This window comes from Doryrhamphus excisus, linkage group LG8, assembly GCF_037039965.1.
Source record: "Doryrhamphus excisus strain RoL-2023G ecotype Guam linkage group LG8, RoL_Dexc_Guam_v1.1, whole genome shotgun sequence".
Lineage (NCBI taxonomy): Eukaryota > Metazoa > Chordata > Actinopteri > Syngnathiformes > Syngnathidae > Doryrhamphus > Doryrhamphus excisus.
The window spans coordinates 2,241,361-2,529,718 of NC_136364.1; the positions used below are offsets into that span (position 1 = coordinate 2,241,361).

The following is a 288,358-nucleotide window of genomic DNA, read 5'->3' on the forward strand; positions in this document are numbered from 1 at the left end:
GTGTGGAAGTGGTAAATTTTTGGCTATTTAAGTTTAAAGGAAATAACTTGAAGTCTACCGTTTAGGTCGCTAGCTCTCTAGTTTGCGAGTTAGCATGTGTCTCAAGACCCTGCAGTTGCGCAATATGTTGTAAATAAAAAAAGTATAAATGTGACTATAGTCGTGTTTTGTCATGTCTACAGGGCTCTAATAATGCTTTGTTCATTTTAATCTGAAAAAAATAATTTGTCTACCCACCAACTATATGTGGTTTCTTAAGTTTTTATTATTTGCCGTTTTATTATTATTATTATATTTATTTATTACTGATTGAGTTTCTTTATTCTTGATTTGTTTATTTATTTTTCATCTTATTTTGTGCAGAAAAATAAAAATGAAGATATTTGAGAACAGTGGAATGTTTTATCAGAGATTTTATTGTAGAAAATCGGAACCTAAGCACTGAAAAAGTTTGTATATTTTTCTGTTTTTAATAAACGGTCATGAATCAGCATTGATGTGTACTCATACCAGGCTTTTCCAGCAGGAAGAAGTACTTTCTAGGGGACTACAGCGCATGGAGGTGGGCTGCCTGCCTGGACTGGTAATGCCAGCTCAGGCCACCATGGTGGGGGCCACCTGAAGGTGAAAGTCCTGAGAGTGAACATTCATCACTGCTGGCGAAGGGGCTGAAACAGGGGTGGGGGAGTGAGGGGTGGTGGTCACTGACACTAATGGGGCCGTTAGAGATGTGTGAGAAATGTTCAAGTTGTTTACAGGTACTTTCAGCAACATATCAGTTCTCAACTATAAAAAGAGAGAAACAAGCCACTGCTTTGTGGAAACAAGACTTTCACTTTGACACAATTAGCCAGAATATGGAAAGAACCATACCACAACATTAACAACACTAAAAGTGCTTGTTTTACATGAAAATACCCATTCATGTACAGATAGAACACCATCAACTATTTCACATTTGGAACTGAATTGTGCTTGATTCAAAGAGTAACCTTGTGCATGCCACACGGCTGCCTTGCTGCCACCTTGCCACACTTCCGCCACCTTGTGGTCATTTTTACAGCTTAAAACTGCACCAAACATGATCTCTTCACTTGTGCAGTTGCGTCATGACCTCTTTTTGTCTCCTGCGCAAATGCAGCCTACCATGTATGAGACATAGGGAGACATTTGGGTGGGTAAAAGTGTATGGATACATACACACTACTAACTCCTTATTTCTAAAATCACAAATACTTCAACTTGCTCATATAGTAGTTAATTTTCAAACAGCTAAAATAATGCATAAGGATAAAAATAACCAATTAGCTAAAAATGTCATCCAATACTTCTCTACAAGAGAGGAGAAATATGATCTCAGGGAAGAAGTACATTTGAAACACTTCTATGCTAGGACTACGTTATGCTAGCCATAGCATTTCAGTATGTGGAATCAAACTATGGAATGGATTGAGTAAGGAAATCAAACAATGCACAACGATGAGCCAATTCAAGAAACAATACAAGCAGTTGATGTTTGCTAAATACAAGGATGAAGAGTCTTGAACCAGTCATGATGTGCTATATATATCACTATATTGACACTTACTATGGTACCCATTATGGCATTGGATGCTCATATCACTTCCTACTTCGGTACATTATTTAAAAAAAAACAAGAAAAAAAACTTAAATTGTATTATGGAAAGCAGGAAGTGAACAAATGTAACAGTTACTGATTGTAATAGTACCATATGGAGGGGTAGGATTTAATAAGTTTTGCTTCTTCCTACTCCTTTTGGACATGTGGAACTGTGAACTGATTATGGGATGCACTCAATTGTAATCTGATGCATGTTCAAATGAAATAAAACCATTACCATTACATTTTTGGTAGTGAATGAGTTAAAATAGCTCAGATGAGGCAAGACGACTTGTAATGAGCGGGTGAGCAAATGAAGTGCTCCTTTTTTGTCCTTCCCCTGAGCTGTCCTGTAGACAAACATTCACTTTAAGGGGAAGGCATTTGGTGCTAGCGGTACTACGTAGCATGATCTTGCCTCATTGGAGCATTAAAAAAAAAAATCCGTTATCGCAATGAGGTCATAATGATCCTGTGGCCCCTATTTTAAATTCAACCAAGCACCCTGGGAAAACTTAACCCCCCCATTCTTCAGGGTTCCACATCTCACTGATTGTTGTGGATAACGTTTACCCAGACGTTGGGAGAAAGAAGAGACAAACAACCACGGCAAAACAACCATGGTGGTGTAGCATACCCAGGCGTCGCCCTTCCCAAACATTTCAAGCATCTGTCTTGGTCGGGCTTTGAGTTTGACACCCCCACTTTAAAGGTTGATCTGTATTTGGAAGAATTATGGTTTCTTTGCCAAATCCAGCAGGTGGCATCGTAGCGTCCATTTTGTATACGTGTATGGTATATACAGTACATTCTGCCATCTCTTCCTGTCCTTTGTCTGAGGTGTTGCCATGGAAACAACACGGTATTAGCTCATTCCATATGAATGACAATCATGTGGACGGGTGAGAAAGGACCGTCAGGGACTTAGCCTTTTTGGCGGCATCCCAAGACATATTTTGTAGGTTGCCAAACGTCTGGCCGATATAATCAACATACTTGATTTGAACATTGAAACCCAGGCGTCTCTTGATATTTATTAAAAGAACAGCTGCTGTTTGAAGACAAACTCCAAATTGCGTACATTGTGGAGGTATTCACCTGAATGCTCGTGGGCACATAAAATATCCACCCATACGTTCGTATCTTCCAGGAAATACTGCATGTGATGTCCTGATGTACTGTACTGTACTACTGATAGAGTATACTATACTGTACGTATCAGCAAGCATGACGTATCTGCTGTACTTTTTTTTTAGCTTTATGCTTTTGTTTCACTGATGCTATTCATTTTAGTATTCATGTGTAAGTATTGATATGTTATACAGTAGTATTTTTACTACTGTATGTGTGTGTACACGTACTGGAGTACTGAACACACACACAGCTAGCTAGTAAGTATACACTCGCGAGCACCCCGCCTCTCCCCACTGGGACAAAGAGAGTCAAAGACCGACAGGAGGGTTCACTCACTCTGTTGATTCTGCTATAGAACCAACACGCCCAGCTGAGGAGACAGATGAACGGAGTGAATCTTTTGGAAATCAAACACGTGTGAACATATCAATATATCCAGGCCAACGTGATACAGTTCCATTTTATTTATCATGTCCCTTATTGATTACTGCGACAGGCCTGGTAGTACAAGACAAAATCTTGAAAAATTGCTAGAATATTAATTTTACACACTAAACTTTTGACTTCGCCACGGGGCATCAGATGGCTTCCAACATTCCTGGCAGGAGATCCTGTTTTCTACCTGGCAGCAGTGGGGGGGTCCGTCATGATCTGGGGTGCTTTTTTTTCATTCAGTGGAACACCGGAGCTTCAGGTCGTGCAGGGTTGTCAAACGGTGATGTCACAATGCTGGCTTGACCAAGGACTTCTTCAGGGAGAGGAACATCCCTCTTTTGGACCATCCTGCATCTTCCCCTGATTGACATCCCATAGAGAACATTTGGGGATGGATGCAAGGGAAGTTTATAAAAATGGCCATCAGTTCCATACAGTTGATGCCCTTGGTGGAGACATCTTCACCACTTGGAGCAAGTAGTAGTACTGAGTACTGAGTACTGACTCTAATCAGACATTTTCTTCTTCTGCTTTGGAGAGTTTTTGCCACGTTGCGGCTTGAGAACTTTACGGTTTGACCCCAGGATGCAGAGATGAGGACCCAATTGCAGGTAAAATTGTATTTATTGTTGCTATGCAGCAGAACGACGCACTAGCAAGTCCAACAGAAACAAAAGACAATGACCCAACAACGAAAGGAGCGCGCACCTGAACTAAATATGCATAACAGAAAATGAGAAAAAGGTGCGGGAGATAATGGAAAGCGATGGAAAACAGAACAGAGCAACACAGGAAGTGGCTACAAAATAAGGCCATGAACCAGGAACTAAGGAAAAGAGGAAAACCAAGAGCTGTCACGAGGGGGAGAAGCCCAATCGTGACAGTTTTTTGTCATTTTTTGGGTGATGGTCTTAAACTTTTGATGAGCTGATGAGCATATTTCACTGCAGTTGTTCTTTTCAATAAATACATTTTTGTCACACTTCCCCTTCTTGCTTTTGCATATTGTAGCTCTACTTAAAACCTCATTAAGATCCAAATGTGCAAAAGGCCCATTCTAGCTATTTTTACACTGCTCTTAAGATTTTGATCAATGGACCAATCTAGCAATATTTGATTTCAAGCGTAATGCTTCCTCCACGGCGATGCTAGTCAAGAAGTTGACCTTGAGTAATTGCAAATGTTTGTTTTGTTGGAATTGCGCTCGACTCAGCTTATCGAGCTTCCTTCACATCCTGTTTTTGTTACGACGTGTTGCCTTTAGTGCGTGTTTAGTCCGCCTTGACAGAGCTTCCAGGGAATTATTCAGCATGACCTTGGATATCCAACAAGGTCACGGGGGTACTGTCTTGCCTTTCTCGATGCTTCTCTTCTCCAGTGTAATTGATCCGCCTGAGGATTGAAGGAGGCAAGGTCACGTCTGGCCGCAAACGCATGCTCTCCATCACCGTGACACAGGTGGTGGCGCCGTGCCGCTCACCTTTAGCCGCCTGATGAGCTGGAGGGTGCTACTTCTTGCAACCCAGACGGCAGCTAACGAGTACAAAAGCCAGTCAACTTTTTGGCTTTTACTCCCTCTATTTATTTCTATTCTACAATACAGCAAATACTTTGCAGTTATGCCTGGTTGTGTAATTGTACATCACTTCTGCCACCCTTGAAGATTGGGACAAGCAACATTGCTGAATTTAACAGGCAAATATGGTGAGTTCAATACATGGTAGTCCACATACAGCATACCTGAGATGATGTTTTGGAGGGGGGCCGGTGGGTTGTCAAAACATCGTTATTTCATTTGTACTGTATCCATGCTTCATTGGCGTTCCACAACTGGCCAAATGTACCCATTATGGCATTGGATGGTCATATCACCTCGTACTTTGGTACGAGGTCCATTAAAAAAAAAAAAAAAAAAAACCTTTAAACTATATTAGGAAAGCAGGAAGTGAACAAATGTAACAGTTACTGATTGTAAAAGTACCAGATGGAGGGGTAGGATTTAATAAGCTTTGCTTCTTCCTACTCCTTTTGGACAACTGATTATGGGATGCACTCAATTGTAATCTGATGCATGTTCAAATGAAATAAAACCATTACCATTACCATTACCATTACCATTACCATTACCATTACCATTACCATTACCATTACCATTACCATTACCATTACCATTACCATTACCATTACCATTACCATTACCATTACCATACCTTCTGCTTTAGTTCCTCATGTGAGGAAAAGCGGTAGAAAATGAATGAATGAATGTATTGTGATGGAGGCCCTATTATAGGAAATATGGCAAACTAAAAAGCGTCCGCTTTGCTGAGCTTTTAGTAAACAAGCGGCAGCCTTGTTGCTAATAGAAACGGTAATGTGTCGGTGATGTCGCGCTAAACGCTGGTGTCTGTTTCGCTGGAGTGTTTCATCCATCTGTAATAAAGCTTTCATCTTGAAAATGTAAACAGATTCTTTGTGGCATCAGGAGCCTGTCAAAGAACATCTGGTCACACATTTGTACACAAAGAAAGTCTCAGAGTCAAATTTAACAGGCTGCGAGAAGGAGAAGGAATAAAAAAAGAAAGCTGTGTTCAATTTGCGCGGGCCGGCGCCGCTCAAACAGCTCGGCTCATTAATCAGCCAGGAATTGTTCTTGAAGGACGTTCAGCTGACTGAATCAGGGGGCGAGGGTTGGGGGGGGGCGGGCACGCCGCTAAAATCAGAGGCAAGATCTGAATGAATTTCTACCGGTCTTGGAATCAATCAGCTGACGGCGGAAGCCACTTCAGGCGATCACAAGATCACACGTTGGAAATGAAACAATTCTCCCGTCAAGCATCAAGTATTTGGGTTTTTCCTTTGACAAGATCCTGAACTGCTGATATTGCCTTTCCTGAAGATGACGCAGGTTCGATTCCCGGCCAAGAAACACCCAACCATTGGTGCCTCCGAGCCTGGATGAAAATAGTTAAGCCTCGGTCACATCCACACTATGACTTTTTAGCTTTCCCCAAACTCCTGTGGTGGTCTTTGTGGGGACCCACCCCGCTGTTACTGTTTGGAAGTGGGAATTTTTATTAATTTTTGATTTAATATGCAGCGAAGTACTAGCAGCACACCAGAAGATGGCTGCCAGGTGTAGCTCCATCAGAGTGACTTGACTTATTAGGGACCTTTTTATGCTGCTGACAATTTACCGCACAAGATGGCTGTGGTATAGCTTTGATTTATAGCTTTGTAGTATTTACTCAGCTGCCAAGAATACATCATGGATCTCCATTGCCTTTTATTATTGCCTTTTTGGTCTTGCACGGTGCCAAGTGTATGTTTACGTTGATATTCGTATTATTACATGCTACATTTTTGGTCTCACCTGGTGCTAAGTGTGTACAGGACAACTCTACTTTTAATGCAAAGACACACGTTGGCCACAAAGACGTGCAAAGTGTGTACGTTTGACATGATAAAGAACCTCTGCAGCGGTCAAAAATTAGTACATCACATGTGTGCATTTCTTGTGTTTTTTGCATGTAGACCAGCGTACTTTAACTAGCTTATAGAAATACCTGTCATACTTGCATTTACTAAATGTCCTAATACTGCCTCCATACTCTACTATTATTTGTACATACAGTACATGACCCAGTGGCCTCAGAGACAAGGCATCAAACCCCCCAGCTGGGGATGGCAGGTCCCACCGGTTGTGGAGTTGATGTTCCCTTCCAGACTGCTAGGAAAGGAAACCATTCAGTTTAAAGTCAGCAACAAAAAAGGAGCTCATGAATAATACAGGGGGTGTTATTGGTGTACTTATACTGTACTTCCACTTTGGAGTGCCTAAGTGCCTTCACGAGAAGGAGGTGAAAATGTAATGGGACTGGAGGGACTTGTAAAAAAAACAGTTCAAGCAAATTCATTTGAAATGATCAAACAATAGATAAAAAGCTGGCAGATATTTGATGGTGCGATCCAAATGTGGGAGATAAGTCTCCATCGAGTGGTGGCAATTTTCCATTCCCTGGAAAGAAGGCTACCGAAGACCACTATTTATGGTAAGAGTCTGAACCAGCATGTACATTTTCTATTCATTGTCCCATCACATCTGATGTATGATCAGAGACGTCACTCTTAATAGGAAGTCAACCTGAGTAAATGGCTTGCCCCCCCAGGCCAGATCACCCCTCCCTCCCGTCCTGCCCCTCCCCTCAGTAACCATCCAATCAGAAATGAGCCAACATGCGGAGTGGACTTTGTGGAAACATAAAAAGTGAGCCATTAGACAACTAATAATGAACCACAACTAAAAACAAAGGTGATGATTATAAAGTTGGTTGTTAAAATCTGGCTGGAGGATATATTTTTTTAACCGTTCTTTTTTTCTCAAGAAGGATGAGGAGATACTGAGAATATACCATCAAAGGTTCTCCCCTATTTGGTCATGTAGAATAGGAATGCTGGTGGAAAACAAGTAAGATGCCTGCATTAGCCTGCTGCTGAGTTTAATGTAACCGTCAGGAACAGAAGACGTGTCCCACCAGGTGGCAAATGAGGTGAATGAGGCATGGTGGCCTATGATGTCAGTCTAATCTTACATTTAAGGGTAATGAGAGGCGTTCATTTGGTTGGTTAATATTACACTCGGCTGTGTTAAACCCTCTCCCGCCTTTGCAGCATGTATGTTACCTTATTAGAGTATGAGTATTAGAGCATGTACGTTACCTTATTGGAGTATGAGTATTAGAGCATGTACGTTACCTTATTGGAGTATGAGTATTAGAGCATGTACGTTACCTTATTAGAGTATGAGTATTAGAGCATGTACGTTACCTTATTGGAGTATGAGTATTAGAGCATGTACGTTACCTTATTAGAGTATGAGTATTAGAGCATGTACGTTACCTTATTGCAGTATGAGTATTAGAGCATGTACGTTACCTTATTGGAGTATGAGTGTTAGAGCATGTACGTTACCTTATTGGAGTATGAGTATTAGAGCATGTACGTTACCTTATTAGAGTATGAGTATTAGAGCATGTACGTTACCTTATTGGAGTATGAGTATTAGAGCATGTACGTTACCTTATTGGAGTATGAGTATTAGAGCATGTACGTTACCTTATTGGAGTATGAGTATTAGAGCATGTACGTTACCTTATTAGAGTATGAGTATTAGAGCATGTACGTTACCTTATTGCAGTATGAGTATTAGAGCATGTACGTTACCTTATTGGAGTATGAGTATTAGAGCATGTACGTTACCTTATTGGAGTATGAGTATTAGAGCATGTACGTTACCTTATTGGAGTATGAGTATTAGAGCATGTACGTTACCTTATCGGAGTATGAGTATTAGAGCATGTATGTTACCTTATCGGAGTATGAGTATTAGAGCATGTATGTTACCTTATTGGAGTATGAGTATTAGAGCATGTACGTTACCTTATCGGAGTATGAGTATTAGAGCATGTACGCTACCTTATTACAGTATGAGTATTAGAGCATGTACGTTACCTTATTGGAGTATGAGTATTAGAGCATGTACGTTACCTTATTGCAGTATGAGTATTAGAGCATGTACGTTACCTTATTGGAGTATGAGTATTAGAGCATGTATGTTACCTTATTGGAGTATGAGTATTAGAGCATGTATGTTACCTTATTGGAGTATGAGTATTAGAGCATGTACGTTACCTTATTGGAGTATGAGTATTAGAGCATGTATGTTACCTTATTAGAGTATGAGTATTAGAGCATGTACGTTACCTTATTGGAGTATGAGTATTAGAGCATGTACGTTACCTTATTGGAGTATGAGTATTAGAGCATGTATGTTACCTTATTGGAGTATGAGTATTAGAGCATGTACGTTACCTTATTGGAGTATGAGTATTAGAGCATGTACGTTACCTTATTGGAGTATGAGTATTAGAGCATGTACGTTACCTTATTGGAGTATGAGTATTAGAGCATGTATGTTACCTTATTGGAGTATGAGTATTAGAGCATGTACGTTACCTTATTGGAGTATGAGTATTAGAGCATGTATGTTACCTTATTGGAGTATGAGTATTAGAACATGTATGTTACCTTATTGGAGTATGAGTATTAGAGCATGTACGTTACTTTATCGGAGTATGAGTATTAGAGCATGTATGTTACCTTATTGGAGTATGAGTATTAGAGCATGTATGTTACCTTATTAGAGTATGAGTATTAGAGCATGTACGTTACTTTATCGGAGTACGAGTATTAGAGCATGTATGTTACCTTATTGGAGTATGAGTATTAGAGCATGTACGTTACCTTATTGGAGTATGAGTATTAGAGCATGTATGTTACCTTATTAGAGTATGAGTATTAGAGCATGTACGTTACCTTATTGGAGTATGAGTGTTAGAGCATGTATGTTATCTTATTGGAGTATGAGTATTAGAGCATGTATGTTACCTTATTAGAGTATGAGTATTAGAGCATGTACGTTACCTTATTGGAGTAAGAGTATTAGAGCATGTACGTTACCTTATTGGAGTATGAGTATTAGAGCATGTACGTTACCTTATTGGAGTATGAGTATTAGAGCATGTACGTTACCTTATTGGAGTAAGAGTATTAGAGCATGTACGTTACCTTATTGGAGTATGAGTATTAGAGCATGTACGCTACCTTATTAGAGTATTAGTATTAGAGCATGTACGTTACCTTATTGGAGTATGAGTATTAGAGCATGTACGTTACCTTATTGCAGTATGAGTATTAGAGCATGTAAGTTACCTTATTGGAGTATGAGTATTAGAGCATGTATGTTACCTTATTGGAGTATGAGTATTAGAGCATGTACGTTACCTTATTGGAGTATGTACTTATCTAGTAAGCTGTGGTGGTACCCTATATTAAAAAGGGAATCAAACACCATAGAACAATACACATATTTTTAGATACGAATGGTCAGTCACAAAAATCCATTAACAATTCTAGTGAAATCATTTTACAATACAATTCATTCATTTAAATATTCAGTGATTCCATAAGGAAAGAGTTTAAGAATTCCTAGAAATATGTCCCAGCAATTGAGGGCCCAGAGAGTGAAGAGTGAAGGAAGGGACTGTATGGAGTTTATATGAAGGGTCAATGAATAATGAGCTGCAAAAGGGACCAAAGAAAAGTGACGGCTGCAAAGCCTCCTCCGGCCGACCAGAGCAGATGGATCCAAGTTCTTCATGTAAAAATCTGGGTTGGTTGAGTAGAGCTCCAGGAGGATTGCCTTGGTGCAAAGTTCATAGCTCGCCATTTAAACCTGACCTATATAAAATAGGACCAGTATAAATTAACGTCCACATAAAATGTGGACTCACACAAGAGCAGATAATGTTGATCAGGTCACAGGTGTCTTCCACGGTTATTGCACTGTTTATTGCACGGTTATTGCACGGTTATTGGACAGAATGGTTGGAGCAGTTTTTATTTTAGAATCTGACAGCTGCAGGAAGGAAAGACCTGTGATATCTCTCTCACACACTTTGGATGTATGCACACTTTGTTGCCTCAATGAGGAATTTCCAAGCATTAAAGTTGCTAAATGAAGTACAAAACAAATATAAGGTACTGATAAGATGCATTTAAATACTTTGTGATGTGTAGTGTTCTACATTGCCCACAACTGTCACAATAATCCCCAACACGGCTGTAACCCACACCAAGATGACACTCAACTCTGAACCCCGCACATGGAACACATTTGCAGCAAGACACACAAGCACCAGTCTTAGAATATTGACATTTTATCACATGTGTATGTGTGTATAAGTACATCCTCTTGCATGGATAGAAAAGCAGAAAACTTTTTGGTGCTCTTTTAAAAACTGCCTTTCCAGGAATAGGTGTGGCCTCTTTTTACCTGTTTGTGTATCTTTGGAACACAGAGAAAAGAGAAAGATGTGTTTTCATGTCTCACATAAGCATTGTGGATGATTATATTATGTTTAATATTATGATGAATGGAAAATGGTGCTTGTTTAGACTTTGGAAAAGACACAAGTATGGTAGTAATAGTATTGTAGTAGTAGTAGTATTGTGCAGGTGTACAATACTAAAGTGCTAAAAGTTAAAAGTGCTGTGGCCTCCCTCACCACACGTCCATTTTCTAATTCTTTTAGCTGGATAACGAAGAAGCCTGGTTCTCATCTCAGTGGGGGGTTTAAAAATAGTCCCCATTATGGCGTATTTAAGTGTAATACTGCAGCCCATCATTGGAAACTGGGGAAGATATACTTTAGCGAGCCTCCCCAGGTGATATGAAGAATGAAGTGCGGCTGAAGAGTCCAACATTTTACTTTTCATTTTGGAATTAATAACCGAGGCTTCATCTGAATGCCGCCGCTGTTTTTAATTTAGTCGGGCCGAGCGGGCTGCGGCGTGACTTCCAGTCAAGAAGCGCAGAGCAGACGAGCGGCTGCATGAGAATGAGCCGCTCCCCCCGCCGCCGTGGGTCCATCCCCAGCAAATAAATTGGGGTTGACTTTGCCAGGGCCTTGACGGAAGGCACGAGCGATGAGATGTGCTGCTGCTGTGCGGCCGTGTAATATTCCGCCAAGATGAGAGGCGGCCGTAATGTCAGGTGAGGGAGGAAATGAAGAAAAGCTTTTATTCACCAGGGACCCTTTTGGAAGACAACACACAATACTTTTTCTTCTCTAAGTGCTAAGAGAAGTCAAATAAAAGCATATCTTCATGTTATGAAATGTTTTTTTGATGGGGATGTTAATATTCCTCCACAGAATAAGGAGGGAAGCGTGTCCTTATTAACTTTTTAAGCATCCTTAAGCAAACGCAGCAAACTTTAGCACAAGTACGGCCGAGTCTTTCATCCGTTATGAGGAAAAATTAATGATCAACTCATCTCTTATTCTTTTGAAATAGTATTTTCCAAATGATTGGAAAGTCTATCTTTGAATGTTCTGAACTCTTGTTTCCGTGCCTGTGCTGCACTGAGCATATTGAAGGAATGTCGCCTCTACTGATGCATCCATCCATCCATTTTCCTCCGCTTATCCGGGTCCGGGTCGCAGGGCAGTCCTCCAGCTCCACCGGGAGGACACCAAGACGTAATCCCTCCAGCGTATCCAAGGTCTGCCCCGGGGCCTTTTCCCGGCTGGGCATGCCCAGAACACCTCACCAGGGAGGCGTCCGGGAGGCACCCGGACTAGATGCCCGAGCCATCTCAACTGATTTCTCTCGATGTGAAGGAGAAGCGGCTCTATTCTGAGCCCCTCCCGGATCACTGAGCTCCTCACCCTATCTCTTAGGGTGAGTCCAGCTACCCTACGGAGGAAACTCATTTCAGCCGCCTGTATCCGCGATCTCATTCTTTCGGCCATCATTCTGATGATGCAATGAATCAACATTCCATTGATTGATCTTGGAAAGAAGACTTCCTTTCCACCAAGTGCTGGAGTCTAATGCTGCAGGCTGAGCAGTGGGACACAGATTGACTCCTGGGGTACTCCTATTTCTGACATAGCCGCTGCGGTCAATCAAGAAGACAACACAAGATGTTGTAGCAGCACAAAATGTCCCAAAATGGCTCACTTGGTGGAAAGAGAGTAGAAGTCAGCACCCATTTTCTTTTGCTCTGCATTCGCAGTATTTATAATACAGTACAGTACGTACGCATGAAGGCATGCGCATCTCGTCGAGACTTGTGATGAAGCTGTGAGTCATTTGGAAAATGACACAACAAAACATCAGGAGAACGTGGCCTGGGGTGACTTATGTCCTTCAACTATTCCGACATTATGTGGGCTTGTCACCAAAGATCACTTCTGGTCACACATGGTTTTTAAAAGTACCAAAAGTCCACTCTGGAAGCCATTTTGAAAAAAGGCCCCTTCAGGGTACAGTAGATATGCCAGTCAGTGTGGCTGTGCAGCCTACGTTGGTAGAACCTCCCTCCCACACTGAACACGGGGTTGACAATCTGGACTTTTGGCCCAACCGTCACTGCTCTCGGCTCCCATTCCAAAGCCCCAGGTGGGGCCTTCTGAAGGTGGGTGACAGGTGCACCCACCACATCGTTTCAGTGTGGATGAAAGGCTGAAACAATAACATACTTTGCTGTTTCGACCTGAAAACTCGACCATGTGGACCCTGAGAGTCTCCTGTTAGCATGAATGTTGGGAGGAAGTACCAGGAGCAACTTACACACACGGGGAGAACATGCAAAGTCTCCACAGATGGAGATTTAAACCCACATCTCCTTACTGTGTGGCCAACATGCTAACCACTGGGGCATCGTATTGTTTATTACAAAAATGTTGCCAACTAAAACCACGATGCTAATGAAAAGGCAGCCATCTTTCACAGAATGCATGCAGGGTAAAGGAGTGTGACAGCCAAGCGTAGGAAGAGAAGCTTCTTGTCGGGGAGCTCGCCTCGTTACTCATACGCCAGAATAAGTGGTCGGCCGTGAGGAAGAGGAAGTCCCGTCCTGGGACTGCCGTCAGTGGTGCATGTGGGGACAGCGTGATGAATGAGGGAGGGAGGCTGCAGCAGCCCATAAATCAATACCCCCCCGACTCTCTCCTGTAAAGCCCTAGAGCCCTGCGTGCATCTCTTTTTGAAGATGATGGCGGGACACCCTGAACTAATGCAGAAAGACCCCCCCCCCACTCCCCCACTCCCAGCAGCTCCTCCTCTGGAATATCGCAGACAAAAGCACCTAATGAGTGATCCCGGGGGACCAGGAGGGGGGGCTAGCACTACCTCTAAATGCATCCGTCCAACTCCATGAATGATTTATCATAGCAGAGTCTGTCTCATTGGCCAATGAATTGCAAGCATTAATCCCGTACTTAGTCGCCAACATGGACACCTTAAGCAGCGTGCAATATCCGTGCATTTACACAATCACGTTGTTGCATCCTAATTACGGACGCTCAATGCTTATCCAAAGCAAAAAGCATCTGCATGAACATGCTTCTTTATTCAACACCCTTTTTGAATGCTGCATATTTCTATGTGGCACAAACATCTGGAAGAAGAAAGTATAACTGGGCTCCTTCAGCACATCATGCATGAAGGAAACATATTAGAATGGAAATACCAAAGGAAGACACCCTCACCCCCCTGCCTCCCATATAACCTTTTAGTGTGAGGAAAGTCAGCAGTGAACCACAAGCGGCAAGAAATGTGGATGAGAAATAGAGAAAGGCTATTTTAATTGGTAAGAATAGCCGCTAGTCACCAGCAGGCATAACCAAAGACAGCTATTTGGGGACAATGTGACAATTAGTCTTAATATTATTATTATTATTATTATTTACTAGTGATGTTTGTGGTAGAAATGCTGTGCTGGTCAGAAGATTACAGAATAAAAGTTGCATGTTGAAAGATCCGCTGGGCCTTTTTCCACATGTTGAAGCTGCCACAACTATTTTTTGTAAGTTAATTTAAGTAATCTGTATTTTCCTAAAACCCTATTTCCATTTGTGGATGTGGAATCAAACTATGGAATGGATTGAGTAAGGAAATCAAACAATGCACAACGATGAGCCAATTCAAGAAACAATACAAGCAGTTGATGTTTGCTAAATACAAGGATGAAGAGTCTTGAACCAGTCATGATGTGCTATATATATCACTATATTGACACTTACTATGGTACCCATTATGGCATTGGATGCTCATATCACCTCCTACTTCAGTACGTGACAAAAATTAAAATTAAAATTAAAATTAAAATTAAAATTAAAATTAAAATTAAAATTAAAATTAAAATTAAAATTAAAATTAAAATTAAAATTAAAATTAAAATTAAAATTAAAATTAAAATTAAAATAACTTAAATTATATTAGGAAAGCAGGAAGTGAACAAATGTAACAGTTACTGATTGGACATGTGGAACTATGAACTGATTATGTGATGCACTCAGTTGTGATCTGATGCATGTTCAAATGAAATAAAACCATTACATTACCATTACAGCGTTGCAGTAAAGCCAGGAGTCTGATGCCTGTCTCACCGAACGCTGACACCCGGTGGCCAGTGTGGAATATTGCATTCCCAATTAAAACGCTTCCTCTGCCTTCTATTTGGCTTCACTTACTGAGATCATCTAGACCAGAATGAAGCACACTGAGCTTGAATATGCATTCCATCATCAGGAAAGCAGGAAGTGAACAAATGTAACAGTTACTTGTCAGGATCGGGCTTCACCCCCTTGTGACAGCTCGTTTAGTTCCTCTTTTGCTTCTTGTTTTCCCTTCCTAGTTCATGCCCTTATTTTGTATTCACTTCCTTTGTTACTCTGTTCTTTTTTCCGTTGAGTTCCATTTTCTCCCGCACCTGTTTTCCATTTGTGATTCCTATTTAGTTCAGGTGCGCGTTCCTTTGTTTGTCGGTTCTTTTCCATGTTTGAGTTTGTCTTTGGTTGAGTTGCACTTGCTAGTGCGCCATCCTGCTGCATAGCATAAATAAATGTATTTTTACCTGCATTTGGGTCCTCATCTCTGCATCCTGGGGTCGAACCGTAAAGCTCAAAAGTGACAGTTACTGATTGTAAAAGTACCAGATGGAAGGGTAGGATTTAATAAGCTTTGCTTCTTCCTACTCCTTTTGGACATGTGGAACTGTGAACTGATTATGGGATGCACTCAATTGTAATCTGATGCATGTTCAAATGAAATAAAACCATTACCATTACACTTGGTTGGTGGGTGTTTTTTTTTTGTGAGATGTTTTGCCTGAAGAGAATGATCAGGGAGTGATGGTCGGTTGACCTTACCAATGTCTAATATATACTGTACATACAGTATATACATTATATACAGTATGTATATACCATCCAGATTATTTTCACATTCGTGATGGTGAAGAAAACATTGTGAAGTCCAGTATGTTCCATCAACATCCACCAATGTTGATGAATATCACTGGGCTTCAGAGATCCGTATGTGTCACAGGAGCAAGTATATTCATGCCTGGCTCCCTCAACATGATGAAATAGTCAAACCAGCGAGTGAAATCCCGTATTGGACCCCTGCGGAGAGCACATAGAGTTAAAATGCGCGGCTCACCATGAGGATGTGAGCCTGATTGACTGACAGCTGCTGAGAAGAAATGAAACACGACGTACATCCTGTTTTTTTTCGGTGACACCAGTAGCATGGATGACCTCTGCCAACAGACTTATTGAGGAATCCAACCAAGATGTGTCTCCTCCATGATGGACTGCAGCCCGTCAGGAGACTGAACAAGACGAGTAGCCCGTGCACGGAGCTATTTACTCTGTGTGACAACGTCTGACTCCAAATATTTGTCTCCAGATAAGTTTGACTTACTCAACGGTCCCGAGGCTTAAAGAGAGACCTGATAGTTTGGACACCCAAGCATCAAAGAGTTAGGGAAGCTTGTGAGGGAAAATATTATTATTGAATGATTGATTTAGCCCCACCCCCCTCCCCATTTAGGATAAGCAGCATAGAAAATGAATGAATGGATGGATGGTTGCATTCTGCCTTTTTGCTCTCTGTTTCCACTTTTTCTGGGTTTTTGTTCATTTTCTTTTTTTATTGTTTTATTATTGATATGATTGTATTTATTATATACAGACCCCCCCACCTATGTGTGTCCAAACTGTACTTTCACTTTGGTCATCGGCTGGGTTGCATTGTGGAGGGGTTTTTACAGCTTTAAGTCATGCATTGCACTTTGTTACGGATGGAAAAACAAACATCCACATGTCACTGGTTGAATTCATAGTAGCCATGAGATCTCATGACACACATCCAATTTCATTCCGATCACATTTAGCGTCCGCTATTGCTAATAAATCTTGGTTGAGTATCACTCACCGCACAAGTACATCTTTAGTCAGTGTGTCGTCCTTTCTGTGTGGGTCATGTGACATATGCAAACCATTATTCCTTGGGAGAAATAACACACACCGCATTGGAGAAGACTCCAGTACAGGTGCTTAAGAACAACCCAAATGCCACTGCCATTGAAACACCGAAAAAGACAAATTCCATCCGTCAACAGCGTGTCTTTGGCCATAAAGCTCTGGAAACAACTTTTGATTGCAGAGTGAAAAGTCTTTCTTGCTATTTGTCATCCGCCAAGCGAAAAAAAAGGAACACAGAACTGCGGGGGGACTGCTTGCGGTTGAGAGCAATCAATAAATGTATCAGTAGCCCACTTCCAAACGCTGCCCCGCATCAAAGCCTTGGACTGCAGGGGCTTTCTGAGCCCATGCAGCAGAAAGACACGCTCGCCTTGTTCTAAAAAAGGACATCACATCTTCCAGTGTTTAGATGTTCACTATTTCTCCAAGAATTCCAACAACCAAAGTATTTTCAGACTTCTGTGGGTTGCTGGCACCCTGTAGTTTGCTACCCCCGGGCGGGGGGGGGGCATCACCAGCACATCCAGCACAACCTGCAGCTCCATGGGATAAGGCCGGCGTAAAGCCATTCTTCTCAGATGCCGCCTTCCAACTGTCAATCACATTTATGCACGACAGAAGCAGGCGCTGTTCTAATTGTGTTTGCATTGGATCTCTCTGGTAGCACATTGGCAAACAGAGCTGAACCATCCACTTCCACTCCACTGAACAAGAAAATGGGGCCCGGCTACGTTGGCAGGCGGAGGATAAATTTGCCACTCCTCGGAAACAATCACACGTCTGGTGGAGTGCAAATGTTTGTGCAAATACCAAAGAAAAAGCCTTGTTGACATTAGTCTTAATATTCCCTGATTGGCATTTAGGTTGGGGGGGCGCTCATGAAGGCAACATCCCAGGCAGCCCTCAATCTGTCGCATCCAGGTGTTCCATGGGCGCCCTCTGGGTCGTCGCCACCTGCCAAGCGTCCTACTGCGACCAAATAAACACATCTCTTGATGCATGACACACACGACCGCAGTGTTCTCATAATGGATCAATAATGGCTTCCATTTTATACGGCGATTTTCAAAGTGCCTATGTTGCCTTTTCCAATTTTCAGTCATTTTCCCGTCATTTGCCAACTTCCACCAATGTGGTCGATGCAAACATGTTTCTGTTTGGTCTTGTATGGTTCCATGTTGGTTCGTACTTTGGACTGTACTTTGGACATCAGTCCCTCAGTCCACCTCGCTTTTATATAAACGATAAACGATCGCTGTTTGACTTATTTTTAGTCTAAAACATGCATATTTAGGAACATGTTGCATATTGTTGGCCTAAATGACATTTTCAAGCATAAAAAATCAAAAGTAAAATAGAAATAGAATTTAAATGGACCTATTTTGGGCTTCTGACAAAGTGTGTCCGACAATGAGTGCTCCTCCTCGGGCAGGCGAGGTTGGAGGAGTTCATACACGGTAAGTCAGGGGTCTCCAGCCAGTAGATCATGAGCTGCCAGTAGCTACTAAACACTTCAGCTCTCCGAAGTCTCCGACGTTTTTAATGTATTTTAATTTATTATAACTACTATACCCATTTCATTAGAAAATGTTGTTCGCGGTATTCAGGCAGTACTTTCGGAGTGTGACCAATCATAGCGGAGTGGGTGTGTTCTGAGGCGGAACGTGTGTGAAATAAATAAAAACAGACCGTTTTGGCGAGAAGCACAAATCAAAGGTACAAATACCGCTGGAATAGGTGCAGATTCTGGAAGATCTAGAAAGTTTTCTGTGCTGGTTATTGTGTGTAGCTACTCTATAGGATCCACAACTGGATGGATGGATGGAGGAATGGAAGGATGGTAGTTTAACCTTTGTTGAAGGCCAGTGAAAGTCGATTTTTAAGGAGTTTTCCAGTGCTGGAGTGTCTGTGCGGTGCTGATGTTCAGGAAGGACGTCTCCGTCCCCTCTTGTGGTGGGTCTGCAGCAAGAGACAGACAGAAGTCGTTTATCTGCAGACCTCAGGGTTCTACCTGGGGAGGGAGGCTGCAGCAGTTACAGTCCATGGAAACATTTCAAAACCAACAGCAGCATTTTAAAAATGAGCCTTAAATTGAGGAGGAAGATGCAGGGGTTCTGTGCTCCCGGCATCCGGGCATGCGGGCTGCTGGGAAAAAGTCAAAGTTTTTTTTCAACTGCAGAAGGCGCTCCAAAATTTCACAAACTCCCCTTGAATTGCATTCGGAATTATTTACACAAAATTCTCAGTGGAGAAAACAAACAGTATGCAGTTCGCATACAGTCACTAAGTAGCGTTTTATCACATGCTTTACTTAAAGTGTTAAAGGGGCCTTAATCTTTGGCCCTTTCCTTCTTTTCTGTGTTTTATTGACAAAAATGAAGGACACTTAATCATCACCCACCACCACCACTCAGCTAGCAGCCAAGGCCAAACCAACTCTCATTTATTTCACATTTTTCAAGTCAAATAAAACTCTTCCTCTGCCACATCATGAAACATCATATCATATTAAGAATTAAATATGCTCACTTCTAGTATATTTGATTTATTGGTGGACGATAATGACCCTGATAACTGATCATTTAAAAAAACACTCCAATGAGGCCAGATTACCCGTACTGTACGAGTGTGCAAATCAAGCACTCCTTCTCTTCCTACCTGTGATGTTAACACAGCTGAGGTCACGGGGAAGCAAACATTCACTTTCTGAGACATTTGGCATGCAAGGTGGGGGTGGGGGGGGGCGTTCAAACACACAAAAAACCTCGTCAGCCGCCTGAAAGGCCAACCCAGTGTCGTTTGAAAAGTACAAAAGGTTATCCCAGAGACCTCCATGGTGTAACGTTGGCTGCTCGGAGCGTGTGCCCAAATACAGTGCACCTTGCTGGGCTACAGCAGGTGGCTCCTCCCCTTCTATACTCTGGTTCTCCTAGTAGTAGTCATGTCATGGTATTTCATTAGGACACAAAGTACACTTACATCGGTATCGGTACCATATCAGTCTTAAGAAGCAGAAAGTCATCAGTATCAATTTGAAAAAAAAACAAAAAAACATTGTGCATGGGGCGGCACGATGGTCGAGTGGTTAGCTCGCAGAAACCAGGGTTCAATTCCACCCTCGGCCATCTCTGTGTGGATTTTGCATGTTCTCCCCGTGCATGCATGGGTTTTCTTTGGGTACTCCGGTTTCCTCCCACATTCCAAAAACATGCTAGGTTAATTGGCGACTCCAAATTGTCCATAGGTATGAATGTGAGTGTGAATGGTTGTTTGTCTATATGTGCCCTGTGATTGGCTGGCGACCAGTCCAATCCCGCCTCTCGCCCGAAGACAGCTGGGATAGGCTCCAGCACCCCTGCGACCCTCGTGAGGATCCCCGTCACGTGGCGGATGTTTGAGCAGCATGGGTGCGTACATCTGTCACACTGACTTGATGAGCAAATGGCCGCTGAGGAGTAATAAATAGGATTATTTGTCCTCCCCCTGGCGGGGGCACCCTGGGCCATTGTCCATGTGGCGCACAAACTAGAACCGCCCCTGCTTTAAGCTTTCTGTTCTTGGATGAATATGTGGTTAACTCCAAGAACAGAGAGTAGAAGATGCCAAGAAAGTGAGTCTGGTCTTCAAGAACACATGACTTATCTGGTTCCTCCTCCAAAATCCAGAACATCCACTGGTGTAAAAACCAAGGACTGTTTTCCAATGGTGGATGCAGCAGCTCCAACCAGAGAAGTCGTCATTTAATACCAGCTCCTACCTCAAGAGGTCGCCTTGATTTTTCTACTTTCTCCCCAAACTTTACCACCTTGGAAGTGCAGGACCATGAGATGCCTCCTGGCTGCTTCTTGTTTCTGGTGACACGCTGCCCCCTATTGATTCACAGAGTAAGGAACGAGGCGATGGCATGGCGATGTGCAATTGGGCCTGGGAGGCTCTCACGCTGCCACATTCCACATCAGCATCAGATCTGGGAGTTCAGAGACGCGGGCGCCAGCAGAGAGCAGCGAGATGGTGTGGGTGTTACTTTCCTTGGATGGATGGAGGGGGAGGAAAGTAGAGAGAACATGCTGAATGCATTCTACAACTTTCTGGCAACACGTATTTTAAAAATAAGCCAGAGGACGTGATGCACTCGGCATTCCGGGTGTGCTAATCAATTACCGCTTGCTTAATATCTCCTGCGTGAAGGCTCTGGAAGCCACCAACTCTTGTCCCCATGGTAACAAGCTCTCTCTTTCACACACACACACACACACATCCATGGGCCTGCCTCCACTTTATTCCAATTGGCTTCATTAATATCTGATCCCCACAAAGCCATGTTGGAGTTCCAGCTGGGGATATACGCTATATACACTATATACTTTATATACTCTATATATGTTATATACACTACGTATATATAAGCTATATATGTATATGCTATATACGGTTTAATACGCTGGTGCCCATGGTGGTTATTTATTGGGTATGCCTTTTGACATCATGGATTGTTTTGTTTCAGTTTGCCGGGCCTCCTGCCAGGTCATCACTAAATGACAAGCTGTTCTCAGGGTAAAGGTCAAACCAATAAATCAGAACCATTTAATCCTGGAATACACAATTCTTCATTGTTTATTCTCCTCCACGTTCCTTCATTTATTTGGTCTTTTAAAAGCCTCATACCATGATTAGATCAGATTAGATTAGATTATTATGACGAGGACACAGAAAGAGCCGCTGTGTTCTCAGTTCACAGGGTGAGTAGCTTTACTGTCACAAGGTGGCGCTGTTGTGTATTGCACCCCAAAGCAGGTAAGGTCGAAAATACAACAGAAAGACATGAACTCATTCCATCCCAAAAACAGATTTGTACTTTTTTACCAACCTCAACATCCAATCACAAAGACGCTTTTTTTGCACCAGAGGCCAAAAGAGGTGATGATGAAACTACACACTAATGGATGTCCCTTTTTAGAGTCAGACATTCATTGGGCAGGATTCATGTGGATGGAAAATACCACATGACAGGAAGGAGTAGAGTCTAGTAGAGTGGATACAATCAGAAACACAAATACACCATGTAAGACCGACATTTGAAACACTTCTATGCTAGGACTACGTTATGCTAGCCATAGCATTTCAGTATGTGGAATCAAACTATGGAATGGATTGAGTAAGGAAATCAAACAATGCACAACGATGAGCCAATTCAAGAAACAATACAAGCAGTTGATGTTTGCTAAATACAAGGATGAAGAGTCTTGAACCAGTCATGATGTGCTATATATATCACTATATTGACACTTACTATGGTACCCATTATGGCATTGGATGCTCATATCACCTCTTACTTTGGTACGTGACAAAAAAATAAAAATAAAAATAAAAATAAAAATAAAAATAAAAATAAAAATAAAAATAAAAATAAAAATAAAAATAAAAATAAAAATAAAAATAAAAATAAAAATAAAAATAAAAATAAAAATAAATACATAAATAAAATTTAAAATAAAACTTAAACTATATTAGGAAAGCAGGAAGTGAACAAATGTAACAGTTACTGATTGTAAAAGTACCAGATGGAGGGGTAGGATTTAATAAGCTTTGCTTCTTCCTACTCCTTTTGGACATGTGGAACTGTGAACTGATTATAAAAATGAAATAAAACCATTACCATTACCATAACCACATAACTCCTGGAGCAGCGTTGCAGTAAAGCCAGGAGTCTGATGCCTGTCTCACTGAACGCTGACCCCTGGTGGCCAATGTGGAAACCTGCATTCACAATTACAACGCTTCCTCTGCCTTCTATTTGGCTTCACTTACTGAGGTCATCTAGACCAGAATGAAGCACACTGAACTTGAATATGCATTAGATCGATTTGTAACGATGATCATAGATTTAAAAGGGTGACATAGCGAGGGGGGGTTTGCGAGACGAGCTGTGGAGTTTATTGACAGATAAGTCACTGCTGAGCCGTTTTACCGGTTGGATCCTGTCATCTGAAAATATGACTAACATATGTCAGCGTGCAGCACATATCCGAATTGTTATCTTTGCAAAAGTCCAACGTACGCTTGATTTAAAGCTCCAATATGTTTTATGACGCTGAAGAAAGGATGCAGAGCTTGTAAAAAACAAATCAATCCATACTTCCTTCCTGAGGACGTCCTAACTGCCACCAGGCCTTCTCTGACAAGAGCGTGTTTTTTACGAGGCTGAGTAGTCATTACACCACAGGACTCAGAGCCGCGCCCTGCATAAAGCACATGACATGACATTCTCCACTTAGTCGATAACTAATCTCCATCGCTGACACATGTTTGCTCCCAGCTACTGCCAGTGTGATAAGTGCCACTCCCTGGAGTGCCCCCGCTCAAAGCCCACCCCCCGCCCTTCTTTTTTGGGCATATCTCTGCTTTTGCAATTCAAATTCAGCACGATGCTCCATTCTCCTTCTGTGTTCTCTCAATCCTGCCATCCTTCCATGATACGGTTCTCAGTAGCGCCCTGGAGCCCGGTAGAGCTGAGCTGAGTTTAACCTCGTCACAGCAGGCATCCCATCATTTACCACAGCATGCTGAGCAACACACACACACACACACACTCATTGATTGGCTGCAAATGGTCAGGTCAAGACGTGGGTCCTATTAGGAGTTGCTTAACCCCAGAGAAGAGCACAGAAAGAGCATGTGATCCATCCATCAATGAACCGTCATGATGGCCACCGCCTTCACGTTACACTCGCTAGCCTTAAAGTCACAAGGTTAAACACCCCTTATGTGGCCCACTGCGGTCCATACCAGCTCATTAATTCCCAAATCATAATATACATACTTTTAATACTTGAGTCATTTGAGGTGACGTTGAAACGACAACCGCTCATTAACAGCACCATGTGTGTATTGTCAATGAAGGGGACCAATGTAGGCCCGTTTTAGGCTCCTGTAGAGCAGCTACACACCAAACCCACACACAAAGCTTTCTAGATCTTCCAGAATCTGCACCCATGACAGCTGCGTTTCTTTGGATTTACCAAAAGCTCTGTTTTCATTTAGTATTCCACCCACAGCCCACCTCCAGGCCAAGCCCACTTCACTGCGATTGGTCACAATACAGGCTCACTGTGACATCACAGTGAGAAAAAAATAGTTCTGGGTGAATTATGTGCAAACCCCTAGCACTACACCATAAGGTATTCATTTAGCAGCTATGAAATGATAACCGGGCTGCACAGTGGTCGAGTGGTTAGAGCGCAGACCTCACAGCTAGGAGACCAGGGTTCAATTCCACCCTCGGCCATCTCTGTGTGGAGTTTGCATGTTCTCCCCGTGCATGCGTGGGTTTTCTCCGGGTACTCCGGTTTCCTCCCACATTCCAAAAACATGCTAGGTTAATTGGTGACTCCAAATTGTCCATAGGTATGAATGTGAGTGTGAATGGTTGTTTGTCTATATGTGCCCTGTGATTGGCTGGCCACCAGTCAAGGGTGTACCCCGCCTCTCGCCCGAAGACAGCTGGGATAGGCACCCTCGTGAGGAAAAAGCGGTAGAAAATGAATGAATGAAATGATAACCACGACAGTGAAGAATGGAAAAGGTCTCTTTAGGTCAAACCCTGCAGTTTGACCCAAGGATGGATGTCTACTTTCATGGCTTCCGTTTGAATCAAACAAATGGGAGGTGGCGCATCGTCCATCGTTAACAGACCAAAACGCAGAGTTCAATTTGGAGTTGGTGTATTTCCAGCATGGGGAGTCACATCCACACCGCGGCCCCCGCTCTCTCTTGTTGCACTGGCGTCCGTTTGGAGAGCGCTGCCAACGTGCTGTGATCTCAGCATGAGGACTTTTCACGCGCTTTGATATATATTTTTAGAGAGTTTAGTCGTCTGCTGCGCCTTCAAGGACTGTCATGTTGATTGAGTGTCCCTGCACTGCAGCACACACACACACACACACACACACACTTTCTTCCAGAATTTCAACACTCTGATATTTAAGACTTAATTGTTCACATGAATTACTAGAATGTGCTAATTTTAGCATGACTGGCATACAGACGTTGCTATAAATGCTGCAACGGGTGAGTGTTTTGTTACCTCGGGGCGTGGTCTAGATGAGCCGGTGTACCTAATGTTGTGTCTTACAGATGTATGAAACTTGGGTTGTCTCGATGTGAAACGATGTTGACTCGAGTTAGCCGCCATGCCGACGCCCGCCTCCTTCATGGCGTCATTAATGATGGAACAAAGGAGCTGCTCGGTGGCTGACATTTACGTGACATTCAAAGGTAAAAATGTCAGGTGTCTGCGTTCCAGCAGCGTGTCACGGCCTCTGTGTTGGCCACTGAGGTTGGGATTCGCCGTGCGAGACAGTGGCAAAGAAAAGATGAGTGAAAGTCTGAGTGAAATCTGTGCCTTTGGCATTGACTGAACACTATTTGATATAAGATAAGGCTTTCTTTGGTCCCGAGTCCTCCTCAGAACAACACCAGAAGGTGCATTCAGTGGCCACTGTGAACATCCCATCAAATGAACAGACAGACAAAAAAAAACAACAAATGGATATTCTTATCATTCACTGGCTTTTACCGTGGAAGTACGATTTGATGCGTTTGAGTAAGCTCGGAAATCCCAGGAAATTAAGTAAAAACATGGGAATTCCACTTAAAAAGTGGTGTCTGTGAACGCAACCCCTCAATGCTCACAATAGCACCTTAAAGGGGACCTATTATACTTTTCCACGTTTCTGGCCTATAAATGTTATTCTAATGTTGTGTTCGGGTGCTCAAGGATGCCAAAGCGTTAATCAGATCATGAGGTCTGCGTATTTGGAGGTACGCCCTGAAAGCAATTTTGGATGGCTTTGCATGCTAGCTCTGACTTCTACTGCTTTGGACTTACTTGGATAGATAGATGGATGGATGGATGGATGGATGGATGGACTTCCTTTATTGTCATTGCACAATAACACAGCAGTAAAATTGCCAACCTGGCTCCCGTATAATAATAAATAATAATAATAATAATGTGGAGAATAAATAGATTACATCAAATATGAACAACAATGTACAGCATAAATAGCAAATTGCACAAATAATTTAAATAATTTTGAATAAATAATAATAATTTCAAGTTTTGCATGTGCGTGTGGGCAGGTAGAGGTGCTTATTTGGCATTCAGCAGTCTGATGGCCAGGGGTTAGGTATATGGGCTATGTATCCAGAAGTTCTCGGGAGCGCTTGGGAGTGTGACCAATCACAGCAGAGTGAGGAGTAAAATAAACAGACCGTTTGGGCGGTAAGCAGGAAGTCTATGGAAAGTCTACAGAACGAGAATCTGGAAGATCTAGAAAGCTTTGCGGTGTGGAGCTGTTCAATACACAGGCCCAAAATGACATCATAGGTCGCCTAAATGTTGGACTTTCAGCTTGATTTGGAGGTGTTGCCATTTAACTCATAAAATGTAGTGATTAATCACGGTTAATTAATTCTTTTGAAAACCGTGATTCCAAGCTGTTGATGTAAGAACTCAGGTGATGTTGGTTATTATCAGAAAACCATGGAAGTTGTAGTGATCAGCTCTTAAACTCTTAGGACCAATTTTCGTCATCACCATGGTAACTGTCCAAAAATATGTGCCTTTCGTTCAATCAATTTGCCGAAATATGGCTGCTCTCATCATTTTGTCCATGACTGTAGAAAACAAATCCAAGTCCAGTCCAGTGGTTTTCAAAGTGGACCAGGTCTTATATGGACCATCTGGATTGAATGCACCTTCTTTATGAATCTTGCTGTGCCAGGGAGACGTCACACTTCCTGTTTGGTGTTTTTGGGAACATCACGTCACGTGAGAGGGATCTTAAATATCCATTCATCACTTCCAAGTGTTTTCATGTGGTTTATTATCTTGGCTATGTCGTAAATCACCCACTATGCCAGTATACTTCAGTAAACACATCCATACATGACCGTGTATTCTTTATGCTACCATTGATCCGGCCTAGGTTTTTACCCAATATCAGTTCCCTTATTAGCCCACACTGCAGCAATCTTGACTTCCGAAAAACACGTAAATGTTGCACGTGCACGCCACTTCTCTTTGCTTTCATATTAGCAGGTTGCATTTGTTTGGTCATGTGATCCACCACATGAAAAATGCGATTTCAACTATGTGACCGGTGCATTCAGGGCATTTGTTTGAATTGTTTTCATCCACTTTGTGTTAAAAAGTAAAAGAGATATAAATATAAATGAGATAAGAGATAAAAATAAATGAATAAACGTACTTGCAAGGTGACAAGAGAATGTTTCACTCGAGGCGGTTGTCTGATCAAAGCTGTCAGAACACAAAACCACTGCGGAGGCTTTGGATCAGGCTGCCGGCGTCCAATGAGAGATGAAGGATCGCTTTAACCTCGCTGGCCTGAATGCCGCACGCCTGATAAAGTGCCAGCACTTGTTTCCTTGCTTTTAGCCGTGCATCTGCATATGCGGTCTCGCCTCATCGGGTCGGGTCCAGCATCACACCGGCAGCACCTGCACGGGGAAGCCAGTGAAGATACCCGATCCGAATGATGGATGCTCGTGTGCACACGCCGACATGCACACCTGCCACCTGTGCCCCACTTATTGAACCCATGAATCAATTTAATGAGCGGAGAACGGGGTCAGGTCTTCGATATACACCCCGTCGTCTCGCCCCAGTTGAGCGACACTATCAACCCAGGTCTTCCAGCTCAAAAAAAGGCTTTGCTGGAGAAGGATCCCAAAGAAGGAATGAGAAAGAAAGAGAAGCAATCATGTGATATTGGTAATCAATAACGCAGCAGTCGGGTTGCCTCCCTGATTGGTCCCGTTTAGTGGAGCGTACTTCCAGGACCGACGCCATCCATTCTTAAAGTCATCACCTTGATCGTCATGCTATGAAGCCCAAAACCAAAGCCCTGGCAGATGACCCTCGCAACAAGACCAAGACTTATTTGTATCTACTGTCGCTCCGAGTTCCGAGTTCAGTCAAAGGTCATTTATACAATCCTACCTTGGTATGCCAATGTCCCGACTAGCTAGCTTTTTGGATTGCTCGGGTGATTTTTTTTGCTTTGGACTGTGAGCTACAATTTGGGTTACAAGCTGATATTTACTGGCAGGCACAGCCAAGGACAGCTCGTGTCAGTGTGACGAGAATAGCATTAGCAGCGTTCGCATTAGCAGCATTCTAGCTAGTCACAAAGAAAAGATTTTCACCACCTGAGCCAAATATCGATTAGGTAGATTAGCCATGGAATTGATGTGATTTATGATGTATTGTGTCAAACCAAGACAGGAAAAGCACTAAATGAATACAGAACCATCATCCACCAGTACCAGCCTGAACCTAGTAGTCTATGTGTGCGGTGTAGGGCAAAGTTAGATGGTGTGTTCAAGGACCCTCCTACAAAGAAGTTATTGTTCAAATTAACCAAAAACTGTGGGATTACTAACTGTATACAGTAAAGTCTCGTTATATCGATATCGGTTATAATGAATTACTACTTATTACGATACTATTTTCATTTCCCGGCAAATTTCTAGTCTTTTATGATATAATTAGCTCCGTTAGTACGATACACGGTTATTATGATAATCCGGTTACTAGGATGCCCTTTTCATCTCCCGCCAGCCAATTTGGTCTGCTTATATCGATACAAAAGCAGCTTAAATCAATCTTTGCTTAAGGATTTCAATACCAAAAAAGAACACGGCGAACGGCTGCTTCCAGTCAACTTTATTTTTCACACTACCACCACCAGAGTGCAGCACACACAGCGGAAAACACCCGTCCCTCGCGCCTACCCCTCCGGGTGGCAACACCTTCCCTATCGATAGTTCCGGGGTGAATTATGTCCCGGTAACCGGTAATCACTACAGCGTAAGTTTATTTTTATTTACTGTAGTACAAAATGTATTGTAGTACAAAAGCATGCTAGATACGCAATCCATGAACTCAAGGAGAAAATTACATGCCATATCAAAGATCCGCCCACTTTTAATGCAGTTCGGATATATGCAGTTCGGATCGGATATATGGATAGTCCGGTTATATCGGTATTTTTTCCAACTCCCGAGAATATCGATATAACGAGACTTTACTGTATATATTTTTTTAAATAAAGCAATGGGACATATTTCCAGAATTGTTATGCATTTACATAAAATTTGTTGTTATTTACAAATGATTTGCTGTACAGCATGCTTGGGGATGAGACTTTTATACAATTAGTTTCTTTATTTTCAATTTTGCTTTCAATGTAATGACTGAATCACATTGTATCAAATTGTTCAGTTTCTAAAATATATCTTAACAAATAATCTTAACAACACAATAATGTTGTTATTGTAGTCGTTGCCATAACAACACTGCAAGTATCTTAAGATCTTGTTCATCAGTAGAGCATCTGCAGTCACTGAACCGGACACCTCCCTGGTAAGGTGTTCTGGGAGAAGGCCCCAGGGGACCTAGGACACGCTGGAAGGATTATGTCCTCAGTGTTCTCCTGGTGGAACTGGAAGAGGTGGCTGGAGACCAGGAAGTCTGGGCTTCCCTACTGAGACTGCTGCCAGTGAATAAACAGAAAATTAATGGATGGAAGATTTCAGAAGATCAGCAAAATGGAGAAAGCCATGGAAAGTGTAAGTAAGTAACTATTCAAGATGCTAACAAGCAACCTTTGGTGCACAGACTCGTCACTTGCAACTTGGCATTCAGGATTTGATGTGAAATGTATGAAATTCCCGGCTGCGGTCCTCTCCAATTACCGGCAGCCATGTTTACCCGTGAATCAGGCCGGTCTCGCACAGCATGATGACCTCTCACAAGCGCCGCCTGCAGCTCTTTTCCAAACGGGGGGCGTGACTCAGTTGTGCCCCTTCAGAGAATTGGCGGAGGGCGGGGGGGTACTGTCACTCTCATGCTCCATTAGACCCCGCTTCCCCGCCGGATGGAGAAAAATGTCTTCAGTTTGGGGATGCTGACTAAATGGCAGCCATTCGTCCTTTATGCTGTGACCTCATGACAACTGGAGGCTGCTGGTGGTTGAATGAGTGGGTGGGCGGCGTGGGTGGGGGGGGGGGTTGTTCTATTAACAGCACGTGATGGAAGATGACTGTTTTACCCTGGAAATGTGCCGAAAACAAGCTTGGAGTACTTCACACAATCACAAATGGAGGAAGTCCTCCATTCGCCCCGGAAAAATCACCTGTCAATCACATAATGACTGACACATAAAGACACTGAAACTGAAAATTAAACCTGACATGTAAGCATGAAAGACTGCTGTCCAAAGTAAAAGATTAGGTTTAAAAAAAATGAATACATCCATGAAAGACTCGGTTTGTAGCGATGACAATGAGCACCTCCAAGTCCGAGTCATTGGTTCTTGCTCAGATCAAAGGATCCAACTGGAAGGGTTTAAGTACCTTGGGTTTGGTCATAGCGGATTGCAGCATCTGCAGTGATGCGGACTATGCAGGCAAAGATCCCGATTTATTGGTGGGTCTACATGAAAAGAGATTGGACGATATATTGATTTTACTTCTACTATGTTAAACCCTTCTGTACTCTGTGTGTATGCTAGCGGCCCCGCCTCCAACCACCAAAACAAAGAGACTGTATGACTGACAAAATGGGCTCACTCCGTTCATACCATTGTTCTACTGAACAAATGCACCAAGGTGCTGATCCCTCTTCTTGTTTGGAGGAAAACATGACAAAGTATTGATTATCCACGTCACTGTATTGTGGGATTTATTGGTGTATTTATCATCCTAGTTTTCTCCTAAGTTCTTTTTGTTGCAGCACTATGGATATACTGGCCATACTGGTATACTGGCCATATTAGCATACTGGTCATATTAGAGATGTTGTGACGTGCCCAGTCTTCATAACACTGTTTAGATGAGGGGGTGGTAACTTGAAGTCATATAAAAGTTCTTTGGGCCGGAACAAGAGCAAAGAGATAAATTGTGTCATTGCACTTTATGACTGGGCTTGCTCACAACACGCTGCTTTACAACTTCCATGCATTTTATAAGACCTGTCATTTATTACGGCCGTATATTGGCCATGAAGCGGCCACCGATGTCGCCCGGCACGCCGCCCCGTCCCGGCGCAGTTATTAGCTCCTGACGGAGCGAAGGAAAAGATCTCATTTCCAAGTCACAGCTCCATTCTTCAGTCTGGTTTCTATGAAGTGACAGCAAGGAGATTTTACCCTAGGGTGGACCTGCACGGCCTTCATTACAAGCTACTTTTAATTAGTGCTGCTAATTAAAAGACCAATAAAGGCTGCCAGCGAAATTGATATGCCAATAAACATTTTCATGCTGATTGGTCAGCGTTGCTGAATGCTGTAGTGGAATTGCAGGGCGATGGGAGGAAGGAGACGTGCATGATGATGTCTTCATTAAGTGAAGGCAAGGTCCTTTCATAAGCACTTGAACTTCTCGCCTCTTTCCTCTGACCATATGTTCCAATATGGCGTCCAGATGGCAGGCCAATCATATTCCTGTCAAATTAAAAGCAGCCTGCAGCGACTGAATCATTCATGCTGTCAGACTGGAATCAGCTCATCATTCCCACTTTTCTTCTTTTTTCACTTTCTGCTGGAATGTCAACACAGCTAACACCACGCACACATGTACATATGCACGCACACAGGCACACACACAAGAATTTTACCAACATTTTCATTCATCTTCCCATAAACCACTTCACCGTTTGTAAAGCAGGCGTTAGATCCCCACGTAAGTTGGGCTCTGTTATTCATGCAAAATGTGTTGGTGGGGGTCAGCACACTGAGGAAGGATGGTGGCGCAAGTCATTGTCCACACCCACTGCCATGCCGCAAACCCTCTCTCCAAAATTGGTAGCCTCGGCTGAGGGTGAATGACAGGGGGCTACCAATGAGAGCGAATGACTGAAGGCTACCAATGATGGAGGGCTACCAATGACTGAAGGCTACCAATGACAGAAGGCTACCAATGACTGAAGGCTACCAATGACAGAAGGCTACCAATGACTGAAGGCTACCAATGACTGAAGGCTACCAATGACAGAAGGCTACCAATGACTGAAAGCTACCAATGACAGAAGGCTACCAATGACTGAAGGCTACCAATGACAGAAGGCTACCAATGACTGAAGGCTACCAATGACTGAAGGCTACCAATGATGGAGGGCTACCAATGACGGAAGGCTACCAATTACTGAAGGCTACCAATGATAGAAGGCTACCAATGATGGAGGGCTACCAATGACAGAAGGCTACCAACGACTGAAGGCTACCAATGACTGAAGGCTACCAATGACTGAAGGATACCAATGATGGAGGGCTACCAATGACAGAAGGCTACCAATGACTGAAAGCTACCAATGACAGAAGGCTACCAATGACTGAAGGTTACCAATGACTGAAGGCTACCAATGACAGAAGGCTACCAATGACTGAAGGCTACCAATGACTGAAGGCTACCAATGATGGAGGGCTACCAATGACTGAAGGCTACCAATGACTGAAGGCTACCAATGAGTGAAGGCTACCAATGATGGAGGGCTACCAATGACAGAAGGCTACCAATGACTGAAGGCTACCAATGACTGAAGGCTACCAATGACTGAAGGCTACCAATGATGGAGGGCTACCAATGACAGAAGGCTACCAATGACTGAAAGCTACCAATGACAGAAGGCTACCAATGACTGAAGGCTACCAATGACTGAAGGCTACCAATGAGAGAAGGCTACCAATGATGGAGGGCTACCAATGACAGAAGGCTACCAATGACTGAAGGCTACCAATGAGTGAAGGCTACCAATGATGGAGGGCTACCAATGACTGAAGGCTACCAATGACAGAAGGCTACCAATGAGTGAAGGCTACCAATGATGGAGGGCTACCAATGACAGAAGGCTACCAATGACAGAAGGCTACCAATGACTGAAGGCTACCAATGACTGAAGGCTACCAATGACTGAAGGCTACCAATGATGGAGGGCTACCAATGACAGAAGGCTACCAATGACTGAAAGCTACCAATGACAGAAGGCTACCAATGACTGAAGGCTACCAATGAGAGAAGACTACCAATGATGGAGGGCTACCAATGACAGAAGGCTAACAATGACTGAAGGCTACCAATGAGTGAAGGCTACCAATGATGGAGGGCTACCAATGACTGAAGGCTACCAATGACTGAAGGCTACCAATGATGGAGGGCTACCAATGACTGAAGGCTACCAATGACAGAAGGCTACCAATGACTGAAGGCTACCAATGACAGAAGGCTACCAATGACTGAAGGCTACCAATGACTGAAGGCTACCAATGACAGAAGGCTACCAATGACTGAAAGCTACCAATGACAGAAGGCTACCAATGACTGAAGGCTACCAATGACAGAAGGCTACCAATGACTGAAGGCTACCAATGACTGAAGGCTACCAATGATGGAGGGCTACCAATGACGGAAGGCTACCAATTACTGAAGGCTACCAATGATAGAAGGCTACCAATGATGGAGGGCTACCAATGACAGAAGGCTACCAACGACTGAAGGCTACCAATGACTGAAGGCTACCAATGACTGAAGGATACCAATGATGGAGGGCTACCAATGACAGAAGGCTACCAACGACTGAAGGCTACCAATGACTGAAGGCTACCAATGACTGAAGGATACCAATGATGGAGGGCTACCAATGACAGAAGGCTACCAATGACTGAAAGCTACCAATGACAGAAGGCTACCAATGACTGAAGGCTACCAATGATGGAGGGCTACCAATGACAGAAGGCTACCAATGACTGAAAGCTACCAATGACAGAAGGCTACCAATGACTGAATTTTACCAATGACTGAAGGCTACCAATGACAGAAGGCTACCAATGACTGAAGGCTACCAATGACTGAAGGCTACCAATGATGGAGGGCTACCAATGACTGAAGGCTACCAATGACTGAAGGCTACCAATGAGTGAAGGCTACCAATGATGGAGGGCTACCAATGACAGAAGGCTACCAATGACTGAAGGCTACCAATGACTGAAGGCTACCAATGACTGAAGGCTACCAATGATGGAGGGCTACCAATGACAGAAGGCTACCAATGACTGAAAGCTACCAATGACAGAAGGCTACCAATGACTGAAGGCTACCAATGACTGAAGGCTACCAATGAGAGAAGGCTACCAATGATGGAGGGCTACCAATGACAGAAGGCTACCAATGACTGAAGGCTACCAATGAGTGAAGGCTACCAATGATGGAGGGCTACCAATGACTGAAGGCTACCAATGACTGAAGGCTACCAATGAGTGAAGGCTACCAATGATGGAGGGCTACCAATGACAGAAGGCTACCAATGACAGAAGGCTACCAATGACTGAAGGCTACCAATGACTGAAGGCTACCAATGACTGAAGGCTACCAATGATGGAGGGCTACCAATGACAGAAGGCTACCAATGACTGAAAGCTACCAATGACAGAAGGCTACCAATGACTGAAGGCTACCAATGAGAGAAGACTACCAATGATGGAGGGCTACCAATGACAGAAGGCTAACAATGACTGAAGGCTACCAATGAGTGAAGGCTACCAATGATGGAGGGCTACCAATGACTGAAGGCTACCAATGACTGAAGGCTACCAATGATGGAGGGCTACCAATGACTGAAGGCTACCAATGACTGAAGGCTACCAATGACTGAAGGCTACCAATGACTGAAAGCTACCAATGACAGAAGGCTACCAATGACTGAAGGCTACCAATGATGGAGGGCTACCAATGACAGAAGGCTACCAATGACTGAAAGCTACCAATGACAGAAGGCTACCAATGACTGAAGGTTACCAATGACTGAAGGCTACCAATGACAGAAGGCTACCAATGACTGAAGGCTACCAATGACTGAAGGCTACCAATGATGGAGGGCTACCAATGACTGAAGGCTACCAATGACTGAAGGCTACCAATGAGTGAAAGCTACCAATGATGGAGGGCTACCAATGACAGAAGGCTACCAATGACTGAAGGCTACCAATGACTGAAGGCTACCAATGACTGAAGGCTACCAATGATGGAGGGCTACCAATGACAGAAGGCTACCAATGACTGAAAGCTACCAATGACAGAAGGCTACCAATGACTGAAGGCTACCAATGACTGAAGGCTACCAATGAGAGAAGGCTACCAATGATGGAGGGCTACCAATGACAGAAGGCTACCAATGACTGAAGGCTACCAATGAGAGAAGGCTACCAATGATGGAGGGCTACCAATGACAGAAGGCTACCAATGACTGAAGGCTACCAATGAGTGAAGGCTACCAATGATGGAGGGCTACCAATGACTGAAGGCTACCAATGACTGAAGGCTACCAATGAGTGAAGGCTACCAATGATGGAGGGCTACCAATGACAGAAGGCTACCAATGACAGAAGGCTACCAATGACTGAAGGCTACCAATGACTGAAGGCTACCAATGACTGAAGGCTACCAATGATGGAGGGCTACCAATGACAGAAGGCTACCAATGACTGAAAGCTACCAATGACAGAAGGCTACCAATGACTGAAGGCTACCAATGACTGAAGGCTACCAATGAGTGAAGGCTACCAATGATGGAGGGCTACCAATGACAGAAGGCTACCAATGACAGAAGGCTCCCAAATGAGAGGTTCTTTGGTAGTGGTTGTCGTGGTCATCATGACATGATTGAACATTGAATGGTGTGTTCATGCTCCCTGTGTTGTCCATCACTTTGGATTATGAATATGTTTGCCAGCTTCAATAAAAATGCAAATTCCCAAAGGAGGCCAATCTTTAGGAGGAAATGAAGTCCTGCAATTGGCTGAGATTTATAGGAGCATAAAAGATGCTCCTGGGGTCCAAACGCTGACACTTTACGACTGCTTTACATTTCCATCACGTTGGATCTTTTCAAAGCGTGTGCTCGTATTTCAGCACATTAAAGGAAACGACACGGCGCCCGTGTCAGTGCTTAACCTGTGCCCCGCCACTGGTTCTGGTCTTGGCTCCAGTAAATGGACTTGCTGTAATTATTCCCCTTTGGAGCTGCAGATGAAGCATGGAAATGAATTTCATTACAAGACTAACTCTGTTGGACATATGCTGGACAACGCCTGCATATGATATGCTCTACTCTACATATATACTATGATATACACTGTATGTATTATACTATGATATACTCTATATATATTATACTATGATGTACATAATCTATGTGTATTATACTATGATATACTACACTATATATATTATACTATGATATACATACTTTATATGTATTATACTATGATATACTCTATATGTATTATACTATGATATACTCTATACATATTATACTATCATATATGTGTATATATCATATGTGCTGTATGCTGTACAGCTGTGTTTCCCAAACTTTTTACACCCACGTACCCCTTCAGACATTTGACATTTTAAAAAACATAAACCTTATTATGTTAATGAAACATTGAAGATAATTCACAGGTTCATTCATGTTGAAGTAGTTGTGGGTGACAAAATGTGTATTTCCATGGTGACATTAGGATGAAGTTTGCCATGAGCCCTGATAAATACATTAGTTATCATCCTCCATATTTTTTATTCCACTCTGATGTTGACATCCTTTCTTTTCCATCCATTTCATTTGAATAGACTTCATTTCATCTTGACTCAGGATGGCTATGGTTTAAGTCAGCATATTCATTTCATAGCCAATAGAAGGGGAAAGTTGACCAATCATGATAAAGTAGTATCTGTCCACAGCTTTGTTTAACATTGATGTCTGTTAGAAGTAGAACCTTTTCTAACATTGTCTTATTGTTGTATGAGCAAGCACTTGGTTTTGGAAATATCACCTACTTTGGGCTGCATGTGCATGTGTGGGTGTGTTTGCAGTGATTTACAAGTGTCCCTGAATGCAGCGGCAACTTTTATTTATGTGATGCACCTGAATGCACCATTTTAACATTTGTCATAAGCCGTTTTTGATGACTATGAGTCATTTTTGAAGAAATCCATCCATCCATCATCCACCCATCCATCATTCACCCATCCATCCATCATCCAATCCATCCAGCCATCCATCCATCCATTATTCCCTCATCCATCCTTCCTTCCATCCATCTGTCCATCCATCATCCACCCATCCATCCACCCATCCATCCACCCATCCATTCATCCATCCATCATCCACTCATCTATTCATCCATCCATCCATCCACCATCCATTCACCTATCCACCCACACATCCGTCCATCCATCCATCCATCATCCACCCATCCATCCACCCATCCATCATTCACCCATCCATCCTTCCATCCACCCGACCACCCATCCACCCATCCATCATCCAATCCATCCATTCTTCCGTCATCCATCCTTCCTTCCATCCATCTGTCCACCCATCATCCAACCGTCCATCCACCCATCCATTCATCCATCCACCATCCACCCACCCATCCATCCATCCATCCATCCATCCATCATCTACTCATCCACCCATCCATCTATCCTTCCCTCATTGATCCTTCCTTCCATCCATCCAGCCACCCATCCTTCCATCCATCCATTCTTCCCTCATCCATCCTTCCTTCCATCCATCTGTCCACCCATCATCCACCTGTCCATCCACCCATCCATTCATCCATCCACCATCCACCCACCCACCCACCCATCCATCCATCCATCCATCCATCCATCATCAACTCATCCACCCATCCACCCATCCATCCATCCTTTCTTCATTGATCCTTCCTTCCATCCATCTATCATCCGCCCATTCATCCATCCACCCATCCACCATCCACCATCCACCCATCCACCCATCCATCCTTCCTTCCATCCATCCATCCATCCACCCATCCATCCATCCACCCACCCAGCCACCCACCGACCCACCCATCCGTCCATTCATCCATTCTTCCTTCATCCATCCTTCCTTCCTTCCTTCCTTGCATCCATCATCCACCCATTCATCCATCCATCTATCCATCATCCATCCATCCATCCATCCGTCATCCATCCATTCATCCATCGACCATCCATTCATCCACCCACCCATCCATCCATCCATCCATCCATCATCCATCCATCCTTCCCTCATCGATCCTTCCATCCATCCATCCATCCATCCATCCATCCATCCATCCATCTATCCATCCATCCATCCATCCATCCATCTTCCATCCATCCATCCATCTTCCATCCATCCATCCATCTTCCATCCATCCATCCATCCATCCATGCTCTATGCTTATCCTCTTTAGGGTCCCAGAGGTGTCCTGGAGCCTATAGAAGGCATCTGATCTTTTGGAAGTTTCACCAATGATGTTTATTCCCTTCAAGAAGGAAGTCAAATATGTTTTAAAACAATATACTGTATCACTACTGCAAACATACATAACTGTACTTCAATTAAACTGCATACAATATAATTGTGCTGTATTGAGAGTACAAAGAATGCTATAGGTGTAGTGCCGTTATCGTGTACATGGTATAGCGTAGAGGTGCTGCAGAGAGTGAAAGTAAATGTGATGCTGATTTAGGCGCCGATAGAGGAGAGCCGGGTAGCTGATACCGTCTTCATTGTGGACTTGCACCATGCATATTGCAGATTGGAGCTATTCTGTGTGTGTTTATCTAAGTGTGTGTGTGTGTGTGTGTTTGTTGGGAGTGAAAGGAATAGATAATTGTGCAGCAAATGAAGGTGTGATTAATTAGAGGAGAGGATGGATGCAACGTACATGTAAATAATCATCAAATGCTGAACATACTTAGCCCTATCAGGTATACCAACATACCAGCAAGTATTGGTAGCAGCTAAATGATACTTCCTTGCCAATCAATGCCTTCCCACATGAACAAATACTCAGTTGGAGGCTGTATTTATTCATTTCCGAAAATCAAAGATGTTCTCCTAGCATCAACAAGTAGGACATGTTCGTCTTGCTAAATTCCCAAATAAGAATCCAAAGTGGAAAGCTGCACTTTTCTATGTGGCACAAACATCCAGCACAAACAATGCAGTACAAAGTTGCACACTCTGGCTGTTGACATGAAATATAGCAAGGTGGTTTATAGTATAGTCCAGTGTAGCATAGTGTAGTATAATATGGTGCAGTACTGTATAGTACCACATGGTACAATGCAAGTATAGCATAGTACTGAGCACTATAGCGTAGACACTATAGTATGGTATGATATTGTGCTATATAGTATAGTATCGTGTAGAATAAGACTGAATGCAGTATGAGACTTGAATCCCAGCATCTATGCTCCTTACAGCAGCAGAACTAAAGCAAAAATAAATTAGTATTATGATCTTTGACTTGTGTCGTGCTTTCCCACCTCCAAGGCACGCCTGCTGATGACGCAGCATCAGGACCGCCTGATTCAGACACGATTGTATATAAAAGCTTATGTTCTAGTACTATTACTTATACTTATACTTACTCATACAAGAATGTTTTGTCCTTTCTGTCCAAAAAAAAAACAATGATGAATGAACAAATCACAACTAATCACACATTTACACAACACTACACTACACTACACAACTGAAAAACTGGGACTGAACCAGCAATTGAGCTTTCCAACAAACAGCAGAAGAAAACAGAACTAGATTTTTATTTTTAGTGAAAGGAGACTGCCATCTAGTGGGAAAGAGAAGTCAACACAAAACTCCACGCTGCATGCTAATATTTATTTCATCAAGTAAGATATGTCATATAATATACACTATTTATTGCATATAAGCATCCATGTGATAATATAACACCGTGTCTGCATATATGACTATGAATGTATATGAATATACCATAAGTCATAACAGTTGGAGCTGCTGGTAAACATTCCACAGTGACAGACTCCAGTAAAGTGTTTAGCGCTTGGCTTATCACACACACACACACACACACACACACACACGTGTCGGTGATGATGGTGATGGCTGTAACTTGACCTTGCCTCCTAAAGAGACAATGGCGGTGCTGTCATGTCTATTAATACTTGATTGATCTTTAAAAGGCGTGCAGACGCTGCGGTGCAGAGGTCAGTCCCAACTGCGCCGCGTCAACAACACAAGGGTGAGAAATTGTTGCTCTTCTTTGCTGTCCTTTGTTTTGGTTTTGCAGCATTTTATCTCTCCATCACGCTTGATGAAGACTGATTCACTGATCCATTTGTCGTTTCGAATTAGAATAGAACAGAATAGAATAGAATAGATTGCCTTTATTGTCACTATACACATAATCTTTCATCCTTATGTTCTATAGTCCAAAGTGTGCCAACGGTAAATGACCACTAGTAAAGTTTCTGATGACTGATCTACGTGGTGTTGTCCGGCGAGGATGCAGGAGGATGCCAGCGGTGCGCCATGAGCACTGTGAGCGCTGTTTCGACGCCCACTGCCAGGTTCCTCCGTGGATCTCCATCGGCTGCTTGATGGTCAAGTGTCCCAACAACTGCGGCGCCGCTCTCCACGCCTGCAAGGAGGAGGAACACCTCCTTCTGTGCCCCAACGAGACGGTGACCTGCCTCAACGCCGGCTACGGCTGCCCGCTGGCCATGCCGCGCCACAGGCGGGCCCAGCACTTGGAGGTGTGTCCTGCCAGCGTGGTCAGTTGCTCTCAGGAGTGGAACCGCTGGCCTGTTCCCGACACGGACTCTAGCTTCTACAGGAACGTGGCGGAACAAAGCCATCCGCATCTTGATGTTGCTTTGGCTCTGAGGGATCAAGAGCTGCTGTTTGAGTCCATCAAGATGAAGAACATCTTCCCTGAATTTACAGAAGATGACACTCACCTCTCAGATGTTGGCGTCTTTGAGGATGAGTGTGAAGCTTCCCCTTGTTTAGACTCTGAAGGTCCACAAAATGTTTGCACACTGATGCGACAAGACGAAGTCAAGGACAGGGAGCGGGAAACCCTGACCAAAAGCAAAGATGTGGACAGCCTGGAGAACTACATCTCCTGGGAGAGGATCTTCAAGAAGGAAAAGAACGGGTGTGACCAGACCGCCACAAATGCCAGAAGTGAGGAGATCGAGAAGAGAGAAAGGTCTGCTTCTCCCAGCATGACCGGGGCAACGGGCCTGGCACCGTGGCAGGATGGGGTCCTGGAGCGGCTGGGCAAGGAGGCCAACATAGCCGAGTATAACATGTATTTGGTGCACAACGGCGCCATGCTCATCAACTTCGGCCAACTTGCTGCCTGCACGCCGAGGGAGAAGGATTTCGTCTACGGCAACCTGGAACCCATCGAGGTGAAGACTATCCGCTCCTTCAACGTTCCCACCAGCTATCGAGCCAAGCGCTGCCACCTGAAGGACCCGAGTCGTAAAACCCAGGTTTTGCACCAATGTGTGGACACGGCAGATCTGGGCCTCTGCTTTGAGGACCTCCCAAAGAGCGACGAGGTCAGGTCCACACTGCTGTGCTGCCTGGAGAAAGAACTCAAAGGTCATTCCATCTCGGAGAGCACCAGCACTGACGCGCTGTACGTTGACATCGGGACACAAACGTATATCTTCAGTTTGGCTCCTTTCAAAGCCGAGGCCTCGCTTGGAGATCTTATAGCGGGAAAACCTCGCTGTTTGTATGTCCAAACAGAAACCGAATCTGTTACCAGGAGACACAACAAGACCAGCTCAGCTTTCAGCTACAAGTGCGGCCTCTTCTTCCGCCGGGATGAATACCGCTCCCACTTCAGGAACATGCACTCTGACATCCAGGCCGGTCTGGATGGATGGTTCCAGCAACGGTGCCCCCTGGCGTACCTCGGCTGTACTTTTGCCCAGACCAGGCTTCACCCCGCCGGTCAACAAGCGGAGGTCAAATATCACCATGGGGCCAAAAAGTTGGTCATCCAGCCACATGCCCCATCAGGACTGCTTGAAGTTGTCAAAACCTCACGCCGCCCCGACCCCCTCAGCCGCCTGCCCTTGGAGATCCTGCAGCACATCGCCAGACACCTCGACACTTTCACTCTGTCGCAGCTGTCTCAGGTTTCACGTCTCATGAGGGAGGTGTGCGCCACCCTGCTGCAGACCCGAGGGATGGTTTCTCTCAAGTGGGAAAAGAAGACTTATTCCCATGGGGGCAGCGCTTGGAAGAGTCGGAAAAAGGCAAGTATCTGACTTCTAAACATCACACACCACATTCCCAGACGGTGGTTAAATGTGTCCTATTATGTAAAATTCCCTTGTAGGGAATACACGTCTGCATTAGGGCCTAATGAAGACCTGGGTTGGATTCTCCGCTTGGGGATCTCAGTGTGGAGTTTGCATGTTCTCCTTGGCTTTTCTTTGGATACTCCGGTTTCCTCCCACATTCCAAAAATATGCTAGGTTAATTGCCGACTCCAAATTGTCCATAGCTATGAATGTGAGTGTGAATGGTTGTTTGTCTATATGTGCCCTGTGATTGGCTCCTTCCTCATGGAAACGATTCTAAGTCTGACCCGCCTCGACCTAGCTGAGCCCACCTCCACCATTTTGTAAAACAGCAGGCTTCTCTACACATCTTAAAATGCAGAATGTATTTTTTTCTTCAACAAATATGCTAAGCTAGCATGATGTTAATATATAATGTTAGCTACGCTAGTGTTGCTAGTGTTTGTGTCCTCCCGCACGTTACTACGTTGTATGTGATATATGGCATTTATCACCTTGCTGCATTGTTAGTGTATATGTCCAAAGTACTCCAATTTTTTGGAGACACACACTGCTCATTAGCATTAAAGCCACAGACACACCCATTCACATACATGCACAGCAGGGCTGACATTTAAAGTGCATTCCAACATCAAGGCTAACAAGTATTTCAGATCGTACATATTCATAATCATCGGACTTTTAAATCCACTTTTTATTTCCATCACAGCCATTCCTACCGTGCACGGCAGCATCATGCATATTTTTATGAGTGCATGAGCGAGTCCTCTCTGGAATGTAAGTGTGAGATGTTCGCTGTCATCGGGAAATGTCAGCAATGATCCAAAATGGCAGCTGCTGCTTTGTAAACAATGCAGCGTGTGTGGAAACAAGTCAGCGTGCTATTGTCGACGTTGGGACGCAATGTTTGACATGTGTGAGGTCAACTCCAGCAAGGTCACCTACCACGTAGATGCAAAAGTATTGGGACGCACACAACTCCGCAGCCAGGGGAGATTCTGCTCCTCTGGGAAGAGGTCAAAGGTCACCCGAGGAAGGGTGCGTTGAGCATGGAAGAGTAATGATGCTGAGGATGCTAGCTATGGCTAAATCTACACATTGTTGTCCGGGACCGCAGGGACGCCTGGCGGTCTGAGCCGTGCTTACGGTGACCCGGCAGCTGGGTCAGTACTGTAAATCTTGGCTGGAGGTTAAAGAAAGTTGCTCTAGCGCCATCTAAAGGAAATAAATACTATAGAACCAGAGACGTCAAGACGTCAAGTAAGACGGTGTCTTTGTGCTGTGCAGGTTTGGGAGTTCAGCTCGCTCTTTGCCCCTGTGGAGCGATGGAGCTTCAGCGATACACCCTCCATGGCGGAGCATCTCCACACGTGCTGCTTCTACCAACGGGATGCACGCACCCAGCCTGTGGCGCTCAGGGGCCTATCAGAGGTCAGCAAAGACCTCTGATAGGAACTCTGGAACTCTGGGGACTCCCTGTAGGGACATGTTCATTGTTACATCATCAGCATTATTATTACTATTCCCTTTAATTTACATTTTATCATTTTAATTAGAATATAATCCATAGACTGAGGCTGATCGATAACATTTTTAATAACTAATTCAAATAAAACTGTGGTGATGTTGCACATCATGGTGCACTCATATTGATAAATTATGAAACAGAGGATGAATATGTCTGTGTTGGATCTTAATATACATACATATAAATTCATAAAGAATAAACACACACTATACATATATATATGAAAAACATGACGTATTTATTTAATAACTGACATGATCATTCAAAGCAATGCATGTCATTCAAATAAGATGCCGCTATACACTGACATCTGCTGGTCAAACTTGGTATCGTCTCTTGAAGACGGCCATGCTGGTTTTTAGGATGATGTTGTACATAAAAGTTTATTGGATGAGGTCAAAGGTCATTTGCAGACACGTGAGGGTGGCGCAGCTTGTCGATGACCTCGCACAGCATCTTGTTGCAAAGCGCCGCGTAAGGATTCAGCATCACCTCCTGCTGCCGGGCAAACGCGCTCCCGAGGGCCGCCGCCTTCTGGAAGTCCGCCCGGGCTTTGTCATCCTGCCCTGCCAGCCTGCGCAGGAGGCCCCGCTGCACCAGCGCCTGGCGGGCCGTCCGTCCTCGGCCCCCGCTCAGGGAGATGGCTCGCTCCAGGTCCTCCAGCGCTCCTGAGGGCAGAGGAGGGAAGCAAAAACTACAGTTACACCACCAACATTGTCCAGCAGGGGGAGCTACATCACTAATAATAATAAGTTCTACAGTTTTACTGTATGTGTTTTAAGAATACTTAATAAAAATGCTGTGATTGAAGATCAGCTGGATGTTCTCCATCATTGTTCTCCATGTTTGCTCTCGGTGATGTCAGCGTGTTGGTACCTTCTGTGTCGCCCTGCAGTCGTAGCGCCTGTGCACGGTTATTGTAGGCCGACGCTCGCTGAGGGAGAACCTGAATGGCCTGGCAGAACATCTGAAGAGCCTCCTGCAAGTCCCCGGTCTCGGCCGCCGAGACGCCACGTTCCTCCAAGTCCTTCGCTCGCCTCAGCAAGTTGGCGTCAAAGGAACTGTCTGGACGGAAGCAGAAATGTCATTCAGGAGTCCTGCTGGGATTCTAACGCCATCACATCCTGGGCTGGTCTGTGGGAACCATTAGAAAACGCTCACCATCATCCCTCTCATCATGGTCCTGGTTCAGGTCAGAGACATCTCCAAAGGGGGTGTTGGGGTTGAAGATGGCCTGCAGGACCGCTCTGTCGTGGGCCGACGCCATCGTGAAGGAAGCAAGGAAATAAAGGTCATGGCAGCTTCCCACAGTGTGGGCTGATGGGCCGCTCTCCCAAAACACACACCCAGCCAATGGGGGCAGGGGGCGGCTGCATGTGGGGGTGGACTTTGAGCAACATCTGTGTGTGCTTAGCTGGAAACACACACACACACTAAATCCCAACCTTGAAAGCAAAATAGCCTTTGGCAGCCATTTTTGTAGTACAAACGTATTTGTACGAGTACATAAAAACTTGCAGTACAAGGAGAATATCAATTGGCTTCCAGGAGGAACCCACTGATTGGTGGTTGATGGGGTCTGCCCCCATGCTTGTTTATGCATTTTTTATTATTATTTTTAATGCAAATATTTCAGCTCCAGCTGGGTCCTAATGAGAAAAAGCACGATAAATATTCCCTATAAATATCAATAAATATAACATTTATTCTATAATATTGATATATAAAATCTAATTTCTATTTTAACCATTTTAACGATATTTTTACAATTTGCATATTTATTATTATTATTTTTGAACCACGGTGAAATGGGATAAAAATTGAAAATGGTAGTTTCATTACTGACCGCCAGAGGTCAATGTAGCGCCGCTTATTTACAATTGGATGTTCATAACGCACGCGCACACACACTCACACACTTTGCACAGAATTGACGAGTGGTGAGTTCAGGGACACTTGGTGCTTCACCACAAAATAAACAAACAAACAAATAAAACTTGGATTGGATTGGCAGAAATACACACTTTATACACAAATACTCTTTATACAAATACTCCTTACACAAATACTCCGTACACCAGGGTGCCCGTGACGTGGATCACAGCTACCAGTGGATGGTCGTAGTTTGGGTGGATGGTGTGAAGGTGACCATGTAGAGGTTAGTTTGACTCAAATATTAGACCAATTTTCCTTACACAAACACTCTTTATGCGCATACTCTTTCCACCAGTACTCCTGAGAGCAGTACTGCGTGTCGGAGGTGCAGCAGTCGGGAAATGAAGAGCCATGTGTGGCCAGCCGAGGGCTTTGTGTTCCTGCAGGCAGTTCCAAGCCACTCCACGGACTGGAGTGTTGCAGCAGTTTGTCACATTTAAAGGCTGCTGGGAAAATGTCCTAATTGCCTTTAATGAAATCCACTTTCATCAGGCATCAGCATCTTTAAATAGAAATGATAAAAGCCTCACACTGGATATGGAGAAGCAAACAGTCTCCAGCTAACCAGCTAGTCAGGCCATTAGAATGCACTCTCTCATGCTAACACCATCACCATCACATTTTGTAGGCAATACAGAGCAAAGCCAAATCATCCGGTTGACTCGTCTGAATGGAATATCCTGACCTGCGGTTCCGCTCCAGTCCTGTAGATGGCGTTGGTGGCTTGCTGCGAACTGGCGGCAATGATTAGTACTTGGTGGCGGTAACTGTGGAGTGGCTAAGTGAGGACAGCACATTTTATTCACTTTCACTTTACTCAAAAAAACGACCACACTGGTATTGTTGCTGGGCCAGTGCCAACTTGACACACGAGTGGCAGCTGTGTCATCGGGATTGACGTGCATGAGTGCCAACTGTGTCATCGGGATTGACGTGCATGAGTGCCAACTGTGTCATTGGGATTGACGTGCATGAGTGCCAACTGTGTCATCGGGATTGACGTGCATGAGTGCCAACTGTGTCATCGGGATTGACATGCATGAGTGCCAAGTATGTCATCAGGTTGATGCACGAGTGCCAAGTATGTCATCAGGTTGATGCACGAGTGCCAACTGTGTCATCAGGTTGATGCACATGAATGACTGTGTCATCAGGTTGATGCACATGAGTGCCGGTGGTGTCATCGAGTTGGACGTGCATGAATGCCAGCTGTGTTATTGAGGTTGACGTGCATGACTGCCAGCTGTATTGTTGATGTTGATGTGCATGAATGCCAGCTGTGTTATTGATGATGACGTGCATGAATTCCAGCTGTGTTATTGATGTTGCTGTGCATGAGTGCCAGCTGGGTTATTGATGTTGACCTGCATGAGTGTCAGCTGTGTTATTGAGGTTGACGTGCATGAATGCCAGCTGTATTATTGAGGTTGCCGTGCATGAGTGCCAGCTGGGTTATTGATGTTGACCTGCATGAGTGCCAGCTGGGTTATTGATGTTGATGTGCATGAATGCCAGCTGTGTTATTGATGATGATGTGCATGAATGCCAGCTGTATTGTTGATGTGCATGAATGCCAGCTGTATTATTGATGATGACGTGCATGAATGCCAGCTGTGTTATTGATGTTGCTGTGCATGAGTGCCAGCTGGGTTATTGATGTTGACCTGCATGAGTGCCAGCTGTGTTATTGAGGCTGACGTGCATGAATGCCAGCTGTGTTATTGAGGTTGCCGTGCATGAATGCCAGCTGTATTGTTGTGCATGAATACCAGCTGTGTTATTGATGTTTCCCTGCATGAGTGCCAGGTGTATTATTGGTGTTGACCTGCATGAGTGCCAGCTGTATTATTGGTGTTGACCTGCATGAGTGCCAGCTGTATTACTGGTGTTGACCTGCATGAGTGCCAGCTGTATTACTGATGTTGACGTGCATGAGTGCCGGCTGTATTACTGGTGTTGACCTGCATGAGTGCCGGCTGTATTACTGGTGTTGACCTGCATGAGTGCCGGCTGTATTATTGGTGTTGACCTGCATGAGTGCCGACTGTATTACTGATGTTGACGTGCATGAGTGCCGGCTGTATTACTGATGCTGACGTGCATCAGTGCCGGCCGTATTATTGAGGTTGACGTGCACGAGTGCCAGTTTGCACCCTAAAATAAGGTGTTTAAAGTCAGCGACATTCAGATGTAAAAGCGGGATAGTTTTGACTGCAGTTTGTTAGCAAACAGAACTAATAGGGCACTAGTTTCTTCCCTCTTTGCCATCGTTGGTAGCCTTCAGTGATGGTGGCACCCAAAAGCCAAGAAAAAGATCGTTATGTAGTTCATCCTTACGTGTGATATCAACTTTTTGTGCCCTTGGTGAGGCAGATTTTTCCAACAAGTGTTGCTGAAGCTTCCATGTGAATGTATTCCCAGGAGGGCCTCCATCTCATTGCTAAAGTCAAGTGTTCTCACGCCAGGATGCGCCTGACAGAGTCCTCGTGCATCTCGTCTTTCAAGTCCTCCATTAGAAAGGGAAATGAGCTCATGGAAATCCAAGGAGATGCTTTACCTGCTTTTGGAGAGTCCTATTTAACAGTTGATGTCACGCCGCCGCACGCGTCGCACAGGCGGGGCAACTCACATGGAAAATGAGAAGCGTTTGGCGAGGCAGTGGGCCGCAGTATTGCGTGCATGCCGGCCAGCAATGCAGGCTAAAATGTCACAGGTGTCAAATCTGAGACGACTTTGGATTCTGGCGCCATCCTGTGCGTCCGCCTGAGGATGGCGCTCCAACACAGAGCCCTCCCTGCCAGCCGGGCTCTTCCGGATGAAAGCTGCACGCTTGAATAAAACATGGTGCTCCTGTACGCCTGAAGCGCTACAACATCAAGACTCAAGAAGAAGCATTGGCATTTTCTCAGACACCACTACAAGGAAACCCAAACATCTCCAACACGCTTTTAATAGCTGGGTGGTCAGGTCTTTCTGATCACTCCGGGGGCCGGCACACCAGCACGTTGACGCTCCACACTCAGCTAAAGGAAAGAAAGCACCGACTAGACTGAAGCTCAAATTCAACAACCTTGATAAAATGGTGGTAGCACACACAGAGAACCAGGAATCACTTCAGTGCACACCTGGAGGTAAGAAGGATGGAAGGAATAAGGATGTGACCTGGAGGTAAGAAGGATGGAAGGAATGAGGATGTGACCAAGTGTACCTGCTGATGAGTCCTAATGAAATATTATACCAGGACTACTAGCACACCACTATCAGGAGAAGCAAAGTATAGAGGGGAGGGAACCTAACAAGGTGCACTGTATTCGGGCACGTGATCCGAGCAGCCAGTGTGATGCCACGGAAGTCTCTGAAACACCTTTGCATGTTTCAAATGTTGCGGTGCTGGCGTTTCAGGTGGCTAAGGTTTTTTGTGTGGCCCTTCTTCCCCTTCATTTAGCATTTGGTAAGCTGGTGTTTATTAGCAAGTGAGCTCAGGCCCTTAACACCACAGGCAAGAGAAAAAAAGGGAACGCTTGATTTGCTCACCCACACAGTAGAAGGAATCTTGTCTTATTGTTTCTTGAAATGATCTGAGCTACAGGGTTTTTAATGTTATCAAATTACCGGTCTGATGTCATAATTGCCTCATATCAGCACAATAATGATTGGTTATTATTATTATTATTAGTTATTATGGTTGGTAATTATTATTATTATTATTATTAGTTATTAATCTCAACGTTTTAGCCGCTTTTTTTTGCTTTATTTGATGTCACAACTGGGAGACCAGGGTTCAATTCCACCCTCAGCCATCTCTGTGTGGAGTTTGCATGTTCTCCCCGTGCATGCGTGGGTTTTCTCCGGGTACTCCGGTTTCTTCCCATATTCCAAAAACATGCTAGGTTAATTAGCCACTCCAAATTGTCCATAGGTATGAATGTGAGTGTGAATGGTTGTTTGTCTATATGTGCCCTGTGATTGGCTGGCGACCAGTCCAGGGTGTACCCCGCCTCTCGCCTGAAGACAGCTGGGATAGGCTCCAGCACCCCCGCTACCCTTGTGAGGAAAAGTGGTAGAAAATGAATGAATGAATGATGTCTACAATGTGCCACCGTGTTTGCAAAGTCTACTTTGTGTGGTTTACGTACAGTGCATCCGGAAAGTATTCACAGCGCTTCACTTTTTCTACATTTGTCATGTTACAGCCTCATTCCAAACTGAATTAAATTCATCTCTTACCTCAAAATTCTACACAAAATACTCCATTATGACAATGTGAAAAAAGTTTTTTTTGACATGTTTTGAATTTATTAAAAATAGAAAACAAAAAAAATCACATTTACATAAGTATTCACAGCCTTTGCCATGAAGCTCAAAATTGAGCTCAGGTGCATCTTTTTTCCACTGATCATCCTTGAGATCTTTCTACAGCTTAATTGGAGTCCACCTGCAGTAAATTCAGTTGATTGGACATGATTTGGAAATATAATAACTGTCTATATAAGGTCCCACAGTTGACTGTGCATGTCAGAGCACAAACACCAAGCATGAAGTCAAAAGAACTGTCTGTAGACCTGCGAGACAGGATTGTCTTGAGGCACAAATCTGGGGAAGGATACAGAAACATTTCTGCTGCTTTGAAGGTCCCAATGAGCACAGTGGCCTCCATTATTCCTAAATGGAAGACGTTTGGAACCACCAGGACTGGAGAGCTGGCCGGCCTTCTAAACTGAGCGATCGGGGAAGAAGGACCTTAGTCAGGGAGGTGACCAAGGCCCCGATGGTCACTCTGTCAGAGCTCCAGCGTTCCTCTGTGGAGAGAGGAGAGCCTTCCAGAAGGACAACCATCTCTGCAGCAATCCACCAATCAGGCCTGTATGGTAGAGTGGCCAGACGAAAGCCATCAGACCAGAGAATTTTGTTTCTCATGGTCTGAGAGTCATTCAGGTGCTTTTTGGCAAATTCCAGACGGGCTGCCATGTTCCTTTTACTAAGGAGTGGCTTTCGTCTGGCCACTCTACCATACAGGCCTGATTGGTGGATTGCTGCAGAGATGGTTGTCCTTCTGGAAGGCTCTCCTCTCTCCACAGAGGAACGCTGGAGCTCTGACAGAGTGACCATCGGGGCCTTGGTCACCTCCCTGACTAAGGCCCTTCTTCCCCGATCGCTCAGTTTAGAAGGCCGGCCAGCTCTAGGAAGAGTCCTGGTGGTTCCAAACGTCTTCCATTTAGGAATAATGGAGGCCACTGTGCTCATTGGGACCTTCAAAGCAGCAGAAATGTTTCTGTATCCTTCCCCAGATTTGTGCCTCAAGACAATCCTGTCTCGCAGGTCTACAGACAGTTCTTTTGACTTCATGCTTGGTGTTTGTGCTCTGACATGCACAGTCAACTGTGGGACCTTATATAGACAGTTATTATATTTCCAAATCATGTCCAATCAACTGAATTTACTGCAGGTGGACTCCAATTAAGCTGTAGAAAGATCTCAAGGATGATCAGTGGAAAAAAGATGCACCTGAGCTCAATTTTGAGCTTCATGGCAAAGGCTGTGAATACTTATGTAAATGTGATTTTTTTGTTTTCTATTTTTAATAAATTCAAAACATGTCAAAAAAAACTTTTTTTCACATTGTCATAATGGAGTATTTTGTGTAGAATTTTGAGGTAAGAGATGAATTTAATTCAGTTTGGAATGAGGCTGTAACATGACAAAATGTAGAAAAAGTGAAGCGCTGTGAATACTTTCCGGATGCACTGTATATCAGCAGTTACCACACAGTCAACTGCCATGCAAGTGTAAAAAGAAGTTAACCAGTGCTGAGCAGCTCAGAGTTTTGCGTCACTTTGAAGACGTACTTTGAGTGAATGGAAATGAAAACATCATCACTTTGCTGCTTTGTAGAAGAGCAGCTTTATTATCTTCAGCGAGACGATGGCGCGTCCTTCACTGGCAAGGCTGAGGTCTGCTCGCGTCTGGTCGCAGAGGATGTAGGCGAGCCGACCATCTGTCTCCTGGCTGTCGTCCGTGAAACCATTTGCATTTACGGAGAGGCAGGAACGAGCCCCTAGTGGAGCCATAGCTCTATTGCAAAGAGGACAGGTGTCAAGCAAGTGTGTGTGGATCCCAAAGTAGAGGAGACACAGTTGAAATAGTGACAAAAAATATTTCATGATACAAAAGGTGTCCTCCAAGGAAGCAAAAATACACAAGAAAAATACAAGAAGTCCAAAAACCAGATAAGATATCCCTTTATTAGTCCCACAAGGGGAAGTTTCAAACATGCAAAAACTCAAAACACCGCCAGCAAAAGCCAACAGGGAAACAACTAGTGAGAACAAAAAAGCACTGCTGGAAAAGCCGAGCAGGAAAGTAGGTAGCTGTAGCACAAAAACCAGACACGGTGCTGGATGGAAGAGCCTAGCGGGATAACGACTGACAAAATTGAACAGAGATAAAAACCAGAAAGCAAGCTAACGGGTCCTGGTAACAATCTGGCAAGGTGTGACAGCTCAAGACACCAGAAACCTGTACGGACAAAAATATTCATACCTAAAAAAAAAAAAATGTCAGACGCGCACATTCAGGCAGTTTGTGCTTCACCCGTTGTCCAAATGTCATGTCACGCCTTCTCCACCATCAATGCAAAGTGGCTCATGAATGCTACGGCCATAAATCATCACCCTTGGTTGCATTTCGCTCGGGTCTTCTGAATTATAGCTGCTGAGAAGCCGAAGATGAAGAAGTGGAGCTTGACCGAAACTGATGTGGAAATTTGAGCTGGAGGCCCAAAAACATCATCTATGGAGACATAGCATTGGCGTAACAAGAGCAAGATAAGCGACTCCCTTGTCAACTGCGTCATTCGAACGGCGTGCAACATGGTGGAACTATAAAGTGGTCGGATGTCAAAAAACAGTTTTTTGTCAGCATGTTTTTTAGGTACCATACTTGGCATGGGAAACTGCGTACGCAACGTTTCAGTCCCATTTTGTGCATACTCAACCTTTATAGACAAGGCCCCAGTTGATGAAGTGATTGCAGGTGTGCCCGGTAGCTCCGCCTCTGCCGCACTGCCTGCACTGCAACAGGGAGACAGAAGGTGGCAAACATGACACAGAGCTTTCATTTAATGTTAAAATTCAAAATATAGCCCATTTTCTTATGATTAGACTCATGATTTGGAGTATTACCGAACTAGATATACCCTAGAGTGTATTGCGTCACACATCATCAATAGAACCAACAGCGGCAAGGACAAACTGCAGAGTCAGCATCATTAGCGCCAATGAGCAGGTTGTAAACGATATCACAACCAACACACATCAGCAGACTTTCACATCAACAGATGAGTAGCCACATTTTAAAGTGCATGCAGAGCTAGATAAAGCTGCCCGGATGCTAGCCAATCATATAGATACTGCCATCTTGTAGGAGTAGGTTGCCTACAGCCACAATTCATTCATTCATTCATTCGTTTTCTATACCGCTTATCCTCTTATCCGAGTGTCGAGGGTGTACTGAAGCCTATCCCAGCTGTCTTCGGGCGAGAGGCAGCGTACACCCTGGACTGGTCGCCAGCCAATCACAGACAAACAGCCACAATTGTTGATTTAACTGCTGCTAATTCAAGAACCTGGCAGTTATTTGCTTTTGTAGACCATGCACCCGGCAACTATAGGAGATTCTATAAATGTAATTGGAACATTTATGCTATCCTGGTATATAATTATCCTTAAATGTTAAGTTACCAAAGTTGGTTCCTTGCCATATAAAGCCTTTTTTGTCCTTATTCACTAAGTGATAAAAGCTTAGAAGATTGGCTGATAAAACTGCAAACTCAGGTCCTTCAAACACCCTGGGTTAAATAATCCATAGGGTATCAATACAGAGTCAAGTGGGAGTCAATAGGGAGATCATACGGTCACTAGAGTCAATAAGGAGAGAATAGGGCATCATTCGAGTCAATAGGGCGTCGGTAGGGAGTCAAAAGAGAGTAAATATGGACTCTAGTGAGTCAATAGTCAATCGGGAGTCAATAGAGCAGGGGTGTCAAACTCATGCCATGGAGGGCCGAGACACTACAGTTTTTTTTCGAGACGGTCACTAAAGCAGGCTGATTTTAACGATTAAACTCCTTTGGTTTGAGGGAAGGAGCTCACCAGTTCAATCACCTGCTGGAGAAACTGGTTGGAAAGAAAACCTGCAGTGCTTCGGCCCTCTGTCGACACGAGCAAAAGTAGGGAGTCAATAAAGGGTCAATAGGAGTCGTTAGAGAGTCAATATGGAGTGGGTAGGGACTTGGTATAGAGTCAATAGGGAGTCAATAGAGGGTCAACAGAATCATAACAGAGAGTCAGTAAGATTCTTACTTTGATCAAACAAGAGTTTGTAATGGTGTTTCCATGGCGGCCATCTTGTTCCGACTGATAATCGGGTTCTCTGTCAGAGCAACATGTCACTTGGCACGGGGGCCAATTCTACAAGCATCAAGGACGCGGAGCATTTTGAGAAATGTGTCTCCAAGCGTATTGAATGTGCTGTGCCGCCGTTGCATTTCTCATTAGACAAAGCGAAAGTGAGAATAAATGGATGTCACTTTAATAAATGTATCAGACTGCCAAATCAATTAGAATTGATCCCCATTTATGAAAGCTGCCAGGGACATTTATGAAGCCTCTGAGGCTTTGCCGGCTTTGATTAAATGCTCTGCGCTTGTCAACACAACAACGACACTTTGCAAAGTGTCAGCTGACGTTTGTCTCCGCCGTCAACGTGTCGCTCAGGTGACCATCTTTACAGCCCAGCAAATGTAGCCATCCCGTTACAATAAAAGTATCAATAATAAACGAAAATGCACCAGTCCGGTTAAAATAAAAATCTAAATAATACACGTGGGAGTCAGAATGCACCGTTGGGTATGTTACACACAAATATTAAGTCATGACTGACTGAATTAAAAGGATTAAATGAGATGCAGCCATCCCTCGGTTATCATAGTTAATTGGTTACTGACCCGGCAGCTTTAAATTGATTTCCACAATGTAGATTTAATGTTAATAGACGGAATATTTTTGGAATTAATACAAACCTCTCGATGGCTTTTTAAATACAGTTTTCAACATTATTAGAGCCTTGTAGACATGAAATAACACCCCCATAGCCACCTTTACACTCCTACTGTTTGATTAAATCCCACTGCACAGGCTATGGGGTCACTACAGGGACAGACGGCTCGTTAGGTGCTGCAATTTACTTATTCTAAACTCAAGAACGTATTTCAAGTGGGGAAGAAGGACAAAAAATGCTAATACCTTACTACCTTACTTCCACATTGAACCTTTTTTTCACTTCATCTCGGGCATGGCTTGTCCTTCTCGGCCATGATGTGTTCGCTTGTCTCCATGCAGTGTGATAGGTAATGTCGTCATGTCTGATAACATGACTGATGCCGAGTGACTACCGGACTTTTTTGACTAATAGTAGGATGTAGTCAGCCATGAACAGCTATAATTTATTAGCGAATCATTTAACAAAGCCGCAGTATGATGAGGGAGGTAATTTCTATTTTTTTGCATCTTTTAAAAAGTATGAATATGATTTAGAAACGAGCGGTATGAAGCGTTGCGTGTCATTGTGTTGGAAGCATGATTAGTGTGACAGCGATGATTGGAAGAAAGGAGCTTTGCTGTCGTCTAATGAAAAGACGGGCAGAAAGAGGAAGGGACTCGATGGCCTTTGGTGGCATTAGATTTGCATTTGATTGCATTTGGCCCTCTTCAACACACACATTGCAATTCAATTGCGTTAATCAGATTAGTTTTCCACAACAAACACAACGTTGTCCCTGCCAGAGGCCAACGTGGGCATCTTTCATCAACATCTACACACCATCACGTCAGATGTCTCATTTCCATTTGGCCGCGTGCCGCCTGACTAATTAAAGATCTAAATCTGCTTGGATGCGGAATTCCAATGGATGGACCTTCTTTTACACATTTCTCACCCGTCATCACTTGTAAAAGTTTACTTTCTTTCTCTTTTTTACTTGATGGCTGCCTCGGGGGCCCAAAGAGGAAAGTCCACCTGTTTCATTGGCGACCATTTACTGCTCATAAAGTGAATGAATAAGATTGCCTTAAAAGGTTGCTGACGAGGTAGCACAAGATGTAGGCTGCACTTTGTCACTTCATCGGACAAACAAAAAAGCCTTTTTTTCGCTGTATTTTTTAGATCAACAATTAGAAAAGCATAAGAAGGCAGGCTGATGCCACCTACCAGTCTCATGTATCAGTAGCCATCCATGTGGCATGTCTTTCCCTGCACCTGAACGCAGCACGGCAGGACGCTTTCACACAATCACGTCACTATAGACGACTTATGAGCGTCTGCTGTATCGTGTTAAATACTTGACTTTTGCTTTCACCACAACAGAGCAGGAGAAGCCGGCGTCCCCACATGTGGAAACATCATGTCCTCTTTTACGCAGACCCCCACCCACCTCTGCCACAACTCTAGCATTTTACAGCTTTTCTGTGTTATTGAAGGCAGGGGACAACCTCATCCCGGCAATTTACCACCTGTCCCTCCGACCCAGCGTACCCTAAGGTGTTAGTTAGGGAGTTAGGATTAAGGTTAAAGGATTAAGGGGTTGGGATTAGGGTTAGTAGTTCGGGGGTTAGGATTAAATTTAAGGGTTAGATTTCGGGTTAGTGTAACAGATGCTAGCCCAGGGGTGGGCAAACTACGGCCCGGGGGCCACATCCGGCCCGCCAAGTGTTTGAATACGGCCCGCCCAATCTTTCCAAAGTATTTCATTTAAACTCAACATACAAGATGGCATCATGGCCTGAGCCAACCTTTTGATGGTTTTATCAATTTCGTTTTTTGACATGGTGACATTTTGACAATTATTATATTATTATTATTATTATTATTATTATTATTATTATTATTATTATTATTATTATTATTATTATTATTATTATTATTATTATTATTATTATTATTATTATTATTATTATTATTATTATGAGATTATTACAATTATTATTAGAGCTATTATGATTATTATAATATTATATTAATGCTAATTATTATATTAATTATATATAATATTATTGTTATATTTGCATATTTTACATAATAATATAATAATAATTATTATTTTAATTTTATTGTAATTATTATAATATTTTATTATTTTTAACATATTTTAATATAAATATAAAATAATAAATAATAAATAATAAATAATAGCAGATTGCATGACAATTTTACAGATACAATAATACCAGGTGGACTGTTACGTGTAAAATATATAGTCTGCCCCCCCCCGTAAATTTTGTCATATCAATGCGGCCCGCGAGTCAAAAAGTTTGCCCACCCCTGTGCTAGCCAGTGTGGCTGTGCAAGTTTTGGTTGGCCTTTAGAGCTGTGCTGAACATTGAGTCGTCAGTCTGGGCCTATGGCGTCTCTCTCGGCTCCCCGGCTCACGGAGGTTTATGTTGGAGCCTTAGTGTGGGCATGTGAATCGGGGGGGTTACATTAAGGAGGATCTATGGTGCTTCCAGGTTGACAGCAGCCACCATTTTGTGCCACATGGTACGTAAAAAAATCCTGGCTAGGTGGGAGGGGAGGGAATCCAAATTTACGGAACAAGTTGTGATAATTATTTTTGACATACTTGAATGATCTCCTTCACCGTGTTCCAGGTTCGCAGGCGCATTTGTTACTCCAGATCGTTTCACGTCAAGCACACCTCCCAACCGTTTATTGGCTTCATGTTCCCGACTTCTCACCTGGGAATTCAGCTCGGATTTTGACAGTTATTTCACAGCATCTTGTCGACGTGGCGGTGCCTCGTCACAATGTTGTGCCAAAGCGACACAGAGATGTTTGATGAATGTGTACTTCAAGAGTCGGAGCAGAAAATTGCAGCTTGTACTACCTGGATGCTGTTTGGGATCCAATAACTGTCAGATAGCTTCATGTCTTTACCACGGATATTCTTTGCACAAATCTAGTTGCCCAGAAAAATGCTTTCCATTTGCACAGTTTACTGTTAAAACACGAGTAAGAAGTCCTTTTTGCAAAGCAGGGTTATGGTCCGTACCTTAGGAGACTAAAAGGAGAGGCAGATCGATGGCAATCAGTATGCATGAATACGTTCTTCATTGTTTTGCTGCACTGTTTGAGCTCCATAGACAATTTTCAGCCATATTTACACGCTATTTCCAGGCTAGCTAGCGTGCCTCGCTTTCAAACCTTCTGTGGAGCGTCGCTGGACATTCTTCCAGGTCCTGCATTCACATGTTCCACTTCCATCCTTGAAACTGGAGCGTGTTTCCTGGCCTCCACTCCACCAGAGCCACAGCTGGTTAGCACACAATTCTTCATCATAGTGTTTTCCAAAATAGATATTTGAAACATTACCACATGCAAAATGGCAAATGTGGCATTTTTAGCTCAAGTTAAAGAATATGTTTCTTTGTACCCCATCTCTTCGAGGCGGGGTCGACAACGACAGGCAGAAATAAACAAAGTAACCAAAACAACATCACAATGCCAACAAATGAATAATAGCAATAAGAGAAAACGCAGCACATAACAAGTCGGGGACCTTAAATAGAGGAAAGTCCAAAATGGCACCATGCCGTGTTAGCAGGAGCATCTGGACCCCAAAGGACGCCCACACAGTAGTAAACGTAACTTATTGATGTACACTGTAAAACGTTTTTAGTCCATTCACATAACAAACATTGTGAAGTGCTGTTCATGTTGAAAGCATATTAGATATCCCACATTATAGCATGAAGTGTTAGCCACTGAGCTAGCCCGCTACCATAAGTACCCATACAACTTACCCAAACGAGCGCACAAGATGATGGAGGAGAAAAACACCGTAGTTCAACTCCATGAGAAAGTACACAGGTTACTAAACTAGCACGTCATATTATACATCCACAATGGACAGTAGCGGCCTTTTGTGTTATTCTCGCTATGTAAACACATAATAATAATGGCAGATTCACACAGTAGCCACGTTTACATGGACCCAAATATTCCAATTCCATTCGGGTTATTTGCTCAAACGGAAAGAATGTAACCTTTGTATACACCTCATTCCGAAACAAAAGTGCCAATCTGAATGAATATATAATCGGATTCCCAGGGGTGGAATATTCCTTTCCCCAATCCGTTTCAGGTATCTTGTACCCGCTCAAACAAAAGTTGTCAGACTGCGTTCTTCTTCTGTTGTTTATTGGCGGTTGGCAAGCAGCTTTCGTGTGCATTAGCGCCATCTGTGGAACAGAATCTAAACCCTTCTATACGCCATTCACAAGTCCACTTTTATTAAAAAAGAAAATACATATCTATATAAAACATGTGCTGAGCTTAATTATAAAATATTAGCAAGATTGAACTTTATCTTTTCCTGTTCCCGGGTGCGTTCTTTCAGCGAATGCTGAGATATGACGTAACACGCAGCTCGAGATGTTCTTCGATTTAAAAAAAACAGAGGCGATCAATCGGCACTGGACTGCTGCGGAAAGTTTGTTTTTGATTCAAACTAAATTTCAAGACTGGATGAACGAAAAACTGGCAATACGGAGTTATTCCAACAAGTGAAAGAAAAACTTGAGGAAGTCGGTATCACGTGATGTTGGTGTTTACGCTTTACTGGGCATGCCCCATTGACTATTCTGGTTGATTATAGGGGCTCATGTAGACACGCCATTGGAATATTCCTTTCCATGTACATATACCATTGCTTTTGGAAAGGTCATTCGGAAAGAGAAAAACTCATGTAAACATGGCTATTAACTACAATCCAAACAACAAAGTTGACTTCGAACTAATTGTATTTCATATGAAAAAACAGCCTCTTTATTGTTGGAATCTTATTGTACATTCCAGTTCTATTGTACATTCTCTCTTTTCAAAGAGGAAAAGTCACAGAACAAAGTAAGCACACAAGTAGCATAACACTAGAAGACACTCGGGGTTTCGAGTGTAGTCCACAGTGAGTATAAGAAGCCGTGATTGCTAATGCCAGTCAGGTGTGCAGCAGTACGTACGTATCTCCACCCAGGAACAAGTAGAAAGCAAACCAGGATGATGACAGTAACGCTCCATTATCACCAACCACAACACGGCTCCTTGACATGATTCATCAACTTTGCTGAAATACTATGTTGTTTGGAATTATGTTATTCATTGTTCCATTTTTGAAAGTGAACAGTACATTTGCAAAAAATGACATTTATTGATGATGGCGCCAGCCGTGACAAGCTAACTCTTGCAGTTAAGGCTCATTGATCGACATCCACTGTCGCACAGGTAAACAAACATGACGGGTGTACGAGAGACAGGATGTTTACTGTGATTACAGACAAGATTTGACAGATTTATGAAATGTTTTAAGACCGGGAGATGAAGATTGGTCGCCTTCAAAACACAGAATGGTAAGTCTACAATTATTCTTTTCTAAGGAGTCTTTATAACCTGTTTGATTGTGTATGTGGATAAACTTTTGCTGTTTTTGTCCCTGCCCCCCACAGTAAACATATCACAGCCTTGTCGCCTTGTGGAATAGTATGAAAAGGAGTATGAAAGGAGTACATTTTGTCATCATCCGCGTTTGTGTTTTAAAGAAAATGCTCGTTATGTATTCACTGTTCACGCTCTGTGATTGGCCAATCACACGCAGCGACCACCTGTCCCCGGAGGTGGCAGCCACAGAGGAGCTGAGGGGTGCCTCATTCACGTCCAGGGTGGAATTGGCCAGTTAAAAGGGCTCATGTTGCATTGGTCACACTGCCTCCACTTTATTAGGTTTTCCTGCAGCTCGCTTCTATTTGGGTTTGTATCAAAAGTTACATGCGTGTACGCTTGTATGCTGGCTCAGTCACTTGGAATGTATTTTTGTCTTATTCCATGTAGTCATCATCAAACAAGCGTGCAGACAGTGGTAACATAACCCATTGACTGGCCACAACATTAGGTACGCCAGCGTAGTGGCTGCATCAAACATAGTCAGATATTACACCTCAATATGCTGCAGTATGCACGTTGTAATCTTAAACTTGTTTTCTACGCCTTTCACAGGAGAGGTGTATACGGCTTGTTGTGTCACTTTTTGTGTTTTTTTTCCCGTCTGCTCTGGTCTAATTTGTCTGATGAGATAAAGTCACTTGGAATACTTTGAAGTACTGAACCCTGTGTCTTTTGAGAAAAATACAGTGAACAAGGCCGACAGATGATTTCCGTTTGCCATCATTGCATGAATCACCAACTTCACACAGATCATTAAAAAAAATAAAGAAATACTACATCTTACAGTTCACTTACACACATATACAGTATATACAGTGCATCCGGAAAGTATTCACAGCGCTTCACTTTTTCTACATTTTGTCATGTTACAGCCTCATTCCAAACTGAATTAAATTCATCTCTTACCTCAAAATTCTACACAAAATACTCCATTATGACAATGTGAAAAAAGGCTTTTTTGACATGTTTTGAATTTATTAAAAATAGAAAACAAAAAAAATCACATTTACATAAGTATTCACAGCCTTTGCTTAATACTTTGTTGATCCACCTTTGGCAGCAATTACAGCCTCAAGTCTTTTTGAATATGATCCCACAAGTTTAGCACACCTATCTTTAGGCAGTTTTGCCCATTCTTCTTTGCAATAAGTCTCAAGCTCCATCAGGTTGGATGAGAGACGTCTGTGCACAGCCATTTTTAGATCTCTCCAGAGATGTTCGATCGGATTCAAGTCTGGACTCTGGCTGGGCCACTCCAGGACATTCACGGAGTGGTTCTGAAGCCAATCTTTTGAGATCTTGGCTGTGTGCTAATGTCTACTGTCTATATGGTCAAGGTACATGACCAGTCTACTGAGGTCAAGAGCGCTCCGGAGCAGGTTTTCATCCAGGATATCTCTATATATTGCTGCATTCATTTTTCCTTCTATCCTGACTAGTCTGCCAGTTCCTGCTGCTGAAAAACATCCCCACAGCATGATGCTGCCACCACCATGCTTCACTGTAGGGATGGTATTGGCCTGGTGATGAGCAGTGCCTGGTTTCCTCCAAACATGGCGCCTGGCATTCACACCAAAGAGTTCAATCTTTGTCTCATCAGACCAGAGAATTTTGTTTCTCATGGTCTGAGAGTCATTCAGGTGCTTTTTGGCAAATTCCAGACGGGCTGCCATGTTCCTTTTACTAAGGAGTGGCTTTCGTCTGGCCACTCTACCATACAGGCCTGATTGGTGGATTGCTGCAGAGATGGTTGTCCTTCTGGAAGGCTCTCCTCTCTCCACAGAGGAACGCTGGAGCTCTGACAGAGTGACCATCGGGGCCTTGGTCACCTCCCTGACTAAGGCCCTTCTTCCCCGATCGCTCAGTTTAGAAGGCCGGCCAGCTCTAGGAAGAGTCCTGGTGGTTCCAAACGTCTTCCATTTAGGAATAATGGAGGCCACTGTGCTCATTGGGACCTTCAAAGCGCAAGGAATGTTTCTGTATCCTTCCCCAGATTTGTGCCTCAAGACAATCCTGTCTCGCAGGTCTACAGACAGTTCTTTTGACTTCATGCTTGGTGTTTGTGCTCTGACATGCACAGTCAACTGTGGGACCTTATATAGACAGTTATTATATTTCCAAATCATGTCCAATCAACTGAATTTACTGCAGGTGGACTCCAATTAAGCTATAGAAAGATCTCAAGGATGATCAGTGGAAAAAAGATGCACCTGAGCTCAATTTTGAGCTTCATGGCAAAGGCTGTGAATACTTATGTAAATGTGATTTTTTTGTTTTCTATTTTTAATAAATTCAAAACATGTCAAAAAAACCTTTTTTCACATTGTCATAATGGAGTATTTTGTGTAGAATTTTGAGGTAAGAGATGAATTTAATTCAGTTTGGAATGAGGCTGTAACATGACAAAATGTAGAAAAAGTGAAGCGCTGTGAATACTTTCCGGATGCACTGTACGTATATAGCAGAATAAAAATCAATAATAAATATAATAATGAGCAATTGCAATCAATCAAGCCATGTCAATTTCAGACTTAAAATAATACAGATGTAAGCCCCACCCTTTCCCAGTAAACCACGCCCATTTCCAGTAAATGCCCCGCCCACTCAGTGTACAGATACGGTACAGATAATTTAGATGGGTGAACAGATACACATAAAGACAGTGGTGTACTTGCTCATCCGTAGTATTTACAAAACATTATGTAAACAAAATATGACTTAGTTTTGTATGTTCAGTGCCAACTTTGACGCATTGGTAATAGGGCTTATAGGGTTATAGGGCATATATATTAGTCAAAAAAACGCATTAACGTGGTAACTAATTTATTACATTAATTACGTTTTAAAAATTGCTTAATTAACACATGGCACCAGAGTAAGTACGCCTTGGGTCCGACGGGTCTGTGGTCATAGCACAGTGGAGCGTCCTCACAGTCCCACAGAGCCTTTATAACTTCATTGTGACCTGACTGACACACACTGCAGTACAATTAGATATACACTGTATGTATCTCCATCCCACACGTCTTGACTTCCTTTCTTTCATATCTCAGCACAAGAACTCAAATGCTGGGTCAAAAATAATTGCAATTCTGGGTTGTCAACTACATGTATTAGTTATTGACATTTATTAGTCATCGACTTACTTATTGACTCTATACGTACATGCTGGGTGAAATTAACAAATACACCAATTTGATTCTAACATTACATTTCTAACATTACGAGGGTGCTTGAGGGTGCATGGGAGTTTGCCCAACCAGTCTACATGTGCTTTGTGGACCTGGAAAAGGCATTCGACCGTGTCCCTCGTGGCGTCCTTTGGGGGTGCTCCGGGAGTACGGGATTGGTGGCGCGCTACTATGTGCTTTCCGGCCCTTGTACAAACGGGGCAGGAGTCCGGTTCGCATTGCCAGTAATAAGTCGAGCCTGTTTCCGGTAAATGTTGGCCTCCGCCAAGGCTGCCCTTTGTCACCGATTCTGTTCACAATTTTCATGGACAGAATTTCTAGGCGCAGCCAAGGTGTTGAGGGAGTCCAGTTCGGGGGCCTTAGAATCTCATCTCTGCTATTTGCAGATGATGTGGTTCTTATGGCTTCTTCGGGCTGCGACCTTCAGCGTTTACTGGGACGGTTTGCATCTGAGTGTGAAGCGTCTGGGATGAGACTCAGTACCTCCAAATCAGAGGCCATGGTTCTCAGTCGGAAAAGGGTGGAGTGCTCCCTCCGGGTTGGGAATGAGGTCCTGCCCCAGGTGGAGGAGTTTAAGTATCTCGGGGTCTTGTTCACGAGTGAGGGAAAGTGGGAGCGTGAGGTCGACAGACGGATCGGTGCAGCCTCGGCAGTAATGCGGTCGCTGTACCGGACCGTCGTGGTGAAAAGAGAGCTGAGTCGGAGGGCAAAGCTCTCAATTTACCGGTCAATCTATGTTCCCACCCTCACCTATGGTCATGAGCTTTGGGTCATGACCGAAAGAATGAGATCGCGGATACAGGCTGAAATGAGTTTCCTCCGTAGGGTAGCTGGACTCACCCTAAGAGATAGGGTGAGGAGCTCAGCCATCCGGGAGGGGCTCAGAGTAGAGCCGCTTCTCCTTCACATCGAGAGGAGTCAGCTGAGGTGGCTCGGGCATCTAGTCCGGATGCCTCCCGGACGCCTCCCTGGTGAGGTGTTCTGGGCATGCCCAGCCGGGAAAAGGCCCCGGGGCAGACCTAGGACACGCTGGAGGGACTATGTCTCACAGCTGGCCTGGGAACGCCTTGGTGTCCTCCCGGTGGAGCTGGAGGAGGTGGCCGGGGACCGGGAAGTCTGGGCTTCCCTTCTAAGACTGTTGCCCCCGCGACCCGGACCCGGATAAGCGGAGGAAAATGGATGGAATGGATGGCATTACATTTCTTCAAAACAAATGTAATATTTACTCATATGTAGTATGAAACTGCTCAATTACAAAGGAAAATGCATGCAAGAGTTTTCCATATAAAGCTTATATTACACAATAAACATGCATTTAAACTGTGCTGGAATCTTGGAAAAATATATGATAATTAAGTTATATCAAAAAACAATCATATCAAAAACAATTGGAACAGTCAACATGTCCTTAGTGTCAAACTGCCCTTAAAGTCGCTCGCTTCCCCTGCAAGCTAGACTTCTGCTATGGAAAAAAAAACTTCATCGGTTTGGACGCCACTGCTGAAATTTAATTCTGTCGGAATTGGCATACACGTTGTCCCTGCTTCGGGTAGATGAAGAATGCCTGGAAGCAGACATGGACGATTGAAGCAGAGTGATGTGTCCAGCAATGACGACTGAGGCCTGAGATGCTGGACGATGGTGATTTCCCAGTGTCAGGATCTTACTTGGTCTCATGGAGCTCGTCCACCTTGTTTGTTCCAGGCTAAAAAAAAAAGAAGAAAAATGTAAGAGATAAGTGTGAACGTATGAGTGAATAAGTACAAAATGTCAAGTGCAGTAGAATTTAAAAAATAGACTTTGTGACTTAATTTGGTTTAGTTTTAGATAGTCTACTTAGGTTTACAATTTGAAAAAAAATGGGTTCATCTCCAATCCAACAAATTTAACCTTTTATTGCACTTAATATTACAATCCTTTTAAAAAGACAACAATTGTTGGATTGTCAAATGTATTACGCTTTTGAACGCATATTCTTTCGAGAAGAAAAAAAAACTGATAAGTCAATAAATTAATATAGATGTCGTGTCAGGAATCTTGCTCCCTTCTTCCTCCCTACTGCCTGCTTGCAGTGGTTGTGGTGTAATCTGTGACTGACAACTTGTGGTGGGGTACGTCTATCAACGTGATGACGTCAAAATAACTCAATCACTGGGTTAGCCACTTTCAGATAACTCAAAATTATTTAATATTTCATAACCCCTTCAGTTGGGTGCTGAAATAACTCATAGACCAAATCCTAGCTTAATAACCCATTATGGGTGTAAACACTGGATAACTTGTTAAAGCGTTTGAATTGAAATTACCCAGCAATAACCCATGTGTATGTACACTATATATACATACACACATACAGTATATAGTGTACCTTGACACCAAATGCTAGGTGCAAAGGTGTTCCTTCATAGCAGTCATGAGTGGAATGATCACTGCCAAGAACCAAACTGGAGGTGGGCGTCCATCTGTCTCTTGTTCGCTGCACTTGCTTATGCCATAATGGGTACCATAGTGCGTGTCAATATAGTGATATATATAGCACATCATGACTGGTTCAAGACTCTTCATCCTTGTATTTAGCAAACATCAACTGCTTGTATTGTTTCTTGAATTGGCTCATCGTTGTGCATTGTTTGATTTCCTTACTCAATCCATTCCATAGTTTGATTCCACATACTGAAATGCTATGGCTAGCATAACGTAGTCCTAGCATAGAAGTGTTTCAAATGTACTTCTTCCCTGAGATCATATTTCTCCTCTCTTGTAGAGAAGTATTGGATGACATTTTTAGCTAATTGGTTATTTTTAGCCTTATGCATTATTTTAGCTGTTTGAAGATGAACTATATCAGCAAGTTGAAGTTGGAAAAGAAAACAAACTTACAGTATTACTGTGAACCTTTTCAAGACGTAATGCTAATGACTTTGTGTTAAACTAACTTCCAGAAAGTTCCATCAGCATTGTCACTAACATTCTGCCTGCACCTTCACGTTTCCTACTAACTTATCATTCAACCAAACACGTCCTAACTGCTGAGCCATGAAATATGGCAGCCAGAGATACTTTGGAATTCTCATCAGTTGTTTAATGTCACTTTCTCGTTTCGGAATGTGACAGAAAGTAGGGTGAATGAAGGAAGCGCTCGTTCATCAAGCGCGGAGACATTACTGCTGATGAATGGCCGACAGCAGCTCCTCCCAGATAACACATCAACACCCAGAGTGCTGGGGCCAAATAACTTGATTAAAAATGCTGATCTTCCAGACGGTCTTCAAGATGGAGCGCTGCCAGGGTGACTGACTGTGACTTTGGAAGTTTCTTACCAGACTTTGTAGGTCTAGAAACTGACGGAACCAAGAAAACCTCAAATTGGACAGGTTTATAAAATTCTCAGGACATAGAATCGACAGCTGCTGGACGGTGAGAAGACATTTTGGTCTCTCATCTGGGTAATTATGTTGTCATACCGCATGTCTTGGGTCTGTCTGAGAAACTCAGAAGTTTTATCCAACAAACATACCGATGCACTTCATTGGTTGGACGTTGGTACACCCTAAAGACAGGACACCCCATACCCAGAAGAACAATATGGTGGATGCTGTCCAGTGCAGTGAGAATGCACTCATTTTTACTCAGCAGCCACTGAGCGGCTGCATGGCACAACCTTGACGGGCTAACTCTTCAAGTCAAGACTCTGAGGTCTTCCAACGTTAATGGTGAGAAGCCATCTCTGAAAAGAGGGGCGAGCGCTGCGACATCAAGTTTTCAGACGATGTCCTGTCTAGTCTGACTGGTGCGTGTCCCACCTAGTCTTTGAGCATGAACTTTGGAAGCCGACTCGGGTGAGTGGCTAAACGCATTCTAAGAGAATCTGAATGGTCCCTAAATCCTTAGATGAACGGATTGTAGAGACATTGGAAATATTTGAAACACATAAGCAAGGTATATTACAGCCATCATCTTATTGATCATGTATTGTGTAAAACTAAAACAGGAACGACATCATTGAAAAGCACAAAAGAATACCGAGTCACCATCCACCAGCATCAGCCTGGACTTTGTTTTCCAGATGACAAATACCTTTATGCATTACCACATAGTATCAGCATTTAGCGGCAAATATGAGGTGAGAGAAAAAGGTTAAAATACCATATAGTAGTCTATCTTTGCAGTCTGGGACAACACTAGATGGTGTGTTCATGGATCGTCAAGGTCACCACTCGCAACAAACTGTAGACAGTTGAATTGTATCATTTGTGTACTGTATGGAATCGTTCTGTTTTTGAATGGTACCCTGACCCGTGTGTCTTGATTGGTATTGAATCATTTATTACAAATCAGAATCAGGTATGACCAAACACATACTAGGAATTTGTTTTGGTGAAGTAGGTGCAGACCCATCTATTAAAAAAATGGAAATACAAAATTTACAGAATAAACAGTATAAATATATGTACACAGTCTGTTTTTTTGTTTGTTATTGCGGAAGTGCAGTCTGATTGTTTTTCCTAAGAGTCCAAACTGAGCCTTAATTGTTAATTGACATTCATACTAACTAATTCATACTAACTTGATTCTACAAGGTCATATCTTGGGGCATATGATTCCTTATTCTCCATCTCCATGTGGCAGCACATAATTACATGCAACAAACATGGACCTATTCTTCGGAGATGCGTCACATACTGCATCAATCTCTTAACCTTACTTCCTGACGCTGGTCCTTGTTTTGGAGCCAAACAGTGTTACTAAGAACTGGCATGGCGGTACTTTGAAATATGACATTTTGTGTGATTCCAGAGGTGTACTAATGTGGAAATGTTTGCGAAGTTGTTTACCTGAGGGACTTTCAAGTTCCTACTGCTTCTAAAAAGAGTGGATGTTTAATGCGACTAAAACTAACACAGACAGCTTTCTGTTGACATTGTTAGCCTCATTGGCGTAATGGTGGGAAGCCAGCATCATTTCATCGGTGAGAAAGGACATCATCTTTCATCTAGGTGAGGATGACATGCGTGTTCACTCAAGGCTCCTAAATGTGCCAGAGTGGCCAGGAAGTAAACAGACCTCAGCAGAAGCTCTCAAGGTCAAAGTATTCCTGGAAAATAGATTCCAATCCTGCCCAAACATTGTCAGAGGTGTTTGGAGTCCATCCGACGAGCTGGAACATGCAAAGCTTTTATGGATGGAACCTCTGTGGCACATCCGTGTGTAGGAAATGTTGCCTTTTATGAGGCTCACATGTGACATTGTCATGTGTGGCCGTTACATAAGCGCAGCATCCCTGCAGCCAGTCGCACAGAAAATGTTGTCTTCAGCTCAGTGAGGCGTGCCAGCCTCTGACAGCCATTACCGTCGCCCCGTGCAGCCTCCACATCGTGAGCGTGAATACATTTCACTCAATCCCACTCGCTCCAGCCGGCCTCGCCACATTTTACCCGATGAGAGCCTAACGGCGGAGGTAGAAGGTTTCTATTACCACCCTTGACCTGCTCTGTGTACACTTGTTTAAAATGAGGCATCTTGGGGGATGGGTGACGTCAGAGTGTTTGCGTTTCAAGCAGACCGAGAATGGAGAATGGAGTCGATGGCGGTCAGCTGACGGCAGCTTGAGTCCACAAAATTATTGGAATAACCAGGTGTTGGTATACGCTGGTAAAAATGTACATATTTGATGAGATAGTTGTGCCCAGCAGCACAAAACTTGGTGGGCATGTCCACCGTGTCCTTTTTGCCAAATCCCAGGGCTGGCACTCGTTTATACGCTTGCGCTCATTTCGTCTCTGCCAAAGAATAAATTGGTGGTAAGCAGGTGTGACGTTGCCTGCCAGTGTGCAAAGAACATTTTGGAATGTTCATAATTTGCTGCATGCATCCACACCGCAATCTACGACCAAATGATGAGGCCGATTCGTCTCATTCGCATGAATGGGTTAACTTTTCCACCACCTCTTGGAGCAAGCCAGGAGGAATGTCTCTCGTCTCTTAATAAGTGCTCACAATACCCAAAGTGATGTCTTCTTGTCAGTAATTTTCTACATATTTTTTTTCACAGTTTATGCCTCCTTCCTGCTCTTTCTGCAGCGGTGAGGTAATATCAAATTATCTTTCTTTTTTGCAATGAGCTTCTTCTCTGGAGTTCAACATCTTGTTGGTCCCTTGCAAATAGAAGCTTTCATGAGGGTTAGTTGGTAGGCGTGATGTCTGCTGTTGTGTGCTGTCACGCAGGACACAATGGGACAACACACTGCCACGCGGGAACAAAATGCGTAAACTATTACGCAACAGACAAATTGACAAGGTTTAAATCAACCCTGCAGGAGTAAGGTCATTTTGTGCTAATGCATACCATTTGCTGTCATGAATTATGTGCCAAGTGTGTAATTTATGTGTAAACACACCAGTATGCAAACGAGTTTCCACATTTTCATAAGTAAATAAATAAATGACACATACTGCCATGGCAAATTGGCAAAAATTGCATGCAAGTGTAACTCCTGCTAGGGAATTCACCTGAGGAGGCCCACATTTGAAGTAAATATACTCAACATGAAACCCCAAAATATGAATATTTCTAAAAACCAAAACTCTAACGCAGTCTCACAGGGTCGGATCTTCATCAAATTTGGTGTAAGTGATGACTGTGCCTCCGTAAAGAAGTATCACGCTTCCCTAAATTGCTGACATCACCACTTGTTGGCAATAGACAATTAAAGGTCTCGGGCAAGGGAAATAAATGACGCCAGAGATCCTTTTAGGATTTGACCGTGAGCACCGGAGTTGGTGCTGTAATAGACTGCCAGCCAATGAGAGCAAGGAGCAGCGTTTTTATTCATGCGGAAAATTGCAGAGCACAAACACAGGAGGTAAACGTCACAGAGAGCAGAGAGTTGTTTACACTTCAAAGCATCCGCTGTCTAAATCCTGACAGGAGATGATAAAAGTTTCTTTTTCTTCCAGGTTTGAAAAAGCTGTTATTATTGCTCTTGTTTACCAACTATGCATTAGGTAATTGACTTCATTTTGGAAACACATTTTTAGCTCCATTCCGCCACCACCAATGTAGTCAATTTCACCCAGTTTGCAGCTTTTTTAGCAGCATTAGAGAACATTTATTCTGTTCCCCCCTCTCTCTTCAAGAGGAATTCAATGCGGTGTTATTTATACAATCCTAACAAAAGGCCCATTCTATATGCAGCAGCTTTTAAAGTGGCTCCTCCAACTGCTTCCTTCTATCACCTTTATTGCCGGGAAGTGACAAAAATACAATCGCACAATCTGTCTCTTTTGGCGCCTGCACGGGCAGACTAGCATGCACTGCGGTCATAGACGATGTAGAAACTTGCAGATTTAAACGGTTTTATGGCGCAGTTGTCAAAGCCGTGGTCCGTGGACTGGATTTGGCTTGGCACATCATTTGTTTATCCGAAGGTAAAGAAAAATACAGTAGTTACCGAGGAACTATGGGTAGTGGTTAGGGTGTACCTTATTGGAAAGCAGGGGGTCGGGAACCTTTTTAGCTAAGAGAGCCATGGAAGCCGATTTTGGGAAAAAAAACATTTCCATGAGATTTCCTTCCACTGAAGGCAAATCAATGCATACATTTTTACGCAAGACCAACAGTTTTATAATATATGCAGCTAATCTTTTTAATATTTCATGTATTTAATATTAATATTATGTATGTATGTATGTATAATATATGTATAAATATGAATATTAAACATTTTATTAAAAATGCTAGTGTTAAGAAACGTGTGAGAGCCACATATGGCTTGCGAGCCATAGGTTACTGACCTCTGTTGGAAAGTGTTAGCTACTAAGTGTTAGCCCCCCCCCACACATTAATTAGGATAAAAGTGTGTCCAAAACAGTAATAGGAGACTTCCTTCACATTCTCTTCACTTGCTTTCCACTGGAAAGCGTCCAAATGTTTTTGGGGGGCGGGACTGTCACCTGCCATGAAGATGAATCCATCCCAAAGTAGCAATCGATGGCATCACAACAGGACAGAAGATGAACTCCCCCAGGGACGTTTTGTCGCACCACTTTCTCCACCGTGGGCCATTTGTCAAGAAAATTGTTTCTTTTTGATGCTTTGTGTGTGTGTGTGTTTCTTCCCGGAGAGGACGAGCTAATACGATGAAATAGCTTTTCCAGACACAAACGTCCTCTTTGGAGAGATGAAAGCGACGTTTTGACGGCACTTCCGTGTTTTTACTGTTTGATTCTCGCTTGTCTTTGTCGCCGTTGTGCTCACGTTGCAAATGTCAGCATTGTGAGACGCTATCTTAGCCTGCTAGAAATACTTTCATGTCAAATTAGAGCGCGGCGCCACGTCGTTACCTTGCACTCGGTGCTAATTGGCTGTCCTTGACACTTTCATGCTGCTGACGGCCTCTTCTCTGATTAAAGAGCTTCTTTTTCATGAGGATCTGTGATGGAAACACAACTCCTTCCACTTCGTCTCTGTCATCTCAGTATTTTTCTTTCACATTAGTTTATTCTGGGTTGTCATGAAGAAATGGTTTTTCCTAAGAACAATCTCTGAGTGGGACAACCAACCTCTGTCTGCACATACACTCCTGATCCAAATATGAAGAGCAGTTGAAAAATGTTCACTTTGCACTTTTGGATCTTAAGGAGGTTGGAAGTAGAGATTGGAAATGCAGAAAGAAGAAATGGGAGACAAAAAATGAATTTATTGCAAAGCAGCATTGAAGTGAAATAGGCTGAAGAAGGTCAAATGTGGATTGAATGTGATTTAGTGTCAGGTATTCACACTGGCATCATCTCCTGATGGCAAAGGCAGAAAGCTTTCTCTCTTTGACCAAGGTGGGATGGTTGAGCTCCATAAGGCAGCGCCATTGCTGCGGAGCTTGGACGCAGTAAGACAGTCATTTCTAACTTCTCCAAACATCCTGAAGCTCATGGAACTAAAAAGTCAAGACATGGGACCATCCTGGGCCCAAACAATTGCGTTTCAGGTCGTGTAGGGGCGTCAAACGGCAGCCGGCTATGTGGAGATATTGCTCATGAGTGAAGATCTGTGTGGTCAGGACTTCTTCCAGAGGAATAAGCTGACTCTTTTGGACCATCCTGCGTCTTTCCTTCATCTACACCCAATGGAGAACATTTGGGGATGGATTTACTAGTGGGTGAAGCCATCTTCACAAGGCTCCTAGAAACACTGGCATCAAACCTGCCCAAAGCCATTCTCCTCCTTCTCATCACCACTCCTTTTTATACATTTTTTTTATTTTCAGGTTTAGTTGAGCTGCGGTCTTAGACGTTTAAACCTCCTTGACCAGGAGAGTGTGTGCCTTACAAAAAAGGAGTTATTTGTTTATTGGTCAACTTTTGGGGGGCGGGCGGTCAAGCCTATGATCCCACAGCTTCCCTTCACGCATTAGCGACCCCGCTAATTTGATTTGCTAAATGGATTTGTTGGCCTTGCAAACAAAGCGTCAGGATTCGTTTCCGTGATTGAGATTCTATTGCTGGCGGTCTCCAATGAGACGTTGCTATGCTAGCAGGACCCGCACATTCTCGTCCTCAGACATGTCCGCATGTTTTTCTAGTGTCTAGTCAGAGAAATACGTCTTTATGAGCACCAAGAGTGATCAAAATCTCTCATCGACACAGGATGCATACTGTATGCTACCTCGGCATTGTGTTACGATGGAATGGTAGCGCTTTAGCGTCACATACTGTAGCAATGTTGTAATGTTTGTCCTCCTGTCCCGCTCCTCTATGTCACTGCGTAGTATATGTTACGTATATGCCTAGATATATGGCATCTATTACATCCTAACAGAGGTTCAGTGATGACGTATGTCAAACCTACATCTCCATGACGCTTGCTTGACATGCGTGGGCGTGCACCTTTCTTTGGTTTCAGTATCACCTTCTTGCACTTGTCATTGGCTGGCGTCTCAGTCAATCTTCATGCGATCGTTGGCAAAGTGTTCAATTTAGCTCATTTTCTCCACTCTGTGATGCATTTTATTACCCGGTTTCACATCTAACCAGTGGAGACTGCATGAAATTGTAGCGTAATTACCTCCCTGCAATGTCTATAATTCTAGTATGTCTGTATGGGAAGTTTTTAGATTAAAGCAGAAACGTAAAAGTCTTTGAAAGTTTGAGAGGAAGAAAAGCAGGAAAGTTCATGACTGAGGGAAAAACAAGTTCACGCGCTAATCATGCAAATCAGATGATGGCTGCCTGGCTTGAGTTTTTTTTCTTGTTTTAATCCTGTCAACAAGATTAATTTGTACAGGGATTAATTGTGTAAAAATGGCGACCCAGGCAGGCTCATTAGCATTTCAATTCTTTGTGATGCTGAACATCAGGGACATGATATTCATTACCAGCTTGCTGGGGGGTGACGTGGTGTCCAATAACAGACACCTGTCCTCGCCGTCACATGACACCTGTGGGTGCCAAGTTGCGTCATACACATCACAAACCTCAGCTTTGACAGCAGAAAGCCATCTTTCCCACGCATTTAAAGGTGCATTACAGTGTATCCCACCTGCACGTGTACCACGGTAACACCACCTGTTGCATGTAAAGGTGTATTACAGCGTTGCATTGTGGGTGGTTTTCATATCGATCAGTGACATCTGATGAAAACATGACACTTCTCATCCCAGCAAACATCTCCATCCATCTTGCAGCTCGCCCAAGATAAAACACCTTGGAATTGATGAGCAGATGTTTTCTGTTTTCAACAACAATCAGCGAGCAAATGAACAACAGTAACACGTGTCAGTGAAGGCACCACATGTACCGGAATTGCTTTTCTTTGGTTCCCATTATGAGAATAGAATGATAATACACCGTCTTGTTAGCTGCCCAGCTGACACGTCTCTGTTCGGTTTGCGTGATTGATGGATTGGTTGATTGATGGATTGATTGATGGATGGATTGAAATACTTGTGTTTGATATTCCAGCAACCACAGGCAGGTGCAGTACGTCCATTCAAAAAGCCAAAATGTCATCCCCTCATTGAAAGTCTCATTGATTCTCTTGTAATCTGTTAGAGTCTAGATCAGGGGTCAGCAACCTGCGGCTCCAGAGCCGCATGTGGCTCTTCAGCCTCTTTATTGTGGCTCCCTTTGTGATGCTTGAATATTTTTAACACCCGAGTGGGGAAAATGCACGTCTTTTGTAATGAGTTTTAAAAAATCCAACTTTGTCTGAGACCATGAATGCATCCTGAGTGAGTTCTGACTGCTATCCAGTTCAGTACATGAAGAAAAACAAGTAATACTTACCTACAAATCTAAAAAATAAATTCGAGATAATTTAAAAACAGCGGCATGGGAACTTGTTTTTACGTTTACAGTAGTTTACACATACATTTATGTAAGTTTATCTCCAAAACTAGCAAGAGTACTCCAACTCGTCTTTTCTTATCTGAACTACTTTGATACCCCCAAATTCCCTCCAATGTTGTTTTAAACATAATATATGTTTTGCGGCTCCAGGCTATTTTTCTTCAGTGGGCATTGGGTAAAATGGCTCTTTTCATAGTAAAGGTTGCCGACCCCTGGTCTAGATCATCTCTGGTGAATATGAAATGCATCCATTAGTGTTACTGCGTCATACGTGGTCAGATACTGTTCCATCACTTTTAGGCTTTTGTAAGATTTGTTGTTTTGTTTTCCGGCCAAAATGTATTTTAGTGTCATGAAGCCAGCTGAACTAACTTCTATGGATAGTTCCTTGTCCACCAGGCCTGGTAGAAGGTGCAAGTGTAATTCCTGCATAAAATAAGGACACGATGCTTGACTTTTTAGCTGATTTCCTTTCAACTTTCTTTATTGAATCCAACAAGCATTGACGTTTTTTTCTGCTGATGTGTTTTATCACGCAGGTGAACATAAAACAACAAAACACAAAAAAGTTCATTTCACTTTAAAAGGCTGCTGGCGGCGCCTTAATTGGGAAGCGGAATATTTGATTTCTGGGGTACTTTAATGCGACATGATTTATGATGTTGTGCATTTTTGGAGGCTGCAGGAAATAATCTTCCATATTGTGTTTTGTTTAATGGAAATGAAAATGGGCATCATACAGACTGGCAGAAACGCTCCCTAAGGATGCTGATGCTGAGCTTTTACCTTCACAAAAGGAAGCGCGACTTATTGATTCGACTCCTCATCTTTCTCCTCACACGTGTCGTCTCAGTACTTCAATTCAAGGGTGGGCGATACTGCTCATGTTGGTATCGATAGCAGTGCCAGTACTGCCGTTGCAGATATTGATACCAATGCTTGAACTTTTTAAGATCATACTACGGTGTATTCTAATCACATGCTAACACGCTGGGAGCGTATTGTCATCACACATGCTAACATGCTGAAGTGTATTGTCACATCACATGCTAACACGCCAAGGGCGTATTGTCACATCACACATGCTAAAACGCTGGGGCGTATTGTCGTCACATCACATGCTAACAAGCTGGGAGCTTATTCACATCACATGCTAACACACTAGGGCCGTGTTGTCATCACACATGCTAACATGCTGAGGTGTATTGTCACATCACATGCTAACATGCTGGGGTGTATTGTCATCACATCACATATGCTAACACTCTGGGCAAGTATTGTCACATCACATGCTAACACGCTGGGGCGTATTGTCGTCACATCACATGCTAACAAGCTGGGAGCTTATTCACATCACATGCTAACACACTGGGACCGTGTTGTCATCACACATGCTAACATGCTGGGTGCGTATTGTCACATCACATGCTAACACACTAGGTGCGTATTATCACATCACATGCTAACACGCTAGGCACGTATTGTCACATCACATGCTAACACGCTAGGCGCGTATTGTCACATCACATGCTAACATGCTAGGTACATATTGTCACATCACATGCTAACATGCTGGGGTGTATTGTCATCACATCACATATGCTAACACGCTGGGTGCGTATTGTCACATCACATGCTAACACGCTGGGGCGTATTGTCGTCACATCACATGCTAACAAGCTGGGAGCTTATTCACATCACATGCTAACACACTGGGACCGTGTTGTCATCACACATGCTAACATGCTGAGGTGTATTGTCACATCACATATGCTAACACGCTGGGCGAGTATTGTCACATCACATGCTAACACGCTGGGTGCGTATTGTCACATCACATGCTAACACACTAGGTGCGTATTATCACATCACATGCTAACACGCTAGGCACGTATTGTCACATCACATGCTAACACGCTAGGCGCGTATTGTCACATCACATGCTAACATGCTAGGTACATATTGTCACATCACATGCTAACATGCTGGGGTGTATTGTCATCACATCACATATGCTAACACGCTGGGTGCGTATTGTCACATCACATGCTAACACGCTGGGGCGTATTGTCGTCACATCACATGCTAACAAGCTGGGAGCTTATTCACATCACATGCTAACACACTGGGACCGTGTTGTCATCACACATGCTAACATGCTGAGGTGTATTGTCACATCACATGCTAACATGCTGGGGTGTATTGTCATCACATCACATATGCTAACACGCTGGGCGAGTATTGTCACATCACATGCTAACACGCTAGGCGCGTATTGTCACATCACATGCTAACACGCTAGGTACATATTGTCACATCACATGCTAACACGCTGGGTGCGTATTGTCACATCATATGCTAACACGCTAGGTCGGTATTGTCACATCACATGCTAACACGCTAGGTCGGTATTGTCATATCACATGCTAACACGCTAGGTGCGTATTGTCACATCACATGCTAACATGCTAGGTACGTATTGTCACATCACATGCTAACACGCTGGGCGCGTATTGTCATCACACGTGCTAACACACCGGGGTGTAGTGTCACATCACATGCTAACACGCTGGGTGCGTATTGTCACATCATATGCTAACACGCTAGGTCGGTATTGTCACATCACATGCTAACACGCTAGGTCGGTATTGTCACATCACATGCTAACATGCTGGGTGCGTATTGTCACATCACATGCTAACACGCCGGGGTGTATTGTTATTGTTACATCACATGCTAACACGCTGGGTGCGTATTGTAACATCACATGCTAACATGCTTGGCATGTATTGTCATCATATCACATACTAATATGCTGGGAGCAGTATTTTAGTGTGTGTACAACAATAAAAGTAAAAGTATGCTAACCAAAATATTGCAAAGCAGATGCCCACAGATGTTTGACAGCAGAGTGGGTGCTGCCATATAGATGATCTTTGACCGGAGGCCTGTAAAGGCAGCAGAGTGTGTTTTGTTCTATAGAGGATCTTTGTTGAAGCATTTGTTTAAATGTGTAATTTTATTTCTGACCGGTTAATCTTTCAATGGGATGAACAAGTGAAGTTATGACACTGATTGATTGATTGCTATGGGAAAGAAGAATAACAGTGAGGAATAATTAGGGTCACATGATAAATTTAGGGATGTTAAAAGCAGCCAATCGTGTAAGAGAGCATTGTTAGGCACACAGATAAGTCACACTGCGACTCGTTTGAGTTGTGCGAAACTCCACAGATCTGTGCGGTCGCTCATTGGGCAATCAGCCGACGCAGAGAGCATCTCGCGTTGGCTTGGCCTCATCACACACGATGTCAGTCGGGACCCGATAAGAAGCTACAAACATGGCGGCACGGCCAGTGACGGGCCGCCGGCGCCGCGAGCACCCGCCCGAGACGGAAGAGCAGCAGATAGTAAATCACCGCCTGTGGCCCCCGGGCTAAGCGACTGGAGACGGCTTGTGAGGTGATGAATGGCGCAACCCATACACAACCAATCTGGACGCGTTCCGTCCCGATAATCATCTCCCTCCTTCTCTTCGCCACACGCTCCTGCCTGGACGGGAGCACCTTTTCAGCTGCGGGAATGAAAGGTGTGCTTCAGGCGCTGTATGGAAATGTGAGATGTTGGAAAGATGTTGTGCAGTCTTCCTGCATGTTGGCATCTTCTCTATTCTTCTCATGCGCCATTTACCAAAACATCCACCAATCAAGGAGCCAGACCGCCGCCTCCTCCGATGTCACAGGGACTTGTTGTCGCCAAAGCCTCGTGTTTATGAAACACGGCAGACTTGAAGAGCACTCCATCATATTCCCTCACAGCGGTGCTTTCCTTTCCAGCATCGTGCACAACGCGCATGGCACAGACTCTTTTTGAGAAACCTCAGGCGGCTCCGAGCAAAAGATCGATGGCAAAAAGAAACGAGTATAAAAAACACCTGTGAAGGAAAAAAAGCTAACTTTTAGCTTGTGTTTTCTGGGTTGTGTTTTGATTGTGTAGAGCATCGAATGAGTTTCTCCTGCCTGCGCTCTACTTTCAGGAACATCAAGTACATTTCTGCTTTTCAAAAGGGATTATGGAGGATGTGATACCCAACTGTGACAATTTCTGCGATAAGGCTGACAGAACAGAATGAGAAACTTTGCAAGCAATTCCACAGACTTTGGTGAATTGCAGTACAGTTTCCGACAACAAAGTAGTTTACAACCCGACTCCATACTTTTATCAGCAGACACTCGTAGGATGCAGACCCCGGATTCAAACACAGCCTCTATCTCTCAACTGGCCTGGGAACGCGTCAGGGAGAGGGAAGTCTGGGCTTGGATGAGCGGAAGAGATGGACGGATGGTTGTTAGCGACCCGGGCGCTTATGTGCTTTGGTACCCCACAAACCAGGCAGCTTGTTGATGGTGTTTATGTTGGTTGTGGTCTTGGTCTTGGTGTTGTTCCTGCTATCCTGACGCTACAGTCCCAATTACAGTCTATAAAACCCTGCATCCTCTTTGACACACTGAGCTACACACATTCACATCTTTAAATTACCTGAGGGCAATGGATGTTCTAAATATATATCTTGTACTTTTATGGTCTGCATGGGACATCTTTTTGGGAATACATTTTTTATTGTCAAAACACACACACGTTCAGGTGTCGATGGCGTTGTGAGGCCTACGCTGTGTTTTGGAACAGCACTTCCACTCTGGTGCACAAATAAAAAGTACATTAATATTGATATGCTCATGCGGCCTATCGCTTGTTGCTAAGCAGATTTGGTGACACGCTATTTGTCATCAGTATAGACTTTGTATTATCTTTATTTTATCTGCTAAACATACACACTAAGATTGATTCACTGTTTATGTTTTATTCACTATTTGTTCTTCAGCCATGATGGGGATGAGGATAAGGCGCTCCTATTGGAGGAGAAAAGGCTGCCTTTTGTTTCCCCATCCTGATTAAAGCCAGCGTAGCGCTCGCAATCATGGAAATGACATTGCGGCAATCAGATCATAAATGTTTGCTCCTGCACGGTCTTGATGATTTACAACAAGCTGAGGAAACGTGAGGAGGATGTACAGCATCCTACAAGTCGGCATCAAACAAGAACATCACCGCGATCGGCGACAAGATAAGCAGCATGATGCAACCGCTACATGCTAGACACAGACAGTCCATTAGGGCGTCGCCTCCGCTTGGTGGAGTCTTACAGCATGGTGCCTCATCTCCCTTGCAAAGGAGCCAACCCGTCCTCTGGCGGGAGGTTTGGCTTCTGGTGCGGCTCGCATTGCTAAACAGCACACATCCTCTCCTGCTCCAAATCCTAATCATGCAAATGAGAATATTTTCACATGGAATCTTCTCTTACCTCCAAGGTCAAGTTCTTCTTTTGTTCCCTGAAGGCATCGCCCTCAAAGACCAATCACTAATACGCAGCCCTCAGGACAGCATCCGTCATCTTCAAGGGTTACTTTGTCACACACGCAGTGTCATGCACTGGCCGTCTATGCGTGGCGTTGTGATAGGTTAATGTACATGGACTTAATCAACCAATTTTAGTATTATATTTGTATATGTGTGTACCCTGTGTCCTTTTGCCCTTCTGCTGAGTGTGTGTGTGTGGAACAAGACGACTCAAGATTGAGAAGAAGAAGCAGGAAACATTTGACTACACGCCACAGAAGCGGTCTAGCAGAACATCCTGTCCACCAGGGTTTCTTAGCTAATCATATACCTACGTATAAGCAGTCACCTGGTTTGGTTGGGTAATCATAGTCACAATACGTTGCAACTGCTATTTCCTTTCCTTTAGAGCTGCAATGTGAAGCAGGTAACTAGGGGACCCTCAAAGACAATAAAAAGGGGGGCAACATAGAGTGTGCTCAGAGCGGTTGGAGACAATTGACTCTTCCTTTGGAGTAAAAGTAATAACTGTTGTTCTTCTGTCTCATTGTTTACAAATGTTGGAGGTGCTTAGACCTGACATTTACTTGGTCCTTCCAGCCGGTTGCCAAGATACCTGAGGACTCCAGCTGAGGAGACGACAACTAGAAAGACCGTGGCCACGCCATACGGACCCTTTCCGGGACTAGCTTTGGCCTCATCAGCTGGGGTCTGACGGTTGACGGCATACCTGGAAGAGGGAGGACAACAGGAGCTGGAGAGAACAATCCAACAGGCGATCCACAATCTGTTGTACCGTGGATGTGATACCACTAAGAAAAAAAAATAATAATAATAAAATAACCAGTAGAGCGTGCTCTATGCCGTGTCTCGCCGGGCACGAAAAGAGAAAAAAAACGGTATATGGTATACCACATTAATCGTAAATATTAGTGTAGGGTGTGTCTGTTGTTAGTTATTGGTGCCATTATTGTTTATGTCTAGGGGAGCTTCCTGTCTCATGGAGGACACACCCCTTTTGCTTCAAAATAAAATTAGACTATTCTCTAAAATTTGAATTATTACTTAGGAGCTGATATTAGTTTACAAATATTTTTGGTTTGGGCATATCAGCGCTACTCAACATTTTCCTTAAAGAGACTATGATTAATGGAAAAATGTGGGCCTTTATGTAAATTCATGCTATTTTACATTTAATTGAAAATGCAAAAAAATGTATTATTTTTTGGTTTGTTTGTTTTTTTTGTCCTGTCCAGCCATTGGGGCAGATCGTATAGTTGCTCTAAATGCCCTTACATGCTAAACAGATCAGTCAGCTAAACAGTCAAATGTATTTCCACACTGACTACTCTAAGGCTTTCTGGAATCATGAAATGTGCGGCGTGTTTTGATGCGTTTCACGTCGAAGTGATGGACAAGAGGCAAGCACACATTTGGAGGTATGTGTCACAAGGTCGTCAGTCATCTCCAAGGTCAAACTTCTGCCCGTCCTCTATGACCGAGAAAGCCGCAGGGCGAAGACGAGGAGATGGGCGCAGAAAAAGTGATTACGGTGGAATCTGGCGTGGCGTGGATGAATGCACTTTGCCACTCAGAGGCTGATTGTGATTGACACCCCCCAACCAGTCGCAGCCTGCCGCAGCATCTGTGCTGTCAGGGTGGGAGGTGATGGTGATGCTGCTTGTCTCATTGTGCGGCTGATGCTTTCTCCTGGAGAAACGTTCCCAGAGACGGCGGTGGACGAGAGAATGCAGAGAAATGAAAGTGCATCGGAATTGGAGCTCCTTCAGCGGCGTTTTTAACGATGACGGCATTGTAGTAAAGTTGATGGATTTGGATGATTGATGACGGCTGTTGTTGTTGCATGATCAGTGCATGAGGTGCTTGGTCTAGTTCTTCTTACCGTGGCCACCAGACAGAACATCACGGCTGAAGCGGGTCTTTTGTTTGCTTTGCCCTCCATTTCCGGCACAGTAATGCTGACCAGGTGCCAGATGTTAGCAGATCATTGCTGTGGTGTTGACATTGTTAGCTAGGAGCTAACTACTGTGGTGTGACCAAGTGTCACTACTCCTCTATATGTCGCTCACATGATGGAAATGGAGCCTTGCTGGAGGCTTCATACGTGGATGCGGTGTGTCCCGTTCCGTGTGTTCTGAACTGCCTCTTTACCTGTTTATATACCTTTAGAACACACGGAATAAAGAAAGGCGTGTGTGTCTCACATGAAGATTGTTGATGATGTGCAACATTTTTTATTTTTTCATTAGCTAATAGTAGCAACTATCAACAAACACACACAGAACCAGTAGATATTTCATTGGATTCAATTCCAGTCCACTCCAGCACGTACTAGAAGGAAGAGTTCAGCTGGTCGTGGTTCTCCAGCATATGAAGGTTGGTTATTTCAAGTGGAGGAAAGACAGCCGCCTTGATATCGCATCTTTCGGTTATCCATCCAATGTATCGTATCAAACACTACGTTACCATATCACACCAGGATTGCTATCTCATTAAAGCAATTAACCTTGTTTTCCCGTGACGGCTGCGTCGCGCGCGAGAGAGCGACGCCCGTGGCCGTCACGCATCACGATCGATTAGTCATGTGACACGCGGCGTGATGTTTTAATGTTCTCTCGTTGTGCGTATCATCACACGCCGATGCTGTTGTCGGATTCCATGTTTGTCAGCCGACGTGTTGATGGAGAGATGAGGCCAGCGTGTTGTTATCCAGTCAGAGCTGTGCTGGATAACTTATGTATTTATTATATATATATATATATATATATATATATATATATATATATATATATATATATGTCACGATCCGTACCAGAAATGCCATGGTTCTGTCACGTCCTCCTTTGGCTGTTTTCATATGCTTGTGGCGGATATTATTATTTTTACATTTTTGAACATAAATGGTCCATAAGCATACGCCCTGTATGTCATCTATTGGGGTTAAAATACAGTGGTTAAAATTCTTACTTGGCTAGCATGTTTCATCATCTTTTTCACAACGACTTATTGTAAACACGTACACCGATGTGCAGATGAATAAATACAAATGCAATAAACAGTAGAACATAACGTACCCTGATATTTGGATGTAGACAACCATAAGTGTGCAAAGATGGCTTAGTAGAAATGGCAATTTCGTAGATTAGACGAATCTGGTTTCCTACCACGTGACTGCTGGAAAATAGCCATGCGTCCTGCATATACGTCAGCCGATGGTGTTGTGATGGAGTGGTGACAAGCGACAGGAAGCAGCAATGAATGTCGGCCCTGTGAGGAATATAAGCGCCAACACTCCACCTGTCAGACTGCGGTCTCAAACCTTTCCCAGGGCGAATGGGCCGCACGTTGACTGTGCTAATAAGGTATTTTACCACCAAAAAGGGCTCTTTAATGTGATAATGTGTGGTTAGACAGCTCGTCTTGCCTTTTAACGGCTTTCCGAAGCTGCACCAGGCAAGAAGTTATGAAAAATACTGTGGCTGATAATTGGCCAATTATCTACATGAAATTAATCTAATCATAATAATCACGTCAAACATTCAATCATTCGCAGTGGTCTGTCATATTTTAGCAAAGGCGTGATGTGTTCTGTATTACATTCATAGAAGGATATTGTGGTATAAATATTATCTATACATTATCTATGTATGACAAAAATGAAAAAGCACATAATTGTTCTTTTTGCACATAGCTTTTCAACAAGTATTGTCAGATTTCATTTCAGTTACCATACTAGGACGATTAGTACAGCCACGGTGTGGTTTCCTGATCGTATAGCTATCGTATAGGCACCTTATTCACCCACTCAGTGGATCTTCTGTGCTTCATCTTCTTTTCTTCTCGCCTGGAAGTTCCACAGGGTTCTCCCAGCAGATGCGGCAGTCCTATGATGTTGCCGTGCTAACATGCTGCAGTGCCATGATGTTGCCATGCTAACATGCTGAAGTGCCTTGATGTTGCCATGCCAACATGCTGAAGTGCCATGATGTTGCCATGCTAACATGCTGAAGTGCTATGATGTTGCCATGCTAACATGCCAGAGTGAAAACATGCTGCAGTGCTATGATGTTGCCATGCTAACATGTTGCAGTGCTATGATGTCGCCATGCTAACATGCTGAAGTGCTAGAATGTTGCCGTGCTAACATGCTGAAGTGCTATAATGTTGCCATGCTAACATGCTGCAGTGCTAACATGCTGAAGTGCTATAATGTTGCCATGCTAACATGCTGAAGTGCTATAATGTTGTCATGCCAACATGCTGAAGTGCTATAATGTTGCCGTGCTAACATGCTGCAGTGCTAACATGCTGAAGTGCTATAATATTGCCATGCTAACATGCTGAAGTGCTATAATGTTGCCATGCCAACATGCTGAATTGCTATGATGTTGCCATGCTAACATGCTGAAGTGCCATGATGTTGCCATGCCAACATGCTGAAGTGCTATGATGTTGCCATGCTAACATGCTGAAGTGCCATGATGTTGCCATGCTAACATACCAGAGTGCTAACATGCTGCAGTGCTATGATGTTACCATGCTAACATGTTGCAGTGCTATGATGTCGCCATGCTAACATGCTGAAGTGCTATAATGTTGCCGTGCTAACATGCTGCAGTGCTAACATGCTGAAGTGTTATAATGTTGCCATGCTAACATGCTGCAGTGCTAACATGCTGAAGTGCTATAATGTTGCCATGCTAACATGCTGAAGTGCTATAATGTTGCCATGCCAACATGCTGAAGTGCTATAATGTTGCCATGCTAACATGCTGAAGTGCTATAATGTTGCCATGCTAACATGCTGAAGTGCTATAATGTTGCCATGCCAACATGCTGAAGTGCTATGATGTTGCCATGCTAACATGCTGAAGTGCTATGATGTTGCCGTGCTAACATGCCAGAGTGCTAACATGCTGCAGTGCTATGATATTGCCATGCTAACATGTTGCAGTGCTATGATGTCGCCATGCTAACATGCTGAAGTGCTATAATGTTGCCGTGCTAACATGCTGCAGTGCTAACATGCTGAAGTGCTATAATGTTGCCATGCTAACATGCTGAAGTGCTATAATGTTGCCATGCTAACATGCTGAAGTGCTATAATGTTGCCATGCTAACATGCTGCAGTGCTAACATGCTGAAGTGCTATAATGTTGCCATGCCAACATGCTGAAGTGCTATAATGTTGCCGTGCTAACATGCTGCAGTGCTAACATGCTGAAGTGCTATAATGTTGCCATGCCAACATGCTGAAGTGCTATGATGTTGCCATGCTAACATGCTGAAGTGCTATAATGTTGCCATGCCAACATGCTGAAGTGCTATGATGTTGCCATGCTAACATGCTGAAGTGCTATGATGTTGCCATGCTAACATGCTGAAGTGCTATAATGTTGCCATGCCAACATGCTGAAGTGCTATGATGTTGCCATGCCAACATGCTGAAGTGCCATGATGTTGCCATGCTAATATGCTGAAGTGCCATGATGTTGCCATGCCAACATGCTGAAGTGCTATGATGTTGCCATGCCAACATGCTGAAGTGCCATGATGTTGCCATGCTAACATGCTGAAGTGCCATGATGTTGCCATGCCAACATGCTGAAGTGCTATGATGTTGCCATGCTAACATGCTGAAGTGCCATGATGTTGCCATGCCAACATGCTGAAGTGCTATGATGTTGCCATGCCAACATGCTGAAGTGCTATGATGTTGCCATGCTAACATGCCAGAGTGCTAACATGCTGCAGTGCTATGATGTCGCCATGCTAACATGCTGAAGTGCTATAATGTCGCCGTGCTAACATGCTGAAGTGCTATAATGTTGCCATGCTAACATGCTGCAGTGCTAACATGCTGAAGTGCTATAATGTTGCCATGCTAACATGCTGAAGTGCTATAATGTTGCCATGCTAACATGGTGCAGTGCTATAATGTTGCCATGCTAACATGCTGCAGTGCTAACATGCTGAAGTGCTATAATGTTGCCATGCTAACATGCTGAAGTGCTATAATGTTGCCATGCTAACATGCTGCAGTGCTATAATGTTGCCATGCTAACATGCTGCTGTGCTATGATGCAGCTGCATGAAACAAAGGAAAGCATTTAGGCTGTTTTTGTTCTCCGTGCAGCGCTCCCGTTGTCTTGACCTAAGTCGGGCTGACATGTTCACCTCCTATCCTCAGTACCTATTTCGGGATGACTCTAACGCGTTGTGACATGGCTGGGGGGCAGCACTTCCTCTCTAGTTCTGGCAATACACAACCGCGCTAATGCAGTTTGGCTGTTATTTATCTTGGCCCGAAAAACAAACGGTGTCTAGGGAGGAGAAGCAGCACACCATTTTGCTTCACAGCCTACAGAGCCGATAGTAATGTAACGCGGGGGTTGAGGTTTTTATTAGCGTTTTAGAATCTTCGCATGGAGAAGAAGGTTGCAGTCATTTTCAGTTTTGGACATCAAACTGTTTTCAGCATATCATTTGCCATGGAACAGACACACTGCCTGGCCACAAGAAGGTCTCTCACACACACGCACACACAACACATCACACGTGCACACTCGATATTTAGTTGGATGTGCAGAATGGATGAGTTGGAGTAGATGAGTGGTTTCCAGTTTTCACACATCAGTACCCTGCACACTTAAACCACACAAGCTATATGATTACATACGTTATGACATCATAATGTGACATCATCTTATTTTCAACTGCACACATAAGCTACTCATTTCAAACAGAGAGGGTTTTAGAGGGCTAAGGTATCTGCTGTTAGGTTTGCTTTCTGTTGGTGAATGTATGAGTATTTGTATACTCGCTCAGAGAACACACAAATTAGTCACAGCACCACGTGAGAAGAACAGCTCTCATTTAGAATCTGAATCAGAATCACAAATTGTTAGCACACATCAATGATCTTCACCATGAAACACTTTAATGCACCACGTCATCATCAAAATTACTCATTTGTTCATTTCGCACACACACTAATCAACAACATCATGCAGGAACCTTTCTTATGCACTCACTCTACTTAGCTAATGTGGGTTAGTGGTTATTTCCACCAGCGCCAATCACAGCATCCTCAGTGAGGACCAGAGCTCCATGGTGTAGTACCAGCAACCTGATCAACCTGACTCTCCTCTGGCACACTAAAAACACTTCATCAACACGTACATATCACTTGCATTGCTCAGTAGTCATACAGCCCAGCCTCCTTTACAGAAGTTCATAGCTTTCACACCCGACCACGACAACTCTTATGCTGCAAGGACTCAAATTGCTAGCTCGCAAGCTAATGAGCTATCCACCTAGCAAGTTGGTGAGCTTACCAGTTAGCCTTGAATGTATATCTTCTAATCTTAAAAAGCCAAACATGTGCACACAAAATGGGATTACAGTTGGAATCGAACTTCAATCTTACCTCATAAGGAAGCCCAGTTTCAGCTTGCTGTCTGTGGGCTGGAGTCATGGAGCAACTGTTAAAGGGGACCCATTATGCTGATTTCGGGTCCTTTGTATTGAGTTGTGGACTCCTACAGAGCAGCACCATAACCAGCAGAGAAAGCTTTCTAGATCTTCCAGAATCTGCACCCATTCCAGCTGGATTTCCTTGAATTTCCAAAACGCTCATTTAATTCACCCATGGCCCGCCTCTGGTCACTCCCATTCTACTGTGATTGGTCACACTACCAACAGTGCAGCAGAGCGGGGAGAACAGCAGGCCTACAGCTTGCACCCGGGCATGCCCATATGAGGAAGTGTCAGAAAAATCTCTAAAAGCGAGTGTTGAGAGCCATCCCAAACTTCTTTCAGGGCTCACTTCCAAATACACTCCTAAACAAACTCTAAAATATTATTGCTTCACACAAACCAGAGTTAAACGTACATAACAAACGCTACAAATTTAACACTTTCACTCTTTTTTTCGCTTAAGGACCAGCATTTTCACTCCGGAAAGTTTCTTTTTAGAAGGGGTATTGGGCATCGGTTTAAGGGGCAGATCGGCCACATCCAAACGTATCGCTACAACAGGCCAACCGACTATCAGGTTCATGCACCATCATTATTGCACCGATGTGAGGAATTATGATATACCCATAAATCTCCAATAACCAATGATCACCAATGACCCAGGATTACCCGTACTGTGCGGGTGAGCAAATTAAACGCTCCTTTTTACTCCTGTCGGTGACGCTAATGGCCTGTCGTACATTCCGCTGAACATTCACTTAAGAAGAAAAACGTACCAGATGCTCCGCAATGAGGGGTAAAAATACCCATGGAGCACACAAAGAACCTTATCAGCCCCCTGAAACGCCAGCACCATAACTTTGAAACGTGTAAAAGGTTTGCCAGAGACCTCTGCGGCGTCACAGCGGCTGCTCGACGTGTGTGGGCCCTAATACGGTGCACCTTTCTGGGTCACAGCAGGTGGCTCCTCCCCCTCTATACTCTGCTTCTCCTGGTAGTCATGTCATGGTATTTCATTAATATTCATCAGCGGGTACATCCTCATTTCTTCCATCCTTCTTACCTCCATGTGTACACAAACTACACTTCATATCTAAATATATAAAAGGTCGATATCGGTACGATATTGGTCTTGTGAAGCACAACGATAAAGATGCGGTTCGTCTGGAGTAACATGTATATCTATGGGGTGTCTTCGGGTGAGGTTGTTTTGGCACTTGTGTGCTTGACACCCGACCCGAGTACTCGATTCCCTTTTGTGAGTGACTCACAGAAAGTGGAGTCATAGAAATGGAGTTTCCCATCAGCCGTCCATATTAGGTTAGCCAGGTCGTGTGGTGGAGCAAAGAGAGGTCAGAAAGAAATGGACTCCAGAGTGATTAAAATCAACCTTTAGCGCCGCACATAATGAGCTTCATTTAGCAATGCAGTCCATCGGGATAATCACCTTGGCTCCTGCGGGCACAATCACTCGCTCTCAGTATCACACGCCCGAATCTCCCCGAGGCGGCACAAAGACGTCTTTTCAAGAGCACGCTGATGGAGGAGGCCTGGAATCAAAAGAAGATTCAAAGCGGCTTTTATGCGGAAACACACCGGAATCTTTACCTTCAAAGCCACGCTGCTGAATAGAAGCGAATGTAATAGAAGGTAACCAAGTTCCATGCAATCTCATTTCATCTGTCATCTTTGACATCGTCTGGACCCAAGCAGACACTCTGAAGATCAGGACTGATATCAATGTATCATATTCAAAGGGTTCTTTGTGAAAAACAGAAGAAAAGTGTCAGTCAAACATTTGTCCTGATCATGACAAGCGGTGTCTTTCTTATTAGCTGGTCAGCAAAGATCCTGACAAGATGGCGAGCTGAAGCTTCTTCCTCAGCGCTGTTCTATTTATAAAGCGTGGGTCACTCGCCTGTCCTCATGAATAAACCTTCCTGGCATCAATGCTTCCCACCGGGAATGCAGGACGGGAGGCAGGCTACATCACATGCTGGATGTTAGCACTAGCATCACTTAGCATCTTTCATTTCTCAGCTTCATGATCATTTTGTATTGTTGGGTACATGAACTGTACATGCATTGATGCTCTGCACAAATTAAGTTCCTAACCATCGAGGGGGGGTTCCACCGCCTGCCTCCTTGCCCTCAATCCAACCCCTAACTCTAACCCCAAAACCCTAACTGCGAACCCCCCAACCTACCTCAACCCCTAACTCTCATCTCTCTAACTCTAAACCCAACCCCTAACTCCTACACCCATAACCCCAAACTGCTAACCCTGCAACCTTCATCCCTCGACCCTGAACTCTAACCCCAACTCCTAAACCCAAAGCGCTAACCCCCCAACCTCAGTGTTCAATCATAAAAGCAACATGTCCAAAGACATCTTTTGTACTAACTGTACAATGTCACATTCATGAAATATCCACACTGAAATATGCACAGTATAACTATAACTATAGTGATGATGGACACCACATGATTTTTACATATCAATACATCATGAATTCAAAAAGCGTGTATTGGTGTTGAAAGCGCTTCCTACGCCGGACACGAAAGGTTGTTATTGAATTTCATACCTGCTGTACTTGGCCAATCTTATTTGTGTAGCAGTAAACGTGTGTGTATTTTGCACATCAGCTCATAGCAATAAAAGCATGATCTTCCAGTCAGGATGCTTTTTTTCCAACACCCAGGATGAAGTCATCATTCAAGACCAAAACTTTATCCAAAATTGGCATTTCCATGTCACCGACCACTCGGTTTTAATAGAATAGAGGATGATACCAATAGACCTTAGTACATTTGTTAGCAATACTTTCCATACAAGTTTTTCTTTGGTTGTATACTCGCAACACGCCCGTGTGCGTGTTATCATGAAGATATTGCATTCCACCGCAGATGGAAGGTGCCGTACCGCCATCGCATTACAGACATGTCAGATCCTCTTCATATTTAACAAGAAAAAAACACCATTTGCTTCCTAATCTGGGTGGCCATCAAAGAAGAGAAGCAGGGGGCTGATTTGGTAAACAACTGTCTCACATTTTTCCGAGCCAGCGCGCTGACGTGACCCCAAGGTGCCGCCGGCGGGATTGACAAGCCGCCGGGGGGTGGGGGTGAAGGTTTGGGATTTGGAATAAATCACAGCGACAGGTCTTAGCCTCTCGCTGCTGCGCTCCGGGACGCTAATATATCTCCCACCAAGCCGCATGGCCCCCGTGCTGCGCTCTGATGAGAGCAACGACAAGGCGCCTGCAGGGAAATGAATCTTAGCGCCAAATAATAACACCTGATGAACGCTAGCGGGTGGCTACGTGAGCTCACGATGAACAGATTCATTCATAACGCTGCATGACGATGGTGTTGTCATGCCGATATCCTGGAACACTGGTGGAACTCTGACTTGTTTGTCTTTCCAAGTATTTCCATTACAGCCTGCGTGACTTCAGAGGTCCACTTTGGCAGAATTGTGAGTTCTACAACCCGGATTCGTACTGTAAACACAATGAGCTCCCATGGGAACATAGGGCAACATACTGTAACTATTCCATGTTATCATCAGTGTACGTGTTAATGCTGATCACAGCATGGATATCAAACATGCAACCTTGGTAGAGCGTTTTTTTTTTTTTTTAGAGGGCTTCATAGTGGAAATAGGTGTATCCCAATGACAGCATTGTTAGCTAGCTAATATTAACTCCTATTCTCCTGTTATAATGGACAGAAAAGGGAAAAAAATATGTGTTCATGTTTCACATAAACCCTAACAATACGTGTAAGAATGCACATGTGGATGGAACAATACGTAACAGCAGCCTGACGCCTTGGCACGGCCGACTGATGGTACCCCCCCCCCCTTCTCCTTAGCTGCAGCAGCTGCTCATACCGTAGCCGGGGGCTCCAATCGCCTTCCTGCGGCCATCGTGAGCAAGAGAAGCAGAGGCTAGCAGGACGAGTATGTCGCCCGCTGCGGGACGAGGCATTTCCGAGCCTCGTGATGTCATAAATATGCAAATGAGATGACAAACTTTGGGTTGTACTGATCATGTCTTGTCATTTACTGTATACATTTGCAAAAGGGAATATAAAAACTGAATATTTTCTTGAAAAAACTCAAGAGTGTAATAAATAAATTACATAAATTACATAACTACATAAGCGTGTATACATATCTAGGCGTTTTCTGGGTGAGAACCAAAATCACTCTGATCAATAGCTATGGCATTGTAGCACAAAACCCATAGTGCTCTATAGTACTCTAGTGCTTTATTGTTAGAAGATCTTGATGCTATGGATACTATGCATAGACGCTGATCAATCCGTAATAGAAGTAGAATATACCAGCCATCCAAAGGAACTTTGTCTTCATTCAATACAATAAAAAAGCTATGCATATATATATTTATATATGTATGTATATATATATATATTTATATAAGTATATGTGTATATATGTATATATAAAATACAGTATATACTGTAAACAACCCTAAAGCCAAGCCCTAAATCCCTAATCCTTAACCTTTTGTGGTCTGGAGTGGTGAAGCTGAGCGATTGTTAGCATGTTAGCAACAACAGAGGAGCAACTATTGGGAGACAATGAAGCAGAAGATGAACAAGATGAGGCATTTCTATCCTTTTCATAGCAATCTTTGCAGATGATCACGTGTGATTTGGCAGCAGAGCATTTTTGCTTGTTTTTCCTTTCTGTGGTCTGTTTCATGGAATGTCATAGTAGTGCGCACGTGACTCAATAATATGTTTCACTGTGAGTGGCGCTTTAAGTATTCATGCTGCACATTGTCATGTGACCTCTCAAAATATCTCTGTCTTCTTCATATTTTATGCCTCCTGCCTAATTTAAAGGAGGGAATTAGAGCATAAAATCAGCCTGTTCTACACACACACACACACAACAGCGGCCGCCATCTTTTTCCTCACGCCAACGAGGGACATGTTTTATTGGAGGTTTCATGTAAAACGTCGTCTCTTAGATGCAGAGCCAAAGGTGGGAGGGGTTGAGATTGGGGGGGGGGGGCTACAATAACCAAATGAATTCATCTGCTGCCAAGAACGGAGCGCCACTTGATTTCATTCTTGGCATTATTTTCCTGAAAAGGAAAATGCTGACATGACATGACACTTGCGTCACTTCTTTTCAAATGTATGTGTGTGTGTGTGTGTGTCTTTTGTTATAATATGAAAATGTCAAGTGAAAGTGCTTGTGTAACTTTCACAGTTGTTGCTAAATGAGACGAGACATGACTGTAGTTGCTTTGTGGACTTTTTAGCTACGAACTGAATAGTACTTTGATTTCATTTATTTTGGTTTTATTTATTTTTTTCCATTTCTTTGTTAGTAGTATCCGTCCATCCATTTTCTATGTCGCTTATCCTCCCTAGGGTCGCAGGTATGCTGGAGCCTATCCCAGCTGTCTTTGGGCGAGAGGTGGGGTACACCCTGGACTGGTGGTTGTTAAAATATAATACATTAAATAGTTTAAAGGGGACCTATGATGCTTTTTCCATTTTTCTGACCTATAAATGTAGTTAGAATGTTGTATTTTGTTTTTTCTTTTTTTTTTTTTTGTCCCATCCAGCCATTGGGGCAGATAGTGTGTGTGTGTGTGTGTGTGTGTATTGTTGTATTCTGGTGTTAAATCATACCAAAGTTTCAGATAATGAGGTTTGGGCATTTGGAAGTGAGCCCTGAAGAAGTTTGGAATGGCTCAAAATGCTAAGTTTCAGAGGGTGTGGTAAAACTGTTCCTTTGTGATGTCACAGACTTCCTTATATGGGCGTGGCTGTAGGCCAGATAAGCTCTCTGCCTTTCCCCAAGCTGTGCCTCTCTGTGTACGAGACAAGCTCAGGCAGAAGTTATTGGAGCAAGAGAAAAATATTTTCATCTGCAATGGCATTTCACACGGGACTGTTTTTGTGAACATGAACGTGAAATATCCGCCAAAGTCGAGCAGCACGCTCTCACCGGGAAAGGTACATTAATGTCGGACACGCTGTGCCTCCACAGAGATGGAAAGAACCACAATGCTCACTGACTGGAACAAAGTAGTCCCATAAAAAACATGTAATGACCACATTTCCAGTACCGATGTTGTGAAGATTGTTAGTAAACATGGCGCCCTCACGTCCTGCTTCTTAGCTCTACGGCACCAGCGATGCCTCTGATAAAGTGTGTCCGACAATGAGTGCTCCTCCTCGGGCAGGCGAGGTTGGAGGAGCACCAGCAGTGCAGACTCTTTGGGTTTGGTAAGTCAGGGGTCTCCAAACACTTTTTAATTAGCTCTCCAAAGACTTGATTCATTTATTATAACTCCTCTACCCACCATATTAGAAAGTTTGGCTGGTTCGTAGTTAGGAAGCATTTGGGAGTGTAACCAACCACAGCGGAGTGGGTGTGCCCGGAGGCGGGGTGAGGGTGGAATAAATTAAAACAGACCATTTTGGCCCTCTCTATAGGAGTCTAGTACAACTCAATAGAAATTGTTGGGAAATTAGCATAATAGGTCCCCTTTAATGTCATTATTATTATTTTTAATATGTGTTTTATTGTTAGTAGAAGATCTTGCTGCTAAAGATATTATACATAGACGCTGGCCAATCCGTAATAGAAGTAGAATATATAAACATGTAAGCCAAGCCCCACATAGCAAACGTTAATTCTGAAGGCTGATGGTTTTGTTCGGGCCAAATTGAAATGTGTAATTATAAAATAAACTTTTTGGAACCATATGCTCACTGCCGGTGTCCTAATCTCTTCGAGGCAGAGCAAATGTTAATCCTGTGCCAGTTGCTAGCCATGAAAAGCATTCTGCAGGTTTATATGTGTTTGTTATACATCATTAATTGGCCCAATCACTTCAAAAATGCAGTCTGATAAGGGATAGAAGACTTATGTATCTTATCCACAGTAATACAGTGATGGAAATATGTTTTCTTTCTGCGGAGCTAAAGACCTACCTTATGGTCACCGCTCCTTCACAGACAGCTGCTTCATGAATGGATCAAACTTCCTCAACACATTCTCCAATATCATCAGATCTTCTCCAATGGAGACGACCAAAATGGAGTGTTTCAGCCAAAAGGAGAAGAATGTAGATTTACACTGAACACACCTTGATATGAATATGAATATTTGAATCACAATGACACACAGTGTGGCCCTCCCTGACCTGCTTCATTGGCATCAACACAAATGCTATCGCTATGACAACACTGAAGATGGCAGCAAAAAAAATCAACAAATAAAAAGCCTCCTGCGTGTGTCCCCACATCAATACAAGCATCCAACATGGCGCCTTGTCCCCTGCATGTACGTATCTGCTGCTGGAGCTACAGCAAAACCAAGCCAGGCTGCCTCAACGTGCACACCTCAACGTGCACACCTCAACGTGCATGCCTAAAGGTGCATGCAAGCTGACATAATGCGGTGACAAAGCATGCCGTTCCATGTGATGCGCAGCAAACCCTGATCCTGCCTGGGAGGCAACAACACCTCATTTGCACCTTTCCCCTTCTTCCTGTCTTTCCTCTTTTTACTGGAATACTTTGCTCTTACTCTTTGGTCTTGGATGGTTCGTTGGTGCAAAGACATTTTGCTTGATGCTATTCAAGCGTTGTGCTCAAATGTGAGACAGGCGTTTGTCATTTTTCATGCCTGAGAGGCTGACCTTGTCCTGGTTGCCAAAAGCCAAAGAAAAAGCATGCATGGAGATGAAGTTTGGTGAAACCGAGGCCTGATGCACAGCTGTGCTTCAAAGTCCCAAGTTGGTGTGGCTTGAGGGGGACCATGTTTCCTAGAAATATGAGTTACATTCCAAAAGGTGACAAGCATTTGACCTCAGTTTTTGTGCTGCTTTTCAAGGTTCTTGCTTGGGAATGTGTGATAGATAGTATTTTCTAATCAAAGAATAATGCAGGCATATTTTCTATGTCATCAAACGATAAGGAATCCTCGAGTGTTCTTTGTCATTGCTAAGCGTCCTGCTTATTGCTCATGGAAATACTGGATAAAAGACCAAAACAAGTAACGGAGTTAAGTGAAAAACTAGGGCCCCCCAGTTGGCTTCCATAGGTGGTCTTTCATCTGTGCTGTCTAGAAAAGGCCAGTTTGAGCGGAGGTTAATAAATGTAATGAATGTTAATGAAGAAGTGAAGCTGAGGCGCTGACCTTCTCCGCGCTGGAGTCTCTCAGTAGCCTAACAGGATGTCAAGCATGCATGAGTAGCCTGTCGCATCGCGTCCGCGTTAGCCCGCCCGGACGTCTCTTATATAATGCTAATCGCAGAAAGGCAACAATGTCATGCCTCCTTGCCGGTTTGCCTCTGTGATTTGTTCCAGCAAAAGCTCCCATTTCACCTCCGCCATCGCTCTGTAATCCCACACTCTTCCAGTCAGGTGGGCGACCCTGGAGTGAAAAAAGCCACAGCAGATGCAGCTGCTGCTCATTGTGCAGCCACTCGTTGCAAATGTAGGGAGAACATTACATATGCATGAGCGCCTGCAAGCTGCTTCCAAGACAAATATGGATGCTCCATGATAACCAAAGCGGGAGGTGATATCTCATCAATCAGCGCTTCTCACGATCATTACACCTTTGTAGCAAGAGGTAGCGACATCAGTGTGACGTTTGTGGGTGTGCGGTTGCCAGACAGCTTGTTTGCATCGAGAAGTCAAATGTGGCACAGTGACGCTCTCCAAGCGTCCCGATCCTCCCGAAAGAGAGCAACATTTGCATTCGTCTGAGCCGAGCGCATGACTTTTATTCACCCTCAGAAAGACTGTCAGCCTGTGGGCAGGATGTACTTTAGCATCTTACATCTTCTCATTACAACCTCATTTCACCAACCATGACGATCTCTGCTTCACCGCTTTACACATCGTCACCCCGACATCACACCCAACTCACAATGTCAGCACAACGCCATCATACGTCTCTAACCAATCAAATAACCAATCGACTCACCAAGTGCCCAATTGACTCTCGCAGCATCCTCATTGACTCACCAACTGACAATGTAACTAACTAACTCTGTGATTAACTGACTGGTTGACTAAAGGAACTGCCGGACTGATTCAAATAACCAACTAACCCAACCAGCACTACATTTCTGGCCAATTGGCGATGCTATGGCTAACTGACTTAGGTCCTGTCCACACGGAAACATTCCTGGTATTTTGGTTTATTTGGGGACAGGGGGCACCAAAAAAATGGTGGATTAACAGACAGGAAGGGGTGACAGGGTGAAAAGTATGTAATACTGTATTTTCTGCACAACAAGGCATACAATACACTCACCTTATGGTTTTATGAATCTTCTTGCATAAATCCAGCAAAGGTTTGGTTTATCGCTGCCAGCATACGTACTGTTCCCTGATTAGTTTATCGATGCCAGCGTACTTATTACGTCCCGGTGTTCACGGGAAATGATCGGATAGTCAAACAAGTGTAGCGCTTACCAAAGTGTCAACAACATTTTTACGCATTTTGGAAGTCAGTGCACACATAAGGCACACTGATTTTTGAGAGTGCAATACGGTACCCGGAATTGTGTTCCTTGTGTGTAGAATGTCTATTTACATCTAAGACGAGCTGCGTTCAAAATAAACGTACTTCTCGTACTTTTTTCCACTCGCAATCTGCACATCTTCATCGGATATTGTAAAACCTTCCTTACATTAAAGAATTAAAACACAACATGGTGAAAATTTACTCATCCAGCTCGAGTCGTCTACGCACACGCGACTACTACTTGCCGTACTAAATTAAGCTAACTACTGCTAGCTTCTATTCACACTCTATATGAGGAGATTCAGGCAGATTTCCCCTGCGTTTGTCACCATTTCAACCTTTTTAGGTCCAGGGATCTGCCAACTAAATACTTCCCAACACAAACGTTCCTTCTCACCATGTATCCACCGCAGGGTACAGCCATCAACTCGGCTTTATAATTTGTACCGGTATCAGTACTTTTCTAACATTATTAACTAACACAAATTATTGCCCAACCCAACCATAAAATACTTTACCCTTTTGACCTGAACAGGTTTCTGTGTGGATAGCCCCTAAGTAACTTACATCCTCACTCACTCACTAACTCTATGATAACTCTACAATTGACTCACTAAGTAACTAACTCTATGATAGACTAACTGACAGACTGATCTAACTTACTAACTATATAAAAAACTAACTGACTAAGTAACTAAATCTCTCAGAGACTAAATAACTCGACGATAGACAGACTGACTAACTAAGTAACTAACTCTATGATAGACTAACTGACAGACTGATCTAACTTACTAACTATATAAAAAACTAACTGACTAAGTAACTAAATCTCTCAGAGACTAAATAACTCGACGATAGACAGACTGACTAACTAAGTAACTAACTCTATGATAGACTAACTGACAGACTGATCTAACTTACTAACTATATAAAAAACTAACTGACTAAGTAACTAAATCTCTCAGAGACTAAATAACTCGACGATAGACAGACTGACTAACTAAGTAACTAACTCTATGATAGACTGACCAAGTAACTAACTCTACAATAGACAAACTGACTCACTAACTCTATGATAGACTACATGACTACGTAACCCATTAACTCTATGCTAGACTAACTGACTAATGAAGTAACTGACTACCCAAGGTGGCGACTAACTCACCACTGACCAGCTGACGTAAGAAGTAACCAAGAAATTAGCCAACTAACTAAGAAAAATAACTGACTGGACACTATGACAACTGACTTAAGTCACCAACTAACCAACCAATGGAAGAAGGGACTGATGGGCTGGCTGGCCACTGATTGATGACGTATCCATTCGCCGCTGTGTCTCAAGACCTTTGTCCATCTTGTATTGGGTGACCAAAGGTCCTGTTTTTCCAGGCTTTCACGTCCTGTCCTGGCCGTGCTGTGTTTTTTAAGTGTTTAGTTAATCCTCTGATGCATGAGTCCAAGTCTCATAAAATTGGGTATTGTGCACAAGGGCAGGGTGCGACACTTTTCCCAACAATACACTCTTTCTTCCATTCTAAAAGATAGCAAACATTTGACGTCAGGTTTCTGTCGGTGCCTGGTCTTTCAAACGTATTATCAGTGTCTTTGCTTCTCAATAGTATTTGCTAATATCAGAATAGTGTCTGCGCAGAGAGGCAGCACACTTGACCAAATTTGACCACTTGAATCGAGCAGCGCACTGATCAGCACCAATCATAGCAGTCATATGACGCGGTGGTACAAAGAAACAAAGAAGCAGCGAGTGAACAAACATCAGATTTCCTATGAAAGTGTAAAAACGCCATCATGAGCTTAAGCGCTAATCAGTGTCATCAGTGCGCTGGCTGGAATGGAGGCTGTCCTGCGGGGGGGACGGGTGAGATTATCGTCCATCTCTTCAATTAACTGCCGGCTTTTGCAGAAAAGGAATGAAAAAAGCTGAAATTGAAGAAGCGGGTTGATAAACCAAGGCCACAAATTGAAACGGTGGCCTCATGCATTTTGGAGTGTGGACACAGACCACGCTAAGTCCACGAGAATGAGGGGGTGGGGGGCAGAATTCAACAAATTTCCGAGGAGAGCCCTTCAAAATGCGCACGGTATCGATATCAGGCCTTCCTGACAAGCGATAAGCATAATGAGCTTTTCTTCTCCTCGGTCGGGCGTGAGGAAATCACATTGTCTGTGTTCCACATGTACGTCTCATTATCTCACCTCAACTTTCTCCCGTTCAATTCCCACACTCTGTGCTCACTAAGCGCCCAACCATGATGAAAAACTATTTTTTCCAAAGCAGTTTTATCACAAACTCATGGCCAAACAGCACGATAGCGAGGCCTTCATGCTGGTCTTCCGCACCTTCAGACACCAGGCGGCAACCTTGAAGGGGAGACACAACATTAGATATGCTTGTGAGGGCTGTGCCCCAATGAAATGGCTCCATTGTTTTCACTGTTATGAATAATGCCATTCTTTTCCTTGTATGTATTATTGATTGATATATTGTTTTTAAGTGATCTTGAATTGGGTTGCTTTGGTGAAAGAACAAGAGAGTTTCTAATATTTTAGTTCCTCGTATGAAAAGGTTGTGAATATTAGAAACAGTTCTGTAGTCACACATTTGCAAGCGAAAAGCATAATTAGGCTTGCAAAAATTGCACATTTGCAATTTTTCATAGGGCTTGAGGGAAGTTAAAGGACAAGTTTTGGAATTTTGCCCATCAGCCACAATCTTTATGTGAAGCATGAACACATTTATTTCCCTTCTCTGTGCATTCTAACGAGAGAAAAGCTAGCTAAAACACTACTACTCTTTCCTAGGCACATGGATATAGCCCAGGAGCATTGGTACAATGACAACACTTCCGATGTCTGCTCTCCTTGGGATGGCTGTGTCTTCCAGCACAAGATGTGTACTCCAGTCCTTGGGTAAAAAATGTTGTTGCAAACCAAAATCTTGTTGAGTTTTCCTAGTGAGATCCATCCACTCTTCCGTCTGTGAATGATGACTAGCGGTTAGCAAGGCGTCATGTTAGTCCAAAAAAAAAAATTTTTTTGATGTTGCTGCTACAATAAAACTATGGCTGTAGCTTAGTTACAAGTCACTTATCACTCTGTCACTTACGTCACTATTGGAATTGGAACACTGTTGGTGTTTTTTGAGGTTTTTTGTTAGACCTTTAGCGTCAAAATGGGTACCTCCCATTGTTAGCTAGCTCATACTAGCTCGTTTTTTCTTGGTAAATTGCGCAGAAAAGGGAAAGAAACATTAGTTCATGTGTTCACAGAAAGATATTCATAGAGTAACCTGATTGGTGCTTCGAAACTTTGTTCCCCGTTCTAATAAAGTATCTTAGGAATAGCGCTTTACACACTGAAACGATCTGCAGAAGTTTTGAATAATAGCGGATGTCAAGAGATGGCGCTACCACGGTACTACAGTACCATAAGGTGGACTTTGTATACATTTCTCCTTTGCTAAGACACAATAAGGCGCTTGCTGACATACGAGGAGTCTTTTTTTAAGATGCAGCAAAGCTGTAGGGACTCGACATAGCCACTAGCTAACAAGATTGTGAGCTAACCAGTTAGCCGCAAATGCTTCCTACTTCCATGGAATGAGAACATGCCAAGTTGGACAAATCTGACTTGATGTGGTGTTTAGGTCATGTCAAGATAATGTCTCCATGTTTTGTGTCATGACTGCCACCTAGTGACCACATTACTACATAACACTTGTATATTTTAATATTTCCATGGTGTAGGTATTCATTCCTGCGATACATAGCAATGATCCTATACTTAGCAACCTAGCAAGAAGAAGTGGGAGTAGCATGGATTGAGAGCTCTGCGGCTCCGTCCAAGGACGTGCAGTCTGCGTCTTCTGATAAGCTGCAATCTGATGCACGCACATCAAGCGTCTTGCAGGAAAAGAAGTCGCCAGGAGAAAATAAAAGCCAGGAATAAACGCACACACTCCACTGGGACAGACGTCTTGTCATGTCCCTGCGTGGAACAGCGACCTTTCCACATCTGATCCCTCTTTGGCATGAAGGCAGGTTATCAGCACTCACCTCCTGGAAACAAGCTGACTCATCAACTTCTTATTCCAACACAGCACTGGCGTATTCAAAGATAGCCACAGTAAATAAATTATAAAGCCGGCAAAGGGGGATCTGCAAGTGGCGATAAGGCACCGGGTGGCCAAATTGATTACATCCTGTTTTCTTCTTCAACCTGTGAATTTATGCCCAAACAGCAAAGATGGACTTTCGTCTTCGAGCGATGCCCACCAACCCAAACGTTCTAAAATGAAAGGTGACTAAAAGTGCATTTAGATCGTCCTATACAGGTTTTCTATGCGCTAACTATGAAAATAACGTTCAAACCTATATTGCAGAAATTCATTTATCACAATCGTGTCTGGAACCAATTAACTGTGATGAGCGAGGGACAAACAACTGTATTTGTGTTTGCTACGCTAGCAGGCCACCAGCTGCTTCACTGCACCACACTTGGCTTCCTTTCATTCTCACCGGAACCTGCGTGATAGGGCGACTAGCTTGTCTCCGTCCAGCCAATCAACAAGTGAAACTCGTGCGTGTGAAATCGCAACGCCATCCCAGGAAGTTGACATACATTTTATGGCTATCGCCCAGGTGAGGACCAATCAACAGGAGGTTCGTTAAACACCAGGTTTAACCCCATAATAACTTCAGGGTGCTTTGCCCAGTTACCATGACATTTGGTACGCACCGTTCGGTGACAAGCACAAATGAGCAATATTGGTCGGAAAAAATGTCCGCCAACAAGCAACATATGGGCGGGATTGCTTGGAAGTTATTGAGCGTTTGTTTTATAATGATAAAAGTGTGAGGACATGTATGTGACATACACGCTAGCATTTTCAACACAACCCATAGAGAGTGCTACATACAGTGTCTTAAATGCTAAAAACAATGCTAGTAACAAAGCTACGTGCTTCCCATTTATGATGCGAGTTAAAGGCTTTTACATTAACAATAACATCAAGCTTTACCTCATTTACCTTGGCAACATGAATGTAGTTATTTCATCACGTAGCACAAAGTAGACCCTGCCTTTAGTTCCACAAAAAACAATACCACCGTATGCTAGCTTGACTGTGTTAGCTGGAATTCTTATTCAGCTCCAACATGAAAGTAAAAGCTAGCGCAGCTAGAACCATTCAGACGTGTGCAGCGACTCTGTTGATGAGTCCGGTATCACTGCCCACCCTGGGCTCACTCGCCAGCGCTCTCATTTTCCCGCTTGGAAGCCCGAAAGCCTAATGAAAGATCTGCAGATATCGCCATCGCTCCACCACCTTGCTCAGCACAATTGAGGGGAGCATATAGTTACTCTTGGAATATATTTCATATTTTTTCAAGGATGCGCTGACAGAGAAGGAAGTAATCAGTGATAATAATCAGTACGCTGCTTTGTGTCGTCTTCCATTTCCACGGTAAAGAAATCCGCTAATGACGGATACTTCACTGCTGAACAAACAGCCAGCAGAAAGTGTAGAAATCTTTATCTAATGACAAAGCTGGGATTAATGAGTACACACAACGAAAGACGATGTCTCTCCAATGTGTCCTCCATAGTCTCTCCAACGTCACTGGTACCAGTTGGATGTGCCCTGATCACCGTTTTGTCCTTTGGGTCAGCACCCAAAGCTCGTCTATGGTCTCCTGGTCAGGATGATGCATTCAGGGCACGTTTGACCTGTGATGTTGAGATGATCACAATGGTGGCAGCAAGTGGCCAAACGAGTTTTCTCCAACTGGGTAACTGGGCTCCCCCTTTGAGAGAAAGTGAGAAGGTGAGAAGCACTGTCATCTGGGAATAAACGTGTTGCTCCGCCGCATTGAGAGGAGCCAGATGAGGTGTTCAGGGCACGTCGGACCGGGAGGAGGCTTCGGGGAAGACACATTGGAGAGACTATGTCTGGTAATTATAGGTTATCACATGGTTTGTCTGGTATCAGGCCAGGTATCATGCCCCCAAGTGTCAGTATCGGCGATAATAAGATCACATACTATTTAATCATGAGCTTATTATCAAGTACTATTTAATCAAAAGACCATTTTATTTCCAGAAAATGTTCAGTTTATTACATTTATCACAATAATTGCAAAAATATTTCAACAATAAACTTTTATCAACAGTCTTATCTTATCAATGTCTGACAATTAAAGTTCCATTAATCAAGTTTGGGCAGCAAAACAAACGCTGTGTGTTCACGCTCGTGCGCTTTTCTTTGATTGGTTGTTTCACGGGCACGATACCAGAGCAGCGCGCTCTGAGTGGACAGCTACGGTGGATACTGACATGGTTAAAGTCTATATTTTATCAGTATCACTGCCCTGGGCTTTGACACAGTATCATTTCGGCCTTTTCCTGTATCATTCATGGGCGGTTTCTAGGGTACAGGGCCAATTAATACTGTAGTATGTGATAATGCCAGTAAATCGAGAGCCTTGCCTTTCGCCTCAACGGAGCGATGCAGCGTCGGCATCACCGAAGACGCCGCAGAAACCTGCATGTCCATCTCGTGTTCATTTGGAATTAGCATGAAAAAGATACCATCGTCCTCGTGTTTGACAAAGTGCCTGAAAGCAGACTCCATCTAAAGACATCAACTTAGATGTGATCTTCTGATGACACGATGCCATAGTTAAAGAAAATAGAAAAAAAAAACGCTGAAAGAAATGATTGATGCTCTTAAAAGCCGCCGTCCTCCAGCTACGCCGCACTAATAGCTAATCCGGATTTTGACTGTGACAGCAAACCTCGGCTAATTAATCCACTTTGATACAAGCTTGGATACGCACCCGAGCCGCCAGCTTCTGAGAGATCAACTCCCAGCTTATCTCCAAAAGACGACAACGACTGGGAAACATTAGCATTCCAGCAGCGGATTGACTCAGCCTTTTCCATTTATACCTTGCATGGAAGCCCACCACTGTAGCCTCTTGGCTTCTACGTCTGCATTCTTTTTACACTTGTATGACCGTTAAACATGCTGACAGTCAAAGTCTGACCCTGGAAATGATTCTTTCTATTTCCGTTATGTCCAATGAGATTGAGTGCAGAGCTCAACCTTGATTGGCTACACAAACGCCACATGACCAGGAAAAAGAACACACTATCTGGTCGGTTTATGTTGCATTAAGCCCTGATTGTGCCCCATGAATTCTGCCTAGCAACAACTGGCCATGCAAATGAGTCACATGACCTGCTAAGGATAACTGCTAGCCTGCTAGCTAGCTAAAGTTTGACATCAATTGTGAGATTGTACAACTTGTCGCATGCGTCCTATCTTAGGGGCAGCTGTGATTGTGCCCCATGAATTCCACTACATGGCAGCTACCGTCGCTAGCTGAGTTTTTATTTGATTGGCTTCTTAATGATCTGTTATTATTTAGCTTCCAAGTGGTAGACACATTGAAAGTAGAATAGAATGTAGTATTGATACTCAAGTGATTCTAATTATTCCAACGCCAGTCAATTATTCATACGTGTCCATGTATGTTTGATGAGAGAATGCGCCTGCTAGTCATCATCAAATGGAGGATGTTGTGAACTAATGCCAAGACCAAAAAGCAGAGCCCCGATTGGACAGTCGAGGTGCAGGAAGGATGCTGCAGCTATTTTAAGACGCGTGCCCGAGGCTGCTTATTTCCTTTATGTGGAAGAAACACGTGAAAAATCATTTGCATGGAAACACTTCTGCTTTTTTCAATTTATTTGAAGCTTAGCATGGCTTCATCAGCGTGCACTAATTTAAACATGAAATAAGACACAAAACATGCGGTGCCATGTGACGTGAAATCAAGTACATGTGCTTGCCAAGCCATAATAAACCATCACAACTTTTCCTGGCTGCTCCTTGCTTCCTGGTCAGATCATCAAAAACGGCCATTAGATTATATGCAAGATGACATGAGTCATGTTGTTGTGATGACAGCAGCGCATTGGCATCCTTTTTCTTACGTGGAGATGCTGCTTTACTTCTGCTTGACTTTCAGTTTTCTTTTTTTTATTGCAGCTTTCATCTTCTGCTGAAGGAAAGTGATGCTGAGCTTGTTGGCTCAACGCAGCACGAATTGCTCAGCATCATTAGTGGCTCTAGCCAGCTAGCAGGCTAGCACTACTGCCTGGTCATGTGACGATAATGCTGCGTTCAAGGATGGAAATTGGAAAAAAAAAAACACTCAAAGATTCTGGGTGTGGTCTCCAATAATCAATATTTTGAATGACCAATAAATAGTGCTTGAAATTATGCAGCTTCACTTTTGTGGTGATGATATGGAGTATTGAACACTGGTCACTGGATATCAGTGCTGTTATTGTAATGTTGGCTGAGACACACAAGCACCAGAACAGAACAACAGGCACAATATTTCTTTATTACCCATTGTTAACAGATTTTCCATATTGTATATATCTACGATACTGGCTACTAGGAGTGGATGCCTATAGGGGTGTTATTTCATGTGTAGAAGGCTCTAATCATGTTAAAAATTGTATTCAGAATGTAGATGCTAACGGGTTTTCCATGTCTTATATGTCTACTATATTGGCTAATAGGAGTGTACAGGTGACTATAGGGGTGTTATTTCATGTGTAGAAGGCTCTAATCATGTTAAAAATGTATTTAGAATGTAGGTGTTAAGAGTTTTTCCATGTCTTATATGTCTACTATATTGGCTAGTAGGAGTGTACAGGTGACTATAGGGGTGTTATTTCATGTGTAGAAGGCTCTAATCATGTTAAAAGTGTATTTAGAATGTAGGTGTTAAGAGTTTTTCCATGTCTTATATGTCTACTATATTGGCTAATAGGAGTGTACAGGTGACTATAGGGGTGTTATTTCATGTGTAGAAGGCTCTAATCATGTTAAAAGTGTATTTAGAAAGTAGGTGTTAAGAGTTTTTCCATGTCTTATATGTCTACTATATTGGCTAGTAGGAGTGTACAGGTGACTATAGGGGTGTTCTATGCACAAATGCTGAAGATGGTCCTGTTCCAAAGTTAAAGAATCCTTTTGAAAAATCCCGGGTCCAGATAGTGATCTCGATCACCCCCCAAGTTTAATCAGTTCTTCCATACCCCATTTCCCACAAGTCCCCAACATTTCATCCAAATCCATTCGCCGCTTTTCAAGTGAATTTGAACACAAGCAGACAAACCAAAAACATAACCTCCACGCTGCACTTGCAGGTAGAGTAGCGAGTAATGTAGCGTCTTAGGACGTTATCAGTGGCTGTTAGATGGCCGCTTAGTGCAGATAATGCCATCATTACAATCGTTTGCACCCTTTTCCTCCAGTGAGGATGGAAGAAAATGTCAAATGGAAAAAAAGAAAAGTGTGGTGATGGTGCACCCTTTCCAGTGTTTCATGCTACAATATCCCAAGCTAATGTTCATCTTTCATGCTAACATGTTAGTGCTGGTGCTTTTTTTCTCACTAAAACTCACTAAACGGTTAGCTTGGGTGTGTTGATGTTTTTCATGTTTTTGTCAATTCTGCTTCTGCCATCCTGAATCTGTGATGCTAACATTTAGCTTGCTCATGCTAACACGCATGCTATTGCAACTGCTAACTTGTGGACAGGTTGCAGTATGAGGAGAGTGTTTTCATTGTTATCCTCATATAAAAATGATATATTCCTGTCTAAATGAGCAAATACTGGCTGGTAACGCTAACACTAGCTGTGGCTAACGGGTGCTAATGCTACTGCTAACTCATGGAGGGGTTACATCTCATAAAGATGATATTTTTCTGCGGAAATGAGCAGACAATGGCTGGTAACGCTAACAGTAGCTGTGGCTAACATGTGTGCTAATGCTACTGCTAACTCATGGATGGGTTAAGTCTTGCATTAAGCTGATATTTTTCTGTTTTAGTGAGCAAACACTGGCTGATAACGCTAACAGTAGCTGTGGCTAACATGTGTGCTAATGCTACTGCTAACTCATGGATGGGTTACGTCTTGCATTAAGCTGATATTTTTCTGTCTTAATGAGCAAACACTGGCTGGTAATGCTAACAGTAGCTGTGGCTAACATGTGTGCTAATGCTACTGCTAACTCATGGATGGGTTAAGTCTTGCATTAAGCTGATATTTTTCTGTCTTAGTGAGCAAACACTGGCTGGTAACGCTAACAGTAGCTGTGGCTAACATGTGTGCTAATGCTACTGCTAACTCATGGATGGGTTAAGTCTTGCATTAAGCTGATATTTTTCTGTCTTAGTGAGCAAACACTGGCTGGTAACGCTAACAGTAGCTGTGGCTAACATGTGTGCTAATGCTACTGCTAACTCATGGATGGGTTAAGTCTTGTTAAGTGTGATCATTTTGGGCTATTTTCATGCCTGGCTGGACATTAGTGCAGGAGGAAGCTTAAGAGAAGTATTTGTACTGTGCCGGTACTGCATATGGAGCATTTGATATGATATATTCATCTGGACATTGTTTATTCCTAACAGGCTTGTTGAAAGCTCCCCATGAAATATGAAGTCATATTTGTGTAAAGCATCTTTTTATTTGCATATTGTGCGTTTGAAGCGCGGCTGCAGCGTGTTTAAAGTTGACCGCAGATGGAAGGAAATAAAAGAAGCTATGTAGAAATACAAACTAGGGTAGTGTTTTTTTTTTTCTTCTCTTGCAGACAAACAAACGCTGGTGGATGAAAGACGTGTTTTCCGCGGGGACAAAGACTTGGGAAGCTCCCAATGCAGATTTCACGCTGCAGACCTGGACTCGCTTCCACTCATCACCACTTGTGCCAAACTTGTGCTCTCATTTGTGTCGCACTCAGCAGCACATTTGTCCCATCTTTCATGAGGCCATCAATGGAGACACTTGTGGCTTCTTCTCAGGTAACGTTACTCAAACAGACAACAGTACTCGGCTTCCTCCTTTAAGTATGGGAGGTGTACTTTTATCTCCAGGTGAACAATCATTATCAGGTGTAGGTGCTCTTGCCTGCGACGCTGCGCTCACTTGGAAACATTCACTTTCACAGGAAGAACTTCTGCATGCTTCTGCTTCTCCTGATGGTAGCGATGTGCTAACGGTTGTGTGGAAATCTGCGGAGCAACGCCTCTACTCCCAGATGTCAGTGCTTCTCACCCTATATCTATGCCCAGTCACCCAACGGAGGAAACTCATTTCAGCCGCACGTCAATTCCGCCACTACCCAAAGCTAATGCTCATACATAGGTGAGAGTTTGCGTTCCATACTTCCTTCACTTGGAAAAAAAGACCTCCTCCGCTCGGGGCAGGACCTCATCCCTGAACATTGGAACCTTGGTTAGCATCATTAATTCATTCCAGAAGGTCCAACTCACATGGAAACCTCCCATAAGATGTCATGTAAATTCAATTCAGCCAAACATATTAACACAAAACAGGTTTTTATACTTCTATGATGAGAACTTTGCATGCAGTCAACAATTGTAGTAAAAATAATAACTGAGGAATGGCAAGGATAAATGGACTTCTAAGGTTACGTTTACCTTCACTGAAGACATGGTTGTTGACGTGAATGAAAGCAGGAAGTTGGTGGTAGATCTTGGGAACAGGCATTTCAGGTCAACCTAAGTGTCATCATTTCCGTGCATGGAAGTTGATCTACGCATGGAAAACTCAACCGCTGATGACATCATAGATGGTTGATATGGTAATGGTAATGGTAATGGTAATGGTAATGGTAATGGTAATGGTAATGGCAATGGTAATGGTAATGGTAATGGTAATGGTAATGGTAATGGTAATGGTAATGGCAATGGTAATGGTAATGGTAATGGTAATGGTAATGCTAATGCTAATGGTAATGGTAATGGTAATGGTTTTATTTCATTTGAACATGCATCAGATTACAATTGAATGCATCCCATAATCAGTTCTCAGTTCCACATGTCCAAAAGGAGTAGGAAGAAGCAAAGCTTATTAAATCCTACCCCTCCATCTGGTACTTTTACAATCACTAACTGTTACATTTGTTCACTTCCTGCTTTCCATAATTCAGTTTAAAGTTTTTTTTTTTTTTTAAATAACGTACCTCGTACCGAAGTACAAGATGATATGAGCATCCAATGCCATAATGGGTACCATAGTAAGTGTCAATATAGTGATATATATAGCACATCATGACTGGTTCAAGACTCTTCATCCTTGTATTTAGCAAACATCAACTGCTTGTATTGTTTCTTGAATTGGCTCATCGTTGTGCATTGTTTGATTTCCTTACTCAATCCATTCCATAGTTTGATTCCACATACTGAAATGCTATGGCTAGCATAACGTAGTCCTAGCATAGAAGTGTTTCAAATGTACTTCTTCCCTGAGATCATATTTCTCCTCTCTTGTAGAGAAGTATTGGATGACATTTTTAGGTAATTGGTTATTTTTAGCCTTATGCATTATTTTAGCTGTTTGAAGATGAACTATATCAACAAGTTGAAGTATTTGTGATTTTAGAAATAAGGAGTTAGTATGTTCTTTGTAGGCGGCATTATGAATTATCCTGACTGACCTTTTTTGCAGTACATTTAGCGAGTGAAGATTGCTTTTATAGTTATGATTTTATAGATGTCATAAAAATACAGATACATAACATAACACAGAATTTTGGACGCTAACCGAAAAACATGCTAACTAGGGTGTATGGTAACTGGGATTCACCTTTACACAAAGCTAACGTGCTGCTTTGGTAAGCACTGAAGAACCTAATGAAGATAATCCACAGTCTGGGATCAAGCTAACATACGGACCACGTTGTGCAAGAGGGGAAATGAACCCTGAGTCAAACACCTCGTTTGACTTAAACGGCAGAGTTGGGGAACAAGTTTGACACTTTCTGTCAGGAACGTCAGACTGAAATTGCTTGTCAGAGCTTCCCAGTGCGGTGGGCCCTGAAAGGCCTTTGAGGTGATGTCAGCACATCTCTTCTCATACCCACAGCCGACTCTCCTCCTGCATTTCTACCAAAGTCTGCTTATTCTAATGTCAGCATCACATCTAGGAAGAAAAGCTCCAGTGGTGTCTTCTGGATGGACTTGGAAAATCAGGCCTCGCTGACTCGTTCATCTCCTCTGCTTCACGTTGGACTCTGGCTCTCAGCATGTGTTCTTGGTGCGGTCCACCTGTTCCTGACCACACGATGCTGCTTTTATTGTTTAGTTCACCACGCCTCACATATCCCTGGTGTGTAATGTCCGCATCCTCTTCCAGCCTTCCGTAACGGGAGTGGGACGTCCTCTCTAATGAGCTACCAAGCACATCTCAACAGTTGAGTCCATATTTTATGTGCTATCGCTGCTATAGAGAGACTGTAACGCGTCCCTGATGTGTGACGGCAAGATAGCCTGTTAGCATGTGACAGATTTCCAGTCCGCTGCACCAAATCTTACAACATCCGTAAACTCTTCCTCTTTTTTACTCATGGTGGCCTTTTATTGTAGACACACTATGGCACAGCTGTGCAATATCAGTTGTGAGGTGGATGAAGGGGAACCCAAGGCCTCAGCGTCCCTCTGAAGGTCTATTCAAGGGTGCTGGACAGAAGGGTGCAGGCCTTAGTCCAACCTCAATTACAGTAGGTGCAATGTGGTTTTCGTCTCGGTCTCGGAACACGGGCCAGCTCTATACCCTTGCAAGAGTACTGGAGGGTATGGCCGGTCTACATGTGTTTTGTGGACTTGGAAAAGGCGTTGGACTGTGTTTTTGTGGGGGAGTATGGGTTTGGTGCTGTGCTACTAAGTGCCATTGGGTCCTCGTAGAACCGGAGCAGGGGCCTGGTTGCCATTGCCAGCAGTAAGTCCAGCCTGTTCCTGGTGAACGTTGCTATTTGTCATCCATTCTGTGCATCATTTTCATGGAGAGAATTTCCAGGTGTTTCAAGGTGTGGAGGCGGTCCAGTTTGGGGCCTTAGGGTCTTGTCTCTGTTATTTGCGGAGGAGCCAGAAATGTTTCATTGGGGTCGCCAAAGCCTCTCCTACAACCCCTGGCAAAAATGATGGAATCACCAGTCTTGGAGGATGTTTAAGTTTAAGTTTGTAGAAAAAAAACAGATTACAGAAATACCACAAAACAAAAGTCAAAACTGCAACTTTCTGGCTTTAAGAAACACTAAAAGAAATCAAGAAAAATGTTGTGATAGTCAAAAACAAATTCTTTTTTAGATCAAGTAGTAGAAAAAAAATACGGAATCACTCAATTCTGAGAAAAAATTATGGAATCATGAAAAACAACCAAAAAAAAAAACTCTCCAACACACCACTAATGTTTGTTTATAACAGCTTGCAGTCTCTGAGGCATAGACTTTACAAGTGACAAACCGTGTTCTTCATCAATCTGGCCCCAACTTTCACTGATTGCTGTCGCCAGATCAGCTTTGCAGATTGGAGCCTTGTCGTGAACCATTTTCTTCAGTTTCCAACACAAATTTTCAATTGGATTGAGATCAGGACTATTTACAGGCCATGACATCGACCTTATATGTCTTTCTTCAAGGAAAGTTTTCACAGTTTTTGCTCTATGGCAAGATGCATTATCATCTTGAAAAGTGATGTCATCATCCCCAAACATCCTTTCAATTGATGGAATAAGAAAAGCGTCCAACATGTCAACATAAACTTGTGCATTTATTGAAGATGTAATGACATGCAGCCCCATATCACCAGTGACTGTGGAAATTTGCAGGTTCTCTTCAGGCAGTCGTCTTCAAAAATGTCATTGGAACGGCACCAAACAAAAGTTCAAGCATCATCATCCCCTTGCCCAATGCAGATTAGCGATTCATCACTGAATATGACTTTCATCCAGTCGTCCACAGTCCACGATTGCTTTTCCTTAGCCCATTGTAATCTTGTTTTTTTCTGTTTAAGTGTTAATGATGGCTTTTATTTAGTTTTTCTGTATGTAAATCCCATTTCCTTTAGGCGGTTTCTTACAGTTCAGTCACAGACATTGACTCTGCTTTCTGCCCATTTGTTCCTCATTTGTTTTGCTGTGCATTTTCTGTTTTCAAGACATTGCTTTAAGTTTTCTGTTTTGACATTTTGATGTCTTCCTTGGTCTAGCAGTATGCTTGCCTTTTACGACCTTCCGGTGTTGTTGGTACTCGGTCCAGATTTTAGACACAGCTGACTGTGAACAACCAACATCTTTTGCAACATTCTGTGAGGATTGGTGAGGTTTGGTAATCCTCACCTTTGTTTCAATTGACATATTTTGTGTTGGAGCCATGATTCATGGCAGTCCTCATGGTACAACGGCTCTCCGAGGTGTGAGCACTCTTTCTTAACTGCAGACTAATGGGCAGATTTAATTTGATGCCAGTGTTCATTTTGGAAATGGAAATTTACAAGGTGATTCCATAATTTCTTCCTCAGAATTGAGTGATTCCATATTTTTTTTCCTACTGCTTGATTAAATGACTTTAGTTTTGTGGCATTTCTGCTTTTTCCTGCAAAATTAAACAACTGAATGAACATCTTCCAAGACTGGTGATTACATAATTTTTGCCAGGGGTTGTATGACGTTCCTCTGTAGGACTCATGAAAACGGACATAGATATGTCAGCAACGCTTGTCTGTGACTTCAGCTCCTAAAAAATAGGAGAAAAAACTTTTGAGTGTCATGTGATTGGGTGCTGGAACAATTTAAAATCTATAAAAATGAACAAAAATCATGATACATCATAACTACTATTGCCATTCTCTGTATAATTCCACTATTACCCCTTTCACGAGACTTTATTACGTTTATTGAAGTTCATCTGGAACAATTAAAAATAATGATATGAAAATTGTTTTCTCATGTTTTTATGAAATAGAAATATTACCATTTTCTTTAATATAATAAATTAACGAAACAAAAGTAGAGCAAAGTATGATAAATGTTAAATAAATGCTAAGTAAATGCTGTTTTTTTGGCCTTGGAGGCTCCCTGAACTTTCCATCCCACCATGAGGCCCCGCCCCTCCCTCTGACGTCACCAGATCCCAAGCTCTCCCGGAGCTTGTGGTGGGGGGGGCGGGCAGGCAGTCAGTCAGTCAGTCGGCGAGGCGTCGAGCTGGATCGAAACCCTCACTTTCTGCTTCTCGTTCCAGGAGAACATTGAGGATCTTCGGTGCTTTCCCGCCGTGGCCGCGCGCAGACATCGCTCTTGCCGGGAACTTGAGGGACACAAACCGCGGGAAGGGGACGTTTTCCCCGCTCGAGTGCGTGCAAACTTCCCGGCTTGCATCCCCCACGTTTGGAGAGACTTGATCGTTGGATGGAGCAGACTCACTTGACGCAAACTCTGGTGCGCAGAAAGAAAGGCATCATTGCGTCAAATTGATCGCATAGTTTGCACGTGAGGGACGGAGGAAGACTAGTAGTACCACCAGTAGTAGCACCAGTAGTAGTAGTAGTATTACTAGTAGCAATCCAGGGACCCCCACCACCACCAGCCCACCAGCCCACATCTGCACTCCGCTCAAGTGGGATTTGCGCAAGTTTGCATGCTCACTCTTTGTGTGCGCTTGTAAGAGAAGAGCCGCAGAGTTGAGGTGCCATGGCGCAGCTGTGTGCGGGGATTTACGTGCTCCTCCTGGCGCTGCACGTCCAAGGTAAGACAAAACTGTAAAAAAGAAAAAAAACAAACCAAACTCTGTTTGCTTCATTCGTTGTTTGCGCCATTCTCATCACCATCCTCATCATCAGCGTGTTTGACGGACCCTTCATGGAATTAGCACACAAACAAACACATCACATTTGCACTTCAGAGCGTTTGCTGCAGAATTTGACTGCTTGTAAAAAAAAAAAAAGGGGGGGGGTGACATTACAGCGGTGGCCGCTCGATGGCGCAGTACGCAAGTTGAGCGCACTTCTTCCCAGTCTGCTCTGGGCGGGCTGGGATGAAACCAGTTTGGCCAGATCCTGTGAAGATCTTTTATTTGGAATTGGATTATGATATTTATTGATACACACTTTGTGTTAGTTTGTGTTATTGCTAGCCAAGAAAGTTGCATTCAAGGACACCACGTCATTTAAGTTGAAGTGGTGTGTTTTGGGTGTAGATGTGTATTCTGGGCTTTACTTCAATGTATCAAATTGTATTAGTACTGTAGTATTAAGATTATGTGAGTGATTGAATGGTTTGTATTTGTCTTTCTGTTTATCTACATGTATAATCAAGATGTGTTTGTCATTTTCGGAGTGTCCATTAATGCATCTGCGGGTGTCAGTGGAAGTGGACACTACACTATAACAATGTAAACATAATTCACATTTGACTGCTGTTAATGTGTGATTTTGGTCATATTTCTGTGATGATGTTGATGAGAGGAAGTGTTGACAAAAGAGTGCCGTGGGGGGGGACGGGGGTCATCCATCATGGGAAACATGTCCCACGTCTGCAGGGTCCAGAAGGGTGAAAGAGATGGGAGAACGTTGTTCACTGGGCTGTGTTCTTTGATCAGAAGCTGTGTGTGTGATTTCCACTGAGATGATCCCTCTGCTTGCTGAGAAGATCGGGATTAGCCCGCTCCCTCCGGGATCCGCTGTTTGAAGCTGTGCAATCAAGGGTGTGCAAAATGTCTCCCAAATTTCTACTGGAGGCGTCATGGAAAAGATTGTTGTTTTGAGTGAGATGGGAACTTTTGCGGCGTTTGCACGCCGAGCGACGGTCTTGTGATGTTTGCACGGCGGCGCTGTCGGGAGAAATGGTATCCGATATCATCAGATTCCAACCCGAGTCTGACAATTAGCGAAACTCTAAATGAATCTACGTATTCTTTATTTACCACGTACACGAGTTACTAAGATGCAATTCATCAACAATTGATCCATAGTTAATGATCAGGCATGATCGTATGCCTGAAAGTTGACTGCAGTATCGCCATCGGATTACTTCAATCAATAACATGAAGTATTTCAATACATTTCCTGGATCCATTCATTGGGAAAGCCGATGACAAATCTTTATTTTCCGTTAGTGGTAATACTGACCTAGGTTAGTGGTGATACTGACTTAGGTTAGTGGTGATACTGACTTAGGTTAGTGGTAATACTGACCTAGGTTAGTGGTGATACTGACTTAGGTTAGTGGTGATACTGACTTAGGTTAGTGGTGATACTGACTTAGGTTAGTGGTGATACTGACTTAGGTTAGTGGTGATACTGACTTAGGTTAGTGGTGACATTGACTTAGGTTAGTGGTGATATTGACTTAGGTTAGTGGTGATACTGACTTAGGTTAGTGGTGATATTGACTTAGGTTAGTGGTGACATTGACTTAGGTTGGTAATATTGACATAGGTGAGTGGTGATATTGACTTAGGTTGGTGGTGACATTGACTTAGGTTAGTAGTGATATTGACTTAGGTTAGTGGTGATATTGACTTAGGTTAGTGGTAATATTGACGTAAGTGAGTGGTGATATTGACTTAGGTTGGTGGTGACATTGACTTAGGTTAGTAGTGATATTGACTTAGGTTAGTGGTGATATTGACTTAGGTGAGTGGTGATATTGACTTAGGTTGGTGGTGACGTTGACTTAGCTTGGTAATATTGACCTAGGTGAGTGGTGATATTGACTTTGCTTGGTAATATTGATGTAGGTGAGTGGTGATATTGACTTAGGTTGGTGGTGGTATTGACTTAGGTTGGTGGTGACATTGACTTAGGTTGGTGGGGACATTGACTTAGGTTAGTGGTGATATTTACTTAGGTGAGTGGTGATATTGACTTAGCTCGGTAATATTGACGTAGGTGAGTGGTGATATTGACTTAGGTTGGTGGTGATATTGACTTAGGTTGGTGGTTATTTGACTTAGCTGGGTGGTGACATTGACTTAAGTTGGTGGTGACATTGAATTAAGTTATTGGTGATATTGACTTAGGTTGGTGGTGATATTGACTTAGGTTGGTGGTGATACAGACTTGGGTTAGTGGTACTATTGACTTAGGTTGTTGGTAATATTGACTTAGGTTGTTGGTAATATTGACTTAGGTTAGTGGTGATATGGACTTAGGTTGTTGGTAATATTGACTTAGGTTAGTGGTGATATGGACTTAGGTTAGTGGTACTTTTGACTAACGTAAGGCAGCACACTCGTGCCAACAGTGCCTTTGCTGGTTGCAGCCAAGTAATTAACTGTTTTTCCGCCTCAGTTGATTCAAAGTGGAAGATTAATCACCAGGTGGTTCATCATTAGTAATGGATTAATTGATTACTGCACCTATCCTGAATTGTAGATGTTATAGTTTTTGTTTTCTAACATTAAATTGGAGCCATGCGTGAAGAGTGGACAGTTCCTGTTCCAGGATGTTTTATGCAACTGGAGCAAAGTGCATGTTGATGCAAAGACGCTGCAGCTGAGATTCTTCTTGTGGAACATGCACAGACAAGAATTTGCTCTACGGGGCCCCCGAGGGTTAAAGGGCGTCACCATAAATGTCCTCCCTCTTTTGAAGGCCTAATTGATATAGAGCATGGTGCAGCCTATTATGGAAGCACAAACAAGTGGGCGGGGCCTGAACTAATGCGTGGAACGGGTTCCCTCGTTGCTAGCCATCCGTTAGAACCAAGAAAGAACGCTGTTTGGGTTTGCTGGCCAAATCTTAAACAGAGTGACTGCTTGCCAAAGAGATGATGGTGGATTTGCGGATGGTAATTTGAGCTCCTGCTGTCTTTGGCCGGAGCGCACCAGTTTGCACACTTTTTCTTTTATTTCAATTCTCAACCAGGTGGTTGTCGTTGGCACGCCAGGCACATTTTCTGTTTGTATTTTGTAGTAATATTACGTCTAGGATTATTTTTCTATTATTATGATGCTTTTTAGCGCTTTGTTTTAACTGCAAGTCAGTCACTGCTTGGTTTCTACATGAGTGTTTGTGTCGCTGGCCCTTTAACTGTTCAGTCGCTGCATGTGTGTTTTTTTTATTGACAGTAAGTCAATTGCCTGATTGACAGCCACATTCTTTACAGGTGCAAGTGGAGCGGGTGCATGGCGGGCTGTGGCGAGGCCAAAGTGTGCCTTTAGGCGTGGAAGGTCGTAGCTTGGGGCGGTCGGGTAAAGAATCCAGGGGGTCGGAGGCCAATAGGGGGCAATGAGAGTCCTTGTAGGGGATGTTTGATGGTGGCTGTACATATGTCTTTAATTACAATGCTGACATTGCACATTTATGACTCCGCCTGTTGGGGGCTTTTTGTTTTCTTTCCCTGTTGTTGCTTTGATTGTGATCCAAAGTGCACAAAGCCAAGGGGGTGGGATGTAAGCCCAAGGAGTGAATTTGGCCATCTTTATTTGGACATTTTTCTCCCGGTGATGAAAGGTAGAAAGATGACCCGGAGTGGATAGGTGTGGAAATATGTTGGTTGGTGATGTTCCAAATGAGGAAATTCGTCTTAGCAGAAACGTCCCATTTGAAATCCCGAACCGACACTGATAACTGCTTCTCAATACTGATATAGTACCGATGCAGATGTAAGTAGTTGATGTACACCTGGAAGTAAGAAGGACTGGAAGGAATGAGGATGTGGGGATGAGTCCTAATGAAATACCATGACATGACTACTACCAGGAGAACCAGAGTATAGAGGGGGAGGAGTCACCTGCTGTGGCCCAGCAAGGTGCACTGTAACCGGGCACACGCTCTAAGCAGCCGGTGTGATGCCACGGAGGTCTCTGGTAAACATTTTGCACTTTTCCTTTTGCACACTTAGTCCCACTTAGTGTGTTTTTTCCCCTCTTTGCTGAGAATTAACTTGGAAAGTGAATGTTTACAAGTGAGCTCAGGCGCTTTTAACGTCACAGGCAGGAGAAAAAAACAGCTTTTTATTCACGATATGTGCCTCATTATAGCATTTTTAAAATGATTGGTTATCTGAGCTATTTTTCACGTTATGGGACTTATCGGCATGATATAATAATTTCCTCATATCAGCCCAATAATTATCCTGCACCTATTTTAGAATTGCTATGTTGTTTTTCACCGTTTGACAGAATGACAAAACGTTATCTACTCAGGTGTCGGTGCTGCTCCGCATTAGGATAGTCAGTTTGACCTTGGCGTAGGTCTCCATTGAGTGCCATTCTAGTTTCTTTCTTCATATTATTACTTTCTTATTATTAATATTTTTGTTATTGAGCAAGATGATGGTAGGCAAGCCAGGCAAGAATCCATTCGCTTCTGATCCAGATCTACATTTTTTAACTGTAATTTTAGCAGCGGTTATGTGCCGGCCTTGGCGGAGGTCTGGCTAGCCATGGTTGTCGTATAATTGCTGATTGTTGGCAAGTTTGCGGGCCTGGCGCACGCTAGCGGTGATATACGAGGAAGCCACCATGGGGATTGTAAGGTCTTGATGCTTTCAATGTGAATACTAATTGCTGTGATTGTTTCTCCTCTGGGGCGTCTGCTCCGCTGGCCGCTGAGGTGATGGATGGGAGGGAAGCGTGGAGAGCCCTGGGAGAGTTTCTTGAGGCGAGCTGACAGGAGATTAAGCGTGGCGTTTGCTGCAGGAACTAATGGAGGCGCTGGCTGCAAGTTCTCTTTGAGCGTTCTCGTTGGTTGTGCTGTCAGCTCGCCAGCAAATCTCTCCCAGAACACTTCATGAAATGGAAAGTTTAGATTCCGTTTGGTCCGCCACGAGTTGCCCTGCAGTCATTTGCAGCCTCTCAAACTATATTTTCATTGCAAAACATTTGAATTGCTTTCTTTGTGTTCCTCGCCGCAGTTGAGGGACTTTTGCTCGTAAGATAATGCCTTGCATTTCCAGCCCCCGTGCCCCCGTGCACACTGAATAAAACATGACGCTGAAGCAGACAACCTGAGTCTTCTGAGCACAAATAGAATCAAGAGTGAATGACCTCCACACGCCTGCCATCCATTTAGGAGATGCAATCCTGTCATGATGACCAATAAATCACTTTATTACCGCATGTAACAATCACCTCTGAACCAGGAAGCAAAGACCAGGCATTTTCCCAGTTTCAATGTATTTCAATGTCTTTATTCATGGTAATGGTAATGCTTTTATTTCATTTGAACATGCATCAGATTACAATTGAATGCATCACATAATCAGTTCACAGTTCCACATGTCCAAAAGGAGTAGGAAGAAGCAAAGCTTATTAAATCCTACTCCTCCATCTGGTACTTTTACAATCAGTAACTGTTACATTTGTTCACTTCCTGCTTTCAATAATACAGTTTAAGTTTTTTTTTTAATATATAATGTACCTCGTACCGAAGTACGAGGTGATATGACCATACAATGACATTAAGTGTAGTAGTGCCTACTACTACCGACTACTCCTACCTACAAATACCAACTACCTACTACTACCAAGTAGCACCATTTACTACCGACTACTCCCACCTACTAACACCAACTAATAACGACTACCTTTTACTATCTATTACTACCAAGTAGCGCCAACGACTTCCGACTACACCTACCTACTAATACCAACTACAACACCAACTACTTTCTACTACCTACTACTACCAAGTAGTGCTAACTACGACCGACTACTCCTACTTAATAATTCCAACTACTACCAACTACCTTCTACTACCAAGTAGTGCTAACTACTACCGACTACTCCTACTTAATAATACCAACTACTACCAACTACCTACTACTACCAACAGACTACTCCTACCCACTACTACCTACTAATACCAACTACTTACTACTAGCAAGTAGTGGCTACTGTTACATACGTTTAGAAATGAACAATGTTTTTGGATTAAAGGTGAAACATCTTCCACCAAGAAGATGAGTCCAGTTGCTTCCATTTATGGAAAGGCATCCCTCACAATATCACGGTTCAATCATCGCTCCCTCGTTATATTGAAAACTTTCCAAAATTAATCAATGAATACAAAATGATTGCTGTTTTGTGTATTGAAAGTATTGAAATACAGAGGTATATGTAGTATTCTGGTCACTGGCGCCAGTAATGTTCCGTAACTGAGCCATGACACAAAAAGAAAAGAAGTTCTCCTCACATTCTGTGTGGAAATGGTACTATTTTGGCCTCTTTGTCCTTATTCCGCTCTGTTTGAAACCTTTTCTTGAGTTTACAAATACAGTCAATAAAGGCTAACTAGCTTGTTAGCTTGCTTAAGGTAAAAGCCATGATCATCTCTTGTTTCCCTGCAGTGATTCTGTAGTCTGTGCATCACAGAAGAGCAATGGGTTGTCAGCAAAGAATGATAGTGTCGTGTTTATGTGACTCTGGAGGTTTTATTTATTTTACGGTTGTATTAAGACAGGTTTTTATCAACCTCACTATTTTACCAATAGTGAGGTTAAGATCTCATTCACGTCACTCACTTTTATATTTGTCCTAAATCTGAATAATAAACGTGAATATAAATCGCGCAGGCAACGCTGCAAATGACGTCGTATAGCGGCCTGTCACGATTCGGCAAATCGGAGCGCCACGATGCGGCCATCCGAAATACGCGAGGGAAATTTAATGAAAATACATTGGAACGGGACTGTAGGTTTTTTTCCGAAATAGGCGAAATCCATGATCAAAAATCCGATATATGCAATGAATTTTTATTGGAAATGCATTACAGAAAAATCGGTTCTTTTTTATCTGTCCATTGTGAGCGAATTTCCGATATATCCGAATCCGATATATCCGAGGTTTACTGTATTAATATCGACTCCTGCTTGGTGGACATTCATTTATCTGGGTCTGGAACCAATTAACCGCTCTATAAACGAGGGATGCTTTATTGATCTGCATCAGCCTCGTCCATAGAAATCAGTCTTATATTCATCCAACACGGATGTGTTGGATGTCCTTTGTCTGTCTTGACTTGCTGTGCTATGTTACGTGACGTACATTGTATTATTTTAGTAGCTCCCAGTTACATCATATTCTATGGACGGAGGCTTCTCGCTGTTCTTTCACATACTCCGTCATCATGCTGGATCAGGATGAGTCTGTAAAAAAAAAAAAAAGCATGGCTATGGGCAGGCAGCAGCTGCAATTTTCTGCTTGAAATCCTTGAAATTCTTCAGTTTCAGCTGGAATCGCCGAATCAGCAAAGCGAGGAAAAGGGAAATCAATAAAGGGGATGAAATCTCGCCCCGAGCTTTTCTGATTTGGCATTAATCTGCCTTCAACATTTTGCCTTCTGTTTCGCAGACAGATTCTTGTCGCGGGATTAACCGGTGGAAATCCTCCCGACTGACTGACTGAGCCCATCCCGTGTTTGTCAGATTGGGGGCTCCGGCGGTGCTTGATAGGCTTGTAATGGCGCCTAAATGGATCTTAATCTTCCTGCATGAAAGTAAATAACCTGGCATGTTGGAGGACTTTTGCAGCGTTTTGATGACGCTAATTGGCGTTCAGCCTTTTCTGCTGTGTTGCCATAGCGACAACCTTTATCTCCAAACTGCAGGCTTTTAAAATGAATTGTCTTGTTGTGGGTGTAAGGGGGTTTGAACGGCGTACTTTTTAAACATTGGTGTTGAAATGGAGACGTTATTGTTGCTGACAGTGCGCCTCAGAAAGCTGAGTGTATTTTTCCAGCACGCCGAGTTCCAGTTCAGATTTCAGGAATAGCGGCTGTGGCTGAGTCCAACTGGTGACTCAAACCATCCTTTCCCGCCTTCACAGAGTCAGTGTGTCAGTCCCGTGACGAGCGGCGGTCGCCAGCACGTTTGGATGAAAGTCTGTTTTCAAAAACCTTCCAGAAAAGTAAGAAGTGATGAAGTTTCCATCATCTGCGTGTTGGGGGAGGGCTGCATCCGCTTGCCAAACTTTGACATCTTTCTCCGTATCCTCCCCTCTCTTCCTAGTTCTTCTGGGGGGGGGCATCAAGTGTTTCTTTTCTTAATGAAGATGTACGACGAGCACGTCGTCAGCGTAGTGGAGGTGGAGCCTATTTATTTCCCCCTCCTTAGCATCCGACAGACGAGCGAAACATGACTGATAGCGGGTCAGCGTCTGCCGTATCACCGTCGGCGTGAAACTTTGATTTATGGAGAATAATGGCTGTCCTCTTTGTCTGCCATTGTGCCAAACATTCGCTCGCCTTCCTTCTGTCGCCTCTGCTGCGACGCACGGCGTAGCGAGGGAGATAAAGATCAACAAAGCCACGGCCGACGTTTGGCATCGATCCTTCCATGTCGCCGTGACCGAGCCAAATGGGTTAATGTAGTCTGATATTGATTTCACTTTCAAGCATGGCTGCATTTCACTGCCATGTTTGCATTCACTCAGTTGCCAGACCATCTACTTACCTTTATTCCACCTGCTTATGACTTACCTTTATTCCACCTTCCTATGACTTACCTTTATTCCACCTGCTTATGACTTACCTTTATTCCACCTGCTTATGACTTACCTTTATTCCACCTGCTTATGACTTACCTTTATTCCACCTGCTTATGACTTACCTTTATTCCACCTGCTTATGACTTATCTTTATTCCACCTTCCTATGACTTACCTTTATTCCACCTGCTTATGACTTACCTTTATTCCACCTTCCTATGACTTACCTTTATTCCACCTGCTTATGACTTACCTTTATTCCACCTGCTTATGACTTACCTTTATTCCACCTTCCTATGACTTACCTTTATTCCACCTGCTTATGACTTACCTTTATTCCACCTGCTTATGACTTATCTTTATTCCACCTGCTTATGACTTATCTTTATTCCACCTTCCTATGACTTACCTTTATTCCACCTGCTTATGACTTACCTTTATTCCACCTTCCTATGACTTACCTTTATTCCACCTGCTTATGACTTACCTTTATTCCACCTGCTTATGACTTACCTTTATTCCACCTGCTTATGACTTACCTTTATTCCACCTGCTTATGACTTACCTTTATTCTACCTGCTTGTGACTTACATTTATTCTATGTACCTTCTTATGACTTACCTTTATTCCACATGCTTATGACTTACCTTTATTCCACATGCTTATGACTTAACTTTATTCCACCTTCCTATGACTTACCTTTATTCCACCTGCTTATGACTTACCTTTATTCCACCTTCCTATGACTTACCTTTATTCCACCTGCTTATGACTTACCTTTATTCCACCTGCTTATGACTTACCTTTATTCCACCTGCTTATGACTTACCTTTATTCCACCTGCTTATGACTTACCTTTATTCTACCTGCTTGTGACTTACATTTATTCTATGTACCTTCTTATGACTTACATTTATTCCACATGCTTATTACTTACCTTTATTCCACATGCTTATGACTTACCTTTATTCCACCTGCTTATGACTTAACTTTTCTTCTACCTTCTTATGACTTACCTTTATTCTACATGTTTATGATTTACCTTTATTCTACGTCTTTATGACTTACCTTTATTCTACGTCTTGATGACTTACCGTTATTCTACGTCTTGATGACTTACCGTTATTCTACGTCATGATGACTTACCTTTATTCTACGTCTTGATGACTTACCTTTATTCTACGTCTTGATGACTTACCTTTATTCTACGTCTTGATGACTTACCTTTATTCTACGTCTTGATGACTTACATTTATTCTACCTTCCTGTGACTTACATTTATTCTACCTTCCTGTGACTTACATTTATTCTACCTTCTTGTGACTTACCTTTATTCTACCTGCTTATGGCTTACCTTTATTCCACCTGCTAATGGCTTACCTTTATTCCACCTGCTTATGACTTACCTTTTCTTCTACCTTCTTATGACTTACCTTTTCTTCTACCTTCTTATGACTTACCTTTATTCTATGTCTTTATGACTTACCTTTATTCTATGTCTTTATGACTTACCTTTATTCTACCTTCCTGTGACTTACATTTATTCTACCTTCCTATGACTTAAATTTATTCTACCTGCTTATGACTTACCTTTATTCTACTTTCTTATGACTTACATTTATTCTACAGTTTTTATTTTACTTCTCATGACTTACCTTTATTCTACGTCTGTATGACCTACCTTTTATTCTACGTCTTTAATAATTACCTTTATTCCACCTCTTTATTACTTACCTTATTCTGCCTCTTTTATATTTACCCTTATTCTCCGTCTTTATTACTTACCTTTATTCTACCTCTTTATGACTCGCCTTTATTGTAATCATTTCTGTATGACTTTGCATTATTCTACTTATTTCATTATAACTTGGCTTTATTCTACTTATTTAATTATGGCTGACCTTTATTCTATGCCTCTATTACTTACCCATATTCTACGTCTTTATGACTTATCTTTATTGTCCTTCATTGCTTACCTTTATTCTGCTTCCTTATTATTTTTGCCATGCCAGCCTTGCTGCCTATTGGAGGATTTTGTGTTTAAGCGAGACAGAATTATTTTGCACCCCAGGAAGCATTTTATTCTCTCTTGTGGAGGGACCATATTATTGACAGGGAAGTTGGATATACTTAAGAGTAGTACAGCTTGTATAGCAGTGCAGATGTAGTATCCTGTGAAAATCCCCCATCTCATCTGATTCTGAGCACATGTTGAAATGTATTCCCATAATGAACCGTAGCTCACCGTTGCTCACAGCACTCGTGCAGTTCCCCAGCACCATCCTCAAGCGTATACGAGACATAATTATGTTGCTCCTGACTTGTGCTGACAGATCACATCGGTGTGGAGTAGTGTGTTGATACTTCAGCGATGCTGCCATACAAGCCGACTGCTATAAAGTTCTTATCCAAATTGGATTGTCCCTTGACAAGATATACTGTAGGGTCATAAAAAATGTGACTTTAGTGCATCCAGCATGTATGAGAAGATGCACTCTTCCCGCAACATGAAACAGACCAGGCGAGTTAAAGCTCTTCATGACGGTGCACGCACACCAGCCTGCTGCAGCTGCCCAAATGTATTATTTATGTCAAGACACGGCTGACAGGCTGGGGAGGATGTCCTACTCTCCTCTCTGGAGGACTCCTCCTCCACTTATTCTTTTCCTTTTACTGTCTGACGGGCACAAAAAGTGAATTAGTTCTCCATTGTGTTTACGTAAACATATTAAGAAGCTCAGCGCTGGTAGAATCCACATCAGCTAATTCCGCAGGCTGACTTTCCTCCTTGCACTGAGCTCATCAAAGCGTCTAGGGAGATTATTTATCTAATGTGTAACGTAGCCTGCCCTCAAGCAGTGAGGACCATAGAGGTTTGCTTGCAGGCTAGCCGTGTTTGGAATATGGCAATCATTTAGTGGTAGTGCTAGGAAAGATACCATGGTACCAGGTATTGTTGCTGTCGTTTGAGTGTTTTCCACGTCAGGTTTGTTGGATTTCTGTGTGAGAGAAGCCGAACCCAACGCTAACCCTAATAATCTCTAATCCTAACCCTAATTCAAACAATAACCCCTAATCCTAACCCTAATTATAACAATAACAATTATAATAATTCCTGAATCCTAACCCCTGAAGAAAGTAGTTTCTTCCATTCCTTGAAGATGAGGAACATCATGGATGCCTGCATGCAAAATTAGGCGTTGCAACATGACATGGCCAACCATATGACGTCATATTTCCAGATATTTGGCTGGACTTGACTGCTAACTACTGGTGTGGAATGCACACTGCACACGGTTTTAGGTTCCTTCCCCAACATGTCGTCCTTCGGCAGGAAGAGGCGTGGTACCTGCTACACACAGGTAGATGCATGCCGCCTTTCCAGCGAGGAACCACGACAGCGTGAGTTGCCGCATCATGCGGGGGACATTTTGTCTTTCTGCAGCGATTGTCAGCTGAGACGTGATGAAGCCAAATGTCACGTCAAGGCAAGATAGAAGCTCGCTGTAGGGGGGCGGGGACGCAGCTTCTCCCACCCCATGTCGGTGAGTTGTGCTGCAACAAGCGGTGATGAGAGCAACCGCTGCTGACTTTGGATGATCCAAGGGAGCGTCCATGTTGGAATCCAGTGAGACATTCCTAACCTGCAGGCTGCCAGCTTACAAATGGATTTAAGAACTTTAGCTTCCTTCCCAAAAGTATGAAAAAACAAGAGGACGAGGAAAGCACTTGTGGAGGTTCCCATGAAGGCCCCTCCTGCAGGGGGTTCCTGAGCATGGCCACCTTCCAAGGGTGGTTGCAGTCGGCCTCGCTCTGTTTGGACACGTTGGAACTGAGTGTATAATTACCAGCTCAGCCAGTTTTTTCATTATGTTTTTTTTCCCTCCAAGCTATCTTCACGCGCTTCTTCTTTGGCTTAATTAAGACTTAATGACAAAAAGTCAAAAGTGGCAATTAAATTAGCGGCTCTGTGCTCTGCTGGAATTATGATTTTTGTAGTGAGTGTAATGAGCAATGCCCCTCTTCTACCAAGGTGCCAGATGAGGGTGAACCAGAGCTCCCAGCATGCACTGCGCTTCCATAAGGGAAAGAGAGGGAAGAGAGGAAATGTGTTTGTTGTTACACGGGATTGAAATGCTTCTTTTATCGATTGGATGGTGGGATTTGCCGGCATAATCCCGCCTGAAGTTCCTCCATGCTCTCTGATGAAATGTTTTTCAAAGGTGGGTATTAGTGTGGGGGGGGTCAGGCTCCATAACCCCCATTTTCATGTATCTGTTTGGGTAAGGGAGACCTGGAAGCAGAGTGCTGAGGCATGAAGGGGGGCTGAGTGCATCCAAACGCACGCCCAAGGAGGAGGCGGCGGCTTCCCGCTTACACCCCCCATTCCCACTGCTCCCTCCTGATCCTGACCCACTTTCTTCTCCCCCCTCGCTTTAATTGCCGCGCGGCACACTGAGGCCATCTGCTCGACTGAAGCCGGTCGCCATGGAGATGCTGGGAGGCTTTTCGGATTTGCTCCACAGTGACCAACAGGCAAATGGAGGTCAGGGATTGGGGGCAGGGTGCCGGCCGACCACGAGCATGGGAGGGGGGTACACACCTGTGTACTGGGATGGGACAGTGCGGAAAAACACCTGGAACACAAACAGGGCACTTTAATATGTGTCATACCATAGCTCATACTGTCAATAATACCGTTTTCATACATGGTTCAAGGACGTTAAAGGATGGTTCACACTTCATACCGGTTAAACTTCAACTTTGGACTGCATGAAGTACTACTACAACATCTACTCTAGTACTGTGTCACCTTGGATCACACACAAGCACACATAGCCAAGTCATAGAATGAATGTAATGTCTTGGGTTATCAATGATGACCACTATAATCAATCATGGAAAATAATCCTAAACTCAAACCAGGTCTTTATCAACCTTAACGATGATTGTGTGATGAAGCGTTCCACCAAGGTCACCTGTAGCATCACGTCTGCCTCGCGTTGGTTGAAACCTCCAACCTTCTGCTGGCCTTCAAGGCCGTAGTTTCCTTGTTAATGGCTCGAGCAGAAGCACGTGGAGAGGCCAAGAAGGCATTTGTGAGGAAACGCTTCATGTTTACTCGTCTTTGAAAGGTCAGTATCGGTTGCGCTCTTTTCTGGGTCGCCATCTGTAGGTCAATACGTTCTTAGCAGTTTGTCTTGTCTGTGTTGATGGAGAATTTGACTAAGATGCTGCGATCTTCATTTAAGACACTTTGCTTTTTCTCTGGAAACAACGAACCCAGAGACTAAAACATCCAGCAGCAGACTTAACTTGACTGAACTGGCAAGATGGAAATTCAATTTTTTACTCGTCAAGCAAACTCACTTATTGCCTTTTGTACTTTTGCTAGTAAACACGGGAAACAATTATGGAAAAAATGTAATGAAAGGATTGTTATTTATGTTGTCTTTCCACCATGTAATCTTATTTTGGCAGTGAATGAGGTTCCTACAAACTTAAATACCACCTGGAAAGGCGGAACATGGCCTGCCGCCTGAGGCTTCTGTTCAAACGCCCCAGCTAAATGTCACTAAATGAAATCTGTTGACAGTCAAGCAAAAACTAAACTTTCCAAAGTCATATTGATGCTACTGCAAATCATATCTCATTCTATACTTCCAAACATTCCAGCAAAAATGCTTTCATATGCAAGAGCAGCTAGAAAACTAGGCTTGGGAATGGAACATTTTCCCCCTGCTTTGAGCAAGAAACTGTAAGTTTCCACCCATCGTGCCAACTATGTCAGCAGTCATAAAGAAAGCGGAACAGGGTTCCTCTTCAGAGACGGATTGGCCGGTGCTGAGTGACGCATCGATGCAGCACACACGGCTAGCTGAAGCTAACTCGGGTGTGTACTTTAATCCCAGCGTGGATCCGGGCAGCGTGTGAAGGTCACATGTGGACGTATTTGATGCGCTTTGTCCTCCTCTGGCAGCTTATCCTGCTGCAGTAGATTATGAGATTGTAGAGATGAATTCATTTGTATGATATTATTATTATTAGAAAGTTTCATCCAGCTGGCCAAGCTGGGCCGGTTATATCGATATTGATATCGATATTGATATATTGTCCTTGGCTTCACATGTTCACAGGCAGACATGAAGCAAGATGTACCTTTGCGGTGCCAAAGTTGTGATTGGTGTTTGGACACAGGACGGCTGCTTGGCTGCACTGCTTGGTGGTCCAACGTGGTCCCCAGGAGGAGCGCCTGGCTTTGCTGCTGTCCTGCCTCATTTCATTTTGGCTGTTCACCCTGAAACAGTCTTGTCTGGTTGTGATGCTGATGCTGTGAAATCCCAACGTGTTCCAAATGTTGCCTCATATGATTTCCTGAGCACTTTGGAAGCAAGGAAGCCCTCAGTCCAGTTATCATACCGTCTGTACCAGCTGGATGCCCAGGAACCTGAACAGGTAACGCCATTGTGCCCGCATCTTAACCAACAGCTAAAGTCCTAATTAAGGGTGCGGGGCTTTGCATAGAAAACATAATAATAATAATAATAATAATACATTTTATTTGTATAGCACTTTTCAAGATACTCAAAGACACTTTACAAAAGAATGAAGTTGAATAAAACAAGTAAACAGAATAAAAGACACACCAAAATACAACATTGATTGGTTAATACATGAGTAAAAACATGAGTGGGGCGGGGCACAGCAGTCAGATATAAAAAGTTAGACATTAAAACCAGATTTAAAGAGGTGAGTTTTTAGTTGTTTTTAAAGGTGGGAAGGTCAGGGCAAGCACGGAGTGAATGGGGCAAATAGTTCCAGAGGGTGGGGGCAGCGATGGAGAAGGCTCTGTCTCCCCAGGTTCGGAGCTTGGTCTTACAGGGGAGTGCCAGGAGGTTTGAGTCTGAGGAGCGAAGGGGACGCGGGGGATTGTGTGGATGGAGCAGGTCTGTGAGATATGGGGGGGTCAGATCGTGGAGGGCTTTGTAGGTGATGAGAAGAATTTTGAAGTGAATGCGTTGGGGGACGGGAAGCCAGTGGAGGTTTTGGAGGACAGGGGTAATGTGTTCACGAGAGCGGGTGGAGGTGAGGAGGCGGGCAGCGGAGTTCTGAATATATTGTAGTTTGTCGAGGGTTTTGGACGGTGTACCGTAGAGAATGCTGTTGCAGTAGTCGATTCTGGAGGTGATGAATGCATGGATCAGGGATTCAGCGGCAGAGAATGTAAGTGATGGACGGAGTCGAGCTATGTTCTTAAGATGGAAGAATGCAGTCCGGGTTAACTGTTTGATGTGGGGTTCAAATGAAAGGGTGGGGTCTAGGAGGATACCAAGGTTGCGGATGAGCGGGGATGGAGTGAGGGTGGCGCTGTCAAATTGAAGATGGAAGTTATGGGTGGGCGTTGTGGTGTTTTTGGGACCGATGATGATAATATCTGTTTTGTCACTATTAAGTTTGAGAAAGTTTTTATATCAGCGAAGCAGTTGGTGAGGGTGGAGTAGATGTTGGAGGTGATGGAGGTGGTAGAAATGTATAATTGAATATCATCGGCCATGTCGACGGATGATATTGCCAAGCGGAAGGATGTAGAGGATGAAGAGAAGAGGACCAAGCACCGAACCTTGGGGAACACCTTGAGGTAAAGGGGCTATGGAGGAGGAGCAGCTATTTATGTGCACAAACTGTTGACGATTGGTGAGGTATGATTGGAGCCAGGACAGAGCAGAATCGGTGATATTGAGGCTGGTTTTGAGGCGGGACAGGAGGATGGAGTGGCTAATGGTGTCAAAGGCTGCGGTGAGGTCTAGGAGGATGAGGATGGTAAGATGGCCGGAATCGGAGGAGAGAAGAAGATCATTGGTGATTTTAAGAAGAGCTGTTTCAGTACTGTGTTTGGGACGGAAACCGGACTGGAAGGATTCAAAACATGGCTGAAGATTGTCGGCTACATGTTTACCGGACGCACGAAGCATGATCTTGTAACGTCATTGGCGCTTCGAACAGGAGCTTTGTCTGAGTCAGCATCATCAAATTAACTCTGATTCTCGGAAGTGGATGGAATTGATTGGATATTAGTGTTGAAACAATTAAATGGTCCCTGACATACCCCCATTGAAAAGGGGGTGCTCCCTTTTAAAGGTCCAACATCAATGTGTGGTTGTGCTTGGTGATGAACGTAAACGTGCGCTCATCAGGTGTCGGCATACGGATCACAGTGACGCTTGCCGAGTGTGAAAAGATGTTCTAGTCAGATGGCGTGTATGGATTATAAGCTTCCGTCCCCGTGCTGAATGCAAACAGCCTTCCTGTCATCAAAGCTGCTTCAGTATTCATCATGCGTTTCCCCTTCCGAGACTCCACGCAGAGAATCTACACATTTAGTTTGGTATGAGCCCTGCGGCGTGCAACACGCATCTGCAATCACACGGAGCAGCGCAAGCATATATCAGAAAGGAAACAACAATCGCAGCGGGGTGGGGGGCTGGTTAAGCGCGGCGGCGAGGACGGCGCGTGGTGTTACTTTTGGAGTAAAGTGGGTTCTTGGGGCACTGAAAGCAGGCACTTATGGGCTGATTGGTGGATGGAGAGGTTGTTGTACTCTATCAAAGTCACAAACGTCTTGGTCATTTGCCTGATGCTTTCACAGAAGGCGGCCATTGTGGAGGGTTTCTTTCTTCCACGTAGCCCTCGCCCTCCATATTCACAATAACATCAAGAAGGAAAGCCTTGGCAAGCGTTTCAGTGACAATCAGAAGACTCTAGAAAGCCTGCAGTATGGGAAGGCTTGGAAGAGGTTCTGTTTGAAATCAGACCAGTGTGAGTGAGCTCTTTGTACGCCGTGTTTGCGCTCATTTGTTTTGCTTTTGCAGACGTCGACTGGACGTAAGAGCTGTGACAAACAAGGAGATTACAGGTGTTAGCTTTTCATGACAGAGCGAGCTTGTTGTAATCCACCTGATTGTCCGTTTGGCCTTCAAGCTTCAGCCTGTAGCTCCTTCCCACGGCCAGGAAACCCTAAACCAACTTGCTTAGTCTCCGTTCCATCTAGTCTCCAACAAGAAGTGTGCGTACTCACCAAGGAAGACAATTTCCAACTGGATTGAGAAGTGTCTGACTTGTGTTTGAAGTAGTTTCTTGTTGGTGTGTCTGCAAGGGAAATGATGTGCAATTGGTCACTTTGAACCGAATGTGAGTCTAAGGGATAAATTCCTGCTGACATGACCTTGCAGCGCCATGTCTTGTCCGTCACTATTCCTGCCTAGACGAGGTTATGAAGGATGTGTGTCAAGGAACCACGGTGCTTCGTTGTTAGCGCTGCTTGTAGCCAACAGCCCACAGAGACGGCACACGTCTTCTTCTGATTTTGTTTTGACCGTCGGCAATGCTACCGACACCCACAGGACCGAGGTGGAACAGCAAGAAGCGCTGGAGACAACCGAGGCGGCCGAGCTAGTGGTGTGTGTGCTGAGCGTTATCCAACACAGCATGGGAGATGACTTGATGTACGAGCGAGTCCAGAAGGGATTATTCAAATGTAATTGTTCAATACTCTCTGCCAGTAATGTCAGATTATTCCCCACTCTAACGTCTACCTTCCATTTAGCATGAATATTTATGTGAGGCTGTCAGGCGCCTCGGATGAATCAACAAGAAAGAGAGAGCAGGTTGATGTGTTGTAAATCAAAGTCTAAGCAGCTGAAAAAAAGAGTCATTTTCCCTCTATGTCATCCCTTGCAAAAAGTAAGCAATGTAGCCAACCAGAAGCGTCAGTGACTTCTGAAGGCGACACAGTAACAAACATGGCCAGCTGGAAGGAATACACTGGTGGACGCAGAGCCAAGTTCCTTTGCTGGAACCTTGGTCAGTGTCATTCATTCTTTCCAGAAGGTCCGACCAAGCGAAACGGATGCTAACCAAATCCATTTTCCCCATGAAAAATCATGTCTAGCCAATTAGTCCCTTCCAGAAAGCCAAAAATATGAACACAAAACACCCTTTATAGTTTACATGCAGTAAATGACTGGTTGTAAATGCATTTACATGATGAACATTTAAGGTTACTAAAGGTTCTCCAAAGGTGTGGTGTTGAAGCATGATCGTTTTTGAGCGAAAACACAAATAACTTTTTTACATTTACTTTCTATGAATGTAGATGTAAGTGTAGTTTGTGTACACCTGGATGTAAGAAGGTTGGAAGAAATGAGGATGTGACCAAGTGTACCTGTTGATGAATCCTAATGAAATATGACATCACTACAACCACATGACTACTACCAGAAGAACCAGAGTATAGAGGGGGAAGAGCCACCTGCTGTGGCCCAGCAAGGTGCACCGTATTCGGACACATGCTCTGAACAGCTGCTGTAACGGTCTCTGGTAAAACGTTTGCGCTTTTCAAACTTTCAGGTGGCTGATAGGGTTTTGTGTGGATCCCCCCCCACCCCCACCACCACCACCACCACCATCACAAAGCATTTGATACAACTAGTGTGCAGTGGTTATTTTCATGTAAAACAACCATTGTTGGTGTTGTGTATGTTGTGGCATACGTATGTACAATGTCTATACAGCCCAACAATATTCTGAGTGCCCTGAAAAATCTGTCAAAATCATCCCAAATGTCCAGTACCGAGAGAGACGTTTTTTTGTAAAGGTCCGGGGTTGAGTCAGTTAGGAAAGTGTATCAGTGTGGATGTGGCATTTGTTGCCATGTCAGCGTTTATTTCAGGTCAGCATCACTAAGTTGTTTGCATGTGGAGGTATTTTTAGCAACACACCGTGAGTGAGGGCAGCATCATGTTAAACATTCAGACTTAGCGCTGCAGAGGGATGTGTTTGTATCGCTGTCGGATGGGTGGGGGGGAATTGGGGGGTGGGTCACGTGCTGACCTCATTGTGTGCACGAGTAGCTTCACTGCGGCATCGCTGCTCGCCATACGCAGCGGCAGACGACTATCTGCCAGCGTCCTGACAACACACTGGCTTGCCTGACACCAAATCCATCACAGACTTTCCCAGTAAAATAAATACAAGTGGACCCCCTCCCCTCGTGCTGTAAAATTGTAGATTTATTATTTTTATCTGCGGAATAGCAGCTGACAGGCTTTATTACTTCTCCACCCTTGCAGTCTGCACGTCTGTGCAGCAACTTGCAATTGTGTGAAAATAAAAGTCACTTTTTACACATGCACAGGTTAATCATTTACTTCCTGACACCCCCCCCCCCCCACCAACCACACACACACACACACACACACTCCCCCACTGTGTCACATCCCAGTCTTCACATAAAACAGCGCAATAGCTGTGCTGCCTATTCTGTGCTGTTAGGGTTAGGATCAGGGGTTAGGGCTGGGTTAAATTAGGGGTTAGATTAGTGCTGGGTTAGGATTAGGGTTTAGGACTGCGTTAGGGTCAGGGGTTAGGGCTGGGTTAAATTAGGGGTTAGATTAGTGCTGGGTTAGGATTAGGGTTTAGGACTGCGTTAGGGTCAGGGGTTAGGGCTGGGTTAAATTAGGGGTTAGATTAGTGCTGGGTTAGGATTAGGGTTTAGGACTGCGTTAGGATCAGGGGTTAGGGCTGGGTTAAATTAGGGGTTAGATTAGTGCTGGGTTAGGATTAGGGTTTAGGACTGCGTTAGGATCAGGGGTTAGGGCTGGGTTAAATTAAGGGTTAGATTAGTGCTGGGTTAGGATTAGGGTTTAGGACTGCGTTAGGCTCAGGGGTTAGGGCTGGGTTAAATTAAGGGTTAGATTAGTGCTGGGTTCGGATTAGGGTTTAGGACTGCGTTAGGATCAGGGGTTAGGGCTGGGTTAAATTAAGGGTTAGATTAGTGCTGGGTTAGGATTAGGGTTTAGGACTGCGTTAGGATCAGGGGTTAGGGTTAGGACTGGGTTAGGATTCGGGGTTAGGTTTAAAACTGGGTTAGGATAAAGGGTTAGGGCTGGATTCGGACTAGGGTTAGGGCTGGGTTAGGGATTGGAGTTTGGATTAGGATAGGGTTAGGATTAGGGTTAGGACTGGGTTAGCGAAGCCTGCTTCTTTGGTGGTATCATGTTCATGAGGAAGGACGTTTTTCATCCATGACACAACTTGAATATATGTGTGTGTGTGTGTGTATGATCTCCAATAAGTTGTCAAAGGCAGTAATGAAGGCATTTTTCCAAATGTAGAAATGAATGCAGTTGAAAAGAAGAGAGTTGATGTGAAAGTCAGCAAGACAGCAGCTGTGTGATATCCCCCCCCCCTCGACACAGGAAAACAAAGGTGGCAGGCTGGGGGCCTGGGGGGTTAATGGCACTCATCTAGGGGTCAGTGATGGCATGGCCAGGTGTGTCAAAGTACACTTAACCTCTTCCTAGTGACCTTTGCCTTCCATGTGTTGCGTAGAAAGCGCACCCGGCTGTTATTGCGTTTGAACCCCCCCACATAAACCATCAGGCTTGGAGATGACCACTGTGAATGCACATTTGGCAAATTGGTACATTGTGGACATGGAATTCATCATGATGGGTTTTCCATGTCGTCCCTGACGTGACTCCAACGTGGCGTCCGTCAGCGCGAGGCCGTCGTCTTCTCCTGACAAAGAGCGCGGGCGTTGTATAACATCATCTATCATCCCGCCGCCTTTGTTCAGCCTGGTGTGCGGGGCGGGGGCCGGCATTCAGCGTGACAGGCGGCTGCAGATACAAAATGACAGTGACACAAAGCGGGGCCGCCGTGCCGGGCCTGACGCCGCTCTTTTCCACGCAGACCGGGCTTGACGGGACTTACCAGCCCACCATCAGATGCCCGCCGTGCTCTTGACACCTCCGCTGGCTGGAGATGAACTTGGAAACGTACGACGGACACGATTCCATTTGTGAAACAAGATGAGGCTTGAGGAGCTTCTCATCTTCTACTTTCTGTCCTTTAGGAAAGCACCTTCCCAAAACAAGCAAAGTGTCATTCAGATCATGGTTCCTGCTTGGATCCTTCCTGGTTCCTGCATGGTTCAAATGTGTTTCCTGAGTGGTCCTGACTTGCTTCCTGTCTTGTTCCTTCCTGGTTCCTGCATGGTTCATATGTAGTTCCTGAGTGGTCCTGTCTTGGTTCCTGCATGGTTCATATATGGTTCGTGTGCGGTTCTGTTTTGGTTCCTGTTTGGATCCTTCCTGGTTCCTGCATGGTTCATATGTGGTTCCTGAGTGGTCCTGTATTGGTTCCTGTCTTGTTCCTTCCTGGTTCCTGCATGGTTCATATGTGGTTCCTTAGTGGTCCTGTCTTGGTTCCTGCATGGTTCATATGTGGTTTGTGTGCGGTTCTGTCTTGGTTCCTGCCTGGATCCTTCCTGGTTCCTGCATGGTTCAAATGTGGTTCGTGTGTGGTTCTGTCTTGGTTCCTGCCTTGTTCCTGCCTTTTTCTTTCCTGGTTCCCGCATAGTTCATATGTGGTTTTGTCTTAGTTCCTGCTTGGATCTTTCCTGTTTCCTGCATGGTTCATATGTGGTTCCTGCCTTGCTCATTCCTGGTTCTTGCATGGTTCAAATGTGGTTCTTGTGTGGTTCTGTCTTGGTTCCTGTTTGTCCCTGCCTTTTTCCTTCCTGGTTACCGCATGGTTCATATGTGGTTCTGTCTTGGTTCCTGCTTGGATCCTTCCTGGTTCCTGCATGGTTCAAATGTGGTTCTTGTGTGGTTCTGTCTTGGTTCCCGCTTGTTCCTGCCTTTTTCCTTCCTGGTTCCCGCATGGTTCATATGTAGTTCGTGTGCGGTTCTGTCTTGTTTCCTGATTGGATCCTTCCTGGTTCCTGCATGGTTCATATGCGGTTCCTGTGTGGTCCCGTCTTGGTTCCTGCATGGTCTTTGACCTACCTTGTGTGTGTCGAGAGCCTTGACTTATCATGATAGAAATAAAACTGATGTGAGAAGGTAACGTGAGCGACTGTACGTGTTAGAACCTGAGCGTTCATTCCTCCTCTTGGATTGGAGCCTCCATGGCAGTGAACATGATGAAGATGTCTGACTGCAGGAAGTTAAAGTTCAATATTGAGGTTGATGGTAAGAATGATTTGCATTTGCTGTCTCTGCTGAGAGAGAAAAGGAGAGAAGGATCATCTTTCCTTCCTTGGGGGTGAAGGTGCACATCCGCATGTCTTGTTATTTTTAGCCATAACCTGGGGAGACGTTACGTTACCCGACACTTTTCATGTGAAACGCTTGCCCATTCTTTGCTGCACAGCTGACATTCCATCCATACAAGGATACCTCATGATGCTATACTATCCTATATGACAGTATTGCAGTAGATATAGTACATATGCATGTGGCATTATATGTGGCATTATATGTATTACAGTATTACATTAAGATTGTGCCATTTGTCATCATTAGGTGTCGGAAGTACACACTTGTGTTGAAGTTGGACACCTGCCCTGGGATGGGGGGGGTGTTAAGATGACACTGCTGCAAGGAGGTGGAAATAATTGGCTAGGTCGCCACCTGCCCTCATCTGTTAGGTGGGGGCGGGGTCACAGACACCACACAGCTCACGTAGTTAGGAGCAGGGACCGGTTGATTGGCTTGAAAAGACCCTCAGTTTGGTGTCATTAGGTGTGTGTGTGGGAGGGGCTGTAACCGAACAAAGTGTGAGTGGATGTAGAAGAGCAGCACTAACAATAACGTGTCTCTCACACATGGGGGAAATTCTGATGTCATCTCAGCGCAGGGGGGTCTGTGGGAAAGTGGGTCCAATGTGATAAATATTATTAAATCACGTAGACTGCAGCACACACACGGTGGCCTCGGAAACAATAGTCAATGGGCACTTCATAATGAAGCTGTTATATGGGGGGGGGGGCACGGGGGACAGAAGCAGTAATGACAGCGTAACAAGGCTGGCATCTGATTGGCTTTTTTTGTTTTGTAAATGCACTCATGCAGGACGTCAATAATGATCATCCATCCTCTTATGATTTCTTTGGAATACGTATGAAAAGCAAGCCAGGCTTTGGATCATCTTCATGGGAACGTTCCGGAATGAAAAGTGGATTCCAGGAGTGGCAGCGTGCCAGCGAGTGTAAAGCACTACAAATAGACTTTGTCTTGTTAATGTGCTGCAACACCGCGCCGTGCCCGCTCCAATGGGAAAAGAATAACAAAGAATCCAATAAACCATCCAATTTATTTCTAATCAAACACACACAATCACAACATCTACTTTCTTTTCGACAACACTCTACTTCCAACGTACGCCAACTGGATACATGCTAACTTTACATGCTAGCATTACTACATGTTAGCATTACTACATGTTAGCATCACTATATGCTAGCATCATCACATGCTATCATCATTACATGCTGGCATGTAGTCACTAATGCTAGCGTCATTACATGTCAGCATGGGCCTGCATGGTGGTTGAGTGGTTATCATGCAGGCCACACAGTCAGGAAAATGGGAAGCGAGGGTTGGAATCTCCGCTTTGGCATCTCTGTGTGGATTTTGCATGTTCTCCTGTGCGTCCGTGGGTTTTCTCCGGGTACTCCGGTTTCCTCCCACATTCCAAAAACATGCTAGGTTAATTAGCGACTCCAAATTGTCCATAGGTATGAATGTGAGTGTGAATGGTTGTTTGTCTATATGTGCCCTGTGATTGGCTGGTCACCAGTCCAGGGTGTGCCCCGCCTCTCATCCAAATACAGCTGGGATAGGCTCCATCATACCCGCGACCCTAGTGAGGATAAACGGCTTAGAAAATGGATGGATGGATACATGTTAGCATAATTAAATGAAAGCATCATTACATGTTAGCATGATAACATATTAGCATTATTACATCTTGGTACTCATAACCACAATTAGTACTCAGAACCATAGGTAGTACTCATAACTGCAAAGTAGTAGTTAGAAAGTAGTACTGATAGTACTAGTGATAGTGAGAACGCAGTAGTAGTGATCGTAGTACCGATAGTGAGAAAGTACCAGAGGTAGTACTGTAAATCATGGTTGCTATACGGTTGGTTATCGTCAGCTCTGTTCCCATGCAGTATCGGTCTTCAAGCTGCGGTTCGGTGGAGCCTGCCTCCCACCAACGGCGGTGGAGGCGAACGTGGTCGGCGGGCCTCCCACCTCAGCGGCCGTGTCGCGGTCGAAGTGCAGCGTGTGCAAATTATACGTGAGCGTGGCCAAAAAGCTGCGGTGCAGGCGGCGTCCCCGCCCGCGCGGCCCGGCCTCGCCCGAGCATGTCAGGCGGATCAGCTGCGGGCTGTTAAAGCGGTCTGTGGACGGCAGGCAGAAAGAAAAGCCGTTAAAAGTCCCCGCAGGAGGTTTGGTTGGTTGAGTGTTTGCTTAGCGTCCATTAGGGACTTTTATTTGCACTTGGGAGCGTGTTGTGTTGTTTCAACACTAGAGAGATTAGAAGAAAGCTTCTCTTACTAACTGACTGACTTCCATCTTCTATCTGCAGCAACCTCACACACACCACCATCCTGCTGTCTCCATACGCCACCTTCACTGCTGCAGGAGCACAACATTTTAATTTGGGGGGGGGCTGGTGTCCATAAGGCGTATGCTACCATGTTGTTCTATTGCTCATGTAGAAGTGTGGGGGAGGTATGACGAGATCTCCATGAGAAGGTTCCACAGGCTGACCCCGACTTGCAGGTTTGGTCCAGAATGAGCTGACATGAAGCCAGAGTAAACAGCCTGCAGTAAAGCTAACACGCCGGCGGGGCTTCGTGCTTCTCCTGAAGGTGCTTTCATTCCAGCCACGGCTTTGCAGGAATGAGCTCCACAGCTCTCCAGAGGGGACTTTTTCATGTTCAAGCCCCCCAGCGTGTGATAAATGAGATCAGAATGTGGCCTCGTGTGTTGTAAGGAAGAATGTATGACTTTTAATGTTTCCACTCGGAGCTGAAGGAGCTAACCTCATCCACTACCATCTTCTAACAATGCTAACAGCTATCTCCTAGCATACAAAGTGCTCGTATGAGAACATTTTGTACCTTAATGGACAAGAGTTAAAACAAAATGCTAACGTTGCTACAATTTCTGTGCTGGCATATACACAGTACTCTGTACTTGTTTACTATTTAAACAGGCTAATAAGGCTAGCATATAGCAAGACAGCAACTTGCGTAGCTACTGACAGGCCCATAAGAGTCATTCATACATCATGTGCTGAAATATGTTGCTATATTTCCATAGACTAATTAAACCAGATAAAGTGCTAACATGCTAACTGTTGGTATGCTAACATATAGCGACATGGCTATAGTTGAATACAACTAGGCAAACAATAAAGATATGAGGTACTCTTTCCAAAAGCTCATCAAAGCGGATAAAGTGCTAATTGTTAGTATAACATACACCAAAATAACATGTTTAATTCCAGATGTGCTAACATGCTAACAGCAGCACAAGAAAATGTTATGGCAGAGGCAGCCATTATGCTAGCATTATGTTAGCAAACAATATAGTAGTAGATATAGTATAGTAGATATAAATTGGAGGAGTAATTACACAGTGTGGATCCATATTTAACAGGATTGCGCTTTCCATGATCCTAATGAAGGCAGCATGCTCCATAAATTTAGGAAGAGTGCAATCCCCAGCAGGGGGCGACCCTTCACGAGTGGTAACCGTGGAAGGCAACCCCACACGTACGTACGTGCTGGAGGAACGCTGGCGTGAAATACACTCGGCTCCTTTCTGATTCGAGTGACCTTTGCTACCTTCCGCATGTGTTTTTATTTGGGGGGGTGTCCTCCAAGTGGGGAAGAATGTTGGATGGGAATTCCAGTCAGTGAAAGGAATCATTTCCTGGTGACAGTGTGGGTGTTTCTTATTCATATTCATTTTTTTCATATTCATATTCCGGCAGACTGCAGCCAGTAAAGGCGTGAAAGCAAACATTACAAACATGATTAAAGCAAACATTTAAGCGGCTCGGTAAATAAAAATGACTCTGAGGAGTCAAAGTGCTTTTCTCTTCCCAATGGACTCTTAGCTTCCTACTCTATTCTCTCCATTTGTGGTGTACACAGCTTTAGTTCCAATGCTCTAAAGGGGGCCTGTTGTGCCTTTCTGACCTATGTTGTTCATGTTGTGTTTACGGATCACCAGGTCTGGGTATTAGGAAGTGAGCCCTGAAAGAGGTTTTTGGTGGCTCTGAATATTTTTTTCTAACGTCACTGCAGTGGGGACTTCCCCATATGGGCTGCAGATCCGGAATTCTTTGGGTGCACTTCGGAGTGTGACCAATCACAGCATTGTGGGCCGGGGCGGAGTAAATGAAACAGCAGGAAGTCCATGGAAACAGTGCTGGAAGGAGCACAGATTCTGGAAGCTCTCGAGCGCTTTGTATGTGGGTTTTGGTGTGTAGAGTTGGGAATCCAAATGTTGAACTTGGTGAAGAGGAGAAGAAAGAAATACACTAGATACTACTGTTTTTGTGTATGTGTGAGTACAGTATAATACCACACTGTGGGGCTTGTTTTCAAACATTTGTACTGGAAAATATCCCATTGGATATTATTTGTACTGATGAATATTCCAGCATATACTCAAATATGTCTTTAAAGGCTAACATTTAGCTTGAGGGAAGAATAAAGTATGGCAGGAAAACAAGCAGCGTTTGCTGTTAATAACATAAAGTTGTATTGTATTTATGGAAATGATATGATAAAGGGCAGGAAAAGGAGAAAATGGAGGGGAAAGCTCTTGAATGTGACTTTGTGGAAGGAGCGTGTTAGCGTAGCACTTAGCTTCTTTCTGCATGGCTACTCTCACGTTGCTGGGGGACGGCCCCGGTCACGTGTTCAGGGCCCAAGTAGGTCAGCCTCCTTTTAGTGCAGCCGAGCGGCGATGCGCTCGTAGCGCCATGAATATTTCACCCTCTTTTCTTTCAAACAAAGACGCTGTTGGTCAAGTAAAACAACCACGGCTGGCGTGATCGTCGCTAAACGACGGCGTTTGGGGGGGATCGATGGCGGTGTATCATCACACAGACAGAAGCTATGAACCAGTTGATTGATCCGTCAATAAGAAGTAGAAATGTAGGAAGTCGTAACTGCGTCATGTAGCAGTTAGCAGAATAAACGGTGGTTGCTATCACGTAGCATCACGGCTAACGTGCTGTATTTGCCCTGCATCATCCATCCACACGCGCACGCATGCATCTATTATGCATGCCGGGTCGGAGGTCGCTGTGCAGCGTGTGGGCGTGCACGGCAGCCATGCTGGAGCGCACGAACACCGGATAGAGCCGCCATGTTGAACTCTTGCTTTCACTCTCCTTCTTTCCTTCTTTTCCATATGCCATTTTTTTCCAGCCTGCAGACGAGCTATCATTTTAATTTAGTATTTAGTATTTTTTTTGTCCGTTTTTATGTGCAAAGAAAATCCCAGAGGTGCAAAGTCTTTGAGAAGAGCATTGATGGTTAGTTGGGGTAACCATGAACGTTGGTACTTTCATGTAATGCTCATGGAGGCTTTTCCCACTTTCTCGGGTGTGATCCAATTAGCCGTAGAAGTGATCCAAGTATTGAGCCATCCAAGTGAAACCATGTTTAAATGCAAATGGTTGATTTCTTGGCATCGCTCAGTGTCACACACAATGCGTCACAACAACATCAGCGAGGAAGCAACCATTTGATCTTTCCTCAGGATGCAAGTCTTGCATCATCACATGATCAACCCCTTTCCTGGTCACATGACCTCAAAACAAACCAACAAATGATGCAAGCGAGAGAAAGACAAAGCTAACGCAGCAAGTAGCATCGTCAATCCCCTTCCCGGAGGTCCAACGCCAAGGTGAAACCTTCTCAGCTTCCATCTTTCTCGGAAGAAAAGGCAGGAATGTTCACACGGAATACCTCTTTCTACTTGTATGCGCCTTTATATTTCTCTATGCATGTGCAGAACGCATCTACAAATGGCGAACCCATTCTTTTGTCATATTAGCGGATCGTCATCAGATGGCGCATTCTGCTAAGGATGAGCCGGATATCCTTTACGGATAATGCATTTTTGTCGGATACGAGTATGAAATGAGTACATTTGGTCATTATCCGTATTCGTGTTTAAAGAAAATGCTCATTATGGATTCACTCTTCACGCTCTGTGATTGGCGACGGCCTCTCCCGAAAGCTCAGCTCTTCACACGTGCAAATGGGGAGTAGAAAATGACATTACGTTTGTCACACCGCCTCCACTTTATTAGCTTTTCTTCAGCTAGCCTCTATTTTGGTTTGTATCTAAAGTTACTCGGTAAACTTGTTACGTAACATGCATGATTGTGCTGCAGCACGATCGTGCATCAGTCACTGACATTTTTTTTGTCTGCTTGTTTTGGGTGGTGGCTGGTGATATAAAGTCAGTTGGAAAACTGCTTGTAATACTCAACGTAGTGCTTATGAGAAAAATACAGCAAGCAATTATTGTTATGTTTATTGCCATGTTTGAATGAATCACCAACTTCATACAGCTCATACCTATGAAATAATGATAATATATATACCCACACCCACGTCCGGTGTTTGCCCTGCCCGCTCCCAGTATGGATACAATACAGATCATTTAGCTGGGTGTACTGATTCTACATTCTACTATGCATGTGAACTGTATGTCAGCCACCCCCTTCCAAAAATACTTAATTACGTTTTTATGGCCAATGAAAAGTGTTTGCTAACAAGCATGCTATTTTTCCACTCCTATATTTTCATATGCATCAGTCTTGGCGAATGAATACATCTGCATGCAAATGAAGTCTTTTAATTAGTCACTAATAAAATAACCCCCAATATACTGCATGTACAAAGTACGGTAATTGACCACTTATGGTTGTACAATTGTCGTACAATTGCCCTTTTAGGTCGTCCATTAGCCTTCCATGAGGAGCGTGCCAAGCGGACATTCTTATCTGTGTGAAGAACGAATGAATGGCGAGTCACACGGGTGAACGTCTAAAAGCGCTGCAGCGTCGCGAGCCTTTCAGATGTGTACTAGCGTTCTGTGTACTGGCTCTATGCACATCGTGTCCAAAAGAACATTTTCTGCTTCTGTCGCCAGGAGGGAGGCGACGGCGCCCACTGGAGCGGCCATCGTAATTCCCATCATCCCGAGTCAATTGAAATGTGCGTGAGTGGATTAGGACGGCATGACGGCCTGTGCAGGAACTTCACGAGTTGAACTTTCTTTCATGATCTTTAATCCCTCGGCGGGCGGCCCTACTTGAAGGTTATTTTTAGCGTCATGTAGAAAAGGATGAAACACGATCCGAAGCTGCCAACGTTTGATTGTGGACGTCCCTTTTAGTCCGACTCGCTCGGCTGGAAAAAGAAAAAAGCGCTTTGAAGCAAGGAAATGCTACAAGCTTGTTTGCGCTGCCAACAAATAGAAAAGGCCGCCATCGATCGTGGCGGAGGACACGGTGTCGGTGGGGGGGACCGCCTGGCCGTGCAGAGACAGGTGTTGTTCGATATTTGTCCCGCTTCTTTGACCTTAGAGCTTTTAATCAGCTCTGCCAGGGCGCTTGTCAGTCCTGTCAAACAATACGCATGCGGCCCCTTCCCTGCTGCAAATAACGTAGGAAGGCGCTTCATGCCGCGTCCGGGTGTTTGTCCTCGGACTCCCGCTGGCATTGGAAAGCTACTAAGGTTGTGGGACCAGGATGCCGCGGAAGGTCAGCGAATACGAATGTGGTCTTCAAGATGGCTTTTGATACGCCAGTGTTTTTCAACCTTTTTTGAGCCACGGCACGGTTTTGTACATTGGAAAAATCTTGTGGCACACCACTAACCAAAAATGTTACAAAATGTCACCACACATGTGCATCAATAAGTCTATCGGAGGAACAAGGTAGGTGTTGCCATACGGACCAATATTACATTGCTCTGCCAGTCTTTACACCACAGACACTCCACAGTAGCCACGTTTTTACATCACCACTTTTTCTCTTTTCGAATGACCTTTCGGGAAACAATGGTATCCATGGAAAGGAATATTCCAATCTCTTGTCTACATGCGCCGTGAAAATCAACCAGAATAGTCGATAGGGCATGCCCAGTAAAACGTAAACATCAACATCACGTGATACCGGCTTCCCCAAGTTTTTCTTTCACTTGTTGGAATAACTCCGTATTGCCAGTTTTTCGTCTGTCCAGTCTTGAAATTTAGTTTGAATCAAAAATAAACTTTGCTTAGTCCAGTGCCGATTGCTGGCCTCCATTTTTAAAAGTGAAGAACATCTGGATCTGCGTGTTACATCATATCTGAGCATGCGCTGAAAGAACACACCTGGGATAAATTTAAACAGGAAAAGATCAAATTCAATCTTGCTAATATTTTATATATTAAACTCAGGACATGTTTTATATAGATATGTATTTTCTTTTTTAATAAAACTGCACTTGTGAATGGCGTATAGAAGGGTTTAGATTCTGTTTCACAGATGGCGCTAATGCACACGAAAGCCAATAAACAACAGAAGAAGAAAAACACCACAAAGAAGAAGGCACCCTGACAACTTTCCATTTGAGCGGGTACAAGATACCTCAATCGGATTGGTTAAAGGAATATTCCATCCCTGTTCAATTCTTTCCGTTTGAGCAAATAAACCAAATGCAATTGGAATATTTGGGTCCATATATTCATGGCTATTGACATAATATTTGCAAATGATGATTAATAAATGTTAATTATAAAAAGTGATATTGGATAATTCCTCACGGCACACCTGACGGTTTCTCAAGGTACACTAGTGTGTCGCGGCACAGTGGTTGAAAATCACTGTGATACGCATCACAGTCGAGCCAACGTACATTTTTAGGAATCTGCTTTTGTGAAGCCAGAAGACAAATTCCATCAACTGTAGAATATCAAAGACGATGTGAAGTCTTTCTGGAGAAAAACAGCAACCACCTTAACTCACGTTTGTGTGGAACTGGTTTACATTCTTTAATACTCATGAGGCGTAAAATGTGCCATTTTTGTAAACAAACTCCCTAGAGAGACCCTACCATGAGCACGTAGTCCCGGTCAACGTAGTTCCTAGGATCACTTAGATCCCTCCGCCATGATAAGGTGGTGATTCACGGAGTTGGGTTGGGAGTGAGGTCCTTCCCCAGGTGGAGGAGTTCTAGTATCTCAGTGAGGGAAGGTTGGAGCGTGAGGTCGGCAGGCGGTGGCTGTACCGAACAAGATCGAATTCACGGGTTCCACCCTCACAGGGATGGGGTCGCTCCCCTACATATGTATGGGTGGTGTGGCTCTGTGTCTGCGCCTAACTGGTTCCAGCTGGTGTCAGTCTAGGCTGCGTGCGTCTCGTCAGGGAAGCAAGCGGATAAGGTCAGCAATATAAACAAAGTTCGAGCAATAGCGCTTCTATTGTTTACTATCTCTGCCAAGGAGGACTTGGAGAGAACCTACACAAAAGAGAGCATACACAAAAAGACCTAGCCACGTTCCGGTCCCTGTGAGGTTCATCCTCCTAATTAGGCTTCTCCTAGCAAGCGCCTTAGCAAGGGAGGCTAGTTCTCGGGTGAATGACAGCGCTTTCAATGCGCTCTAATTGAGTTGCTGAATCTGGCGGCGACTGCCCGCCTCACTTTCCGCGCCCGTGATCAATAGCACGACGCTATCAGGACGTGTCAGCGATGCTTTTCTCCTTTTTTCATCAAAGCGCTTCAGCAGTCGCAGCCATCGCGTCCTCCCCGCCGAGTTCAGCCACGCCGTTTCTTGCAGGCTAATTTGGGTTCAGGTTTGATTGCAGCTCGGGGGGAGGGAGGGTCATCACAATAGAAGTGCTTGAAGTACACAATGACTTCTGCTCAGTGCCTCCCCACCAATCCCCCCGGCTCCTTGCCAGCTCGCGGCAAGCCCCCCCCCGCCCCTCAGGCACTGAGAATCCCACTCCTCAATTTGCCACAGCTGAAAAAAAATGTCAAAAATGAAAGCCATGAGTTCATTTCCTGCCTTTCTTTGAGCCCCCAGCCCGCAGCCCACCCACTGTGGTGCTGTGCAGCCCAACACCCACCATCGTTTAGCCTTTTGGATCCCCGTGATTGATCACAGCTGCCACCCCCCCTACAATAACCCAGTGCCTTGTTGTTTTTCCTGCCGTGCACATCGTGACTTGTGACTCAGCGAGGTCTGCATGTCACGACTTGTTGTGAGGCAGAGTCGCGAGTAGCTGGACTCTGCTTTCAGGCCCCCCCATTTCATTTCAAACTCGCACGGTATCAGGGGCAGGTTGGATGTCCACAAGTTTTTTTTATGCAAGGACCGCGTGCTTGTCAGGAGTCTTGAAGGAGCCGCACGGTGACAGCGTTGTTCCAAAGCATTTGATTTACTGGATGTGTGAGCGCAAACACGACGCAGCAAAGGACTCCCAGCTGGAGAGCACATGCAGCACAACACAAACGCGGCGGTTCGATGCGGCGAGCATTCCAATGCTGCTATGTATGTGGAACACGGAGCCGAGTCGCCTCGCCGGGCCAGGCTGCGGTCGTGGTTTAGGAAACGCCGCAGGCCCGGGCCTGGGAGCCCTGCCAAGAAGCGCGGAGATTTACGATGAAAACACACATGAAAACAGAGAGCTTGGCAGACCAGCTCGACCATCAACGTCTGTGTGACCGCACTGCACTCGTCTTTTTTTTTGCATCGAGAACTTGCTGTGGGTTTCATCTGAGCGTGCTGAAACCTGAGATCATAGCCTCTTTCACACACAGATCACGCATTGATCAGCCTGCGTCTTGTACACACCACCCAGCAAAGCCCGCCATTGTCACACAGCGACACGGAAAACCAGTCACAAAATGCATCTTTCATTTCATCACCATCATCTTTTGGATATTTGCTTGTTTTGTTTTGATTCAACTGCACGCCTGGAGGTAGGAAGGACTGGAAGGAATGAGGAAGTGTTGATGAGTCCTAATGAAATGCCATGACATGAATACTACCAGGAGAACCAGAGTATAGAGGGGGAGGAGACACCTGCTGTGGCCCAGCAAGGTGCACTGTATTCGGGCACACACTCTGAGCTGCCACTGTGACAGAGTGGGAAAACTTTACAAAGGTTTCAGGTGGCCAATAAGATTTTTTGTGTGCCCCCATGGGTTTTTTTCCCCCTCATAAGAAATACTTGATTTGCTCATGGCACAGTATGGGTAATCTCGTCTCATTGGAGTGCTTTTTAATGATTGGTGATTTATTTTTAATGTTGTCAGATTTATTGGCATGATGTCATAATTCTGTCATATCGGCTATCCTCACTCGAGTGAGGATAAGCGGGTAGAAAATGGATGATTCAACTACAGTGCACCCCTCCCTTCAGCACAACAGATCAGGATCGACAAGTGTGGGTTTTGTTGCTGTTTTTGCGACCAATCCCTCGCGATTCGGGCACCGTCCTGTCCTGGTTCTGTCTGTGCTGTCAGGAGACAAAGACAGAAGCAGGAAGCTAACCCAAGCCAACGGAGCGACCACAAGGTCGTGCTGTTATCGCAGTTGTGTTTATTTGCGCTTAATTCCACGTCCACATCACGTCCACTCACAGTCACATGTGCACAGCTTCTGTGTTTCCAAATGCAGGATATGCACCATTTCCTTCAGCGGTGGAACTCCCAGGTGTCTTTCTTCCAATATCGATCGCCTAATAAAGCCGCCGGGCATGCAGCCTCGCTCTGCAACACGCTCACACGTTTAGCCTTCGCTGGAGAAAGGAACGCAGGTCACATGACCCAAAACCATGTTTTCATACCTCCATATCTCAAGGTCACCTTAAAGGAAGGCCATTACTGTGTGTGTTACTGCGTGAAAATGCATGTGTGTGTGTGTGTGTGTGTAATGTTTGTGTAGTTATGATGTAAGATGAAGATCCTGAGTGCCGCGTGTGATCCTTATGCCCGTTGGGCTTTTTCTTTCTTATGAGGTTTCTGACTTCCTGTCTGTGCTACTTGTGTTGGTGTATCCTGGCATCCTGGTATCAAGGGTGACATCATCAAAACCGCTAACATCATCACTCTTTGTTTTGTGTCGTAGCACCGAAACCATCGCAGGTCATGTTTGCTCAAGCTGCGGGCGGGGGTGGATGGGAGGGATGGGGGCAGTTTCATTCGTTTTCTTTCTTTTCATTTGTCCTCGCTGTGGTCAAACAGGGACTTAATGAAGCATAGTAAAATAATAGTACTACCGCTTTCTAAGCAAAGGTGGTCAGCATATCGCCATCTTTTCTTTCTTGCACCTTGAAGGGACGGGGCAATTTTCCATCTGCGTCTTTTTATCATTCATGATGAAGAGCAGGCTTCGCTATGCATCCTGAAATTGACTTCTGTTCAGTCAGACTTGGGAGCTGTAAGTTTCAGGTCATGCTAACCTAGCATGATGTAACGTTAGCACTTTAGCATCACGCTAGTGTTGATAGTGCTTGTGTCCTCGGGTCGGCAACCTTTATGGTCGTCGTAGTCTGGAGTCTTTTTTCATTCCACGCAGGATGTACCTCACCCTGGAGCCAGGCCCGGGGGAGGGGCTCGCAGGCGAGCGCCTGGTGGTCGGGTCTTCACCTGTGGAGCCCGGCCGGGCCCAGCCCGAAGAAGCCACACGGGATCTCCCCCTCGTAGACCCACCACCTACGGGGGCAAGCATAAGGGTCCGGTTCATTGTGTGTTGGGTGGCGGTCAAGGGCGGGTGCATGGGCGACCTGGTCTTTGACGGCCAAATCTGGTTCTTGGGACATGAAATATCACTTCTCTGGTGGGGAAGGAACCTGAACTTGTGCAAGATGTTGAGATATTCCGACTAGACGTAGTCGGACTCATGTCGACCCACAGTTTGGGTTCCGGAACCAAACTCCTTGAGAGGGGCTGGGTTGCTGAGTTGCTGCAGGGGAGAGGCGGTGAGCTGGTGTGGGCTTATTAATAGCCCCCCAGCTTGTGTTGGAGTCAGACCCGGTGGATGGACCCCGTTTGAGTCCTTCCCGTCTGAATTGGTGTAAAATCAAAATGTAGCCTGCTTTCATGTCATCATTGACGAAGCCGTATCGGCAGTTTTAGTTACTGTCGTATTTTATAAGAATGTTGTTATGGTTAGCTTACCGCAGGGAAAGGCAAAGGCAAACCCATAGACGCGTAGTCACACAGATCACGAGCATGAAAGCCCCCCCCCCACACACACACTAGCGTTCACTTAAAGCACTTTTAAAGTGTCAGAATTCCAGCATCCAGGCTAACCAACACACGTACCTAAAGTGATGACAGATGCCACAATATGAGAACTTTAAATCTTAACCCCCCCCCCCCAGGGGGTTCTCCCAAGCGTTGGTTGCCACAGTAACGCCTATCCACTCTAGCGCTGATGGCAACGCAGCACGCCGCCATTATTTCACCGTGGCCCCCCTGCCGCCAAATAAAGTAAGGCCGTCCGGCAGTCCGGGACGTGGCCCAAGGAAGGTAAATATTGTGGCTAATTATTAACATTTACTGCCTCGTCTTCAGCCGGTGGAGCGTGAGAAACATCTGCTGCTCGTTTGCTGCGTCACATGACCTAGCTCGTCTTAGCATCAAGGAATCGTCCCGCTTTTAATCTCTTTGTTGCCCGAAGGGCCCGCACAAGTAGCAAAGAATTCATACTAATGCTAACTAAAGTTGCTGTCCAGTGAAAAACACTTTGAGGAATCTGTGGATTTTTAACCAAAAATCCCAAGAATTAGTGATACCGCTGAGTTCTTCTCTAATGTGATACTGAGTAAAATTCAGGCTGGTATCGGCGATACCGATCCGATACTGGTGCTTGTGTGTGTCTGGTCAATTTGAAGACACACAATTTGTGGTGTATTTCATATCACAGCACAAAGACTACACTTCCATTCATTTCATTGCAGTTTCAATGGTATGATGGGACAATACTGAGCAGGAAGGGTCCTTGTTGATGTTGGAACGGTTGAATGCTGTTAAGGAAACCTGCAAGTAGTTGCTAAATGCCTTGGATCTAATTAGAAGAGAAATGGCCCAGTCATTTTCAAAGGGAGCAGTTATGTATAATTTTGGAAAATCTGGGATTTTTTTAAATAGGTGGCACACTATTCCCAAATGAGCTGAACAATTTGATGCTTGAAGGGTTTGAATGGGTTGAAAAATGAAGGAGGAGTTGGAAGACAAAAAATGGTGGTGTGAATGTGAGAATGGGGAAATCATAAACGATGAATTTTGAAGGGGAAGCTGTCAAATGAGGTGTTTGTCTGTCCAAAGGATATGCATCATCGTACACACACAAGTCCCAACACCTCCCAGCCATCTGGATTTGATATCAGGACATTTATGATATCAATTTAGTATCATTACAAAGCTCAGCATCTGCACGGTTTTCCTGCTGCCGCTAATTGATGGAGCGAAACCTCGGAGAGTTCTGGCAGAAACGTGACAGAGATTGTCATTTGTGGTGACGCTAGGCTAGTGGTTTCGTCTCAGTGATCGGGATCATCACGCGTTCCCTGCCTGCTTATTCTTCACATCCACGGTATTGAATCTTCTTTTTACAACAACAATCTCACAAGATTAGCTTAAATAGTTTCATAGAAAAATTAAATCTAGGCATTTAAAGAAATACTACGTCATGATGAGTTATACTTTATACTGTATGATACTATATATAGTTGTGGGAACGGCTCGCCTGCTCAAGGTGTATTATCCTGAGACGGTCAAGCTGCCTTTGATCCCTCCCACTTGAAGAATGGAGGAAGTGTTGACGATAACAACGTTCATCACTGGCTTAAATGCAGCAGAACACGTTTGATGTCGCTCTCACTGCCGCATCTTTAAGTAGCCGACACGAATGAAGCGGCCCCTGTAAAATACGTGCGCGGCCGTGCATCGTCTGCGGCCTGGCTGGCGTCTGCAGCGGTGAGTTATTCCCAACTCCGCCACAAATGACTTTCTTCTGGGATCAGCGCAGCGGCAAACGAGCCAATAATTGTCTTTTGAAACGACGTTGGCGAGACGGGCTGCCAAGGAGCGCTTGTTTTATGGAGAGGGCTGGCCTGCTTCGCTGTTGTTTTATGTGAAAAGGGGACACTTTCACACTGACTGGAAAAGCTGCCTTCTTTTTTATGGGGCCGTTCTTCATTAGAGATGCACCGTTCACAAGTAAAGCCGCTTCTGAGGTCAAATCACAGCCGCAACACCAGCGATGTACATGCATACACCCATACATACTCAATATACACTATGTACTGTATATATTCTTGCACACATTCTGTATATATGCATACGTGTATACACACATACTGCATATAAAATGACATATTTTAGTAAGAGCTTTTCAAAATTGTCAACATTGACAGCAAATACACCCCAGAAAGGATGTATTTTGAAAGGGAAAGTAATAATGTGATATTACAATAAAGTAATAATGCTATAATAATTGTGATGTTTGCTATTAAACTTTTGCAGGCCACATTAAAGGCCCCCAGGCCTTGAGTTGGACCCCTGCACCCTTAAGGTTGCTAAAGGTTGTTTCATCATCATGTACGCCACAACGACTGGCTCCTCCCCCTTTAAATGTTTGGCGTAAACTGATGTACGCCAGTGCTGTGATTGGTGGTTTTGTTTTGTACGTTATTTCCTGTGTGTGTACACAGTTATGGCAGCTCACTGAGTTATTGTAAAACAGCGCCCCTAGCGGTTTGTCTTGGAATTGTCAGCTTTCTGCAGATGATGGGTGATGTAGTAACAACTCGAGTCTTAAATCTCCTCCCCCTCCCAGATCTCCTCTCACAATGTCTGCCAGTTCAGCTGGCCTCCCAATGGCGATGCGCCAGTCGGGAGCGCAGTCCCGTGGGCGCCCCCGACCCCCCAGCGTTAGTGCCTTTTGGTTTCCATGTGTTAAAGCTTGAAAGCAGAAAGGGGCTGCAGCATTTCAGTATTGTTTTTCAAAGCCCCCCCAGCCGGCAAATTGGGTTTGCCATTTGAGAAAACATCACAGCCGAGTCGCACCAAACGCAAACGCAAGCGCGACAAAGCCGGGCCTGAAGGTGCGCAAGGACACAGGTGTTCCTCCAGGTACACATGACAAGGTTGCTGTCAGGGCGCATTAGCGAATCAATCTATCATCTTCTAGCGCCACGAGACCACAGCTCCGCAGTCGCAGTCGCAGGGAAATGAAAGATGATGCGCGCTCGCTAACTCGAAAAGGTTGTCACTTAGTTACTCCGGCGTGAAGGCGGCGGCGGCGGCCATGCTTGAGCGAAAGCTGTAACAATGCAAAGAAATGATCCTTCTCCACGCCGCCGCAACCGCTGATGTGAAAAATAGCAAATAAAACGCCGGACACGATGCACTCCTGCTGATTTACCGCCCATGCGAGTGTGACGCATCAGGCAGGCGGGGGCGCCGTCATGAATGCGTCCCAGAGGAAGCATCAGGGCCCGTCTGATGTCAACCAAAGCTCCTTTCACCAACTTCCTGTCTCACCTTTACCGCTTCCATCACTTCATGACTTCTTTACTTTCTGGCGGGTCCGGCCTGCACCCTGGCTGCCTGGACACCAGGGACGGGGTCAGGGTTCGGGGGCCAGGGGCCAGGATACCGGACAGACCAACATGCTGTACTGCTGTACTTGTAATGCAGTACTTGATTACTTGTTTGCCGTGCTCATGTACTTGGTTGCAGCACTGGAGTACGTCTAAGACATTTTTATTTACTTGGAGGCAGTACTCAAGTACTTAAGTGCCGTACCTGTGTACTTTTATGCCATACTGTTGTACTTGATGCCATACATGTGTACTTGGATGCAGTACTTGTATGCCATGCTCATATACTTGGTTGCAGTACTGTAGTATGTTTAAGATTTTTTACTTGGAGGCAGTACTCAAGTACTTAAGTGCCGTACCTGTGTACTTTTATGCCATACTGTTGTACTTGATGCCATACATGTGTACTTGGATGCAGTACTTGTATGCCGTGCTCATATACTTGGTTGCAGTACTGGAGTACGTTTAAGACTTTTTACTCGGAGGCAGTACTCAAGTACTTAAATGCCATACCCATGTACTTTTATGTCATACTGTTGTACTTGGATGCCATACTCAAATACTTGTATGCAGTACATGCGTACTTGGATGCAGTACTTGAGTACTTTTAAGCTTTTTTTATTTACTTTGAGGCAGTACTCGTGTACTTTTATACCATACTGTTGTACTTGGATGCCATATTCAAATACTTGCAGTACTCAAGTTCTTGCATGCTGTGCTCTAGTACTTGGATGTACTAAATAAAGTACTCAATTACTTGTTTGTCATTCTCATGTACTTAATGCAGTACTTGAGTACATGGGGCAACCCATTAGGGGAGAGACTGATATGTGGTTAGCGTTTGGGGTTAGCGTTTAGGGTTAGCTTTTAGAGTTAGCATTGTGCTACCATGCTGGCAGTGGAGGCTGCAGACAGTCATTGAAGTAGTGTTGTACTTGGATGCCATATTCAAATACTTGCAGTACTCAAGTTCTTGCATGCTGTGCTCTAGTACTTGGATGTACTAAATAAAGTACTCAATTACTTGTTTGTCGTTCTTATGTATTTAATGCACTACTTGAATACATGGGGGCAACCCATTTTTGGAGAAACTGATATGTGGTTAGCGTTTGGGGTTAGCGTTTAGGGTTAGCTTTTAGAGTTAGCATTGTGCTACCATGCTGGCAGTGGAGGCTGCAGACAGTCACTGAAGTAGTGAAGTGTGAAAGGTAATCCACTGTGGATCCTTTCTTGCTGACATCTAACATGACTTCATGTACAGCTGCAGTTGCTAACCCAATTATAAACGTGTATTCTTCCCGAAAATGCTGTCTTTCCATGTTGTCACTGAAGTTCTCATTTTATTCTCCTCTGTCTCTTATAGACGTCAGCGCTCAGATGGTCCAGATGGACTCGAGTAAGTCGGGCTTCGTGGGCTCCCAGGTGGAGCTGCGCTGCATCTTCATCAACAGCAACCCACCGGTGAAGATCTCCCAAGTCACCTGGCAGAAGCTCCTCAACGGAACCAAGCAGAACGTGGCCATCGCCAACCCGGCCCTGGGCGTGTCCGTCCTGTCGCCCTTCAAGGAGCGGGTCAGCTTCAAGCAGGCGGCGGTCCGTCACCGCACGCCCTCGCTGGAGGACACCACCATCGTCTTCTCCAACCTGCAGCTGCACGATGAGGCAGCGTACATCTGCGAGTACACCACGTTCCCTGCCGGGAACCGCGAGAACATGGTCAACCTCACTGTCTTTGGTAAGAATGACACAATGTCCTTTTAATCGAACCCCTAGCCCTAATCCTAAACCAGACCCCTAATCTTGAACCTTAATCCTAAACCCTAACCTGAGGAGTTGCAGGGATAGGCACCTAGAGGGTTGCTCTCTATCTAACTATGCACTCACAGAAAGGGTTATGGGGGGTCATTCATATTTAAAGCCCCCCCTTAGCACAACCCACGCTAGCATGAGAGTGTTTGCTTGCTTCAGACAGCAAAAGCAACATTTTGTGTGTCTAGCGCTGAACACTGCTGAGCGCAAAAAGAGAGAAGATTCCTTTGAAGCAGTGACCGTCCAGGTCTAAGGTTTTGTCTGTCAAATTAGTCATCAATGTTTTATTTTCCGCATCAGATAACACGCAAGTCAAAGGGTACATCTTCCTCTTTTTCAAACAGTTCAAAGAAAGGCCAAAACCCACGCTGCCAAAAGCTGTGTGGCGAAGGAGCTGGAGGGGTTCCTCCAGCATCTCGCCTTTAGCCTCCATTCTCCAGCGTCAGAGCGTCTGAAGAGTCAGAGTTTGTGTTGCCATGACCTCCATTGCCGACTGGCGACTGCAGGTCGAGTGCGGACGTCAGGCGTGATGATTGGGGTGGTGACTTGTCCTTTTCAATGCTGGAGGCTCACAAGCACGTTTGTTTTATTCTCTTTTTTTTCTGCTTAAAAAAGCAGGAAGGCGCCACAGAGCGGTCAATAAAATTGGCAGGCGAGGCTGGGATCAATGATCCACTTGAGGGTGGATCGTCTGATCTTGGAGGCCATCTTTCAAGGCTTTAAATGATGATTGGGGGTGGCAAAGACAGGCTGGAAATAATCCAAAGCATCACCACTCACACACGATGGACGTCGGTGTGATTCCCCTCCCTGCCTTAGCTTGTACCATCGCTTCTCATGTTTACTGGATTATTTGCAGTCATCCTGATTATTTCCTTTGTACGACGGCTAGAGGAGCCGTGGCTGAGTGGGTGCGCTGTGGGTTGGGCTTTTGGATTATTTTGAGTTTTTCAAGTTGGAGTCCACCCTGAAGTGGCCCCCGTTGCCAGGGCGCACTTTGTGTCCCTGAGCCTCAGCGCTGTGTTTTGGGTCTGGATGAGCTTGAAGAAGCATTTAGCAACATCACGCCTGCCTTTTCATGTCCTAAGAGTGGATCGCTAATTGGAAACTCCCAAAGGATTCAAATGAGATGAGTGTGCATTTGGGCCGAGTGGGGGCTCCATCTGTGAGAGCTTTGCTTTTAGCTTTGAGGGGAGGCGGAGCAACTCGGCCTGATTAGAACTCCGCAGCCCCCCCGGGGGTGAGACGCGCCTTTCATCACACTGAGCTTGTGTTTAATGAGCTTTAATCACACTTTTCCCAACCCTTACCTGCTCTCCGCGCAGCTCGCCCCATGACTCGCATGACCTTGACAACACCCACCATCGTGGCCAGGGCCCAGCGTCGCAAGATGACAGTGGCCACCTGCGTGTCGGCCAACGGGAAGCCCCCCAGCGTCATCAAGTGGGACACCAGGCTGAAGGGGGAGGCCACCTTCCAGGAAACCCGCAACCAGAACGGCACGGTGACGGTGCGGAGCAACTACGTCATTGTACCGGGCCGGGAGACGCACAAGCAGAAGCTGACGTGCATCGTGACGTATCGCAACGAGAGGTTCGCCGACAGCGTGGTGCTCAATGTGCAGTGTAAGAATCTTTTCTTTTGTTTTTATGTTTTTCCACCAATCACAACTGTTGGGAAGGATAAATGCTATGCTAGCCTTTTTGTAAACATTGCCAATAAACATCTATAAATACTTTAGTGGAGAAAAGCATAGCTAATAAGGTAGCATGTAGAACACAACGCTGTCAGGAAACAGTATTTGTTAGCGGTATTTGAGTGCAAAAGGTGGTGCGGTAAAGAGCAAGTCATGTCAGTCTTTGGTGGAAGCGTCGCTGAATAAATAAGAGTAGTCCAATGATTGCATTCGTTAGGTTGACGGTGTTGTCATGTGACTCACCGGCTTCCGTTTACTGTAAACCAGGAAAAGAAAAGCAGCCCATGAGCTGCTTAGTATGCACCCTCGTCCCGTCTGATAAATAAACATTCCCTTTGTAGTGGGGTAGTGTATATTGCAGCACTGGATATGTTATTATATATATGTATTATATTACAATATCTGACTAAAGATGAAAAAAATAGATGTGTTTCAAACCAAAATGGCTCTCCTCTCTTGAGTTATCTCCTATATCGCCTATATAGCTCCATTTCTATTTTACTCTGGATGAGCTTATGACTCAAGCCTAGGGGACAATTTCTAAGTATACGTGTTGTTGAATTGTGGACGAGTGGAGTCTTGCGCGTGTCAAGCAGAGCACAACATGTCTGCTTTTCACTCATCTATCAACTCTGGAGGACCGAGGCAAATTCCTGCCATTCCTCCTGCAGTTCTCCCAAAAGTTTCTCTGCTGCAAATTGTGCATCGCCACTTTGACAAACAACAACCCCCCCCTCCCCCTCCCCCTCCCAAACCATCCCCACGTGTGCTTCTTCTGCAGACGAGCCTGAGGTGAAAATCGAAGGCTTTGATGGCAACTGGTACCTGAACCGTCAGAACGTCCAGCTGACCTGCAGGGCCGACGCCAACCCCCCTGTCACCATCTACCAGTGGAAGCTGTGAGTGCCAAACGACACCTCCTTCATTGTGTCTGCTGTTTATTACTTGCTTTATCAGGTTTGTTTGATGGGAAAATCTAATTCAGTGTGGATTAGAGGAGTGGTTTGGTTTTTTTTTTGGTGTGGTCTCGGTGCAGACTAATCTTGAAATCACTTCAACACAAGAAGGACAACGCCTCCATTGTCCTCTTCAGAAAGATGTCTCTGTTTGTTTGTTGGTGACCAAGATAAGAAACACAAATGAAGAACTTCGCCCAGTCATGACCAACAACCAAACCAAACACTACTTTTCTTTGGCCTTTGCCCTCTGCTTCTGGCCACTAAGTACTACTGAGCCTGAGCTATAGGTATCAGTAGATACCTGCTCCTGTGGAGCACCTGGACCCTGGGTGTTTTTTCTCATGTTGTGTTGCATGGAGATGAATATGCTGATGAGCCAGCAGTCACATGACCGCAGTGCACGTGCTCTTTTGACATCTTCAGCAAAGAGGAAGATGCGGGGAGACGTGAGGACCAGGAGACGTGATGTAGAAGGACGAGGACGCAGCACTGATGGATAGGACGGGACGGCCGTCACTGGCTGAAAACAACACTCTAAATGTGTTGTGAAGGTTCCCCTGTGCTCCCTCCGCTGTGGAGGTCAGAGCAAGGCTGGGACAGAACCATCCGGAACAGGCTGGCCCGATTGCATCACTCACACACACAGCGGAGGTGCAAGCTTCCATGCGAAAATCAACATCCATTCCCACAGGAAACAATCCATTCATGGTGAAACATGTATGTGCAGCAGGAAACTAAGACTAGGAAGTGGTCACTTGGTACTGAAGTGACACTGCTAACTGTATGCAAATGCTAACATGCTGAGAAGGACCAAGGGTGACCAAGAATAGACAGTTGCTACCTAGCGAGCTAGCTTTATGGTGATTAATGACCTCCATGACTTGGAGGTTGCAAAGATTGTGTTTTTGCATTGGTTGACATTCTAAACAATGTCCAAATCTAGCTAGTAGTGTTATTGTGTCCGAATGATTAGCTGACGTCAACAATATGCAGTTGCTAACAGCGAGCTTCATGGTGATGGAAGTCTTGCCTTGTTTTATAAACTGCTGCGTCTAAAGAGCGAGTTGGCATTGTTTTTCCATCCAAATGGCTCCTGGATGGTAACAATAACGTATGTATTTGCTAACAGCAATTGTGACATGGAAAGGTTAGTCAATGCTTCTATTTGCACTTGTAGTTCGTGGTCACCAAGCTACGATTTAGCTTGAATGAAGCACTTAGGGTTGCTAGCTGGTATTGTTAAACTCACTGAGTGATTATGCTAGACGTACTCAATGCCATTTTGAGAAAGTTTTCTTCTGTTTAATGCCTTGTTCAGATGCTTGGCTGACACAGGAAATGGTGATTTGTGGTTGAAATTTGATGCCATAACGCCCCCCAAGGCGTCCTTTGTAAAAGATCGCCATCATAGAATAGAATAGAGGTCTTCCCAAGCGTGACCTCAAAGTGGACTAACGAAGGCAAACGCCTGAGGAGCCGAACCACCCCACTATCTTCGACGGTTTATCAATGGATCAGACAAACGTGGACAGGAAGTAAGCCCTGTCTGGCCTACAGCAGCTTGTTTAGTATTCCAGAGGTGCTCCCTGAGGCTGCAGTTGACCTGTTAGGACCTGCTGGAGTTCGACCATGATGGATGATGCAGGAGATAACGTGCTTGTTGCTGCTGTACTTCATATTGTCCCTCATTTTGTGCCTTCTAACTCCAACTCTTTCTGCTTTTTGGCAGATTGAACGGCTCACTGCCAAGCAATGTGGAGATCAGGAACAACAGCCTGTTCTTCAAGGGCGCCGTGACATACGACCTGGCCGGAACGTACGTGTGCGACGCCACCAACGGCATCGGGACGCGCACTGGCATCGTGGATGTCAACATCACAGGTAGGCCAAGGCCGTAAACCGTGGCGCCGTCGGCTACCGCTTTCTGGCATGGCTTGCTTTTGCGCTGAAGAGCCCTCTTCTGCTCTTCAGCAATTACTAACGACTGCTAGCGCTTTCTGAGACATTGTGGCTAGCTTTATATTGAGTGAGTTGTGGTTAGTGCAGATTAAGGGACGTTGCTAACTGTAAGCCAGTGCTAGTGGCTAGCAATGTGGGTAGCTGTTAGCGTCGCTGCAATTTGGATGCAAATCCCTGCTTGTTGAGGTCTGTTGGTGGTTCCCAAACTTTTTACAGTGGCCCCTACTCCTGCACACTTCAACACAAACATTTTTATCGTAATTAGCTTGAAAGTGAAGTGTTGACTTTTATCGCAATTCAAAAGTTTATATTTTGCAAGGTGACATTTGGATAAAGTTTAAGATGAGAACTGATAGACAAGTATTCATCCTCCATATCTTTTATTCCAGTCATCCTTCCGTTCGAAGGGCTTCAATCTGAGCTTCACTTCTTTTCTCCATTGACAGTGGCATGGCGATGGTTTAAGTCGACATATTCATCCCGTAGCAAATCAAAGGGCAAAGTCCAAGAATCGGGATAAAGCAGCATCTGAGTGAAAGTCTATTTGTTTAACACTGATGTATGTTAGAAGGAGAACATCTTGGAACATTTTCTTACTCTTGTCAGCAACAAGTGGTTCTTTTTGTGCATGTTTCCTGTGATTTCCAAGTGTCGGTGAATTCAGCGTAAACTTGTTGGAGTATGGGAAGAGTTATGTGATGCACATGAATGCACCATTCTTTGAAATAATACAATTACAAAAATACATGCAATCAACAATAAAGCCTAATTTTTGACGGCAGGCTTTCACTGTTGTGCCATGTGGGGATGGATTGGAACAGCTATATGAATTCAATCTTCAAAATAAAACATTTACAAAATAATCACCAAATGTACATATTTTTTCGTATTAATATTTTTTCGTTGAATGTTTTTAATTTGCATTCACGTACTCCTATGGCAGTTGGTGCACCCCACTTTGGGAAACCAGGCGTTATGGTGACTTATATCACTGACAATTGAAAGAATACGCAGTGGCTAAAAGCTAGCCCAGCGCTAAGCGGCTTTGTAGTGAATTAAATTATTGTTGCTAACGTTACAGACTGTGTTCATCTAAGTTTGTATGAAAACGTATGTTTTTTTATGCATTTGGAGGGCCAAAATGCTAGCTTGAAGTGAGCTGCTAGAAGGTAGCTTTATTACCGGTGATGTGTGGAATAACGCATCAAATAATGCATTGATGGAAGCGACACGGCCCCCTGGCGGTGGGCGGGCAGTAAGCTACTTCCTGGTCTGGCATCCGAGCGTGGACTTCCTGGGAGGCGTGCTGACTCATGTTGAATGTCCACCAGCTGCGTCTTTGTGTTGCTATTCTTTCCCAGCGGGGGCGTATGGGGGTGATGATGTCACCGCCCCGCATTGTGTGATAATTCAGGTGTGAGAGGCAGCCGTTAGTCACCAAACAGGAAGTAGCGGCTGCTGAGGCTTGTTAGCACACAATGTATGCTTTCACCAAGAAAGGCAGGCTTTGTTCTTTGTTGTGGTTTCATTGAGTCAACAGTGCGTGGACTTTGTCGAAGCACATTCACCTGTTTGTTTACATAAACCATTTCTACCTTTCCCCTATTTAGCTGGTCACTTGCTGCGTCTGCCTACAAATGGTCTTGACTTGCCATTCAAGGCCAATCCAGGCAGTCAAACTAAGCTAACGCACGGCTCGTGTTGCGACATGGCTACTCGCTGTCTGATGTGGCGAGGAATGCGGACCTGTCAGAACATGGCCGCCACCGCCGCTCCCCCTCCACCTACCCTCATAGCCACCTCTTACTCACACGTGGCCACAATGTGCCGTCTTTCCAGCCGAAACTGTAACCGTGTACACTGCGAGTCTGGGCTTGCCCTCGGTGCGCTATCACGCTATCATGCTAACACATGATGACATTTCCTGTTGACTCTCAAAAAGGCCCCAACATACTTGTACTCTCTGTCTCGGGTTTGGCTACGTGTATGACGCTAACACCGTGCTAACTTGGCTTGCAGATTATACAGTTAGCGACAGGTAGCTACAGCCAAGCTTAGCCAAGAATGTGAAGTCGCTAACAATAACTATTGAATGACTAAAAGAATATATCGGATGTAACAGCTAGCAATACTCTGATGACGATCGTGATAGTGGTCTTTAATACAGTAGAGTACAATCTACGATCAGTTTAGTACTTTTTCCTGAATGGTTGGCAGATACTGGGAATATGCAGTTGCAGGCCTAAAGTGGTTTCATGTTGCTAACACTTTACACTTAGCATTAGCTGGCTTCCTGTTTTTAAAGGAAATGTTGCCCTTCATCTACAATCCTTACGTGAGACATAAACACACGTGTGCCTTGTAAAGAGAGAAAAACAGTTAGCATGAGGAAGCTAATAATGCACCTGATGGGATATTTCGAATATAAAGCCTTCTAAAAAAAAGCTCCAGCAAGGTTTTCTATCCATGCTGTAAGCAGGTAGTAACACTTGTAGTATTTAGTATAACATACTTCCTGGGTGCATTGTGTCCCATAGCAACATAGAAGGAAACGCTACACCGCGCCTCCAAAGCAAAAATATGTAGTGTTATCATTGGCTCGTGGCTTGGGGCATCGGGATAAAGTGTGCGCTGAAGCTAGTCGCTAGCCGGCTAGTAGCTAGCTGCTGTGGTGTGGCCACGTGTCACTACGCCACGAAGGGCGAAACAATGTTTATAAGAATATTAATAACAATGTGCTTCATGCAGCTCCCATGATGGACATGGAGGTTTTTTCAGAAGGCTTTCTAGGTGGAATAGGTGTGTCCCATGATGTGCATTTTTAGCAGCTTTTTTATCTTGATATTTCTATATTATAGGCTCCAGCATACCCCCCACGAGTATAAACGACATAGAAAATGCATGGATGGATATTTGAATATACAGTATATTAGCATGTGTGTCTCCCAAAAGGATTGTGGACAAAGTTTTTCCTTTAAGTTCAATCTTTAATTGTTCCGACTTTGTTTACCAGCGATGTTTGATTTTTAAATAACATTGGCATTGTGTTGCTTTAAAGGGCAGAAATGTAATCATTGAGTGTCCGCTCAATAAGTCATTTATGGCCGGCATTTTCCAGCCCGCTCCAGCTGAGAAAAATAGCAAAATAGTAGAAAAGAGTAAAAAAAAGCTCAAGTCTGGCGCCTATCAAGATGGCAGCCATGCGACGTGCATAATGCATGAGCGTGGCGGCGGCCGACTGACACAGCAATATGCACCTGCCAAGGAAACATTCCCGCTTCCAGTTTTGGGGGAGATAAAATGTCCGAGACAAGCTGTTCACGCGGGAGCAAATGTGTTTTCTCGCACGGGGAAGCGGCACTGATGGAGCACTTTAGACAGGCAAATTTTAATCACTTTGCAGCCAGCCATTTGTTGGAGTGTCAGCGTGGAAGATAGCGCCTTGTTTCAATTAGTTTGGGGACGGCGTCCACCTTGGCTAGTGACGTGGGCCGGGGGCGTCTCGATGCATTGGAGGAAAGCGAAGAAGCTGATTCTCCTACGGGGGGGGTATCGCCACTGGCCAGTAAGCTGCGTTGTATTCTGATGTGCACATTTTGTAACGCACACATTGGCGACCATCAAGGACACTAGCAAGAAGCCAAAGTTGGTGTAAACCATGACGACCATTTCTAGATAAATCTAACAATTTCTATCAACGGCATTTTAGTGTGTAAAACAAGCCTACTGAATGGAAATACTGTATCAGAGCATTGACGTGATTGACGCTCGAACACCACCCCCCTTACTCATATTCATCCATTCAAGCATGGATGGATATGTAGCACTCTGGTATTACAGTATTACTTCACACTGCATGTAGGCAGCCATGGCATGTCCTACATCATAAAGTGAAAAAGAGTACTCCCGGCACATGTGGAAGTGGTACAAAATGTGTAAAGCTTTTGTAAAGATGAAAGATAAGTGAGCGTCTTCACAAACAATGAAGACCATTTTCATAAACATGTTTCATCAATTCGTTTTTCATCAATTCTGCATTCTACACTCCGCCTCAGACTGACGATCTTTGGTGCTTCAACCGAATGTTTTAGCATGCGTGTTATAACACATACCTTATGTAAATATGAAAAAAAAAAACGTTATTATATAAAAGTTTATACCTAATTTGACAGTTTATGTCTGTGACCAAAGCTAGCATACATTTGTTGGAAACGTTTTCCTCAGCGTTTCAAGCCTTCTTGCTTTGAAGCAGTCCACCGCCGCCACACAGCTTGATGCCATTTCAGAGAAGGAAACCGGCCTTTCATGATGCTAATCACCTTGTGAACAATGGTGCTCTGTCTGTGCAAGGCGGCATCTTCATTTTCTGATGAACATCGTCTCTGTTAGCCTTCCGACCACGTCATCACCACACTCTACTTGTCTGCTTGGGGTAATTTTGTGTTGAGAATCGTGGCGATGTTGATGTGGCTTATTGATCTTTGAAACTCAATCTGAGGATATCAGATCAGTTCAGGTTGATCTCGTAGACTAACCGTCTGGAAATGTTCATCCGCCACTTGTTAGTGAGTGTCAGTAGAAACCTTGTCACACCTCAAGTCTACCGTGTTTCACCAGCGTGAGTCGTGACCACACCCCCTCTTCTCATTGGAAGATGTGAGCCACTGCATGTTACCGTTTCACGCACACGACAGTGTGAATGAATATGAATGAAAATGTACCTAAATGCCAGTCTGCATGGAGTTTGGCGATGGCGCTCTTAACACTAATCAATACACAGAAGAAGCCAGAGGGATCACAGGTTTATTGGTTATTGCACGGTTTATTGCACGGTTATTGATTTTTATTTGATGGCGTCTGACAGCTGCAGGAAGGAAGTAAGCTGGTCTTTTACTGTCTTTTTCATGTTGAAGAAACAACTGCAATATTACAATACATGCTGCTGTTTTCATATTTTGTCAAGTTTATATATCCATGCATAAATATCTTCAATTGAAAACAACTGAATTTAAAAAGTACTTAAAACTGGAATACTGTCAATTCCCAGGTACCGAGTATCGGCACAGTATCGGTTCAAATGTGGAAGGCACCATCCCTACTCCTCAAAGGTTATTAAGGATATCTACACCATTCCTAAATAAAATACACCTCCCCCAGTACACCACATGCATGTTGGTAACGTATCTTCATTCAAATGATAGCAAGTACAGTAAAGTCTCGTTATATCGATATCGGTTATAACGAATTACTACTTATTACGATACTATTTTCATTTCCCGGCAAATTTCTAGTCTTTTATGATATAATTAGTTCCGTTAGTACGATACCCAGTTATTATGATAATCCGGTTACTACGATGCCCTTTTCATCTCCCGCCAGCCAATTTGGTCTGCTTATATCGATACAAAAGCAGCTTAAATCAATCTTTGCTTAAGGATTTCAATACCAAAAAAGAACACGGTGAACGGCTGCTTCCAGTTTGGCCAGCTATGTGGGGCGGGTTGAGCATGCCCTGTGAACCAGGAAGTGCGGGAATCGGTGTGTGTGCTGTGCTCTGGTGGTGGAAGTGTGAAAAATAAAGTTGACTGGAAGCAGCCGTTCGCCGTGTTCTTTTTTGGTATTGAAATCCTTAAGCAAAGATTGATTTAAGCTACTCGACATTGTTCTATACTATAGAACAATGTCGAGTGCATTATTGCCCACTTTTAATGCAGTTCGGCGCAGGATCGGATATATGGATAGTCCGGTTATATCGATATTTTTTCCGACTCCCGAGAATATCGATATAACGAGACTTTACTGTACATGATCGGTGTGACCACAGGAGGAGAAGGGCAAACTCAAGCCCGACTGACAGTTAGCATGTTACACCCAACCCCCCACCCCCCGTGTTCACGCTCACAAACACCAGGGAAGGTGTCATATGACGACATGGCAATGCTCATTTTTATCAGCCGCCCTCGCCACTTGTCTGGGAATGAAAGCGTCCAGGAGTGGGCGTCACGGTGTGCATCAACACGGAAGTCCTTCCATTTGCCCAGGTCTCCCCGAGCAGTGTGAAATTTGTTCTTCTCCGCCTGTCTCAATCTGCGTCTGTCTCAGCCCACGTATGCCACGCCGCGTGCTTGCCAACTGGCGCCGTGCCTCGCATTATTCAAGCTTCCGAAGGCCACACGTCTTCTTTACCGTTACACGGGAAGCTCTGAGAAGCTCTTTAAAACCTCGTCTGATGGCGCAAACGGGTTCCGTGGGGGCGCCCGCGGGCTGATGGCGACGCAACGCTTCTTCTCTGCGGGAGGTGCCGCTCCTGCCAGGATGACACCTCATTATCCAAATGAGGCTTTAGTGTGAGACGCCGCAGACATTGAGCATGTTAGCATGCTCTATTTACTTCAGCTAGCTAGCCTGAGCTCCACTCATGATACGTTTGGACAACACCAAAAAATGCATCCCCATTCACACACACCTCCAAAAACCACAGGAAACACGGCAGTGTGTAAGCCAGGCCAGTAAGTTGGCGATCTCACATCATGGTCTTTTGCCATGCATGCAACATCTTACTGTGATTGAATCAATTATTGGATTAAAAATACTTTCATGTTTATCACAGTATTATTCAATATCTTACAACAAAATAGATAAGCCGCCAGTATGATACTATCTCTCATGAAACACATCACATGCGTTTATCGCCAAGAAATCCAAACGTAATGTTATTTTTCTAGTGTGTAAAAATTATAATAATAATAAAACAAAAAGTAGATGATGGAAAGGTGTCAAGACATAGCATGTGAACGAAGTAAAAAACAGAAATGAACAGGAAAGGTGTCAAAAGAGTGCTTCGCAATGGCGCTACGATAATAGCATGGTAGTGTCTGCTGTGCTAATGTTATGACGCTAGCAATGTTGACATTAGCATGCAAAACCTAGCATGATAGCGCTGAGTGTGTTGGTGTTAATACGAATGAAAATAACTAAAAATGCTACAATTTTAGCACGCCACTCCTAGCATGGTAGCGCTAAGTTAATAATTAAAAAACGCTAGTATGCTAGTGTTAGCATGTTGGCAATGCTAAAGTGTTCACTCAGCATGGTAGCGCCATATAGCAGGGATATCGTGAATGTCCTGCACGTGTTTGAATCTGTTGAGACGTGTGGCAGTACAAACAACGGCCAAGTTTTGACAGGAGTGAGAAGTTTGTGTAGAGCAAAAACTACTGAATGCTTGGGATGCATTGACAGATCCTAAAAATAATGTCATCGTCATTCAAGTATGCCAACACAGCCACAGCACAAGATGGCGGACGGGTGAAGTTGTGTATTTGGAGAAGTAAAATGTCATCAGGGAAGCAAACACGAGAGGCGAGCACATTTGTTTGTGCACGGCGTGCTTGCTTGGCCTCTCCGGAGGATACACACACACCACTCCGATGTTGCAGCCCAAGCGTCCCGTTCTCGCATCTCGATGTCACGCCTTCCCGAGAGCGCCGTCAAGTAGGTCAGACGCTGTCCCGGGGTCGGGCCGCTGGCTCCAGATCTGCTGCGTGGACATCCAGCGACAGAATTAAAAAATAGAAGCACAGCAGAGCTGCATGGTAAACAAGCAGCTGGCCCGACCTCGCCTGCTTAAAAAGCACACGAGCGTGCAGATTTGTACGGCGTAATGTGTGCTGACCCAATAACTCATTCTTACGTCACATCCACTTGGCTCCGCCGGCTCTCAGGAGAACACGATGTTGTTTAAAGGCACGCTAAAGGTGCTTTTTTATTAGCAGTAGTGTTGCATTATTTATCTGCAACATGGCTGACCTTCATTACGCACACGTAGTTATAGTCCTCACTAGAACTTCCTGTTTGTGCTCGATAAAGCAACACACCGCAGGTCATTGAGAGCGTGTCTAAGTGGACTGGGGTCACTTCTGGATGTGATGCTGCTGCTGCTGTGAGATTACAACACACACAAGTAGCATTCTGCGTTCTTACTGTACAAATATTCTCCGAGTCTCAGCTTGTCAGCCTTTTGAAAGACATATTTTAAATGGATCCCCACCTGCGCGTCTCCTAAGGCCTTTACTGGGATATTTGGGTCAGGTTAGGGTTAGGCAAACCCGACAGGTGAAGGATTGGCATGCAAGGCAACTCACATGCTGAAAATATAAAGATGAGGACAGGGGAAAATAGATTAAAAATTATTTTAAATGATCCTGATCAAAAGGTTATGAGCAGTTGAAAATTGGCAAGACTGGGAAAATGTGCCAGGTATTCACACTGTCATCATGTCTTGATGGCAAAGGCCTGGTCTCCTTCAAGGTTTGGAATGAGAGCACCAAACATGGGACATGGAAAGCTGGAAGAAAGTTTTCTTCTCCCTGATGGCTTCCACCCTAACTGGTGTTCTCCACAAGGCACAGTGGAATAATGGAGCTTCAGGTCGTGCCTGGCCGTCAAACGGCAACCGGCAACCGGCAATGTGGAGATGCAGGGGGGCATCTCTCATGACTGAAGGCCGTGGTCTCCGTGGTAATGCCTGGCTTTTTCAACACTTGACAAAGGACTTCTTCCAGACCATCCTGTGTCTTCCCCTCATCTACATTCGATGGAGAGCATTTGGGGATGGATTTCCAGACAGTGAAGGCATTCCCACTAGCATTCCCACTAGCATTCCCACTAGCATTCCCACTAGCATTCCCACTAGCTTCCTGGAAACACTGGCATCAGCCTGCACAAAGCCATTTTCAACCTTATGAAGTACGACTACAGTATCCACGGTATATGGATCCATGTACTATATAATCCATGGCCCATGTCTACTACTGTGCCGAGGAACTGCATTGTCAGATTTGGTGGGATTTGCAGCGATCTCAACGTGGACCAAAAATTGTGACTTTTCCTTCCATTTTGATGGCGTTATGCCTTTGTTTATTCCATCAGAGAATAAAAAGGCGGTTGCTATGGAGGCTTCAGGTGAACGGCAGGTTTATGGCGTCACACACAACACACGTCCGCTTATGAAAACCTCAGCCTGTGTCTCATAGTAGGGTGAAAAGGACTTTAATAACACATGAAGGCCGCAGTAATATTGTGACTATTCATACATATAGTAATAATAATAATGTAATAATGTAGCATAAATATATATTGTATAACCTGTAGAGTGTGGTGGTCTTTGCTGGAGGTGAGCATGGGGAAAGTCCAGGAAGTACAAATTAAGTATATTCATACGCCAGTGTGAACGTTTCCCTAACCAATCCAGACATGGCCAGGTAAAATTAATAATAATAATAATCTTCATAATAATAGCAGTTGGCTGAATTAACTGGCATGTTACGTCATCTTTATTTGTCTTCCACTCCCCAGCGTCTGCACGTCGCCCTTTAATTTTGCTTTTCATCCTCCCTGAGTCACATGACCGTGCCACTCCCACACCTCTTTGAAGCTCCTCACAGCCCCATCGCGACACACCATCCGTGTGATTGGAATGTTAGCGCCATCCGACTCGCTCGTTGCGCATGTACCGACATGATCGGCTTGAAAAAAAAAAAAGAAGAACGTCTGTTTCGCCTCTCTTTCCCAGCCAACTTTGCTTGTCTTGTTGCTCCCGGCGTGTTCTTCAGTTTGTTTACTTACTCACGGACAAAAACAACACATGACCTTAGCATGAGGAAAAGTCTTGGACTTAACACTTCAAGTTTGCTACGCTAAAAGAAACTGCCCTGCGTTGGCTTTGCAAGTACGCGTCCCTGCTGTGCACCAAACCAGTGGAAGATGGATCTCCGACTGTTTGCAACTTCTGGAGCTTACCTGTAAAGAGCAGTGTTCACATGTGAAATGACTAAAAGTATATGAAAGCATAGAAGTAGTATCAGTTCCAGGCTATTTCAAGACAAAACACATGTATAGCTTCCCCTGACCTCACCTGTAACTGAGACATTCTGCATGCCAGTTGTACCAAATGCTCTGTGATGAGGGCAAGAGCACACAAAAAGTCAGCCACCTGAGACGCCGATGCGTTGGAAAAGTGCACAAGGTTTGCCAGAGACCTCCGTGGCGTCACACCGGCTGCTCGGAGCGTGTCCCCAAATACAGTGCACCCTTCTGGGCCACAGCAGGTGGTTCCTCCTCCTCTATACTCCTCTCCTGGTCGTAGTCATGTCATGATATTTCATTAAACGCATCAACAGGTGCACTTGCTTCTTCTCCAGGTGCAAACTGTATTTTAGAATGGTAGATATAAAAAAGGCTTTTGTTAACAGCATCCTAGGAGCAGAAAATTATTGGTATCAGTTTGAAAAAAGAGATATCGTGCATCCCTAATATATACGCACATGTCTAGAAGCGCTGGTGTTCATGTTGTAACATGGGAAATTACACAGAAAGACACACTACAAACCTTCATGTTCCCAGCATCACTCGTTGGCTCCAGTGAGACGTGAGATGTGTTTTTTTTATTTCCCGTGGGAGTTGAACAGCTGCTGCAGTCCAAGCAGAAGCTGTCGTCATTCTGCACTTCATCAAACCTACTTAACATTTGTCACATCACACCATCATCACTGCATAAGACTTCTAAAGCTGATATTAGCGTCCACGCTACCGCTGCCTGACTCTACACTCTATGCATCATGGGAACTGTAGTAGGAAATGCAGTCTTTAAATGAGAGCTGCATCGATTAGTCAATGAATCAATGAGCCAGTGGATCAACAACTATTTTGGTAGTTGATGAATGGTTTCAAAATGTGACTATTGTGACTACTCAGTTGTGACTATTTGGAAATATCCCAATGATTGTCAACCCAGCAGACCATATTTTGCTTTGGAATATTGGACTTAGGTCATGAGTTGCAGTATCCTCATCTTCATCCTTCATCAAGACATACTGGGGGTAGGGGGGTGTCTTGTGGGAACAGATTTGGCTGCGCAAATCTCCCAATTGGACAAAAATTCCCAGGGACACGCTCCAAAATCTGGTTGGAAATCCTTCCCAGAAGCTGCAAATAACTCCAAATCATCTCCAGTAGACCAGGGCTCTCCAAGCCTTCCGTCTTCTGAGAGCGGCTTTCGCAACACCCGCATGGCTGAGAGCTGATCATTTGTTTTCAGAGTTTTTTTTTCAACCCAAACAAACTGACCCAACTATAGCAGCCTTTTTCTTCTCCAAAGTGCTGATGTTGCTGCTAAAAAAAAAAAACTGCAGCAAAGCAGGCAGCAGTAGCGAGCACATAGATACCAAAATACTCATACTGCTGATACCAATGTGCCGATACCGGCATCGATTCTTCAGTGTACAGTGTACACCTTGCTATTACCATTGGTATCATATCGGTAGTGTGTCGACTAACCCAAGTGAAAGGTCTCTTGCTAATGGGTATGGCGCTAATGGGATGAGCAGGACAGCTGGTCACCCTGTGGAGGAACGTCCTCCCACAGAGTCCGAAGATGAGGCTCAGCAGAGTAAGAACGTAATCCTCATCATCCTCACCTCTGTGATGTTGTCATCACTCGCGCTTTGTTAGCCTCAATGAGGATTCATGGCGACCCCAAAAAGGGTCAGGTGATGACGCCTGTGGTGGAAATCTGCCAAAAAAGCAATGAAGATGAAAGAAATGTTTTTTATCAGGAAGTTCTCAAACAGGAATGACGACTTAGGATCCGTCCGTGTAGATTGACAGGATTTACCACATCCTAAACCTGGATGTCTGGGTTCATCAAAACACAAAAGAAACACATCGGGAGTTTGAGGAAGGGGACTGATGACAATGCTAGCCAACATGCCGTAAGAGCACGTGGTTAGCACACCTTTGATGGAAATGTCTCCGTTCAATCGGTCAGGCTTTGTACATTTTTATGTACGAGAACCCTTACAGCTCAGCGTTGGAGCATGATTGTTGGTATGAATGCTTTTCATTATCAACTAAAGCAAGGCGACAGGATTCCTCACATACGCAGCGCTGGCTCTCAGAACCCGATGAAGGATACGTGCTGTCAGATCTGGCCACATCCCCACATGTTTTCCACCAGCAACTAGCGACAACTCTAGTCATGTTTCCTGGCGTGGTTGGGGAGTGTTCTAACATCGGGAAAGCACATATTGTTTTGTGTTTTGGGTTCTGACTGAGCAGCGGCGGGTCTGCAAAGCACATACTGCTATGTAGAATAAACACGCTCATCTCTCCTTCGCTCTTCATTTAAAGAACGTCTCAATATGGAGAACTTTAAGAGGCCTGGCTGAGATTCATTTGGATGAAATGATGGACAGTTTGATAGGAACAAGCCATGAATCAAGTTACTTCTACTTCTTTTGTGTTTGCCTCACATTTTATTGTGTTTGTATACGCTTTTTATTGTATTTGGCTGGCGACCAGTCCTGGACTGGTGGCCAGCCAATCACAGGGCACATATAGACAAACAACCATTCACACTCACATTCATACCTATGGACAATTTGGAGTGGCCAATTAACCTAGCATGTTTTTGGAATGTGGGAGGAAACCGGAGTACCCGGAGAAAAACCACGCATGCACGGGGAGAACATGCAAACTCCACACAGAGATGGCCGAGGGTGGAACTGAACCCTGGTCTCCTAGCTGTGAGGTCTGCGCGCTAACCACTCAACCGCCGTGTCGCCCCTTGTCAACATCATATGCAAATGATATGCAAATTAGACAATGACATCATTTAGCACCTTCCATGCTAGGGAAAAGTTGGCATCGTTGCCTACCACCAAATCTGGAGTGCTTCTCCCGCTGCTATCCTTCGTACTTCCTGTCCATGCTCCACCAGGTCACATGTTTGCCAATGGGTCCCGAGGACTCCGCCCACACGTTCTGCCGTTGTTCTTGTTAATAAAAGGCGATGGGGTTTACGTAGGGTGCCTGACAGCACGCGGGCGGGAAGGAGGGAGCAGGCGTTCCACCAACACGCTGTCGCTAGCGGCGACACCTGCCAGCAGCCTGATAAAAAGCCTTCTCATCGTCTTCCAGGCAACACGAGCCTGCATGGGCTGCACATACTCACACGGCCTAACCTTGAAAACGCAGCATTGAGATGAATAGGCGGCGAGATGCGGCGTGAAAGGCCATAATTCCATCCAGGGGTGTGATGGATTTATACGTGTCATGAACAACGTGAAATACTGACTTCTTCTTTTTTTACACTGAATTCATCACAACGCCGTTTTCCTCATTTGCATATGACCTGATCAGGCCTTACTGTAAAGTGTTGGCCTATATCCTGACTGTACTACAGTATAACTGCAGTATAACTACAGTAGTCCTACTTCTGTTAACTGCTGACTCTTCTTTAAGCACTCTGTTTCTTCTAATCTAAGATGTCAATATCTCAGCCTGTTTTCTGTTCACTGAGTTGTTTCCGCCAAGCTTTGTTTGTAATGTTAGTTGGATGGTGATGGATAGTCGACCTGAGCGCTTGCCGGACATTTTTTTTTTTTTTTTTTTTGCTTGTTAACATTTTGTTTTGAGCAGTTCAGTGAAGCAGCACCATGTTTAGTAAACCAAGGTTAGCATAGAGCGAATATACAGTCTCATCCTAGAGGAGTGTAACAATATCTGGCTACGGCATTGAATCCTACTATTTTATCTCCCCATCCATTACCAATATGACTTCACCCAAGTTGTGTGTGTGGCTGCAAGAGGGATTCTTGTGTTGAAGTTCTCCAAACATCATGCAGTTCTCGAAGCACTTCATTTGTAAATGTTCATATTGGGATCGAATGGAAGCTTGCTGTTGGTCGTTGTCTCCAAAGGTGCAGGCAAGAACATGTCTACCTGGGCGGGGGGGCCACCCATGTGTTGTTGTGAGGTTGCATGTGTAGTAGCAGGTCTCCAAGGTTGGCATAGTCACGGCACACAGACCATCGGTGTGTCCGACCAAGGTGTCGGCCCACAAGAGGTGACTGAAGGGGCGGTTGAGGTGCGTGGAAACGAGTGGCAGCGAGATTACTTGATGATGTCATGGAAGCTCAGCAGGCTCAGACACGCTCGGTTTCTCCTCTTTTCCTCCTTGGTGTTTGCTCGGTGGAATGCCGCAATGACAGCTTTGCATTTTGATTGGCCGCTTCCACGTGACGCAGCAGCTGTTTTGTCCTGTCCGTGTCTTTCCCAAGCACTTCCTGATCTTCATTCTTTGTGGGGGAGCAATTCCACGTTTGCTGCATGAACCATTCACTCCCGTACGAACTTGCATGCAAAGCTGCCTGCCACCGGGGTCCGCCATGGGGTCCGTGGGGGGGGTCCTCTGTTTCCCCTTTGCTTTCCCATCCTCCTCTCCCTTCCTCCCACCCGCACAGTGGCACCTCCTCCTCCCACCAGAGCACTGACACACTCCCTTCCATCTGTCTTTTCCTACCCAGAATTCCCTAACAACCCACCCGGGGGCGATGAGATCCCGCAGGAGCAGCACAATGCAAGTGTCGCCATCGGGGTGGCTGTGGGGGGCGTGGCCCTGTTGGGCGCGGCCGCCATACTGCTCTTCGTCTTCCTGCGCCGCCGCCAGCGCACCTTCAAGGGCGACTACAGCACCAAGAAGCACGTGTTCGGGAACGGCTACAGCAAGGCCGGCGGGATGCCCGCACACCCCCCCATGGCCAAGAACCTGCAGTACCCCGACGACTCGGATGACGAGAAGAAGCCCACGCAAATCGGCGGCGGGGGCGGCGGCTTTGAGGCGAGCGAGCGCGACTTCGACGGCGAGGCAGAGGACCTGAAGAGGCCGTACTTCACAGTGGACGAGGGCGAGAGCCGCGACTACGACGAACGGACTCTGACCTTCCAGTACGACCCCGAGCCCGAGATAGCTGACGACATGATCTCCCAAACCGACGGCTCGGTCATTTCCAAGAAGGAGTGGTACGTGTAGCGGGCAAACAACTCGTGGTCGCGCGCCCCTCGCCTCCCCTCCGTCACCTCCATCACCGCTCAAACTGCACCCCCACCCCCCCACCCTCCCCAGCCTGAGCCCCCTCCCTTCCTCTTGGGACCCCATGTCCGTTGACATCAGGAACTGCGGTGTCCTCTGTATTGCGTATGAAAGACTGCCGCACATGCGTGAAAGTCCAACACTGGATGTCTCCATTCCTAAATCATCCTCAAACCTTGGATGAAACCTTTGCAGACTTTGGCATTTATTTCTTGGTGTGGGCTCCTTCACCCCCTAAGTGGTCATGTGGGGGGCGATGATATGCGTCCTCCCCACCCCACCCTGTGTCCTGACATTTGCCAGGGAAAATGTCAGCATTGTCACTCGGACAGGTTGGAGCACTCGCCGCTATTTATGTTGTGCACAAAGCGTCTGTTTGGTGTGGGTGTGTGTTGGGGGGAGGGGGGGTCGTGTTTGTGTGTGTGTGTGTGTGTGTGTGTGTGTGCATGCAGATCGGTGAGCGTCCCTTTTTCTGGAGCCCGCCGAGGAAAATAATGAAAGGGAATTGAAACATGACGGCGGCCATCTTGGGGCGGAATAGGTCGTCTGCTGCTTTTCTTGGTGTTTGTCTTTTGAAAGGAATGAATGCTTTTTCTCTGTCTTTATTGTTGAAAGATAAAAAACACTGTTGGTGTAAGTGCTTGTTTGCCTCCTCAGCCCAGGTTGAGTGCCACTTGAACAATATAGAAAGATAATAACGCCTTATTTGATGCATGTGTACGTCCTCATTTGCAGCGGAGATTCATGGGTGGCGAGGTTGAAAATAAATCTAGAAATATGACACATAAATGGGATCAAATGTCTGTGCTAGCTGGAGAATGTTTTACAGTGTACAGTTTTTTTATGTTTTTGATGCGCATGTCCTCATTGTGTATTTTTTTTAATTTCACATCTAAGTGTCTTTTTCTTCTTGTTTTTTTTTCTACTGCCTTGTTTATCTTGGATGTATCAGCTCCAGTCGGGTGAAGGGTTTAATTAGACGTTCGTTTGCTCTCCAGCTTCTTTGCCTCGTAAACATTTTTTACGGTTAAAAAAATCTATCCATCCTCTGTGCTGCTTATTCTGCTATGCTGGAGCCTACCCCAGCTGAGTTTGGGTGAGCGGCAAACAACTCGCATTCATACCTATGGGCAATGTAAGAGTAGCTAAGCAGGGTTATATTGTAACTTCCCCCGAGCTCACTTGGAAACAAACATTCACTTAGCATGCTAGTTGAACCAAATGCTCCAATGAGGGGAAAAAAAACTCATGGAGCACACGAAAAACCGTACCAGCCACCTGAAACTCCAGCACAGCAGCGTTTCAAAGGTTTGCCAGAGACCTCCGTGGCGTCACACCAGCTGCTCGGAGCGTGTGCCCAAATACAGTGCACCTTGCTGGGCCGCAGCAGGTGGCTCCTCCCCCTCTATACTCTGGTTCTCCTGGTAGTAGTCATGATATTTCATTAGGACTCATCAACACTCTTCCAGTCCTTACTTCTAGGTGTGCAGGTTACTGGTTATTGATACCATATCGGGCTTTGAGAAGCAGAAAGTATTGGTTAAAAAAAAAAGATATTGTGCATTCATTTTTTTTTACAAATCCTTTTATGTTTTGGTGAATTTAGTGCCTACAAACATTTATTGACCGAACACAAAGAAAGACAAGATGTCAGCTGAAAAGAAAGAAAGGATGGTGTAAGGGCCAGATGAAACTTTTCTAAGCACAAGCCGCTGAGGAGATGAACTTGCGAGCGTCAAACGCTGCCCCCTTCTGGTTGAAGCACAAAGTGACACAAGAGGTTGATGTTGCGTTCCATTTTGTAATGATAATAATGACTTCATTCCATCCTGATCTCCTTTTTGTATTGAGTGTGTGCTTGTAAATAGTGTACAGACTGTGTGTCCGCTGTGTGTGAAATATTTGGACTGCAGCCCAAGAGGACCAGCGTCTCTCCAAAGTCCATCCTGAACGCTCACTGCCACGTTCCGGGTGGATGAAAAAGAGAAATAGTCTGCAGCCATGTGAATGTATATTTCTAATATGCTCAGAAAAAAATCACTTGTTCAAATTGTGATGACCCAGTGAAGTAACTTGTATTTGTTTTAAGCATTAAATGACTTCAATAAACAAACACTGTGTGAGTGTGTGTGTGTGTGTGTGTGTGTGAGTGTAGAATAATTCAAATTAAATTCCAAACATTTAGCGAAGCTGTTTTGGAGCATCAGTAAACACTAATTGGCTTAGTTCTCCTTTTTAACAGCTGCCTCCTATCAATAATCATCCTACCTTCTGATGCAAGACATATTTCATTTCATTTTTACTCTTTTACTCAGGCTGTGGGCTGCAAATGGACCCCGGGCCGTACGTTTGAGTCCACTGCAGTAATGAAGGAAGTTCCTTCAAGATTATCTTTCTCTGAGCTAAAAACTCTGAAGGTCTCTCTTGATGCAACCATCCTTTCCTCACATGCAACCTCATCTCAGGTGTCACACGCACACGCAACAGGCAGTACAAAAAGCAACAATCGCATATATTTGAGCATTTTCAAGATGGTTGGATGATACAAACAGTAGTGTATGGATATATCTTTACAATACAAAACATTAGAAACATTCATTCATTCATTTTCTACCGCTTATCCTCACGAGGGTCACCGGTGTGCTGGAGCCTATTGTAGAAACATTCTATATGTAAAATATTGCAGAAACGGTGTTATAAAATCTAGAATATTGACATCCAGTTATACCCCCATCCATACCATACCCTTTTTAATCCTGTACTCCATAATCCTACCTTTCCATAGCATAGTCTCCATACCATACCCTTCATAATCCTACCTTTCCATAGCATAATCAATCTCCATACCATACCCTTCATAATCTGACGTTCTATAGCTTATTCTCCATACCATACCCTCCATAATCCTACCTTTCCATAGCATTGTCAGTCTCCATACCATACCTTTCATAATCCTACCTTCCATAGCATATTCTCTATACCATATCCTCTATAATCCTACCTTTCCATAGCATAGTCAGTCTCCATACCATACCCTTCATAATCCTACCTTACATATCTTATTCTACATACCATACCCTCCATAATCCTACCTTCCATGGCATAGTCTCCATACCATACCCTTCATAATCCTACCGTCCATAGTTTGGTCTCCATACCATACCCTCCATAATCCTACCTTCCATAGCATAGTCTCCATACCATACCCTTCATAATCCTACCTTCCATAATTTAGTATCCATACCATACCCTCCACAATCCTACTTTTCAGAGCATAGTCTCCATACCATACCCTCCATAATCCTACTTTTCTATAGCATAGTTTCCATACCATATCCATACCATACCCTTCATAATCCTACCTTCCATAGCATCGGGTTAAGGTTAAATATGTGTGGAAATATGGGGTAATAACTACAAAAGCAATCTTCATTCGCTAAATGTACTGCAAAAAAGGTCAGTAAGGATAATTCATAATGCCGCCTACAGAGAACATACTAGCTCCTTATTTCTAAAATCACAAATACTTCAACTTGCTGATATAGTTCATCTTCAAACAGCTAAAATAATGCATAAGGCTAAAAATAACCAATGAAAAATACGTAAAAATGTCATCCAATACTTCTCTACAAGAGAGGAGAAATATGATCTCAGGGAAGAAGTACATTTGAAACACTTCTATGCTAGGACTACGTTATGCTAGCCATAGCATTTCAGTATGTGGAATCAAACTATGGAATGGATTGAGTAAGGAAATCAAACAATGCACAACGATGAGCCAATTCAAGAAACAATACAAGCAGTTGATGTTTGCTAAATACAAGGATGAAGAGTCTTGAACCAGTCATGATGTGCTATATATATCACTATATTGACACTTACTATGGTACCCATTATGGCATTGGATGCTCATATCACCTCCTACTTTGGTACGAGGTACATTATTTAAAAAAAAAAACCTTTAAACTGAATTATGGGAAGCAGGAAGTGAACAAATGTAACAGTTACTGATTGTAAAAGTACCATATGGAGGGGTAGGATTTAATAAGCTTTGCTTCTTCCTACTCCTTTTGGACATGTGGAAGTGTGAACTGATTATGGGATGCATTCAATTGTAATCTGATGCATGTTCAAATGAAATAAAACCATTACCATTACCAAATAGATCTTTCAAGGTTTCCTTCTCCCTCATCTTGCAAAGCATCTGTGAGGTATTTTTTGTCAACTTGAAATGAAAAACATGATTACATGTAATACTGTACATTTCTAGAATAAGTATGCTCACGTGTACATTCATATCTCACAATACAATGTTGGTGTTTGTTTTTATTTGGCACACAGTGATGTACGTACCTCGACTATTTTTGTTGTTAACACGTTCTTATGTTGAAAAAAATACTTTCATAAATCCATTGAAGCATATGAAGAGCAGGTGATGAGTGTCGATGAGGAAGACATGTAGATGCACGCATGTGAAGGGCGTTACCCGATGATTAGGAAGCAGGCATGACTCATTGAATCCTTAGTAGGATTAAATTGGCTTCTTATTTACTGTAGGAATGAACCCGTCTAACTTGTTGACGTTACTACAAGTTCATATTTGATTAACAGGACTCAGCATCATGGTGGCCCATTGTCAACACATTTATTAAACATTCACCTGTAATTGATTGATTGATTGATTGATTGATTGATTGACACACATGGTGACAGAATGTGCTAAGCGTTCCGTAGGCGGAGCCACCTGTGCACACCTGACTGCAACCATCATCATCAGGTGTTTGTGTTTGTGGTTCCTTTGTTTCTGTGTGTACTTTTTCCAGTCCTTTGGTGTCCACTTTCTTATCAGCAAACATTGTAAACATCTTTTCCTGCTGTCATTCCATGTGTGTCCTGGATCATTGTTGTTAAAAGTGGATTCCTTCCGCTAACTTCCATTGGCTAGTGCTTGATTGTCTGAGGGTTTTAGTTTAAGTAAATCTTATTCAACTAATTCAGCACCAATAATTTTTTGTATGTTTTTATAATCCCAAACATGCCACCCCAACAATCTTTATACGTTTTCTACATTTAGTTTGATACAACTGTCCGTTAATGCATTAGTACTTTAGCGCAGTTTGAAGCCATAAAATCGGCCACCAGGGGGCAGACATATCAGGCATTTGATATGATGGTGCGGAAGGACAAATCACATGACAGGAAGTAGGAAGTGAGAGTGAGTGGAGGAGTGTAGCGTGCTGAGGGTAAAACTTTGTAGGGAAATGTTGTAGATGCACACACATACACACACACATACATTTGAGTTCCAAATATGGAAATTGTAAATCTGACGGTGTTAAGTTTGTAAATAAATGGTTATTTTTTATGTTAGTATAGTTGTTTAGATATTTCAGCAGACACAAAAGCATAAAATATTTGTTATGCTTGAAAATGATCATCTTTTGGTAGGGTCCATGTTTACGTAGCCATACAACCCAATGGTGTGAAATGGCGGATATGAATAGAATGAGTTAAATGAAGGTAGGCTGAGGGATGGTCCCTGACTCACGGGGCTCGCAGCGGGGTGCAGGAAGCGCCCCCTGCAGGACTGTTGACCCTCATCAGTGTGCATTCATGTCAGCATGCATTCCCGCTAAGCGTGTCACAGGGGGCGGGGCAGTGGCTATGTCCACGACCCGTTGTCAGGAGCGATTGCCGTCATGTGAGGTCCCATTTGTCTTCATCGCTCTTTGCAACAGTCAGGCTGCAAGAACAACCAAAACTGAGGTTCTAATAGAAGAAAAGCAGCGATGTGGCGCCGTTACGATGCATGTCGGAAGGTCGTCCCTGCAAAAGATGATGCACAAACGCAAACAAACAAAGTGACACTGCAGAATAATTCCCTTCAGCACTGGCTCGCTGTGACAAGTCACAGCCAATTAGCCGCCTCAGGAGGACTGGCCAACTCCTGCAGAAGATCTCCATGCTCCGAGTGCAAGGTCAGGCAGGTCACCACCGCATCAGCTGATGGTTGTTTACAAAACACCACAGCAGCCATGTTGTTATTGTTTACTAGACACCACAGCAGCCATGTTGTTTATTGTTTACTAGACACCACAGCAGCCATGTTGTTTATTGTTTACTAGACACCACAGCAGCCATGTTGTTTATTGTTTACTAGACAACACAGCAGCCATGTTGTTTATTGTTTACTAAACACCACAGCAGCCATATTGTTTACAAAACTCCACAGCAGCCATGTTGTTTATTGTTTACTAAACTCCACATCAGCCATGTTGTTTATTGTTTACTAAACACCACAGCAGCCATGTTGTTTATTGTTTTCTAGACAACACAGCAGCCATGTTGTTTATTGTTTACTAAACAACACAGCAGCCATGTTGTTTATTGTTTACAAAACTCCACAGCAGCCATGTTGTTTATTGTTTACTAAACACCACAGCAGCCATGTCGTTTATTGTTTTCTAGACAACACAGCAGCCATGTTGTTTATTGTTTACTAAACAACACAGCAGCCATGTTGTTATTGTTTACTAGACACCACAGCAGCCATGTTGTTTATTGTTTACAAAACTCCACAGCAGCCATGTTGTTTATTGTTTACAAAACTCCACAGCAGCCATGTTGTTTATTGTTTGCTAAACACCACAGCAGCCATATTGTTTACAAAACTCCACAGCAGCCATGTTGTTTATTGTTTACTTAACAACACAGCAGCCATGTTGTTTATTGTTTACAAAACACCACAGCAGCCATGTTGTTTATTGTTTACTAGACACCACAGCAGCCATGTTGTTTATTGTTTACTAAACACCACAGCAGCCATGTTGTTTATTGTTTACTAAACACCACAGCAGCCATGTTGTTATTGTTTACTAGACACCACATCAGCCATGTTGTTATTGTTTACTAGACACCACATCAGCCATGTTGTTTATTGTTTACTAGACACCACATCAGCCATGTTGTTTATTGTTTACTAGACACCACAGCAGCCATGTTGTTTATTGTTTACTAGACAACACAGCAGCCATGTTGTTTTGTTGTTTACTAAACACCACAGCAGCCATGTTGTTTATTGTTTACTAGACAACACAGCAGCCATGTTGTTTATTGTTTACTAGAGAACACAGCAGCCATGTTGTTTATTGTTTACAAAACTCCACAGCAGCCATGTTGTTTATTGTTTACTAGACAACACAGCAGCCATGTTGTTTACCAGACACCACAGACGGTGGTGGTTCTTGCCATATATTGATATGATCTGCTCATTAAACAGGCGGTGCATCTCTGATGCGGCCTCATTGTGTCGTCCACCTCGGAGCCGTGATGAAGCTTTTTGTTCATGGTCGGTGAGGGAATTGAAGTAGGGGCTTCTTGTTTTGTTGTTGTTGGGGTGGGTGCCCATCAATCAGCTGATCTTTTGTATCACTTTTGCTTCTCCTGCTATTGAATGTTTGCTACATTGTCATCTCGCCAGGGTGTGTGTGTGTGTGTGTGTGTGTGTGTGCATGTTGTGAAGACAGGGTTCCTCATGATGATTGTGCTTCAGTGGTGTTGTGTTACAAAAGAAATATTGCCATAATAATATGGGAGCCATACTTTGCATCCACAGTCGATGAATGCTTCCCTAAAGGGGCGGAGCTAGACACGGTGCAGTGTGTTGATTGGTGGACAGAGAATGGCAACTCGAGAAGTCAGAAAATGAAGAAGTTTTTTGTTTACTGTGGTGAAGTCAGGCTACTGTAGCGTGCCCATCGGACTTCCTGATTGGCTGGCGTGTCATCAGAGCGGAAGCGGCAGAGAAAACAGAAGCAGGTTCGGTCCTGATGCTGATGGATGAGCGTACCGGCAGCGAGAGCACCGACTTTTCTCAAAGAGTAAACGAAGAAGGATTACTTTGCACGTCTTCATTTACTGCCGCTGTCAGCAGCTCAGCCGGCCGAGCTAGCAAGGGCCGACGAAGCCGAGCTAGCTTCTGGAACATTCCTGCATATGCTGGGACTTGGTTGATCAATATTCATATTCATCTTTTTATTCTTTTCATTTTCTATTGTCATTACAAAGCATCTCCGTGGCTGCTGGTGTCAAAGATTGTTTTAGCTGAGATGCACACTCCACTGCTTTTCCCAACGATTTGTTTGAAAGTGAAAAAAAGTGATTTATACTACATCGTAGTATATGTTTACTCGCTTTGAGTTATTCAGTCAGCTCAGCAGCCCCCCACCCAAACTCCCTTATTTCTGAACGTCGCCGTAAATACACAATTTGCAAGCCTTTGGAGGAAAAGGGGTAGAATAAGAGATGGAGGAAGTGGAGAGTGTTCATGCCGTCACGAGAGTCAGCGTGCAAGACAGGAAGTGTCTAAGTGTGTATTGTAAGTGTGTAGTGTGATAACCCAATGACATTAATGGAGAAATATGAACCACTGTTAGCATGATTAGTTTTTATCATGGCAGTCTTTAGCTGCCTCATCATGCTAACCTTCATGCTTCATGCTGACCTTCACAAGATGCTTTCACCCCCCAACCCCGTCCTTTTTGGAAGTCAAAAGGCGAATACGAGGCTGAAATTGAAAGGTGATTGACGGGTTGATGGAGCGGTCGGCTTTGCTGTGATTAAGAGGCCGTTTTGCGAGGGCGGAGATAAAGAGTGACGCCCCCAAGAGACCAGGAAAGAAACGATTAGGCTCAAAGTCTTCCAGGACACGCCAATGGAACTTTGGATCCAGGACGTTGAAAAGACGACATGTGAGCACTCTGATTGTGTGGTACAGCTTGTCTGCGATTGGTGGAATTCCAACAAAAGATGCCACAACCTTCTCCTTTCCATCTGGCGTGAAAGCCCCCCCTACATTTTTTTTCATCCCTGGCCTCACTCCCGCCCCTTCAACCGCCTGGGCGGGTCGGGTTTCCTCCGTCCCCCCATGGCCTCCTGGATCTCGCTGGGCCCAGACCGCCTGGCAAAGCGCTCACGATTCACAAGCTGACCTGCCAGCGGTGGAGGGGAGGGGTGGGGGGGTGGGGGGGTGGCTGCGCAACCACAGTTTGGAATTTCTTTGCTCTTTTGTCATCCGAACGCAGAAAAACGAAAGCAGATGTGGGAGCTCATCAGTGACAGCCGTCTCCGTGGCGACCGATGCTTGCCTCAAAGCCAGACGCGCCGCGTCCGCAAACAAGCAGCAACGTGAGGATTGAATTATGATTTAGAAATCTCTGTCAGCAGGCTGAAAGAAGCCCTGTTCTCCTTCCTGGCAGCTCTCTGCTAATTACGCAGAAAAACACTTCTGACTTTTATATTCATGACTTCAGCAACTGGCTGCACTTTCACACGGAGCATATTCCTCACTTCTTTTCATCACAGGGTGGGTGGGGCCTGTTTCAGTTTGTATTTTTCCTACTCCTTCTCTCTCCTCCTTCAGGTCGTTCATGAAGTAATCTTACCATACTCTTCATCGTTTCCCGGTTAGTGGGAACGCGCTGCAGCCATTCCAATGCAGTCTTCACACACGCACATGCACACTGTGGCAACGTCTTAAGGCTCATAGATCTCAAAGTAGAAGAATAAGTTAAGCTGACTTGAAAAAGCATAACAAGTAGGGGTGCACCATGACTATCCAGCTAATATGAGGAACATCCAATAACATTAAAAATAGCTCTGATTATATCTCCACCATGAGGGGGGAAAACGTCATGGAGCACACCAAAAACCTTACCAGCCTCCTGGAACGGCAACAGCGATGTTTGAAAAGTGTAAAAGTTTGCCAGAGACCTCTGTGGCGTCACGCCAGTTACTCGGAGCATGTGCCCAAATACAGTGCACCTTGCTGGGCCACTGCAGGTGGCTCCTCCCCCTCTATATCCTGGTCTGAAATTCTTTAATAGCCTTCTCTTTCCTAATGGAATCTTTCCGAAAGCAATGGAAAGGAATATTCAAATCGCGTGTCAACATGCGGCGCTATAATCAACCAGAATAGTCAATAGGGGCATGCCCAGTAAAGCGTAAACACCAACATCACATGATACCGACTTCCTCGAGTTTTTCTTTCACTTGTTGGAATAACTCCGTATTGCCAGTTTTTCCTTCGTCCAGTCTTGAAATTTAGTTTGAATCAAAAACAAACTTTCGCTTCGTTTTTTTTTTAAATCAAAGAACGTCTGGAGCTGCGTGTTACGTCATATCTCAGCATTTGCTGAAAGAACGCACCCGGGAACAGGAAAAGATAAAGTTCAATCTTGCTAATATTTTATAATTCATCTCGTCACATGTTTTATATAGATATGTATTTTCTTTTTTAATAAAAGTGGACTTGTGAATGGCGTATAGAAGGGTTTAGATTCTGTTCCACAGATGGCGCTAATGCACACGAAAGCTGCTTGCCAACCGCCAATAAACAACAGAAGAAGAAAAACACCACGAAGAAGAACGCAGTCTGACAACTTTCCAATTGAGCGGGTACAAGATACCTCAATCGGATTGGGGAAAGGAATATTCCACCCCTGGGAATCCGATTATATATTCATTCAGATTGGCACTTTTGTTTCGGAATGAGGCGTATATAAAGGTTACATTCTTTCCGTTTGAGCAAATAACCCGAATGGAATTGGAATATTTGGGTCCATGTATACTACTTTGCTATGATTGGCTACGTGCCCCCAACCCCCACCATGCACTACCTAAACACCTTTCATTGTCAAAGTGTATACCGACTAACTAACTTGACAGGTAACTTGAGGTAATGCTTGGTTGTAAACATTGCCGAGGGAAACAGAGACGACATGTTGGCTACCGAGGACACATCGGGTCTCAATACCAACTTTGAATTTCTACCAAACCACAAACATTCACTGAGCCTTACAGCATCACTGTGATGAGCATCATGTGTCTTAGCAATATCAACATATGGTGTGTGTTTGTGGGGGTGCCTGATATTCCTCCAGTGGAATGACTCTTGGAACAGGTGACTCCGGGAACACATGACTCTTGGAACACATGACTCCTAGTCCAGGTGACTCTTGGAACACATGACTCCTAGACCAGGTGACTCCTGGAACACATGACTCTTGGAACACATGACTCGTAGACCAGGTGACTCCTGGAACACATGACTCTTGGAACACATGACTCCTAGACCAGGTGACTCCTGGAACACATGACTCTTGGAACACATGACTCCTAGACCAGGTGACTCTTGGAACACATGACTCCTAGACCAGGTGACTCTTGGAACACATGACTCCTAGACTAGGTGACTCCTGAAACACATGACTCTTGGAACACATCCAAACCAGGTGACTCCTGGAACACTTGACTCTTGGAAAAGGTGACTCCTGGAACAGGTGACTCCTGGAACAGGTGACTCTTGGAACACATGACACCCAGAACAGCTGACTCCTGGAACAGCTGACTCCTGGAACAGTTGACCCCTGGAACAGGTGACTCTTGGAACACATGACACCCAGAACAGGTGACTCCTGGAACAGGTGTCGCCCAGAACAGGTGACTCCTGGAAAAGGTGACTCTTCGAACACAAGACACCCAGAACAGCTGACTCCTGGAACAGTTGACTCCTGGAACAGTTGACTCCTGGAACAGGTGATGCCTAGAACACATGACATCCAGAACAGGTGACTGCTGGAACAGGTGATTCTTGGAACACATGACACCCAGAACAGGTGACTCCTGGAACAGGTTTCTCCTGGAACAGGTGACTCCTGGAACAGGTGTCTCCTGGAACAGGTGACTCTTGGAACACATGACACCCAGAACAGGTGACTCCTGGAACAGGTGTCTCCTGGACCAGGTGACTCCTGGAACACATGACACTCAGAACAGGTGACTCCTGGAACAGGTGACCTCTGGAACAGGTGACTTTTAGAACACATGACACCCAGAACAGCTGACTCCTGGAACAGGTGACGCCTAGAACAGGTGACGTCTGTAACAGCTGACTCCTGGAACAGCTGACTCCTGGAACAGCTGACTCCTGGAACAGCTGACTCCTGGAACAGTTGACTCCTGGAACAGGTGACGCCCAGAACAGGTGACGTCTGGAACAGGTGACTCCTGGAAAAGGTGACTCTTCGAACACATGACGCCCAGAACAGCTGACTTCTGGAACAGTTGACTCCTGGAACAGGTGATGCCTAGAACACATGACGTCCGGAACAGGTGACTGCTGGAAAACGTGATTCTTGGAACACATGACACCCAGAACAGGTGACTCCTGGAACAGGTGTCGCCCAGAACAGGTGACTCCTGGAAAAGGTGACTCTTCGAACACAAGACACCCAGAACAGCTGACTCCTGGAACAGTTGACTCCTGGAACAGTTGACTCCTGGAACAGGTGATGCCTAGAACACATGACATCCAGAACAGGTGACTGCTGGAACAGGTGATTCTTGGAACACATGACACCCAGAACAGGTGACTCCTGGAACAGGTTTCTCCTGGAACAGGTGACTCCTGGAACAGGTGTCTCCTGGAACAGGTGACTCTTGGAACACATGACACCCAGAACAGGTGACTCCTGGAACAGGTGTCTCCTGGACCAGGTGACTCCTGGAACACATGACACTCAGAACAGGTGACTCCTGGAACAGGTGACCTCTGGAACAGGTGACTTTTAGAACACATGACACCCAGAACAGCTGACTCCTGGAACAGGTGACGCCTAGAACAGGTGACGTCTGTAACAGCTGACTCCTGGAACAGCTGACTCCTGGAACAGCTGACTCCTGGAACAGCTGACTCCTGGAACAGTTGACTCCTGGAACAGGTGACGCCCAGAACAGGTGACGTCTGGAACAGGTGACTCCTGGAAAAGGTGACTCTTCGAACACATGACGCCCAGAACAGCTGACTTCTGGAACAGTTGACTCCTGGAACAGGTGATGCCTAGAACACATGACGTCCGGAACAGGTGACTGCTGGAAAACGTGATTCTTGGAACACATGACACCCAGAACAGGTGACTCCTGGAACAGGTGTCTCCTGGAACAGGTGACTCTTGGAACACATGACACCCAGAACAGGTGACTCCTGGAACAGGTGTCTCCTGGACCAGGTGACTCCTGGAACACATGACACTCAGAACAGGTGACTCCTGGAACAGGTGACCTCTGGAACAGGTGACTTTTAGAACACATGACACCCAGAACAGCTGACTCCTGGAACAGGTGACGCCTAGAACAGGTGACGTCTGTAACAGCTGACTCCTGGAACAGCTGACTCCTGGAACAGTTGACTCCTGGAACAGGTGACGCCCAGAACAGGTGACGTCTGGAACAGGTGACTCCTGGAAAAGGTGACTCTTCGAACACAAGACACCCAGAACAGCTGACTCCTGGAACAGTTGACTCCTGGAACAGTTGACTCCTGGAACAGGTGATGCCTAGAACACATGACGTCCAGAACAGGTGACTGCTGGAACAGGTGATTCTTGGAACACATGACGTCCAGAACAGGTGACTGCTGGAACAGGTGATTCTTGGAACACATGACACCCAGAACAGGTGACTCCTGGAACAGGTGTCTCCTGGACCAGGTGACTCCTGGAACACATGACACTCAGAACAGGTGACTCCTGGAACAGGTGACTTTTAGAACACATGACACCCAGAACAGCTGACTCCTGGAACAGGTGACGCCTAGAACAGGTGACGTCTGTAACAGATGACTCCTGGAACAGCTGACTCCTGGAACAGCTGACTCCTGGAACAGTTGACTCCTGGAACAGGTGACGCCTAGAACAGGTGACGTCTGGAACAGGTGACTCCTGGAACAGGTGACTCCTGGAACAGGTGACTCCTGGAACAGGTGACTCCTGGAACAGGGGACTCCTGGAACAGGTGACGTCTGGAACAGGTGACTCCTGGAACAGGTGACTCCTGGAACAGCTGACTCCTGGAACAGGTGACTCCTGGAACTCACGGGGTTATCAAGCTGGGAGCCACAGAGGGTTTGAGCAAATGATTAGGAGGAAGAAAGACTGAGGCGATTGATGGACATCCAGTTGCGGCCGCCATTGAAATCCTCAGCTGGTGGCGTAGATTTTTTTCTTTTTTTAAATTTTTCAAAAAAGAACACCTGCTGGAGCGGGCCGCCAACCTCCAGGGTCCAATTGCAGCGAGGAATAAATGAGCTGTGGAGGTAATTTGGAGATAGCCTGTGAGCTGGCTCCCGCGTTGGCTGCAGATAAGAAGTGACAGAAATGAAGACAAGAAAACAAGGCCATTTTTCACTCTGCCTTTGCTAAATTAAACTGTCCCCCTTGGTGTGCCCCCCCCCCTTTAATTAAAACACACACTTGCATGCTCGCTCTCTCTCACACACACACACACAGGTGGGGCATCAACGGACATGTTGAATCTGTTGGGAAACTTCATGGTCTTTAGGACTTTCATGCAAGTGCAGATGAAGGTAACACTGTCCATCACCCGTCCTGCGTCGCACTGCAGAGCTATCTTCTTTCTTGTCCAGTGTTGGTCCTCAGATGAAAAACCGGTGGGAACACCAGATGTTGTTAGCCTGGATAAGTTTTGGTCTTGGGCTTGAAGGATTATCACCCAGTGTCCAGTATGGTTGACAAAAATGCTGAGGGTGTTCAGCATTTTTTGACAGCAGCTGAAAGTATGATGCCAACCGGGACCGATTCTACTCTAGGGCAGGTGTGGGTGGGCTTGTTCTCCAAAATCAACATTTTAGAAGTGACAGAAGACATTTCCACCACATCGCTCATCTCCGTGGTTGTCCTGGATGCACGTCAGATCGACCCCCCCAACCCCCTTAATAATCAAATCACAAATGAGTCAACACGCAGCACAAACTTTGAGAAAGTGACCCATTAGACAACTAATAATTAATAACAACTCATCCAAGGTTTTCCTATTTGGCCATGTAGAGCAGGAATGCTGGTGGAAAACAAGTAAGCTGCTTCGTTTAGCCTGCTGATGAGTTTAATGTAACTGTCAGGAACAGATAGTGGCGTATGTGGTGAATGACACATGGTGGTTTTGATAGGTGTGCCGCGCCTGCGCCTGGTCTACGAAATTAGAACCCTTAGCCTTCAAAACAAAAAGCTCCAATATGTAGCATTACCTTTGCCTAGTGGCTATTGGGAGCCAGTGTGTGCTGAAGCTAGTCGCTAGCCAGTTAGTAGCTAGCTGCTGTGGTGTGGCAAGTGTAACAATGTTCATATCAATAATAACAATACGCTTCATATACAGCTCACATGATAGATGGAGGTTTTTTCAGAAGTATTTATAATAGGTGTGTCCCATTACATGCATTTTTAGCTGCTTAAAAAATCAGTTTTCATATCTTTAGTTGGCACAGAAAGATTGGCACAGGGAAAGATTTGTGTGTTCATGTGTCACATCAGGGTTGTGGGTGATGGGCAAAATGTCTTATTTTCTCTGCTATATTGGGTAAGGTGACTATAGGGGTGTTATTTCATGTCTGGAGGGCTCTAAAGATGTAAAAAAAACATATTTAGTACAGCGTAGAAAGGTTTTCTATGCCATAACAACAAAAATATTCCATTTATAAATATTGACTCCTACTTTGTGGAATTTCACTAATCATGGTTGGGGTCTGGAACCACGTAAACACAAGTGATGGCTGTGTGTGACAGTGAGCTATGGCAGTGTTGCGTACACGGTGGTGTTACGTTGTCATAATATGTTATTATGGTTTTGTAAAATGTCTTTCAACACGGGTTGTTTTGGCGTGTGACACCTGCAAGCAATGGTGGCTGCTGATGCAAGATGAACCCAGACGTACTTTTAGGCTCTCAGACAAGTTAATCAAATAGGTGCCTTTCACCTGTCAGGCCGCCCGGCTGTGAAATTTTGATTGGTTTACAAATGGCTACAAATTGCTGGTTGTGATGTTTTGAGGTGCGTCGCTACACTTAGTGGGTCAATTTGCTGTGAGGCACACAAAAACACGCAGTCTTGGCTGGAGGGAACTTGTGTAGAAGTCCTGGAAGAACCACTCCAAAAATATGTTTGATTTGACCAATCGTACCTTGCGATTTGTCCTTAACAGGATGGATGGATGGATGGATGAATAGATCGACAAATATGCAATGGATGGATGGATTGGTAGATGAATAGATGGATGAGTAGATGGATAAATGGATGGTTGGCTTGATGGATGGATAGACAAATGGAATGATGAATAGATGGATGGTTGGATAGACAGATAGATGGATGGATAGATGTATGGAGAGATGAATAGACGGATGAATAGATGGATGGATAGACGTATGGGTAGATGAATAGTCAGCTTGATGGATGGATAGGTAGATGGATAGATGGATAGGTAGGTGGATAGAAGGCAAGATGGATGGAAGGGTAGATGAATCAATGGATGGATAGGTGGGTGGGTAGGTGGGTAGACGGCAAGATGTATGGATTGGTAGATGAATAGATGGATTAATAAATGGATGGATAGGTGGGTGGACGGCAAGATGGATGGGTACACAGCAAATTTTGGTCTTTGGAATAAACTCCATGTGAGTCAAAATCAACTCAATCTGAGTGTACATGCGTGACCATCCAATGACTCCACAGGAGAGTTAATATAACTCTGCTTTTGGAGTAAAATGGAGTAAAATGTGACTCTCGAATGCAGTTGATTTTAATATTAACTCTTAACCGGTGTTAAAAGCCAACACTTAATATATAGTTAATTTAACACTATTTAGAGTTGACATAAATCTTATATGCAAAACTTATTGAACATTTTACTGTGTACGACATTCATTCGTTCATTTTCTACTGCTTTTTCCTCACAAGGGTCGCGGGGGTGCTGGAGCCTATCCCAGCTGTCTTGGGGCAAGAGGCGGGGTACACCCTGGACCGGTGGCCAGCCAATCACAGGGCACATATAGACAAACAACCATTCACACTCACATTCATACCTATGGACAATTTGGAGTCGCTAATTAACCTAGCATGTTTTTGGAATGTGGGAGGAAACCGGAGTACCCGGAGAAAACCCACACATGCACGGGGAGAACATGCAAACTCCACACAGAGATGGCCGAGTGTGGAATTGAACCCTGGTCTCCTAGCTGTGAAGTCTGCGCGCTGACCACTCACTACCGTGCCGCCCCTGTCTCCACTGTTTCACAGTTGAACACAGTCAACCCAAGTTGAACCCTGACTTATAAAAAGAAAGCTTTTTCCATAACCGCGTTGGCGCTACTTGTTACTTAATTGTTTCTTTCCTTACCGTTTTCAACAAGCAGACAGACTGAAGAACAATAAACATTTTCAGGAAGGGTGACTGATGAACAGAAAGGTGGTTAGCTAACGCTAAGTAGTTTTTGTCAACAAACTGAGCAAAAACCGTTTACCGGATGCAACAAGTGAGCCACATACGCCGGGTAATACAAAGAAAAAAAAAAAACAGTTCCTCACCAACTCCGGGGGTGTGTCAGTGCAGGTCCCTGAACACCCATGAAATCAACTCCAAAAAATGACACTGCCTGGTAGTAGTCCTCCAAAATTTCAACTCTTTTGCTCTTTTTACTTTAACTCCAGATTTTTCAACTCTAGAAATTTGCTGTGTAGATGGATAGATGGATAGATGGATAGATGGATAGATGGATAGATGGATAGATGAGTAGATGGATAGATGGATAGATGGATAGATGGATAGATGGGTAGATGGGTAGATGGGTAGATGGATAGATGGATAGATGGATAGATGGATAGATGGATAGATGAGTAGATGGATAGATGGATAGATGGATAGATGGATAGATGGATAGATGGATAGATGGATAGATGGGTAGATGGGTAGATGGGTAGATGGATAGATGGATAGATGGATAAATGGATAGATGGATAGATGGATGTTTAGATGGATAGAGACGCACTGACACAGGACTGACTGCCTTTCTGTCCAACCGTGGACAGAAAATGGATCATCTGAGCTGGGATGCCAACTCCCAGCTTCCCAACCCTCACATGCTAACACTTTGCCAACACGGATTGGACGGTTTAGCGACGTGTCAGAAGGCATGATGATGGTGGATGGAAGGTTTTTAGGTGAAACTTCAAGAGGATGCCATCGTCGTATTTTGAATGGAAGATTTTAGGGCAAAAGTCTGCTGGAGAAAGGTCTTGTAGTTGTTGGCTGCTGTGTGAGTCATCACAGCAGCTGCTCTAGTGTTTCCAATCGTACAAAGCAAGCCAACAATGTTAACATTTTCCCTGCCAAACCATTTTGGACCGACACACACACACACACACACACACACACACACACACAGAAAGCAAATGTGGGTCATCCACACAGGTTGACTTCACCCACAGAGCTTCCAGTAAATGTGAGCAGGAAATAAGCCGTGTTGGAGATCTTTCTGATTGTGGATGAACACACGGACGCAGCAGAGTTGATTCCAGACTGCAGAAAAAAAGCAAATATGAAGCTTCCGAGACCAAAATCATTACAATGTTGCTGAATACAATGTTGGTCTCTGTGGACATGTGGGGGCACAGCCATCACTGCAGTTTGCTTTGGCTTCTTGGTCTACGTGTGTGTGTGTGTGTGTGTGTCTGTGTGTGCTATTCCAAGGTTGGAGAATAATGAAGTATATTTTTACAGTGTAATCATAGCATGTTTTGCCCCTAATTTTCCTCTTCTATTTCTTTAACCACAACCGAGGGATTTCCAAAGGTAACAAACGCAGCCAAGAAAATAAATCTGCACATTTAAAAAAAAAAAAAAGAATTCCTTGTGTGTGTTTTTAATGTCACTCGGGTGTGTGGGACCTTTCTTTAGTGTCTTAAAAGTCCAAACTTGAACATGAATTAACCCTAACCTGAACAAAAGCCCTATTTAAGTTGTATGCCAAAAATGTATTCCAATTAAAGTACATGAAAAATACATGTATTAAAATCAAGTATAAAAGGCACCAATTTAAACGGTAAGAGAAATTCAAATTGTGTTGGCATTTTCAAATAATTTAAAGGAATAAAATAAAAAATAAATTGAAAAAAAAATAAAAAAAAGTTTAAAATACAGTTTAAAAATACATAAAAAATGTTTCAAAATGAAAATTTGAAAATTTAAAATTAAACTAAGAAAGTCTAAAAATGGATGCTTCCATTTCCAGTTTATATTCATGGAGCTACAGTATAATGTTGTCAATTATCAGTATAATGGAGTCTGATGAAAGAATCCTCAGCCAGGTGGTGAGCCAGCACATGGATGGTCCATCTATGAGTCGCTAATTGGGGGAGTCATTATACCTTACCCATCAACACATTTTCCATGCCGCTTATCCTCATTAGGGTTGCGGGGGTATGATGGAGCCTATCCCAGCTGTGTTTGTGCAAGACGCGGGGTTCACTAACCACACTGAGTTATCTGCTCCTTTGTCCTGCAGTGTATGTATTGTAGTATGCGGCAGGCAGAGGTACTTTTTCCTTTTTTATATTCCAAAAAACATTCACAACCTGATCTTTTGGGCATATTTTACTACCCCCCTCCCCCTTCACTCGCAGTTTTCCCACCTCAGATCATTCCCTGCGACCGCGGCCGAGCCTGGAGACTCTCTGGCGGTATTTAGCATTGGAAGTCAGCATCTCCGGCAGCTCGACAAGCATGCCTTTTGCAGGGGAAGCGAGGCAAAGCGTCTCAGCCGGGCATACGGAATCCCAAAGGTCACCCCTGTTACGTGGTCTGAGCCAGACATCCGGTATGCGTTCCGTCACCGTCACGCCAACCTCACCGGAAGATGATAAGCATCGATACGTGCATGGTCCTTCACATAATGCACAGGCCTGTCTAATAGGGCTTGTGTGCATCCTGAGCCTGCGCTGTGATATTTGGACAAGAAGCGTCCTCAGTGACGGTAATAGGTGGAAAATTGCACTTTGTGGCAATGCTTCATGTCTTTCACTAGTAGAGCAGCGAGACCACGAGCCAAAAAGCAGCAAGAAGAAAAAAAAGCTTCAAAAGCCATCTGAATAAGATGAATGAGCGTATCTCTGTGTTTGAGCAGCGTGACACGAGCGGCGTCTCAACGGCGGCCGAGACTGAGCGGCATGTGCCATCGCAAACACTGACTTTTACGTCTTTGGGAGGAAAGGTCCATCATTGTACTACGAGTACATGAACATAACATACTCTAGCTGCTGCTTTTGCTGCTTTTACCACTTTTCCACCACTCTACCTTTTTGCTCCTGGAATTCAGAGGTAATACATGTGTGTACTACTTAGTAGTACATACTGTATGTACTAGGGCTGTGCAACTTATTTGTATTTGTATTTGAGTAAAATTTTAAATAGTAAAAATTTGTTTTATTAAAATAACAGATGGATAGATTAATAGACGGATTGATAGATGGGTGAATAAACAAATGGATAGATCAATGAATAGATAGATGGATAACGGATGGACAGATAGATACAGTAGATGGATGAATGGATAGACAGATTGATAGATGGATAGACAGACAGATGAATAGAAGGACGGACGGACGGATGGATGGATGGATTATTGCACATATGATACACTGATGGCTGGTCCCACATAATCTGCACGAAGAAAAGAAGCGCTTGATTTGCTCATGCTAACAGAACATTCTTGCCTCATTAGAACATTTTTTTGTTGGTTCATGTTAATGTATTTCTTGGTATGATGTCATAATTCCTTATATTCCTTGCACTAAATGGATATATTTCCATTTGACAGGAAGAAGGGAAGAAGAAGGGAGTAAAGTGTGTAGACGTTATGTTCGATGCCACATGTGCAGTGTGCAAGCTAGCCAGGGCTGCAGCAAAGCAAAGCAAAACAAAAACGCGACTCATTGACCACAAACACCTAAGTACATCACAAGGAGGCATGGGAGAAAAAAAATGTCAAATTCAATCACATTCAGATTAAAAAAGGCAAGGACATTTTTTTTGTATCGAAAACAAACCGTAACATAAACATATCGTATTGAACTGGATCTCAATTGGATTACCGTTACAATTACGGTATATAGCAATTGGACAATTTTTTGGACAATGGAAAGGAACAGTGAATTGTACCGTCAATAATTCAGTGTTCTTTCAGTCTATTTGCTGTTTTGCAGATTTTTTAGGTTTTAGTGTTTATTTTGGGATTTTTTGTACAGCGTATGAAAGCTGTTACATATGTTTTAACATATGATATGTTGTAACAAGGCTTTAACAAAGGTTTTGACAAAGCAGTCCAATACAGTAGAATGGTGCCAAGATGAAAAAGGACAGTCAGTGAAGTCATTTCTTGTCTCCAACGTGTGGGATGATGATTAAAATTCCAACTCCAATGACGGAACACCAATGAGACCTGCTAAACTTCTGCGTTGCTACCATGAATGAATCACTAAAAGCTAGTAGCGGTGTTGTTTTACTCGCTAAAAGCTCCAGAAAGCCTCACTGTGGAGTGATAGAAATGACAAAGATGTGTCTCATGTTCGTTTGAGTCCCACTGAGCTTGTTTGAATACATGCCAGCGTGTGGCGACACAGCAGCTTAGCGGGGGAATGAGGACTGGGGGGGCTTCTATTGGAGGAAGAACTCGCGCAGCCCCCAAGTGTTAAATTGAAAAGTGTCTCTCTCCGACACGAGCGCGACGAGCTGGTCTGTCTGCTTTTAACTGGCTGCAGGAAATTACAGCCGTGACCTCGGCGTGGAGACTTTTCTGCTGACACGCCGATGAGGAGGTGGAGACCCGGGCTGCAGATGTGAGGAGAAGAGCGGAGGGCTGCCGAATTAACATTCCCAGCACGGAGGAGTTCCGTGAAAGAGCTCGCCAGGGAAGAGCTAGGAGAAAGGACTATCAGCACGCTCTTTTGATAGAGCCGAAAAGAAGCTCGTTTGCAGATTAGTGATGATCCAAGCACTCACCCCCCCCCCCCACCTACCCATGATATGACTGGACAGATGGACTTCTCACTGCGTGCTAACATTATATGTTAGCATTATGCTAGGTCAGCACTGAAAAAAAAAAAATCAAGCATCACAATTACAGCTTCTACCTTTGCACCTGACTGCCAGACGGTTCCTTCAAGATGTGTAGCGAAGCCTGCTGTTTTCACAATGACGTGGGAGATGATGGATGTTTCATCACCTTTTGGTGCTCAGAAAGAAACAGGACTGGTAAAACTTCATTTAAAAGTCACTTTTACGTAAGAGGGAGATTATTGAATTAGGCGTGCACAACAATTATAACGATAGATGAGAATGATGACATCATACCCATACATCCAATACCATTACAAATTACTCGGATAATTAAATAAAAGACTCCAATGAGGCAAGATTACCCACACTGTGCAGGTGAGCAAATCAAGCTCACCAAGCTCGGCCTGTGGTAACTTCCCCTGAGCTCACTTGGAATCAAACATTTATTCTAAGAGGAAGATGTTCTACCAAATGCTCCACGATGAGAACCCGTGGATCACACAGAAAACCATATCAGTCAACTGAAATAACCTCCGTGGCGGCACACCAGCTGCTTGGAGCGTGTGCCCGAATACAGTGCACCTTGCTGGGCCACAGCAGGTGGCTCCTTCCCCTCTATATTCTGGTTCTCCTGGTAGTAGTCATGTCAGGATATTTCATTCGGACTGACATGTTTGGACTGACGTCTGCAGCGTGTGACGTGCGTACCTCCTAGCATGGGCTTTTATTGATGGAGTGCTTTTTTTAAAGATGCTGAAAGACCTCGTTGCCGTGTTGACACTGACGGCTTGCTTTTTGTGGCCATTACCATCAAAGACAGAGTTGTTGGCATCAACGTACCATTGAGTGGCAAAAGTGTTTCCACCAGGACGGCTTGGGCCGTAAGCAGGCATCCATTCCTCCTGCCAGGCTGAGAATGGAGCACAGCACACAGAAGAAGTCATTATGTGGACTCAGGTGTTTGTCATGAAGCCCACGCTCTTCATAAACACACCCCATGTGCCACCAATTTGTGTCTAATCAAGTGCTGCCCTCTGTGGGCCGGTTCAGAACAGCAACCCCCCCTCGCCCAGGTAGGCAGTACTGAGTGGAGTGGGACGGTCTCCAGAGGACACGCTGCTGTGGAAAAAATCAAAAGAAGAAGAAGGCGACATCAGCAACCTCCAGTTCCCACAGGAGACGGCTCTGGAAACATTGAACTTTAACGAGATTACCTCCTAACTCCAGGAGGGGGGCGGGGGTGGCGGGGGGGTTGGACACAGCAGCAGCATGTGGCTCTCGGAATTGGCAGCGTGAAATACAGATTTATGAACTCCATTAAGCCACATTGCTGTCTTTTATTGGGAGCCCTGCAGCATTTACCCAAATGTGGGCTGTGTTGGTGCTGGGGGGTTGGGGGGGGGTTGTTCTGGATTAATTGCAAACAGATTGGTGTTTTACACACACATAAGGTCCGTGTAAGCCGCGGATGAGGAGATAAAGGCCACTAAATACCTGAACTGGCTGCTGACATGCTAGCAGAGCAGACGCTGTGGTCTTTTGGGGAGCAGGTGGTCGCATCCGAGGGGCTGTTTCAGCCGCCAGACCCTCAATCTGTCCACCCCAACACATCGGCCCCCACACCCCTGATGGCCGCAGTTGGAAACCGTGATAAGAGGACACTATCCATGTTTGTTGACCAGTACAACGTAGACGCATAGTGTATATACTTGTTACCGCCATGTTGGATGTGGTAAAGATGCTCATCCATGCGTTTCGTGGAATTGGTTCACTTTCACGGTGAAATACTTGACATCAGTTGGATTTATCATGCTAACATTTCATTGCGGTGCCTACTTGTTTCCGCCACGCCGATGGACCGCAGCATCAGGCCGACCCGCTCCATGAGCGTAGAATCCTGGCTTCCTGTCCCTCCCTGTTGATGTGTAACGTGCACCAACTGGGCTGCCCCAAAACCATTTGACTCCACCCCCTCATATTCCTGCATGCATGTTCCTGCATGAAGGTCTCTGCAGGAACATACCAACCGTCTTCTGCCGTCTTGTGTCACCTCTCAATCAAAACTCAGTGGCGCTCTCGCACACCAACCTGATCAACGTGCAGAAGCAGTGGCTATCCCCGGGGCTCCAACGTGCGGCCTCGCCTGCGGCAAATAGAAGCAATGTGGCGGGCGGAGGCCTCGCTTGTGATGGATTGTAGGGTCTGACGTATCCATCATAGCGCCGTGCACATGACAGGAAGCAGCACTGGGACCCACGCCGCCAGCAGCCAGGAAGGACGGAAGGACGGAAGGATGGAAGGATGGAAGGATGGAAGGATGGAAGGATGGAAGGATGGAAGGATGGAAGGATGGAAGGATGGAAGGATGGAAGGATGGAAGGATGGAAGGATGGAAGGATGGAAGGATGGAAGGATGGGTGTTAGCAGAAGACAAGGTGACCCGTATCTCAGACGCGCACGCTTGGTGGCTTAATACTTATTACAAATCAATACTCGTATTTACTGTTTAATATTTACTACAATATGAGACGTATTTCAGCACCAATATTGGTATTTACTATTTAATATTTACTACAATACTAGACGTATTTCAGCACCAATACTGGTATTTACTATTTACTATTTACTACAATACTAGATGTATTTCAGCACCAATACTGGTATTTACTATTCACTATTTACTACAATACTAGATGTATTTCAGCACCAATACTGGTATTTACTATTCACCATTTACTACAATACTAGATGTATTTCAGCACCAATACTGGTATTTACTATTCACTATTTACTACAATACTAGATGTATTTCAGCACCAATACTCGTCCTTATGTCCTTACATCCTTAACGTCCTTACATCCTTATGTCTTTACATCCTTACGTCCTCACATCCTTATGTCCTTGCATCCTTAATGTCCTTACATCCTTATGTCTTTACCTCCTTATGTCCTTACATCCTTATGTCCTTACATCCTCATGTCCTCACATCCTTAACGTCCTTGCATCCTTATGTCCTCACATCCTTATGTCCTCGCATCCTTAATGTCCTTACATCCTTATGTCTTTACATCCTTACGTCCTTACATCCTTATGTCCTTACATCCTCATGTCCTCACATCCTTAAAGTCCTTGCATCCTTATGTCCTCACATCCTTACGTCCTTACATCCTTAACGTCCTTACATCCTTATGTCCTCACATCCTTACGTCCTCACATCCTTATGTCCTCACATCCTTACGTCCTTACATCCTTATGTCCTTACATCCTTATGTCCTCACATCCTTAACGTCCTTTCATCCTTATGTCCTCACATCCTTACGTCCTTACATCCTTAACGTCCTTACATCCTTATGTCCTCACATCCTTACGTCCTTACATCCTTATGTCCTCACATCCTTACGTCCTTACATCCTTATGTCCATACATCCTTATGTCCTCACATCCTTAACGTCCTTTCATCCTTATGTCCTCACATCCTTACGTCCTTACATCTTTAACGTCCTTGCATCCTTATGTCCTCACATCCTTACATCCTCACATCCTTATGTCCTTGCATCCTTAATGTCCTTGCATCCTTATGTCTTTACATCCTTACATCCTTACATCCTTACATCCTTACATCCTTACATCCTTATGTCCTTACATCCTCATGTCCTCACCTCCTTAAAGTCCTTGCATCCTTATGTTCTCACATCCTTACGTCCTTACATCCTTAACGTCCTTACATACTTATGTCCTCACATCCTTACATCCTTACATCCTTATGTCCTCACATCCTTACGTCCTTACGTCCGTATGTCCTTACATCCTTATGTCCTCACATCCTTAACGTCCTTGCATCTTTATGTCCTCACATCCTTACGTCCTTACATCCTTAACGTCCTTGCATCCTTATGTCCTCACTTCCTTACATCCTTATGTCCTCACATCCTTAACGTCCTTGCATCCTTATGTCCTCACATCCTTATGTCCTCACATCCTTACATCCTCACATCCTTAACGTCCTTGCATCCTTATGTCCTCACATCCTTATGTCCTCACATCCTTATGTCCTTACATCCTTATGTCCTCACATCCTTAATGTCCTTGCATCCTTATGTCCTCACATCCTTACGTGCTTACATCCTTAACGTCCTTGCATCCTTATGTCCTCACATTCTTACGTCCTTCCATCCTTCCATCCTTTCATTATGTTCTTACATCCTTATGCCCTTACATCCTTATGTCCTTGCATCCTTACGTGCTTTCATCCTTAACGTCCTCACATCCTTACGTCCTTGCAACCTTATGTTCTTACATCCTTACATCCTTATGTCCTTACTTTCTTATGTCCCTATATCCTTACGTCCTCGCATCCTTACATCCTTACATTCTTAGTATGTCCTTATGTCATTATGTCCTTCCATCCTTTCATTGTTATGTTCTTACATCCTTATGCCCTTACATCCTTATGTCCTTGCATCCTTACATCCTTTTGTCCTCACGTTCTTATGCCCTTACATCCTTGCATCCCTTACATCAATACTCGTATTTACTGTTTAATATTTACTACAATAGTAGACGTATTTCAGCACCAATATTGGTATTTACTATTCACTATTTACTACAATACTAGATGTATTTCAGCACCAATACTGGTATTTACTATTCACTATTTACTACAATACTAGATGTATTTCAGCACCAATACTGGTATTTACTATTCACTATTTACTACAATACTAGATGTATTTCAGCACCAATACTGGTATTTACTATTCACTATTTACTACAATACTAGATGTATTTCAGCACCAATACTGGTATTTACTATTCACTATTTACTACAATACTAGATGTATTTCAGCACCAATACTGGTATTTACTATTCACTATTTACTACAATACTAGATGTATTTCAGCACCAATACTCGTCCTTATGTCCTTACATCCTTAACGTCCTTACATCCTTATGTCCTTGCATCCTTAATGTCCTTACATCCTAATGTCCTTACATCCTCATGTCCTCACATCCTTAACGTCCTTGCATCCTTACGTCCTCACATCCTTATGTGCTTGCATCCTTAATGTCCTTACATCCTTATGTCTTTACATCCTTACATCCTTATGTCCTTACATCCTCATGTCCTCACATCCTTAAAGTCCTTGCATCCTTATGTCCTCACATCCTTACATCCTTACATCCTTAACGTCCTTACATCCTTATGTCCTCACATCCTTACGTCCTTACATCCTTATGTCCTCACATCCTTACATCCTTACATCCTTATGTCCTCACATCCTTACGTCCTTACATCTTTAACGTCCTTGCATCCTTATGTCCTCACATCCTTACGTCCTCACATCCTTATGTCCTTGCATCCTTAATGTCCTTGCATCCTTATGTCTTTACCTCCTTACATCCTTACATCCTTATGTCCTTACATCCTCATGTCCTCACCTCCTTAAAGTCCTTGCATCCTTATGTCCTCACATCCTTACGTCCTTACATCCTTAACGTCCTTACATACTTATGTCCTCACATCCTTACGTCCTTACATCCTTATGTCCTCACATCCTTACGTCCGTATGTCCTTACATCCTTATGTCCTCACATCCTTAACGTCCTTGCATCTTTATGTCCTCACATCCTTACGTCCTTACATCCTTAACGTCCTTGCATCCTTATGTCCTCACTTCCTTACATCCTTATGTCCTCACATCCTTAACGTCCTTGCATCCTTATGTCCTCACATCCTTATGTCCTCACATCCTTACATCCTCACATCCTTAACGTCCTTGCATCCTTATGTCCTCACATCCTTATGTCCTCACATCCTTATGTCCTTACATCCTTATGTCCTCACATCCTTAATGTCCGTGCATCCTTATGTCCTCACATCCTTACGTGCTTACATCCTTAACGTCCTTGCATCCTTATGTCCTCACATTCTTACGTCCTTCCATCCTTCCATCCTTTCATTATGTTCTTACATCCTTATGCCCTTACATCCTTATGTCCTTGCATCCTTACGTGCTTTCATCCTTAACGTCCTCACATCCTTACGTCCTTGCAACCTTATGTTCTTACATCCTTACATCCTTATGTCCTTACTTTCTTATGTCCCTATATCCTTACGTCCTCGCATCCTTACATCCTTACATTCTTAGTATGTCCTTATGTCATTATGTCCTTCCATCCTTTCATTGTTATGTTCTTACATCCTTATGCCCTTACATCCTTATGTCCTTGCATCCTTACATCCTTTTGTCCTCACGTTCTTATGCCCTTACATCCTTGCATCCTTGCATCCTTACATCCTTACATCCTTACGTTCTTGCATCCTTACATCCTTACGTTTCTTACATCCTTACAACCTTACATCCTTACATCTTTACATCCTTTCATCATTATCTTTTTACATCCTTATGTTCTTACATTCTTATGTCCTTAAATCTTTACGTCCTTCCATCCTTCCATCCTTCCATCCTTACGTCCTCATGTCCTCACACTGAGTCAAATCTGAGACGGGTCACGAGGTTTATCCAAATGTGTTTTTTGTTTTGGTGACATTTGAAATATGCTGAGGTCATTACCTAATGTCAATAGCAATACAAGATAAAAAGGTTATTATTCTGCTGTTTAGTAGTACACATCATGCAGTGGGTGGAAAATAAGTGTGTATATACCATATCTATATACACATACATTAGGGGTGCTCCCATCGATCGGCCACAAATCAGTATGGGCAGAGTGTGGTGAGTTTGAGGCTGCCGATGTGATCATCCGCCAGGAAGCGGCTATAAAGCCGCCCGGTCCCAACCCGCTGTACTTGCAAGTGAGGGAACATTTGTGGATGATTTGGGGATTGAACTGCCAACCTTCCACTTTCTGAACAACCTGTTCTGCCTCCAATGCCCAACCTTGCTGACCAAAAAGGTCACTATTATAAATTAATATGCATACGCTCAAACTGGTAGACACCTTGAAATCAGCCTTAATCCATCTGAAATGAAAGAATGGCAATTATTGTGCCGATATGAGGCAGTAACATTAAAAATAGCTCCACTGTCACCAGCATGGTGCGTGGTACCATGGTACCAATGCGGCCTCCTTGAGAAGGTGTTGACTGCAAGGCGTGACACTACTTGACTGGGTCCAATCACACCACCTCCTTTTTGTCTCCGAGTGTGAGTCTCTGAGTCTCTGGATTGTCTGCACAGCTGTGTCGCTAAAGCGCTAACAAACCCTTCAGCCACATCTTGCAACGTTCCCCTGAAGATGTGATGCTGGGCTGTCATGAGGTGGAGTTAATTTATACAAAATGAAAGCTTTCCTATTGGATCGGCTTCGAATGGGTTGGGAATTGTGGAAGTTAGAATATCACACCGACCCCGTTTCATTGTTCTTATGTATATGCGGGCCTCAGTGGGGAAAGTCTGGACCCACCTGATGTAAATCCTCTATGCTGGCAGCTTGGAGGAACCACCACAGGGAAATTGCTTTGTGATCCAGGCCTGTGTGTGTCGGTTACACAACACTAGACTATTTAGTCTGCCATTCCCAGCCTTTGGTAGCGCCATGAGAGCACAGTCGCGGCCGTGACTTAGCTGTTGCCATGTTACAGCCAGATTGCATTCTTCAAAGATGCTCTTCATCCATTTCTTGGGGGGGTTGATTCCACCTCGCATTAGAAACATCTGACAGATGCTGTCTCCAAGGTTATTGTGTGGAACCCACTTAAGTCAGTCCCGTTTATGTCCACATGAGTCAGGCGATCCGAGGAGGGTCAACATGAGACATCATGAGGGTGACCCCTCTTTTCTCAGTGGACCATTTGCAGCCCGCTGCCATTGATTGGTCCCTGGTGGACCCTCGTGTGGGCATCTAGGAACACAGGATATTAGTGTCCTGGACACAGCTGTCATTGGTAGCACAAGTTAACTCGAGTTAATGCGAGTTAACTGAAGTTAATTCAAGGTAACTCAAGTTAAATCAAGCTACCTCTAGTTAATTCAACTTAACTCCAATTAGCACAATTTAACTCCAGTTAATGCGAGTTAACAGAATTTGACTCAAGTTAATTCAAGGTAACTCAAGTTAAATCAAGCTACCTCTAGTTAATTCAACTTAACTCCAATTAGCACAAGTTAACTCCAGTTAATGCGAGTTAATGGAATTTGACTCAAGTTAATTCAAGGTAACTCAAGTTAAATCAAGCTACCTCTAGTTAATTCAACTTAACTCCAATTAGCACAATTTAACTCCAGTTAATGCGAGTTAATGGAATTTGACTCAAGTTAATTCAAGGTAACTCAAGTTAAATCAAGCTACCTCTAGTTAATTCAACTTAACTCCAATTAGCACAAGTTAACTCCAGTTAATGCGAGTTAATGGAATTTGACTCAAGTTAATTCAAGGTAACTCAAGTTAAATCAAGCTACCTCTAGTTAATTCATCTTAACTCCAATTAGCACAAGTTAACTCGAGTTAACTTGAGTTAACTTGTTAACTTGTTAACTCGAGTTAATATGGAATGATGTGTTTCGGGCGAAACTCGTCCAACTGAGGCGCATTTTTAACTCAAGCTAACACTAGTTAATTAAATTCAACTAAAAAAAAACAAAAAGTTAACACAAGTTAATACAAGTTAAGTCTTGCTACATTTAGTTAATTTAAGGTTAACTCAAGTGAAATCAAGTCCAAGCAAACATGAAGTTATCATTGTCTTTGTGAAGACGCAGACTGATTGTTTGTTAGCACAGGACAGCCAGAGTAGCTGAGGCCAAAGGCAAAATCTGTAAAGTCTGTACTTGGATGGTTGTGCCCCCTCGCCCACACACACACACACACACACACACATTTGGGATCAGACATTCTCTCTTCCATAGTTCATTTCTGCATGTTTTTTGGCTGTAAATTTCACAGATCTGTGTGTCTGGTCCGTATCACGTTCATTATACTACGTGCTCCAAGACGCACGTTATGGCGGGTGGCGTGGCATGCAGCAATGGCAGTTTTTAAAAGGATATTTTAGAGGTTTTATCAGGAAAAAGTAGCATGATATAGAAATAAGCATGTTATTATGAAAGCCATGGCATTTTGCACCAGAGATGTGACGGTGTTGCTCCTTGTTGTCAGGCTTCACTGTCAAATGGGAACCAAAGCTTCTGATGGGCTTTGCGTCAGATGTGCGGTGGCAGCTGAGAGGCCACAACAGAGCCGCATTCATGGTGTGCCAGCCTGCAGGACAATGGCGTCTTCCTCTGTGGACGCTTTGGTTGCCTTTTTAGGACAAAGAAGCCGTGCTGTCAAACAAAAAAAAAAGATTTTAACAGAAGATTTTCGTGCTTGGAAGCTTGGAAGCAGCTCATGTGATTATTTTCTGTTTTGTACATTTTCTAGCTGCACAGAGAATCATTTTCATGTCGCATCCTGACACTCTTGTTTCTTCTTTCTGCTTTGCAGAGAAGCCGATGGCGCGGGGTCCCCCGGGCGGCGTTATCGGGATCCTGGGAGGCATCGTGGCCATCGGCCTCATCATCGGCGTGGCTGTTACCGTGGTCATGGTCCATCGGCGCCAGCAGAAGACCCGCACGGAGACAGATAATGACCTGTGAGTAGCAGAGCCTTTGCCAAAGTGTTGTAGGGCGGGGGCAGAAGATTAGATGTGAACTCGTGTCATTCCCTCCAGAGAGACGAGGGCTTTGAAAGGCACAAGAAAAAACATTCAGGGGGAGTTAATAGTGCAAACCTATCTCCTATTCATCCGGAGAAACCCTGTCTGACTGCATGGAGGATATCTTGGGTGCCGAATATCCTGCTAGAAATGGGAATCACATCTAATGACGTGTTAAATAGTTCATGAAGCTCATCTTGGATTTATTAGTAGATTTATTGATGTTGTTTCTGATTTGATTTCAGACAGGCAGCTTGACTATTGGCTAATCTCCCTTTTACAAGGCACGCCTCATAAAGTCTTTAGCATGGCCAGCTGCTGCACAACAGAGGATGCAGCGTGGCTAAAATAATACCAGAAGGAAAAAAAGCCCCCCCCATCTGTTTGCTTACAGCCATTCTGTACGTGAGGGGGAAACGTTCATGTTGCATCCTGCTAAGCACCTCTGTCGTGCACACCTGGCCTCAGCAGACAGCGTCAGGCGTGGTTGTCGTGGTTACCACAATACGCTTCTATTTCTGGCGGGCGCACTAAAAGAAAGATCCAAAGAAGAGGACCAGGCAAGGTTTGATCATTTTAGTCTTGGCAAAAGGGTAAAGTACATATTTGGTAAAGCCAAGTTCACAACCAGATCTATGACTTTTTGGCCGTATGATTTGTGACGCTCCCCAAAACGCACCCAAAACGTACATACTGACCTTGCGTTTACATGCCTCCTGTGAAGGTTGCGAGAACTACTCGGAACTGATCATTGTGCAAAGCAACCGCATAAGATCCACAACAGAAGCATGATAGGTTCTGTACATGGGGGAGGCCTACCTCACTTCCTCCACTCACAAGAGCATAAATGGTCAATAACTGTGTGTAATATATTGGGACTTAATTAACTTAATGAGGCTTACTATGAGGCTTATCTCCAAGCGTGAACCCATGCAGCACAAGCGTATACATCATATCCACTCACGTAAATAACAATATGGATTGCATCAGGAATCAAATATACTGTAAATATTACTTTCCATATATATTACCATAAAGACATAGAAAAGAAAGGATGTAAACAAATATAGATTGATAACTACAAATACAGATTCAATGCAGTTTTCCTGCAGGCAACACATGACCCTCTTACTCAACACGCATGGAGCGTGTTAGAAACATCTGATCATGCGTTGGCTGCACTAATTGCGTATGTGGGGTGTACATATGGAGCACCACGCTAGTATGATGTACGGAAAAAGGAACCTGACACCAAACGTACCAAAGACACACGTTGGCCGTACGGATGACGCATGAAAATGAACCTCTCAAAGAACCTCTTGAGGTTTTTTTTGTGCATAGACCGGCCGTTCTAGGCTTTAAGTTACAAAGATACAAACACTCCAGAACTTTCATGGTAGCTTTATTATAACATGAAATAAAGGTTATGAAGTCACAAGTTTTAGGTAGATGTAAATAAGTAGTGGGAGGTGCAGGTCTACAGTCTTCTTTATGGTCTTGTGGTCCATTCCAGTCTTGCGTTTTTCTACAATCTTGTTGATGCTCTTGTCGTCCATTCCAGTCTTGTGCAGGTCTCCAGACTGTATTTCAGCTCTTTGGTCTTTCCCATGGTGGTGTGGAGGTGGGAATGGAAGACAGTGTCTGACAGGTGTCTGTTATTCTCATAAGGAGTTGAGGTCAGGAGTGTTTTTTTAAAGGGACAGTACGCATTTGTGTGGAATTACTCTATGGGGGTAATACTAATATTACTCTATGCTATGCTGCTTGGTAGGAGATCAAGTACGTATTGTGCTCAATCAAATCCATATTATTAGTAAATGAAATGATTATAATTTGACATTGTGTCTCCTTTGGTTTCAATAATGCTACCATAAAAATTCTGGACTTTTTGTCGTCCTGAGCTCAAAGACTTTGTACAATAAATGACACAATTAGAAATTGGACATGAAAATGTCGGTTGCAGGGGTGTTGCGTTCAATGTCGTCGCTGTGATGCTAAAAGGTTCCAAACGTGGGCCCCTGCTCACAGCCACCACAGTATCTTCCCAAATACATTTTACATCACCTGTAGTAGCCTCTTAACACCCCCATCACCATCACCACTGCTTTCTGTCCTCCTCATCACCCCCCCCCCCCCCCTTCTTGCTAATCTATCTCTCTCTCTCACTGTGATGTCAAAGTAACTACTCTCTGTTTCCCCCTCGCCTCCCTCAGCGTCGCCGTTGCGGCTGTAGCTGACAGTTGCGTGACACAGGCTGCAGAGAAGCCAGAGTCCGCCACAAGGAAAGTAGAGGCTCCTGACCCCAGTCTGTCCCCCACTGAGCCCTGCCCCCCCGGATCCTCTATTCTCTTGCCCGCCTCCAACGGCAGCCTGCAAGTGACGTACTTGAGCACGCCGCTGTGAGCGTTAGAGGAAGGGAGAAAAAAAAATACAAATTACAATTTTGAAAAGAGGCGGGGCCACTGTGTCTAACAATGGTGCAAATTGACATTTTGATGTGAAACTTTGTCGATGTAACTCTTTGTGATTGATAAGAATTGGGCGAGCTCGGGCAGACTGCTGGCAAACATATCCAATCAAATTGCTAATCAGACGGAAAAGAATCTGATAGAGGATTTGGCTGCTGTTAATCTCACCGATGAAGTCTTTTTTGTTAGCAACCCATCCTAACACCCAAGCTCCTCCCACCTCCACCGTCCTCTCCGTCCGTGTGCATGCTTGTTGTCAATGCTGCATGACCAGAGTGGTGTCCATGGTGTACACGTCTTGTGTCCTTGTCTAGCTCTGCATGCGCTGTAGTCTCACGTCACCCAAGCTTTCATGTTTGTTCAGTGTCCAGCCTTTTAGAAGCACAGGAGCCTTTTCTAGCAAGACGGTTGAAGACGTTAGCGTGGGAATGTGTTGAGTCATGTGAGCGTAGAGAATGACCTGAACGTCAGGATGGCAAAGGGATGCTTTCGCACTGCACGTTAATGACCTCAAAAACACGGCCAAGCAGCAACGTAACAGGACTCGCCATCGGTCATGGCTGATAAATCACACGCTCGCTCAGAGGCCGCACTGGCGCATGCATCTAATGATTATCAAAACAGACGGCCATTGTCAAAAGCGATAGTCCGAATATAATGTGTTCATCACTCTTCCTGCCCCCACCCCCACAAGATTTATGACCTTCAACATGCACCAGCAGTGCCAATCGTGGCAGCGCTGAAAGCTTGCTGCCCTCCCCGACATTGACACACCGACACTAACACTAACAATCACATTTTCACACCAGCTTCCTTTACCGAATGCACTCCTGGAATGGGGACCCCTTTGATGCAAACTATCACTCCTGGAATGGGGACCCCTTTGATGCAAACTATCACTCCTGTAATGGGGACCCCTTTGATGCAAACTATCACTCCTGGAATGGGGACCCCTTTGATGCAAACTATCACTCCTGTAATGGGGACCCCTTTGATGCAAACTATCACTCCTGGAATGGGGACCCCTTTGATGCAAAGAATCACTACTGGAATGGGGACCCCTTTGATGCAAAGAATCACTCCTGGAATGGGAAACCCCTTTGATGCAAACTATCACTCCTGGAATGGGAAACCCCTTTGATGCAAACTATCACTCCTGGAATGGGAAGCCCCTTTGATACAAACTATAATTCCCGGAATGAGAAACCCCTTTGATGCAAACTATCACTCCTGGAATGAGGACCCCCTTTGATGAAAACTATCACACCCGGAATGGGAAACCCCTTTGATGCAAACTATCACTCCTGGAATGGGAATTCCTTTTGACGCAAACTATCACTCCTGGAATGAGAAACCCCTTTGATGCAAAGTATCACTCCCGGAATGGGGACCCCCTTTGATACAAACTATAACTGCCGGAATGAGAAACCCCTCTGATACAAACTATCACTCCCGGAATGGGAGCCCCTTCGATGCAAACTATCACTCCCGGAATGGGAGCCCCTTCGATGCAAACTATCACTCCCGGAATGGGAGCCAGTTTGATGCAAACTATCACTCCTGGAATGAGAAACCCCTTTGATGCAAACCATCACACCCGGAATAGGAGCCCCTTTGATGCAAACTCTTTGCATCAAAAGGGGTCAGTCCTGGAATGGGGACCCCTTTGATACAAACTATAACTCCCGGAATGAGGAACCCCTCTGATATAAACTATCACCCCTGGAATGGGTGCCCCTTCGATGCAAACTATCACTCCCGAAATGGTGACCCCCTTTGATACAAACTATCACTCCTGGAATGGGAAACCCCTTTGATGCAAACTATCACTCCTGGGATGGGAATTCCTTTTGATGCAAAGTATCACTCCTGAAATGGGGACCCCTTTGATGCAAACTATCACTCCCGGAATGGGAGCTCCCTTTGATACAAACTATAACTCCCGGAATGAGGAACCCCTCTGATACAAACTATCACTCCCGGGATGGGAATTCCTTTTGACACAAACTATCACTCCTGGAATGGGGACCCCCTTTGATGCAAACTATCACTCCCGGAAAGGGAATTCCTTTTGATGCAAACTATCACTCCTAGAATGGGGAACCCCTTTGATGCAAACTATCACTCCCGGAATGGGAATTCCTTTTGACACAAACTATCACTCCTGGAATGGGGGCCCCCTTTTGATGCAAACTATCACTCCTGGAATGGGAGCCGCTCCTTTGATGCAAACTATCACTCCTGGAATGGGAGCTCCTTTGATGCAAACTATCACTCCTGGAATGGGAGCCGCCCCTTTGATGCAAACTATCACTCCTGGAATGGGAGCCGCCCCTTTGATGCAAACTATCACTCCTGGAATGGGAGCCGCCCCTTTGATGCAAACTATCACTCCTGGAATGGGAGCTCCTTTGATGCAAACTATCACTCCTGGAATGGGAGCCGCCGCTTTGATGCAAACTATCAAACCCAAAGTGAAAACAACTTGGGACTAAAATGCATCAAAGTACACTTGAGCAGAAAAGAGGAAGCTGAAGATCGTCTTTGGTGAATGATGATGAATGACCAAAAGGTGTTTACACCAGGTGTATACATGAAGAGATAAGATGCAAACACGAGTGCATCAACACCCAGAAGGATTCCAACACGTAATAAGAATCTAAAACATTTTCAAGTATCTGGTGAAACAAGAAGCTAGCCGGGTAGAAATACTGGATGTCAGACATGTTTTAACACCAAAACTTCCCTTTTGTATTGAAATGGATGGGAATAACATGACTTTAAAAAAATAGCCAGTGGGAAGTTGACAACAGCAATAACAGCAGCAGATAAAAATGAAGAAATAAGAATAAATTTGATTGATAGATTGAATATTGAATGAGAAGTATGTACATTCACGAGATAAACAATGGTTTGATTCATTAGACTATTCAAGGACGGGGATGCTTAGCGTTTACATTTTATCTGGCAGTATTAAATGGTGCCTGAACTGGTACTTTTAGAAAGGAAAACGTATACTTTTGCATTGTGGCCAAACAAACATATTCCTTTTTATTGACATGCAAGTTGAAGAAGCAAAGCAGATGAAAACTGTCAAGGAAAAGTGCACTTTAAAAAAACAATGTTGCCCAAGATCCACAATCCTTATATGAGACATGAACATGCATCTTTCCCTTTTTTGTGTGTTCTAAAGACATAAAAACAGATAAAAAAAATAGGCAGCTGTTTATCTGATGGATGGATGATAGATCGATAATAGAGGTGTGCAACGCAGCATTACATTGGCTGATCCGGGCAAGAAACAAAGCTTTCTGATGGGATGTTTTAATTGTTCCCCAATACTAATATTTTAAAAAGTCAGTCATTTTCTATTGCGTGTCCTCACAAAGGTCACGGGACTGGACTGGTGGCCAGCCAATCACAGGGCACATATAGACAAACAACCATTCACACTCACATTCATACCTATGGACAATTTGGAGTGGCCAATTAACCTAGCATGTTTTTGGAATGTGGGAGGAGAAAACCCATGCATTCATTCCGAATATCGTATTCGGGTTCGGCTCCACCCCTAATAGATAGATGATTGGGATTGTAGATTATGGGCAAAATCCCCCCCCCCCCCTTTCCCCCCAAAAAGTGCACTTTTCCTTTAACAAGTACATGTGAAAAGCGCACACAGACAGCAATAACACTGGCCAGTATGCAAACACTCCTGGTGGAAGGAACAGGAAGTGCATGATTGGCGTTAATGTCAGGTGTGTAAGACCAGACTTCTCATGTCAACATCTGCACTCCTGCAGCTGCTGTAAGCAAAGTGTTGCTGTGCTGGTTGTTGTTCCGTTACAAACTGCTGCTGAATGTGAAAGATTGCCCATGCAGTGTTTCCATCACGTCTTGTGTGTGTGTGTGTGTGTGTGCGTGCGTGTGTATCGTCATATCAATGCCTGAGGTTTGGATGTAAGCCGGTTGTGTATAATTGTAAATTGTGCCATAATGAAGGATATTTTTGTGATAAACATGTCTGAGAACAAAACCCAGTTGTTGTACTTTTGTGTTTTTTTTCCTTCCTCGGAGTCTTTGTGGTTTGCCAGGGGCGGCGCAAGACAAAGTGTTCAAGTAATTGCCTCCTGAAGATCAAATCGCTCTTATCGTCTGGCAATTAAAAGTATCATTAGCATTTAAATTGCCAAATAAGATTTTGATCAGCCGAAATCAATGAGAGCAGCGAGGGTCAGCTCCAGCGTTGGTCAAACAGCGACATCGTGGTGCTGAAGGCGGAAGTCTTTATCGTGATAAAAACATGGCCTGCGGGTCACAAAATGCAGTCTTGGCCCTAAATCTCCCCGCCAGATTACTATTCTCACTTTGGGGATTAGCAATGTTTTCCCCCTTAAGTCTCCCCCTGAGCTCGCCGTATCCAGCCGAGCATGACGGGGGTCAGAGGTCCTCAAGGTGGACGCCCGAGTGCAAACCTGGATGAGGCTCACACTCCCCGCCAACCCTGTCCGGCGCTTCGTGCTTGTGGCGCTTGTCAGCTTCCATTAGCGCAGGGCGGTGAGACAGGCCGCCACGCAGGCGCTCTGCCCCGCCCTCGTGGCACCGTCACACGGCTGAAGGCTGCGGAGTGGGAACCGGGACAGAATCTGACAGTATGGCGCTCAGCATGCTAGCTGGCTGGCTAGTTTGTTAGCTGGATTAGCTTCCGTCATTGGGGGAACAATTAGTACAAAGTGAGGAACCAATGCCAAAAGAAGGACTGTTCTGCTTATTGGACTTGGGAACATTTGGAACTCTTTGGATTTCATTCCTCAAGAAGAAACATTCCCGTAAACGGAGCTAGCCGCGCCAACAGCTGCTTTTAGCATTCAACATCACACGGCGGATTTATTCTTCTCGTGTGGACTTACCATTAGGCAATGGCCTAGGGCCCCTGACATTTCCAGGGGCCCACAAACGTCTCATAAAAAGTCATTATTGATTTGATTCTTTGATTTAACGTAGTCTTAGTTCATGTGTTGCCGCAGTTTGGAGAAAAATGAAGCAGTGTTGCTCCAGTGGAGCGGAGAAGAAAAGTGAGTTTGTTGACTACCAAAGGTGTCAACAAACGTCAACATAACCGCAGCAGTGTCAGCCACGGAGAATGACAGAAAAAGCATTGTTAGGAAATATAATGCCCCAGGAGGATTTGACGGACTTTTTCTAACTTTTTTAAAAATAGGATTAGTTTTAGGTTAGTTAGGATAGTTTTTCTCATCGTAAGACTTGCTAGCAGATGATGATGTTTTAAAGTAAATCAATGAAATGCATCATGAATACACCAAATAAAATAAAGAAATGCAAAATAGAATACCCCCCCGTGTGTGAATGAATGTGAAAGTTCTTCCATTCCTAACAAAACCACATGAACCCTGGCCTCGACCATCATATTAAGAATTTTAATATTTGATTGTAGACTAGGAGAACACAGCAGACAAATTATGTCCTGGGTCTTCCCAGATGTGCCCTGAACACCTCCTCAGGGAGGCATCCTGACCAGATAAGCCTACTCCGGGATGACAAGGCTTCTGACCTTATTTCTAAGGGAAAACCCAGCCACCCTACGGTAAACTCATTTCGGCCGCTTGTACCCGCCATCTTGTCCTTTTGGTCACTACCCAGAGGTCATGACCCGAGGTCAGGGTAGGAACTCAACGTAATTGAGAGCTTTGCCTTTCGGCTCAGCTCCTTGCCTTTCCACTTCAAGGCAGACACCGGCCCAATTGGCCTGTTCATCTCAGGTAGCATCCGTCCCTCGGGGTGCTTAACTCCTTTGCTTGGGGCAGGACCCGGAGACGGCAGTCCAATCAGGAACGGCATTAAGGATGATCCTCTCTGATTCCTTTTCAGTACATTTAGCCAGTGAAGATTGCTTTTATAGTTATTAGCCATATCTCCACACAATAAGTTAGATATGGTAGAACCAGAGAGCAACAAGAGGATGGTGTGATTTTGCATCAAGAACAAATTTTGCTTTGTTCAATATTGAAATATTTCTCCCCACTTTATGTTGTATATTTTTAAAATGCTCATATCAGCTCATTTTTACATCTATTACGATCCCGAGATGTTTGGCTTTTGTGACAGCTCAAATATCTAAACAACAGAAACAACACAAATAAGGCTTGTTTTACATTGAAATAACGCTTTGTTTACAAATATAATAGCAGTATGTGAACGTTGTGTGTGCATGTGTTGAAATGTCCCCACAAAGCGTTACCGTCTGCACGCTACACTCCTCCACGCTCTCCCACGTCCTCCTTCATGTATGTTTTTACATGCAAAAAAGCTCTTATCAAATAGACTTAAAGCTGCTCTAATAGTGACAGTGATCTTTTAGTGTGCACAATACTACCGTATTTTCCGTACTATAAGTCACACTTTTTTTCATTGGTTGGCTGTTCCTGTGACTTATACTCCAGAGTGACTTGGAAATTTTATTTACATAAATACTGGACACCTTTTCTGTTCATGTTTATTTTTTGTGTAGCTGAATAACCATTGTGTTAGCATATCTTACATCTCTATTCTTTTATTGTTAGAACTTGCCTTCCAAGATGTAGTTAGTAAAATAATTACCCGCAAAAAATGCGACTTATACTCCAGTGCGACTTTTCTACCTAATGATGTATTTTTGGCCTTGTGCGACTTATACTCCGGATTGACTTATAGTCCAGAAAATACGGTATTTATTTTGGCTTTTTGCTGAACTGTTTTTTTTGTTTTTGTTTTGTTTTTTTTTTTTTTTTTTCTTTTAAGCCTTTACTAACTTGTGTTGTGCGGGGTTTTCATTTTGACATTCCTGTCATAAACAGGTGTCATCTCCTCCTTTTGCCTCTTCCCTAACAAAACCCTAAAAACATATGAAGATGTCTTTGGGGGTCAACAAGTTTAATGATGGTCGCCATTGTTGAGCAGCCAAAATTGGTAGGCGTGTTCTTCTCTCAGAGATGTTTAAGATTCATTTTCACTTCCATGGTGATGGCTTTCCTTTTCCTTGGCGCACTGCCACCTGCGAGATATCATGAAGTGGAAAATGTTCTTCTTTAGTGGCTAAGCAGAGACACGCTGCATTCTTCTTCTCCAGCGAGTCTCGTGCGTCTGGATCAAAATAAAACATTTTTTTTTCTCATTTGTGGGTCTTTGTTTGTGTTTGTGAACGGAATCATGATATGAAACAAAAATATTGGAATGTTGGAGATTTGTACGTGAAACATGAAAGGAAACAACAACAATCACACAATCAGACTCGGCCGGTTCCAAACTCCACTCCTGAAAAGAGATTCCTAACATGGAGCATCAACGGTCAAGAATGCAAAAAAAAAGCCACTCGACACAATGAAATGGTGATGATGAGTTACTTTATGGCCAAAACACCTCAGGAGCACCAAATGGTCCATAGACCATCTCCATCTTCTAAAAGGTTCAAACTAAAAAATGAAATGGAGCCTGACTGACGTACACACACACACACACACACACACACACCAGCTGTGTTGTGTGTGTTGTGACGTCCCACAATGATGACGGTTGATCTGCAGGCAGCACCCCCCAGGCTTGATGACAAACTCAGTGGGAAGAAAAATGTGGGTGTGTGTGTGGGGGGGTTGGGAGTCACCTGAGACATGATGGCCCCCGATCAAATGTCATCATCATCATCATCATCGGGAAACAAGGTTGACCACAAGGCATATGAAGATCCTGCTGGTGGAAATTCATCCCCAGCAAGAATTGGTAGAAAAGAAGCCGTCACGTTGTGTCACGTTGTGTCACGTTGTCACGTTGTCACGTTGTGTCACGTTGTGTGCGACTATCAGGATTACGTCGGCTAATGAGCTCACCGTCTCGCCTCCGGAAGCTGCAGCTTCTTTCTTTGCTGAGGATGGAAAATGGATATACCTCCTTTTCCACGGTTCTTTTTTAAACGAGGCATGGCGCTGCATGATGCCTCGCCGCCGCAGGCAGGAGGGCTGGCAAACGGCCGCCGTACACAGGAGGCAATACGGAGCGGAAATAACAAGCGTGAAAGAAGTCAAGAGGTGCGCTCATGCACAAATTTTCTGCACATTAAAACGCCAGCTTGGCCTTGCAAGAAAGGTCATGTTATTCAATAAGGACACCGAGCGTCGCAGATAAGACCTGTTGCTGCACGCCGCTCTTCTTCATTATCGAGCATGTCGGCATGCGACGTGTGGCTGCTAGCGTGTTCCAGGGTGAAGGCTTCTATGGCGTAACAAGAGCACAGTGACACCTCCTATGGCAAATAATGATCTCCAACAGTTTGAACACAGATTCGTGTTTGCCCCGTTTCATCCAGGGTCACGTGATGGCCACCCTGGTCTGGTCACATGATGGTCACCGTGGTGAAGTCACGTGATGGTCACACTGGTTTGGTCAAGTAATGGCCACCCTGGTCAGGTCCGATGATGGCCACCCTGGTCAGGTAACATGATGGCCACCCTGGTTTGGTCAGGTAATGGCCACCCTGGTCAGGTCACGTGATGGCCACTGTGGACAGGTCACGTAATGGCCACCCTGGTCAAGTCACGTGATGGCCACCCTGGTTTGGTCAGGTAATGCTACCCTGGTCTGGTCACATGATGGCCACCCTGGTCAGGTCACGTGATGGCCACGCTGGTCAGGTCACATGATGGCCACCCTGGCCAGGTCACGTGATGGCCACCCTGATTTGGTCAGGTAATGCTACCCTGGTCTGGTCACATGATGGCCACCCTGGTCAGGTCACGTGATGGCCACCCTGGTCAGGTCGCATGATGGCCACCCTGGTTTGGTCAGATAATGGCCACCCTGGTCTGGTCACATGATGGCCACCCTGGTCAGGTCACGTGATGGCCACCCTGATTTGGTCAGGTAATGCTACCCTGGTCTGATCACATGATGGCCACCCTGCTCAGGTCACATGATGGCCACCTTGGTCAGGTCACGTGATGGCCACCCTGGTCAGGTCTGGTAATGCCCAACAAAAGTGGCGACATCTCAGGTTATCAGACATTTCACTGCATTCTGCCATTCAAAACACTCATTAAAAACAGAGAGCACGCCTGTCATATAGAGGATCTCTGACGCTTGTTTCAGGTTTTTTTGGAGCAACAGTGTTCCTGTTATATAGAGGATCTTTGCTTAAGAAGCGAAGGAACGATTGAGTCGAAGAGTCCTGTTTTGGTTTGGAGTCTACGGTAGGAATTTGTGCAAAACAGTGGCACCTATGACAATTTATATGAAGATGAAAGCGGGAAAAGAGGACATGTGGTCACCAGACTGTAGGGACGAAGGGGCACACATGGAGCTTTCAGAGTCAGCCCTCAAGAGGACATGCCAATCAAAGACTTGGCATGAGGTTGGAACCACGTAGAGTACCTGACTCACACATGCGCTTCTCCCTGCCCCCTTATACCCCACCCCTCACCCCCATCCCCCAGCCCTCACCTCAGTGTCCAATTACAGCCCACTCTCGTTAGCACAGTGTCGCTCCAGCCTTTGAAAGGGCGCAAGGCCGCCGCCACACAGCCGCCAAGTCGAGAGCTATGAAAAGCCGAGGCGAGAGAAGGCAAGTGCAGGCAGGACTTCTCATTACCGAGTGCTGAGCGCTATGTGACGGGCGGCCGCCACTGTCGCCGCCGAAGGTCATGCCGTCTTTGCGCTCTCTTTTAACAGGACCGACCTCCCGCCGGCGCACAAGCCCGCCCCTCCGCCGCCAAAGAAGAAGAACAGCGACATGAAGGGGCACTTGACGTCTGATGACATCCAGGTAGGACCACCACTCTCAGCAGGTTGTGTTTGCATGTTCTTTTTTCCATGTCTGGAGTTTCTAACAGTCTTTTCCACCACAAGCACGGGTAGTCCCACAAAAAACATGTAATGACCACATTTCCACCTGCGATGTTGTGCCAAGATTGTCTGCACTCAATAAACACCATACCATACAATACCAACCTTACCAGTCTTTGAGTTCATACATGGTATGAAGCCAGTGGATCATGAGCTGCTGCAAAGGTTTATTCATTTATCATTCATTATTCATCAGCTCCTATGCCCACAAAATTAGAAATTGGGGTTCGGTAGTAGTCTGGAAGTCCTCGGGAGTGTGACCAATCACAGCAGAGTGGGTGTGTCTGGAGGCAGGCCGTGGGTGCAATAAAAATCCAAGGGAATACAGCTGGAAGATCTAGAAAGCTTTGTGTGCGGGTTATTGTGTGTAGCTGCTCTATAAGAGTCCACAACTCAATACAAAGGGCCAAACATGAGCATAATTTAACATAAAAAAAAATCAATTATATTATATTGGAAATATAGTGTAGTTTTCTATGGTACCAGGGGTTATAATGAATGGCTAATAGTGAATGGTAATATTAATATTGATATAAATCACAATAACATTAGCGGAGAGAATATTGCTAATGATCATGGTGATATTAATAACGCTAATAGTGCTTACTCTAGTATGAATAGAGATAACGGTACAGATGCTTGCTGTGTCTCCTGCAGGTGGTCCATCTGGACAAAGACGAGGAGATGCAGAAGCTCCCCCTCCAGCCACCCTATTACGACATGGCGCCCTCTGACTCCACCCCCTTCACCGATAAGACGGTGAGTACCCGCCCCCAGCGACTCCATCACGGAGGCATTCCCGGTGGCCGCCCGCTTTCTGCTGCTCGTAATTTGCCAGCGAAGAAACCAAGCGTCTGATGTGCAATGATTTACACCTTTACACTTGATTTGTGCTGAAATTCCACCATGAGCTCCTCTCACCTCTGCTGGCCGCCCTCCATCACCTCCATCCCTGATACTCCATCCCCCCTCGGCTCTTGATGGTAAAAAGTAGATTGGAGGTTTCATGACATGCCAGGCCTGTAAATCCACTCACTACTTGGGCTAAGCTCTTTATCTCATTATTTACACCAGCACCTCACCACCCGCACACACCTGACCCCAATGCCCCCCCTTCCTTCCGCCCCCACCTCAGCCAGCTTCACTTCCACATAATCCTAAGCTTTAATGACTTCCTTTCATGGCCACACTTCCATACGTAGCATCATTGCAAGTGTTGATCAGGAAAGGTTAGCTCTGTTAGCTCAAGACCCCCCCTCCACCCACACACACTCCCCCCACTCCAGTCCAAGCTTTAGTGTGCTTTGGCTGGAGTTTCTGGTTTGAGTTACACTAAGTTTTGAGGGGTTTAGACACAGAGAGTGTGTGTGTGTGTGTTTACGGTGCTTTGTGTAAATGTTTGTGGACGTGAAAGTGGGGTTTAAATGAGCTTCCCCGCCGCCTGGCTTGTGACACAGCCTGCTGCTGAGGTCTCACAGCAGTGTGGGTCGTGACACCAACGTGGTATCGCTGTGTTTTTTTCCACTTTATATTGGAGTTTATTATTAATTTCTTTTGCAGCCGCTGACCTTTGAGGCCAAATAGAGGAAGCTTTGTGTCAGACATCAATCTTGGTTTGGTGTACACCAAAAATACTTCAACTGTTATGCTGGTTTATGATGGTTTGGTCCGAGGTGCTCCAAACGAAGTAAACAAAGTAAAAACAAAAAAAGATAGATATTAGTGGCACTTCTTTTGTTTATCCGCGAAGGGAAGCTCAGGCCCTTTTCGTCCGGCTCCTCTCGACGCATCACTCCCGAAACTTCTCCAATGTGTCCTCAAATGGTGGTCAGCAGAACACCATCCTCGGTGTTGACAGTGGACTGCTTCCCCAGGTCAGATAGACCCTGGTGAGGACAAGCGGTACAGGAAATGGATGGACGGAGACGCTGGGGTGCATGTCGTTGGCAATTCTTTGGCCAAAGATTTTCACAGTCTGGTTCGATTGAGTCCGTAGCACCACAACACAGTGGGGGTGCTACTATTTTCACCCTTTATCAGTAGAAGAGTTCCCCCACCTCATCTTTTCACATGACTTTATTATCATCATCTTCTACTGACTTTAGACCATGTTTGCTTTTGTGTTCAAATCTTATGCAATAACTTGCAAAGCACTGACTGATCAGAGGACGCTGCTATTATTTTCTCTCTGCCAAAAACAAGGAAAGATAAGACAATCAAGTGATAACACACACCAACATTAGGCTCATTGCTATCACAACACACACACACAATAATGAAATATCTGTTAAATAAACATGTGACCTTCATGTGAACCTCCACCAAGGCCAAACAACCTTCATTTGGATCAGCACTCGCCCCACACAATGTTTACATTTACATACATTTTTCAACAGCAGAAGCATTACAGGATGGATATCATTCACTCATTCACTCACACTGTGACTCATTTAGAAGAGTTACATTCAAAGCATGTCATTTAATTTGAATTCACATGTTTGGACACTGGGATTTCCAAGCATAAATGAGCACATCCAATTGCATTTGTTAAATGACCAAGTGATAAGAATATCCACTTAGTGTTTTTCTCTCTTTCTGGTGATTAAGACCACACATACACGCATGAAAATGATATTGTTGTGATGTTCGGAGTGTCCGTGAATGCATCTTGCGCTGGTCCCAGACAATGTGGTAGGTGTTTGTGAGTTGGAGATACGTACTGTGTATGGTGTTAGAATTGCACTGCTGTTGATGGAAACTTGTGACGGCACCTGGACCCACACCGGGTCGGGTGTCGTAGCACATCCCATTTGACTTTACAAGTTTAGCATGATTGGCTCGCTCGCAAAGTGCAGAGTTCCTAATGATGATTCTGCAAGGCTAAAACACAATGTGCCCATTCCCATCGCGAGGTGGCTCCAATTTTCCCCCTGATTGCACCCAGCCCATGACAAATATTCCACATATTTAAATAAGCAGCCAGCGCAGCAGGCCAGCGGTGAGGGCGGGAATGAGAGGCCGCAGATGTGAATTCTGAATGTGAATTTATGTAAAAGCCTCAATCTTCTGCTTGTCTTTCTCCCTTGGGTGGAGATGGAGAGCAATGAGGTGTCTTCATTTCCCGCCTCTCTCTGTGCCCTCCATCCAAACCCATGACCCAACGAGGTGGACCACATCTGATTTTAATTGTTAATTTTACCATTTATTTTCACGTTTTTGGCATTAACCGTCAGAGAAGAAGATTTTCTTTGTTTTTTTTTTTTACAGCAAACATTTCAATGTTTATTTACTTTTTTGATACATTTTTTTAACTTCTTAACTTCTTGAAAATCAATATGCAGACCACGGCAGTCCATCAGAACACACTAACGATAAAACTCCTACCTGCACAGGAACTCTGATATTATTCATATTCTTGTCTTGCAGGAACCTTTTTTTACACGATTTGCAGGATTTTTTATTGATGACCGCTTTTTTACATGACTAAAATCATTGCTGATAATGTGTGCACCTCAAAGTTCAGGGAAATGGATTGAAATCCGGTTGTCGTCCAGGGGAAGTGCTGTACATTTCATCCATGTTCTTCTTCACGTCTGAGGTGGGATAGCGAGGGCAGCAGCCTAAGCAGAAGACCAGACTTGCCTCTCCGACGCTACTTTAACCAGCTCTTCCCGGTCGATGCCGAGGCGTTCGTAGGCCGATTGAGAGCCATAGTGTCACCAAAGTATCCTGGGTCTTTCCCGGAGCCTCTTACCGGACACTGAACGTGCCCTGAACACCTCCGCAGGGAGACGTCTGCCCGAGCCACTGAGCATGGGTGGGTTTTCTCCGGGAACTCCAGCTTCCTCCCACACTCCAAAAACATGCTAGGTTAATTGGCGACTCCAAATTGTCCATAGGTATGAATGTGAGTGTGAATGGTTGTTTGTCTATATGTGCCCTGTGATTGGCTGGCGACCAGGGTGTACCCCGCCTCTCGCCCAGCGACCCTCGTTAGGATAAGTGGTAGAAAATGAATGAAGGAATGATTCAGGGCATCCGGAGTGGAAGGATAAAATACTTTAACGCTTTGACCTGAAAATATTTCCGTGTGCATAGACCCTTACTATTGACATGCTGCCTTCAAGCACTCACTTCAGTGTGATGAGAAGACTGAGTGGAGGGGAAGAAAATTATTTTTCAGCTTGGTGCTGAAGGCATTGTGTTCATTGATTAGCTCGTTTGAGTCATTAACTCGGTCACTAGGGCCACTTGCTCATCGGGTCAATTGGTCCTTCAATCACACACGCTAGCTGACGACCGCATCTCAGCGTCTGCATGACTGCAGTGTTTTGTCCGTGAAACACAGCCAACATTTGAAGCTGTTTTTCTAAATAAACAACCGATTTATTTGTGAGCAAGACTCAGAGGGAATATTTTTAAAGACATATTTTTGTGAGGGAAGGATAGAGCAGAAGATAGACAGGCGCAGGCGTCTCTAGTGATGTGGGCTGTGTATTGATCTGTTGTGGGAACCGAGCCTAAAGACAAAGCTTTCAATTTAGCGGTGGTTCTACGTTCCTACCCTCACTATGGTCAGGGCTTGGGTGGTGACCAAAAGGACAAAATGTCAGGTACAAGCAGATGAAATGAGCTTTCTCCGTACGGTGACTGGGCTCTCCCTTAGAGATAAGGTCAGATCTGGTCAGGATGCCTCCCTGGGGAGATGTCCAACCGGTAGGAGGCCTCAGGGAAGACCCAGGACACATTGGAGACGATGTCTCTCAACTGGCCCGGGAGCACCTCACTCGTCTGCCGGGAGGAGCTGGACCAATAATTGTGGAGAGGGAAGTCTGGGTTTTCCGGCTTAGGCTGCTGCCCCTGTGACACAAACTCGACACAAACGGACGGACGGACGAATAGCAGGATTACTATTGCAACAGCAAAAAAAATCAACAGTAGGGTAAAAGTAACAGCGGGGTCTAAACCCAGCTATTAGCGGGTAAACAATCCAGGGCTGAATTCTGCTTCATAATGATAGGAAGGATGGATGAATAATCGTTTTTCCAATACGCCAATGAAAACCAAGCTGAGGACGTAAATGTACCTGTCATGTCTGGCTATACCGAGTGTGTGAAGTTTTCGTGTTGGCAGATGGTGAGCGTGTTTGTGTGTACTTTCCCCATTTGTGTCCCATTGGCCGGTTTGTGTCGTAATGCACAGGTGCCGCTCATCGCACTCGTGCATTGTCACCTGCCGCTCTTCATCTCTCCACCGCTGTCGGTCCTCACACGCCTCTCGCCCTTTCTTGTCTCCAGAACTCGGGCCACAAGGACTGCGAGGTCCAGTACGCGGAGCTGGATACTGCAGCCTTGGCCTCGTCTCCCAGCCCGCGAAGCTCCGCTCTGTCTGGCCCCGGGGACCTTGTCGAGTATGCAACCATCCAGCCTAGCTCACACTAGCGCATGCCATTATAGGCCTTTCCCCTCAGACTTTGGCCTGCAGGTACACAGACCCGTGCACTCCTCTTCCTCTTCCTTCTCCTGTCACATGTGGGACCTCTTAAAGATCCTCACCCCCACTGTCCACCTTCTCCTTTGGTGTCGGACAACTTTCTTGGTGCTGCTGTGCGGTCCTGCTGTTATTTCCACATCACTAACGCACGCCCCCTCCGGGCTCAGGCTATGTCCACACCGACATGGATATTTTGTTTCTATACGTTCCTGTCTTTCATCCACACACAACCATCAGATGGAACACAAATTTCACCTCACCTCAGCCTTCACTCAACTTTTTTTTACTTCAAATACTTTTAGTCTCCATGAAAATGAACCATGCAGGGCATTGCACACACATTCACACACACACACACACACACACACACACACATATATATATATATATATGCATGTATGTAAAACCTCAGATGTCGACTGGCTCTGCTGGAGCTGAGAGTTGAAGACAAACGTGAGACTCTACCGAACGTTCCGTACGCCATCCTCCCCCACCATCTAGTCCGACTCATCAGCAAGTGGTCAAAAGTGGACAACTCAGCTCTTGTGTGTCCAAAACTTGCAACTGCAGGTCTGATGATGACGTAGGGTGACATGGCGCCACCCTTTTCATGGGCCCCAAGAAGGCCAGGCACTCTGAGCTGTTGTTTGGTGCATACAACCTTTTCCGTGATTATTTATTTTTCACACCTTAGTGGCAAAATGTGTTTTATCAAATAGCCATGTTGGTGCAACACTGCCTCAGATGATCAGCACCAAAAACAGAAGCAAACAACGTGTCAAAATCACATTGGGTCAAAACGCTGCATCATACACTTCACCTTTTTCATACACAAATCGTCATGTGAATCGAGTGGAAGCCGTAAGCGTTGATAATAGTTCACCATCAAGCAGCCAATCACGGAGACGCACAAATGTTTCTCCTCAAGTGTTTACACCAACCCGTCATGCATAAAGAAAGAGTACATAGCGTGTGTATGTGGGGAGGGGGGGTGCACAGAGTGGCTTTGTTGGCAGATTGGTTTCCATAGCAACCAGGCAACGTCTGGGTTCGGGATGCTCTTGGCCCTGATGGGATGTGCTCAGAGAAAGAGCAGCAGACCTTCTCTTCATATTTAGATGCACTTCCATCCATGTGAAGATGAACTATGGAGATAGAAAGGTATTTCAAATCATGATATTTTGCCCAGAAGTTGTTTGGTAAAAAAGAAAAAAAACAACAATATGAGCTTCTCTGCTTTTTGAGAGAATGGAATCTTTTTGAGCGAATCCTAAAAATCAAATCATTCCAAAACAAAGCCGAAAAACATGCCGTGCCTCAAGGGAGACAAACAAGTCCAGCTCTGGACAATGTCTCTGGTTGCTAGGAGACGCTTTGATACATCTTCTCAATGAAAGAAAGCAGCTTTTCACATCACAGCAAAAATCCTGACAGGGAACCACTACCTGTACTTCTACAGTGTATGTGTATTATTGTGTAGTACATGTGTACTCTCATGGAGCTGGAGGTTACCACAATAATCATTTATCAAAAGAATGGAGAAGAAGATTACCAATTCCGTCTGAATTGGTTAGGTGTGACAAAAAAATAATCACTCAGCAAAACAAAAACACTGCCTGAGGCGATACCGGTCTTGATTACTTGGTGTGCTGCGTGAAATTATTTTCTCTCACTAATCCCTCGTTTATGGCGGTTAATTGGATAAGTATTCCTTCCTTGTTAATAAATACAATATCCATGTAGAGGGTGTAGCATACATATAATGTTTTTATAACTAGGCTGTATTTAACCACATGATTTTTGAAAAATGGTGATAGTAAAGCCACAATGTTTGAACTGCGATGTGGTGATGGGTGAGTCTATTTGTAAAAAAAATGGTCACACGTGAAAGACAGAAAGTGAAGAAATGGTAGACATTGAGAACAGGTAGAGTGAAATAAATATTCTGTAAATGGAAAAGTGATATTTTCAGCACTTCTGAAAGCAATCAAAATATGAGCATCAGTTAAATACTACGTATGTCTACACAAACTGTAGCCACTAGCGTGGTGTACAAAGTACAAGCGTGGGGCGTCACAGTGCCAAGTGAATATTGACAAGTTAGCATGTCTGCCCCCCCCCCCCCCCCCCCCCCCTCCCTCCCTCCCAGCATGTTCAGTCAGCAGCTCAAGAAGTGATGAGGCTGCAGCCGCAACATGTCGGCTTTCCCTGTACGTAGAAAAGGGCATTAGCCTCTTGCCCTCAGGTTGTGCTGTTCGGTAAAACCTCAGTCCAGCTCCTGACTGAAGCGATCGTTCATCCAGACCGGGATCCTTTTTTTTTCCAGTGCAATGAAAGCTTTACAAGTCAAGTCTCCTTTGGGGTGGAAAATAATCTGTCAAAGGAATCAGCCGACTGTTAATCGCCGCATGATTGTGTTTTTTTTTTCAAGTGTTGCTTTGACAGACTTATTACATGATCAGATATTTGGGCAGCTCCTCTTGAAAGCACTTCATCCACGCTCAGAATGACTTCAAGGTGAGCCAGATTTCATTTAGATTAGCGCACAGTTCAAACGCACGTGCTTGATAAAGTTCCCCCTGGCCCCCGGTCCCTCGTGTTTGCTCAAAGTTGGAAGGAACTTTAATTGGAGTGACAGGAAGTCTGACCTGATAGATGCCGTCGGGAGGATCTGCGGGCTATTGGCGTTTTTGGGAAAGGTGACGTTGATACAGTAGATTACTCGGAATGTCATGTGGCCGCTTAGAAATACGTTTTATCACCTTGAGGTGGTTATTACAAGACGATGTTATAGGAAGATACAGGATTTGAGCTCCTTTTAAAATCAAGATAACTCTCTTCAGAGGACATCCCAACGGGTCCGCCAATCTTACTTAGTTGTCCTTTTGTTTGTAAGAACTACTGACTGCGTATTATATCGGCTATCTTCCGTATGCTGGGTTCCGTATCTTCCCATGTGGTACACATTAAAAGACGGGGACTGGAAGTGTTCATGACATCATGGCAGTCCAGCCTTTAGCTAGCGGGAGTCATGGCCAAAAAGCCACTTCCATGGTAAAAGTCTCCTGTTTGGGAACGTTTTGCCTTCCTGATACGTAAAAAGATAAGTGGGTAAAACCAAACATAGTTCAGTAGGGATGGAGACCAGGGCTATTATCCCCACAGGGAACCCAAACGTGACACCAACCGTGAATGTGCTTGATGCCGAGTGTCCATATTATGTTCTACCTGATATTCTCAGGTCACGGACTGGATGGCAACTGGACTGTTCAGGTTCTCTTAGAAGACTGCCTGTGAATATTATCATTCATCCAGGTCATTATATTGTTATGCCAAACCGGGAATATGGTTTACCGTTGCACCCCCTGATTTCATTTGTCCAAAACCTTGATTTAATGTCAGTGTGTGAGACGAGAAGAGCAGTTAGTATTCTCAGGGAATGGACTGGATGGCAATTGGATTGTCTTTGAAGACGTTTGGCCTCTGATTGGAGCATGCTTGATTACAGACTAGGTGGGGCACACAGCAACTAGACAAGATAGGGCAGCTCTAGTCTATTTATCCTGTAAAGGAGGAGGCATGTCGGGACAGGAATGGTTCTTGGCCCTTTGTGGTGTCAAATTACGACAGTTAGGATACAATGGAGTGGGGCCTCTGCCCGCCTGGTTGGTGGTTTGGGTGCTATCACCTTGGTTAGCATCCCATTCTGATGTAACGATGGTCATGGACCCATCTCATAGCAAGGTGGAAATTTGCCTTGAGCTGTCCTATCCAGTCTGACTGGTGCGTGTCCCAGCTAGTCTTTGAGCATGAACTGATGAAGCCTGCTCGGATGAGAGGCCAAATGTCTTCTAAAACAACCAAACATTCCAATTACCATCCATTCAATGCGCCGACAAAGGAGTGACTTCACTGATATGTCGTGTAAGACATCTGACCGTGCCAGGCTCCATCAGGATCTGTGCTCTTTTGACTGCTTTTGGAAGATTTATGAGACTCAAACAGCGGTTGGGTCCACCCGGGCCGCCTCCAACACATTTGTTTTCTCACCAGTTCATAATTTTACTGTCAAATCTGACAGCTGACTTTTCAGGGAGTCGCGTTGTTGTTGTTGTTGTTGAGCTTCTGTGAGGAAAAAAAGAAAACATGACCTCAGGTGAGCTGACAGCGTAGGAATATTTGTTGTTCCTGGAAAAATGCAGCAACCCCAAAACACCCCCTTAGATACTAGGTGTTTATTGTTCTACAATAATCCCGGTACCTCGCTGTTTAGGTCACGCTTTGCTTTGGGTATGGAAAGGAAACAAATTGTCAAACATTGCAACTGCTTAGCGTAGAGACAGACTGCTTGCAGAGACGGAAACGGAAAAGTAGGTAGTACTCTCATCCTGACCATCGCCGACCCACTTTAACTAAAGTACACATCCATCTCCATTTATACACCTATACTACAACACCTGACCTACCTAAGCATGTATCACCATATATCTTCCCAGCCGACCAGTCTACACAGCGACAGACATAAAATTTCTTTTACATACTTTTGTAAAACACATACAATAACGACAATACTTATTGTACCTACTACCGACTGCACCTGGCTACATACAAAAAAGTATGGTGAACATCTAATAAAAGAGCGGAGGTTCTTGATCTGGAATAGAAGCACATGATTCCGTGAGTCTATGCCTTGCGTTTCTCTCTAAAGTCGGAATTACAGGAAAAGAGAGTTTCTCACTCCGCCGTCCACTCGGCTGGCCCCAAAATGTCAAGATTAAGAACAAGGACAGCCCTCACCCATAATAACTCAAATACGTTTCCCAGCTCGCCTGCAACCGCTCAAGGTCTTTGTCTCCTTGTTTGTGTTTGTCTCACCGCTAGCTGATACCCAGATGGAACCTTGTTGTTTGGGCAATGTGTTAGCTCATCTAACGGTTTTGCTAGCAGCTTGCTTACTAATAAATACCCCCACACTTCACCCATAGAACATATTCTATACTCTGTACTCATAACCTTACTGGAAATTTCCCAAATCCTTTCTCCAGAGCTGGGATGCTGGTTTTCCTAGATGTAGAGATGTGTGAGGAATAGTCGTAAGTCCCCTCTTTTTTCACTCTCATTTTCATTATGCTGTTTTTCTCACTTTCTTGTGTTTCTGATGAAAATGTCTGGGAATTTCAAATTTAAAACATTTGTAATTCAGTAGAAAATTACTCAAATTTAGCACAAGGGCTCGTATTCATATGGAAGGGTTTTGTACGATCAAATCCTTTCCTTTAGGCTAAGGCCACATAAACACCGATATTTGGGATTTTTTTTCCCCAAAATCGGCTGTCTCAGCATTGGTGTATACAAATTTCTGGTGTCATGTTGTATATCGACTCTATGTAAGCAATATTGGGTTTTACTGATTGCATTCCATACAGTGGCAGACCATTAAAATAACAATAATAAAATGGATTTACATGTGCTGTTTATGGGTCAAGAAAAGATGTCAATTTCAATGTCTGCAGCATATTGGCACGGCGCAGGCCACACAGCGAGGAGACCCAAGTACGATTCCCCGCTCTGGTATCTCAGTGTGGAGTTTGCATGTTCTCCACGTGCATGTGTGAGTTTTCTCTGGGTACTCTGGTTTTCCTCCCACATTCCAAAAACATGCTAGGTTAATTGGCGACTCCAAATTGTCCATAGGTATGAATGTGAGTGTGAATGGTTGTTCGTCTATATGTGCCCTGTGATTGGCTGGCCACCAGTCCAGGGTGCACTCTGGCCACTTAACCAAAGACAGCCTATGCGACCCTAGTGAGGATACACGGCATAGAAAATCAATGGACGGATGCGGCATGTTGATTATTTAAAAAAATAAACATTTTGTCTGAAATCAACATTTAAAGGAGAAAAACGCATCCAGCCTTAAACAGTATCTACAAAAGGATGACCACATGTTAAGAATGTTATTAATCATCTACTTGGGCATAATTGTGGTGAGTGTTTCTTCTGAACTCGGCTAACTTTTATGTTCTAGCGATAAAAGAAACCTGAATGATTGTAAAGATCCCCAGACTCTGCATCGTTCGTTGCTGTGACGAGGGAGATGACCCCAAAGGCAAAGCAATCAAAGCTCTATCTATAGTTTAAAATGTAATCAATAAATTGACTGGATACTATTAAATGAAGCATTGGATTTAAGCACTTTATATATGGATGTGTTTTTTTAAATATTTTCTTAATGATTAAAGATAAAAAGGTTACAGTCTGCCTGTCGGTGATGTGTGGGTATGTGTTGTATATCCGGGTATGTGGTGGTGATGGAGTTGGAGTGGACCCGTGAAATCAGTTGATTGGCTTCTTCTTTTGGTCACTTCATTCAGTATTCATGTTTGACTCATCTGGCCTTGGTTGAAACTCCTTTTCTATGACATTCATGGAGGCAATATGCAAAATAAGGATGTTTAGTACGCTTCTGAATGGTATCTGTCAATAGATACGTAGCAGTCTTCATGATATCATGTTACCGGTGTCCATGTCCGGGTTACAACACACAACTAGGAATGTTACAAATACAATCCCCAATACAATCTAACACTGTGCATGTGCGCTGGCTTAGGAGAGTCGATTGGGACGTCCTTAAAAATGGCATTTTCATAAGATATTGGGTGTGTTTTCCTTCATATACGGAAAAGGTAAGTGAAGCCTTTTAAGCTCATTGATCTGAGCGTCAGAAAAAGCTAACTTTCATTCAAATCTGAAATATGTTCATTTTGCCTCTGCATCACAGTTACACACCTAATGCAAACATCATTATTATGTTTTTTTGGTTTGTTTTCATCATTTGTTTGCATCAAATGAAACTTTGCAACTTAAAAATCATTTTGGTCAAAGCTGTTGGGACCAATCATGTTGTGCTCTCTGCTGAACTTCCCATCTAACGGTTCTTCTTTTCAGCATTCAGACATTTTTGGTAACACTTTAGAATAAGGTACACAAAAATCTTACTTCCTCCTTAGTTCTTGATTAGTTCCTCAGTAACTACTGTAATTCTGTGTACCTTGTTACAAGTGAGACCACATTTTGTTCTTTGGAAGCAGCACAGGATGACAACGTCTGCAGGACACTGAGCTCTGTCATGTGAAATTATTCTCATTGACCTCTGCAGAACAGAGAAGGCCATTTTTCAAGTTCTTTATAAAGTATTAACTTTGTAAAGCTTTGCTTTTTGCTTATTATCTCTTGCCGGGATCGAATTGGGTTCCGACCAGGGACCTTAACTTATAAACGCAAAGTCCCGGTGTGGATTAGCAGCTCTTCTACTCTGACTTTCTCACCTTGGGCTCTATTTTTGTAGACCAGACGTGGCGCACCAACCCTGCACTGCAACTACGCTATGACAACAAGGTGTGGCCAGCGCACTTTGCAATTTTTGTGAACGGCGCAGTCCAGAGCAGCACGGCGCACACAGGCCTCCGTCCCTCCTACTGGTGCAAGTGGGAGGACAGAAGGTGTAAGAGTGTAATCTTACGGAATCAAATTGCTATTAAATGCGCAGGACTGGACTGCACATCAAACCACAATGCAGGTCACCATCACTGTTGAGCACCTGGCCGGAGACATGTAATCTGTTCCTGTGTCCACGAATAGGAGTAGAAAATGATTACAATTACATCAAACACAGCAGCAGGCTAATCCTGGCATCGTGCTTGCGATCCACCTCTGTCAATGCCAAATAGGAGAACCCTTGGTTGAATATTCTTTACCGGGATCTCTTCTTCATCCTCCTTGCAATAATGCACTCCATCTTTTTAAATTAAAAGATTAAGATTAAAGATTAAGATTAAAACAGAGAAAGATATAGTGTATGTGTCAAACGTCTTTAATCTGAGACGGATTGAAATTTATATGCGCAGTTCAGTCTACCAGATTAGCAAATCCGCGTCGCTGCAGACGCCACACCAATCAACCTGTCTATCTCATGTTCATCCATCCATCCCTCACTCATGAACAAGACCCCAAAGTACTGAATCAAGAACCACCAGTGCAAAATGTCCATTCTTGCAATTGTGCAAAAGTCTTAAAACTGCAATCAGGAGCGTTTGCCTGATGACTCTCCATGTCGGACACTCAACAACATCCCCTTGTCCTCTCTGGCAGGACTCTGGGAAACATCCGGAAGAGCCGCTGAACCCTGCCGAGTACATGACCCACCAGCGCGACATGGAGCACCTGGCCGAGTCTCAGCCCACCCAAGCACACCCGCCTGTTACCTTCCTGCCCCAGCACGCCTACGCCCAGCCCCCCTCCAATGAGCCCATGTACTCCAACACCGGCTTCTCCGCCCCCGGCCCTCGACCGCCTTTCCCCAAGGAGCAGTCCGTGTGACAGGGTGGTGTCTCCACCCCTCCAACCGGTTAAAGGTTAAACCCCGCCTCCTGCTTGTTTCCAGCTTGAGTGCTTTTCTACTTCCTTTGTAAAACATTTGTTAGCACCTTCTTCGCTGGCTAGTCGACACCATTGCTTTTCTCTTTCTTTCCGTATCTGTCAATCAAAAGCTTGCTTGCCTCCTGGAAAGTCGACTGTATTGTGCATTTGCTCCGGTGTGTTCTCGTGAAAATAAGAATAATAATAAAGAAAAAAAGATTGTTCTCTGATGACAAACCCTTTGACTTGCCAGGATTGTTACGTGATGGTGAACCCTTTGTCGCTTGGCTGTTTTTGATTGATAACGTTCTAACATTCGTTAGAAGTGAATGTTAGCACAATTAGCTAGCAGGAAACATGCGCACACAATCATGAGGGGAAAAAAAAGGCTTGCAATGCAGGACGATCTCTTTTTATGAAATAAAATCAAGTATTTCCAAGCAGTAGCAGGCAAAGACATGTAGCGCCATCGTAGTTTAGCTCCATTGTCCAACGGGACTTATATAAGATCTTTGAAGATTGATTGGTGACGCACCCCATACCCGCGTTTTCATATCCGTCACTTGTGTAGATGCAGAGGAAGACAATCACTCGCCTTCAAGCCTTGTTTCCACCAAGCAGCACACATACGTGTACCTTTTTAGCCGCTAACAGTGTGTGTAAGCAACTGTAATACAGGAAGTGCATTGTTTTGTTTTTATCGCATAAAGTGTTTTGAGTCTCCAGATGGCTGAAACGTCATCATGAAACATTTATGTGACATTTATCGGTTGTACCTCCCATTATCAGCGACATCCTGCGTGAACAATGCTACTATTGTTAGCTTACAATCATTATCTTCAACTTTACCTCCCATTTACAGTGGTATGAAAAAGTATCTGAACCTTTTGGAATTTCTCACATTTCTGCATAAAATCACCAACAAATGTGATCTGATCTTTGTCAAAATGACACAGATGACAAAAAACAGTGTCTGATTTAAATAAAACCACCCAAACATTTATAGGTTTTCATATTTTAACAAATGACAAAAGGGGGGGAAAGTAACTGAACATCACATTTAATATTTTGTGGCCCCCCCCTTTGGCAGCAATAACTTCAACCAGACGCTTCCTGTAGATGCAGATCAGTACGACACATCGATCAGAACTAATCTTGACCCATTCTTCTTTCCAAAACTGCTTTAGTTCAGTCAGATTCCTGGGATGTCTGGCATGAATCGCTGTCTTGAGGCCATGCCACTTTTTCATACCGCTGTACTGCTACTGTTTTAAGGAGCTGAGCTCGCTTCTTGGTGGAATCGTGGATGACTGGCAAGAGAACTTAAGACTGTTCGAAAAAAAGCTTCCGTCTGTGACTTGTTTTTGTTTGTTTTGGGTAATAAATTCATCGCTGATGTCAGCAGCTGAACCAGACAAAAAGCCTGCAACTGTACAAAGCACTTGATTGGATACCATACATAAGCTAGCATCACATGCTTACTGTACTTACACTATAATACTTACTGTACATACATAAGCCAGCATCACACATACACTACTTACAGTACATACAGTACAGTACTTACAGTACATACAGTAGAAAGGGTACAGACAGTACAGTACATAGAGTATAGTACTTACAGTAGCTAGATAAGCCCTCACAAAGCAAATTGGACTGACATGTACTTTTTGTGTGTATTTTGTTGCCATGTAAGTAATATGTACATATAGTGTATGGGAAGAAAGTAGTGTGTACAAGGGAAGTATGTACAGTATGTTGTGTTTGTGTTGAAAGTGAATTGATGTTGTTGGTGGTTTTCAAAAGAGTTTTGTTTGCTTTGTTTGTTAGCGGCGGGTCGAAACGAAGGAGTTTATTAGCGTAGCACTGAAACACAAGCTTGTCTTTTAGTGACACATTTAAAGAAGTATGATGATGGTTATGAAATACTGTACGTACATGTCAGGAAGTCATGTCATGTTGTCAAAAGTGTCTTTTCCCGTCAGGTTTAGTTCTTACCAAGGTTGCTTTTCCACATGTTCTTGTGTTTTTTGTACGACTGTAACATTTACTTTTATTTTTCTAAATATACAGTATACTGTACATATTTATTTATCGGTTGGCCACACCTTCCATTTGTGCGACAACACCTTCTCACGGAATGATGACATGATGTGAATTGTTAGTTTTTTATCATGTGTGTGTGTAAATATTAACATGTGTGGAAAAAAAAAAAAGCTGAAGATTAAAGCTCACAAATTGCCCGGCTTTCTTGTTGAAGCTTGGTGTTTTCCGTGCGTTTGGCTGCACTCGTACGAGGCAGCGCTTGAGATTCAAGAGTGTTTGTGTTGGCAACAAAGTCATCTTGGTAACCATGGCAACTGTGTGGGAGAATGCAACCAGGTCTGCATCTCATGACAACAAGCTACTGATTGAACTTGAAAAAAAAGATTTTCCTCCACGTGGCCTTGACCATGTTGTGATGACCTTCCCCAGTTGCACAAAAACCAAGACAATAAGAAAGGAGTGACAAGGTAAAGGTGAGTTTCAGAAGCATGGTAAAGTCTGCCAGAAGAATGTCAAATGTAGGGTAAGAAAGAATAGCAGTGTTTTTCACTCCCCGCATCTCTTCGAACCTTCTGTGTAACATAGCAACAAGCGACGCCGCACTCTCTTCTTCCTTTGACAGTGCTTCCAATCCTGCATGAATCAACCTCTTTAATGCAAACATCCTCATCATAGCAGTGGTCCTTAGCTTCTGGGGAGTAACCATGGTGACTGCATCACCTTGTCTTGAAGAATACTCCACCCGCCAAGTGACACCCACTTTTGAGACCCATATTGCTAACATGTCACAAAATTAACACAACACAAACCCAACAATCACACAACTAAAAAACAATATCATCTACTCTGTTAGCCGTCATCTATCTATTCATCCAGCCAGCCATCCATCCGTCCATCCACCATCCATCTATCCAAACACCTCCCATTCATCCATCCATTCATCCATCCATACACCACCCACCCATCCATCTGTCCATCTACCATCATCTATCCAAACACCACTCATTAATCCATCTGTCCATCCACCTGTCCATCTATCCAAACACCACCCATCCATCCGTCCATCCATCCATCCATCCATCCATCCATCCATGCATTCATCCTTGCCTAAATAAATGGTTTGTCCCCTGAAAATTTTTTTTAAAAATTCTGCCAGAAAAAAAACACAGCTCCACTCAGCGCTCATCACCATGGTTGTGCTGGTGGATGTACGCCAGATTGCCCCTCCCGCCCCTCCTCTTAGTAACCATCATTTATGAGCCAACACACAGCGCGGACTTTGTAGAAACAGAGAAAGTGACCACTTATGATGAACAACAACTAAAAGCAAGGGTTAATATAAAGTCTGTCTATATTTTTACTGTTCATTTTTTCTCAAGGAGGATGAGGAGGAGATATCGCAAATATACCATCCAAGAGAACCTTTGATGGTATATTTGTCCATGATTAGCCTGATGCTGTGTTTAATGTAGCTGTCAGGAACAGATGACGTGTCCCACCAGGTAGCGTACCCGGCGAATGACGCTTGGTAACCTCTGATGGCAGCCCAGTCCGGCGCATTCAAAGACGATTGGTTACGATTACACCTGGCTGTTAAACCCTTTCACGCCTTCTCTCCTCCCTCTTTGCTACCAGTGGAAGGGATGGAGGCGTGGGTGTGCAGCATTGCGCCACACTGCGATGCTCATGAAATTTGCAAAGTGCGCCACACTTTCTGGTCTACAAAATTACAGCCCAAACTGTCAACAATAAGCGTAATAGTCGTGTATACGGTGACTGTCAGTCAAGGTCACACAACGACACAATGACTCCCACTGAGATGTTGGACAAACGCGTATCCACGGGGACGGTGGCTGCCAGGTAAGCTTTGAGGTAAAAAAAGGAGCAAAAAGAAAAGAAAGTCATTCAGAGGAATGAGAAAGCATCTCTGTGGAGAGACGATAAGCCTGGATGGACGCTGCCAAGAGGCTCGCAACGACGCTCCACTCACATCTTCCGCCTGCACCTGAGTCCATCACTGTCGACGTGAAACATGAGGACGGTTACACCAGGACGCCTCAGAAGGCTGATGGATGACAATGAAACTTTGACAACAACACACAGAACGGATACGATGAGAAAGCCCAATCATGCACTCATTCTCTCACTGAAGATAACAGCATCTTTTCATTCTTTCACCTATTCTTCCATCTGTTCATTTCTACATCCTTTCATTCCTTCACAAGTCATCTGCCATCCACATTCATTCAGCCATCTTCTGTGTCATCCATTTATCGCAGTATGCAACCATGCTATTCCATACCATACTATACTATACCATGCTATACCATACTATACCATGCCATGCTATACTATACCATACGATGCTATGTCATGCCATCCTATACCATACCATACATAATATACCATGCCATGCATAGTATGCTATGCCATGGCATACAGTATCACAATGAAGGTAAAAGTGATATTAAATACTAATTCCTTCATTTCATTCATTTGTAATGATTTCATGCAAAACTATATTTTTTCTCTATAAAATGTTTCCTGATTTTTGGGTGTCTGGAATTAGATGTACATTATTGTCTGTGAAGAAATTGTTGGGTTGTCAGTCAAGGAAGGAGGGTATCTTTAGACGACTTGTAAAGGCGGACAATGAAGAGGCTGTTTTAAAAGATTTTAAAAGAAGCCTGATAGTCCAAGACTGGAATGAAAGCGAGAACTGAAGTGAACCATCCAGCACCACAACTGTTGATGTCTACATTCTCATTAGGATTGGGTGATTATTTTATTATACTTTATATACTTTTTATAGTACATACATTGGCACATAATTGGTAAACGGAAAGGGACCTCTGTAATGTGGAAGTGATTTGAATAGAGCAGAAGTAGTCCAGACGTGGAGTAGTCGAGCGACTCAACCACATATTAGCCTCACGCTCCACGACATCAAATCAAATCAAATCAACTTTATTTGTATAGCACTTTTCCTGCAAAGACATGCAACACAAAGTGCTTTACAGAATTAAAACAATTAACACAATTAAAAGGAAAAAACTAAGAAACAAAAGAAAGCCCCTCCTTCTCACCCTCCATACTAGACACACACACACCCACCAACACACAATCACACAATCGCACAATCACACACAGTAGGGAGACATGGCATGGCACTGAGGATCAAGGAAACGCCACCTTTGGGGCCATCTACACTGGGAGGAGCCGCAGGCCGTGCTATCGGAGGACCAGCACCCGGGCCCCCCGACTCCGACAGACGGGCAGACCCCCACATTAAAGGGAGGAACCCCCAGCCGGCCGGGTCGAAGGGACCCAAGGATGGTACCCCCTCAGCAGACCCGACACAGCCCCCAGTGTGGAGGATCCCCCCTGAGGAAACACTGGAGTTAAAAGCTGAAGACTAAGAGCATAAAATAGGACTAAAAAGATAAAAACATAACACTGGAGTTAAAAGCTGAAGACTAAGAGCATAAAATAGGACTAAAACGATAAAAACATAACACTGGAGTTAAAAGCTGAAGACTAAGAGCATAAAATAAGACTAAAAAGATAAAAACATAACACTGGAGTTAAAAGCTGAAGACTAAGAGCATAAAATAAGACTAAAAAGATAAAAACATAACACTGGAGTTAAAAGCTGAAGACTAAGAGCATAAAATAAGACTAAAAAGATAAAAACATAACACTGGAGTTAAAAGCTGAAGACTAAGAGCATAAAATAAGACTAAAAAGATAAAAACATAACACTGGAGTTAAAAGCTGAAGACTAAGAGCATAAAATAGGACTAAAAAGATAAAAACAAAACGCTGGAGTTAAAAGCTGAAGACTAAGAGCATAAAATAAGACTAAAAAGATAAAAACATAACACTGGAGTTAAAAGCTGAAGACTAAGAGCATAAAATAGGACTAAAAAGATAAAAACATAACACTGGAGTTAAAAGCTGAAGACTAAGAGCATAAAATAAGACTAAAAAGATAAAAACAACACTGGAGTTAAAAGCTGAAGACTAAGAGCATAAAATAGGACTAAAAGATAAAAACATAAGAAAAGTTTAAAAATATGAGTTAAAAGCCCGATTAAAAAGGTGTGTCTTCAATCTTTTTTAAAAAATATCAACAGTCTCCGCTGTCCTGAGGCTCTCCACAGGTGGGGGCCATAGTGGCTAAATGCTGCCTCACCGTGGGTTTTAATTCTGGGTTTTGGTTTCGCTAAAAGGCCAGTGCCGGAGGACCGCTGGGTCCGCGGGGGTTGATAAAGTAAAAGCAGATCAGACAAATAAGAAGGGGCAAGGCCGTTAAGACATTTAAAAACCAGTAAGAGAATCTTAAAATCGATCCTGAAGCGGACGAAAGGAGAAATGATCACACGTGAAAACATGGCAAGTGAGTTTCTCCGGGAATGGGACTTACATGAGAAGAAATAAGCGTATGGACAGAGAATCGAACGTGAAAGCAGCTGCCCTCAACAACTGGAATAGACTGGCTTGCTCTGGACACTCCCTACACCATGCCATAGGTAAGCATACTTTTCATTTCATAATTTTTCATCATACTATGTGTTAAGGTTTGTAGCTTTTTATAAGACTCCACTGAGTTTAATTGTATCGGCATATCATGATGTGTCCTAAAAATATCATGATACATGCTAAAGTCCATATCGCCCAACTGGATGTCTGATCCCTTCTCTTCCCCAAAGCCTCCTCAATGTTCCCGACTCAGTTCCTGATGTGACCTAATACTGTCTCTCCAACCGGCACCGGCAACTTCCTGTATGTTGTTGTTGTTCATGTTGTCATTTCAAGTTGACTCCATGTTGCCAACTGGTGTACAGGATGTAAATATTGCCCTCTATGGAGGGAGGGGGGGGGGGGGGGGTATCATGTATGGGTGCACGTTGAACAGCCAGTAAGTGCTAACAAGGTGGCCCCCCACTGTGGGCCGAGCCTGTGGAGTTTGCAAGCTAATGCATTTGGGGCGGTTAGACTGCGGCTCCCCACGGAAGCGGCTCAGCATGAGGACATGGCACGTTTATTGGCAATAATATTTTATTCATGCAACACAAACTGCTGGATGCCGTGCCTCGCCTGGAAGAGGCTGTGAATGTGAGCCATTCACCTTCATCTTTTACTTTGGTCATGTGGCAGCCTGCATACGGAGCTAAAACACAACCATCCATTAATTGCTTAAAACCATCTCCTCATTAACACTACCAATATCACGTAATGTAACATAGCTTGTCCCCAATGTATTATCTTTTGTATGACAAAAAGACCGTTTACCACCATGGTTCATAATTCTGCAAAGGCAAGTCATTACCTGTATAGCTGTTGGGTCAGCAGGTAGCGTACTGTTCGGGATGAGGAACGTCCGCCATGGTGGTGAGCAAGAGAGGTGTGTACAGAGGTGAGTACAATGTATTCACTAGCTCAATTATAGGCTGTGCATATAATGGATGAATGGTATTTAGTGAACACGGTGAATATACACTGTACATTAGGGGTGTGCAACGCAGCCCATATTTGTACTTGTATTTGTATTTGTTTAGGTCAGAAAAGTATTTTTATTTGTATTCAAGTGAAATTTAAAATAGCCACCCTCCTGTGAAAAAAAAATAGAAATACTAATAAAAATTGTAAGATTTTAGTTGTAAAAATGGCCTCTTACTAGCCCGGGATAGCTATAGCCTCTGAAACGTACACCAGACCATGGGCCCCAATGAGAGGGTTAGGCAATTTAATTTGTCTAAAAGGTACCATATTTTCACTTACAACACCCTTCTTTTATGTTACAAAAGCCTTTCAATATTACCACACTTAAGTTCCACTTTCTGTATACATTTTAAGCACTAGATTACATTTAACTACCTTTATCCAGAAACTACCCAGTTAACCCCCCGCCCCCCCCTCTCCAGGTGACACTTGGGAGAATCCAATCAAGGTGATCATATGCCTCTGGCCTGCACTCACATGGGCACGCCTCCATGCTTGTGTCCCGACCAATCACCTCAAAGAAAGGAGAAACTGATGAGAAATTCGGAACAAAACCAATGACTTTTAAATGAAAGTGGCAATTAAACAACTTAAACAGCAAACAAATATAATTAAAGCACAAACCAGAATGTATGTGTAAATAACAAAAGCCAGCGATATACACAAATAGGAAACATGACAGTGTGTAGGTGGGGCATACACCTCATCAGTGAGGGAGGATTGGCCGCTCTCTCACAAAAATAACTACAATAATTCAATAACAATAAATATGAATATTTCATAAATCACAAATTTCATAAATCCACCAATGAACCTGTAAGTAAAAAATAATAATAACAGCCATAACCTCATGGATGGCTGAACCAAAAACTACTAAAATATAACTGTGGACATGAACCCCCCCCCCACACACACACACTTAACCCCACACTAACTTAAACGTACCAAATACCACCCAGAAGTACATCCAATTCTACACAAGTTCTCAAGCCTTACTTACTTAACCGTTTAAAGCCAATGTGAACGTTACACCGTCAACAGCCTTAACGTTAGCGAGCTAATGCTAACAGAGCCAACAGGAGAACGCCCAACCGCAGAAGTAAATAGCAACTAAATGCAGCCCAACAAAATCATCTCCCGGTCAAACTGCGCTATTACTGATAGTTGAAAACTGCGTCTGAAACCCAGTTGAGGTGAAGGGTTGTGTGTTTACAAAACAAAATACGGATGCTAACTAACTAAGTTGAGCCTCCTCCGTTGCTGTTGGAGCCATCATTACATTGGCTGATTTATAAATCCATTGCACTGCAGAAATATTACCTACACGTCGATGTCAATAAAATCCTCAGCAGCAGAATTAAAGAAACCTTTTCTTCTTTTAATTCCTCTTTACAGTCTGACCAAATCACAGCTCACATTAAACATTCAAAGACTGATAAAATAATATATATAAGAGACATGAAATGACATTGAATTTGCAATTTGGATGAAATGTTTTATGAAGGAAAGGTGCATTCAGGCAAATAATTCATTCATTCATTTATTTTCTACCGCTTTTCCTCACGAGGGTCGCGGGGGGTGTTGGAGCCTATCCCAGCTGTCTTCAAGCGAGAGGCGGGGCACACCCTGGACTGGTGGCAGGCCAATCACAGGGCACATACAGACAAACAACCATTCACACTCACATTCATACCTATGGACAATTTGGAGTCGCTAATTAACCTAGCATGTTTTTGGAATGGGGGAGGAAACCGGAGTACCCGGAGAAAACGGGTACGTGGAGAAACACACAGAGATGGCCGAGGGTGGAATTGAACCCTGGTCTCCTCTCTACCGCCCTGAAGCCCCTGAGGCAAAACTTTAATAATAATCTTCTTTTCCTTATAGAATCCTTATAGATAAAAACATATTTCATATAACCGTGCACATGTTTTGCTCCGTATTGAATAACAAGCTGGGATCTATGACAGGATCTAAGACAAGACGTGCAGCCATGAATTTGTTCATTTTTTAATGGACTAACACAGGAAGATATCTCACTCTGACACAGAATTCTACGACTGTCCTGCCCTTGTAGTCCCTTGCGAGGACCATAAGAAACAGAAGCTGTCACTTTTAGTATGCAATACATTTCATTCACACGCATACTGTACACATTTGTTTTCTTTATGTGCACCTCTACGATGCTCACTCACTCCGTGTTTGCAGAAGCGGACTTCTCTCCCCTGAGAGAGAGAGTGGCGATGAATCTTTCAATGCTCTACTCATACGTCGGCTATCTGCTGAATAAGCCATGTTATATTTTAGCAACAGGGCACAGACACATCCCAGATAAATATTTCACCATCATGAATCATTCTGTTTCTTCCCCCGCCAGCAAGGGGCTGCTGCTAGCTAGCAAGAGGTGCTAATTGGCAGGAAGAGTCAACCATGGCACAATAAATCTTATAAGGATCATGTGATCACATATGGTTCACGTGTATGGAACAAGCATGCGGCATGCCTCAAGGAGCCTCTCTGGTGCCCTTTGTGGTTGTTGATGCTAATGAGGCAGCTTGTCAACATGAACACCCCTACCCTCATCCAAGCGTTGAGATCGCTAGCATGTGTTTTTATCGCCACAATGTAGTGCCAGTCATGCTACAGGCTATTTACCTTTGTAATATGGCTTCCTGGAGGAGACAGGACCAATGTGGTAGAATGCGGCTTAATGATGAAGAAAGAAATTTAGTGGTAGGAGTGTGCCCAATATACCGTGTCAATGCATATATATACTTTTGAAAGTATATACTTTATACTTATATCTACTTTTGAAATGTAAACATAGGTGAAGCTTGCGCACGATTGGAGGTAACGACGGGAAGAAATAAGGATGTGTTGATTAGTCCTGATGAAATATGACTACTAGCACTACTACCAGGAGAGACAGGGAGGAGCCACCAGCTGTAGCCCAGCAAGGTGCACTGTATTCGGGCACATGCTCCGAGCAGCCGCTGTGACGCCAAGGAGGTCTCCGACAAACCTTTTGCACTTTTCAAATGTCGTGGCTGATTAGGTTGTTTGTTTGATTAGGCTCCATTGTTTTTTTTTTTCCTCATTGCAGAACATTTGGTACAAATAGCATGTCTTCCTCGGAAAGAGAGCTCAAGGGTAGTTACGATGTGCTTGATTGCCTTGCCTCATTGGAGCTATTTTTATCAGATTTATCGGTATGATGTCATAATTCCCTCATATCGATCTGATTATTATTAGTTATGGTGCACCACTAACGTGTGCTTAAACACGAGTCGCAAGACTGTTAGGAGGACATCCAGAGATTGAAACGCCAAGAAGGACACAGTTGGAAGACGACGTTTAAATTTGTTACAAACTGCCTTGCTAATCTTAGCGCCTGGCCATAATCCCACAATAATGTGTAGAGGAATGATTCAAATGTTGCGTGCATTCTAATCTGGGCTGCTCTAATTGCAAAACAAGGATGGCCCACAATGGCCAGCAAGTAGAATCCCAAATATGAAGGAATTATTTATGAGGACAGCAGAAGATTGAATACACTGAAATGGTATGAATTTATTGGGGAAATTCATATTCATATTCAACACATAACACATTTATTGTTACTTTGCTATTTTCACACCAGTTCTCACCGTCACTCCTCATCATCGTCACCTTTTCTTCATCTTTCCGCTCCACCACAGCTCACTGCGTGTGTAATATAAACTGGTCAACAAAATAAAGAGATATATAAATAAAATAGACTGTTCAGACCTCTGGATGGGTCATTAGCTAAAACTAGCCCCCATCATTCTAGGTAGGGACGCTTAAATAACGTGTTAAATAATGACACGTCTATTTCCAGCACAGATCATATAATAATATAATAAGTCATAGACGTATTTATCTCGAGTGCGATGAAAATGCTGTTTTTATCACGCTCTCCAGTGAGACATGTCGGGTATTTTCCGTTGCTCATTCATGTTTAGCGCTGTTGTTCACGCCACCTGTTTTGCCTGTTCAGATGCTGACACCTCCTGAGCTTGGCGGGGCTACTGGGTCCCTGCAGCTGTTCCTAATTATTCACCTCACCTGCAGCCACTGGATTATTCTCCACGGTTGCACCTTCAGACCATGTGCTACACAGTTTGCTGCCACTTAACCTTTGACCTCTGTCAGCTTGCTACACCACTCCAATCCATCCGGCCCGTCCTGCAGCCCAGGAGCCCATCCAGCTCACATGGTTGTTCCTTTAGTCCTTAGTTTTACCACTCCAGGTGCAAGAGAGTCATAGTCATCAGGTCAGAAAGCATAAAAGTGACCATATACCTCTGTTGGTCTGGCTGCTCAAACACCCTTCTTGAAATTCACCCAAAGATTCCAAACTTTGGCATTCAAACATCGCCGGCGCTCTGGCTCGAGCCTGCGCTTTAGGCAAGCTGGAGCATTTCACTGACAGGCCAGGCTCTTGTGGTGGTTATGGTGGTTCATTGGTTCCAGAGCTGACTGTCGTAAGTGAATTTCCACAAAGCAAGATTCAATATTAATAAATGTAATATGTTCATCGTATAGGGCTGCACGGCGGTCGAGTGGTTAGCGCGCAGACCTCACAGCTAGGAGATCAGGGTTCAATTCCACCCTCGGCCATCTCCGTGTGGAGTTTGCATGTTCTCCCCGTGCATGTGTGGGTTTTCTCCGGGTACTCTGGTTTTTCTCCCACATTCCAAAAACATGCATGTTAGCTTCATTGCCCACTCCAGATTGTCCATAGGTATGAATGTGAGTGTGAATGGTTGTTTGTCTATATGTGCCTTGTGATTGGCTGGCGACCAGTCCAGGGTGTACCCCGCCTCTCGCCGGAAGACAGCTGGGATAGGCTCCAGCACCCCCGCGACCCTTGTGAGGATAAGCGGTAGAAATATGAATGTTCATCGTATAAAGATCATGGTTTTGACTTTCTAAATACGATTTGAACCTGAAATTCTAGAAGAAATCAACCTAGACTTAATAAATGTCTTTCCACATGTGTGGACAGGAAGTGATGTTGGGGACTTAGAGTAGAGATTTAGCAGGAGTACGGCCACAACATTATGATGATGATGATAATGATTACTACTATTAATATTGTTATTATTGTGTCTGTTGTGAAATGATTCTAAAAGAATAAAAAGCCTGCCTTTGCCGACACCAACAGAAACAAATTAAATGATGAAAATGTGATAAAACCCAAAGAAAAAAAATATGGCTTGTTGTTTACTTGGTTTGGTTCACGTGTGAGTGACACATCCCGCATTCCTGCTGATGACGCTGCGTGTGTGTGTGTGTGTGTGTGTGTGTGTGTGGAGCTGTCCTGGGTGCTGCTTGGCTTTTAATAGGTTTCATGCTCACATTTGAATAAAAACGCACACGCAGTCATAATTACTGGATATGATTCCAGTAAAAGAACGCTTTTTAATTTGAGCTGTGATGAAATCCAAATGGCTGCTGTTGTATGTGAACATGGACACTATCACTATTTCACCACAGAATGTTTGAAGGCTTTGTGCTCTGTGAATATTTTTCAAATGATTCATCTTTAATTAAAACTCTTTCATGAGATGAATTCCTGTTGGTGTTCAATCTCCAACCATCACACTTCTTACACTGTCTACCATTGTCACAAACATTCCCATCAGTACCATTCCACTATTATTCCCACCTACAATGGTATATCCAAGTTTGAGCACCCCTGGTAATTTTCAAGATTTGCCTTTATAAAGGTTTTTGGGATCAGCCATTCCAGGTAAATATATTTACCTGGAATGGATTGGATAGGATTTACAGAAAGTGTACAATCATTATTTAGGTGGCCAAAGGCAAGTTGCATCTTCTCTGAAGAGTAGCACCATGGTAGCCTGAAAAATACTGTCAACAAAAAGCTAGCTCGTAGATTTCAGCTGTCAGGTTCCACTCTGAGGAACATAGTGAGGAAATGGAAGACCACGGGAACAGTTCTAGTTAAGGCCCGGAGTGGCAGGCCCAGAAAAATCTCAGATAAGCACTGGCCGAGGATGGTGAGAACAGTCAAAGTCAACCCACAGACCAGCTCCAGAGACCTCCAACATGATCTTGGTGTAGATGGTGCCACTGTGCATCCTTCGACTATTCTGGGAGAGTCATGCGGAAAAAGCCTTTTCTGATCACATGCCACAAACGGAGTCGCTTGAGCACATTTGGACAAGCCAGCTTCATTTTGGAATAAGGTGCTGTGGACTGATGAAAGTCAAATGGAGTTATTTGGACATAACAAGGGGCGGTATGCATGGCGGATGAAGACCACAGCATTCCAAGACAAACACTTGCTACCCACAGTAACATTTGGTGGTGGTTCCATCATGCTGTGGGGCTGTGTGACCAGTCCAGGTACTGGAAATCTTCAAGTTGAAGGCGGCATGGATTCCAGTCAGTATCAGCAGATTCTTGCCAACACTCTTCAAGAATCAGCGACAAAGTTGAAGTTGGCTGGATACTTCTGGATACCATCTCAGTCCCCAGACCAAAACGTTTGCTTGTTTATCCTAATATACTTGTTCTTGTTTCCCAGTCTGTACAGATTGGAGTGGGCCCGTTACCTATTGGTAGTGACATGAGGCGCTGCATCACTACGCCAGAAAAATAGCTTTCCCTATTAGCTGCTACAATAACAATGTCACTGGTTTATATACAGCTCACAGACAATGCAATATTCTTGGCAATTTCACAAGGCTTTACTGTGGATGAGTTTTCCTTTAATGCTCAAACATTTCCACGATGAGCCCCAACAACAATCCCACTACTATTCCTTTTTTATCAATCCCATTATTCTTCCCATGCGCTCAACCAAACACCAGCACACAACTGTTAACATTCCCATTGCTATTCCTGTGGACACTCCGGAGGGTCACGTGGCATGGCTGATTTTCCAGCCAGGTGCATATCAAATTTGCGGAGTATAATGTGAATATTTGCCCGCTGCTAAAGAGGCGCAGGGCGCAGCTGCAAATGTTTAAGCTGCCATTCTGGTCCAATTGTTGTGTTCCGCTCCCGGTTTTCTCAGCTGTGTTTGGAAAAGAGGGATGAGTACATGCACGAGCTCATTTGCATTTTGCCTGCAGGGAAAGAAATCCTTTTGTAATGGAGCCCCCCTCCTCAATAAATGAAGGAATACAATGTGTGAAATATTTGTCTGCATTTAAAGCGACAAACTTAATACATGTTTCCTGTTAAGAATGGGTGAAAACACTCATCCCAATGTGCAATTTAAAACGCAATTGTCATCTAACCTGGTGGGAGGAGGGGAACGCTCATTGCATAGAGACGGATGAGCTCGGGAATTGACAAACTTTCCTCCCCAAAACGGATTTTTCTTGATTTGGCTTCCTGTCAATTGCCTAGTCTACAATTCCCTATGTATTAAAATACACTGTAAATATCAAATACATGAAAACAATACATCCACATAAATTTAGTGGAGCTTCTGCTTGTCTTAAAAACCTCAAAAGTCGCTAATTCAACTGAGTCGCTACAGGAGGTCCAATGTGGTTTTCATCCTGGTCACGGCACACTGGAGCACACAGCTCTACATCCTCGCAAAGGGAGGTGCATGAGAGTCTGCCCAACCCGTCCATGTGTGCTCTGCAAACTTGGAAGAGGCATTTGACCGTGTCTGTTAAGGGAATCCATAATAAATGAGAGATGAGACAAGTTCTTTGAGGATAATGAGAGATACAGTTTAATAAAACTTGCAGGCAAGAAATGAAATCCTTACATCCTGAGCTTCTACATAAAATGTCTGACTATTCATGTTGAAACGTAAGTTCATATAGAAAACCACACAGGCAATGGGAGGGGTGGTGTCCTCCTGTCGGTACAGAGACAATAAAGCCAAGGCTATTTGAATCAGATTGTCAGCATGACATGAATACGTGCAAATATTTGGAAAAACACGTGCCCTAATGGACACAATGGACATTTTATACATGCGATTACGAACCATATTTTCCGAACAGGAAAATCCCCTCACATGCTCTCGTAGTATGGCATGACATGCTACTACATGCTATTCGGTCCTGAGGGCATGGTTCTCTGTCGGAAAAGGTTGGATTGCATTGTTCAAGTTGGGAGTGAGGTCCCAGTTAGTTCATGAGTGAGGAAAGACTGGAGGTGAGGTCGACAGGCGGTTCAGTGGCCATGGAATAGATAGAAACAATATCAATACCTATTTCTATCCTGAAGATACAAAATATGAATAGATGGAAACCAAATTGTTCAATCAAGTGTCTTTTTGGATTTGTCCTGAAAGATGTTGCTACTGGACACGATCACATGATGATGCCGCTTCATATTTTAGACATGTTTACAACTGATTACAATTTCATTAAATGGCTTTGTCATTAATTCCACTGATGTTTGACACACCATTTTTTGGGAAAGTTCCGAACAGGTTTGATTTTGCCGGTACCAATCCCGATAATCCATGAATGAAATCCGCTGATACCGATACCAATGCCGACCACATACATGCAGTGTAAATGTTGAAATGTTGAAAGGTCCATCGCTATAAGGGTCCAGTGCATCACAATTGTCTAATTGTCCATACAACACAGCCACGGTCAAAGACTTCACAGCCTTGATTTATATCACCCTCCCCACCAGTGAACTTACCACTGGTCACACCACGCAGTGCATGGAAAACTACCAATTTTGACTCAAACACTCCAGCCCCTATACGCTAGGACATTTGTGGGATTACAATAGGACCCGTATACGAGACAAAGCAATTGCCTGATTGCCGAGGGCAGTAGCTATGCAAGTACAGTAACACTTGAAGAACTAAAAGACTGCTTGAGCACTGATTCCGGTGCCGCAAGTTAAGGCTAAAACTAAGAAATTTTTTCCATTAATATGGGTCAGCGCATGTATTCATTGAACAAAACCAAAAGTATGAATTATTGACTGAAAAGTCACCAGACTGCACCAGAATTGGGTAAGTCACCCTTGAGTACAATATCGTCTGCAACAAAATGCTGAGAATTCATCCAAGAAGTCGGGACCAAGGGGACGGTAGAGAAGGGCCAGATAAAATTACAATGATGGTGTTGAACGGATGAACGGATGAATGGATGAGAGCAACGCCCCCACCTTTCCTATTAGGACGAGCAACCTGACAACACCTAAATAAAATTAGATGAAGATGCCCCTTTAAGTGACATAAAATCATTTGGTTTCAACCAGGTCTCACAAAGACCAATTGTGTTACAATTGTGGTTTCTTATGAGCTCATTAATGAGCACAGCCTTTGAGGAGATCTAATATTAATAAGGCCAATTTTCGTTAAAGTGGGCTGGGTGAGGCTGTTCACCCCGAGAGAAGTCATAGTAGAAATATTAATAAGATTGCTCTGCCAAGAACCCATGCTGTATTTTGGCTCGTTAAACACACAGTAAGCAGTGAATGCCACACGTCAACAATGTTCATACCAATATTAATAACAATGTGCTTTACATGCAGCTCACATGAAGGACATGGAGTTTTTTTCAAGAGGCTTCATAGGTGGATTAGAATAGTGGAATAAAGGTGTGTATTTATTATTTTTTAGATCTTCACAATAGACAGAAAAGAGAAAGCCATGTGTGTCCATGTCTCACATCAGGATTTTTGATGTTGGGAAAAATTCCATAAAGTTGTCTTAAATTGAAGAGGGTAGAAAAGAAATAAAGAAAAATGGCACATTTTTCTTTGCAAGCACGTCAGAAGTCAGCAAGTATAAAATGTGTTTGAATTGTGCGCCATCAAATTTCATCCAAAAGTTGAACCTGAACATGAGGCGTGATGGAGGTGTGACCTGATGAATAATACGCTTAGTAAAAGCTGCTTAGCCGGTCTGCAGGTACAGCTTCTCCACACTTTGGCATTGCTGAAGTGGTCACATTTAGGACTGAGCTCCCAAAGCCGAGGTGCCGCTTTGCCCTTTTCAGGAGTTTTTTTATCTATACTTTTTATCTCCCTGTGCATCTCTTTGCGTTGTGGTGGTGTCGACTTTGCTGACAAGCCCAAAACGTCGGACTGCATTTGTGAATGATTTGGATATGGACTAGTCAAACAAGGATGAGAAATAAACAAGCGCACTAGCTTTCTTAACACCATATGACAAGCTTTCAACAAGAATGTTTTTTTTTAACATTCATTTCAACACGATGAAGCAAATTGCAAACAAAGTGTCTAAATTCTCTTTTAACAATTGTGTTCATCTCCTGGCTCTGGTCCGTGTATCGTTCACGATCGAGCTTGGCTGATCCAGACCGGGCCCTGTAAAGATCTAAACATCCCAAAAGTTGGAGAAGAAGAAATTAGGGATGTAAATCTCTTTGTTGTTGATGATTCAATACACATCTAGATTCAGGAACTCAAATACAATCCAAAAACGATATTCAATACAGGCCAAACTTGTTTACGCCAGAGTAAACAAGTCAGGTAAGTTTACAGTAATTGACATTTATGTAAGTTTATCTCCAATACTAGCAAGAGTACCGCATCAACTGGTCTTTTCTTATCTGAACTACTTTGATACCCCATAATTCCCTCCAAATTTGCCAGCCAAAACAATAGGAGACTCCTAATTGGCTCAGCATATGAGCTCATCCCAGCTAAAAGAAACAGGCTGTCAATTGACTGTGCTACACATTTCTTCAGGTTTAACCAAGATGATACCATGATAACCCTACTAGTTGGTATCCCTTCCACATGCACACTCACTGTACTTCTATTTCCTCTATTCTCTTCTTAGACTTTAGAACACCTTCTTTTGAACCGATGTTTTGCGGCTCCAGGCTATTTTTCTTTGTAGGCAAGGAGGTAAAATGGCTCTTTTCATTGTAAAGGTTGCCGACCCCTGGGCGAGGCCGATATCAATATTGGAAATATAGCTTCTTTTATTCCAAAAATAGGATACAGTTAAAAATCCCACAGTTTTTGCATGTTTGTGGTTTGCTGTGAGCAGAGACTTATCTCACTTTGCAGGATGGTCCTTGAAGGCACCTTGTAACGTTGTCCAAGGCTGCACCGGTAGACTACAATACTGTATTTTTTGTCTTTTTCTTTCACAGCATCAGCTACGAGGCTTGCACTACAATCCTTTCACTGGCTCTAGTATTAAGAGACGACCTGGGAAGCGTTTGCTAGTGTTGTGATACGGTGCATGTCTCTACAATCCATTCCGAGGATTTATGTCTGATTCTTATCCATCCCTCGCTTGTCAAAGCGGATATCCGGTCACATGGTCACATCCTGCAGAGCCCTAAAGGAAATGTTTCTCTAAGGTCCAATCTGAACCTTGGTAAAAAAACTCATCACAACACAACTTATTTTTCATTGGCTTTTTATAATGTTGCTGTAAGCCATTCTGCTATGAAATATCAATATTTCAGTGGGTGTTTATTTCATGGAAGACAAGGAAGACAGGATCGACCTGTTATTTTATGGACTGGTGTTTATGGACCTTGACCTTGGAGTCCACCCCAGGGTTCCAAAGACTGTGTTGATCCTGCTCAAAGAAACCAATGCAATTAGAGGAGTGACAAAGAGTTTCATACCAAAGTGATGATCATCCCTTCATCCTGGCAGACATTCATTAATATAACAACTCCACTTTCTTCCTCCAAGGTGGACAGGCAGCCCAAGCTGAAGTGTGCTGGGATTCTGTCAGATTCTCTACTGATGCTAATTGCTGATTCAACCTGGCCCCCCACCCACGCCAAGGCGCTGTGCGGTGGCAGCGGCAGTCAAGAGCAGGTCAATGAGCTGCTGTCATGTACCTTGACAGAAGTCTAACGGCTTATTAAGCTCCTCAGAGGACTAAGCACGGTCATTAGCATTAACTGAGTGTAATACTGGCAAATATTGGCAAAACATCATTTATGACATTATTTTATGACATTGTTCAATTTAACAGCTGGAATATTGTCATTGATACTAATACCATATTGGAATGGCAAAATTCCAATATGAATTTCACTTTTTAGAAAAACTTTCATACATTTTGTACATTAAAGATGCTAAATGTAGGCCACTGGATTGTATTACAAAATATATACATTTGTTAGAGGTGACTAAATGAATAATAATATATCTCTATTTATGATGAAAGTCATTTCATTTTTACCATAAAATGTCCTGCAGGCCACACCTTGGATGCAGATGATTTATAGTTATTGTCTGTGTCATATAACAGACTACTTTGGGCCCCCAAGCCAACAGGGAGAGCCAAAGCTACATGTTCAGCCTCATCTGAGGAGAATCAAAATGTCCTGTCTTCATGCATCCATCCACCTTCTGTTGCTTACCCAAGGTCGGGTCGTACTTTGTCATACTTTGGATCCCAGGCCAGTTGAGAGACTGGGTCTTCCCCGAGGCCTCCATCCGGTCGGATGTGTCCATCTTGTCTTCAGGTCACTACCCAAAGCTCATGAGGTGTGAGGTGGCCGGAGTCGCTCCTGTGTATTGTGTGTTTTTATATATACTTTTTCACTTAAAGCATAGTTTTTCTTTATTTAATGAATTAAGTTATTTAGCGCATGGAAGGATGTTCCACGTCCTGAGTTGTAGAGAGAATGGCAAGAAGAAGGGAGAGGGAATCGCTATCTAAGTGAACAACAAGTGATGCAACCCTGGACACATTACGGTGAAAGAGCAGACTGGAGATTGAACTGCTCGCCGTAAGACTCTGTCCATATTACTTGGCCTGTTACTTGCCCAGGCCATCATCATCGTTGTTTACAATGAAGGAATGAATACTTTACTTATCAGGTGCAATTGTTAGTAGATTGAAGGTCATGCTTCCTCCGCAATTTCCTGAACACTTGCACTGTTTACTGTATATTTTTATTTGAGGTTCCAAAAATTCTGCTATTAAAGAACTATCCATCCATCTTCTGTGCCACGTATCCTCACGAAGGGTGCTGGAGCCTATCCCAGTTGCCTTCAGGAAAGAATTAAATAAAGCAATGTTAGGTAAATAGATATTCAGACATGTGTGCCATGTCTTAATTTGATTAAAATTTTGGTGCTGTTAATACATACAAATATACATAATGCTGCCCAATAATTTGTCTTTCTTTCAACAAAAATATGGTAAAAATAGCCATATTTAAGATATGCCTTTATTCGTCCCTCAGTGGGGAAATTTGTATTTCAGACATAGCGAGACATGGTGAAAACCGTGTGTAACCCAAGTGGAAAATGTTAATATAATTTATTTAATATAATTTCAATATAATTTCATATAATTACAAATAAAATAATAATAATAATAAACTAACACACGTTAGTCTTTGTGATTAAGTCCTGTGATTCCGTGCACCCAATCAGGCTTTCACCTCCCGATCACATGATGCCCAAGAACCAATGAAATAGCTAACAGGAAGACGCTGAACCAAACACACACAGGGAAACTCTTGCTGCACAGGTAGGCTTGTAAAGTGATTTCAGCGCAATAATTTGTTCTACTACTAAATCGTAGGCACCGATACTACCTAGAAGTATTTCATGTACATATTTCCAACGGAACTGGCAAGTGTTGCTAATACTAGCTTCACTTAGCTTAGCCACCCGGCATCATTCAGGTGTATGGGCTGGTTAGCACAAACAGCAAATGCCAAATTCTCAAAAGGGTAAATGAAATAAACATCCACTGTTGTTTATATATAATTTGTATTTTTTTGTATTAATGGGTTTATGTTAATATAAACATTAGCAAAACACGGACTTTATATGCTGGTCGTTTATCCCCTATCCCTGAGTCTTACCTAATCTCTTCTAATACCAGTCCATCATTTTCCAATAGTTATTATTCATTGCAATTGTAGATAAATAACTGGTTACACAGGATTCATCTGCTTCTTTTTTTTGATGAAAATATGGTAAAAGTGGGCATATGTATTTCAGACAATGAGACATGGTGATTAATCATGATTCATTAATTTGAAAACCATGATTAATCTGGTTAAAAAAAATTAATATATTATAATAATTTAATATATTATTTTGTTATCAATTAAAATCCATCAACATTATTAGAGACTTCTAGGCATCAAATAACATCCCTACTGTGACCTTTACGCTGATATTACCCCAAATGGTAGATAAAGTGAGAGTAAGACAAACACATATATTATTATTATTTTATTGTACATTTTGCTATCTTGAACAAAAAAAATGGCAAATCGCTTACAAAAAACATTTAAAGTGAAAAACTATTTCCCATGTTGACCCCACCCCACCCACATTTGAAATCCAATCAAATAAGACATAAAACGTGAAAGGGATAGAAGAGCTTAAAAGCATCATCAGTTAAAAAGCAGCATAAAGAGATGTATTTGAAATTTACTTTGAAAAATAAGTTGCTCCTGACCAGAGATCGCTAAGGTTGATGTGTTGAAAGCAAATCGGATGAATAAAAGCTTGACAAACCGACATGAGACTTTTCAAATGAATGTTGAAGATGAGCAAGCGACATCCAAGTGTGAACGTAAACAAGCGCAAAAGGCATTTCTTTCTTTTCTTTGGGTCTTTTGTTGGCTGGATGAGCTGTCATTAAACACCTTTAAATCCAGATGATGTTGGCTCACCTGAAAGGAAGAAGACACAAGCACCTGATTGAATTGCGCTCTTTGGTTAGTCAGGAGAAAATGTTCTATCGATTGGGTTTTTATTCCTTGGAGCCCACTTTAATATCAGCAAGAGCAGACAATCCACTCTTGGAGTGGAATTTTTATTTCGGCACAGGCGCACAAGGATCCATATTGCTTTCTTCAATCCAGCAAAGGTATCAGTGTTCATCTTTCCGCCGGTGTGTTCGCTGTAAGATTCACTCCTGGAGCTCCACAACCAGCAGTCGGCAGCGCTTATGGAGTAAAGTCAAGTCATTGGCCGGTCAAAAAGAAACTAAATCAGCATATGGTTCGGGGTGACTGCTTGAACTTCAAATGTCATCTGCCTACCAATTACAATCTAAATAGCAATTTACCTCAGTTAATTACCTCAATTATTATTCAATGGAATGGCAAAAAGACTCCTACTTCATTTGTTCCAGCTTCAATTTACACATCACGGCTAATAATCTGCTCAAATGTGTACCTCCCGCACCAGAGGCCACCTTCACATTTGCATATTCCCGTGGGGGTTAGCTAACGCTCAGCACACACGGATGTGATCAAAAAAGAAGTCAGAGCGAATGTAATGAATGCTTTTAGGGTCTTAACACATAAGCGCTCTTATGGGACGGGGATTGAGGAGGATTTTCTCTGAGATTTCGGGAGATGTTCTGATAAAATATAAGAAGTACAACAGCCTGCAGAGAGATTGTTGTTGTTGCGTCTGTAAAAGCATGTAGCAGCTGACCGCAGAAGAAAAGCTTGGATTTTTGGAGTTGGTTCAGTCAAGCGTTTCAATGTTTACGTTCCTTTACAGCCTCCATTCTCACCTTCAACACATGCAGCTGGTCTGACCTAAATGCTAATAGACTCAGTAGTCCATAAAAGTGTTTGAAGTGTTGCCAACTTCCATCCATCCATCCATGCTTGCATCTTCTAATGCTGATCTGAGGTCGGATCGTGGGGCCAGCAGCCTAAGCAGGGAAGTCCAGACTTCCCTCTGTGTGGCTACTTCATCCAGCTGGTGGCGTGTCCTGAGTCTTCCCTGAGGCCTCCTACTGGTCAGACATGCTCTGAACACCTCCTCAGGTAGGCGTCCTGAGGAGGAGGGGGGGGGGGGCAGTCTTTATGAAGAAATAGGACAATGTTGATCATGGACTAGTTAGTTGATTTATTATTGCTTGACTGAATGACTAGTGGTGTCATTGGCTTACTTTTTTTGTCTTAACTTCATTTGGGCTGTTATGTTTTTTAAATAATTGTCTCTGTTTGTTTCTTTTATGGTTGCTAAGCCCTGAACTCAACTAATGAATGATCTTTTACCAACAAGACTCAGGGAACTCTCAACCTCCATCAAAGTATTGTTTTGTTTCCTTTTTTTCCACAAAAAAACACCTTATACTTAACAACTTAGTCAAATCTGTGGTTTTCTTGTTTTGTTTTTTACTGTCTGTTTAATTATTCTCTTTTGTTCCAGATCCACCTTTTCCTAAACATTTCTAATATAGCTTTTTATTTCAACTTCATCTTTATTTGCCTGCTTCATTCACAGCAGTTAGACGCATTTTTTTCTGGAGAATTTATTATTTGTCTTTAAACAAGCAAAAATATGTTTTTTTTCCGCTTACTTGATTAATCGACAAAGATTTCAGTAGAATACTCATTTACTAAAATATTTGATAGCTGCAGCCCTACTGTAAATCAAGTCTTGATGGATTAACTGTGTCCCATCCTTGATGAGTATGTGGTAGTGTACCAGCCCTCGACCATGCAAACTAAGTCTTACACTGTCTAAAAGAACTGGATTTGGATAATACATTTCTTCGGACTGAATAGTTGACATGTTAATTGCTAAAAGTCACAGAAGCTTGGCTCTGCTCACTGCAATGTGTTGGAGTAATTCCTTTCCATGGGCTTTTTGTGTTTTGGTAGTCCTTGCATCCCGTCTCGGATGCATCATAAAGATGGCTTTCGTACCTCGTCTGTGCACATCTGTGAACACTAAAACGTGCAGACTCTGTTCTGCTTACATTCCACCTGAATAGTATATGGGACTTTAGGATCCGACTCATTGCATCCGTCTACTTTCTTATATTTCCATTTAGTTTGGTTCGCTGGAGTTTTGCACATCCAAAGAAGATTGTAGATGACATATTATCTAACACATAGATCTAATAATTGGTTCCACACCCGACCTTGATAAGTCAAGTAGGATTATTTATAAATGAAATATTTCAGTGGTTTTGGGATAGAAAACCTGTTTACCACCTTCTAAGTGAAATGACACCCCCATAGTCACCTTTACACTCCTATTGTCCATATATAGTTGGCATAGTAAGAGAACACAACATATAACTAATGTCGACACACAGACAGGTTTTTTTTTTATTAACTCATTCACCACCAAAAACATATTTATAGATTTTTTTTCCAATGTCTTTTTTTTTTTTTTTTTACCGGAGGCAGAAAGAGGTGATGACACAATTGCACGATCATGTATGGTACTGTTTTAAGCCATAGAAACAGACACAAGGGGGCAGAAGTGAATTTGATAAGAGCTCAGCATGCATCGTTCCCATCTATTAAAACGCCACAGAAAGTGGGAAAGCATGGAGTCATGTAGCGTGCACACGGTTACGCATTGAAGGGAAATTTTAAAGCATGCACACACACACGCATGTATGCAAAGCACTATTGCTAATATATGCATATTTTTGACAATAGTCCACCGCTAAACCACTGAGCCTTGATGCCACTGGTTGATACAACCTCCACATGTGTGACAAACAACCGGTCACAGAGGAATCATTGTCCACCTGACTCAACTGACTGACAGTTGACAGCCAGACTGACTGACAGTGTGGCTGTCAATTACACACTGGCGTCCGCAATGAGTGTGAAAATGCCAACGTCCCACGTGGCGCCCATTTGCACCCCTGTGTCCTTGCACAAGGTCCAGCTGTCCTCGCTGACGGTCTGGACCTTGATAATACGCTCACATCTGTGGCTTTTTAATCCCGTTAAAGCAGATTAGACAGCAGATATTCATGCTTTTTAACCACTGCCTTAACGCCATCTTTCCTCTTTTACTCACATGTTCTATCAATTCATCACTTCCTCACATAACAATAATAGCCCTTTAACATGCTTTCATAGGACTTTAACATCACATGCTTTTATAACAATAATAGCACTTTAACATGCTCTTATGACAACAATAACATTTTAACAATTACATGCTTTTATGACAATAATAGCACTTTCCCATGCTTTCATAGGACTTTAACATCACATGCTTTTATAACAATAATAGCACTTTAACATGCTTTTATGACAATAATGACACTAACATCACATGCTTTTATAACAATAATAGCACTTTAACATGCTTTTATGACAATAACACTTTAACATCACATGCTTTTATAACAATAATAGCACTTTAACATGCTCTTATGACAACAATAACATTTTAACAATTACATGCTTTTATGACAATAATAGCACTTTCCCATGCTTTCATAGACTTTAACATCACATGCTTTTATAACAATAATAGCACTTTAACATGCTTTTATGACAATAATGACACTAACATCACATGCTTTTATAACAATAATAGCACTTTAACATGCTTTTATGACAATAACACTTTAACATCACATGCTTTTATAACAATAATAGCACTTTAACATGCTTTCATAGGACTTTAACATCACATGCTTTAATAACAATATTAGCACTTTAACATGCTTTAATTTCTGATTGGCTGGGAGAAACCACATGGTTCACCTGTCTTGGACGTGACGGGAGTTGAAGTATGAAATATGGTTGTTCATTTTTGATGGTCAAGATTGTGCTGTGTATGAGGTCATTTGTTCTGTAAGCTAACATACCTGTAAAGCAGTAGTAGTCATTCTCCATCAGAGGAACACCACTGATTCAACATCACCATGAAAGACTGCTTCTGGCGTACTTCCTCCAGAAGTACAGGTCGGTGGGGGGAGTCATCTCCGCATTTAGGGAAATGGAATATGTCCACGCTCCATCAGTATCAGTATCTGCTGCGCCAGTGGTGCTTTTCATGAGGGATGCGTACGTCATCTGCGTTTGTTTCATTGATTCAGTGGAAACTGGAAGAAGAGCAATAGGATTGAGAGGCTTTACCCCAGTGTCCCATTCCAATGCTTGTAAATTTTCTCACATTTTTTATTTATTGGCTCATGGCACTTTATAGAATTATCATTTCACAAGAAAAAAAAAACTGTTGTTGTTGTATGACGTTGAAAAATTAAAGGAAGACAATTTTTTTCAAAGTCATAATATTATCAAAAACAAACAAAACAAAAGTGGCGTCTGTCCCAGTAGACTTTGGGTGAGAGGCGAGGTTCCACGTGGACGGGTCAGCAGCCAATCACAGGACGCATTCAGTACGTATATGCAGTATACCGGCACCCTACTGTATGTACGCATGAGCATCACACATGATACATCATACCAGGCATCAACCCACACAATCCATTACCGTAAGACGTGATGTCAGCGTACCACTCCAGTCCAGTCGCCATGGCAACAGCGTTCTTCATCACCTTCTGTCTTCATGTTCCACCAAGACAAAGCACTCGCTCTGCGTCTGTCCCAAAGGCCAAAGGAGCATCGCATCATTTAGGAGGGTCAAAAAAATCAGGTGCGGCGACTCTGAAATCAGGAAAAAGATGAAAGAAACAAACAAAAATGTATTTAAAGCAATTTCCTGTGCGCTGGTTGCGCCATGAGCTCCTTTTCACAGGAAATGCATAAGCATCATCCAAAATACACCTTCTTCTAAAAGCACATTTCCATTCAGTCCCAAATGCCTCTCTGTGGTGCACACCGCTCAGGCAGGAGAACTGTTTGGGGGGGGGGGGTGATGAAAATGGCAAGAGGAGTTCTAAAAGGCCTCTTGAGTGTTCAAGTGTAGGACGACGCGATTGGACATTTGTGGATTACTCATTCAAGTGAGTTACTGCTTAAAATCAGCGTTTTAAAACGTATGAAGGACCACATAAAAGTGTCATTACATACATACATACATTTATCTCTTGCTAACATTTCTTCTTAAATGATGACTGTAGTTATCCCGCCTGGGGGTGTAAGACCACACTTCTTCAGTTTCTGATCTAAAGGCTTAAATCTCCAAGTCTAGGAGACGCGGGAGGTTTAAGTTTCATCATTTATTTTTCCTTTGGTGATTATGCTGACCTAGCATGATGCTACAATGTGATTTTAGCACTTTTGCATCACGTTGCTAAGCTAGTGTTGTGTCCTCCCGTCCCGCTTTGTTGTGATGTCACCACCTTGGATCTATATTACCTTGGATGATTTTTACAATCACCATCCATCCAATCAAAAAGTGACCTGGGACTTTGGATACGGCTGCTACAAGGTCAAACAACTGTCCTTCCTAAAAACATGACTAACTGGACCACTAAATGCCTTCTATATATGGCTTTTAACATCATTAGAGCCCTCGAGACATGAAATAGCACCCCCATAGTCACCTTCAGACTCCTATTACCCAATAATAGACATAATAAGATGCGATTTGGGCTCAACTTTTGCAATAAAAGTGACTTGTAATAATTTGTGCTTCCTCTTCATGTGAATGTTTATGCAAAAGGAGCGCTTGATTTGGTCACCTACAGAGTACAGGTAAAATGGCCTAAGTGGAGCATGTGTTTGACATGACCTGAGGTATTTTGTTCTGGGATTTGTGCTGAGTGAGCACAAACCGTCAGGGAGATTCCCACAGAGCTGCATGGCGTGACTCTCTGGGAAAAAGGAATGAGATGACGACTGTCAAGGTCACGCGGTCAATAACACCGCGGGGGACACAATTCAGCCCGCCTAAAATATGATCTCCCCGCTGCAACGTCGACTTGAGGCCGGGCACGGTCAATGAATATTGATTGTGCGTTTGAGCGAGCGTGTGCATCTCCTCAGGTGGAACCAAATGACTTTGGAAACACCCCGGGGGGGCTGAGCTTCGAGAGAAGAAGGTTGAAGACCATTAGCCGAGCAAACAGCAAAATAAAAGTGAATTAAGGCAAATAAAGAGAATCCTAATGCTGCCGTAATGTAAAACCCCCATCAATGTTGCTATTGGATTTGGCCCTGTAACTCCCGCTTCGACACCACCATCCCAGGAAAAGATGAATGTGACAGCACTTTTGTACACAGAGATGTTGGCGCTCTTGTCAGTGTGTTTCCCAGACTGCTGAAGCATCACTTTGCTGCTCCTCGTCATTAGCTTGACAACACTTTGCTAGCAAGAATGCTGTTGCACAGCAAAACCTTGGAAAGGGAATTTACACTTCTTGGTCACTTTGCTGGCTTTCAACTTGAAATCTGTACTGTGGGAAACTTGGAAAACCACGCTGCACTGAACACATCAGATGTGCGGGAAAAGGAGAAGAACGAAGGTTTAAAGTGCTCATTAAACCAAAAAAGTTCTGAAAAAACAAATTGAACATGAAGTAGCCACTATTTCCCCTTGTGGGACTAATAAAGGCATTCATTCATTCATTTTCTACTGCTTTTCCTCACGAGGGTCGCGGGGGTGCTGGAGCCTATCCCAGTTGTCTTTGGGCGAGAGGCAGGGTACACCCTGGACTGGTGGCCAGCCAATCACAGGGCACATATAGACAAACAACCATTCACACTCACATTCATACCTATGGACAATTTGGAGTCAACAATTAACCTAGCATGTTTTTGGAATGTGGTGTTGTTTTTTTTTGTTCTTATTTCATCTTTTTTTCTTTCTTTCTTCTTTCTTTACATTTTCCCTTTTTTGTCCTGATTGCATGATTTTGCGAGCGAAGGAGCTTCCTTGTATTTCATGATCTTGTCGCTACTTATGCTGGAAAAAAGTGTGGCTTATATTCGAACATGCTGGACTTTTGGGGCCAAAAGCTGTAAAAGCAGCCCAAGGACATGTAAAGCTGTCCTTGAAGTGTTTGGAGTAGTGGCATGTCTTTGGCTTCTTTTGAAAGCAAGCTGATGATTTGAGAAGCTGTGCAAGTGCTGCTGACACTGACGAAGAGGACTTCCAATGGATTTCTTTTGTGGTGAAAAAAAGCAAACAGTGTGCTGGTGGTTCAAAGTGTCCTTTTGAAATGCAGCTTAATATGAGGAGGACAGCAAAGAAGGTGTAATAATAATAGTCATGTTTTGTGTGCCAGACAGTGGAAACGATGCTTGTGTGCCCATGATGTCATAAAGTCAATCAAAGCATTGTTTATGCTCCACTTGGACGTCATCTTTTTCTCTGTGCTAAAAGTAAAAATGCCTTTTCTTTTTGGTTTTATGAAAACTAAAGGTTTGCCCCCCTACCTTACTAAATGCAGCTTCTTGCTGGTTCTCCAGCCAATTATTGACTTGAAGTTTACCATCACAGCCACCATGTCGTCCGATCAATGTGAGCCGTTTATGAATATTAATGAGCATCATTTAGGAAGACCAAAAGTCTTTGCTAAGCACCAACTCCACTGGAGCAAGACCGTCCATCTCCACTTTTAATGTGCATTTAATAAGAATGAAATTGATGCGGGATAAACGGCGCTTTGGCTTTCCGAAGGCGGCCATCGGCGGGATGACGTTCCTAATGGAGCCGTTCCAGCCGCATCTGTTAAGAATGCTTCATTGCGTTTACAATTAGTAAAGGCCACGCTTCACCGACGAGTGGGCGGAGCCACGGCACTTCTATCACCCAGAAGGATGTTTGCTTGTTGGACATGCTAGCAGGCTAGCATGTTCACCTTGATGATAAACATTCAGAAAATGCTGACCATACCACTTATCAATACTACTGCTGATGTGATCAATAAGCATTTTACATATCATGTTCATGTTTTGCTTTTTGTTGTTGTTTTTTTTTTTACTCTTTTTGCCGTTTTTCTTTTCCACTTTTGTCTTTGTTTTTCTTCCTTTTCTCTCTCTCTTTACATGCAAGTGTAGTTAGTGCACACCTTAAGGTAAGAAGGCCTGGAAGGATGTCTTGTTGAGTATAGAGGGGGAGGAGCCACCTGCAGTGGCCCAGCAAGGTGCACTGTATTCGGGCACATGCTCCGAGCAGCCGCTGTGACGCCACGGAGGGAAACCTTTGGCACTTTTCAAACACTGCTGTGCTGGCGCTTCAGGTGGCTAATGAGGTTGTTTGTGTTTTTGTCCTCACCGTGAAGCATTTGGTGCAACTTTCTTAAAGGGAGCTCAGGGGAAGTTATAACAGGCCATTTGCATCACAGGCAGGAGAAAAGAGAAGTGCTTGATTTGCTCCCCCACACAGTACAGGAATGTCACCTCATTGTTATGGGATTGAACGGCCTGATATGGGTGCGATAATTATGGTGCAGCACTAATTCCAACGATAACAGTATGATGTTTTCTTAAAATAATCAAGGTGTGATCGCACTTTGATGGAGTCCAAGCAACATTCAACAGATAAATGAGGTCTAAAATAAAAGCTATATTAATTCATCCGAGCGGCACGGAGATTCATTAAATCTTCTTGGTGGCTGTGAAGGTAACAACGCTGATAAATCTGCTGCCTGATGTGTGTGTGTGTGTGTGTGTGTGTGTGTGTAGTCCTGAGAGCAGTGCTGTCATGCCACCATTAGGACTGTCCACTGTGTCTGCCTTCATTAAATCACCTGAAAATGGCACACACACACACACACACACAACACGACGGCTTTATAAGTTTTAATTTCATTTTCAATCTTTCCACTTCAGACACACGCAAGTTGGTTGTGTCACATTCAGAAGTTTTACTTTCAGGAACTTGGGCTTTGAGTGTCGAATAATAATAATGGGCCTCTCAGTCGTGGTCCCGATTGGAACCTCATTTGGAACATCTCTGTGTGGAGTTTGCATTTCAGTGTTATCTTTGGTCATGGTAATGGTTTAATTTTATTTGAACATGCATCAGGTTACGATGGAATACATCACATAATCAATTCACAGTTCCACATGTCCAAAATTCTTCATCCTTGTATTTAGCAAACATCAACTGCTTGTATTGTTTCTTGAATTGGCTCATCGTTGTGCATTGTTTGACTTCCTTAACCAATCCCTTCCATAGTTTGATTCCACATACTGAAATGCTGGGCTTTTTAACATAGTCCTAGCATAGAAGTGTTTCAAGTTTAGTTCATATTTCTACGCTCTTGTAGAGAAGTATTGGATGACATTTTAAGGTAATAGTGTCACGAGTGACCGAGGACGGTAAACAGGATCCCAACGCAGAGGTAGAAAAAAATAACAATTTATTAACAAAGGGCGCTTTCACACGAGAGGAACAAGGGTACAACAGAAAAACCAAAGTACAACACAAACATAGCGGGCCTAGGCACGTGGAAAATATACAAAAGTACAAACAAAAAGCGCTGCTGAAAACACTAGTGTGCACTGTGAACATGAGAAGACAGGCGGCAGCAGAGCAGAACCAGAGCCATGACTTTACCTCCCCTTATAAGGCGCCACCTGGCGGCCTACCTGGTTTGTCAGGGTGGAGCAAGTGGAAGTCGTGGATGAGTGACGGGTCCAGGATACAGGTGCGAGAGACCCAGGAGTGCTCTTCAGGTCCGTATCCCTCCCAGTCGACTGAGTACTGCACACCTCTACCTCTTCTTCTAGAGTCCAAAATGGCTCTCACTGTATAGGCTGGTAGACCATTGATTATGTGTGGCGGGGGAGGAACCTCAGCCGGGGGGCATAGTGGGCTGGATCGCCGGTTCAGCTACCTCCAACTCCTGTGATGGCAACAGCAGAGGTTGGTACCTATATAGGCAGATTTGAAGCCGAGCATATGTGCGAGTTGTGGGCATAGTCCACCCAGGGGAGGGAGGGAATGGGCAACGGTTGGAGCAGTCCAGCGAGTGGGCGGTGAGAAGGTTTGCTCCTGGTGCAGACACAACAGGCCACGACAAACTCTTTGATGTCGGAGGACATTGAGTTCCTGTGGCACAAACAGTCTGCCCTCCGGTATTTGCAAGCCCATCGTAGGCTCGCACACTTTTTTCTCTACCTCCCACTGGGGAGCCCAGGCTACAGGGATGACGGTGTCCGGGGTCTTCTCCGCCTCAGCCGGGCCAAACACTCTGGAGAGCGTATCAGGCTTGACATTCCGGGATGTGTAGGTCTGTAAGTAATATTCATTCATTTTCTACCGCTTATCCTCACAAGGGTCGCGAGGGTGCTGGAGCCTATCCCAGATGTCTTTGAGCGAGAGGCGGGGTACACCCTGGACATGTAATAGTGAAATACAAAAAAGTGACCAGCTGGCTTGACAGGAATTGGGGTGTTGAGCAGTTCTGATGTAAGCCAGGTTCTTAGGGGGGTGACTACCACGAATGGCAGGGTCGAGCCCTCCAGCCAGTGCCTCCACTACCACACCGCAAGGACGCAAGGACGCAAGGACGATGGCCAACAGTTCCCGAATGCCAACTTTATTGTTCCCCTCTGCAGTAGTGACGCAACGGGAAGAATGCACACGGGTGGAGCCTCTGGTCGAACGGAGACCGCTGGGAAAGGACTGCTCCCACTCCTGCATCTGAAGCATCCACCTCAACAAAGAATTGCAAAGCAGGGTCAGGATGAGTAAGAAGCGGAGCGGAGGTGAAGAAGGTCAGCCTCTGGGGTCCAGACAAAAGGTACCTTAGTAGATGTCAGCTTTGTCAGAGGTGCCGCTATGCTGCTGAAATTGCAAATGAATCTCCTATAGAAATTCGCAAACCCGAGAAACCTGTGCAAATGCTTTCTTGATGTAGGAGAAGGCCATTGGACAACTGCATGGATCTTGGCGGGGTCGGCTCTAAACCTGCCCTTCTCCACAATTTACCCCAGGAACGAGACAGACGATGTGTGGAACTCACACTTCTTTGCCTTGACGTAGAGGCAATTCTCCAGGAGGCGCTGGACATGAAGTACGTGTTCATGCAACGAATCAGAAAAAAATCTAAATTTCATCAAGGTATACAAATTTGTTGGGCATGTCACAAAGAACGTCATTGATGAGGTTCTGGAAAACAGCCATGGCATTCGTAAGTACAAAAGGCATTACCAGATATTCAAAATGGCCTAGCGGGGAATTGAATGCGGTCTTCCACTCTCCCTCCTTAATGCGCACCAGGTGATAAGCGTTTCTGAGGTCTAACTTTGTAAACACTTTAGCGGAGTGAATGGAAGATAAGGCTGAGTCCATGAGAGGCAAGGAATAACAATTCTTAACAGTGATATCACTGAGAGCCCCGTAATCGATGTATGGACACATCTCCTTCTTCTCCACAAAACAGAACCCCGCTCCCAACGGAGAGGAGGAAGGATGAATAAGGCCTGAGGCCAAAGAGATATACTAAGTATGATTATAGAGAATATAGTCTTTAAGAGCTTGCTGCTGCAGCCCTCATATATTATAAAGTCTAGCATTGGGGAATGGAGCATCCGGGAGCAACTTGATTGCGCAATCATAGGGCCGATGAGGTGGCAGGTTTAAGCCTTTGCCCTTTTTTCCCTGTTTTTTTTTTTTTTTATTTCTATGTCTTTTCTGTCGACTTGTGACCCTTACCCCTTAACCCGGGCCACAGGTACACAGGGTCTCTCCCCTTAGACCCACCACCTGCAGGGGTGTAGAGTGTAGGCATCTTGCAGAATGCATTTTTGCCGGATACGAGTATGAAACGAGTACATTTTGTCATTATCCGTATTGGTGTTTATAGAAAATGCTCATTATGCATTCACTCTTCACGCTGTGTGATTGGCCAGTCCCACACAGTGCCCGCCTCTGCAAGCGCAGCAGCAGAGCAGCTCAGCGGTGCCTCATTCATGTTGAAAACAGTTAGGCGATTGTGCCTCCACGATTTTGGTTTGTATCTAAAGTTACTTGAAAAACTTATTCCGTAAGTAGCAGTACACAGACGGTGGTAATGGTAACCTGCATAATGTACAAAGAAAAAGTAGCAAATAAGGAAATACAGGAATGCTCAACAATTTACTCTCAATAGTTGGCTGCAAGGGAAAAAGGCATACAAGGAGATTCAGCAATTGGTCAAGGAAAACGAAGAGTACACAATGCTGGCAATGAGAAACAATCTGACTTGTCCATCATTGTTTTGACACTTTTTCTACCCGCTTCCTTCTTTCACCGATGTTGGCACATTGGCAACGTAAGCGATTTTTTGAAATGTGGAAAAACCCTTTGACTACTTTTGTAATCGAGTTATTCCAATTGTAGGAATGATCGTTGCAGCCCTAATCTGAATCAGCAATTCATTTATCAATATATAATTTTCATTCCTAGTATGATGTTCATGTATTATTCCATCAAATCTTTGGGCTACATGTTTATTAATTCTATCTGCATTCTCCAGATGGTGTTTGTGGCAAGTCATAGTTTCATACATCTATCTTTTCATTGCATGTTTTAGAGAGATATCATTTAAGAATTGACTTCTGGCTATATTATATTCATCAGATGATACACTAAATGATTTAAAGAATTGTCCTAAATTTAAAGAATTGTCCTAAATAATGGTATGACGTCTAGCAATACCTTTCCATATATTCCATTTCACTACCTTTTTATAAATTGAAATATTACGGTTATACCAGAGAGGTTGATTCATATAGATTGGATTAATTCCAAGTAAATTATGACATCATGTGAAGAGCCACATGCGGCTCTGGAGCCGTGGGTTGCTGACCCCAACCCAGACAAACATCTATATTCAGTAATAAAAGTATATTCTCTAGAGATATAGGGCGATATTTGCTACAAAATAATGGGTCTATTTTTTTATGCATCAATGTGATATGAGAAAAATTGAAAGTTGGAGAAAAGGATTACTTATGAAACATGATTGGTACATTAAGATTAATTAAAACAAACATAAAAAAATACACAAACGTGGTAAGTAAAAATGGAAATATATGCCTTGATATCCCACAACTTTATTAAAGTTCTGCCCATTCCACTGACACTGTTGACTGCGGATGCTACTTGCTCCCACTCGCTCACTTTCGTCTTGTTGCTGATGCCACTGCTGTGTCCTCCAAATGCAATCTTTTTACCAACCTCCAGCTCGCCAACTAAGAGTTCCACCTCAATTTTGGTGACGCCTGCTTCTTCAGCAGCAATGATCCAGAAGAAGTGAGCAAAATGTAATCAACAGTCATTAAATATGGAACATTTATGGTGGTTGCATAAACACATTTGGGCAGCAGGCAAAGCACAAATTGCGTGTGTACGCCACTGAATTTAGGTCTGATTATTTTTGTCCAGATGCATATTTTGGGGTTCTAGCGTATGCAGACTTTTTTTATAAGTGAGGCCTCTGGTCTTTGGCAACCAAATCTGGTTCTTGGAAGAATGGAACAAAAACACTTGTCACACATAGACCAAAGAGCCGTCAAAGGACCTCAGGGACCAAACTGTTGAGACTGAAATGGACTAGTACGCCGTCAACTTGAATCTAAGTTTGAGACTGGAGTGGAGTTCCTTTGGTTCTTTCAGTTTGAGCAAATAACCCGAATGGAATTGGAATATTTGGGTCCATGTAAACGTGGCTATTGATTCATCCATGGAATTTAACTCCAGCAGAAGCTGTGATTATTCCTTCCCAGCATTCCTCCACAAGCCGAGGCTTCAACTGTATCGCCGAGAATCATTATTACCTGATTAAGTGTGATTAAGAGAAGATCATTAGCAGCTGCTTGTCCTGTCTGCAACGATTACTGTGATGGGCGCGTTACACCCGATGAACTCATCCTCCACCAACAACAGCTAATGGTGGGCGGCGCATTATTTAGCTGCGGGATAGAAGGTCGAGCCCCCGTCTTCGCTGTGAGCCTAGCATGCTTTAAATGAGTCTACAAGAGATGACAATCAGCATGTTTAGCTTAGTTGTACACATTCATTTTATCAGAATGTTGATTCTTTGATTATTCACTACTTGTCACTATGTTGAGCAAAAAAAGAAAGTGTTCGCACAAATATGTACAACATGGATTCACATGTATCATGTGATGGGAATTGGCGTCCAATCTGCGTGAACATGTACCCTCCAGCAGCCTCGTGAGGGTGTAGAGCTGGTCCAGTGTTCCGTGACTGGGATGAAAACCACATTTCACTTCCTGAAGCCGAGGTTCCCTTCTCTCCAGCGCCTTGGAATAGGCTTAGCTCGGGAGGCTTAGGAGTATAATTAACCCTCCGGTCACCCTTCTTGAAACGGGAGACCATCACCCTGGTCTGCCACTAAACCGAGGGGTGTGCCGAACACTGATTATGGTGTGCAAACAGTATTCAAATCATTTAACATACTCTAGCAAATATTTGCCCCATTTATGGACATGAAAAGGTAAGCAAATGCACAGTAAAAACCTTTCTAATTAAAATGAAAAAACAGTATTATTATTATGTAATATGACACAGAGAAATAAAAGAAAAGAGGAACAACAAGACTAAAGAAAGGAAAAAGAGAAAGAAGGGAAAAAAGAAAAGCAAGAAAAGGGGGATAAAGAAAAAATAGAAAAAACAAAAAAAGAAAAAAGAAAACATCAATTTTCTCTGCTGATTATCCTCACTAGGGTGGGGGTATGGTCAACCCTATCCCAGCTGTCTTCGGGCGAGAGGCGGGGTACACCCCGGATTGGTCACCAGCCAATCACAGTGCACATATAGACAAACAACCATTCACACTCACATTCATACCTATGGACAATTTGGAGTGGCCAATTAACCTAGCATGTTTTTGGAATGTGGGAGGAAACCGGAGTACCCGGAGAAAACACGGGGAGAACATGCAAACTCCACACAGAGATGGCGGAGGGTGGAATCGAACCCTGGTCTCCTAGCTGTGAGGTCTGCGCGCTAACCACTCGATCGCCGTGCCGCCCTCAGACAGGAATCAATTTACCGTATTTTCCGCACTATAAAGAGCACTTAAAAGTCGTTAATTTCCTCAAAAATCGATGATACGCCTTTTAATGTGGTGCACCAAAATCTGTAATATTGTTTATTGGCGTCTCCGGTCCAGGTATGAATGTGAGTGTGAATGGTTTGTTTGTCTATATGTGCCCTGTGATTGGCTGGCTACCAGTCCAGGCTCTCGGCCGAATACAACTGGGATAGGCTCCAGCATACCCCTCCAAACCAACTGAGGATGAGTAGTATAGAAACTGGATGGATAGGCAGATGAAACGACCATATTACGAAGATGGTTTCATAACCTTGAACCTAAGTAACACTAAAATAATGCTATTTGCTCATAGCGGAAAAGATACATATGAGCAAGTACAAATACACGGAGTAGACATTGATGGGGTCATAACAGATTCTTGACTAAAAATCACTCCACACTCTTTATTGCTCTCTCATTTTACAATATATAACTTATTGTATGGAGATATATTCTAATAACTATCAACAAAATCTTCACTCGCTAAATATACTGTAAAAAAGATCAGGATAATTCATAATGCCATGTATACAGAACATATTAATAATTTATTTCTAAAATGAGGTTTTACAGATGAGTGTACGGGACAACATAGTATACTTGTAAGGTTTGCTGTTTTAATGGAAATCGGTTGGAAAGTGATTTCTCAATCCAAAGGATACATTTGGGATTGTTTGGCCTTGGTAGAGTGCAGTCAGAACTGTCCAGCTAAGTCCTCCTGACTTTCATGGGAAGTTTGTCGCTGGACGAAGGCAGCACGTTCCTCTGCAAATATTGACTAAATAATTAACTTTGTGGCATTGAGTCCCTTTTGCAAGACGAATGGGGTCCTAAGGATACATGTCTTGTTGTCCTGGTAGTAGCTCATGATGGATTACTTTGCTTTTGATTTGGGTTTAATGCTGCTTTAAGCTGCTCTCTTTGCTTGCAGTAAAAACATTGAAATGAAACGCTCCGATGCAAGGAAGCCAGTATTGTCTCCACTGCCCTTTTCACGGTGCTCCTGCCGTTGTTGTCGGTTCAGCACAAAGCACGAGAAGCTGCTAATAAAGCCATTCGAGGGCCGCCAGCGTGTCACAGTGCGGGAACGTGCCGAGAAATCTGATTTGTGCTTTTTCATGCCCTAAGCCTCTTGTCTCTAATCTCGGCCACTTGTTGTGTAGGTGTGTTTAGGTGTGAAACACGCTTTCCTGCCTTGGCAAGCATGCCGCCTGGTTCTTGCCAACAAGAATATGGAAAACATGTTTGGGCCACATCTGGCACCGTGTTGTAAACCCGGGCGCCCGCAAAGCAGCTTCCGTCACAGGAGAACAAAGACGGATGTGCTGTGAGCGTTTGGCAGCTATGGGTGCTGTGACATCACCCTTTAGTGCTTGGGAAACACTGATAGAGCCAACAATGGACATGCCGTCATGGCACTTACATGATTGGGGCGTCTTAAGCGCCAATATTGATGCTTTCGTTGACTCTCAATGCCAACTTTCAATCATCGGAGATCACCAGTTCCGTTTCATAGCATCATTGTCATCTCTGTTGACGATTTAGCGACATGGTTGCTATATTTTGGCAATAAGGGTGCACATTTAAATACAAGCCATCTACAAAGGTGAAGCATCCGTAACGCCGTGCAATGCATTTCTGAAAGTTGTAATCCCCCCCCCACAGTGCATTACATAAAACAGAAAAGTAATACTGTAGGTAGACAACAACAGCCTGACACTACTAATGGATACTTCACAATAACCATCAATGATGTCAGCTCTAAATACGTCACTTATTAGCCATTTACAACAACTGTGCAGCAAAGCACGCTGGGAAACAGGAAGTGCTGGTGTCAAAAACATATACGTACATGGTGCTGAGTGGACGTATGTCAGAGTCACTGCCATATTGGATGTGGCAAGGCTGTGCTGTAAATGTACTGTTATGTTACTGGCTCTCATTTATACATTGACACACACACTAATATACTGGGCAAACAAAATAACAATGAATTCCATCTTCCCACATGGTTAAGATAAGAACTTTCTTCATTCCACACAGTAGTAATCATTCACATTACATCATCTTTACTAAAATAGCAGATGGTTATTTGAAAGCTCCAGCATGGCCTGTGGCATAGCAAAAGGATTGATGGATGGATGGTTGTTTGACATTCTTTAAAGGAACATCATCATAGTTTGGAATAAACATGTCTTTTGAAAGACTCGTAATAGTTACAGGATCAAACGCTTCTTACCACAAACTTACACACATGCTCAGCGAACTACAGTCTCTTGCTGTTGCTTCAATTAAATTGTTGGCTGTAGGAAACGTCCTGATGTAGTTTTTGTGAACTTGACATGACGGCAACGGCTGCATTTGAAGTATTCAGAGTGCCCAACATCCAGCGGGTTTTAGCTCTCAGTGCGCTTTGAAATGTCAAATGCTGATCTGTGTAACCTCAGGTGCTTTCAAGTGAATCACCATCTCAGCTTTGTGTGCAAATCATCGGACTGCCTTCATTTGATCTGATCATCCATCAGAGGATGAACCCTGGAGCGGAATATAAGAAGACAATGAGCGAGAGCAGGTGTAGCAGGCCAGCAGAGATGTTAACACCGGTCAATTAAAGGTGCCTCCCATCTGTGATGGAGAGCCCATTCATATCTGCTTAACAGCAATGGAAATGAAAGTTCATCGGCCGATATTGCTTTTCAGTCTCACCAGATGGGACAGCTTTTAAAAATAGCTACGCCACCAAAGTCCCTCTAGTAAGACCATAATAAATCTGTGAGATTACTTTTGTTTAACCTTTCTTTGACCTTCAATTAAACACTACAGTTCCATTAAAAAACAAATTATCCTAGCTTTTGGGTTTGTTCTAGACGCAGCCACCAGCAGTGTTGAATAGAGGAATTTAAAGGATCATTGAAAGCATTCACTTGTAAACAAACATTCACTTTCTGAGGAAGACATTTGGCATGCTAGTTGTACCAAAAAATCAGTGATGAGGGGGAAAAAAACATGGAGCACACCTTATCGGACACCTGAAAAGTCAGCATTGTGGCATTTCAAAAGTGCAAAACCTCCATGGCGTCACACCGGCTGCTTGGAGAGTGTGCCCAAATACAGTGTACCTTCCTGGGCCACAGCAGGTGGCTCCTCCCCCTCTATACTCTGGTTCTCCTGGTAGTAGTCATGTGCTAGTAGTCATGTATTTCACTAGTACTAATCAACAAATCTTAATTTGTTTCTGACATGTCGGTCTTGAGAAGCTGAAAGTTACTGGTATGGGTTTGAAAAGAAGGATACCTTGCATTTAGCCACTTTTGGACTTGAAAATGCTTCTTTTATTCAAAAATAGGTGACAATTGCTTAAATATCTTTTGAGGCTAATAATAGGCCAACCACCAAACAGCATGATTTATTTGTGAATATATTCTTGATGGCTGTAGTCAGACACGTTGCAGTCTGGACTATAGTTTAAAATGAGTTGAGGTCACTATTCCATGGACAAAACCCAAAGCAGAAACCATATCAGCATCTTCCCAAATGTACAGCAGCAAGCTGAAGTGGACCACTTGGTGCTAAAGCTGCTTTTTAGTGTCTCATGCTGCTCTCACCACAGTTGTCAGTCAATAATCCCTTTATTTTGACTAGCATAGTGCTGTCATAGACTGCAATGACAATAAAAATACTCCCGGGAGATCTACACCGGGCAAAGCTCTATCATCACAAGTACATTGTAGCAAGCTCAAATCTCGTGGTGTGTTGTTATGACAGCCAGAGTGGCAAAGCACACACTCTTGGAATGCATCTGACAGTTTGCACAGGAAGATAAAAAAAAAGCAAAGACGAAATCAAACAGACTTGAGAGACATGTGACGGCAATTACAGGGAACAGTGTTTGGTGTAATAACTGGGTGAGTGTCTTCTGCTCTTCTCATAGTGTCTGCCAGATGCTCCTCCAGGTGATGGAGCGCCCGTCCCAGGGCTGGATGGAGTGTCTAGGAGGAGGGGGGAGGAGGCTGCTGTCACTGTGTGGAAACACTGAGACTTGAGAGATGGATCATTGCGCTGACGGCAGGTTATCGCCTGCCTGTCCGAGTTCTTCCAAAACAAAGCCCCCTTCCTCCAACCAGTCCTCCAGAAGCCTTTGAATGGATGCCCTTTGCTTCGTATAAACAGACCCATAATTATTCCCTCCTGGTGCACTGTGCAGGTGACACTGTAGTCAAATACCTAAACCGCTGTTCACAAGACCAGTCTGGCAAATTAAAGAATTAGGTGGTGTGGTGTGGTAAGGTATGGTACGGTACAGTACGGTAAGGCATAGCAAGGTATGGTACGTTAAAGTATGGCATGACATGGTACGGTATAGTACAGTGTGGCCTAGCATGGTATGGTATGGTAAGGTCTGGTATGGTGCACTATGGCATGGTGCGGTACAGTCTGGTATGATATGGTATGGTATGCTACAGTATGATATGGTACGGTACACTATGGCATGGTGTGGTATGGTACACTATGGTATTGTAAGGTTGTAGTCAACTTGTTTTTATAAGTCTTATATGTTCTTTCAGCTTCTAGTCTGTTTAATGATGAATTTCCTTTATGGTGTGTTCTTCTTCTTACAAGCATTGGTAAGTCATTTTGTCATCCATGGCTGTTTGAAATTTTGACTTTCTTATATACGGCTGTTATATGGCTGTTTTGGCTGGTTGTTTGTTTGTTGATCGACCACTGGGCAATCATCCTGAAGAACGGAGCCGCAGACTACGGGCTGGGGAGTGTTTGTACTGTCCCAATTTTTGATGAGACTGATCTAAACGTGAACCCTCACACCCAAATGTGAAGGTGGGAGCCTTGACAAAGGAAGCAAGCTCAAAGAATGTCCCCATTAAATGCCTGACACTGGTTGCCCAACTCCTGTTTGGTAATCTATCCAGGGATAATTCAACCCTCCTCTTCCCCAGTGGGAGCTGGATTCTTTGTAGGTAAGAAAGATGGCACTCTGAGATCCTGTCTTGACTACAGTCAAAAATAAATACCCTTTGCCCTTGCTCACATCCGCCTTTGATGCTCTACAAGGAGCTGGAGTCTTGACCAAATAGACTTGCGCAATGCCTACCATCTTAGTGCGTATAAGAGCTGGAGACGAGTGGAAGACAGCATTCAACACACCCTTGGGGCATTTTGAATATCTAGTTATGCCATTTGGCCTGTCCAACTCCCCAGCCATCTTCCAAGCTCTGATAAATAATGTATTGAGGGACTTCCTAGGAAGATTTGTCATTTTGATCTACTCGAAGAACCTCACATGCTCGCCAGATCCTCCAGCGCTTACTGGAGAACCAACTGTTTGTCAAAGCAGAGAAGTGTCTTTTCCACACTGAATCCATGTCATTCCTGGGCTACATTTTGGGAAAAGGCAGTGTCGGGGCGGACTTGGAGAAGATAAAGGCAGTGACTGAGTGGCCCACACCTCACCTGAAAGGAGTTACAACGTTTTCTGGGGTTTGCCAACTTTTATCGCAGATACATTCATTGATACATTGTTGCACGCCCATATCTGCGCTAAACATCAACTCGGACTCGGTTCTGTTGGAACCATCAAGCAGAAGAAGCGTTCCAGGAACTTATTCCTGATCCATCCGGACCCTTCTAAGCAGTACATTAAGGTGGATGCCTCGGGCACGTGGGTCGGAGCAGTGTTGTCCCAAAGGGCTGAAGATCAAAAGTTGCACCCATGTGCTTTTTTTCCCAGCAGAGAGGAATTATGATGTGGGCGACGAGAAGTTGCTGGCAGTCAAACTGGCCCTGGAGGAGTCTCGACAACTGCTGTAGGGGACGGAACAACCATTTCTGGTATGGACAGACCACAAGAATCTCTCTTACATCCAGTCAGCTAAGAGGTTAAACTCCTGCCAAGCAAGATGGGCCTTGTGCCTTGGGCCTTTTTTTTCGATTCCAGTTCCAGCTTACCTACAGACCAGGCTCCAGAAATATCAAACCGGATGCCCTTTCTCGTCAGTTTGGGGGCACCACTGATGAGAGGTCAGAACACACTATTCTATCATCTTCACGGATAATCGGGGCCATCGAGTGGGAGATCAAATCTGTGGTCAAGCTGAAGCCAGGTCCTGGAACAGGACCTGCAAACCGACTATTTGTTCCAGACGCTGTCCGTACCCAAGTGCTGAAGTGGGCCCATGAGTCCCGCATTGCCTGCCACCCAGGAATAAATCATACAAGCTCCTTTATGACAAAGATGTCAGGAGCTTTGTGTCAGCCTATGGAGTGTGCGCCAGAAACAAATCTGTCCATCAACCGCCCTCCGGGTTACTACCACCACTACCCCATCCTGGACGCCCCTGGTCGCATATTGTGGTAGATTTTGTCTGTGGACTTCCACCCTCTAATGGTAAAACTATCATGACCATTGTAGTTCAGTTTTTCAGGTGCGCACATTTCCTATCCTTGGAGAAGTGCCCCTCAGCCTTGGAAACTCCTCAACTCCTGGTAGATCATGTTTTCAGAATTCATGGCATACTCCCCGACATTGTCTCAGATTGAGGACCCCAATTCATATCCCGTGTGTGGAAGGAGTTCTGTAAAGAGCTGTGAGCTATGTCCAGCCTCACATCAGGGTACCATCCCCAGTCAAATGGGCAATTTGAGAGACTCAACCAGGATCTAGAGTCAACCCTCAGATGTGTTACTGAGAACAATTCTACCACCTGGGCAAACCCCCTAATTTGTATTGAGTATGCACACAATTCTATGACCAGCTCTGCAGTGGGTATGTCTCCATTTGAGGCCACGCTGGACAGACGGCCCATCCCAGGTCCACAATACTCTCCTGGGCAAAGTGTTTGGCTCTCTTCCAAAAACATTCCCGTCAAGACTGATGCTCTCAAACTCTCTCCCCGGTTTCTGGGTCCATTTGCCATTGAGAAGATTGTCAATCCTTCAGCGGTGAGGCTCAGGTTACCACCCACCCTACGGGTACACCCAGTACGTCATGTCTCCCAGATCCATCCTGTTACCACTAGCCCTCTGTCTCCTCCTTCGGAACCCCCTCCTGTCCGCGTCATTGATGACCATCCGGATCTCAACGTCCAACTTATCCTGGACGTTCGTCGGAGAGGGTACCAGTACCTGGTGGATTGGGAGAGTTACGGCCTGGAAGAGCGTTGCTGGGTACCCCGCTCAGCCATTTCTGACCCTAGCCTTGTCCGTGAATTCCATCGCTCCCACGACCTGGTGGGTCGCCAGGTGGCGCCCATTAAGGGGGGTACTATCAGGATTTGCCCCCTCCAGACCCATCATTTCCCCCTCCCCTTCTCTACCTTTTGTTTCTTCATGACAGCACCCTGTGGTAGGCATCATCCTTGATGTCTTGGAAGCTTTGTTGCATCATCCTTGACGGCAGCCCTTAAAAGCCCACCGAGAGGAAGAGACTTCAGCAGATTGTTATCAAACTTCGAGTGGTAACACTTGTTTACTTAAATGGATACATCTTCGGCCTGCTGCCATGCTTGCTGCCCTGCCGTCCTGGTCAAGCCTCTGTGGATTTTCCCTTCTTATCCTTCAATAAACTGTCATCTTTAACCATACGAGGCGTCTGCAATTTGGAGTTCACCCACAAAGCCGGCAGAAAAACTTGACAGTAAAGGCAGAAGCTACTGTATTTTTAGTTTGCAGCTGTGGAATGGCCAGATTATGTGTTTCCCAGCAGGCTTTGCTGTCGTTAAAATGATGACTTTTGAGTGTCTTGCGCCTTTTAAGGTGTTATGTTGGACAAAGTCCTGCCGGTGTTAATCGTGTACAATTAAATTATTTGGACTTTTAATCTGAATCATCATCGGCCATGTACGGTACGGTATGGTATAGTGTGGTACAGTAGCGTATAGTATGGTACCTAATGTACGGTACACTATGGGATGGTACTGTACAGTATGGTATAGTACGGTCTGGTTTGGTTTATTTGTTTTGGACATGCTTAAAATGTTACGTGGTATGATGGAATACCACATTGTTTATGCCTAACTAAGATTCAAACCCAGACTTTCCAGATCTCCTGACTTTGTAGCCAACATGCTAACCACCAGTCCACCAAGCAACCAATCTTTTTTATCCTCTAACAAATAAACAAAGCACAGCCAAATGAGATGCTGACGAAGGTGATACTACGCAAAACACCACGTTGTATCCCAACCAAGTGTGAACTTCTTTTTGGCACAATCATCTTCATGTGCTTCATTAGGGCTGGCATGCTGCAATTGATTTTAACGGCTCATATATTGTCTGTTTTTCCTGCCATTTTCATCCCACTATAATTAATGTGTGTAATTAAGAATCCCATTACTCGCCAGCAGCTGTTGTTAGCTCCATGCTGAGAGTGGACTCAGATCGGACAGAGATAAATTTGCTTTGTTGATTGGGTTAGAAACTACTCAGATGTTTGGTTATGAAGCCCATCGTCTTTGATTCACGGAAGCAAGCCATCAGCGGATGAGAGCCACACAGCAGGAATGTTCCGGCAGCACGGTTTTGGAATGTCACACCGTTTTTTTTTGTGTGTCAAGAAAAATGTGACGCATCGACCCACTCCTGCAATTACTGTAATAAAATAAAAGCTGCTCCACTCAACCCCTAAGTGGAGCCTTTCTCAAAATGAAGCAAATTAAACTCAACGTTTGGCTAATTACAAAACAGATCATTCTAGAATGATACACTCTACAGGGGTACACGCTACCAGTACAGGGTGTACCCCGCCTCTCGCCCGAAGACAGCAGGGATAGGCTTCAGCATGCCTGCGACCCTTGTGAGAATAAGTGGTACAGAAAATGGATGGATCGGTTTCGTTCAGAGCTCGTTTTTGTCCTGCAGGGAAGCCAGAAGTGGTGATCCCTGGTTTTTGGCGCTAAATGTTGGCGCTTCTTCTTTGTGATGCAGTGGTTTTGAGCCGCATGAGACCAAACATTGAGTCTTTCCTGCAACAGCCACAACATCATAAATAGGATCAATCACATGGCTATAATGTACCTATGTTTTACCCAGATGTTGAATATCTTCCCATAGCTAGTTCGATGCTAAACACTCAACTTCAGCCACGGTGTCTACGTGTGTACTCCTACCTCCACTCTGATAGATCACCCTATGTTCCTCTCTCTTCTGGAAGAAAGTATTCACTACAGCCATTTCCATCCGTTTGGCAAAGTCAACCACCATCTGTCCTTCTGCGTTCCTCTCGTGAATACCAAACCTGCCCATCACCTCTTCATCATCTCTATTTCTTCCACCAACATGTCCATTCAAGTCTGCCCCAATGACAACACTTTCCCTTCTAGGGATGCTCTGCATCACTTCATCAAGGTCCAGCCAGAATTTCAGTTTTTCCTCCAACTCACATCCCACTTGTGGGGCAAACCCACTAACACTCAATTTCTAGCTTCAGACTCATCACCCTATCTGACACTCTTTTTACCTCCAGGACATTCTTAAACAATTCCTTCAGAATAACTCCTACTCCATTTCTCTTCCCATCTACACCAAGATAGCACAACTTGAATCCTGCTCCTAAACTTCTAGCCTTGCTACCTTTCCGCATAGTTCCAACATTCAGTCCCTACTCAGTCGCTCCTCTTTCTCTTCTTACGGACACATCTTCCTCCTCTACTTCTCTCCTTCTCTGAGCAACAGTAACCCAATTTCCACCGGCATCCTGTAGGTGAACAGCACCAATGTCGGTCATTGTTAACCCGGGCCTTGACTAATCTGACCAATCTGAATGGAAGTCATGTTGTTGATTTGCATATTTGGTTTGGCAAAAATTTTACGTCAGATGCCCTTCTTGATACAACCTTCTGTATTTATCCAGACTTGGGACAAGCACAATAAGGCACTAGCTTGTACCCCATTGAGGCTACGTTACCGATGTAATAAACTGTAACAAAGTCAAAAACAAAAGCAGCACAAATGTTAATTTTGCCTGCACAAAACAGTATAATAATAACGGTAATAATAGTAATAAAAATGTCCTCTCTAAAAGACCAAAAGACCAGAGACCAAAGAGAACCTAACGAGAGTTCATTTTCCTTATTTATATGTTACCCTCTCACAAGCTACATAAATGCACAATGAAACGCGTGCTGACCCGATTTTGCTGGATCGTTTATCGCTAGCTAGCTTGTAGCAGGTCGACGGTCTTGCCATTGGCTCCAGGTTCAAACTGGAAATTTGAATGGAAATTGAAGCCTCCCAGCATTCCAGTGAAGCTGATGACCGTGGTAAGCCAGAATCAAACCTAATGACAAACAGCCAGTGCTTGGCATTCGCCATTGCCATTGAACTACTGCAATGTAGTTGGAAATATTTCAATTCAAAAAAGCTTTACGACTGATTTTCATTAAAAAAAAAAAAAGTGAGTACCAAACCAAATGACTCACTTTGTTAGTGAGTCATTAGTAACCAGTGGTTAGCAGGTTAGCTTAGCTAGGTTAGCCATTTACTGGCTATGCTAGCACCAAGGTACTCCAGCAATCTTGCCTCCAATATGATGTTTGCAAATATTTGGATTCTAAACATTTCTTTGTGTTTTTCCTTAGCTAGCAAAGTCATTACATTGACATTATTAGTCAAATAAATTGTTTTCCCTTCTTGTTATTCCAGGACGTGAACCAATAAAGATGACCAAACATACTGTATTTTTCTTACAGTCAAGCTCAAATAGCCCGAAGAGTGCACGCGGTGCTGCAATGCACAAAAGTGTGTGTGTGTGTGTGTGTGTGAGACAGACCCGCACATCCAAGCGTGCACACAGGAGATTATTTGTGGCCAGAAGCCGGCGTACTGACAGGAAGCAAATCTTCTGTTGTGCGTCGACATCAAACGGGTGGTGGCAGTAGGGAATGGGTGGAATTCTATCACATTTGGACAGTGGCGTGATTTGGTTTTGTTCCCTTTCATAACTGTGGCAAATATTGCTTCCAGTAACAGAACTCCACTTGGCAAATTGTACACCAAACAATCACTGTAAATATTGATATTTTGCTACATAAACGCCCCTTAAGAAAGTTTTAAAAGTAGGGATGCTCCAATGGAACGACCACCGATATCAGTAAAAAGCACGATATCGATATCGGGCGATACTTGCTTCCTAACGGCGCTCCATAGTGAAGCATGCTAACACTATGTAGCACTTTAATTGCACTTCCACAGTAATAATTATGTTAGTTTTTCTGTCTTCCTGTTCATTCAGACCACACATACACACATAGTTATTGTGACTATGGGGGGACGCTGTGGGTGCCGTCATAGTGGGGAGATGTGGCTTATTAATTAATGAAATAAACAAGTTAACATGCTACAGATGGCCCTAGTTCAAACTAAATCCAAACACACTATCATCCAAAGGCAAGGTTGGCTTCCTCAGACAGTTTCCCCCCACATCTACTGAAAATAAAGAGATTCTTCTAAATGCCCTTGAATATAAAGACTAAAAGCCGTCGTTCTTGAATAATTATTTCAGTGACATTTGCTCTCTGTCATGAAGGTAAACAGCGAGGAGAGATTGAAAGCACACACCGAGGATGTGTTTGAATGAAACCTGGAACATGCCAGCCATGACCTTTCTCTAATTGAGTGGCGCCACACTTTTAGAAAAAAAGCGCACATTTCCATACGGCACACGTGAGGATTCACTTTTAATGAGAACAAAAAAAGCGCATCCTCTGCTCCTTTTGGATTGTCACTGTCAGAAATGGGATTTCCACACAATCTTATCAGCCCCTTGGCGAGATGGATGTGAGAGATTCACGTTCCCAAAGACAAGCTGGCTTACGCTTTGGGGGACAGGATTAGACGGGCAGCCTCTAGCGTCGCAAGTGTCTCAAGTGGGGCATTTAAACCACACTTCCTGGGTACCTTTATGTGCTTTTAATAAGCCTCATTAAGGAAAAAGAAACCCCCAGCATATTACACATATTACGTATGAAGCTTTCTTGAAGAAGCAACGTAGGGTCAGAACCAATCGTGTTTTTGGTGTGGATTTTATGTGGTTGCTATGCACTATATACAACTTGCTAGTCATTCATAAAAACTTCATATGAAGCCTACATAGAACACAAGGTCAGTACTTTTATTGCAAGTTTGACGGACATTGGGCGTTGATAACCGGATAAGTGCCCGAAATTATTATCTGAGAGTTTTCTTCATAGGGTGGCTGGCCTATGGTGTTCAAGGCAGGTTCGATCCACCGGTACCAGGCCTTGGGAAAGACCAAGGAGATGTAAACATAATGTACAGCGTAACCATAGTAAATTGCACAAATAATTAAAAATATTGCACAGAGATGTATTTCCAAATGGTGTGTGTGTATGTGTGTGTGTGGGCGGGTAGTGGGGCTTATTTGGCATTCAGCAGTCTGATGGCTTCGACTAACAAGTTGCATTTGCGGTGACATTACTCCTTCATGGTCACCAAACTATGTTCTCCACAATAGTTTTATCAGCAGGACAAAAACACCACCAAGCTGTATGCCTCCTTTTCCTTGAACGAGATACTAACGATTGTTCACTCAAAGAAGATAGTTAACGGACACCTGAGGTGCTTGAAGCAGCAGATGTACCGTCGGCCTCCCCCTGATCTCATTTACAAGATTGATTCTATGTGACGCCTGGAATCCACAGACAGAGTGACACCTCTGTCGCCTCGTCTGGGCTCATTTGGGTCAGAGTGATCTGAAATATTCTGGCAAAGTGGACGGCGTCTTGCAGAATGAAAAGAACCTCACAAGAATTTCACTAGAACTTTGAAAATATCAATTTATCTTCCAGTTGCCTTCATAACAACGTGATTACTCCGAGATGCTGAGGTTTATTAACACATAAGAACCCGTCATCAGAGTTCTCTTGGTCCTGTTTTGTAATCCATATCACAATGTGGGCTTACTTTGCTCTGCGGTCATTTATGGAAATAAAAGCTTTGAAGTTGCGACAACGGGACTGCCTCTAATCTTTGGCCTTTTCTCAAGGCCTTCACTGGCCGATCTGTTTCATGGCTATATCCATATTGTCATATTGCCTTTTCGTGGTTTATATATTCCGCAGGGGTGATGTTTCATCCAAAATATTTGTATTTATTCCACCTTCTCTTTCATGACTTGTACTTTGTATTTCAGGGTCTGTAATCGATAGTCGGACGTGACTCCAGCTGGACGCTTTGTTTGAATTTAAAAGTTGTCAAATGGAGACGAGGAAAGCCAAGGCAGGATGACCTGCAATAAGCCAATCATTGCAATGAAACAAGGAGGAGATCTCCATGATGATAAGAGATACTTTTGTGCACATTATTATGGTTTTGCTAGTTTGATTGTAATCAAGCAGTGTGTATGCGTTGATGTAAGTATGTCGTCGTTAGAACTCCCCTAAAACCGTCATAGCAGGCCCTCGTCCAGTTATTAACTGGTCTGTTCATGTTTGTAGGATGACAATCCGAGATAAAGAGCTGGAAAGTCAGGAGAATTCTGAAGAGTCCTATTGAATTTGGACGTTCGTGTATCTGCTTCAACAATCTTTAGCTACTTGAGGTCTGAATTTGACGGTTAAAATGTTTCCTTGTGTTGGAAAAGTGCCAAGCAGCCGAGTTTCTCTGCCTCAATGTCATTCGATAAACTGGAAGTCATCTGTTACCACCAAGAAACTTTCCCTCCCCAAATATTATTTCAATGGACCTCCATGGGGAGCGCATTTTTCAGTTAGCATCCAAAATGGTATTTCTTTTCTGCTCGTTTGTTTTAATTTATTAACTATTTCAACTTTCTTCTTGAGATTTTTCTTCTCATAATTGACTTTTTTCTAGTTTTCTATTTGACATTGTTTTCCCCCATACTATTATAAGTTTATTCTCGTAAAATTTTAACTTTTCTCTCATCATTTTTTCTCTCAATACATCTCTTATCTCTTCATATTTTGACTGATCTTTTTTTTTACCCATTTCAGCTCAGTTTTTTCTCAACTACTTCAACTTTTTTCTTGTAAATTATTTGCATAATTATGACTTTATTGCCACAAACCTAATTTTACAAAAACTACAACTTTCATTCTTATTACTTTTTTTGTTTGTTTTCCCCTTGATGCTTTTGCCTAAAATAAAAACTAGTCAGGATAATATTTTTATCAATATCAATTATCCATCCATATCTATATCATTTTCCACTTCTCTGACCTACAAATGTAGTTGGAATGTTGCATTGTTTGAGATTATGAGCTTTGCGTACAGATATTTGGAAGTGAGCCCTGAAAGAAGTTGTGGATGGCTCGGCATGTTACGTTATTTTTTTAACACCAAGTTCTACTGAAGTCAATGCGATGCGGACGTCCTTATAAGGGCTGCAGATAACCTGCACTCAGTAAACACAGACCTACATATCAGGAAGTCCTTAGAAGCGCTTGGGAGTGTTACCAATCACAGTGGAGGGGCCGTACCTAGAGGCGGGCTTGGGGTGGAATAAATTAAACAGACCATTTGGGCAGGAAGCAGGAAGTCCATGGAAACCCTACAGAAAGAGGTGCAGAATCTGGAAGATCTACAAAACTTGGTGTGCAGGTTATGGTGTGTAGCTGCTCTACAGGGGTCCACAATTCAATACAAAGGGACAAAAATAAGTTGAATTATCTATTTCATAAGCAATTACAAACAGTTGATCATTTTACTTCAAGGAATAATTTAACTTGAACAATTATCAGATAACCTTTTAGTGGGCCCTGGCTCACGCTGACTTTCAGGGGAGTTAGGCAGTGTCTCTGATTGAAGTGGAGCCCTGGACTTAGACCTGGCTTGACTCTTCGCCACCCTCTTCTCTCTTTCACTTAGTAGCTCATTAACACACTTCTTCTTTCCTGTCTTTTTTTCCATTTGGCCCTCTCCATTTGTTCCTCTCTCTGCATTAGCATCACAGCGTTTCTGGTATCTCTTTGCTATCTCAGCTCCACTTGACCCCATTCCTTCAATGGGACCAATTCAAAATGAATTTGTGTTTGAAGTTACCGGGTTTCCCCTCTGAAACGTTAACTAACGTCATGATAATTATGATAAAATGGAGTATTCAATGGTAGTGGTTTTATTTCATTTGAACATGCAGATTACAATTGAGTGCATCACATAATCAGTTCACAGTTCCACATGTCCAAAAGGAGTAGGAAGAAGCAAAGCTTATTAAATCCTACACCTTCATCTGGTACTTTTAGAATCAGTAACAGTTACATTTGTTCACTTCCTGCTTTCCTAATATAGTTTAAGGTTGTTTTTTTTTTTAATAATGCACCTCGTACCAAAGTAGGAGGTGATATGAGCATCCAATGCCATAATGGGTACCATAGTAAGTGTCAATATAGTGATATATATAGCACATCATGACTGGTTCAAGACTCTTCATCCTTGTATTTAGCAAACATCAACTGCTTGTATTGTTTCTTGAATTGGCATTGTTTGAGGTCCTTACTCAATCCATTCAACTGGACTAATACGTGTGGATGCTGGGCTGCTGATTGAAAGTTTTTTAAAAAATTGCAGAAAATAGGAAAAGTTAGAAAACAACCTGCAGCCCACAGCTTGCTCCGACCGGTGGTGTGCTGGCTGGCCCCGCTCGGTTGGGCAGTGTTGCGGGGTGGGCGTGTGGGGCCCCTGTCCTTCCTGCTTTGCTGCAACACTTCACATACATGTAGGAGTGTGACAACTTACAGGACACTTCATCATTTCCTCAGTGGAGGAAAGTGATGAAAGTGATTTCTTAAAGGGCAAGTTTCCTTAGGTTCGAGGGAGATGTAAATCAGGTGCTCAAATGTTTAATATCTGCATGAAAAATAAAACACATGATTGAAATGCCAGATTTTATCATTTGACTGTGTGAGGACAAGACAATCACATTAACATTGACCATTCATTTTGTGTCATTTAACCACTTATTGGACTCTATAAAGAGATCAGTGTGGGGACATGCCACATGTACTATGGACATCATGTCAATGACAATGACATAAAATGAAATGAACGTTCATTTTAAGAGACTTATCATTGGTTCAAATGTTTCCATTATTCTAATATAATTTCATGGTGGCTAAGTGGTTCTGATGAGGACACCAAAAAGCACTTTTGGCTGATATTGACCCAAAAAGGAATGATATGTTTATGTTGTATAATGTACACAAAAGGGATTGTTCTTGTGTTTCCTCTCTTAAAAAGGATACACAAGGAGACTATGGAGCAGAAAAGTACTCGCAGCTCAATGAGGAGTCAACAGCACAGATTCATGAGGGATTTTCTGTCTATTGTCGCCTCAGGTTTGTATAATCCCATCCTGTGACGCTCTAATCTCCTCTTTCTTTGGTAAAAAGTAAACACACCTTCAGCTGACTCAGCTGTCTGCTCCAACCCCTGGACGCAAAAGATCATCACCTGCGACCGCAGACAATGGTGTAAACAGCACAGCATTAGTCACCATTAAGGAGTCGCTCCTTTTCCCCTCTCAAAACACGCTGGCGTCACGCCACCGTGGCTTTGCATTAATCCTCATGAGGCCGAGGTAGACTCTAATCAATATCCCACCAATAACCCTGAATGTGATACAGTGTCGCACGGGATTTGATTATCAATACACGCTCACGCAGTTCCACTTTATTAGCTTCGCCCTCGTTGGATGCCGGTTCATACATCAGAAGGTGTAACGTTCAATTTGCCTTGGCCGGCTTCACAGCCAGTCAAATGAATGCTCTTTTACTGGCATTGTGCATGGAAATACATATTTAGAGGATTTGGGGACAGCCTGCAAAAGAGAGGTCACAACAGGCCAGAAACCCAAAAATTCTCTTGGAGCGGTGAACTGGTTCCACACAAAGTAGAATTCAGTATTAATGACATGAATATTTGTGTACTTATTTTCTTCTATTTATCCTCTTCTAAATACATTTTTTAACATTCTTAGTAAGGATGTCCAATATTGGCTTATTTGACGATAACCGATATGCCGATATTGTCCAACTCTGAATTTCTGCCAATACCAGTACCGATATGTGCAACATGACATATGTACAGTGCATCCGGAAAGTATTCACAGCGCTTCACTTTTTCTACATTTTGTCATGTTACAGCCTCATTCCAAACTGTATTAAATTAATCTCTTACCTCAAAATTCTACACAAAATACTCCATTATGACAATGTGAAAAAAGTTTTTTTTGACATGTTTTGAATTTATTAAAAATAGAAAACTAAGAAATCACATTTACATACGTAAGTATTCACAGCCTTTGCCATGAAGCTCAAAATTGAGCTCAGGTGCATCTTTTTTCCACTGATCATCCTTGAGATCTTTCTACAGCTTAATTGGAGTCCACCTGCAGTAAATTCAGTTGATTGGACATGATTTGGAAATATAATAACTGTCTATATAAGGTCCCACAGTTGACTGTGCATGTCAGAGCACAAACACCAAGCATGAAGTCAAAAGAACTGTCTGTAGACCTGCGAGACAGGATTGTCTTGAGGCACAAATCTGGGGAAGGATACAGAAACATTTCTGCTGCTTTGAAGGTCCCAATGAGCACAGTGGCCTCCATTATTCCTAAATGGAAGACGTTTGGAACCACCAGGACTCTTCCTAGAGCTGGCCGGCCTTCTAAACTGAGCGATCGGGGAAGAAGGGCCTTAGTCAGGGAGGTGACCAAGGCCCCGATGGTCACTCTGTCAGAGCTCCAGCGTTCCTCTGTGGAGAGAGGAGAGCCTTCCAGAAGGACAACCATCTCTGCAGCAATCCACCAATCAGGCCTGTATGGTAGAGTGGCCAGACGAAAGCCACTCCTTAGTAAAAGGAACATGGCAGCCCGTCTGGAATTTGCCAAAAAGCACCTGAATGACTCTCAGACCATGAGAAAGAAAATTCTCTGGTCTGATGAGACAAAGATTGAACTCTTTGGTGTGAATGCCAGGCGCCATGTTTGGAGGAAACCAGGCACTGCTCATCACCAGGCCAATACCATCCCTACAGTGAAGCATGGTGGTGGCAGCATCATGCTGTGGGGATGTTTTTCAGCAGCAGGAACTGGCAGACTAGTCAGGATAGAAGGAAAAATGAATGCAGCAATATATAGAGATATCCTGGATGAAAACCTGCTCCAGAGCGCTCTTGACCTCAGTAGACTGGTCATGTACCTTGACCATATAGACAGTAGACATTAGCACGCAGCCAAGATCTCAAAAGATTGGCTTCAGAACCACTCCGTGAATGTCCTGGAGTGGCCCAGCCAGAGTCCAGACTTGAATCCGATCGAACATCTCTGGAGAGATCTGAAAATGGCTGTGCACAGACGTCTCCCATCCAACCTGATGGAGCTTGAGACTTATTGCAAAGAAGAATGGGCAAAACTGCCTAAAGATAGGTGTGCTAAACTTCTGGGATCATATTCAAAAAGACTTGAGGCTGTAATTGCTGCCAAAGGTGGATCAACAAAGTATTAAGCAAAGGCTGTGAATACTTATGTAAATGTGATTTTTTTGTTTTCTATTTTTAATAAATTCAAAACATGTCAAAAAAGCCTTTTTTCACATTGTCATAATGGAGTATTTTGTGTAGAATTTTGAGGTAAGAGATTAATTTAATACAGTTTGGAATGAGGCTGTAACATGACAAAATGTAGAAAAAGTGAAGCGCTGTGAATACTTTCCGGATGCACTGTATCTCTTGTGGTGGAATGAACACATTCTGTATGTGTTTTCAGGACAGATACAGTATGTGTTGTGAAATGGGTAGCG

At 43.9% G+C, this 288,358-nt stretch overlaps 3 protein-coding genes across 8 annotated transcripts; 2 read left to right on the top strand and 1 right to left on the bottom strand.

Annotated features, from left to right (window-relative positions):
* Positions 1–40,455: 40,455 nt before the first annotated feature.
* On the top strand, positions 40,456–43,758 carry LOC131134886 (F-box only protein 40). The gene is made up of 2 exons (XM_078792944.1): positions 40,456–42,261; positions 43,597–43,758. The coding sequence occupies exons 1-2, from the start codon at positions 40,456–40,458 to the stop codon at positions 43,756–43,758; spliced, it is 1,968 nt and encodes a 655-aa protein (XP_078649070.1).
* A 179-nt stretch (positions 43,759–43,937) lies between these two features.
* On the bottom strand, positions 43,938–45,130 carry ttc36 (tetratricopeptide repeat domain 36). The gene is made up of 3 exons (XM_058080336.2): positions 44,999–45,130; positions 44,714–44,902; positions 43,938–44,505 (listed from the first exon to the last, which is right to left on the bottom strand). Exons 1-3 carry the CDS (start codon positions 45,102–45,104, stop codon positions 44,234–44,236), a joined length of 567 nt encoding a protein of 188 aa, XP_057936319.2. The 5' UTR covers positions 45,105–45,130; the 3' UTR covers positions 43,938–44,233.
* A 68,220-nt stretch (positions 45,131–113,350) lies between these two features.
* nectin1b (nectin cell adhesion molecule 1b) lies at positions 113,351–234,607 on the top strand. 6 transcript variants are annotated; one of them, XM_078792617.1, is made up of 11 exons: positions 113,351–113,938; positions 154,487–154,858; positions 156,258–156,557; positions 157,410–157,527; positions 159,317–159,468; positions 205,883–206,030; positions 208,307–208,373; positions 218,274–218,369; positions 219,107–219,208; positions 223,747–223,859; positions 232,094–232,274. In XM_078792617.1, the coding sequence occupies exons 1-11, from the start codon at positions 113,884–113,886 to the stop codon at positions 232,122–232,124; spliced, it is 1,554 nt and encodes a 517-aa protein (XP_078648743.1). In that variant the 5' UTR covers positions 113,351–113,883; the 3' UTR covers positions 232,125–232,274. The 6 variants fall into 6 exon arrangements, with proteins under 6 accessions (XP_078648743.1, XP_078648742.1, XP_078648741.1 ...); XM_078792616.1 differs by having other exon boundaries at positions 223,747–223,933; positions 232,094–232,239; XM_078792615.1 differs by lacking the exon at positions 232,094–232,274 and adding an exon at positions 228,988–229,556.
* Positions 234,608–288,358: the final 53,751 nt, after the last annotated feature.

Excerpts from the sequence above, each read along its gene's own strand:
- LOC131134886 (XM_078792944.1), top strand. The coding sequence starts at position 40,456 with ATGACTGATCTACGTGGTGTTGTCCGGCGAGGATGCAGGAGGATGCCA. Across the intron at positions 42,262-43,596 it reads CTTGGAAGAGTCGGAAAAAG|GTTTGGGAGTTCAGCTCGCT; the intron begins GCAAGTATCTGA and ends TGTGCTGTGCAG.
- ttc36 (XM_058080336.2), bottom strand. The coding sequence starts at position 45,104 with ATGGCGTCGGCCCACGACAGAGCGGTCCTGCAGGCCATCTTCAACCCC. Across the intron at positions 44,903-44,998 it reads CCATGATGAGAGGGATGATG|ACAGTTCCTTTGACGCCAAC; the intron begins GTGAGCGTTTTC and ends GCTTCCGTCCAG. Across the intron at positions 44,506-44,713 it reads ACTGCAGGGCGACACAGAAG|GAGCGCTGGAGGACCTGGAG; the intron begins GTACCAACACGC and ends CTCTGCCCTCAG.
- nectin1b (XM_078792613.1), top strand. The coding sequence starts at position 113,884 with ATGGCGCAGCTGTGTGCGGGGATTTACGTGCTCCTCCTGGCGCTGCAC. Across the intron at positions 154,859-156,257 it reads GGTCAACCTCACTGTCTTTG|CTCGCCCCATGACTCGCATG; the intron begins GTAAGAATGACA and ends CTCTCCGCGCAG. Across the intron at positions 208,374-218,273 it reads AGAAGCCAGAGTCCGCCACA|AGGACCGACCTCCCGCCGGC; the intron begins AGGAAAGTAGAG and ends CTCTCTTTTAAC.